Source organism: Delphinapterus leucas, chromosome 9, assembly GCF_059928025.1.
Source record: "Delphinapterus leucas isolate spDelLeu-1000000601 "Yukka" chromosome 9, BTC_Dleu_Yukka2, whole genome shotgun sequence".
NCBI lineage: Eukaryota > Metazoa > Chordata > Mammalia > Artiodactyla > Monodontidae > Delphinapterus > Delphinapterus leucas.
The window spans coordinates 103,378,221-103,624,008 of record NC_143137.1 but is presented as its reverse complement, the minus strand read 5'-3'; the positions used below and the strand labels follow the sequence as shown (position 1 = coordinate 103,624,008).

At 49.6% G+C, this 245,788-nt stretch overlaps 1 protein-coding gene and 1 long non-coding RNA gene across 11 annotated transcripts; one reads left to right on the top strand and one right to left on the bottom strand.

Moving 5' to 3' along the window:
• Positions 1-27,730: 27,730 nt before the first annotated feature.
• GRB10 (growth factor receptor bound protein 10) lies at positions 27,731-224,938 on the bottom strand. Of its 10 annotated transcripts, XM_089917926.1 has the most exons (19): positions 224,127-224,259; positions 223,490-223,565; positions 189,674-189,829; positions 159,221-159,318; positions 127,714-127,804; positions 104,461-104,662; positions 100,124-100,265; positions 73,549-73,705; positions 65,689-65,804; positions 64,652-64,720; positions 63,190-63,327; positions 61,685-61,795; positions 59,826-59,924; positions 44,657-44,734; positions 43,591-43,707; positions 42,644-42,710; positions 42,344-42,431; positions 32,962-33,055; positions 27,731-30,635 (listed from the first exon to the last, which is right to left on the bottom strand). In XM_089917926.1, the coding sequence occupies exons 4-19, from the start codon at positions 159,269-159,271 to the stop codon at positions 30,489-30,491; spliced, it is 1,767 nt and encodes a 588-aa protein (XP_089774052.1). In that variant the 5' UTR covers positions 159,272-159,318; positions 189,674-189,829; positions 223,490-223,565; positions 224,127-224,259; the 3' UTR covers positions 27,731-30,488. The 10 variants fall into 10 exon arrangements, with proteins under 10 accessions (XP_089774052.1, XP_089774054.1, XP_089774051.1 ...); XM_089917928.1 differs by lacking the exons at positions 223,490-223,565; positions 224,127-224,259 and adding an exon at positions 224,758-224,938; XM_089917925.1 differs by lacking the exon at positions 223,490-223,565.
• LOC149748473 (uncharacterized) lies at positions 224,601-235,273 on the top strand. The gene is made up of 2 exons (XR_016394435.1): positions 224,601-233,683; positions 234,573-235,273. It is a non-coding gene; the product is annotated as an uncharacterized LOC149748473 (long non-coding RNA).
• Positions 235,274-245,788: the final 10,515 nt, after the last annotated feature.

Sequence of the window (245,788 nt, the reverse complement as noted above, 5' to 3'; positions counted from 1 at the left end):
CCATGTCTCGTTTTTTTCTACCTTCATCCGTGAAATGGACCAGGGCACACATGAATGTCTATGGTCCATCCCAGCTTTAATAACAAGCCTCGGTCCAAGTCCTACCTTGCTCTCTACTAGCTGTGGGACAGAGACTCTCTGAGCCTCTCTCTTTATCTGAGAAGAGCATATGACAGTGTGCTGATCTCTCCAGAAGCTATGAAGGCAATCACGTGGCCTGAGTACAGCACTCAGACCAGGGCCCGGGCTGCACAACCCCCATGAGTGAGTCTGCTTCTATTATCTTGACTCCATCACCAGATGGAACCGCACCCCTGCATACAACCTGCTTTTCAAAACTCGCGCTTTCTTTCCTCATCACATAACAATGTACAGGTGATCCTGGTGCCCTGTGGTAGTAACATTCTATAAAGTCTCCATGAATTAGCAAACACTCGCCCTTTCCCGGGGAAATGCAAGGTTACATTCCTGTGCGTTTCTGGTCACATTTTTTTTTTTTTTTGCGGTACGTGGGCCTCTCACTGCTGTGGCCTCTCCCGTTGCAGAGCACAGGCTCCGGACGCGCAGGCTCAGCGACCATGGCTCACGGGCCCAGCCGCTCCGCGGCATGTGGGATCTTCCCGGACCGGGGCACGAACCCGTGTCCCCTGCATCGGCAGGTGGACTCTAAACCACCCTGCCACCAGGGAAGCCCTCTGGTCACATTTTTGTCAATCAATCAATACATAATCTTTTTTATGTGTTTCTTGTTAAAGACACTTTATTTAATATGCACTGACTCATGAACTTCAGACTCCTGGCCAACAGCTCTCTGACTCATGAATGAAGCTTATCAGACAAACGTGATTTCTCCCTAAGGCACATCGCAGCCTTCTTGCATGCAGGACCCCTAGAAGGCACTTCAGCACTATATTTGGGGGCCATTTAAAATAGTCAAATAACCAAGAATAACACAAAAATGTGGCACTAAATAGACCCGCTTGTTGAAACAACCAGGCAGAGCATTGCCTTGTTAGATTCTGCTGGGAACAAGTGCATTTGGGCAACTCAAATGTATCATCCATGAGTGATCACGAAAGCACCACGACTACTGATGTGGGGATTATGAATGAATTGTAGCAAAGAGTGACACCTGCGTGCAGAAAATCTGTGAATAATAAGCATAGACTGTATTTTCAAAACAGGAAACTTGGACAACACACAGGAAAATATTCATCAAGAATCCCACCACTCGGGCTTCCCTGGTGGCGCAGCGGTTGAGAGTCCGCCTGCCGATGCAGGGGACGCGGGCTCGTGCCCCGGTCCGGGAAGATCCCACATGCCGCGGAGCGGCTGGGCCCATGGGCCGTGGCCGCCGGGCCTGCGCGTCCGGGGCCTGTGCTCCGCAAAAGGAGGGGCCACAGCAGTGGGAGGCCCGTGTACCGCAAGGTAAAAAAAAAAAAAAGAATCCCACCACTCAAAATTCTGGCACACACCCTTCTAGATTGTTTCTTATATTTATGAGACAATTGTGTGCTAAGCCAGGGATGCATCTCTGAATTCCTCCCATAGTTCAAAACTTCATAAGTCAAGAGCAATTTTCCTGTGGGAGTAAGTGCTGGGGGGCGATTCTACCTCCACTGTAATTAGCATAAATGCTGATCTTGGTATCATGTTCCCAATACTTCTTCCATTGCTTCCCACTGTCTGTACTACTTTGCTTTGTTTTTGCTTTGCTTTGCTTTGCTTTGCTTTTTGACGATTTTAATGTTAAACACTCCAAGACAGGTTTTATTCAAGACTATTGCCATAGGGGAGGGAGACTGTCTCCCGATATCACAAGGGCCAGTGGGGATGTATAGCTGAAAGGTAGGGTTAGGGAACAGATGGGACATTACTAAGAGCAGCTTGGCTGGGTGTCCAGGTGGAGGAAGGTGATCTGGACTGTATCCCAAGGGTAGAGGCTTCCTCGAGAAACCAACTTCACATGATTCTCTGTTACAGCTGGGCTCAACTCACTGAAGTGGGGACCTACTCAGGAAGAGGGTTCATTGGAGCCTGACTGGGTTTGACCAAGGAGGGAGTCTTCATCAAAGGGAGTCAGCTTGACAGTATGTTTCCTCTCTCAGAATTCTCTCCGCTGTTCTTTGTTCAGATGTTCTCCATGAACAGCATGGAAGCCATCCCATGGAAGGTTCCAGGTTTCCTCAAGGTCAGTGACTGGACCAAACCCCCATTTCTATATTATTGTTTGGGGGTAGTGAATGCCCCGGTGACAGGGACTGGATACAATTCGAAATCATAGCAACAGTGAATGCTAAAATAACAGCATGAGAAAAACCAAAGTGAGTCTTTGAGTTTCCATTGCACCTTTGTGTTTCATAAGCTGCAGGCCAAGGAAGCTTGTCATTCAAAACATCATGCCCAGATTTTCCAAAGGCTCTTAGTGCAAAGCTATGAAGCTTTATACATACAGCTTCAGGTTTATAATTCCCTGGGTCTGCAGGCTTCGAAATGAATTTTTCATTTGGAATGACTCTGATTATGTCAAATGTCGCACATAGAGTGAAACTGGGTCTTACCTCAAATTGAAGTATTTTTAGTTGACTTGATTCAAATTCAACCAACATTGCATCAAATGGCAGATCTTTTTGCTAGCTTGTTTTTTTCACAAAGAAATTACGAGTACATTTCCCACGTTGATAAATACTTCTCTATTGCATGATTTTTCCCGATTGCGTGGTGTTTCACAGTGCGAATGTGCTATATTCAGGATGTGCATCACTACTGTTGAACATTTACATCATTTCCTGTTCTCACCTATGTTAGTGGGAAGAGTTGGTGTAGCCCAATGGTCAACCCTTCATGATCAAGAACTGAAAGGCTCTGCACAGCCTGACAGGGATGCCACTGCAGTAAAAACCTCATTTTCCTCAACTGAAAACAAACACCGTAATAAAGTTCTACCTCAAGTAAATTTTTTTGTGATAATTAGGTAAGTACGTGGGAACGGCTAAGGAGTAGAGGCACAAAATAAGCATTCAACACGTTAGTTGTTAGATTTTCTATAAAGCACTGAAATATACAACCTCATACTTTTATTTTTGCACACTTTATTTTCTGTTAAACTCTTCTTTAAAAAGCATTTATCTTATAATTTTTTTAGAACAAATTATTATAGAGATATGTATTTTAGCGTGTTAAGATTATATGGCCAAACTTGTCCCCAGAACATATTTTTACCAAATTACTCTTCCACAGGGAGTGTGAGAGAACCCTAGTTTTATACTAGGGTTCGAGATACATATTAAGATTTGCCAGTCTGGCAGGCATTCATGATTTCATTTTACTTTGATTAATGAGGTCAAATAGTTTTCTCACACTTCTTTGTATTTCCTTTTTTATGAATTGCTTGTTAATTGCCTTCTTTTCTGCTAGGGTGTTAGATGTTTTCTTATTTAACTGCAAGAGCTCTAATATAATAAATACTTGCACCCTAAGTGTGTGATATATTTTGCAGACATTTTCCTCATTTTTATTTGACCTAGTTTTGCTTTTAATTTTATTCCGACCTATAAGAATTTTAATTTTTATGCAGTCACATCTCAGGATCTGTTTCTTTGTGATTTGTTCCTTGCGTATGACTATTTAAAATGCCTTTTAGAGCAAGTATTCGCACGACCTCTGTTTGCCCTATTAAAGGGTAGCACCTGCACTGCACAAGCCGAAGCCTCAGGGGAGGAGCTGTGCAAAAATTAAGAAAGTTGCTTGGGTTCCTGGAGTGTCACCTGCTTCCTTCTAATGGGAATGCAAGAGTACGATGGCCAAAACGGGATGCCTCGTGCAAAAAATAAACTGACAGACACACCAACTTGCCCCCCCAAAGAAATACTACCAAATTGTAAGATAAGACCTAATTATTATTTTCGAATCATTCTGTCATTTATTTGTCAATTCTTTCCCACAAAGACCTTTCCAGAAGGCTTTTGGTGCAAAGCCACAGAGAATCTTGTGTTCATTTTGGAGCTGTCTGATATTTCATGCCTCCAAGCTGGGCAAATATTGGCTGAAAGATGTAGATGATGATAAAGGTTACGACTGATGTCTTTCCAGGCCTTGAAACGGCGCCTGTTGACATAATCAGATCGTAGCCCCCGCCAGCAGCTACAGCCACGGTACTTTACGTGCAGCCCCTGTGGGACACGCAAGTGCCTGGTGAACCCCACCTGCTCGGGGAGGTATGAACCCCACTGCAGGCCCTTGGACCTCCTGGCTGACCTGGGGGGTCATTCATTTTTGTACTTTATCATTCCACTGACATCCTTTGCTAAGTGTTGGCTTCTCCAAGCAGAGTCCTCAACTCTTCATTTTGCTTTCTCAGGACGAATCAGACCCTGGGCCACAGTTAGCACTATGAATGTTTGCTGAATGAGGAATGAATAAATGAATGAGCGCATGAACCAGCGAATGAACGGAAAATCTTTTTGTCCTCGGAACGTTTTGTTTCTGACATATGGTATATTAGATCCTACTCTCTACATTTAAGCCAACAGCCCATCACATACCTGCCACAAAAAAGCCACAGGGGACAATCACAGCTCAAGAACAATGGGCCCCTTCCCCAGGGAATCCTGACCCGCTCCCCGCCACCCTGGGCCTCTGGTGTTCAGTTCATGCCGACCCTCTAACCCTGCAGGCTCAGAACTGACTCGGTTTCCCCAGTCTTGGCCCCGGAAGTTCATCTTGGATTTGGGCTTCCCTCTGCTCTGGCCCCAGCAGTCCCTGTGGTCCTGGCTGGAAATATCCCCCTCTCTGGACCCCTGGAACCCTACCTTTGCCACAGGTGTTTGGCAAGAACCCAGCCCAGGCTCTAGCTGATGCTTCCCTGGCAGTGGAGGTGGTGGGACTGGTGCCCATGGCCTCAGTGCAGAGCTTGTGTGGTGACTGCACACCAGCACTGTCAGCACAGGGCCAGCCACGCCCAATGTATGAGGGTCTGAGTGAGGCCACCCCTCTGGGGGCACAGAGGACCAGAATCAAGATACTTTGTGCCTGCCCATGGTCCTGCCTATCGGTACAGACAAGCGCTGCTCTTGTTTCAAACCCTGGGACATTGGGCCCTCCACTCAACATTTCCTGCTTTTCCTTCTCTATCTGGATAAAAAGAAAAGTGTTTACATTTTCTTTTTACGCTATTCCAGGAAAAATAAACTGTAATTTACATTTCAAAAAACACTTCTCGCTTTGGGACTGTGAGGCCTTGTCTCTTGTTTTTAACCTCAGGCACATAAGTATCAATCCAGGCGCAAAACGAAATTGGCTGATTTTCCCCTGAATCGACTGGTTTCTTGATGAACATCTTCTCTGTGGGCACAAAGAGCATAAATAAACCCAACGGGAGAAACGTTTCTAACCGGGATGGTCAGGAAGTGTCTAACAATGAGAGCTTTCTAACAATAAGGATGGCAGTCTGGGGCTTCCCTGGTGGCGCAGTGGTTGAGAGTCCGCCTGCCAATGCAGGGGACGCGGGTTCGTGACCCGGTCCGGGAAGATCCCACGTGCCGCGGAGCGGCTGGGCCCGTGAGCCATGGCCGCTGAGCCTGCGCGTCCGGAGCCTGTGCTCTGCAACGGGAGAGGCCACAGCAGGGAGAGGCCCACGTACCGCAAAAAAAAAAAAAAAAAAAAAAAAGACAGTCTGTTAACTTGCCTCAAAGCAAACAAACAAAAAAGCCCACCCCTCTGAGATCTTTTGTCCTCTTAAGACTCTAGTTAACAGCGAGGTATTTAGAAGCCTTAGGGACAAGGGTACCCGGGTCATTTGTGCAAAGCTGCAACTTGGTCAGCCTTGCCCAGAAGGAGCTGGCACCTCAGAGGAGACAGCCAGCGTCACAAAGGAGGTGGATACCTCTGCCCTTCAACCTCCCACCAGAGCCTCCCGTTGGCAAAAGGCTACCAGGATCCGGGTGTCCTGGGAGCCGGGGAAACACAGCCTGTGGGGGCCTGAGGGTGGGGCAGGGAGAGATAGGAATAGAGACCCAAACGGGCTACCCTAACTCACTGCATGCGTTATTACGTCTGTGCTATTGCTACCCTCATTTTACAGGAGGAAGAGGTGTTTAGGCTCTTCCCAGGTGTGAAGCCAGTGGTGGCAGAGCTGAGGCAGAGCCCATGTGTCCTGCCAAGCAGTCTGTTCCTTAAGCCAAGGTGCTGCCACTTGTCACTGCAATCGTTAGCCCGGTACCTCGTAGAACACACGTGCATGCACACGCACACTTACCACTTTCTTCCACTCATACAGTTGCTTTACCTAAACTGGGGTGTTCTCGTTGAAATACAGGCTCTCTCACTGGTTTAAAAAATGGTCAGCATTACGAGTAATAAGTGCTGGAGAGGGTGTGGAGAAAAGGGAGCCCTCCTACACTGTTGGTGGGAATGTAAATTGCTGCAGCCACTATGGAGAACAATATGGAGGCTCCTCAGAAAACTAAAAATAGAACTTCCATATGATCCAGCAATTCCACTCCTGGACATATTTCCAGACAAATCTCTAATTCAAAAAGATACATGCACCCCTATGTTCAGAGCAGCACTATTTACAACATCCAAGACATGGAAATAACCTAAGTGTCCGTCGACAGATGAAAAGATAAAGGAGATGTGGTACATAGATACAGTGGAATATTACTCAGCCATGAAAAAGAATGAATAATGTCATTTGCAGCATCGTGGATGGACCTAGAGATTATCATACTAAGTGAAGTAAGTCACACAGAGAAAGACAAATATTACATGATATTGTAACCGAAAGTGGGGTCCAGCTGCTCACCACTCAAAAGCCAATAAAGAGGCCAGGTTGGTGGAAAGCGAAGTTTGCTTTATTTTGCATGCCAGCAACCGGGCGGCTGGGGTGGGGGGAAAGTCAGCTGTCCAAAGGCTGACTCCCTCCCTCCTACAACCAATGGGCAAGAGCTTTTATAGGTTGAGGGAGCGGGCTACGTGCAGAAACAGCACAGGCAGCTCTGACAGGCAACTTGAAATTGGTCATCGGTGGCCTGACCAGCATCATCCTGACTGTTTTAGGTACAGTTAATCTTCAGTTCCCGGGTCGGTTTGTTTTCATTTCTTTGAGGCCAATTCTCGGAATTGTGGCAGCTTATGTCATGGCTACAGCCTGGTCATCACGTAGTTAACTTCTTCCACCTGGTGGAGGTTTCAGTATCTATAAGACAGCTCGCAGGACATGGCTCAGAATTGTATATAGCCCTTTTAGCCCTTAAGGAGGAACTAAAAGTCCTTGACTATGCTTGATGACTAAACTCTTATGATTTGGTCTCCTTTGTTTTCCTCTGTTTCTGCATTTTCTCACTTCTCTGATTAAACTTACCCTTTGCCTAAAGTTTTTCCCCAGACAAAAGTCAGGCTAAGGACGTGGGGCAAGGACCGTAGGGTCCTGTTCCATTTCAATATCACTTGTATGTGGAACCTTAAAAAACGATACAAGTAAACTTATCGGTGAAACAGAAACAGACTCACAGACATAGAGAACAGACTCGTGGTTGCCGGGGGGGGGGGGAGGGATGGATTGGGAGTTTGGGATGAGCAGATGCAAACTATTATATACAGAATGGATAAACACCAGGGCCTACTGTATGGCGTAGGGAACTATATTCAATATCCTGTAATAAACCATAACGGAAAAGAATATTTTTTAAAAAGAATGTATATATGTGTATAACTGAGTCACTTTGCTGTACAGCAGAAATTAATACAACATGGTAAGTCAACTGTAGCTCAATACAATTTTTTTTAAATGGTCAACATTTATATTAACTTACATGCACCAAGTGCTATGTCAACTCTTTGCATATGCTCTAATTAATCTTCATAACAACTTTATCGGGACTATTATCACCCCCTGAACAAATGATAAAGGCTGAGGCTCAGAGAAGCAGGACCCAGCGCTCTGACCTCCGACCTGCCACGTCCTGAATGCACTGGACTCAAACACAGGCGCAGTGCATCTCCAACAGCTTTGGGGTTTCCTGAAAAAAAAGTAGGACTAACCCTCCAGATTAGAAACTTGAAAAACAGGTTTCTCCCTGAGCTTTCAGGAATGACTTCCCAGATGCTCCCTAGAGGCCACCTCCACAGGAGAGGCAACCTCCACGGGCGCCTCCCTTGCTCCTGACAAATGGTAACTAGGAAGAAAAGGGGCTCGCAACATTTTGTGAGGTGTGTGCCCGTGGCCGGGCCAGCTGGCTTCCGAGCCTCCATCTTCTATTGGTAAAATGACCATAACACTAAGTACTACAGAGAATTCTAAATAGGGTACAAAATCACTTATATGGTTGGCGGTCCATGCCATGGCAGCATCTCTAGGGAGTTTGCTGTCCGAGGGGAAATCGCACAGAAGCCTGAGCAGACAGGCAGTGGGTTTTCCCCGGTCAGGGCTGGACACCCAGGAAGCACCTCCTCTCCGGCCAGCTGGGTCTGGATTACAGAGGTTCTCTGCTACACTTTCAGAACAAGATTCTTCCACACTGCAATCCTCAGCCAGTGACCTTCCTCCCAGCAGCCTAGAAAGAACAGGGGTTAAGGTCAGAGCGAACAGGCTCGAGCCCTGGCTCTGCTGCAAGAGGCTGGGCTGCTGTCGGCTGCCTCCTCGGCCTCTGGAGTCTCAGTTCAGCCCCTTGTAACGGGGCAGCGAGATGCTGCAGGCAGGAGCCACTAAGGACCGTAAAGCTGTCTGTGTCTGGCGTCTGTGGATCCTGATGTGAGGAAAGAAGCAGGTCAGATCATCATGAGGTCAGACAGAGCACTAGGGCAGCAGGAGAGAATCGGGGGATGGGGAGGGTGGAGGCCCACCCTGGACCCAGATCAAACTTCAAGGGGAAAGCCTTGCTCCTCTGATGTGCGAGGAACTTTGCGTCTGTTTCCGATCCGGTCCCTGATTAATAGACAATCGTCATCTCAGTATTTTCCTGGCCAACAGTTCTCTATGGGGTGGAGCCATGAAGAAATTTATACCATGATTTTCAATTTTACTCTCGTGGGAAGATACTACTATTTCCACTCACATCCCTGCAAACGAATTGTGATGGATTATATAAGGCTGGCTGAAGAATTCACAACTTAACCAATTTCAAAAGTTGATAAATATTAGTGACATTAAACTAGTTGATATCATTCCAATTTACCCCTGAGCTCACACCATTCCAACAGCTGGCATCAGGCTATGTGCATCATCCGGTAGCCTCTTTTCACTTATTTTCCCCATAACCCTAATTACACTGTGCATAATTACGTTAATATCGTGCACATATGTACCCTTATCAATACCTGCCGGTTTCGCAGGGTCACCGCCCGCGTGGATTGAGGGCCATTGGCTGTTGCGAACAGCACTGCCGAGGGGAACGTGGCCGTGTGCTCCCCGTCACGGCGCTTGTCACTTTATCCCCCTATTGACTTCGTCCCTCAAACATACTAAGTCCCCAGTGGAATCCAGAGGTGCGAGTTTCACGGTTCTTTTGCGTGTTGCCAAATTTCTTTCCAGAAAAACCAGAATGATACAGAAATGTCACCCACCGTCAGGCTGGGCAGGCATGACAAACACCCCCTCTCTGCTAGCTTTTATCATTCGCTCACAGTTTCAATTTAAGCTTAAAATTTTATCACTTTTATCATTTTCACTCATGTTTGCTCTCCTACAACATTTACATAAGAATGATCAGTAATTTTAATTTGAACTTTCCTCCTCTGTTTCCATTTTAATTTGGTGTCAGACTAGACCTCCTCCCCCTTACTTTATTTCCTCTTTCTTTTCCTCAATCCTTTCCCCCCTTTCTCTCATTGAAGTCACATTAATCGTTGATAAAAGGTGACAACCATCTGCCTTTTCTATAGACTTGAGACTATTAATTGGTGTCCTAGTTGGTTGCTTCTTTCCACGACAGCCGGGATGCCCCGTGACTACGACACATACGACACAGTGAGAGTAAACACAGGACACCTGCCGCTGTGCATCTAGGCAACATCTCTAGCACATGCTTTGGGGAGTCTCCGCTTTTTTTCACCAGTCAGCTTAGCAGTAAATACTGACTCCTGGATCCACTGTGAACACTTACCCCTTGGGCATGGCTGCAGGCCTGTCACCCACATGGCTAAGAGGCCTGCATCTGAGGTTTCCCCCAGGCCAAATCCCGAGAACACTTGGACCTTGGTGGCCACATCCGACGGTCCAAGAAACCAAATGAATCAGTGTCGCCTGACCTTCTGCTAAGCTTGCCGTATGCCTTATGCCCTTAACACTCTCATCACCCCTGCCAGTATTATTACTGCTGTTTCACCAAGGCTCTGAGGGGCTGGTGCCCCGACGGAGGCCAGAGAACCAGTAATGCGAACAGTGGTGCCGGCATTTCTGACTCTGAAGCCAGCCTCCCCCTAACCCCCGTGGCCGGGCATCTGGGGCTCACCCAGGATGCCTGCCACCTGTGCCCTCACACGGCCCAAGGGGTCAGAGCCCACAGACCCCAGGGCCCCCGTCTGGGCTGGCGAGGCAGTGCCTGGCACCCAGAGTGTGGTCAGGGTCCCACCTGATCACCACACCCAGAAGAGGATGCTCCAGGTGCGGGCACCAGGCCCCTGCCTGGGCTGATGCCCACGCAAACGGAAACAGGCAGAAGCTGAACAACCCAGGAGCAGCACTGCTGCCCCAGTTCCTCCAAACCCTGACAAATGCCAGATGGTGACCATCCACAGTGCCTGGGGGTAACCCTTTATCTCTGGTCTCTCTGTCTTCACAGCTGCTCTGCAAAGAAGCAAAATTATCCCCACTCTAGAGATAAGGAAACAGGCTCAGGGAAGCAGGGGCTTGACCAAGCCACACAGCTCAGGAACGGTTTCACACGTGGGTCTGTGCACTCAGAAGACTGGACCACTTCCCTTTGGCCTGGGGTCCCCCACAACCATCGCTCACAGGGAGCCTAGCCACTCGGAGAATGCAGGGGGATTTGAGCTTTTCCTCGGAGGCCGTGTGCCAATTCGCTGCCCCTGTACGCCCCGAGCATCCTCCTGCAGAAATGCCGACGAGGCCCAGAGAAACCTCGGGACCGCTCTTTTAAAATATCGAGGGAGTCTAATTTTCCTGGGGTCTCTCCCCAAACTTACCACCAGACTCCAATGGAGAATTAACAGGGTAAAACCTTCAGAATAAACAACAGCCTGAAGAGGGGGAAATATGTAAATAACACCCCCCCCAGCAATTTAGTTGAATCTGTGGAGGTTTAAGTGGGTTTTCTCTTATTTTCATTATTTTAAGCAAACTGGCATTGGGCAGCAGCCCACCTGCCATGGGCCCAGGAGAGACAGAAAAGCCTGCTGTGAACGTCATGATTTTTTTCTCTTTCCGATACACCCAGATGCCCCTCATCTTGCCTATGTGTTCACTGTTCCAGGGTGACCACTGCCCTGGCCACTTTTTATGCCGCAATTGTCCCCTTTGTTTTGGTTCTGCCTCAGAAGGAAAATACTGCTGATTTAAATGAGAAACCAACTGTAAAGACCCAAGTCTTGGAACCCTTCAGAGGAATACGATGAAGGGGAAAACCCAAGCCACCTGCTTGAATTTCCCTTGGAAACTGGAGAAAACAACATACTCGGGGCAGATGGACCCCTCTCCCACTTTCCCACCTGCAGTTTACTTGCTTATTAATAATGTAGGTCCCATTAGTGACCACCTACTGTGTGCTCAGCCTTCGTAAACATCAGACCCAATTGATTTTTACAAGCATCGTGCAGGAGGATGTCCTTCACGGCAGAGGACAAGAGGGGTCCATCTTCTCCCCCCCACCCCTGCCATCTCCCGGCCTCTGTGGGCTCCAGATACACCATGAACCAGCCTGGAAAAGAATTTCCACTCGCTCTGTTATGTTGCTATTATGGCTCAGAGATCATGGGCTAAAAAACCCTCAGAAGTTTCTGATTCTTTATCTGACTTGTCACTTGGACACGACACACACAAAAGCAGGTGATTTAGGTTGACACCTCTTTTCTCAGAAAGTTCCTCCAGTGTGCCATACCTGCACAGCGCTGGATGCTCACCCCTCCCAGCTGGCCTGAGGAGACCCACCCAGCTGCAATCAACAGGTGAACCTCCTGTCCCCGAAGTCCCCACACCGGAGGGGCGCTGCCACCAGGAGCTGGCTTCCCCCACGAGTCTGGTCCCCCAGGCTCTGAGGACAAAAGAGCGGTACTCACAGGCAGCCCGAGGTGCTCGTTCTCTGTCTGTCTCTCTCTCTCCTCCTCGGTGACAGTTAAAAGGCACAGAGGCTGCGATTGCCATTTAAGTAGACAGAGTGTCCGCCTCCCCAAAGCCAATCAGAGCGGCTTGCTCGGCTTATTTACCCTGCAGCACGTCCCACCCCCGCCCTCCTGCTTCCCATCCTCCACAGGACGTGAGGGTCAGGCCGGGCAGAGCAGGGCCCAGAGACGGTGGAGCCTGCAGGGGCTGCGGGCCTAGAAGACAAGGGAAAGGGGCTCTGTGCCACACCCAGGCTGGGGCCAGTTCTCCTGGGGTCTCTCCAGGTAACCTCTGAGCAGCGGAAGGCTCCAGGCTCTTTCATGGGCTGAAGAAGGGCTGGCCTGGGCAAGGCAAGCGAGGAGACTCGCTCTGTGCCAGTGCTGGGCCACGAACGTTGTACCCGTACCCGCTCGGGGCCACTGGGACCTGCTGTGCCGTGCAGGAGGCTGACCTGACCGCAGGAGGCTCCGAGTGCCAAGCCCACGAGCCCAGGCAGAGAGAGAAGCAGAGGCGCGCAAGGATTTGAATCCAGGTTCACCGGATTCAGAGACCCCGTTCCCTGAAGCCGACCAGCATTCAAAACACACATTTCCTCAAACCTGGACTTGGGCTTCCCTTCTCACCCACCTGGCTGGGCAGGCTGACCCGGGGCTCAGAGCCTGGAAAGGGGACCTGCAGGGAGCCCCTCCAGGCCAGCAGGGCACGCAGATTCCCCTGCTTCCAACACTTACCCTCACCCTGGACACACACACACACACACCACAGGGCACATACACACGTGCCATACGCACGTGCACACACACACAGCCATGTGCACATGCACAGGTGCACACACCATCGTAAACGTACACGTACACACAAGGCACACACAGACACACAACACAGTTTCAGGGCCTGCGGCACAGCCACGAGCTGGGAACTTGCCACGGAAAGCCATTCCCCCCTGGCTTTAACGAAGCAGCATCTCTTCAAAGGAGTATCTGCCCTTTGAAGCATCTGTGGAGTTGGCAGGGGCTGAGGCCTCCGCGACGGGTGGGCGGGGTCGGCGGGGACCCAGGGGCGTCCCGCGCAGCTCTTCCCTCCCTCCACCCAGCGAGGACCGCAGGCTGGTGCGGGGATCAGGCCCTTCCGTGCGGGGCCGACCGAGCTCCGAACCACGTCGCCGGGGGCCGCAGAGGACCGCTCACCCCCCAGCACCGCTCTGCTGGACGAGAGGCCGGGGAGGGAGGGGGCGAGGTTGCAGGGATGGCCAGAGCTTGGGCCGGGCCCTGTGCCTGCGCAGGGCTCCAGCGGGCCCTGGACGCGGTGCCCGCGGCGCGGGGCCCCTGACCCAGCACAGCGCCTGGCCCAGCGCAGACCCTAGGTGAACCCTGCATCTTTCGTGGAGGCTGTGCAGAGGGGGTAGAGGTGTGATGATGGAACTCTGAGAGAGGGGGCTGTGAGAGAAGAATGGAACTTTCCGTTTTGTAAGGAGTGACAGTGATAATAATTAGCATTTATAAAGGTTCTTTTTCAGGCCTTCTTACCACAGGATCACTCAGACCCTCACAACTCTCATGACAAGGTAGATTATCATCGTCCGCAGTTCACAGATGAGGAAACGCAAGCCCAGAGAGGTTTGCCCAAGGTCACACAGCTAGCACGTGGCTGAGCAGCGAGTCCCTCCCCAGGCCAGCTGGCCCCCATGCCGGCACTGCCAGGTGAGCTTGCTGTGTGGCATCCAGGGTCGGAGGCAGATGGTGAAAGAATAAGCAGAGAAAGCCACAGTGGCCAGCTGTGACGAGGGCTGCAGAGCCAAGCCTGTGAAGAGGGAGCAGCCCAGAGGGGAGCCCGCAGCTCAGGGCCCGACTGCCCTTGGGGGGACATCCAGTCCTTGAAGGGTCTGGGGCAGAGCACTGATGTGCCTGAGGGCTTAAAAGTCACGCCAGCTGTTGCTTGGAGAGCAAATTGCAGGGGAGAGAACAGATAGATTTGAGATTTATCTGGAAGTAGAAACAAGGAGATGTGAAGTGGTCTGAAGATGCGGCACAGGGCTGAGACATCAGCCTGCAGATTCCGGCTTGGACCTGCCTCCCGGACCTGCTGTGTGACTGTGGACAGCTGCTTCCTCATCCCAGGGACAGTGACAAGCTCTGACTTAGGAACAGGACATCAGGAATGGACCTAACAAAACCTTACAAAGGGTCTGCAAGACTTGTATGAAGAGACTTATAAAAGCCCATGGGAGGACATTAAAGAAGAGCTGAATAAATGGAAATAAATGGCCAGTCATGGATAAAGAACCCAGTACCATAAACATTGCCATTTCCCTCAAACTGATGAACAGATTCAGTAGTATTTTAATCAAAATCCCACATAGATATTTGACTCTAAAATATGAACGGAGAAGCCAAAGTCTGAGAACGAACAGCATGCGCTTGAGAAAGAAGAATATTGCAGTCTCGCTCTATACTTATGAGACAGATGAAGCTGTGAAAATGTAACAGTTCTGATGCAAGGATAGACATCTGGCCAATCCAACAGAACAGATAGCCTAGAAAAAAATCCCACAAAAGATTTGGAAAATGGACATATGTGGAATCACAGAACCAGTGAGGAAGAATAAACTATTAAATGGTGCTAGAACAACTGGCTGGCTACTTGGAAAAAACATGATCTTGAATCTGTTTCTCACCCCATGTACAAAAATAAATTCCTGATAGATTAAATCCTTAACTGTGAAAGGCAAACTTCTTAGGACAACGGAGAAGTATATTTTTATTACTGTGGAGAGGAAGGATTTCTTAAATGATTCACTTAATCAGCTAACCATAAGAGACTGACAAGTCTGACTACATTATTGTTAAGAATATCTGTTCTTCCAACTGTGGAAACTAGAAAGACAACTTCCAGGGTAGAGGAAGGGATTTGAAATGCATATCGCTAATTATGAGTTAGGCTCTATAATATAAAAAGACCTTTTCAATAAGAAAAAGATAATTCAGTAGAAATACAAGCATTTATCAGAAATGGAAAGGAGTCTCATAAATATGTGAAAAAGTGATTTTTCTTGTTAGCAATCAAAGAAGATAACTGTTTATTGCCAACATATGAAGTTGCAGTGGATTCTGTAGGTTTGATCTTTTTTTCTGGCCACCTAGCTACATTCTCTTAGAGCTTTTAATAACTTATCTGTTAACTCAGGTGGGTTTCAACATAAACAGTAGTATCCTTAGTGAATTGTGAAAATGTTGTTCTTTCTAGTCCCTTTACTTATTTATTTTTCTTGCCTTATTGCACTGTCTAGGACTGTGCTGTCCAGCATCAGAGCCATGAACCACATCTGACTATTGAGCCCTTGAGATGCAGCTAGTGCTACTGAGGAAATGAATACGTCAGTTAATGTTATTTAATAATTTAAATTTAAATCTAAAAACTGAAGCAGTGTGGAAATTTTCCCCATTACATAATTTGAGTGCAGGACTACATTTTACTTTGTTGTATTACATAATATAGGCTATTGTAGTGCACATGTATTTTTGATTTTGTTAACGTGGCTGCTAGAAAACTTAGCATTTAAAATTCTGTACATGCCTGGCACTGTTCTAGGGCCTCTGGGACAGTGCTGATGGAGGTAGTGAAAGTCTCATCTCATTGACTGTAGAAGGGATCTTCCAACACTCACTATTCACAACAGGGTTTTATTGGGTACTCTTTATTAAAAAGTTTCTTCTATTCCTATTTGTATAATAAATAGGTGTTAAATTTTGTCAAAAGATTTTCTTCATCAAAGGAGAAAATCTTATGGTTTTCCTCCTCTGAACTGTTAATGTGATGAATCACATTAAATTTTCTAATTTTCAAGTATCCTTTAATTCTTGGGATAAAACTATGGTGTATTAACATTTTGAATAGAATTTTTTCTCTGGTTTTAGTGTCAGGTTCTATGGTATCATAGACTGCTCTGAGGGTCATTTCTTCTTTTTTGATTCTCTGAAACAGTCATATAATTTTGAAATTTGGAATTGTCCAGTCACTAAAAGAGTATAAGAAATCATACATAAAATCATTTTTCCCTTCCTATCATTTTTGAGGGAATATTTGATACTAACAAATCAATTTTTTATTACTATAGGACTATTTAAGATTTCTATTTCTCCTGGAACCCAATTTGATATTATTTCATCAATTTTTTTAGATTTAATGACAAGAATGTTTTTTATGATATACTCATTACCTTTTTAGTTTGTTGGATCTATAATTATATTCCCTTTTATTATCATATTTTTTTTACCTGTTCTGCTCTCTTTTTGTCTTTAGTTAATATTGCCAGAACTGTGTCTATTTTATTAGTCTTAAAAAAAAAAATAGCCCTTGGGCTTCGTTGATCCTCCCTCATCTACCTTTATTTTCTTTTTCACTAATTTATCCCCTTTGTCTTTATTATTGACTGCATTCAGTGATCTTTATCCCGTTGTTCTTTTCCTAACATCTTTAGTTGAGTGATTGTCTCATTACTTTTTGGCCCTTTTTACTTTCTAATATAAGCATTTAAAACTATTTACTTTCTTCTATGTACTTCTTTCAATACATAGCTCAAGTTTTTAAATTAGCATATTTCATTATCATTTTTTTCTAAGTATTATTTAACTTCTATTACATTTTTAAATTGATCCATGAGCTGTGTAGTACCTTTCCAAAACTTTCCAGACACATATAGCAATTTTTACTTATCTTTTTCTTGAATTATAATTTAATTAATTGAATTGAATTGTGGTCAGAGAGCAGCTAGTATTATAGCAGTTCTCTGATCGACATTGAGACTTGCATTACAGCCTGCTACATCCTGAATTTTTATAAACATTCCATGCGCTCTTGAGAAGGAAGTGTATTTTCTAATTACTAGGTGGAGGGTTCCACATACATCCAATATGTCACTTGTTGAAATGCTTTAAATCTTCACTAATGTTTCCGTTAGCTTGCTCTACCACCCAGCTTACTGCCATTGCTGAAGATGTGTTGAAACATTTTATTATGCTGGTGAATTTGGCAATTTCTCCCCATAGCCGTACCGAGGTTTGCTTTATACATTTAAGGCTTTTCTGTTAGGTCTGTATGTGTTTAGAACCGCATTGCTTCTTGGTGGACTGAACCATTTATCATTTTATAAAGTAATGTTACGTAACAGATTACTTGTTAGTTCCCTTGTTGCAGTGTGAATCAGCCCTGTTCTCCCTCAGCTGTCGGAGGCTGGGGGTGCAGTGAAGCTCAGGGATCTATTTCTTTGCACATTATTTAGGAATTTTTAAAAGTCTGGAAGTCATGATTTAAATGTTCAGCAGCACCAACATTTTCCTAGTTTCAAATGTCATAACTCCACGCTGAGGACATGCAGAGTGACAGTTCTCTGAGGCATCTCTGTCCCACACCTTCATCCAAGGATGAACTCTTCCAGACCTGTCATCTGGCCCCATGACACTGTGGCGCTCGGCTGACCAGGAGCCATCCAAGGTCCTCAGGGCAGAAGGCCATCAGGGGCTTGCCTGCTCAGGCTTCCCTAGAAGACCACCCCCTCTGAGCCCTCACCCACTGCGGGAGCCCAGGGCCCCCTTCCCTGTGTGCAGCCCTGCACTTTCCACCTCCCACCCTCTCCATCCCCCCCTCGACCCCATCAGCTGCCCTGCATCTCCTGTCTGCTCCCTCCACAGCCTGCTCCCTGATCTCCAAGGGGCTCAGCTTAACCCTTCCTGTGGTGCTCACTACAGGGCCAGGGATGGGGTAGGTGCTTGAAATAGGCACCACTTTCCCAGAATGGCAGGGCGGAAAGCGCCAGGTGGTACAACAAGAACGATCCAAGTCCTACCTCCGTGGTCACGAGCTGTGAGGTCTTGGACCACCTTCCTCACCTCCTCTGTCCCAGTTTTCTCCCTTGGGAGATGAGGATACAATAGAGGCCAAGCATGTGAATCCCAACACATAGCAAACAACCAAAAGTTATTGCTTTAACTCCAGCCTGATGGAGAAGCAAAGGTTCCTTCTCAAGAATTGTATCTTCTGATGGGATTGTAATGAGCCTGCTAGATTGGCAGGAGAGATCCTTTAATTCTCTCAAATCCCACTGCACAGGTAGACTCTGAATTTACCTGTGGGGAGACTACACGTGTCATGAAGGGAGAGCATTTGCAGAGTCACAGATGTTAAGAAGGTAAGGGAAGAGTTGATATTTATTCAGCGTCTCCCATGTGCTGGGTATTTTCCATATGTTATGAGAGTCGGGGCTCACCAGGATCTGACAAGGTGGGTACTGTTAAAATCCCCATTTTAGAGAGGAAGAAACAGTGGCTTAGAGGCCCCCACCACGCGGGTGGCAAGTGGTAGAGAGCAGAGGAATCCACACGTGTGTCCTGTGTTTGCTGTGTTGGCGGTGGCCCCGAGATGGTCCCCCGACCCCGCCTTATCACACATGGGTAAGTGTGAGCAACTGTGAGCGCCAGCATCCCTCCCCACAGCGTGGTGCCTGTAGCCCCACAGACAGCATGTAGATAGACCCTGTTTTCTCCAGTCTCCAAGCGAGTTGACCTTCATGCCAACACCCGGCACTGGGGCAGCAGAGTCAAGGTCCAGACGGTGCCGTTTCCAACAATCATAATTGATTAAGTAGAAAGCCAGGACTTACTTGCTGGGAACTCGGGCCCCGCTGGGTCTTGGCTCCTTTCTGAGATTTGCCAGCTCTGGGGATTGAGGAGAACGTGAGAGAGCAGCTGAGGAGGTGGGCTTAGCCCTGCAGTCTTATTGCCACTTCAGATCCACAAGGCCTAGCTTGTTCAGCCACATATGCTGGTTAAATATTAATTTCTAATGGTGATAAAGGTCGAGGATATCTTGAGAAACCTACAGAGAACAGATCATCTCAGGGAATTTAGGAAACTATCCTCTACTCAAAATGTATACACATTTACTTCTATTTGCTTTTAGCATTTTATACTTTGAGATATTTACCTTTAGAGCTTTCCTCCATCTGAAATTTATTTTAGGGTAAAGTTCTAAGTTTTTCCCCATAGAGTAAGCTAATTCTTCCAACAGTATCTTTGAAAAATATTTCTGTTTCTTGAGCTTGTTGTGGTCCTGTGGAATTGTTCTTTCATTTCTGTGCCAGGGCTACAGCATTTAAACTTTATCTCTTTCCTTTTTTTAAAAAAATATTTTTGTTATTTTTTATTTTCTTATTGAAGTAAAATTGATTTACAATGTTGTGTTAGTTTCAGGTGTACAGCAAACTGTAAACTTTGATCACTTTCTAATGCACTGGGGTGCTTGGAAGGGCAAGGGTTCCCTTATCAGTTTTCTTTTAATAAAAATCCTTGCTGCTTTCACATGTTTCTCTTTCAAGGGCAACTTTAAAATCATTTGTTCCTACATTCAAAAATTCTGCTGAGGTCTGGGTTGCAAGCACACTGATGCAGAGTTAAGCTGTGGGGAGCTGACCTCTTAGGAAGTGAGTTTTCCCATCTACAACCCCACCGTTTAACTCTGGTCATGTCCTCGTCTTAGTCTGGGTTCCCCCAGAGCTTCCCCTGAGACAAAGACTCACGTGCCAGTTGCTTGTTTTGTTAGTTTTTTTTTAAAATTAATTAATTAATTAATTAATTTTTTATTTTTGGCTGTGTTGGGTCTTCGTTTCTGTGCGAGGGCTTTCTCTATTTGCGGCAAGCGGGGGCCACTCTTCATCACGGTGCGCGGGTCTCTCACTATCATGGCCTCTCTTGTTGCGGAGCACAGGCTCCAGACACGCAGGCTCAGTAGTTGTGGCTCACGGGCCTAGCTGTTCCGCGGCATGTGGGATCTTCCCAGATCAGGGCTTGAACCCGTGTCCCCTGCATTGGCAGGCAGACTCTCAACCACTGTGCCACCAGGGAAGCCCTGTTAGTTGTTATTTTGTTAGGCAGTACCAGGCTTGTTTCCAAGCCAGTTACCCCCCTGGTGGCCTGGTGGGCAGGGACCCTGCGGCAGGACTTTGGGAGCTGGGATGGGGGGTGGTCCACCTGAGAGGGCTGGTAATTCCCCCTCACACCCCTCACTCGGACACAGCAAGCTCTGGTGCCCGGGGACGGCTGTGGGCAGAGTCACCAGACCTCGCGGCTGGTGCACAGAAGCGATGGATCGTGGATAGCGTCGGCTGAGGCCACTTAACCAAGTCCTGCGTCTGCAGGTCTGCGTTGGAGGCTTGTTGACGCAAGAGTGGAAGTTCTCGGTACTTTTCACTATACCATGTGGACTCGAGCTTTTCAACAGAACACATTTTCAACTGAATGCAGCTTGGAGTTAAAGAACCCCTTCTAGCGATGTCACATGTGGACACCCAGGCGTCCCCGGGAGGAGGATCTGGGTCTGTCTGGTGGGCAGAGCCAGTGAAGCTGCCCCACCGCAGGGGTCTTAGGAAGCCTCTTCCTCTCCCAGTGAGTTGTACGTCTCGGTTACACTGAGCAGCTCTCTACAGTGTCAAAGCCACATCATCTGGTCTGGAGGCAGGTGTAGGGACTTCAGTATTCCCACTTTGTGGAGGCTGGAGCAAAGTGGGGCCCCGCAGACTCCGGTGAAGTCGGGGGTGAAAAGCCATGAGTCACAAGGCCTGCCTTGTGACCGATCTGCAGAGGAGAAATGTCCTCGGAATCAAATTTTCTTGGAAAAGCCACTTTGCTTAGGAGCAGATGAGAATGTCAATTCCATACTATTTGCAGAGCAGTGTTTTGAAATTTAATGAAGTCCAGCTTATTTTTTCTTCTGTGGATCGTGCCTTTGGTGTTGTAGCTAAGAAGTCATCACCAAACCCTCTATCCATCTAGATTGTCTCCTGTGTCATATTCTGGAGGTTTTATAGTTTTGCATTTACGTTCAGGTCTGTGATCCATTTTGAGTTAGTTTTTGTGCAGGTGTGAGGTCTGTGTCTAGATTTGTCTTTTGCAAGGGGATGTCAGTTGTTTCAGCACCGTTTGTTGGAAAGACCGTCTCTGCTCCGTTGTCTTGCGTTTGCTCCTTTGTCAGAGAGACTTGACTATTCCTGTGGGTCTGTTTCTGGCCTCTCCACTCTGTTCCGCGGATCCATTTCTCTCTGCTTTCATCAACTCCACTCGGCCTTGGTTACTGCAGCTTCAGAGGAAGTCTGAAATCGGGGGTGTCATACCTCCAACCCAGTTCTTCTCCAATTCATATGTTTTTCAAATCACTGGGATCAACCTGTCACTGGGTCATGAAACCAGTTTAGAGATCTCGTGACCAGCACCTTTAAAAAGGAAAGCAAACAGAACAGAGCAGCATAGGAAAGAGGGGCCATCACACCTAACAAGAGAAATCGTGTTTCCTGAAATTTCTGTCTCGATGATGTATGGGCGTATGTGCGCTGGGCCGCAAGATGACAGCGTTTCTTACCGTAGGTTACGATTAAAGACGGCAGACGTCACTAAGGATCATACGCTCTCTCTAGAGAAATAAAGGAGATGGAGATTTGTAAAATATGTGCAGGTGAGGATTCAACAGTGACCACACAAGCTGGAGGAAGCAGCTATTCCTGTAATTGTTGTTCATTTCACTTAAAAATTGACGCTCTTATGTTCCTTAGCTATTTGCAGTCTTCTTCTGTGAATTCTGGGCCTCCATTTACTGTATTATTTGTAGCTCACGAGTGACCAGGACTGGGGCTGGGAGGGGGCCAGGGCTGGCGTGCCGGTGGGACCCGAGGGCCATGGCGGAGCTCTCTGTGGGGGCCAGTCAGCTCGGCTGATTGGAGACAAAGCCACCAGTTCAGCTGCTCTAATTATAATTAAGCTAATGCGGTCCAGTGGGTTTCATTGCATTGTATTTTTTTTTTTTTTTTGGCTGAGCTGTGCGGCTTGCAGGATCTTGCAGGATCTTAGTTCCCAGATCAGGGATCGAGCTTGGGCCCGGCAGTGACAGCGCTGAGTCCTAACCACTAGACCGCCAGGGAATTCCCTATTGCATTGTCTTTTTTTTTTAAATTTGTTATTTTTGGCTGGGTTGGGTCTTTGTTACTGTGTGCGGCCTTTCTCTAGTTGCGGCAAGCAGGGGCTACTCTTCGTTGCAGTGCACAGGCTTCTTGTTGCGGTGGCTTCTCTTGTTGCGGAGCACGGACTCTAGGCATGTGGGCTTCAGTAGTTGTGGCACGTGGGCTTCAGTAGTTGTGGCACGTGGGCTCTAGAGAGCAGGCTCAGTAGTTGTGGTGCACAGGCTTAGTTGCTCTGCGGCATGTGGGATCTTCCCGGACCAGGGCTCGAACCTGTGTCTCCCTGCATTGGCAGGTGGATTCTTAACCACCCACATTGTCTTTTTGAGCTTCACCTAGGAGGGGGGAGACGTGGTGTTAGTGGACTGGTTTGGCAAAGGAGGAGAGGGGTGGGTAGAGGCCACAAGAGGTCCCTGCTGGGTACACAGGTGGGCAGGTGGGAGAGAGCACAGTTCAGTCTTTTGAGAAGCCCTATCTTTGCCCAGTTACCTGACCACAGACCCAGTCGTGGATTCCGTGAAATGTAATGAAGGCCATTGTCAGGCTCTGGAGTGACTCAATACAAAGAGAGTGGCCGGAGGGCGCCGGAGGAACCCCAGTCAGAGAACCAAGAGATGAGAGGCCAGGCCTGGCCATGCCGGGACCGGCTGTGTACACCTGAACAAGCCCGCCTGGGCGGCGATCTGGCTGGCATGTGGGGTGCAGGGAAAGGGCACAGCGGGGGCTGCATCACCTCCACCGCGTGAGTCCAAACAGAGCCCGTCAGTGGGCAGTGAGGGGCCGGAGGCACGCGAGTCCTCCCAGGGCCAGAGTCCACCACAACCTTCCCGGGTACGCTGGCCGTGTGCTCACTGGGTACTCCACGGGACAGCTCAGGCCTTTTTGAATGTAGTCCCCAGCCTTTCCCGCCACATTCTACCAAGACCACTACCTTAGAAGCTAAAAAGTCCCTGGTGGCTTGGGAGGGATGAATACACAGCAGGTGCCTGGACCCTAAATTCCCGGGGCTCATGGTAAGTTGGGGACTGTCTCGTCCACCTGTGCTGGTCTACGGGCAAATGTTTTTATTGCCAAGTCGGAGATTTTAATTCTGTAGGGTTACGAGGGGCCTGAAGATATGCAGGTTCAAAGCTCCACAGGGGACTCTGATGAATGGATGGGGTGAAATCCATGGCTCTGAGCCAGTAGTGTCCTTTCACAGGTGTGTTAAGTGATTCCCCAGGACACGTTGCTAAGAGCAGGCAGAAGGCACACCTGGTTCTCTGGGCAGCTTCTGGAATTCTCCTTCCTGGTGGGAGCTGCATCGAATCATGCTGGGCCTGGTACAGAGGCACGTTTCTGTCTCCTACCCAACCTTCCGAGTCAGGACCCCTGGGAGTAAGGCCAGGAGGACGCCTGCCCTGCATCATCTTGAAGGTGTCCATTCGGGAGAGGAAGTGTCAGAAACACAGGTTTGGTACAGCCCGTGCGGTCCACCCTTACAGCAGGGCTCAGCTGTCAACTCGGCACTGCAGCAGAAAACTGTCAATGTTCCAAATGACCCTAGAAAATACCTCGATCATCCCAGAAAGTGCAGTGCAGTCATATTTTATGTCCAATAGAAATAGTGCAATAATAAAATATTAATATCATTTCACTTTTTGTACAACATAAAAAATAATGTAAGTCTCCCCCCTCCAATTAAAAACTATGCCAAGAATTGTGTATGTTTGGAGCTGGTTGGCTGGATGAACCCTGCACTGTGCCTTGGTGCATACACAGAAACTCCAGCGCTCTTCGTCCAGGTTGGCTGTGAATTCAGTCAGAGCGTCAAGAACCAGCCCTGTCTCTCGTGTAACTGCATCTGGACCAAAGTATCTCCCAAGACGTCCCACACAGCTTGCTCCTGCTCTTGCAGAGACAGAGGTGGCTGTTTCTTCAACGCATAGCGATACAGTCCTGCTTACACTTAGGGTCCGTGTGTGAACACACACGCTTTAGACACTAAAACTACATTTAGTCCGGGGAGATGCTCACAGTAATGGTGACTAATCTGGGAAAGAGAGGAGGTGCATTTCCTACCTCTGGCTCACTCCAGGAAATCTATTCATGGGATAGGTTGATATCAAATTGGGAAGTGTGTTTTTTCCCAGGGGAGCTGTGTGGGGGAGGGCTAAGCCGACATCCTTGAGTCTTGTATACAGTGTATGCATATGATGTGAAACCTCTGCAGTTCAGTTATAATCGGAAAGCAAAGCGGACCCAAGCAAACTGGAGACAGTGGATGGTGTTGCCTTGTTGTAGCAAACGTGAAATTAGTGTGTCTTACCTGTGGGGTGGGGCAGAGGTGTCCCTTACGGGAAGGTACCCTTAGCCTTGGATCTGGAGGCGTGCTTTGCTAATTCAGAACATCACCCAGGCACAGGGAGGCTGACTCTCAAGGCAACCCTCCTCCTTCCAGCTGTACGGTTCCCACTTCTGTAACTTAGCCTCTCATTATGGGTCACCCAGCCCAACCCTGTCCAGTAAGACTTCCTGTGATGGTGGGGATGTCCTATCACTGCATTGTCCAGTACGGTAGCCACTACCACACGTGGCTATCGAGGACTTCAAACGTGGATAGTGCAACCAAGGAGCTGAATTTTTCATTTTATTTTTTATTACAACTTAAATAATAGTCACGTGTGCCTAGTGGTATCGTATTGGACACCACACACCTGGATAAGGGCACACTCTCTGTCTACCTGTGCTCAGACCCGCCTTCACCTTCATCCTTCACACACCTTCCAGACGAATCCCCCAGCTGGATTCAGTGCTTCCCTGGGAATCTTATGCTACAGCCCTCGTAGACATCTATGCGTGTGTGCGTGTGTGTGCACGTGTGTGTGTGTGTGTGTGAGTGTAGAATTACAATGGAATTTTTTATGTTCTAAGAAACTTTGTCATAATTTTTATATTTCAAATAACAAAACTCCATAGTTATAAAAATGACATTGCATAACTTGCCATAGAACAACTGAGGGAAAAAAGTTGTTCTACTGCAAATTAATACGCAATCGTTTGGGGAGATTTGTATGGAAGGTGTGGGAGGCTGAATGGGAAGAGGAGCTGGTTGGAAGATCGGAAGATCAATCTTTTTTTTTTTTGCGGTACGCGGACCTCTCACTGTTGTGGCCTCTCCCGTTGCGGAGCACAGGCTCCGGACGCGCAGGCTCAGCGGCCATGGCTCACGGGCCCAGCCGCTCCGCGGCATGAGGGATCTTCCCGGACCGGGGCACGAACCCGCGTCCCCTGCATTGGCAGGCGGACTCTCAACCACTGCGCCACCAGGGAAGCCCAATCTTGATGGCTTATGTTGTCAAGGTCTTGGAGTTCACATCCGTGACCCTTTGTGCTTATTTATAAATAAATAGCGTTTATTTATGTCCTGCTAGCATCAGACACGACCCCTGTCTTCTTTCCCACACAAACTTCCTATAAATGACTCGGCCAAGAAGAACTCACCTTCCTCACGGAACCAGCACTGATCTTCTGTGAAGCTGCCCAAGACAAAAGGAGAAAAGAGTAGGGAAAAAAATGGTAAAGAGCATTCAGTAGAAATATATTGCCATGGAATAGATTAAAACGGCAACCAAACCTAGTATCATGAATTAAAAATCAACAATGAGTTCACCAAAGCTCAAAGCAGTGATACAGGAGATGAAGGAATATATGCAAGGAAAGCCAGCATGGCTCCGAAGAGAAATGGGAGAGAGAAAGAAACACCCTGGTAGTGGGTCCATGCTGGAAGCAGCTCAGGGAGGAACCCTCCTGCCTGGACACTGGGAGTGACCTGGACGACGGGACAGATGGACATGCACACCAAATGGAAATGAGAATTAGAAGTTTTGAGAAAAGGGAAAGCTTATGAAAGGCAGATGACAGAGACCTAACACACATATAATTGCTGTCTTTAAAAAAAAGACCTGCAGTGATGTAACACAAATATATTTATATGTAATTCAAGAAACCTTTCAGAGATCAAACAAGACTTGGATCTATTTATAGATTGAAAGTACACACAGTAGCCCCGGGGTGGTGGAGGGGGGAATGTCACCAGTAACTCAACATGGACCCCATGCCTGTCTCGCTGTTTCCCAAAAGGGTCTGTAGTGCCCCTTCCAGGTGTGTCCTTCTTCCTAGAGTGCCCCCTGCGGGCCTGGCTGAGCTCTGCAGTCAGATTTTCCGCCAGCATCTCCTGCCCTGGGTTGGTCTCAACCCACCTTGGTGAGCAGCCCCTCTTCCATGTTCCCAGTTCTGCCAAGGATGGATTTCCCACTTGTTTCCTGTCTTTCTTGTTAATGCTGTATAATTCCCAAGATGAGAAGAGTGGCTATGAGTTTACCGTTCTAAAACCCAAGGCGGTAGGATATTTTCCTGTTTACATTTCCCAAGTGAACGCTTTTATCATAAAAAATTCTTATAATTTTACAAATCACTCAAAATGGGTTCTAAAAAACCAATAAAAAATGTGATCAAGGCAGCGAGATCAAGTTTAAAGTCGTGCCTTTGCTACGTTTTGGACCCTGGCCCAGCGTTTCCTCCCCGGGGAGGACGGAAACGGCGGGTTCTTCCTTGTCACGCATCTCTGTACACTGCACATCCCGCCACCGTGCACTCTCACCACACAGACTCTCACAGTCCTCTGCACCTGCCCTGCCCACGTCCAACCTTCCTCATGCCCCTCCACCTGCGCCCCACACGGCACGGTGGTTTCTCCTCTCCCACGCCGCGGACACACACAGCCCTTGCCACACACCCTACACACATTCACACACCAGCACCCCCACCCACACCTTTCACGAGGAGGGAGTTACGAATTATTGTTCTCGCTCTAAGGGCAGCCTGCCTTAGAGGGATGAGCTCCCCGAAACCGAGGACCCACATTCTGAAAACAAGTGATGGGAGAGTTCAAAATGCCATAGGCTGGCTCACGACAAGAGACCCTCTGCCTCGGGTGGGGTGCCAGGAGGCGAGTCAGGCCCAAGGGTGGCTTATGTGACGATGCCCTCGGACCCCCAGGTGAGGCCCTGTGGGAGCAGAGATGCAGGGCATCCATTCTCTTACTCTCTCTGCCCGTTTCTTGTGTGACTGCAAAATCCAGGTTCTTGCACCGTCACTGTCTCACTGCGGTGGGAAACGTGCCATTGAAGTGAACAAATGTGAGTTTTACGAGTTTCCTGAGGTGTTTGCTACACCTGAATGGGGAGCTGATTCCTCCTGGAGCGTTCAGCGGGCTCTGTTCTTGCAGAGGAGATGCGAGGAGGGGCCCACCCAGCAGGGCCACGCCAGCCTGCACATCCCATCCGTTCCTCTGTAACTAGTTTTCGGCCAGGTTAGAGGCACGCTGTTAACATATCCTAAATCACTTCCCAAGATTTTCGTTGGCTGACCAGCCCGAGGGCTTTTAAGTACAGAAACAGACATTACAAGCAATAGAAAATGAAGAACACTGTATTTATGTTTATTTCTAATGACAAGAAACAGAACATCAGTCCCTTATTTGTACAAAAATACCTGAACGTTTACAATTAGGTTCATGAGCCGAACAGCTATGTACAGAAAGGAGCAAAGCACATGGAATAAAGGTTTTGTCTCTTCAGTTAATCCCTTCTGCAATCCCTGAAAACGCCTACACATCAGGCCATCCTATGGTCACTGCAGGTGGCACTGAGACATCATAGCCCCCGGCGAGCCAGCCCCACTCCCTCAAAGGTGTGCCAATGGGTCAAACCCTCAGGTATTAAGTGCAGAAAAGAGAAGACAAAACATCTAGACTGAGGCACATACTTCTTCTTCAAGGTTTAGCAGACGGAAGAACGTTCTGGAACTCTAACGCATAAGGTCACAGAGCTCTCCTACTTAGCGCGAATCCCCAAAGCATTTGGCGTTTTCCTTCTCAATTCAGACCAGGTTGCTACACGGAGTTTCCATTTAGAACAGAAAATCACAGGCAGAGATTAAAAAGTCAACAGGCTCCAAAACGACCCTGAGCTGTCCCGTTTACATTCATGTCATTTAAATACAAAAATAATAGTCGAATGTCCTTCAGCCCCTGGCTGGCCTGGCTGGATGCCTGCTTCTTGCAGGGGCTACCTGTTTGCAGGTGGATCCCCAGCTGCCCGGTACAAGGGAGGTGGCTGGGGCCCCGGGAGGGTCACTCTCTGTGACAGTTCACTGCGGCCAGGAAGTACACACAGAACTGTGCGTCAGAGTCAAGCTTTAGTTCTGCTTTTAAATAAAACGTATATTTATAAATATGCAATACTGCCGATACTGTCTATTGGAGGGGGGAGTGAGTCATCTCACTGGTGGAGACTGGTCTATGTAAACAGAAAAAAGAAATTGGAGAGGTGTTTTTTTTTGTTTTGTTTTTTTTGGTGCTTGATTTTTGTTTTTTTAAAGGTTTTACCTCCAATCGGTGAAGAGAAAAATGTCTAATGGTGTAACTGGAGCATCAGTCCCTCCAGTGAAAGGAGGCTGCCAGGTATGACTTGGAGAATGACCTAATTGTCAACAGTTGGAAAGATTAACAGGCTACAGAAAAACCAAAAAAAGTGAAAAACCAAAAAAAAAACAACGCAATTGAGCATTCATGGTTAAAAACATGTTTTACTAAAAATGCTTCATTTGTCTAAGTAGACACTTCATGGAAAACAAGTAGAGTGTGGCTAGTCAACTAACATACAGTGTCTATACCGCAGACTGAGGTACAGCGGGTATGTGTCACTGTGTCCTAAGCCATGTGTGTCCCTTGGGAAGTGCTGCACTGGGCGGGGTCCAGGGGATCCAGTGGCCAGCAGGCCAGAGGGGCCAGGGAAGCGTGGCAACCGTGACCTGGGGAAAAGAAACCGTCCTTCACCAAGTAGTCTGCCTGCCTGTCAGGGGGGCCTTTCCTGCTCTGCAGAGACAAGGCTACCCTCACATCGGAAGACTCGGCTAAGGGGACAGGGCGGAGACGGGGACAACGCAAGCCACCGTCTGACTCAGCTCCTGGAGCGGGATGCAGAGTTGTCTTGGTAACCTGTCCTCAGCCGATACTGCTGTGAGGGATTCCTGACCTGGGCCAGCCGACGGGCCACCCACCGCTTTGCACGGGCTGGCTCGGGGCCATCGGCAGGATGGAGGCCACCAAGCAAGACCTTCCCCTACTGGGCTGCGGGGCTGCCCTCTCCAATGTCTCCATCTCTGTCACCATGGAAACCCACTCGACACGGAAGCAGACCAATCAGGTGCCACTTCCTCTTAGGTCCTCTGATCCACTGGAGGAGGGAGGGCAGCCCTGCCAGGCCAGCACCACTGCAGAGGGGGTAAGGCAGTGATGGTCCTAGAACAGGCCGGAAGGGCTGCAGCTGGGCCAGGCGGCCTGGTGTCCACCATGGGTGGGTGGTGGGTACCCACTGTGTCTCAGGCAGGCGGGCCCGCGGCCAACTACGGGCAACCACTCAGCCCTGCGTGGTGTTTTCCAAGGAACAAGCCACCTGCAGTGTGCAGGGCACAGCACGTGGAGTCAGGTGACAGCATGAGAAGGGGCACGTGCTCAGCGCAGGGGCTGGCTGACCACGCCGCCTGCCTGGCCACAGAGCATACCACGTGCCTACCACAGGAACACCTTTTGTATCAAAAAAGCTTCCAAGGAAACTGGGGAGGGCTAGGGTGCCGGTTGCCTGGGAGCGACCTGCAGAAGGTGGGCACCACCCTCTGCAAATAGCCTCTGGGGCTACCCCTTCGCAACTGTCTTTGCATCTTGCACAGACTGAAAAGCCACGGCCCCTCTTGCCATAAGCTGAATACAATATTGAAAACAAGGAGTGCAAAAAAGGGATCAATACAAAAAAGTAAACATATCAGTTTTAATTGTCAAGATTATTCCAGGGCGAGAGTTCATTTCCAATCACTTCTCTCCAGCTTGTGTGCCTCCATGGCCCAGCCAAGACCATCATTCCAGTTTATTCTCGAGTCTGCTGTCTTCCGACCTCCCCGATGAGGCCAGCGAGAGGGGCGCGGCCCTGCTGGATCTGCAGCAGCAAATCATCGTCAAGTCCAACAAACCAGTCGATCGTGGTCGGTCAGCGCCGAACGCACCCAACTTGCTCCGAGCCCCAAGGTGCAGACAGACGTGTGTTCTGAACGATGCACAGACCTCTTCACTCCAGTGTCAGCGTCCTCCAGCCTGCAGCCAGGGTAGACCTGAGGTCATAAGGCTACGCGGATGCAGTGGTGCTTCAGTCTGCAAGGCAGGACCCCTTTGTTCAGCTGGTAAAAGTCAACAAGCTGGATCAGGTCAGAGAATTTGGTGTTCCCGTCGTCAAGGCTGAAAAAGGTCTGCCCATCATCCTCGCACTAGAGAGACACAAGAAGACCTGCCAAGTCAGAGGCCACAGCTCTGGGACAAAACAGTCCCCAGAGTCAGGATTAGTGCTGTCCACCCGTAGTGAGGCTCTAAGGGACACACATGGAGCTGGCGAGGTGAGCTAGAAGACGTCAGGGCAGGAGGTGAGGGGGTGAGGGGTTTGTGCTGGGTGCTGCCAGGTCCCTAAGCGGCCGGGCAGAGAAGGTCCCCTGCTCCTGAGCTGGTCATGGGCAAGAACCCCAAGCTCCTCCTGGCTCACGTGCTCATGAGGGTGAGGTTGACCAGTTAGCCTGTGAGCGTCCACGCATTCAGCACACCCCATGGAGGAGGAGGGTGAGGTTGAACAGTTAACCTGTGAGTGTCCGTGCACTCAGCACACCCCATGGAGGAGGGTGAGGTTGACCAGTTAACCTGTGAGTATCCACGCATACAGCATGCTCGTGTAAGAGTACACAGCCCTGGGCTCTCACAGTAGGACCCCAGGCAACCTCCTTCACCCCTCTGATGTTCACTTTGCTCTGTTACAAAGCAAATGTTGGATTACTCTAAGGGATTAATGAGATCATGTAGGAGAAGAACCTGGCCCAGGTCATGGAATATCTGGTAGCTATTTTTCTTAAAATGGAGGACATCTACAATATCTCCCAGAAATGAATTCACATCGACTTTAACTGAATGGATTTTGAGATCAATGACTGCAATACACTGCGGTCAGGAAAGTTGCCCTGCACTGTTCACACCGAGGAAGTTAGCCTTAAACCTGTGTCGACGCATAAACTAAGAACCACTTCTTAATCCGCAAACTCGGGAGCCCCAAGCACATCCATACCCTGTCTTTAAGCCCTGAGGTTGCATTCTTGTTGCTACACTTCTCAAGTTCCCGTCCGTCTGATAATTCTAGGATTTGGGGTTATTTGGGACAATGGTATTACATATTCTGCTGGCCAGTACTTTTTCATTTTATTTCATATTTGAGGCTAAGAGAATAACATCTGGTCAATAATATAACGCAGCAGGAAAACAAAAAGGACTGTGGATGAGGCACTTTCCCGTGAACAACAGTCCCCAGGTTTGCTTATTACCATGTTTTGTGGAATCTGTGAAGCCTGGGCTGTAACCCAGTCTGTCCCTCCCGGTGGTCCAGGACAGGCCACTGAGAGCTGGGAGGGTCTCATTTTCCTCGTTTATACAGTGAGGGCATCGGGCACAGCAGGAAGCGACTTCAACAGACAGTGCCAGGCAGGCTGCTTGCCCCCAGGTCACCAAAGCCAGCCCTGCCTGCCCTTCCCACTCCCGTTCACACCTCCTGTGTCTGCACGACTCTCCAGACAGTCGGTACGAAGTCCTGGGCTCAAGCACCCTTGAAAAACGCCAGGTCCCACTATGTGAAACGGATGCATTTGGTTCAAGCCTTCTCAGGCCTTCACTTTGTAAACGACAGAGTTCTATCTGGCCACCCTCTTTCAGCAGCATATTTCCCAGGTCCGGGTTCCAGAGGAAACATTTCACGAGAGCTGTTATTACCTGCAGAACTGACCACTTCTGTACAACCACATCGATACGTACAGTGTACATAACACATTTGGTATTCATTTTGTGTATCTCAGCCCCAACGGGGCTACGCATTCTCGGAGGTGCTGACAACTGTCTCCCACACAACACTCAAATCATGAACTAGAATCTGCACTTGGGCACATGGAAGAGGTCAGTTACATTTGGCAAATCTAACCATCATTCTTAAAGAGAGTGGTGTTGAAAAATACATCATTTCAATAATGAGGCTTTTGAAACTGTTCAAAGGGAGAATCTGTTTTCTGATCCAAGGACCCAGTGGAAGGATTAACACTTCTCTTTGGGGGCCACAGGTCAGTTTTCTACAGGCTTCCTGAGTCCCCCTGGTCCATACCAGCACAAATCAGACAAATCCTGAGATTAAGTGGCCAACAGCGCGCGTCTGCACAGCCACACGTGATCACTCCTGCACCAGGTCCTGGGCTAACAGCTCTGCTCTGTGTCTGCCCATCACCCGACCTTGCTCTTCCCATCGGGTGCTGTCTCGGGGGCACCTATGAGCTACACAGGCGTGTCGGGGCCACAGTACAATGCCCCTACTTTCACTGTTCTTCTAGGGAAACACCGTTCCCAAGTTCAAAGAACCAATCTCTCAAGAAACTCCTGAAAGGATCTCACCGGTGAGCTTGAAACTGTGATGTTTCCTGTTTCATAGTCTGCGTAGTCGAGACCTTGAAAATTGCACCAAGAACAAAACCGGCACACAGAAGAGTAAGAATTAGTGTGAAAAACATCAATACTTACAGGTAAGATCTGGAAGTTTTTAATTTTCTGACGATGACACAACGTGAGGACAAATGCCTTTGGATTACTCTGGCTGTCACGGAGGAGAAAAAGCCTGGGGATGGAAAGAGTCAATTGACTGTTAATTCAGAAAGTCCAGACTGAACATATATATATGAATATATATGTATATACGATGCTTCAGGAGGTTTTGGGAGCTGAGTGAGCTGTAGAGCAAGGCCACCCTTCTCATCCAGACTGTGCTTTCTGTCACTCTCCACTGAAAGGAACCAGGGCTCCTTGGGGACATGGCACCTCTAGGGCTGAGGCAGGGAAGGTACAAGGTGACGCTGGTATACTCTGTGCCAGAAAATAAGGAAGCTGGTCCAACAGGCAATGTGGCCCAATCTGGGCACCAAGTACATTAACAGAAGGGATGGATTATAACCCATAGACCAAAACAAGAATCCATGAGTCCGCACTGGTGTGATAAATGAATCATAGGGGAGGAATGAAAGCTCTTCCTAAGAGCAGAAAGCCAGCTAAATAAACGGAGAAGGATGATGAATTAGGAAACCACTACCTGGCCATTAGATTAAGATCTTTAACAGACGCTGAAACCAGCATCCAAGTTTGATGAGAAACAGAACATTTTCATAGTCTCAGCAACTACCACCTAACATTTATGACAGAGGGACGCACAGTAACCTTCCAGTAGAGAAACCTGGTGGACGCCACCTTCAGGTATTCGAGTTACCACCACCAGGAATGAGACAATCCACCCCAGCACCTCCTGACGGGATGCACTAAAGGCGACCCAGCGTCACCTCCAGGGAGTGAGCAGACGGCCAAACCCGGCACGTTCTGTCCTCACTCGCTCCTCCAAGTGTCAAGACACAAAGGAAGACAGGACACGTGCTGGTCCAGGGCGGTGCTGAGGCCAGGAAGTTCTTTTCCTTGGTGATGAAGGATGCAGCAAGGACCCCTGGTAAAATCTAAGTGGCATGTCAGGTGACCGAACCACATTCACGTTAATTTCCTATGTTTTATAATGATACTGTGACTGCCTAAGAGAAGTCCTTGTTTTTAGAAATTTCATATTGAAATAATTACAACTGACTCCTAAACGGTTCTGATAAAAAAATGAGAGAGAGAGCGTGACAAAGCAAAGGTGCTACAATGTTCACGACTCAGGTGCCTGTGTAACACGTATACAGGAGAATCCATTATATGATTCTTGCAAATTTTCTACATTTTGAAATTACATCGGAAAGTCTACAAATCACAAGTGATGGCCAGGCTGTGGAGAGAAGGGAAGCCTCCTGCACTGTTGGTGGGAATGTAAATTGGTGCAGCCACTATGGAGAACAGGATGGAGGTTCCTTAAATACTAAAAATAGAGCTACCATACGCTCTAGCAATTCTACTCCTGGACACATATAAATGGAAAAAATGAAAACACTAATTTGAAAAGATACATGCACCCCAATGTTCACTGCAGCAGTATTTACAATAGCCAAGATATGGAAGCAGCCCAAGTGCCCATCCACAGGTGAATGGATTAAGAAGATGTGGTACATATACACACATATACAATGCAGTGTTGCTCAGCCATAATAAAGGATGAAATTCTGCCATTGGCAGAAACATGGATGGACCTACAGAGTATTATGCTCAGTGAAATACATCAGACAGAGAAAGACAAGCGTTGTATGATATCACTTGTATGTGGAATCTAAAAACTAATACAGACGAATATATACGCAAAGCAGAAACAGACTCAGAGATACAGAGAACAAACTCGTAGTTACCAAAAAGGGAGAGGGAAGGAGGAGGGACAAATTAGGGGTATGGGATTAGCAGATACAAACTACTATGTATAAAACAGATAAGTGACAGGGATGCACTGTGTAACACAGGGAATTATACCCATTACCTTGTAATAGCCTACGATGGAGTACAATCTGCGAAACTACTGAATTGCTATGCTGTACAGCTGAACCCAACACAGTATTGTAAATCAATTATACTCTAACTAAAAAATTACTTTAAAACTTAGAATAGCCCCAAGAAGCATAAGTCATTACAATGATTCCGGAACAAATCTGGAATCAGACGGGAAGACCAAGTTATTCTTTAGAAAGGAAGAGGCGCTGATCCCAGAGACAAAGTAGAAATGGCCTGAGAGGAAACATACTTTAAAGGTATTAGACACCAAATGGCGGTAATCAGCTAAACCATCAGTTTCTAGATTGTAATGTCAGAGGGAAGGCAGTTACATAAGCCTGGGAAATCCCACGTTATAAAGGGTAAAAACGGTTTATTTTACTACAGGACGTCTTGGAGGCTTTAGAATGTAGATATTCATCCCGACTCCCTTAGGGCCCCAGCATGAGTTTTCCTATCTTACCTGACTCTTTACAGCATCTTTTATTACATACCAGCCCCTCTTTGATAGCATTTTGCAGGACACACCTTGGAGGTGTGAACCGGGATGCAACCACGCTGTTGGGTCAGGCGGGCGGGAGACATGGGGCCTCGGAGCTGGAGCTGGGCCCCTGTGTGATCCGCTCGGCGTCGGTGGAGCCCGAGGGCAGGAAGACGAGAGGGCCAGCTCCTCTCCTGGGCAGGGCTGCGCGTCTGCGCCTCCCAGTCTGCGCCCTTTTCTCCGAGTGTTTCACTAGCAGAAACCTGGGGGTGGGCAGGGCTCAATCTTCCCGGAGGAGAAGCTGGGGCTGTGCTTCCTCACCTGAGCCCTCAATGAATCCCCTGATGCTTCCTTCTGAGCCCCAAGGAGGACGTTGCCCACCCGCCTTCCAGTTTGGGGTATGACCCGGGAGATCCTGAGGCTGCCCCGCCGGCTTGGGTTTACAGGTCCTGCCTAACGGTCGTCCACACGGAGGAAACGGGGTAGGGCCTAGGAGTCAGCGAGATTCCTGGATCTGACACTCAGGAGCTTCAGATCACAGGCCGCTGCCTTGCCAGCCTCTCCTGCAGGACCATCTACACGCTCAGGGCTGTTGTGTAGTCAGTGTGGACACTGGAGGCATTGGTGATCGCCACCAGCAAAGCACAGGCGCAGGGATTTCGGGGTGGCTACTGCAGAGCCCAGGCTGGGGGCTAATATGCTACGGATGCCTCTGCTTAGGTCATCAGAATGGAGCACGGAATGAAAGTGCTGAGGAATGTGAGGACTGGAGCCAAGGCTCACGTGTCCATTCATGAAAGCACAAAGGGGCTGAGGGAGATCAGAGCGATAGCACAGCTCAGGTGTGTGGTGGTCCTGGCACTACACACACTGCCTCGCTCAGGACTCACAGCGGCCCTGTCACTGTCCCCCTTTTACAGTGAGGGCAGCGGGGCCCAGAGAAGTCAGGCAAATTCTCCAAGGTCACACAGCCAGCAGAAACCAGGGAGGAGCACCGGCACAGCAGGAGCAAGTGCGCAGGTGGTTCCTCCGTGGCCGGTGAGCACCCTACGCTTTTCTGAGCTGGCTGCGTTAGCCCTGGGACAGCACCCCGCTCTGTCCCAGGGGAGGGAGAGCCGCAAAGAACTCAAGTCTTGACAAAGACGTTGCCTTCCACCCAGCAGAGGGGCCTGGGGCACGGACAGAGAGACCAGCTCATGACAGACAGGCACAGGGGACAACAAGGGAGTGGCAGGGCTTGACCCTGAGTGTGAATGAGGCAGGGGCAGGATGGGGGGCACAGAGCCTTAAATGCCACAGGTCCCGACAGGAGCCCCGGGGGAAGATCCGCAGGGCGGGCCACAGCGCGGGACTGGCCCCTTGAAAAGCTCCTTCCGTCCCAGGCTCTGGGATAGGCTGTCGGCGGAAAGAGGGGAAGGAAGGGGGCAGCCAGCGAGTGCCGGCCCCGCGGCAGGCCCTGCAGGCCCAGGGGTGTGAGCGCAACACGCATACACGTACACGTGTGCACAGACCCGTGCTTGCACGCACTCACAGGTCACCTGCGGGGGGCTGCCCGGACGCAGCGGACTTCAGAGCCGCCTCCCGGGTTGACTGCAGGCTCTGCTGTCTCTTTCCAGCCCCCCTCACCCCAACTCCAGCAGTGATTTGAGGCTAAAGGTCTAGGAAGCAGTGTTTTGTAACGGTTGTTATGGCCTGCCTTCCAGCGCTGTTTTCTGCTTGCTGTCTGACTCTCTACATTGGCTTCCCTCCATTACCTCTGCAGGGAGGGGTAATGACTAGGAATTGATTATTTAATTTACCTTGTTTTCCCAGCACATTTCCGCCCTGAACAAGGGGATGAACGGACGATGTGGCACCACTGCAATAACACCTCAGGCGATGTCCCATCACCGTGCCTTTTGATTTTGCTAGAGCGCCAGCAGCCGGATGTTGGGATCGAAAATTATAACCTTAGACGCAACTCAGACCCCAGGGAGAACAGAGAGAAACAAAGGTGGCAGAGGGATGCCCGCACTTCTCACCAAGGCTGGACAGAGGCAACCTCGCCAACTGGCGCTAGACTGCAGGAAAAGTTGAAAGACAAACACGGTTTGTCCACCCCAGGCTCCCCTGCCCGAGGACAGCTCCTTTTAACGCAAAGTGGGCCGGCTGGGCCTGAGCTCACAACCACTGGGGAAGTTTCTTCAAAACACACTGGTCCCCCGCGTCCCCTTCCTGAGCCTGGATGTGTCAGCCCCTCAGGGATGTAGGTGCCACCGCCCTGGGCCCCAGGAGGGATGCTGTGGCCACGGCACCAAGTGACACGTCCTGTGGAACCTTCACTTCTCTGGCATTGTCAAAAGCAGCTCTTTTGCCCCTTTCCTGTTGGCCCATTTCTGTCCCCCTCTAATGTTAAAAGACCCTAATTATAGGAATGAATCACTAGGCAATTGAAACTAACTCCTGACCTATGCTCTCCTGAACGCACACCGTGCCTTGTCTAACCTGATGATTCTTTTCCTGGATAAAAAGAGGTAAGAATGAAGAATGAAGCAGTTAAAAAATGACTGGCTCTCTACCCTCAACAGTCCCCTTAGCAATACTGCAGGCAGATCACTTGGCAAGATAACATCTGAAGAATCAGTCAGTCTGCATGCAGTGGAGAAGGATGCAGAACCAAACCTCCTGCCTCGATGACTCACTGGGATTCTTCCTCTCCACCTGTCACCGTTTTTCCCTTTAAAAACTGTCATGGCTGAGCAGAATCTTCAGAGTTGGTCTTAGGACATGAGTTCACCTTCTCCCCAGATTACTGGCTTTTCTTCTGATTAAAGCACCTTTCCTTTCTACTCACACTTGCCTCTTGAATTATTGGTTTATGACTTACGTCACCTGGTAAGCAAACCCACTTGGCTTCCTTGGAACGAATCTCACAGATGTTACGGTAAATGGGACACCACGAGAACATCTGAGGGCTCACTTTGGATAGGATTTAGGGCTGTAATGGGTAAGCATCTTGTCCTTGAAGCCCTGGAGACACACACAAACCTACAGGCAAAGAACATCACTGAGAGAGGAATTTTGGAGGGTAGGCTTTTCTCTCTTAGGCAGAAAGTTCAGAGAAGAAGCGTCTTGTTTGTAGTCAGGAGGGGTCATCTCTAAGGCTCTAAAAGGGGCTGTTGTATGATCAAGTGACATAAGTCGTTCGGAACAACTGTACAGCCACATGGGAAAAAACTCAGATCCATCTTTAAACAGCGCATCAGGATAAATAAATTCTGAAATGTACCTGGGATCTAAACACACAAACGAAAATGAACAAGCAAAAAAGGAGGAAATAATCATGAAAAAAAAGGAAGGAAGGAAGGGAGGAGAGAAACAATACAAGCTCTAGAGGATAACATGAGCAAACCCCTTTGTGATTGAGAAGCAGGAAAAACTTATATGACTATGACTCAAAAATCCAGAAAGATACAGGCTAAAGGACAGAAAAGATAAACTTGACCATATTTAGAAAAATTGTATAACCAAAACCCAAACCCCCATCAGCTAAGTCAAAAAGACAAATGACAACCTGGGGAAAAAATGTTTGTAAAAAATGGATGTAGGGGCTTCCCTGGTGGCGCAGTGGTTAAGAATCCGCCTGCCAATGCAGGGGACACGGGTTCGATCCCTGGTCCGGGAAGATCCCACATGCCGCGGAGCAACTAAGCCTGTGTGCCACGACTACTGAGCCTGCGTGCTAGAGCCCGCGAGCCACAACTACACCGCAATGAAGAGTAGCCCCCGCTCGCTGCAGCTAGAGAAAGCCTGCGTGCAGCAACCAAGACCCAAAGCAGCCAAAATTTAAAATAAATAAAATTAATTTAAAAAAACAGTATATACAAAAAAAATGGATGTAGAAAACTGGGCAAGTATGTACCGACAGCTCAGCAACACAACAAGGACTGGAAATGAAACGGGCCCTTAATCATACGGTAGAGTCCCGGCCTCCGTTCAACACTCCCACTTCTTCGAACTCACCGGCAAAGAGACACTTAAAAACATGAAGGTGGGGCACAGTGTGTCATAACAGAAGCCTGGAAACAGTGAAGCTCTATCGTGTGAAAGAGAACCCAGCAGGGGACAAGGAAGGGGGCAACCCCTCCTGGCCATCCCACCCCAGCATCCTCAGGCCGCAGCTAAGCTCAGGGTCGGACCTCCGTGGCCAGTACACGCCCTTGTTAAGATGAGGCAGACTACGGAAACAAATACTTTTATACTTTTAAAAGGAAACAACAGAAGGATAAACAAACGAACACTGATGAAAATGTTTACCCATTGTGGAGTTGGGGGCAAAGTCCCTGGTTTTATAACTTCTGACTTTGGAACCAAGGCAATGTTTTACATAGTTTTAAAAGCAGCATTAAACTGAAGAGGAAATAAATCAGATCCACTTAACAAAAATCAGAAACAAACAGAGGAATGAACCTGAAGACATGGCAGTTTGGTGGTGGAACCACGGAAGAATTACCTTAAGGTTGGTACTTTAACATGACCTGCCTGGACTATTCCTTAAGGATTAAAAGGGCTGCAAAAAGTGTGAATTCAGTAGTACTGAAGTAATATTATCAATATTTTCATGATGTGATATGGGGTACAGCAGACAAGTACAGAGTGAGGTAAAACAAATAAGTAAGCGACTGTCATTAGTAAGATTTTTCAGAGGAAGAGAAGAGAGAGACAATAAAATCAAAGGCGTACACACCCTGTAATTTTCCATTTGAATTGGCAATATCAATGTGAACCTGTAATCTATTTTTCAGTTTAAAAAGCCTATGTCCTAGTTCTGTCCATGGAAAAGACTTACCGATTTGGTTTCCAGACGCCATTTTCCACGACAAAGAATTAGGGCCCTTAAGAGAATGTGTCACACCAGAAAGCAAACGCTATTAGTGTTGGGTCAAAAGAACTCAGGAACCAACTTGAAAGAGGCCTGCCCCATGGGACAAAAAGAGGGCCTAGGAAACATGAAGAATTTTAAGCTTGGATTGAAACAAATCAAACACATAGTATCTAAGTTCATCATGAGAGTTAAAAACCAGAACGGAACACCTCATTTGTAAGCACCGGAAGACGACAGAACACCAAACCGTGATCCTGAAAACTGACAAAGAGAAAAACCAAGCACTTAGCTACCTTTCCCAGAAAAACAAATATGTGACAAGGAAAAGGATTTTAGCTAAGGAATGATGAAGGAATAATAGAATTAGAAAACAATGACTCTGTGACCTCTAATGAAACAATAAATCTGGGCGGGTTCAGTGGCTCAGACCCTTCGGTGTAGGGGGCTGGGAGCTGGACTGGGGGCCCGGCTGACAACGCCAGACCCCCGCCCAGCCCGGGATGAGGAAGTGGGCAGTACAGACATGCAGCCCCGAAGCTCTGCAGAAGCCTTCTCGGAAGAAGGCTCAGAGTCTAACCAAGCCTCTGCCCACACTTTACAGGAAACGAGGGAGACAGGGGAACACAGTCAAAGAAACCACAGGTACACAATTAGCAAATGACCTACTTCTTCAACAAAGGAAAGATATATTAAAAAAAAAAGGAAAGAAAATGGAGTGGTGGGGAGACTACTATTATATTAAGGGAGACAGAGACACTTCAACCAGACGCCACAGGTAGATCCTGCTTTAGACCAACTACATTTAAAGGACTTTCGTGTGTGTGAACATGATGGGACTTCTGAGGGCACTAAGAAATTCTTGTTTATTTTAGATGCAACGACGATAGTGTGGTTGTCTCAGAAGAAAAGGGTCCTTATTTTTCAGATACTCACTGAAATACAGTTACGTAAAAATTCCGAACGTCGGGGGTTTCCTTTAAAACAGCTCAGAAGAAGGAAAAAGTAGAGGAAGACAAGTGGGCAAAGTTAGAAGGAAGGAGAGGAAGGCAAAGAGGAGAAGAGGAGAAAAAAATAATAAAAATGTAGGAAGGGGAAGAGACCAGCTCAGGTGAGCAAATTCTGAAGCTGGGCAAGAGGTAGACAGGGTTCCTCACCCTCTCCTCCCTCATGTGAAGTTTTAGAGTTCCATGATAAAACTTTTTAAAGATGAAGGATCTGAAGAACAGAAGGACTGCTGTGAGTTGAGCAGCTCCCGAGAGCCTGTCTTTTGAGTAGACCCAGTGAGAGGCAGCCATGACAAGGATGGACCAGGGCATCCAAGTAACTCGTCTGGGTCTCTTTATGTGGGGGTGGGGGGTGGGGGTGGAGGCATGACTCGGGCTGAGCTCGGGAGGGACCATGCCGCGGTCACGGTCACTCACATGTCTGCAGCCACACCCGGGGCAGCTTCCTCTCATTCACAGTGATGCTGAGCCTGGCTGCCGGGTTTGCCTTGACCATGGGGGTGTCACCTTGAGAAGTGCTTGTGCACTGGGGTTGCCCTCTTACCCTTGGGATCCCTGTGATGGCCATGATGGACCCAGGCTAACCTGCCAGAGACCTGTGCCCAGGCACCTCGGCACCCAGCCACGGCCAGCACTGGCCACCAGGCACGTGAGTTCTGCTGGCCCCGGTGGAAAGAGCCACCCAAGCAGCCCTAACTGTGAGAAATGATACAGCTTTGCTGCTTTGCGTCACTAAGATCTGGGGTGGCTGGGGCAAAGGCCAATGATGTAAGGCATAAAGCAAAAGGTGTAGGCAAGAAGATACGGTTTTCCACTGGCCCACTGCCTTACTGATCAAAAAGAAGCAACACGCGTTCTTCATCTGTTCGAATTTCATTAAGGAGGTAGAGAATGATTTTAGCGTCTGGACAGAAATGGACTGCAATCCCTCTCTCCACTTCGTAGCTGTGCAAACCCTGCAGCATCCTCGTTTCCCTGAGCACACTGCTCCTCTTTAGAACGAGGCTGCAACCGTTGCCCAGCCCCGCACCCCATGGCAGGATGCTCTGAGGAGCTGAGCCCAGCAGACCCTCAGCAGACGCCCACCCTGTCCGTCGTGTCCCTTACCCATCCACGAGCCCCTGCTGCTTAATGATCCGGTGTGACTCCTCCCTGGAGATCCTGCCGTGAAACCAGTGCTGTGTCCTATGAATCACTGCGGGAAACAGAGAATGGTGGGTAGCCTGGGGCCCACGCACAGCGGCTGCCCTGGGAGCTCACTCAGGTCCACACGGGGCCCGGATTTCCGCGGCCGCAGCTTTCGTGCTGCGCTCTGGACCTGGACAACGTTGTGAAGCTCGGGGAGCGTTGGGAGCTCTTTTATTTTATTTATGTACAAAAATATCAGGCCAAGATGCCAGCGTTTACCTGTACTTAGGGTGGAAGGGTGGAGGGGGCTCTGGCTCCCGAGGATATTCATCCGCGTGCTTCGCTTCTGCAAAAGAGATCCTCGCATTAGCGCCAAGACAGCAGAGTGACACAAACAGCACGCCACCTGGGACACAGCTGGGGCGGGGAGCTGGCCGGGTGACAGGGCACTCGACCATGGAATGACAGACACCTCAGTCCCATGTGGCCACGAGGACAGACAGCTTACAGGCAGCAGTTGTTAAAAACAAAACCAGAAGCATCCCCATCCTAGTATATTTCTAAGGATTCCAGCATGGAAGCAGAGACGTGTTTGTCACACGCAAGACATGGAGTGAAATTCCCAATACATCTTAGGAGAAAAGCACGAGATTTTCCAGGGAACTCAGGCAGGTCTGAACACTGGTCGTGGCTTTGGGTGCATTCTCCTTTTCTGCGCACTCTGAGGCTGAAGGAGGGGGAGGCTTTCGGAGCCAGAGCTGTGGGCTTGTGTTTTGTACACTGTCTTTAAAGCTCAGAAAAGCTTGGAAGTTGGGAGATATTCATCCATCTGGAGATTAGGAACTTGGGTCTCAGAGTAAAAAGACTGTCCAAGGCTGTGAAGCTAGTTAGAGGTCGAGCCACACTCGGAATACCTGGCCTCACGCTCTGCCCGCCCGGAAGACTCCAGCAGGAACGGGGCTGCGAGCCGGGGGAACCCAGGGCTCTGCTCCTTGCCCCTCCCCCCACGGGAGCCCAGGGACGAGGGTGGTGGGGTGGCAGGGTGCTGGGCACATGGAGGAGCCCAGGAGGGCCAAGGCTTCCTGCAGCTGAGAACTCACAGCCACCCACCCTCCCAGCCTCTCACCCCCTGACGCCAGCACACAGCCCCTCTTCTGGGGGCAGACCAGGCGTGGAGTGGCCACCGCAAGGGAGCCCGTCCTGGCGGGACAGGGCCATGGCCTTACCCTCCAGGCGTGGCCTTCTTCCAGGGCTGCACTCTGAGCCTCAACCGGGTTCTCGATCACTCTTCCTGTTTGCCCAGAAAAATCCATGGCCACGAGGGAGTTCTCAGAGACACTGCGCTGGAAACGAGAGGCCGTGAGTCCTTAAGACGCAGGGAAACCGCCAGGGAGCCGGTGGGAACCTTGGCACAGAACAGCTGTGCCTGGGGAGGGGCAGGAGAGGACGGGCAAGTCCCTCCACCATCCCAACTCTCTGAGGATCAGATGGAACATTCAGTGCCGCAAGCGCCCCTGGACTAAAAATGGCTTGGGTCTTTCTCAAGAAGAACAAAGAAACGTTCCAGTCCTCTCGAGGCATTCGAAGGCCACCGGTGAGGCTGCTGGTACCCACAGGATTGGGACTGTGTGGTGTTTCACGGGGTCCCGAACGTGCACTAAAACTCATCAAAGACATGGAAACGTCAAGTGCAAGCCAGCCCTCACCATCAGCCAAGTCGGGTAAGTTAGTCCAGGGAAACGCAGGGACTCGTTCTGTGGGATAGTTTGACATCTAGGAACGGACATCGAGGGACTGTTAAGATCATAGTTTGAGAGGACGAAGCATTTCTGCACCTCCAGGAACTAAAGTCCATCCTGAGAACACAAGATGACTCACTACAGTCTCAATTCTCACAGAGAAAGACCTAAGCGTCATGGTCAACAGCACCGCGGGTCCCACAGCTGAAATGGACAAAAGCGAAGGTGGGAAGGCGGCTCCTCAGTGGAGCTGAGAGTTGCTGTCGACATTTCTGAGCACGTGAACAGAGAGCCCTGAAATGGAGCCACCTACTGAGGCAACCCTGCGGGGAGATGTGGGGACAGGGAATCTGCTCCCGGCAGGCACACTGTTGGGACGACCAAGTCCACCTTCTGGGAAACGCAAGGCGGTGAGATATTCTGGCTTCTCTGAAACGCGCAAGCTCGTTCTGCAGCTTCTCTGGTCAGCCCCGTCGGAAACGAGATGTCCACAGAACACGCTGACGCAGCAGCTGAGAAGGAACTTGGTTTGGGGGCCGGCAGCTTTACTTACCACTGGAGTTGAGAAGGGGGACAGCATGGCCTTCCTCTGCTGAGGGATTCTGTAGTTCTGGTAAAGGAGCATTCCATACTGAAGGGGAAAGGAAGGCCAGAGTCAGCCACTGGGGGGGGGGGCTCGGGAGCCCCCAAAGCCCCAGATGTGGCAAACCCACGGCCGTGGGGGGCAACAGTCATACAGAACAATGAGCAATCCCTGCCAACAGCCTGGTGAACTCAAGAACAAACACCCAACAGAGCACTGTCTCTGGGGCCTGCCACCACCAACACTCCATAGACAGTTACCGCCGACTGTCTTGGGATGCTGGGTGGGCGGGGAGTAAGCAGGGCAGCAATAATGTAATAACGATGAGAGAAGAACAACAGCCTTACTGAATGTTGCTACAGGCAAAGCTCTCTTCTAAGTGCTTTATGCTGCTCTTTTATTTAATCTTCTCCATTTTACGAAATATGTACTTTATCCCCATTTTACAAATAACAGAACACAAAGAAGTGAAGCAAGTTGCTCAAGGTCATGGTAAAGTAGCGATTCAGGATCTGAATGTACAAGCCTGTTCCCAAACCAGCGCTCTTCCTAACCACCAAGCTCCCTGCCCAAGCAGCTCAGTGGCTCATGCTTTATTTCCCCAGGAAATAAGCACTACGGGTCCTGCAAAGTCTCGTACACTCCCAACATCCCAACCTACGCTCCCCAATTACCCACTCAAACCACACAGAAAAGAAACAAGGTCAGGAAGAGAAAACTCAGGTATCAAGTGGGCTGCATCTTCCTCTTCACTGTCCTTTATGGATGTAAGCTCATTTCCAGCTTGAGGCCCTGCAGTACTCGTTTCTAAAGTTAACATATTTGGAACATGATGAAAAGGTCTAACACAGGTACAACTGCACTCCCATGAGAGGGGAAGAGAGAGAACGGCTTAGAAGAAATGTTTGAGATAAGGGCCAAGAATTTTCCAAAACTAAAAAAACCCCACCAAGCTACAGAATCTAGGAGTGGGATAAAAATGAAACAAAAACAAACAAACAAATAAACAAAACCACCCAGGAACATCATGGAAAACAGAGACAAAGAGAAAACGTTGAAAGCAACCGTAGGAAGACACACTTTACTTTCACAGAAGCTATGAGAGGAGGAACAGCTGACTTTTTAACTTGAATGATGGGAGTTAGAAGACAATGGGATGGGTGAAATGCAGGAGAAAATAACCTCTAACCAAGGATTCGACCATCAGTGAAAAGTTCCTTCAATAATGAAAATAAGATAAAAATATACCAAACAAAAATGGAGAGATTTTTGTTGCCAACAGGCCCATACTCAAACAGCTGCTGAGTGGAATTCTGGTCCCAGAGAGAAGAATATAGACTCAGGGAACAACAAACTGCAGGGGAGACCTTCAAGATGGTGGAGGAGTGAGATGTGGAGATCGCCTTCCTCCCCACAAATACATCAGAAATACATCTACACGTGGAACAACTCCTACAGAACACATACTGAACACTGGCAGAAGACCTCAGACTTCCCAAAAGGCAAGAAAGTCCCCATGTACCTGGGGAGGGCAAAAGAAAAAAAAAGCACAGAGACAAAAGAATAGGGACGGGACCTGCACCTCTGAGAGGGAGCTGTGAAGGAGGAAAAGTTTCCACACACTAGAAAGCCCCTTCACTGGTGGAGACGGGAGGTGGCGGGGGGAAGCTTTGGAGCCACGGAGGAGAGCGCAGCAACAGGGGTGCGGAGGGCAAAATGGAGAGATTCCCGCACAGAGGATGGGTGCCGACCAGCACTCACCAGCCCGAGAGGCTTGTCTGCTCACTCGCCGGGGCGGGCGGGGCTGGGAGCTGAGGCTCGGGCTTCGGTCGGAGCACCAGGAGAGGACTGGGGTTGGCGGCGTGAACACAGCCTGCAAGGGGTTAGTGCACCATGGCTAGCCGGGAGGGAGTCTGGGGAAAAGTCTGGAACTGCCGAAGAGTCAAGAGACCACTTTTTCAGGGTGCGCGAGGAGAGGGGATTCAGAGCACCGCCTAAACGAGCTCCAGAGACGGGCGCGAGCCACAGCTATCAGCATGACAACGGAGATGGGCATTAAACGCTAAGGCTGCTGCTGCAGCCATGAAGAAGCCTGTGTGCGAGCACAGGTCACTATCCACACCTCCCCTCCCGGGAGAGTGTGCAGCCCACCACTGCCAGGGTCCCATGATCGGGGACAACTTCCCTGGGAGAACACACAGCGTGCCTCAGGCTGTGGCAAGTCACGCTGGCCTCTGCCACTGCAGGCTCGCCCTGCATTCCATATACACTCCCCCCCCCCCCCCCCCCCCCCCGCCACCGCCTGAGTGAGCCAGAGCTCTCTAATCAGCGGCTCCTTTAACCCCGCCCTGTCTGAGCAAAGAACAGACGCCCTCAGGCGATCTACAGGCAGAGGCGGGGCCAAATCCAAAGCTGAGCCCCAGGAGCTGTGTGAACAGAGAAGAGAAAGGGAAATCTCTCCCAGCAGCCTCAGGAGCAGCAGATTAAATCCCCACAGTTAACTTGATGTACCTGCACCTGTGGAATACCTGAACAGACAACGAATTATCCCAAAATTGAGATGGTGGGCTTTGGGAGCAATGATATATATTTTTTCCTTTTTCTCTTTTTATGAGTGTGTATGTATATGCTTCTTTGTGTGATTTTGTCTATATAGCTTTGCCTTTACCATTTATCCTAGGGTTCTCTCGTTTTTTTTTTTCATAGTATAGTTTTTAGTGCTTGTTATCATTGGTGGATTTGGTTTTTGGTTTGGTTGCTCTCTTCTTTCTTCCTTTCTTTTTTTAATTACTTAAAAATTTTTTTTTTTTTTTAATAATTATTTTTTATTTTAATAACTCTATTTTACTTATTTATTTATTTTCTTCTCCCTTTTCTTCTGAGCTGTGTGGCTGACAGGGTCTTGGTGCTCTGGTCGGGTATCAGGCCTCTGCCTCTGAGGTGGGAGAGCTGAGTTCAGGATATTGGTCCACCAGAGACATCCTGGCTCCACGTAATATCAAACAGTGAAAGCTCTCCCAGAGATCTCCATCTCAGGGCTACGACCCAGATCCACTCAACAACCAGCAAGCTACAGTGCTGGACAACCTATGCCAAACAACTAGCAAGACAGGAACACAACCCCACCCATTAGCAGAGAGGCTGCCTAAAATCATAATAAGTCCACAGATACCCCAAAACACACCACCAGATGTGGGCCTGCCCACCAGAAAGACAAGATCCAGCCTCATCCACCAGAACATAGGCACTAGTCCCCTCCACCAGGAGGCCTACACAACCCACTGAATCAATCTCACCCACTGGGGGCACACACTAAAAACAACAAGAACTACGAACCTGCAGGCTGCGAAAAGGAGACCCCCAAACACAGTAAGTTAAGCAAAATGAGAAGACAGAGAAACGCACAGCAGATGAAGGAGCAAGGTAAAAACCCACCAGATGAAACAAATGAAGAGGAAATAGGCAGTCTACCTGAAAAAGAATTCAGAGTAATGACAGAAAAGATGATCCAAAATCTTGGAAATAGAATGGAGAAAACACAAGAAACGTTCAACAAGCACCTAGAAGAGCTAAAGAGCAAACAAACAATGATGAACAACACAATAAATGAAATTAAAAATTCTCTAGAAAGAATCAATAGCAGAATTACTGAGGCAGAAGGACGGATAAGTGACCTGGAAGATAAAATAGTGGAAATAACTACTGCAGAGCAGAATAAAGAAAAAAGAATGAAAAGAATTGAGGACAGTCTCAGAGACTTCTGGGACAACATTAAACGCACCAACATTTGAATTATAGGCATCCCAGAAGTAGAAGAGAAAAAAAAGGGGACTGAGAAAATATTTGAAGAGATTATAGTTGAAAACTTCCCTAATATGGGAAAGGGGGCTTCCCTGGTGGCGCGGGGGCTTCCCCGGTGGAGCAATGGCTGAGAGTCCGCCTGCCGATGCAGGGGACACGGGTTCCTGGCCCGATCCGGGAAGATCCCACATGCCGCGGAGCGGCTGGGCCCGCGAGCCATGGCCGCTGAGCCTGCGCGTCCGGAGCCTGTGCTCTGCAACGGGAGAGGCCACAACAGTGAGAGGCCCAAGTACCGCAAAAAAAAAAAAAAAAAAAAAAAGAGGTAATATGGGAAAGGAAACAGTTAATCAAGTCCAGGAAGTGCAGAGAGTCCCACACAAGATAAATCCAAGGATAAACACGCCAAGAACATATTAATCAACCGATCAAAAATTAAATACAGAGAAAAAATATTAAAAGCAGCAAAGGAAAAACAACAAAAAACATACAAGGGAATCCCCATAAGGTTAACAGCTGACCTTTCAGCAGAAACTCTGCAAGCCAGAAGTGAGTGGCAGGACATATTTAAAGTGATGAAGGAGAAAAACCTACAACCAAGATTACTCTACCCAGAAAGGATCTCACTCAGATTTGACAGAGAAATCAAAAGCTTTACAGACAAGCAAAAGCTAAGAGAATTCAGCACCACCAAACCAGCTTTACAGTAAATGCTATAGGCAGGAAACACAAGAGAAGGAAAACAACTATACTAACTAACCCAAAACAATTAAGAAAATGGTAATAGGAACATATGTCTCGATAATTACCTTAAATGTGAATGGATTAAATGCTCCAACTAAAAGACATAGACCGGCTGAATGGATACAAAAACAAGACCCCTATATATGCTATCTACAAGAGACCCACTTCAGACCTAGGGACACATACAGACTGAAAGTGAGGGGATGGAAAAAGATATGCCATGCAAATGGAAATCAGAAGAAAGCTGGAGTAGCAATTCTCATATCAGACAAAATAGACTTTAAAATAAAGACTATTACAAGAGACAAAGAAGGACACTACCTAATGATCAAGAGATCGATCCAAGAGGAAGATATAACAATTGTAAATATTTATGCACCCAACGTAGGTGCACCTCAATACATAAGGCAAATACTAACAGCCATAAGAGGGGAAATCGACAGTAACACAATCATAGTAGGGGACTTTAACACCCCACTTTCACCAATGGACAGATGATCCAAAATGAAAATAAAAAAGGAAACACAAGCTTTAAATGATACATTAAACAAGATGGAATTAACTGATAATTATAGGACACTGCATCCAAAAACAGCAGAATACACTTTCTTCTCAAGTGCTCATGGAACGTTCTGCAGGAGAGATCGTATCTTGGGTCACAAATCAAGCTTTGGTAAATTTAAGAAAATTGAAATTGTATCAAGTATCTTTTCTGACCACAACGTTGTGACACTAGATATCAATTACAGGAAAATATCTGTAAAAACTACAAATACATGGAGGCTACACAATACACTACTTGATAACAAAGAGATCACTGAAGAAATCAAAAAAATACCTAGAAACACATGACAAAGAAAACATGATGACCCAAAACCTATGGCATGCAGCAAAGGCAGTTCTAAGAGGGAAGTTTATAGCAATACAATCCTACCCCAAGAAACAAGAAAAATCTCAAATAAACAACCTAACCTTACACCTAAAGCAATTAGAGAAAGAAGAACCCTAAAACCCCAAAGTTAGCAGAAGGAAAGAAATCATAAAAATCAGATCAGAAATAAATGAAAAAGAAATGAAGGAAACAATAGCAAAGATCAATAAAAGTAAAAGCTGGTTCTTTGAGAAGATAAACAAAACTGATAAACAATTAGCCAGACTCATCAAGAAAAAAAGGGAGAAGACTCAAATCAATAGAAGTATAAATGAAAAAGGAGAAGTAACAACTGACACGGCAGAAATACAAAGGATCAAGAGAGATTACTACAAGCAATTATATGCAATAAAATGGACAACCTGGAAGAAATGGACAAATTCTTAGAAATGCACGACCTTCCGAGACTGAACCAGGAAGAAACAGAAAAGTATAAACAGACCAACCATAAGCACTGAAATTGAGACTGTGATTAAAAATCTTCCAACAGTGCTTCCCTGGTGGCGCAGTGGTTGAGAGTCCGCTTGCTGATGCAGGGGACACGGGTTCGTGCCCCGATCCGGGAGGATCCTACATGCCGCGGAGCGGCTGGGCCCGTGGGCCATGGCCGCTGGGCCTGTGCGTCCGGAGCCTGTGCTCCGCAACGGGAGAGGCCCACGTACCGCAAAAAAAAAAAATCTTCCAACAAAAAGCCCAGGACCAGATGGCTTCACAGGCGAATTCTATCAAACATTTAGAGAAGAGTTAACACCTATCCTTCTCAAACTCTTCCAAAATATAGCAGAGGGAGGAACACTCCCAAACTCATTCTACGAGGCCACCATCACCCTGATATCAAATCCAGACAAAGATGTCACAAAGAAAGAAAACTACAGGCTAATATCACTGATGAACATAGATGCAAAAATCCTGAACAAAATACTAGCAAACAGAATCCAACAGCACATTAAAAGGATCATACACCATGATCAAGTGGGGTTTATCCCAGGAATGCAAGGATTCTTCAATATATGCAAATCAATCAATGTGATACACCATATTAACAAATTGAAGGGCAAAAACCATATGATCATCTCAATAGATGCAGAAAAAGCTTTCGACAAAATTCAACACCCATTTATGATAAAAACCCTCCAGAAAGTAGGCATAGAGGGAACTTACCTCAACATAATAAAGGCCATATATGACAAACCCACAGCCAACATTGTTCTCAATGGTGAAAAACTGAAAACATTTCCACTAAGATCAGGAACAAGACAAGGTTGCCCACTCTCACCACTATTATTCAACATAGTTTTGGAAGTTTCAGCCACAGCCATCAGAGAAGAAAAAGAAATAAAAGGAATCCAAATCGGAAAAGAAGAAGTAAAGCTGTCACTGTTTGCAGATGACATGATACTATATATATAGAATCCTAAAGACGCTACCAGAAAACTACTAGAGCTAATCAATGAATTTGGTAAAGTAGCAGGATACAAAATTAATGCACAGAAATCTTTTGCATTCCTATACACTAATGATGAAAAATCTGAAAGAGAAATTAAGGAAACACTCCCATTTACCACTGCAACAAAAAGAATACAATACCTAGGAATAAACCTACCTAAGGGGACAAAAGACCTGTATGCAGAAAACTATAAGATACTGATGAAAGAAATTAAAGATGATACAAACAGATGGAGAGATATACCATGTTCTTGGATTGGAAGAATCAACATTGTGAAAATGACTCTACTACCCAAAGCAATCTACAGATTCAATGCAATCCCTATCAAACTACCAATGGCATTTTTCATAGAACTAGAACAAAAAATTTCACAATTTGCATGGAAACACAAAAGACACCGAGGAGCCAAAGCAATCTTGAGAAAGAAAAAAGGAGCTGGAGGAATCAGGCTCCCTGACTTCAGACTATGCTACAAAGCTACAGTAATCAAGACAGTATGGTACTGGCACAAAAACAGAAAGATAGATCAATGGAACAGGATAGAAAGCCTAGAGATAAACCCACGCACATATGGTCACCTTATTTTTGATGAAGGACGCAGGAATATACAATGGAGAAAAGACAGCCTCTTCAATAAGTGGTGTTGGGAAAATTGGATGCTACATGTTAAAGAATGAAATTAGAACACTCCCTAACACCATACACAAAAATAAACTCAAAATGGATTAAAGACCTAAATGTAAGGTCAGACACTATAAAACTCTTAGAGGAAAACATAGGTAGAACACTCTATGACATAAATCACAGCAAGATCCTTTTTGACCCACCTCCTAGGGAAATGGCAATAAAAGCAAAAATAAACCAGTGGGACCTAATGAAACTTAAAAGCTTTTGCACAGTAAAGGAAACCATAAACAGGATGAAAAGACAATCCTCTGAATGGGAAGAAGTATTTGCAAATGAAGCAACTGACAAAGGATTAATCTCCAAAATTTACAAGCAGCTCATGAAGCTCAATATCAAAAAAAACAAACAACTCAATCCAAAAATAGGCAGAAGACAACTCAATCCAAAAATAGGCAGAAGACCTAAACAGACATTTCTCCAGAGAAGATATACAGATTGCCAACAAACACATGAAAGGATGCTCAACATCACTAATCATTAGAGAAATGCAAATCAAAACTACAATGAGGTATCACCTCACACCAGTCAGAATGGCCATCATCAAAAAGTGTACAAACAATAAAGGCTGGAGAGGTGTGCATAAAAGGGAACCCTCTTGCACTGCTGGTGGGAACGTAAATTGATACAGCCACTATGGAGAACAGTGTGGAGGTTCCTTAAAAAGCTAAAAATAGAACTACCATATGACCCAGCAATCTCACTACTGGGCATATACCCTGAGGATACCATAATTCAAAGAGTCATGTACCACAATGTTCACTGCAGCTCTACTGACAGTAGCCAGGACATGGAAGCAACGTAAGTGTCCATCGACAGATGAATGGATAAAAAAGATGTGGCACATATATACAGTAGAATATTACTCAGCCATAAAAAGAAAAAAAATTGAGTTGTTGTAGTGAGGTGGATGGACCTAGAGTCTCTCATACAGAGTGAAGTCAGTCAGAAAGAGAAAAAACAAATACCATATGCTAACACATACATATGGAATCTAAAAAAAAAAAAATGGTTATGAAGAACCTAGGGGCAGGACAGAATAAAGACACAGACATAGAGAATGGACTTGAGGACATGGGGAGGGGGAAGTGTAAGCTGGGACGAAGCGAGAGAGTGGCATGGACATATATACACTACCAAATGTAAAATAGATAGCTAGTGGGAAGCAGCCACATAATACAGGGAGGTCAGCTCGGTGCTTTGTGACCACCTAGAGGGTTGGGATAGGGAGGGTGGGAGGGAGACGCAAGAGGGAGGGGATATGGGAACATATGTATATGTATAGCTGATTCACTTTGTTATACAGCAGAAACTAACACACCATTGTAAAGCAATTATACTCCAATATAGATGTTTAAAAAAAAAGAACAAATTGCAGTGTCTACTTAAGATGCCACATCCGACCAGGATTCGAAAGGACAGCACAGCCCTGATGTGTGAAGGTGACCAAAACCTCAGCATATGGTGTAAGTCCTGGTTCTGTGACAGTTTACACAGCACTGAGCTTGAATATTCCTCAAAGCTTAGAGAAACTCATTTTTTTAAAAAATGTAGCTCAATTTCTCCTTCTGCGTTTTTCAGTCAATTTTAAGGTTTTTCTGTTTTTGCAAAGAATGTCCATTTCATCTTGTTTTAAAATACAATAGTAGGTGGATATGCATGTCTTCACTTTTCCCATTTTAAAAATGACTGGGTTTTACGTACTTTCTTTCATTTCTACTCTCCACGTACTTCAATTCCCCCTTGTTTCTGTCTGTCTGTGTAGAAAAGACAGGTGTCTGTGTTTGCAGTTCACACAGGGTGGCCGGGGGTTGCTCACACACCACGCGGCACAGCGGGTGGGTGGGAGACAGAAAGGGATGGGGCAGGCGGGTCTCCAAATGGCTTCAGGGTGAGGTGCGCTTCAGGGATGCTGAGAGCGGCCGCTGTTTCTGAACAAACATCGAAACTGCACCCGTGTGCTAGTAACTGGCCTGCCTGCCAGAAGTTTCTGACTCTGCTTTTGAGTCAAACGGTGGACTTACTCTCCCTGGGCCCTGCGGCTGGGGCAGACCAGGCGAGCAGTCTGGACCTGAGCCTGTGAGCGGGAGTGACATGTGTCACTTCTGTGGATGGGAGAACCCCTGGCTCTGCCTTCCCTTCCCCAGGTGAGGTCATGATGGGGCCACGCCACCTGCCATGTCTGAGCTGGATCCATCTTTGCTGTTAGAGCTGCTGAGATTGGATTTTTTTTTGCCATTTACCAATAACCTGAGATGCCATGTAATTCAGTCTTTTTGTCTATTTCATATATTGAGGAATTATCCAAAATTTTGCCTGAAGGGGGAAAGGGTTCTGCTACATAAAAATAAAATCTGGGAACCACTAGACTTGAGAGATCATCTTGCAGGGAAGAGGATAAGAGGGAAGGTGTATATCAGGGACTTTCATTCTTTTAGATTTCACAAAGCAATCAAATTTGGGGGAAAAAATCTGTGACTGTCTTAAGGCTTGGCAACTAATTTGCCAAATAAGACAGCACACACACACACCAAAAATTAACCACTCATCTACCACCATATCAACAAATTTTTTTATCAACAATAGTTTATAAAATATTGTTGATAGAATGGTAGATCAGACCATCAGACTTTTGTAAAGTCTATTTTAAAGTTAACTAAGTAAAAAGGACACAGTCTCAGATTAAAGAATAAACCTGTTACCATGAGCGCAATTAGCTTCATGGGAAGCTGACCGCACTGCCCGTATTTGTTTCGTTTTGCTATGCACTAGAGAAGATGTCTACCCAGCTTCTCAGTAGTCAGAGGACTGGCTTTTAGGGACCACGGGTCTGGACTCTGGGATCCAGAGAGGCCATGAGTTTGGCTGTGAGTGTGAAGGCAGGTGGCACTGTCAGACGGGAGGATGGAACACACCTGAGCCATTTCCCAAGTTCTACCTGGGCTTCCTAAGAAGCCCCGCCGGGGTGGGGGCATGGAGTCTCAGCTGGCCCATCTCCAGGCGCTCTCTCCTCACCTGTACTGCGAGGGCCCCGCCTTCCCCTAGGTTCTCATGATGATTAAACGGGGTGATGTGAAGCTCCCTCCGGGCAGGTGCGAGCAGGCAGCAAACATCACGGTGTTATCACCAGAGCCGGGATGCTTTGCCTCTGCTCTGAACAGCTGGTCAGCACGCCCCCACACCCCCCGGCGAACCGTTCCCTGTTTGCGCTGCTTCTGGGCGCTGGACGCCCCCTCTTGGCCCCAGACTCCACAACGCCTGTGTGCCAGGGCTGAGGCTCCCTGGCTGCTGTCATGCCCAACATCCACTGTAACTGTCTTCTCCATGTCAAGTAATTCATTTCAGAATCCTGTGTGCTTTTTTTTTTTTAAAGCCTCTTTAAGAGGTTTAGACTTTTTAAAAAAATTTTATTTATTTTTTTGGGCTGCGCTTGGGCGGCTTGCAGGATCTTAGTTCCTCAACCAGGAATTGAACCAGGGCCCGGCAGTGAAAGCGCTGAGTTCTAACCACTGGACCACCAGGGAGTTCCCTACAGAAACCTGTATTGATGAAGCAAGACCTCGCTCTTGGGAAAGAATCTCTAGGGCAGCTTAAGAAACATCTAGATGGTGGAGGGGGTGGGAAGGAGCCGGTAGATAACTAACACCGTTTTCGTACTCCTTGTGCTGTCCCTGTAGTCTTTATGAAATCATTTAGGAAACAATGGAATAGCAGGTAGAGGAACAAAAGCGGGTATTAGCCAGTTTTCTCCTTTGGAGGCTCGAGTTATCATTTTTTTTTAAAGGAAGTACACCAGTGTTGGTACTTCAAGGCACAGGAAGGTCTAGGTTAATTCAAAAGAAGGCCTTCCTCTCAAAAAAGCCCTGGGATTTCAGTACCGTCCAAATTGCCCAATATCAGCCACCACAGACCTGCTTCCTGGCCAGAGTTGGAGACAGTGGGAGGGCAGAGCTTTACACTTCAGATTCAGGCCCCGAGGTCTCCGATGTGCGTCCTCCACACAGGCACATGGCACATCCGACCCACTATTAGGGGGCAAGGGTGTCGGAGGGTTAAAGCTTGGGGAGGGACCTCTCATCACTCACTACAGACCACAAAAAGAGGCAACCCAACGTTTCCTTGGTCTGTGGCAGCAAGACCCCCCTCGGAGGCCGAAGAACCGGCCTCTGGAGATGGTGCAGGTCCCTAGTCCAAAGCCCCCCTCTGCGCCGTCTCGGGCTGACTCCGGCACTGCCCATGACATCCAACAGGCAAAGGGGAGAAACGGTTGCAAAAGACGGGGAAGGGGCTTCCCTGGTGGTGCAGTGGTTGAGAGTCCGCCTGCCGATGCAGGGGACGCGGGTTCGTGCCCCGGTCCGGGAAGATCCCACATGCCGCGGAGCGGCTGGGCCCGTGAGCCGTGGCCACTGAGCCTGCGCGTCCGGAGCCTGTGCTCCGCAACGGGAGAGGCCACAACAGTGAGAGGCCCGCGTACCGCCAAAAAAAGAGTGGGGAGGCCAACGCAGATACGGGAGTTTGGGTCGGTTGCTACTTTCATTCAACTCAACTCTTCTGAGCGTCTCTTCCGTTCCGAGTGCTAGGCCGTCCCAGCTCTGGGGATCTGAGGTTGACGCCCAGGCACGAGAACACGTAGAGGGCAAGAACTGGGAGGTGCGGAGAGGCGGCCAGGTCCCTGCAGCCTGCAGACTGGTCTCCCCGTGGAGAAGAGACAGGCTGCAGACTGAGCCAGCGCTCACAATCCAAGAAGCTCGCGACGCAGCAGAGCCAGGGAAACAGGAGGCTTTTGAGAAGGTTCCCCACTGCTTTAAAGGGCGTTAAGTCCCCGGAGCAAAGCACACGCGGTTCTGGAGGCAACGTGTGGGTGCAGGGCAGGGGCCACCACACAGAAGCTGGTCTTCTAACTACGCTTCCCCCCAGAACAAGGTGACTGGAGCCAGGGGCGGCTGCAGGGGCAGGGAGGGAGGAGACCTAGATGTTTGTAAGGGTTCCTCATTTCAGATGCTGGTGCTGGCCCCTTGGTAGAGGCAGGAGGCCCCAGGGCATGGCCAGCCAGGCCCCGCCCTCATACAGGATGGCGCTGTGGGATGTGCAGTCAGCTGCTCACTCAGGGACAACGGGGCCATGGCTGGAACTGGATGGATCTTCAGCTTTCCCGGAGGCTCTCGCGGGGGCAGCAAGCGTGCTGGTTAGCGATGGAGTTCTCGGGCCAAACCATCGGGGTTCTAGGGCTGACTCTGCCACACGCCAGTGGCCACGTGGAGCACAGCGCCATGGGCTTCAGGACTGTCACCTGTACCGGTCGTACGTGTATGTACAGAGCTGCCGTGAGTAGCAAATGACGTCAGAGATGTGAGGCGCTGCCTGGCCCACAGCGGATGCTCCAAAACGTCCATCACATTGCATCAACATATACGGGGCACGCATCGTTAGCACTAATAATAGCCAGGCGTCGCTGACACTGTGAGCTCGGCCCGCTTCCCTCCAGCACCCGGTCACCTCATCACATTACGATGGCGCCAAAGAGGCCCCCGCCCTCCGCCCTTGTGAGACGGCATCAGAGGTGCTGCCACATCGCCACGTGTCACCCACGGAACATGACGCATTAGTACCAGTTCCTTTTTCATCTCCTTTTTGTTTTTTTCCAAAATAGATAATATTTTTGCAGAGCAACAGAAAAAATGAAAAGAAAGCACTCAAATATATAAAACCTTGAAGGTCTCCCTCCAAGTCTGCCCCATCTACACCGCAGCCTCCAGGCTCCCGTGAGCGGCCTCTGTGTTCCCCTGCAATATCGTGTTTGCATATGTGCCAGTGAAGCTAAACACGCATTTCCATTCTCGCCCCACCAATGCAGTGACCTCTTTACACAACATTCTGCACTTTGCTTGTTAATTGCTAATAATACATCCTGGAAAATTTCCCACAACGGGACCCGGAGAGGAGCTGTTCCTTTCCAGCTGCAGGGGGCTCCTCTGTGTGCATGTCCCTCAAGCCAGGGAACCAGCCCCCTGTTGAGGGGCACTTGGATTTAACACCAGCTTGTCAGGGCGCAGCCGACGACATACGGTATCTTACAGCAACAGGGCATTTCTTCTTCTATTACAGAGCAGTAACATTTAAATGTACACCATTTTAAAATAATTAATTAATTAATTAATTAGGCTGTGTTGGGTCTTTGTTGATTCGTGCGGGCTTTTCTCTAGTTGCGGCGAGTGTCGTTGCAGTGCGTGTGCTTCTCACTGGGGTGGCTTCTCTTGTTGCAGAGCACAGGCTCTAGGCACACGGGCTTCAGTAGTTGTGGCTCGTGGGCTCAGTAGTTGTGGCTCACGGGCTCTAGAGCACAGGCTCAGTAGTTCTGGCGCACGGGCTTAGTTGCTCCACGGCATGTGGGATCTTCCGGGACCAGGGCTCAAACCCATGTCCCCTGCATGGGCAGGCGGATTCTTAACCAGTGCACCACCAGGAAAGTCCCATGTACACCTTTTTTTGTTTTACCAGTGACAAGACAAAAAATACAAAGGAAGATTCTGGGAGAGAGGAACACGGGTTGCCTCTCCAGGGAGCCCGTGGCATCTGCAAGGAGTATTCCGAGCTCAGCCTCCCACTGTCTCTTGATCTAAGTGACTCTGCCGAGAATCTTGGACCAGCTGGACCCTCGTTGAGGGTTGGGGACTTTTGTAAAGAGACACCCAGACCACTGCATGTGGTGGCCACAGCTAAGCAAACACACTTCCCCCACAGGGCCCTTGACTTTGGCCAAGTTCGTCTTGTCAACTAACCTGTAACTCACGAGGACTTTATGTACCTAAGGAATTCCAGACACGTGGTGTGTGTACGTGCAAAGGAACATTTTGTGGGACATCCAAGTGAGATGCGCCTGCTGTGCACTGAGCTTGTACTAAAGGGCATGTGAAGTCATCTTGGCAATTTCTGTGAAATCACTGTCGGGTGCGATCCCACGTGAGGGTCCGTGCAAGACATTTCTTTTAGAATTATTGTCAGGGGACACCAATTCCCTTGAGACTCTATGGTGAGCCACATGATTCGTTATGTTTCCCTCATGGCCTTGGCTTTTTGAGAATTCAGGAGTCTGATGCTCTGTCAGGAAAACCATTAACCTCCTGATGACCTACATGCACCCTCCCCGACCCGACTCCCCGGTCTCGACCTTTTTCTTCCTATTGGTTCTCAACCCCCACCCCACACCCAGGGTACACTTGGTAACATCTGGAGACATTTGGGGTTGTCTCAGCTGCTTGGGGTGCTACTGGCATCTCGGGGAGAGACCAGGGGGTTGCTAAATGTCCTGCAAAGCACAGGATGGCCCATTGCCTGGCCCCAAATGCCAACAGCGCTGAGGCTGGGAACTGGCTCTGGTTCCTCTAACGTTAAGGCTCTGTGGGGAGCTTCTGAGACTCTGAAAAAATGTGTGAGGACCCTTGATCCCTGGAGCTGGTGACGGAACGTGGGAGGGTGACAGGCACTGTCCATGGAGAGGGGTGCGCTGACGCACGCGGTGACCGCAGGGGACCCACCTTAAGGAGCCTAAAGGCTGTCATCCAGCACGTCCGGCTCTGCTCGTCCTCGGCACACAGCAACCGCAGCTCCTTGGCCTCGTTCCTGACTCTGTTTGGCTAAAGGAGACGAAGGAAGACCCCGTGAGCATCACAGGGAATCGGACACACACCTTCCGTCAGGCAGGGCTGAGCCCACACACGGCAGGACATGCCGAGCATCACTCATGCTCTGCCGGTCACGGACCGGCCCCGGGTGGCTGCGGCCACTTAGTACTTAACTAAGTGGTCAGCCGTCCTCCCACGGGAGGTCCTGGGGGAGACAAACAGGAAAGAAACCACAAGGCAGGGGCGGCTGACGGGGCATCTAGCTCCCTGCAGAGAATGCTGATTCCTGGGAGGGGGACCTGTTCTGGGGTCTCAGAAGGAGGCGTCTTCACTTGCCTCCCAGGAAGACCGAGGACACAGCCGTGGGGAGCGCCTGCTGGGTGAGCCGCCGTGGGGAGAAGCCCCCAGGGCTCAGGGCTTCTGGGGCATCTGAGTGGCCCCAAGGACGGACCCGTGGAAAGGCCCAGGGGGTGAGACCAATGTTGCCCCAGAGCAGGGGACCAGAGCAGGGCAAGCAGCGGAGGCAGGTGGTCCCACCCAGAGGCAGGGCCGGGCTGCGACGGAGGAAAGCCTGCAGGCATAAGCTTGGCTGGTGTCCACAGGAACCCTCTGACCGCAGGCCCGAGGGGCAGTGCTTGGGGGGGACACCGGCCCAGCGCTCCGCCTCAGGAATCTGGAGGGGGAGCAGGGCCGGAACGACAGCCCGAGTCCGCTTACGCTGCGGGCGAAGCAGAGGCCGCGATACCCGGCACGTGGGCCGGGGGAATGAAGCACCGGCCGCCTGGGCCCCAACGGCTCCAGCCCCTCCTGAGGGCACTTCCCACCAGCCTCCCATGCACCTGCGCCTTTAGCTGGTTTGAAGTCAGTTCGTATTACTTGTAACCAAAGAAGCTTCACCAAGTAAAGCAGAAGACGGCATTTTCGGATGGAACGGGCTCCTTGTGCCCTGTCTCCTCCGCAGGCTCAGAAGGCAGCCTGGCTGGGGGACTCGGGCTCGCTCACTGGCTACCCGATGTGGGCAATGGGGCCGGGTCAGTTCCCACCCTGTGAGCACCTGCGAAGACCCAGGAAGACGACGGAGGTAGAAGCCTCAGTAGAGGGTCTCATGCACAGTGGGTATTCAGTAAATACCTACTAGTGCAATGCCCAGCATCACCACAGCTTCGCCGACGGGGTAGGAGCGGGTCCCCCCAAAGTGTGTGTGTGTGTGTGTGTGTGCGCGCGCGCGCGCGTGCACGCACACACAGGCATGCACACGTATGTCTACATGTGTGCATGTTTGTTCACATAGGTGTGTGCAGGTGTGTACATGCACATGCACGAGTGCACATGGGAGCGTATGTGTGAGTTTGTGTCCTCATGCATGTGCACAGAGAGAGGGCAGAGCTGTGGTCACCCCTAGTCTAATGTCCTGGGGACGACAAGCCCACACAGAAGGTGTCAGCTCACTCAGTAAGCTGGAGGCCACCCAGTGACAGGCTGGCGGTCCCTAAGCCACTGGGCCCGTCGACGGGCATTGTCCATCACGGACTCTGCTTTTCTCTGAGCATCTGAGCTACTCAAGGACGGACACGTCATAAGCACACAAGAAATATTTTTTTTTTTTAAGAAGTATTTTTATATGAATGAATAAATCTAGTGTGAAACTACGTTTCTGTTAAAAACAAACAAACAAAAAAAAACAGCACCCAAGAAAGGAGATCCCTGGTTTAATTCCAAAGTGCCCAGTGGGATGCTGTCTGGGCATCTCAGAAGGGCTGCGGATGGGGTACCTTTATGCAGAAGCCATAGTCCGTGGGGGCACCGTACTGCTTCCTGCCAGCCATCAGGGAGAAGATGCGGCTGTCCTCCAGGTCGGCCAGCAGCTGCAAGTGTCTGGGCTCCTGCAGGAAGGTGGTCAGACTTAACGGGGGAGAACTTCTCAGCACAGCCAAGAGCCAGTGTTTCACGCCCCCATCAACAGAGGGCAGTCTGTGCGTGCTCTCAACACCTCTCCCCTCTGACAGTCTACAGGTTATACCCATCGCGTAGAATAAGTGCTAAATTAAAACCACATCCCGCAGCCCCCGCCCAAAAAAACCCACCCTCCCAGTTCCCAGACAGAAAACGGTTACAATGTTATTTGACACTCTGCCAAATCAAAGACCCATAAAGTGAAAACCAGAATATCTGGAAGCTAAGGTCAAGGTTCGGAGCACACACTCAAATGCAGGACCCACAGCACCTTTGCTATGCTGCATGGTCAGAGTCCAGCTGCGTCCGCAACCGTCCCACCTCCTCCTGAACTCCCCATCCCGCATCTGTTGCCTGCTCTAGGCTACACGCGTCCCTGGGCTCAGCACCGATGACGATGATGCATAAGCCACACATCAGAGCTGGGAAATCAGGAAGTTACCCTCCCCACTGCATCTGATGAAGACCCCATCTGTAGAAGGAAGGGCGGCCGGCCACGCCCCTTCTCTCCTGCGGCCACGCCCCTCCCTGGTGACCACGCCCCTTCTCCCAGAGGCCACGCCCCCTCTCCGAAGGCTGCCCGCTGCTCTCCTGACTTCCCAGAGCAGTAGGACTGTGGCCTGATGCTGGGTCGGCACTTTCCCCTGGGGTCCCCAGCTCCTCCCCGCCTCTTTCCTTCGAGAACAGAAGAGACCGCAGCTCTCGGGTGTAAAAGCAAGGCCAAGGTCAGCTGGGTATGTTCCCACGGCAGGCGTCCTCAGACGTTACAGGAAAGAGTAGGTCAGAGGTGCAAAGACATCAAAGGAGACCCTGGCAAGGCCAGCCCACAACATCCCAACTGTCCTCGGAGGCGGGCAGCCGTCTTCCACCCCTCACCTCCTCTTCCCACTGGGGATGCGCACAAAACCACAATTTATTCCACGCAATACCTACGATAACATGTATTAGATTGCCATTAGGGTGGCAATAATCAATCATATATCCTGCGGCTAGCTTGGATGCCAACTTCCAAATTATAGAAACTAAGTTAGCATCTTTCAAGGGACTCAGGCAGGCAGGAGGCTCTGCTCCCAGCCCACAGAAGGGGCCCGGGCTGGCCAGCTTGGGGGTGGGGCAGTGACACAGCCCCAGGATCCCTAGGTCTGTGTCATCACCTGGTTTCCCAGGTGGGGCTGTGCACCAGGAAATCTGAGTTTAGCTGCTACACAATCAGCTTATAAGTCACGAGCTGGGCGGAGCCCAGGGTGCAATTTAAAATGAAGCCCACGTTTACGCGGAACCCTCCCAGCCTGGTGCGACCGGCGGTCACGGCTTTAAGACTCACCTTTGAAGCTCCCTTTGTGGAGCAATAGAGGCCGGATCGCCGCAAACACACGTACAGCTTCTTCCACGACTTCCTTCCCAGCTCCTTCACGTGCAAAAAGCCTTGAATCTCAGGACAACTACTGGAGTTTAAAAAATTCTGTTGAAGGGCAAATTTTAAAAGTTAGATAATGCTGACACGAAAATATGGAAGCAGACATATTATCAGCATCGCTGACACTGGAACATTTTACGAATTAGTAAAATACTGTTTTGGGGTTAAACTGAGTGTTTTCAAGTGATATTTTTCCTTTCAAAAGTCTTAAAATTCCCATCTAAATTGGGGTTCTAAAACATAATTAAGTGTTTAAACACACACAAGCAAATGGACTTCTCTAACTCTGACAGAAAACACAAAGTCATAAATCCCCTAATGGACAGTGTGTTTAAACATCCTGCCTTTTATTCTGGTTTCCCATAAAAATCCCAGTCTGGTCCTCAGAGCTGGGGCAACAGAAGTGCCAGGAGCACCGATTACGAGCAGGTGGGCTGGGAGCAAGCATCCGGCCGTCACTTTGACCGCGTGCCCTCCAGCGAAAGCTGTGTGTCCAGTGTCTGTCCAGCTCCTGGAACGAACACCCTGGTGACAGCCTGCTCCCCCGCTAAGTCCTCCCACCAGCCACACCTCTTTCTTCAGGGAAGGTAGGTGAGGAACCAGATCTGGGGTGACCCTCGTGGGTCCCCTACACTGACTGAGAGGGACACAGTTCCTCCTGCAGACGGTATGGGCCAACTGGGCAGGTCCCGGTGCCCCCGGGCAGTGCTTCTGGCACCTCAAGACATCACCGTGCACGTTCACCAAGCATCAAGCCGTCTCGGATCAGGCAACTAAAAAGCAGGAAAGCACTTTACCCTCCTTGTGCACAGCCCACGATAACTTGGTATGACAACTCTCACCCAGGGCAGGCAGATGCTCTGCGTGGAGGGCCCAGGACACAGCACAGCGGCTTTCAGCTTCCAGAGGCAGAAACAAAGCAGGAAAAGGAGGGCTCAGGGCAGACTTCTGCAGGAACTACATTCGAGTACTTTCTCTTACATTCAGTGCCACCTGGAGAGTGCTGGCTGCCTTAGGGAATGGTTTATTCCCTTACTACTTAACGTGCCGTTAAGAGACACGTCTTTAGGGGTGCAGAGGAATATCCCAACTTCCCGGGACAGCATGAGGCAGCAGTAAGCGTGGAGAGGCACCCGATGGCCTCTAGGTCAGTGTATCCTGTTTCTAAGTGCTTGTTTTGCTTTGAAGGAGCCTGGCTACATGCAGCTTTCCCAGGGAAGCACTCATTTCTGGTGACTCTAAATTCCACGAGGGGCCAAGGCTCGTACATGGGTAACAATGCAACCGCTCCAAGTTCCTACCAGGCCCCCAGGACAGCCTGAGAGCTTCTACGCAGAGACTCCAGCAGAAGCCTCTTCTTGCCCAGTACCTGCAAAAGCTGGGTCTGACTGCCGTTTGACTGCTGGCACCAGGTAACCATCTGTTCTGGGAAGAAATTCTAGGCCATGGAAAAACAAAGATGTCAGAGGTTAGCTTAAGAGTGGGGAAAAGCATACTTACAGGTATGCCAGTACTGAAAACTTTCCTCCAGGTAAAATTATGTACAATTTGTATTTAAAATGACAGTGCTTTTTGTTCCTTTATCGCACAATGGAAACACTGCCTTCAACAAGCTGCATTTTCCCTTCAACGCTGCACCAAGTTTGGAGTGTCTGTGATGCCCACTATGACCCACGTCTGGCAGTGCACCAAGGCAGAGGGCTGCCGCGTGTCCTAACTCAGGGACACAGAGGCGTGGCATGAGATAAAGAACCCCTGAAACTAGGAGATGCGCACAGAGATGTGAAGAGGCCTTTTCTGGTGCATCACCCAAAAGTAGTTACCAAATTTCTTCCTTTCAATGAAAAAGCAGCTAAACTATCAGAACCAGAAGTTGATGCTGGGACCGACCCCCCCCCCAGTTGCTGCTGCTGTAACTCAGAATTAGGACTGGCGCTCACACCACGGCAGGTACAAGCTCCATCCTGACATCCCACAAGGCAAGGGCCCCGCCCCGCAAAAAATAGAAAAGAAAAATCAAGGAGTAGCTCAACCCACCTGGATTTTGATTTCTCCACTGATTCTTCTCCCAATAATCCCAAAGTAATACTTGCTATTTGCAGAGAATAATGAGTTTTTATTTTGCTGAGTATTTGACTAAGTTACTCCTAGAGACTAAGCCCCTCTCCCACTCCAGCTATTGGGAGAAGGTGATGGTTAGCTCCGGCCAGAACAGAGACATTTAGTTAAGCATCAGAGAGACAGTTTCAAGCCAGGATTGCTTAGTTAACTAGCCACTCAGATTCTCAAACCCAACTGCCACCCGCTGCCATCTCAGTTATTTTGTGACCTGCTACTACGAAACTCAAGTATAAACTGCAAGATTTCAAGAGTTCCAAACCCCAGACTCAAAGAGAAAAGACTCACCGTGGGATTTTTGAAAAACTCGTATTTTGCATAATTCTTCCTGAATAAAAATTGACTTTCACTTGCCATGGTGCTCTCTACCTGGGCCACCAGCTCATGGTCTTCCAAGCACCTTTCTGCAGAGGAAAAGTACTGTGTGAGATAAACAGGCAGAACCTTCAAGGCAGCCTCACAACCAATTACAAAATCTGCTTGACTTTTCTTTTCCTCTTCAAACTTCGTGAGCAAAGACGAGGTCAAGAACCAAAAGTAAATCGAAACCTCTCTTTAATGTGTTACCTCAAACGCATAGGAGGTCTTAGGACACAGAGTATGAGGAACTCAGGTCAGTCCTAACTTTCATATACTTCTTCTCAATTTGGCATCAACAAAAGACTCTGCGCAGATGACTCTGCCTTTAAATTAAGAAGTGTCAACTCTTGGAAAGAACAGGAACTCTGATGACTGGGAAAATGTCCCAAGACACAGGACAGTGGGAAGGCTCTGAGCAAGGAGGACGCACGGGCGGGTGGGTGGGCGGTGCGGGGCAGAAGCAGGACGGCTTTGATTTCGTGAAACTCAGCTGCCTAGGAGGGTGTTAGGGCGTAACACGGGAGGGAGTGGGCTACCAGCAGGCAGCCCGTCCCCACGCCCGGCTGTCCGCTGGAGCCCACGCTAATCACGCACACCCTGGAGCTGTTCTCACAGCGGGACTGTGCCGCTGGGAAGGACACACACGTGGCACAGCACTCGGGGAAGCATGCACGGACACACACGCTTCGGTGCCTGACTCAGCAGCGGCATCACCCTGGGGCGGTGTTTCCCTCACAGTCTGAGCACTCTGGCTCCACGCGGAACATGAGAGGCACATGGCCTGATGCCCTCACGTGTCCCTGCACAGCCTGCTGACCGGGCAGCAGGGAACCAAACACGTTCAATAACGGGATACGCGACAGGAGCAAACGAGCCCAGGGCGGCTTCGATGTGTGAACTGAGGCCCAAACGGCGGAGCAGGAGATGCCACGAAATTGACACGAACTCTCCGTCAGCCCTTCCCAGCTCCCGCTTCCTTTCACACAGCCAGCGCGGAATCCCCAGAGAGTCCTGTCTTCCAGGAAGGATGAGGTGTAGGGTGAAAGCGTTCCTGAGTCAAAGCCATCTCAGAACGTGGGAGAACTCCTGTCCACGAAGGACACGGTCACCAGGCCAGTGGTCTGAGCCGGGCCCCGCTGGCACACAGGGCACACGAGGACAGGCTGTCCTCGGTAGAGACATAGTTAAAGCCTGAAGTTCCTCCCCATGATGAACAGAAAGCTCAGGCACCTCAGGAAGGGCCAGACCTGGCACCACCAGTGGGCCACAGACAGGCCCACTGGTCCCCAGATGATGTGGGAACTGGCAAGCAATTCAGGAACCGCACACCCTGCCCGATGACGCCCCCAGGACAGAGGGGAAGAACCAGGGGCAGCCTGAGCACGGTTACAACAGCTATGTCTGCTGCCAAGATAGGGGTTAGCACAATGTCATTCATTTAAGACAAACCCATGACTTTCCTTGAGATTTTTGTTCAGAGAAAACACTTCTGTGGTTATGGGGAAAAAAACAACTATGACCCAATAACCTGCTGATGGTTGGTTTACAGAATTAAAATTTTTTTACCAGGTAAAATAAGGAGAAAGAAAAGAGCGGGGTGGACCTAAGGGAGGACAAGGCAGATGTCGAACTTCAGGGGCACAGGGCCCTCCCAGCGGGAGCCACCGGCTCGATGGGGCCCCAGGATGCTGCATCCCAGGCAGGCTCCTCTCTTCCCAGGCCTAGCTACCCTGGTAGAGCCGCATACAGCAGCATGAATAGACTGTCAGCGGTCCCGACAGGAGGTGCTTCTCTGCCCCAGGCCACTCCGCTGACCCCACAAGGCCTGGGAGACCTACAGGTGGAAACCAAGGCTGCTACACCCTCTGCGGCCAGTGGTGGGACCAGGACTGAGCTCCTCAGAGATGCCAGAGCTGTTGGCCTGGCCTCCCACTGAAGGCCCGGGACCTGTGCTCACAGCTTTTAAAAGGCCACTGGGACAACCTCAGTTCAAAGCTCTTTTTGTCCAGGTCTGATTTTCTCTATGATTCTAAAGACACATATTTTCAGATGACCTCAGGCAATAGTATTAAACGCTCACATCACCAGCTACAAATGTCATATGATCACAATGGCCTTAAGTAAAACTGCCATGTGACTTTTCATCCAAAAGGACTTTTTGTACAAATGGAAGAGGAAGACGTTCCTCAAAGGGTATTTGTAGTTTTCTGATTTCCGGAACTAAGGCGAGCATCTATGCCGCCGCCGTGCTCCACATGAAAGACATTTAAAACTCAGACAGCTCAAAAAAAAAAGCATATTTTGCAGACTTTTCAATTATGGCCATCCCACTCCTGGGCATATACCTGTACAAAACTCTAATTCAAAAAGATACATGCACCCCTATGTTCATAGCCACACTATTCACAACAGCCAAGACATGGAAACAACCGAAATGTCCATCAACAGGGGAATGGATAAAGAAGATGTGGTACAAATATACAATGGAATATTACTCAGCCATAAAAAAATAAAATGATGAACATGGATGCAACCAGAGATTATCATACTGAGTGAAATAGCACATAATATCGCTTATATGTGGAATCTAAAATATGGCACAAATGAACCTATCTATGAAACAGAAACAGACTCACAGACACAGAGATCAGACTTGTGGTGCCAAAGGGGGAGTGAGGGAGAGAGAGGGAAGGATTGGGAGTTTGGGGTTAGTAGATGCAAACTAGTATATATAGGATGGATAAACAACAGGGTCCTACTGTAGAGCACAGGGAACTATATTCAATACCCTGTGATAAACCACAATGGAAAAGAATATAAAAAATGATGTATATACGTGTGTAACTGAGTCGCTCTGCTGTACAGCAGAAATGAACACGACACTGTACATCGACTACACTTCAACTAAAAAAAGCAGCGTATCTTACTTCTGGGGCCGTGCAGCAGACACAAGAGTCCTCAGCAGAAACCCGGGCGGTCCCGAGGGGTGAGGTGGGGCTGGCAGACCCAGCACCCAGCCGAGGGCGCTGGGAGGCGTCAGCATCCCACCTCACCGCCCCCTGAAGCCCCTCACCGCCCGGCGCAGCCCACGTCACAGAGACGGGAGCGCTGAACAGCTGCCCAGGGTTTCCCGGGCTGTGCGGAGCTGTGTGCAGCAGAACACGCCCACAGCAAACATCCTGACGTCTGGATCTGCCCCGTAAGCAGCCTTCCCGCTAGGTGTGTATTTTAGTGGGGAAAGGGTGTCATTTGGTGCCTTTCAGAGGTAACAGACACAGAGACAGAGATAGAAAAGGATCAGCCTGCAGAGGCCGCTCTGAGCCCCAAGGCTGAAGGCAAGGCAGCCGCTTCTCCCCGGCCCGTCTGTGCAGATGTCAGCATCTGGATGCGCCGGTCACGCCACAGGGCGGCCGTCACGCCCTTCTCATCTGACCAGGAACAAACCCAGAGCAGTGAACAGCCCGAGGAAGGGTTCCTGCTTCTTCCTGAGGTGTTTCGTCCTGATTCACACGACAACAGAAGCCCCCAAATCCTTGAGATGCACAGGACCTGGCTGTGACCCTCCTTGGTGACGGTGCCCCAGTCTTAAAATTAAGTCCCAGCCTCTCCCGCTGACCCACTCTGACGCCCGTGGTCACTCAGGGCCCGCCTGTGGGAGCCGCTGCACTCCCAGGGGGATAGAGTTTACAGGTGGGCCCATTTTCAAGTTCACGGGGGGCACCAAGATGCTATTTTTTATGCCAAAGTTCCTCTTTTTCGAGATTCCTTTAAAATATAGTTTGTGTACTTGATACAGCTGCAGGCTGGCTGTGTAACATCCCTAGGTCCTCTACCTATTAAGGTGTCCTGGCTGAAGTGAGCCTGGCTGCTCACCTGCCGACAGGAGGGCAACGCTTCCCAAGGCAACGGCCCCATCCCAGCCCCTGTTGGCTGGACTCGGGGGCTGTCCGGTGGCACTGGCTGGGGACAGTGGTTCCACGTCTGAGCTCTACCCAAAATACTGGAGCCGAAACATCCCATCCGGGCTGGACTTTTGGGGCCAGTAATGGTTGGAGAGATCAGGAAAGGTATGAGTTCCCGGGAAATCAGGAAACACAGGACACGGTCACCTAAGACCACTATGCACTCAGGGCTCTGCCCCAACTCTTCAAACCAGCAAGTGGTGCAGGAGCCCACACTGGGGACCAGGAAGGGCCCTTGGACCCGGCTCTGGCAACAAGCCCAGTTCAGAGAGATGGCAGAGAAGGTCCTTCCAGCAAGAGATGCTGCCCGTGCTGGCAGCTGCCGCGGCTCCTGCCCCTCCGTGAGCCTGATGCTCTGGCTCCGCGGGTACCCTCGGGGGCTGCGGACCTCACACACGCACGTGATCTCCTGCTAGTGGAAAGGAAGCCGTTTCGAATGGCCGTCCTGGAAACTGCCCCATGTCTCCTAAATCATCGCTCGTTTCTGAGCGCGAAAAGGTTTAATACCGTTAAGGATATGATATCTAGCTGCAAAGATCGGCATCGTAACTGTGCTTGGAAATCCTCAATTTCTAAGGCTATACATCAACTCAGTGCTGTAAGAGTGGCCCGCTCACCCCTCCATTACTGGGGACTGGTGGAACCACCGGCCTTAGGGATCTGCAAGCATCATCTCCCTTCGGCCTGAGCCGCCAGCCTCGTGTATGTGCAGGTCCCAGGAGCATCCCTGACGTACACCCCATGAGAAAGTGACCTTCTAAAGGGAGAATCAGTGACTGGGGAGGTAGGGCTGGTGGCTCTGCCCTGAAAATGGGGGCGGCGGACTCGTGTGCCAGGGGACCCAGGAACACGCCCAGGACACTGTCAATCACGGAGAACGCTGCACACCCCACCCAAGAGGGTTTATGCTGAAACACCACAGGGAGCTGTGAAAGGCACTCCCACAGCCCTGCCCCACGGGAGGCATGAAACAGGGAACTGGACCTTCCTCTTCCCACCACTGGGCATCTGACCATTACATGCTGGTGGATAACGGAAGGAAGAGGATTTTCACCTAAATAACAACTTAACGGATCAAAACCAATATTAAATCATAGGCTTGGATCACAAACAAAAGAACAGGCAGGGAAGACACAGGGCCGGGGATGCAATGAGCTCTGTGTGGAGAGTGAGTGGGAGGTTTCCCTGGGCCCTGCCCTTGCAGGAGGGCATGACCGACTTGGTGGAACTAACACCTGCAAAACCCTCTGCAGAACCCAGGCATCAGGACATTGTGTCCCCTCGCTGCTCATGAGAAAGGAGCTCATGGGAGAAAGGGAGGAAGACTCCTCTAAGGGGGCTTCATGCACCTGCAGTTCAGCTCACTGATTCCTTTTTGTCAAACAGGATCTAAAATTTGATCCAAATGTTATTTTTTATTTGTTTCATCATTTTACTTGCCCCTCTCCTTTTTTTCTTTTCTTCCCTTTTTACTTGGTTTTATAATAAACTATTGTCCCTTAAAGGGGAGTATGTCAATCCATCTGTGAATAAGAGAAAGAATACAGAATAAAACATATGGATGTCACATCCCTGAGAGTAGTGTCTGCGTGTGCATTTCGTATTCTACTCCCTCAGAATAAATTTTCTTCATGTGATTGAGGAATCACCAAGTTTATCGGCTACCATACGATGCTGCAGAAATCAAGTGCTACCACAAGAAACAATGGAATCAGAATTTCTCAAGCAGTCCCTATGTGACAATGTTCTGTGTATCTGCATCCATTCCGTATGTTCTCTAGGTGTGTACAGTGATATTCATGTATTATAATGTCTACGGAAGTTTTTTCATAGTTCTTTTCAAATTAAAAGCACAGTCAGACTTTTGAATGGTCTTTCAACAATATTCATTAATTATATTTGGCTCCAACTATGCACATGCATTTTTTAAATTACGGTAAGTCCCCTACATACGAACGAGTTCCGTTCCGAGAGGGCGTTCGTAAGTCCAGTTTGTTCATAAGTCCAAAAAATTAGCCTAGGTACCCAACTAACAGAGTCGGCTGTAGAGTCCTGTACTGTGATAGGTTTATAACACTTTTCACACAAATAATACATAAAAACAAGCACACACAAAAAGTAAAGAAAACATTTTTAATCTTATAGCACAGTACCTTGAAAAGTACAGTGGAACAGGACAACGGCTGGCACACAGGGGCTGGCATCGAGTGAACAGGAAGGAGAGTTACTGACTGGAGGAGGGACAGGAGGTGGGAGATGGCAGAGCTGAAGGATCGACAGCGACAGGAGAAGGAGGGCAAGCTGCAACTTCACTCACGCCTGACGTTGATGGAATGCACGTTTGCATCTTTGAAAGTTCGCAACTTGAAGGTTTGTATGTAGGGGACTTACTGTAATTCTCTGTGTGTGTGTGTATGCATGTGTATGGGTATATATACACGTGTATGCATGCATGTGTATATGTATCTGTGTGTGCATGTGTGTGCATAAAAACTGCAGGGTTCCGACTACTGTTTAGTTTCCAAATTACTTGTGTGCCAACTGATGCTTTTGGTGACCCTATCAGACCCCTCGGGACCATTCACGGATGTCCCAAGCTGGAGCTTGCCAGCCGGTCGCTGTGCTGTGGCACCACTGAACGTACCTGTCAGGAGAAAGCTGCTGGGGACAAAGGACAAAGTATCTGATGACACACAAGTGCACTGCAGATCCGTAGTGACAGGAAAGCAACAAGGTGGAGTTCTTAGCGTTCACTTTACAACGCACACTGTGTGATAGCACAGGGGAGCCAGAACACGTGACCTCCAGCAACGCCAACTCAAATGTACCTCGTGTCATGTAACCTTAGACTGTACGATATGAGTTGCCCAAATGCCATGTAGTGAAAGAATATTCCAGACCTAGAGGCTTAATTTCAATTTCTTTGTCATTCTTAAAGGTCAAGAGAAAAATGTTAAACTATGGGAAGAAGTTTGCAAGCTGTGTAGTTTTTCTCTCCTTCAAGACACAGAAGAAAATAGAGCTGTTGATTTAGAAAAAATTCTAGTTTTAAATATGTGGCTATGATTCGGAAGCACCGTACGTTATCCAAAAAGAATTTAAACGAAAGTCTGAAAAGCTTCTTTACCTGAAAATAAGCCGCCTAAGCCAAACAAACAAACCAAAGACCTCAATAAGTTCTGTAATTAGTACCTATTTCAAAATAATCTCTTGCTCTCTCGAATCACTCAGAGACACTGTGTGAGACTCAAGCTTAGGTGACATTGCTTTATGGCACCCCTCGACTCCCGGGGGCCTCCCCGTGCCCTCCTACAGGCTGTCACCATGGCTCCCCGACCCCGTCAGGTAGAGAGCTGCTCTCTGCAGTGATGCCAGGATCTCCCCAGGGTGCCTCCGGCTGCACACCCAGACCACAGGCGTGCAGCGAGCCCCTGAGCCCCTCACAGTGACTCCTGCGGACAAGTCACAGGGACCCTTCCCTCCTCCTGTGGCTGAGCTCTTGGGAGTTATTGCTTCAAACTGTGCAAGAGCGAGATTCTGAAAGCACCAGGGGAGAGAGGCCTGGGAGGGAGGAAGGTGAGATTTTAGGAAAAAGAGGCAGGAGCATGGAGGACAACACACAGACCGCCTGCTACGCTGGCTGGCAGGGGACACCGCAGTGACAGTCTGGCATCTGGCGGCAGAGGTCTTCACCTGAAGGCCCACCCAGCACCCCACTGCTCCCCCCAACCCGGAGCTGCTGCCCCCCACCGGAGCTGCTGCCCCGCACCAGAGCTGCTCCCCCCCTACCCGGAGCTGCTCCCCCCAACCCGGAGCTGCTCCCTACCTAATCCCAGGTGCGGGTGGTGCTCCACCAGCGTCCAGCTGTTGTCGTCCACACAGTGACTTCTGTAAACCAGCAACTGGCACAGGTCCCTGGCTGTCGTGTCCGCCAGTATCTCCACCACTTTGCTCGTCCCGTCTTCGCTAAAGACTTTAACATCCTGCAACACAAGGCGGTGACACTTACAGATGAACAACCTCGGGTTTTCAGAAATAAACACTGAAACAAAATAAACAGGAAATGTATAGACAGCAGCGCTCCGACACACGTATAATTGTTCTTCTAGGCGGCAGGTGACCAGAGGCTGCGGGTCTGCAGGCCACGCCCATCGACACTCCCCTTCCCTTCTCCGCACCCCCCCCCCCACCCGTGGATGCGCAGGGCACCGTGGGATCACAACACAGGCTCTTACAACGCCCAAGACACCGTGGGGACACGTGGCCAAACCAGAGTGTGTGAGCTACTTCTCTACCACCTGTCTTGGGAAGCGACAGAATTCCTTTAAAATACTGCTGGCGGTCTTGGAACTGGACATTTTACACTTGAAGCAATTGTGAGAACAAACAAAGCAACAGAAGGCCCGCAGAAATCCTAACTTTCCGTGACTCCAGCTGTTCTCCGTTCCTAGGGTCCTCAGTGCAGCAGACGGCACCCAGTGCCTCCTCCTGTCACCGCCACTCACCTCGTGCTCATTGAGGTGTAGGGAGAAGGTGAGGAGAAGTAATGTGAATATGCTGGAATTGAAAATACTAAAAAGATGGGCACAGTAAGAGCAGTCACAAAACCCGCTGGCCCCACCCCCTACAAAATTACAAGCCACCTTAGCTTTCCCAGTGTTGTTCAAAGCCATGACCTACCAAGAGCTCCCAGGCAAGGGGCTGGCCAAGCAGAAATCCAGAGGACCGAAAACCTACCCTGCGCCAGCTGCAGAGCTGACGGGGTGCCGCCTTTAGGGGAAACGTGAGATGCTTCAAGAAATCTTACCTCAACGGCATGGAAAAAGCAGTCCGAGGAACGAGACGGCATTTTAAATCGAGACTGTCCCTGCAGGGGAGTGTGTCCCGGCCTTCTCCCACTGTCCCTGGCAGGGAGGGACCCCTCTCCGGGCACCGATGGTGGGGACGGAGCCCCGGCGGGCAGGCTGTCTCTGGACAGCAGGGAAGCGGCTATGAGGCTGCCTCGGGCTCGGTCCTCTAGCTCGTGAATCAAGCCACGAGGGGCAGACCAATCAGGTCCCTGGCCGGGCCTGATGCAATCGCCCCCCACTCCCACTCCGGCGCCCCCGCCCGAGGCGGAGGTGATGACAACCCAACGACAACACAAGGCTCAGACCAACACTCCAGAAAAACCCCTGCTCGTTCTTTCCCACGGCAGTGAACTACCAGGCAGGACACTCAGTCTGAGCACGTGTGTTCTCGGAGCTCAGGCCTGTCTGCCAAATCGCTCAGCAACCTTGATCCCCGCAACCCATGCTGTCACTTGCGAGTTCGGAGCTGGAGCTTTCTGTGTCCTGAGTGTCAGCTGGTCTTAAAGAACTGGCCGCAGCTCTCTGTCTGTCTGTCTCTCTCTCCGTCCTTTTTCCCGTGTTTTTGATCAAGTGCAGACTTTGAACGTTTATTTCCACAGCGCAGAGTCTGGCAGGGCAGTGAGTTGCTGGGATGACGTCCCACGGGGATGGCACGTTCCCACAAGGACCGTCCCAGCCGACGTAGGGCTCACTCAGCCGGAGGGGAGGCAGGACCAGCCCGGGGGACAGAGCCCTTTAGCAGGGCAGGGTCCCCTGCCCCCGCTGTTCCTGCCACCTCTCTGCCAGCCCCCCAACCTGGGCTGGGTCAGGACTGAGGGGCCTGCTTACAGCTCACATTTATCTTTAAAGAAATCCACCCCCTGTCTTTTCTGGAATTGATGTTTCACTCAATGACAGCTCTACTTCTCCAAAACCAATTAAATATGCAAACACAGCTGTCATGACTAAGTATATAAAAATAAAATTTACTTTCAACACAGAAGATGTCTCTGGTCTATAGGTAAACAGTTTGTAAGAACAAATGCATTAACATAAAAGAAAAACAAATTTTAAAAAAGCAATGAATTCATACAATTCCTTATATATATGCTAATTATACATAATTACATACATATATAATGTATGCTACAGCAGTGCGTGCATACAACCACCCAAATCAACTACCCTAATTTTCCTTCTTTCCTAAGTTTCTAAGTGAGCTTATCTGTGACTACAATGAACATTATTTTCCCTAGGAAACTTAAATTAGGTTGAAGTGTGTTTCCCATCTCTCTCTCCAAGTCTTTTCCTGCCCAAATCATCCATAGCACCAGCTTTTAAATCTTCTTTTCAGCCCTACTGCACTTTTCTTTAAACTCTCTCCCTCACTTCTCTGTTGCTCCAAGGCCATGCCCCCGAAGGTCTATATATAGTCTGAGTATTAAAATCTAAGATGTGCTTTGTCATATGGCCACATCCCCGGCTTTCAGATCCCCAGAGCCGGCTGGTGGAGGGCCAGGAGGGGAAGCTGGGTTCGGGCTGCAGGCCTGTGACAGGGACAGACACAGAGGGACACAGGCTCCAGGACAGGACCTCGAATCCTGCACTGTCCATGCTGCTCCTGGTAGCGCTGTCCAGCTACCTCCCCCAACTCACCAGGGCCTGCTGACCACAGGCGAAACAGGCCCCAAGACAGACAGACAGACAAGCAAGCCACCACACACCCCTGCAATCTCACACTGGGAGCACGTCTGGAGCTCCAGGTGACAGTATCTGTAACGAATACACACGCACAAAGGAAGCTGTCCCCACTGTGCCTCTAGAGCCGGCAGCTCCGGAAGCAGCATTTTGCATTGTGCCCACTGGCTCTGCAGCCAGCTCCTGGGCGGTGCCGGGGCTCATTCTGAAAGCAAACGAGGGTTTCCATCTCAACCTTCAGCGCGACAGGCCTGGGCCGAAGGATGCCAGGGAGCAGGCTGAGGCCCGCAGGTCGGATGCTCGCCCATCCTGTGAGGGCGGGATGCAGAAGCGCCTCCCCTGCGAGCTGGCCGAGGCCTCCGCCCCACCGACTCCCAGTTCAGCCAGGAGATCAATGCCAAGGGCACATATGTATCTGGGGTAAAACTTCCAGGGAACACACGGGTGGATCTGGGTCCTGCCAGGATGAGGGAGAACTCAGAGTGCAGATCCACAGCGCCAGCCCGGCCCAGACCCTCCCTGGCTCTGTGACCCCAGTGATGGAAGGTGAAGCATCACTCATGGCCCCCTTGGCCCAGGTGGGGCTTCAGGGGAGATGTTCTAGAATCAGACCCGCTGCAGTCCGGCCTCGTCACCAACTAGCCGTGGGAACTTGGCTTAGTGGCCCAGCCTCTCTGTGCCTCACCCTTCTCGTCTGTAAAATGGGGAATCTGTCAGCCTTACAGGGTCAGCCTGCCTTGGGCTAATGGGAGCCTCTCCTGAAAAGCTCCCAGCCACCTGTGCCTGCCTCCGGGGTGCCCTCGGATGGACCAAGGACCTGGGGACAAGGCAGGTTCCCACTGAAGGCCTGAGACCCAGCAGCGGTGGGTGGGGATGGCGGGATCCTGACAGCCACGACTGACTCAGGTTTGCGGTTCTGAGAAAGCAAACCTCATGACGGGTAAGATGCACCGGGAACAATTCAATTGGAAAAACCAACCACTGAAACTTCAACTTCTGTTTCTGCACCACAAAGGAAATTAAGTAGCTAATTGCTTTTAAAAATAAAACAATAATTTATTAAGAATAACCTATATGGGAAAAGAATCTGACAAAGAATAGATGTGGTGAGTCGCCTACATACGAGAGTTCCGTTCCGAGAGCACGTTCGTAAGTCCAATTTGTTCGTAAGTCCAACAGATTAGCCTAGGTACCCAACTAACACAGTCGGCTCTATAGTCCTGTACTGTGATGGGTTTACAATACTTTTCACACAAATAATACATAAAAAAACACACAAAAAATAAAGAAAACATTTTTAATCTTACAGTACAGTACCTTGAAAAGTACAGTGGTACTGTACAACAGCTGGCACACAGGGGCTGGCATCGAGTGAACAGGCAAGAAGAGTTACCGACTATAATCATTAGAGAAATGCAAATCAAAACTACAATGAGATATCATCTCACACCAGTCAGAATGGCCATCATCAAAAAATCTAGAAACAATAAATGCTGGAGAGGGTGTGGAGAAAAGGGAACACCCTTGCACTGCTGGTGGGAATGTAAATTGATACAGTCACTATGGAGAATAGTATGGAGGTTCCTTAAAAACTACAAATAAAACTACCGTATGACCCAGCAATCCCACTACTGGGCATATACCCTGAGAAAACCATAATTCAAAAAGAGTCATGTACCAAAATGTTCATTGCAGCTCTATTTACAGTAGCCCAGAGATGGAAACAACCTAAGTGCCCATCATCGGATGAATGGATAAAGAAGACGTGGCACATATATACAATGGAATATTACTCAGCCATAAAAAGAAACGAAATTGAGCTATTTGTAATGAGGTGGATAGACCTAGAGTCTGTCATACAGAGTGAAGTAAGTCAGAAAGAGAAAGACAAATACCGTATGCTAACACATATATACGGAATTTAAGAAAAAAAAATGTCATGAAGAACCTAGGGGTAAGACAGGAATAAAGACACAGACCTACTAGAGAACGGACTTGAGGATATGGGGAGGGGGAAGGGTGAGCTGTGACAAAGCGAGAGAGAGGCATGGACATATACACACTAACAAACGTAAGGTAGATAGCTAGTGGGAAGCAGCCGCATAGCACAGGGAGATCAGCTCATAGCACAGGGAGATCAGCTCGGTGCTTTGTGACCACCTAGAGGGGTGGGATAGGGAGGGTGGGAGGGAGGGAGACGCAAGCACGGGACAATGTACACCAGACACGTGAACTAACTTATGTGACTGGACATGCAAATGCACGTTCGCGTCTCTGAAAGCTCACAACCTGAAGGTTTGTATGTAGGGGACTTATGGTACATGTATGTGTATAACTGAATCACTTTGTTAGTACACCTGAAACTAACACAACATTGTAAGTCAACTATACTCTAATATAAAATAAAAATTAAAAAAGAAACGGAGAAAAGAGCAAATCAATTTCAAGGCAACAGCCACTTCAATACTTATAAAATATGAGAACGTAGGCCATCTGCATGGCATAATTCTGATTCTGAAATTTGTAATAAATTCCTTGACCGTACTGCTTTTGTTGTATAAATGATAAAAAGAAAGGAACTTTGAATTAAAAAAAGAAGTAATATTAAAGAGGGCATAATTATGCCACCAGCCTGAGATCCTTTCGTTTCAGGGTTAGCAGGGGGAGGCAGGCTACCTAGCCCTCTGACTGGCTTGGCACCAGGGCCCACCTTAAAAGCCCCGAAGTGGTAATAGAAGGTTCTGTCCTTCCTGGAGCTCTGTTGACGCCTTTTATGCATTCATCGTATGGAGAGGGAAGTAAGAGCCTAAATCTTGGCAAACGTGCAGGAAGGAGTTTAAGAACAGTTAGGATTGAAGGTACGTCGTATCCACGGTCGTGGTCCCCAGCAGGCAGAGAGACGTTGGGGCCTCCTCCCTGCTGTCACCCGCACTCCTGCTTCGGGCCCTGGACACTCCCTGCTGGGCACGTGCAGGCTCGGGATCTTGCCTGAATTCCACAGACTCTTGACTTCGGCTGAGATCAACCCGTGAAAACAGCAAATGGAGGATTCTCAGCCCTTTGCCCCAGGCCTGTCCCAGGTGCAGGACGTCCCGGGGGGTGACAAAAGCCTCCAGGTGCCTGGGCTGAGCAGGGCAGAGGGCCCCCAACCCTGCAGAGAAACCCAGAGAGTCTGCAGGGTCTGAACTGGGGCGTTCGAGCGGCTTTGTCTCAGTTCTTCGTCTTCCAACTTACTTCTTAGTTCAAAAGCTCCCTGGATCCTGTTTAAATGCATTTTTCTAAGTGAGGATGTAAGCTGGGCTTTTCAGTAACTCCCAAAGCCTCCTGTAAATGCTAGGGGTAAACACTTAGGAAGAAGCCAGGCTGTATCCAAGGGCCACGAGGGGGCGTCCACGGTGGGAGGGTCAATATTGAAAGGCAGGCACATGAAAAGATATTCCACATGGCTAATTATTAGAGAAACACAAATCAAAACTACAATGAGGTACCACCTTATACCAGTCAGAATGGCCATCATCAAAAAGTCTACAAATCATAAATGCTAGAAAGGATGTGGAGAAAAGGAAACCCTCCTACACTGTTGGTGGGAATGTACATTGGTACAGCCATTATGGAGAACAGTACGAAGGTTCCTTAAGAAACTAAAAACAGAGCTACCATATGAACCTGCAATCCCATTCCCGGGCATATATCTGCAGAAAAACATGGTCCGAAAGGATACATGCACCCCAATGTTCATAGCAGCACTATTTACAATAGCCAAGTCATGGAAGCAACCTAGATGTCCAACGACAGATGAATGAATAAAGAAGATGTGGTACATATACACCATGGAATATTACTCAGCCATAAAAAAGAATGAAATAATGCCATTTGCAGCAACATGGATGGAACTAGAGATTATCACGCTAAGTGAAGTAAGCCAGACAGAGAAAGACAAACACCATGTGATATCACTTATATATATGTGGAATCTAAAATATGACACAAGTGAACTTATCTACGAATCAGAAACAGACTCACAGACACAGAGAACTTATGGCTATCAAAGGGGAAAGGGAGGGGTGGATCAATTAGGAGTTTGGGATTAGCAGATACAAAGTACTATATATAAAGTAAACAACAAGGTCCTATTATATATAGCACAGGGAACTATATTCAATATGTTGTAATAAACCATAATGGAAAAGGATCTGAAAAAGGATATACACACACACACACACACACACACACACACACACACACACATATGTAGAAGTGAATCAGTTCGGTGTATACCTGACACAACACAACACTGTGAATTAACTATACTTCAATAAAGAAAAAATATCAAAAGGGACTTGAGGACACAGCGGGAAAGGGGAAGCTGGGACGAAGTGAGAGAGCGGCATGGACATATATACACTACCAAATGTAAAATCGATAGCTAGTGGGAAGCAGCCGCATAACACAGGGAGATCAGCCCGGTGCTTTGTGTCCACCTAGAGGGGTGGGATAGGGAGGGTGGGAGGGAGGTGCAAGAGGGAGGAGACATGGGGATATATGTATACGTATAACTGATTCACTTTGTTATAAAGCAGAAACTAACACACCATTGTAAAGCAATTATACTCCAATAAAGATGTAAATATATATACATATCGAGAGGGAGGCAAGGCTGTGGAAGACAGGAGGTGGGAAGGGCTGAGGGGCTCCTGGTCCTGCTGGGGTCATGGGGAGGGAAAGCAGGAAAGCCAGCTGAGCCCAGGCACGTGGCGGGTACACCTCTGAGAGCCCAGTGGCCACACCAGGGCCCCAAGTTCACGCCCTCCAAGGCTGATGGAACCGTCTCCTGACCAGGTGCGGGGTGGAAGCCTCGGGACAGCATAACAGCTCGCCCAGATGGAGGCGATGGGCCCACGGGGGCCCAGGTGTGAACCACGGCATCTGCTGTTCGCCTTTCTGTCAGCAAGACGCTTCCCAGGAGCTACACGAGGCTGTTGGTTCTGGGGGGCCCTGAAGCCCCCAGATGGGGCAGGCCGAGCGAGTATGGGTGAAATTAGATGCACTTCAGGCGAGGGCAGAACCAGGGCCGGGACAGGTTCATGGTAGTGAAAAGAAGGTAATTCTACCAATTTTTTTTCAGTTCTGGTCTAAATCAATGATGTTCTTTTGAGCCACAGGGAATGATAATTGAAGCTGCTACACGTAAGTACGTGGTTCTATTCACCTTGGCTAAGAATATCATTATCTTCCTGCTCCATTACAGGGACCCGAACTGACTTAAGAGAAATAAGCATCTGAGTTATAATCGATTGATTTCATGTTTCAGAAAGAATTACTGATAAAAATATTTTAAGTCCTCGCAATCCTTTCCAAAGGAGTTAAGGTTCTAGAAAGGACTCACGAAGTAGTTCTTGAAAGTCAACCGCAGATCCGGAGCCCCTCTGTGGACACCCTCACCGCCTGGCACTCACGGGCAGGATCCAGGGCACACAGCCCGAATCAAACCCGAGCTGCTCAAGGGTACACAGATATATTCGTTTTTTCTTACAGGTTTTCACTGTAACACATTTGGAAAATGCCTAAGGGACCAAGGAAAGCACTTGACAATCACTGACGACTCCCAGATTTGCTGTTACAGTCCTGGAGTGTGCCCTTCCAGTATTTTCTTGCACAGGCGTTTATAAATAGACGCACTGACGTGACTGGGCTCAGACGGCAGACGCGGTTTTGCAATCGGGCCGTGCAGCTTCACGCTACACCATAAACATCCACCGGGTCTTTATGTCTCTTTGGTGCTTTAGTGCCTGCGAGGGATTTCTTCACATGTCATGTTGTATCAACATGAACGTCATGCTGCCCATCCGGCGGCTTCTAGACTTTCATTCTCCTCAAGTGCTCCCTGGCACGCCTTTGTACATGAGCCTCGGTGGCTCATGTGTGGGTTGAATTATTTTCTCAGGATAAATGGCCGGGTGTCAACTTTCTTAAAGTGCCACCTCTAATAAGGGAAACGTTTCCAAGAATGGGGATGCCGGGTGTTTGGCAGAATGCGTGCTATTCCTTAAAACAGGATTTAAGGGGCACGGTGGACCTGCGGGCATCCTCTGAGTATCCCCAAATCTCCAGCCTCCCACTTAGCAAGAACTCACCAAGCACACTCTCTGTGCTGGCCCCAATCTCCCAGATGTCCACGGGTCCCCCCGACCACTGTCCAAGTGCATCAATTACGGAGCCTGTGAACCTGCCAGCCCTGGGGTCAAGCTCCTGCTTGCCACTCGCTGCACGAGTTACCCGCTCTGACCTTGGACAACCCTCAATCCCCAGCCTATGTGACAGTGAGGGACTGTCACATAGGCTGACGGTGAGTGTCACTCAGAGAAACGCATGCAAGTCCCGTCCCACGGCAAACACTCCACAGATGATCATTCCAGACACACTCCACTTGTCTCCTCCTTCTGCGGGCATCATGTGCCTAAAAGAACCCCCTCCCCATGCACTGCAGGACCATGACCCCTGCGGCGTCACCCAGGAAGAGGGAGCATTTGGCAGGAAGCTTCTGCTCCAAGACTTCTACGGGGCTTTTAGCTGTTTCTGGTCTTAGCATGGAGTTGAAAAGCCAGGTATTAGGAGTCTGCTTTGTATTTCAAGCAGCTGAAGCCCCCAACGAGAGGCAGTGCCGGTCCTCAGGAAAAGAGGCCCCATCACGGCCTGTCCATCCTGGTGGGGTGGGGGCCGTGGAGAGCTGTCTGCCCACAGCAGGGGTTGACCAGATGATCCCTAAGAGGCCTGATAACTTGGGTCCGTCTACGGCTCTGCCGGTGGCAGGTGGCAGCTTCTGGTGGGCAGGTACCCCTGCAACGTGAATTCAGGCTGAAGCCTGCAGGGCAGACCAGGCTGGGTCTTTCCATCCAGATAGAGCCCTCAGTGGGAGCAAACTCCCAAAGCCAAGCCCTTCCTGGGTTAGGCTTTGTCTTTTGGGCAATGTCTTCCAGGGGAACTCATGGCACTAGGGCTGCAAACGTGCAGTGTAAATGCAATTCCTGTTTGAATATGGAATTTCTTTAGTGAGATTAAGGAATTGGGTGTCTCAATGGTATTAATGGTCCTGTTAAAAAAAAAAGTCAGTCTTTTACAGAAACATGCTAAAAAATTTATAGGTAAATGACATGATGGCTGGAATCTGCGTCAACAGTGTATATGGGGGTTGTGGCTTCACAGTTGTGGGGTCTGGCTGGGGGGCACACGGTGTTCACCCCCCTATTCTACTTTTGTGCAGGCTCTAAATTCTTCATCAACAAAACCTAAACATGCCTTCGGTGACCCTTTAGCCTTGTACTGCCAGAGGAAATAAAGCATATTTGAAACCTTTTCCTACCTAATCGGTTTGAAGAATTGAGCCCAGTACCCCTGGGTAGAGAAAGCATCGCTTGGTGGTTCCTGATGGGGGGTTAGGGTAGGGGTGGATTTTGCCCCCCGAGGGACATTTGGCAACGCCTGAGACATTTCTGCTTGTCACAACTGGGGTGTGTGGTGTGTGTGTGTGTGTGTGTGTGTGTGTGTGTGTGTGTGTGTGAGGGCACAAGACGGCTTCACATCAAAGGACTCCCCAGGCCCACACGTCAAACATGCTGAGTGCACAGCAAGGGGAATCTCGTGCTAGGAAGCGAGTTAGTACTTTGACGAGGATGTGTCACAAGGAGATAGGAACCAGCCCCACTGGGACAATGTGAGCGTCAAAGCGATGGCTGTAATCAGATAATAATGTGTCCTTACTGACAAATAAAGAAACACACAGGTAAATAGCTGGGAGAGAAGGGCTGCTCTTCCTCAGTGCCCAAGGCCAACTCACAAATGCAGAACGAGAGTCGGAATCGCCAGGCAGGATCATCCATAGGTGACAGAAGCAGCCAGTGGAGTCGGAGGGAGGAAGCGTATCAACCTGGTTTCAAGTCATCTTCCTTTACAGTACTTTTTAATTACCAAGGGGATAATGGCAACTTCACAATGGAGAAACTTAGCAGACGTGGGTAATAAACATCAACATCGGTGATAATGGAGAAACCAACATCACAGCATCCTGAACTCCTGCCCCGAGAAGGATGCAGCTGTCTGTGGCCTCTCTGCCACGTACAACCTGATGGGGCCCCAAGGCAACTCCCCACAAACAAAGAGGGGGCTCTGGTAACCGCTTATGTGACAAAGGACGCGGAGCAGCCAGGAAGTGCCCCCGTGTGAAAGGGAATTAGAGACGTTAAAACCAGTGCAGAGGGTGGTCCTGTGTTGGTTCACGAACCAGAAAAAAAGAAGCCATAAAACATTAGCAGGACAACTAATGAACTGTGAATAAGGTCTGGATCCCTGCAGGCCCTGATTTCGGAAACTGCTGTGTGCTACGCTCCCTGTAATACACTAGTTATACACATGTGCATACAGATGTGTGTCTACATACATGCATATGGGACAGCATGTTAGCCACTAGGGAATCCGAATAAAGGATCTATGACAGGTCTTTGTATTATTACTGCAACTGCTCTTATAGGTCTGAAGTTATTTCAATGTAAAAGTTTAAAGGACACATTGTGCAAAAATAATGGCACGTGGGTCCCCTCTGTCACTCGGCATCTCACCGGTGTCCTATCACCCACAGAGGCGAGGTCACAAAGATGACATGAGGGGACTCTTGCTTGGTTGCTCTCATCAGGAGGCCCCTCCTCCTTCTCCATTAAGCCTCTGTCTTCACTGTGCAGGACTCTTAAGATCCCAAATCCGCAGGCACCAGGCAGTTCCATCACGTCTGGGGTCAGTAAAATGTCCGAAACGCAAAGACGGCGTTTGGGGAGGTCAGGCCCACACAGGTGTGCAGCTGCCCCTGCCCAGGGAGGGCCCACGTGCGCGCCTGCACTCTGAGAGGTGGCTGCATGACGGAACCACCAGACAGGGCTGTGACACGGCACCCCCCCTGCCACTGCCTGTCCCTCTGTCGTGTAACGGCAGGACAGGCCACCCGTCAAAGCCCTTCCCCCAGACCGTCTGAACCCCATCGAGTATCATGGGTCTGCCCTCAGGCCAATGTACTATCTTTATCTCAAACTGCGTGATGTATTTACTGGCATCCAGTTTCAGCGAATGTCTGGCTTGAGAGACAGGGGCAGGGAAGGTCTTACGGTTCTTTGGGGGCAGAGGGGCCTCCAGCCAGTGACCACCCAGCCAACACAGGTGTCCCACCTGCTAAAGCCCCACCATTGTGCTGATGCTGTCGGGAGGGGCTGGGGGGGGCACAGAGCTGGATGCAAAGAACTCAGGAAACCTGGGAAGACTGGCAGATTTACTGGAAGTTTAGAAGAAAGTGAAATTCGAGGAGCTGAGAGAGTCCTGAGTGGCTAGATTACAAAAGGACAAGAACCTCCAGAGCTTCCTTTGGGTCCGGACAACGCAGACAGTGAGCGCCATCGTACAAATCTCAGACGAGGCTGCCACATCGGGTTACCTTTTATTCAATTACAAGAGTCAAGAACAGGTATCTGTAGATAGAGTCTTTCACTCTCAAAATCCCGATTTTCCAAGATACATCTGCTAGGAATGCAGTTTATACTAATAACCTTTGTACTACCCATAACACCTTCTTTTTGCGAAAGTAAGCTTATCTACCATTATGGTGAGATATTCAATATAATTACAAAAATACTGATCACGATCAAGAGTTAGTGACAGGAATTATTGAGAATTCTCTTAAACAGCAGAACATGTTCACTGGTATCAGTGAGCATCTCCGTTTGGTACATTTTCAGAACTAAAATCTAGCAACGGAAGCAAAACCCCTTGCTGAGGGCGAAAGCCAGACCCCGAGCCTGCAGCGCCGTCTGTCTGTCGGATAAGCAGGGCTTCTCAGTTCTGCTCACATTAGACCACGGATCCGGAGGGGAGAAATGTAGGCCAAACACCACAGTCAGGCACAACTCCTCAAAAACTAGGAAAGCACAAGGTTCTACTAAATGCGAGCTCAGAAAGTCCAACACCAAAAAGAGTAAGTACCTGAATGTGACAGCGCGCACCTTACCCCGCCTTCCGGCCGCTGGAGTCTCCAACTCAGAGGTTTCCAGGGCGACTCGTGAGCAAATGCCCTCTGCAAACCTCCCTGCGCGTCTGACCCTCTGCTCCCAGATGGGCTCAGTAAATACCTTACAGAGTTTCTAGAAGCTGCAGATACAGCCAATGAAAATGAATCTGCTTCATCACTGGGGGAGTGACTTTGCTGGCACTCGGGGGCCAGGGGAATGAGACACAAGACACCCATCCCGGGTTGCTCTGTTCCTCAAACGGGGGGTCAGCCAGGCTCCAGTGCCTCTACACTGTACTATATGGGGTACACGGCCCTTTGACGACAGTTGTAAAAAGGAACTTCATACACACACATACACAGCCATAAACACACAAATCCTTTAACCAGCAATTACAATGCTCAGAATCTATCTATCTATCTAGTCTGTCTCTATCTACCTATCACCTATCTATCATCTATTATCTATTTATCTAGTCTATCTACCTATCACCTATCTATCATCTATTATCTATCTATCTAGTCTGTCTCTATCTGCCTATCACCTATCTATCTATCTATCTATCATCTATGTATCTCTGCACCCAGCTCTCCACCATTAAGTGACCAGAGACCTATGTACAAGAATGTCCATTTCAGCTTTGTTTACAATAAGAAAGAACTGCACACAATAACAGTGCGTGTCAAAAGACGGTTTGGTTAAACCAACTATGGTCCCCCTGCGATGAACACCATGAAGCTTTTGGGGAAAATGCGATAACGCAGGTAAATTCTGGACAAGATAAGACGACGTCTGTCCACACCGCTCACGTCTGTAGAATGAGACAAGAGTTGGGAACTGAGAGAAAGGGAACCTTACTTTTTATCATAAACTTTCTTGTACTATTTAAGTTTCACTTTTTGCTTTTACTATGAGCATGTATTACTTTTTGTTTTTCCATTTATTACTTTTATAATTTAAAACTATTTACTTTTTGTTTGTTTGGTCCCTGGTTGGCCACAGATGATGTGGTAACAAGTCACGTTACTGCAATCCCTACTCTTATTTCCGCTTTCAGTGCCTACACTTTGCCAACTGTCGGGTCTTCCTGGCCGGACCAGCTTCTCTGGAAGGATGCGGATGAGGGGGAGGGACCGCACCCACGTGAACACCTGTAGGGGAGGGAAGCCAGCCTCCAGTCTCTCGCTTCAGTGCAGGCCTTATCCCCCACGGAGGCAGAGGGCTCTGGGATAAACCAGAATAAAGACCCAAAGTCCAATCCTGGGTCTCAAGCACAGGGAGCTGCCACCGGCAGCTGAATTTTTATTAACAGTTTACGCCACCTAGAATTTATTTCAGTCTACGTGTACACAAACGGGGTGGCTTAACCAACAGAAGTGCAATGTCCTGCGGTTCTGGATGTGTTCAGTTCTGGACACCGGACATCAGAGACGAGGTGTCTGTGATCCCAGGGCTGGTCCCTTTCAAGAGTTGTGAGGGGGACTCCATTCTACGCCTCTCTCCCAGCTCCTGGGGGTCTGCTGGCTGTCTCTGGCGTATAAACATCACCCTGGTCGCTGCCTGCACCTCCAGGGTTTTCTCCCTGTGTGGGTCCGAATGTCCCCTCTTTATAAGGACACCAGTCCTACCAGGTTGGCCCACCTACTCCAGCATGACTGCATCTAAACTTAACAAATGACACCTGCAACTACTCCATTTCCAAACAGAGTCACAGTCTGAAGTCCTGGGGGCTTTGGGACTTCAACATCTGAATTGCAGAAGGGGGTACAATTCAATCCATAACAACATGCAATAAAGTATAAGACCCTAAGTCAGCTCTTCCTCCAAATAGCTGATAACTTGCAGCACAATGAATTAAATCATGATGTCCTGTTCATGATACTCTGATGCTCGTAGGTGCTGGCACTAAGACCGGAGGACAGGGTTGAACATATTTTTAAAGGAGGGAAGCAGAGCTTCAAGTTATCATAGGGACACGGAAGCTACAGGAGGGCAAGAAATCACCAAGCGCTGCTGATCTGCTCGAATCCATCCAGCACCCACAACCCAACCATCTCAGCTCCTGCTGTGTCCGCATCCTACCTGGCTGTCCCCACGCCTGCCTGTCCAGCCCATAAAAATGCAACCTGTAGACTTTTTAAGGATGCCGGGGGTGGGGGGGTGGTTGAGGGAGGGAAGGGCTGGGAATTTGTGATGAGCAGATGCAAACTATTACATACAGGATGGATAAACAACAAGGTCCTACTGTAGAGCACAGGGAACTCTATTCAATACCCTGTGATAAACCCTAATGGAAAAGAACATGAAAAAGAATGTATATACGTATTTAGCTGAATCACTTTGCTGTACACCAGTAATGAACACAAAATTGTAAATCAACTGTACTTCAATAATAAAAAAGCAAAGGTGCCTTGCCTTCCTGTAGCGACGCGTGGCACAGTTAGCTCTGCAGAGAGATGGGTCCTCGCCAGACCTCCAGGCCCTGACCCCGGGGTCCCCACTCCACCCCGTGTCCTTCCCGACCGGCTTCCCTCCCTCTTTCTGGAACACTCTCTGCTTCCAACCCAACTAACGGCTCGTCATCCTCCAGTCCCAGCTGGTTGGCTGGCTGGTGCCTTTCCCGCAGCCGGAATGTCCCACGTCTGACCTGCTGGTGACTCCATGCCCCCGAGGACTGGCCGGCACTTGTCTCTCCCACCAGTTCCTGGGCCCCCGAGGGCAGTGTCCACATGGGGAAGCCGCTCAAATCGCACCGGGCAGCGGGCCCATGAGATGGACACAGACGGCGGAGGCTTGATTTCCTTGCTGGCCCCGTGCCGGGTACAGGGCGGGCGGCAGCCAGCCTCCAAGTGCGGGGTTTGGAGACAGGTTCTCAGGGCCCTGCCGGTCATTGTCACTCAGATGCTCCCTCCTGGGGCCATCCTCCCAGACTGGAGACCACGTGGGGGAGGTAAGGGGGGCTGTGCTGCAGGGCTGAGGAGACGGGGTACACCTGAGCCCAGGGGCCTGAGTCAGTACGGGATCACCTGACCCCACTCTCCACACCTAGGTCCACACAGTGATCCACCCCCACAGCACTGCACGGGGACCAGCACAGGGAGCCTTCCTCACAGCACATGGACGAGAAGCGCCTCCTCCCCGCTTCTGTGGGCGCTGCAAGGCCATGCACTGCGATCTATACTCCTGGGAAGCGCTGCGGAACAGCCAGAGACGGGCTAAGGCTGCCGTAGGGTCTGAAGGCCCGAGACGCGGCATGTTCAACCACTGGGACAGGACAGGACGGACGGGACAGGACAGGACAGGACGGATAGGACAGGATAGGACGGACAGGACAGGATAGGATGGACGGGACGGGACAAGACAGGACGGATAGGACAGGACAGGATAGGACAGGACGGACGGGACAGGACCGATAGGACAGGACAGGACAGGACGGATAGAACAGGACAGGACGGACAGGACAGGATAGGATGGACGGGACAGGACGGGACAGGACAGATAGGACAGGACAGGATAAGACAGGATGGACGGGACAGGACAGGACCGATAGGACAGGACAGGACAGGATGGGACGGGACAGGACAAGATGGACAGGACAGGCGGTTCCTTCTTGTCCCTACCACAACCCCAGCCCCTGCGGTCCCTGCAGCCAGCAGCTGCCCACCTGCGTAGGGAGGGCCACCCCAGCTGGGGGACAGCAGGTTTCCAAAGCCAGCGTGTGCTGCCATGGGGACCCCCAGGCCACTCTCACAGAGAGAATGTGGGAGGCCGCCGGTGAGGGATCAGCGCTCACAAGTTCTGAAACTCACGCGCCCGTGAACCTGGTGATGAGAATAAAGTGGCCTTCGTGCACACACAGCGACACGCATGGGCTTTGGCTGGAAACCTGGCTTCCAGGAAAGCACTGAAAACGTGACAAGACCTACCTACCTCACAGTGGCTCCGGGAAGCGACACCCACAGCACAGCCAACTGGAACCCACGCAGAGAGCCGGCCACGGCCAAGGGTCCGAGTGTGGCCCAAATACACACTCGTTAATAGTGTTTTCAGCAATTACGAGCGCTCTTTGTGAAGACCATGGAGAAGAGACACAGCAAACACTTGCAGGATATTCAACACATAAAAACATTTATATGGTTATGTCTGCTTTGATGTTAGCTTTTATGTACAGAATGGATAAACAAGAAGGTCCCACTGTAGAGCACAGGGAACTATATTCAATACCCTGTGATAAACCATAATGGAAAATAATATGAAAAAAAAAGAGGCAGGGACTGGAATGGAGATGGCACCGTCTCTGTCCCTGTCACTGACCGTGGTCTGCATGAAGCCAGTGGCCCTAACATCCAAGGTCCCATCACAATAGCACTGCCACCGCCTCGAAGTGGGGACATGCCCACCGCGGGGCGGCTGCCACCCCCTGCCCTTCCCATGGAGCTGCTACACGTGACACTTCCATCTGTGTCTGTGCAGGGTTTCCTGATACAAATGAACCCCAAGAACCCAGGATTCCAGAAGGAGGGCAGCGAGAAATACTGCTGCTTTGTGATTCACGAGCATCTCCGCTGTGGGATCACGACGAGGAAGCTATTCTGGGGTGAGGAAAAAATAAACTGCACTCGTCATTAGCACTGGGTTCTAAAATAAATTTACCAGCAGAGGTTGTTCACTCAGAACCTTTCTAAACGGGGTCACGTCTGTGTTCTCTTTTCCTAGAAATGCCGAGACTTGGCCGCACAGCAGTGAAAGGAGGGGGTGTGGGTGGATGTTAACTGAACTCTCTCTCTGAAGACACTCAAAACGCCTTCACTTGGTTTCCTCCAGTGTTTCTCCCAATTTTTCTTTAAACATTTTTTACTACTCAAACTGCTTTTCCATCATGCTTCCTAAGACAGCGAGGTGAGAGCCCAAGAAAAGAAAGATAGAAAAGCTATGGAGAGAAAGAGAAGGCCAGACTCCATGCAGGCGCCGGGCCACACAGGGGCTGCCCCATCGGGCCAGGGCACGGGCAGGCCAGCCGGGAGCAGTGCAGAGACACAGAAAGACCACAGCCAGCAGCGGGGACACACGTGTGGAAGGTTCTAGTTAGCGTCCAGTGATGCTGGACAGGCACGGGCTCAGCTTGGACCCAGCGGGTGGCAGGGATTTCACCAAAGCATGGAACCCCTTCAACCAAGACCCAAAGGTCCGACAGATGCTTTTCAACCTTGTGATTTCATGAAACACTTTATCTTAAACTGACAAAAAGTGACATATGTAGAGACCACAGAATGGAAGCAAAGGCCCTCTGTGACCGTCCACAGGCTTTTACGAAAGCAAAGGTGTCCACGCTCCACGCACGTGACACCTTCTGCACGGGATGAACTGTGGTCCGTCGGAAATGAAGGTGTTTCATCATGTGCATTTATGTCGGAACCGTCGGGGAGGGTAATCGGGCCAGAAGTTCATTTTCCGGTTCTTCACCTTTTCCTAAAGACATTTCAAGTCAAAGCAACAACAGATCAGTTGGCCAAGGCAACTCATTTTTCTTGATCCAGCAAACTAGGCAGCCCTTTCTGAGACTGCGCACAGACCTCGATGGCCGTTTGCTCTGCCCCGGCCCCTGATTCTGCAGCAGGACCTGATCACAGATGCCCACGCTGGTCAAGACACACACTTAGGTTTTTGGTAAAAGTATGGGGATTCTTCCCATCAAAGATATAGATAATGTAAGTGCCCACTTTTCCAGTACTCCTGACAGCTACAGATACCAAGAGACACTCAATGCTGTCATAGAGGATCCCAAGTTTAAAGGATTTATATTTAAAAAGATATGGGGCTTTCCTGGTGGCGTAGTGGTTGAGAGTCCGCCTGCCAATTCAGGGGACACGGGTTCGTTCCCCCATCCAGGAGGATCCCACATGCCGTGGAGCTGCTGGGCCCGTAAGCCATGGCCACTGAGCCTGCACGTCCGGAGCCTGTGCTCCGCAACGGAAGAGGCCACAACAGTGAGAGGCCCACGTACCACAAAAAAAAAAAAAAAAAAGATATGAATAGTCCAGAGAAACACTAGTGGCTGGGATTTCATAGCAGGTTCCTGAGAGAATCTCCTGTTTCATTTTTAACTAATCATGCAGCCTGCAGGTCACAGCTACCTACCTGGACTGCATCCCTTGTTCGGATAAAACAGATGGAGGAAGACAGTTACCTTGGAGCTTTGCAATTCGCAGAGGGCTCTTAAACACCTCAGTTTCAGCAGTATTCCCAGGGAAATCTGAGGGGATGGTCTTCACCATTTAAAAATGATCTAGGACGATTCAGCATCCTTCCCCAAAGTGGGTTCCGTGGGAAGCCTGCCATATTCAAAGTGGCTCTGTGATCGTAAACATCTGATAAGCTCTAGGCTGACTCGAGTCGGCCTATGACATAGCTTTTCTTCCCCGTAGCGTTCCTCGAATCCTCCAAAACCCAATATGAAATGTGAAATCCCAAGAAGGTGACAAGGGATGCAAAAGTCCCCTAACTTCCTGCATGTTTCTTCTCACGACAAGTCAGGTGACCGGGATTCTAGAAAGTGCAAGGTGAGACGGGCAGGCGCAGAGCTGTCAGCTGGGCAACAAGGCGGGAAGCAGGGAAGGCCGGCCACCGCTCAGAGGCAGAAGAACCAGGAGAGAGCCTAGCTGACCGGAAGGGACCTGGCACAGCGGCCATGCCGTTCAGACCTAGGCTGGTGCTCAAGGACACGGCCACGGTGGCCACGGAGCTGGGCCACACTCGGGCTCCTCAGAGGGTCTCTGGTTCCATCTCCAAGGCCGAGCGAACCCACCGTGTTCGCTTGGCGGACTCCCAACCACTGCGCCACCAGGGAAGCCCAATGCTCTTTCTTTTTTTAACCAGCCCTCCCCTCCCTCTCTCTCCACATCTCTGCACCTTTGCTTTCTCTGCTTCCTCCAGGTGTGCATCTGTCGGGGGGCGGGGGGGGGCGGGGCTGGCTCAGGAACCAGCCTATGGGATGGCTGCCTGTGGGTGAGGGCACAAGTTGGGCCTAGCCAGCTGTGGCTGTGGAAAGAGAATCAGGTCCCAGGACACTGAGGGAGGCTGCCCTCCCCGGGGTCTCTGTCCCTAGACTGTCCTTAGGTAAAATTCATTTCCTGGGCTTCCCTGGTGGCGCAGTGGTTGAGAGTCCGCCTGCCGATGCAGGGGACGCAGGTTCGTGCCCCGGTCCGGGAAGATCCCACATGCCGCGGAGCGGCTGGGCCCGTGAGCCATGGCCGCTGGGCCTGCGCCTGCGCTCCGCAACGGGAGAGGCCGCAACGGTGAGAGGCCCGCGTACCGCCAAAAAAAAAAAAAAAAAATTCATTTCCTTACAATTAAAGTCAACTGGGCCTTTTATTTCTTGCAGCCAAACGCATCCTGAAAGAGCCAGTGAAGCAGAAGTCCCTGATTTGCCCTGGGGTACCCCATGAACCCTGGCCCCCCAACTGCCCTGGGGTACCCCACGAATCCTGGCCCCCCATCTGCCCTGGGGTACCCCACGAATCCTGACCCCCATCTGTCCTGGGGTACCCCACGAATCCTGGCCTCCCATCTGCCCTGGGGTACCCCACGAATCCTGGCCCCCCATCTGCCCTGGGGTACCCCACGAATCCTGACCCCCCATTTTCCCTGGGGTACCCCACGAATCCTGGCCCCCCATCTGCCCTGGGGTACCCCACAAATCCTGGCGGCTGGTGGTGCTGTTTCCGAGGTGTCAGAGCTGCGGGGTGTGGCCGCCCTGTTCCTTCCCCATCACTGGCTGGCGTTTCCAGAGGCCACAGAGCCAGCCCTCCTCAGCCCACCCAGTCCCGGGCAGTCCCAGGCACAGTGCTGCCTCCAGGCCGGCACACCGAGGAGGGGCAGCAGCCTCCCACGGGACACCAGGGCCTCTCTGAGAGGCTGTCACCTCCCACGGCTGTCACCAACAAGGGGCTCCTGCTTGGTGGATTAAGAGCTTCCACACCATCCGCCCTCCACAGGATAAAGGGCTACTCAGAACCACGTGTCGAGCTCCCGCCACTTCGCATACAAAAGCATCCTTCCCCACAGCAAACGCCAGTCTGCAGTGCGCCAGTCTGCATTGTGGAGAGCAGCTTCAGCCCTCACAGGAGGCCCCGTAGTCTGGGGTCTCCTCCAAGCCCAGTGGGTGCAGCGCTGGGGCCCTGCAAGGGACAGGGAGGACCCCGGGGGCTGTGGACTCATCCAGGCCAAGTTCATGTCCTGCCTCCGCATCTGCCAAAGTATTGCAGCTGCTGGGCCATGGTTTCCCCCATGGAATCAGTCTCCTCCTTGCCGTGTGTAGAAATGCTGTGACACTGACCACCATGAGACAGAGGCTAAAAATCCCAGGACCTTCCCAATGGGCTCAGGACCTGCATGTGACCCCTATCAACATCAGCTGGCTCACAGGCAGCCTCTGCTTGTCCGTGCTGGAAGGGAGGGAAGGGACTCCTCATGCTTTCTGGTGACCCCCTTCCAGACACACGAGTTGCCCCTCAGAGGATCTGATCCAGCCTCTGCCACGTCACAGGTTCCCTCCACAGTCCACATTCATCCTGATTCATCACTTTTGCACGTGTGTGTTTACACAAAGTGTTTCTCTGAAAGGTCACCTGCTGTCCCCACTCCGAGGGTGAGGGTGAAAGACAAGAGCTGGGGTCTGTCTCCAAGGCCGACGGGAGAGGCTGCACCCATACAGCCCGGAGGGGCGGGGTTGCCGGGGGACGCTTAGGTCCAAGGCTGCTGGGACTCCTACAGGGCCACCTGGGGCAGCCCACTCCCCACAGGGGCCTAGACGAGGCCGTGCACGTGGCTGACGGAGAGCCCTGTGATCCCCGTCCCTGGCCCATCCTCGTCCATCTTCCTCCACATCTGGTCCCTCCACTTGGGGCGGGGCGGCTCCTATGTTGCGGGTCCTCCTCGTCAGAGGACAGCGGCCTCTGAGACACAGCATAACAAAGCCGCTAACTCAGGAAGCCTTCTGTTGCAACAGAGGTCAGACCTGCTTTTCTGCAAAGACCACCTTGAACTTTTGACTCAAAACCCACTTTATTTTATTTTGTTTTTTTGCAGTACGCAGGCCTCTCACTGTTGCGGCCTCTCCCGTTGCGGAGCACAGGCTCTGGACACGCAGGCTCAGCGGCCATGGCTCACAGGCCCAGCCACTCTGCGGCATGTGGGATCTTCCCAGACCAGGGCACGAACCTGTGTCCCCTGCATCGGCAGGCGGACTCTCAACCACTGCGCCACCAGGGAAGCTCTCAAAACCCATTTTTAATCAAAGCAGCCCTTCTCTCTCCATGAGCGGCCCCGGCACCGTCTTCCCAGCTGCATATGCACAGCATCGTTTTTTAAACCCTATTTAACATAATCCTTTCCAGACCTGGACTGACATTCCAGCTTGTGGAGCCCTTTCTGCACATCAGCTCCTGTAAGCCATCCCTGAGTGCCCCCCACGTGCCAGGTCTGGGGGACCACAGCCTGTGGGTCCACCTGAGTCCGGGCAATGTGCCAGGTGGGCATTAAAGATCCCAGCGGATCCGACGCACACTTAGCAACACACGAAGAAAGACTAAGGGCCTCTGGGTCCACCAAGGCACCGAGAGCCACGGGACCCTCATCACAGAAGCCACTAGCACCACGGGGACTGTGGGATGAGGTTCAGGGAAGACGCTCCGTCCCACGGCTCAGAAATCTTTGCTGGAACCATCATCGCCGTCCACCTGACAGCTGGTCTTTTCCAAATGAGTCACAGAGTGCTTAAAAATGCCTCGGTGATTTCTCCCACCAACACTCTCTTTCCTGATGCTAATTTAATATCACTCCCCTCTAGAGGTAAGAAAGTTATCACTCAGAAAGAAGTAGTTAGGTGTCTGCATTTCTGGTAAATCAGTGATGCGATGTTATTAAACTAAATCACTAGATAAATAATACGTCATCACATAAATGATGGAATGATGCTTGTCAAAGACCTGGACCTGCAGATAAGATGCACTCGTCTGTTTGTGATAACCCAGGAAGACGGGTAGGCGCCTGCAGACACTATGCAAAATTGTCCAGCCACTGTTCCCAGACTCTCATGGGCAAAGTGGGCGGTTTCTTCTGACACACCACACACATCATTCCCGCCATGAATGAACAGATCTGTGCTCTCGCACTTTACTGGCAAAGCCCCAGTGCAACCCAAGCTAAATGCGATCGACAGACTCCGGTTTAAAAATATTATCAAATGAACCAAATGTGGTTGTTTTAAAATTCATATAATACAATAAAAGAAACAGGAAACCCAAGAAGCCTGTGTCTAAGAGAGAGACCCTCGGACCTCACACAAGGCCAGTGACCACCCACCCCTCCAGGGGGACCCACGAAGGAGGAGGCATGCCTGGGTTTGGGGCCCCAGTGACTTCCGAGGAGGGTCAGACCCGCCAGGCTATGACTGACAGGCCCGCGGGGGTCGGACATGTGAGCAGGGGCAGGGTGGGTGCCACAGGTGACAGCCGGGGCCCACACGGTGGCAGAGGCAGGACCCCAGCTCCAGGGGTGGGGGGATGCAGAGTGCAGGAGGCCTGAGAAGGTCAAGGGCAAGGTGGGGAAAGGACACCACAGTGTCCCCCACGCTGGGTTTAAGCTGGAGAACCAGGATGCTTGTATGAAACTCAGCTATTCCCACCCCCACGGCCCAGGCTCCCATAATATAAGAACTCAGGCTCGTGGCTCAAACAGACGCTTACTTCTCATGGTTCTGGAGGCTGGGAGTCCAGGGTCAAAGTCCCACAGGGTCAGGTTCTGGAGAGGACCCTTGCTGGCTTGTCTGCAGCCGTGTTCTTGCTGTGTCCTCATGGGTGTGGAGCAGCTTTGGTCTCTTCTGAGGGCACTAATCCCACCACGGGGGCCCCACCCCATCACCTCATTTAAACCCACCCACCTCCCTAGGCCCGAACCTAAGGCCATCAAAGTGGGGTCAGGGCTTGAACAGAGGAATTCTCCGGGGACACAGGCGTGCAGCCCACAGGTCACCCAGACCACACAGACTTGGTAGGCTCAGACGAGCCCAGGATGCCTCTCCCATAGCATTTGGCAAGGACATGGCCACAGGGTGGACACAAAGCCAGGGCAGACTTGGCATGGCCTGCCCAGAGGCATCTGCACCCTCTGGATGCCTCATGTGGAGGACGCGGGAAGCCGGATGGCTCCATCACATCACATCACAGCGGCTGCAGACTCACACCTGCCCACACCTGCTCACACCTGCCGACTCCTGCCCACCCCTGCTCACCCCTGCCCACACCTGCCCGTGCCTGACCACATCTGCCCACTGAGCAGCTATCAAGTGGTCACAGAGAAAGCAAGCCAGAGCACAGTGGAGGAGGCCCTGACTCATCTGAAGGGTATCTAGGCCACTTTGGGCAACAAGGGTTCTTCCTTTCGAGTGGCTGCTTGAATCTTTCACTCCTTCCACCGCCCTGACTAGTGAATACAGAGGCTTGCGATGCCCCCCTGTGCCCAGCTCCTTCCAGACGGCTTATGCTTTCCTCTTTCCCACTTGACCTGGTCCTTCCAGGGCACGAGGTGGCATTAGGTGGGCCCACGTGTCCAGCACACTGTGTCCATGTTTATTCCCTGTCAGAGCTCCTGACTGATCCCACTGCTTCCTCTGACTTTGCAGGAAGAGAAGGAAGAGCAGGTTTTCCTGCCCTCAGGTAAGTGGCAAAGGAGGGGCCCCCGCCCCCATCACGGGCACTGAGCCTGGGCGGGCAGCTTGAGGCTGCCAGGCATCGCCACTGGCAGCACCAACAAAACACGCATTCAGGAGCTCAGAACCCAGTGTGGTCAAGAGACATCCCTTTGAGCCAGTTAGCAAACAACGAAAACCACCAAGTTTTCACGCATAGGGCTAAGTGTGGAACATCTTTCTCTGGTCGCTGGCCCCAGAGGGTGGAGGAATCTTGGTGACAGAAATTCAGGCACCAAATGCAACATTCTTGTGGGGGAACTAACTCTGATCCCAAGAAAAACAGCAGGCAAAATCCCTGGGTTTCCTGATTCTGCTTATAGAGTTGTACAGTCCACGGGGTGGAGGCCGGTTTTCTTGCCAGCCGCTGCGAGAGCCAGATAATATTTTCATGGTCTTATTTTAGGACGGGTAATGTTGTAAACAACCTCAGTGCCCAACCCACAGACAGCTTGTCTAGACCCTTATTTGAAGCAGAAGGTCACCAGGCAGGCAGACATCCCAGATGGACTTCAGGCATGTGATGAGGGCTGCAGCCCGGCAGGCACTGGCTGCGGAAAGGGACCCTGACCTCACCTCTGAGTGCTGACACGGAGACGGCGCAGCCTGCTTGCGAGGCATGAGGTCAGAAGGCAGCAGCTCTCGGGAGCGGGCGAGCCTCGGGAGAAACGACTCCCTCATAAGAGTGCAGACCCCGCACGCTGCAGGGGACGGGTATGCAGAGAAAGAGGATGTGCTTGAGGACAAGGGTAGAAAAGTGCAGAGGAGAAGGCTCCACCAGAAAAGGCAAAGAGGCTTCTGAAAGACACTCATTGAAAAGAAAGAACATCAAGGGCCCAGGAAGACCTAGTTTAGTGGCTAAGATCAGCGGTGCCAGATCCTGGTGTTAGGTGCTGCCCAGCTCCACCGCCCACACCGGGGCCCCACCAGCTCCACCGCCCACACCGGGACCCCACCAGCTCCACCGCCCACACCGGGGCCCCACCAGCTCCACCGCCCACACCGGGGCCCCACCAGCTCCACCGCCCACACAGGGCCCCACCAGCTCCACCGCCCACACCGGGACCCCCACCAGCTCCACCGCCCATACCGGGGCCCCACCAGGTCCACCGCCCACACCGGGACCCCCACCAGCTCCACCGCCCACACCGGGACCCCCACCAGGTCCACCGCTCACACCGTGACCCCCACCAGCTCCACCGCTCACAGCTGGGCCTCAGTTTCCCAAATGCAGACTCGATGTACCATTTGCACCTAACTCTCAGGTTTGTTTTGAGAGTAAATGTTACTTATATACGTAAACATATAAACCACACAGAATGTTGTTTTCTTCATCTTTGTGGTTATTATTATTGCTGTTAGTGTTAGCGCTATACCGCACTGTGGAACATCACCGGGTCCCCCTCCCAAGCCTGCAGCCCACCCTGGGCCAGGCCCTGCCAGCCAGGAGGGACGGAACTGCCAGTCCACCCTTCCGACAAGGTGACGACTGGCGATGTGACCACGGATGGCTTACTGAAGCTCTGCCTGTCTCCTCCGCTGGGGACAACGTGCGTATCACAGGCACCTCACAGTCTTACTTTAAGGCAGAAACTGCTGGTTTAAAAGTTGGCTGTCACCTTCTGGATCAAGTCAAAATCCTTCTGCCCTGAGCACATCCTATTCAAAGTCAGGAATGTTACAAACTGTTCAATTACCCTCTAGTCCAGGTGCCCGGGAACGTCCAGGTTTAATGCCTCATTGATCCAGACGAAGATGATGGTGGTGACAGTTTTTTCAGAGAACCTAAAATTCATCTTTCAGCATCAAATGATCAGTACTATTATTCTTTTACCATTTTTATAAGACTCTTTCTATAACATATAAACATCTCAAACATCCTAAATGTTGTTCCTAAATCATTCCTAAGTGGCACTTTGGCCAGTAAAGTAAAAAGCCTCGCCAGGCAACAAGCCTGGTAGCAACAGGAGAAGAGCAAAGAGAAAAGATCCCAGTTTCCCTCCCTTCTTCCCAGAGCCACAAGCCAGCTTGCTGGTCCTAACTCCGCACGCGAGCAGCCTGGCGTTCCAACCAGGGGTGGCTCACCTGCTTCGCAGCAGCTGGGCCGGGAGGTACGGAGCCCGGCGTAAGCGCAGGGGGGCTCCCGGGGCTGCAGAGCTCGGGGAAGGGGTTGGGGATGGCCGGCAGAGACGACGTCCTCAACTGCTGGTCCCCCTGGTGCAGGCGCCTGCAGGAGAGACAACGCCTGTCAGAAGCTGCCGTCCGCTCAGGACCCAGGGGTCCCACGACTGGGAATCCGCCTGGAACCCCGAGGGAGGGACTTGGACGAATGTTTGAACACCTGTGTCCACACCGCACTGCTCACAACCGTCAAAAGGTGGGAGCAACCAATGGCCCACTGTCCCAGGAACGATGACACCATGTGGTGTAAACGTGCAGCGGGGCATCACTCAGCCTGCACAGGGAAGGGGACTCTGACACGAGCTACAACACAGATGAACCGTGAGGACGGCACTGCAGCGAGGCACCTGGAGCAGTCACATCCAGAGACAGAAACAGAGTGGAGGGCCAGGGGTCGGGGCCAGGGGGTCACTGTCCAGTGGGGACAGGGTTTCAGATGTGCAAGATGTGCAAGTCCTGCAGGTATAAGACACAGAGGAAAGAGAGGAGGGCACTTCCTGTAACCGCTGGGCCACGTGCCCAGGAGCTTACTTGGACTGTTAACAGACCCCACTCCGCCGTAACAGCCTCCTGGTGACAGAAAAGCCGGGGGACGCATGAGTCCTTTGTCACACAGAGCGAGAGGGGAGGAGGTGCAGCCATGCTCACCTTCAGGACCTCCCGGCCCCAAAGTACTGCTAAGCAGTGACTCACCGGAGAATGTTTTACTTTCTTTTGAATTACCGTGCAAGAGGCTGACTTTCTGATACCCTAGCTTCACAGAAGTTCACAAAGCTTCTCTCTTTAGGAGGCAGTCTTGAGCATTTTAACAGTCCTGTTTTTTAGGGCAGTGAAATGACTCCATACAATACTATGAGGCTGGATCCACGTCATCACGCGTTTGTCCAAACCACAGAATACATACCATCACGAGCCAGCCCCACTGTGAAGCAGGGGCTCTGGGTGTTAAGGATGGTTCTAAGGGTCATCGGTTACAACAAGGGTGCCGCCCCGCTGGGGATGTTGAGGGAGGGGGCTGAGTGTATGCTGAGGGGAATGGGAAGCACGTGGGAAACCTCTGCAGCTGCCTCTCGATTTTACTATGAACCCAAAACGGCTCTTAAAAATAAAATCTTAAAAAAAAAAGGTGCCAATTGAAAGAGGCCAGACACAGAAGGTCACATATTATATGATTCCATCTGTCAGAGATATCCAGACCAGATCAATCCACAGCACAGAGCACAGATGGATGGCTGCCAAGGGCTGTGGGGAGGGGAAAGCAGGGGGGCCCTGCTCAGTGGGTGGGAGGTTCCTCTGGCCGGAGATGGGGATGCTCGGGAACTACACAGGGTGAGGGGGGGGCGCTGCACAGCCCTGGGAGTGTCCTGACCGCCACCCAACACACACTATGAAGTGATTCAGTCTACGTTTGTGCAAATTTCATTTCAATACATTATTTTAAACGCTGAAAAACAAAGTGGTTTTAGCGGTTCACAAGTATCACCCAAAGCCAAACCGAGGTGTATCAGACAAAGCCGAAGAGTCCCATGGGAGAGGCCCGTGGCCAAAGGGTACTTCCCTTCACAAGAGACACGGGAGGCGGGGTCAGGGACCGGGAGGGTGGGACCACACTCCTCCACCTGTCCAGGTGCGAGCACGCCCCCTTCACCTGTCACCCCTCTACCGCTCCAGTTTCTGCTCTGTACCTGCTCTCTTCAGACGTGTGACACTCTCTGGGAAGTCCTCGGCAGGGCAGACCTGCTCCTTGGGCCCCTCACCTGGGTCTGCGTCTGGGGTCCCCACTCAGCAGGTATGGGCCAAGTCACCTCCCCCGGTGCCTGTTTCCTTACCTGGGAACTGAGGGTCACCACACCAGCACCTAGTAAGGCTGCAGTGACCGTTCCATCAGCTACTATATGAGGACCCAACAGACTTATACACAGGAGGTGCTCAGCAAACACAGGAAATCCTCAGCAGACCCATTTACAAAATGAGTCTTTGGGGATCCTATATTGGTTGTCCCATTTTTTAAAATGCACCTGAAGATAAGAAACGATATGACAACGTGAGAGAATGTCGCTGAAAAGAGGCTGGGCCCGGGATCGGTGTCCGCTCTCTGGAGGGAGTGAGCCTCCTGTCCTCTGCCCATCAAACCCTGGGATTCAGTACCTGCAGCCCCTGGGCAGAGGGACAAGTACAGCCAGGACTCCAGACTCAAGGACGCTGGACAACTAACTGGCAGGGAACCAGGCCTTCCTGCACCCCTGTTCTCTGCCTGGTCCAGCCTCATGCACCGTCACTGTGGCTGCCACTCCATCCTCCCGGGGCCTCCCACGAATGGGTGGCCAACACACTCCAGACCCAGAGAAGCTTGCAGGAGCAGAGAATGTCTCCCCCCAGACTGAACTCACCAGGAGCTCAGAACACAGGGGTGACGGTCTAGGGAGCAAAGTGGTACATACACTGGAGGATGGATGTGACAAAGGGCAGGATGCCGAGAAGCAGTGACCCCAGGCCACCCTGGCCGCTGCACCCCACCTGCAGACACTCGGTTCCCACCCCCCGAGACAGAGCTGGCAAGAGGGTCATCTGGCTGCAGAAAACATAGGATGTCAGGCTGGAAAGAAGGCTCACAGAAGTTTCCAGAAGCACAGCAAACACTCCATCCCCACAAGGAAAGGAGATTCCCAAGAAGACGCTCCAGCCTGACAGACGTCCCAGCCACAGCACACCGCACACCCTCCCCCGAGAAAGCCCAGGGAGGCAGCAGGTGTCAGTCACCCCCTCAACCTCCCTCGCCTGAAAACCTGCCAGAGCTGACGCGGGGCCGGGGTGGTGACCGCAGAGAGCTCGTCTGCTGGATTTCACAAAGGCCTCCACCCAGAAGGTCTCCCATTGCCCCCATTCACAACCACTGCCCCGACTTCCCCCACTCCCAGGCAGAGACAGAGCCCAGGTGCCCCCAACACTCTGTCCCCTACCCCCCAAGTCCACGAGCTGACAAATCTCACCCACCCCCCCATCCCCGGTCAGCACAGTGCCACTCTAGGCTGGTCCCCGAAACACCTTCCAAATCCCCCCCACCCCTGACCCCAGGCTGCCAGAACTACCCACCGAAACCCAAATCCAAGCCTCGCTGACCTGCTCAAACCCTTCCCCCGTCTCTCCCCTTGGAGGGGCTCCCAAAGGCCTCTGGATCTGGCCCTACCTGTTGGGATCTCTTTTCTAACCCTCTCTGTGGAGGCCTGATAGACACACAAAGCCGTGCGTATTCAATGTCCACAACTGGACGAGCTTAGGGAGAAGACCACGCCGTGGCCCGTCGCCACAGTCTGGCCGTAAACATCCTCCAATGTTCACGCCCACCCTCCTCACTTGCTTATTACTGTTATTATCTCGTGTGCGCGTGCGTGATGAGAACACGCCACATGGGGTCTGGCCCTGTGGCAAGCTCCTCAACACGCAGCGCAGCGCTGCTAACTCAGGCCACGCCGCACGGCACGCCGGCAGGCCTCGTCCGCCAGGTTAACCTGACCCTCTGGACCCTCCAACCGGCACCTCCCATCCGGCCCACGGCCCCCGGCCCCCCTCTCCACTCCCCGCCTCCACGCTCCTGACGCTTTCAGGTTCCTTGTGGAAGTGGAATCACGTAGTAACTGTCCTTCTCCGTGGGTCCTATTTACCCGGCACACTGTCCATGCTGTCCGGCAATGGGTGAACGGACGGAGAAAACGTGATACATACACGTGGCACGTGCATACATATGCTCAGCCGTAAAAAAGGAAGGGGATCCGGCCACTTCCGACACCAGGGCTCATCTCTCCTGCTCAGGAAATCTCTTCCCCCATCCTTCAGCTCTTCTCACCCTTCAACACCCAGTTCAGAGGCCTGCTTCCTCCAGGGAACCCTCCTCCACCTGGCCCCCGGGGGAATAGGATCAGGTGTCTGAGGCTGCACGTTCCTGATCAGCCCCTGGTCTCCGGCCCCACTCTGGGCAGTGAGGCCTGGGAACCCTCCGTGGGCTGCCTGGCCGTTCGCTCGTTTATTCCAGGGCGGTCTCCTCTGACGGGGTTTCTGCACATCCCACCGACCTGGCACAGAGCAGGTGCTCATAACATACGGGTGCCCTGAACTGAACCAGGTACCAGCAGGTACTCCGGCGGCCCTGCTACACAGAGGGAAGGAAGGGGCCCACCAAGTTGAGCCAGGCGCCGTGACCCCGAGACCCACCCCTCGCTCCTGGCGGGGAGGCCAGGGCCCACCTGACGGCGAGGATGTGCATGGGCTGGGACCGTTGCAGCCTCTGCCGCGGGGCCACCTGCCCCTGCAGGGGCCTTGCTCCGGGGGGCCGGCCGTGGGGATGCTGGCCGTTGCGCAGGAGGGGCGCCGTCTCCGCGGCCGCGCACAGGCTCTCCAGGGACGCATCCATGTCGTTCACCAGCGTCTCCAGGTCCACGTCGTCCTCTGTGCGTCGAAAGGGAGAGAAAGACAAACGTCAGCGGCAGCGAGGGGCCACGGCCAGGTTCCAAGACTCACACCGTCTTAAAATACGACGTGAGGGTGTAGGACGGGGACTGAAACAAGCACACATTTCTATGAGGAACCATCTGTGTCCTATGCACTGATATCTGTCGATACTCCAGAAGCAATCCAGTAATCACAGCCCATCTGCCTTTCCCATCTATACAGGAGACCCTCTGGGGGCATCTGCTGGAGTGCAGGGGGCCACGCACAGCCTGAGCCCCGACCTCAGCTGGCTAATCGCAGGGGCACAAGGAGCCCTAAGGCGGCCAGTCAGGGCTTCTGCCTTCCCCGAAACTCCAGAAGAGAAGCAGAGAGACAGGAACGGGGCAGCACCCGACCCTGATCCCAGCCTCGTCTGCGAAGGCCACCAGAAGGGCCGCAGCCGCGGCAGACGGGCCCCGAGGGCTGCTGCCGGTGAGACCCGAACCTGCAGGCCTCTGGGTGCCCGATAGCCAGAGGGAGGCTGCCTTCACACAAGCAGGCCCGAGGCTGACGCAGAGAGAGGATGACAGGAAACGCCAGAAAGAGAGATGGGTAGTTTTATGTGTTGGTGTGGCCGAAGCCGGTCAACCATCATTCTAGATGTTTCCGTGAAGCTATTCTTAGACGAGAGTCTAAGAGAGACGAGAACAACGAGGGCCCCGGGAAGAGGGGCGGCGGCTCTTCCCGGGTCTGCAGCCTGCGGCCCCGCAGACGTGAACGTGGACTCACGGCTGTGCGAATCGACTCCTCACAGTAACCAACCCCAAACACACGCACACGCACATCCCGTGGGCTCAGTTCTGGAGATCCGCCCCTTTCTGACAACACGGCCGAGGCAACTGAGGCTGCCTCTCACGAATAGGTCACATGTCACCCAATTCACAGTCTATCTGCTCCCCTGGAGCCCAGGGGACACCCAGGGAACAAACCAGAGCTTAGGGCCCAAGACAGCCAGGTCTCGCCCCACCCGAGCAGCCCCTGAGGGGCAGGACAATACCTGCTGCCCCACCCCTGCCCCTGTCCTGCGCTTGCCGGTTCGGGCCCCAAGCCCCAGTCCCGGGTCTCCATCCCTCCAGGTCTGCAGCTCTCACTGGAGCTCACAGTGGTGCCAGGCCAGCAGGTGGGCGTGAGGAATCAGTGAGTCCTCACCTGCTCTGTAACAGAGCCTGGCCCAGGGTAAACACTTGGTCGATGTTATTTATTTGCTCTGTTTCATTTATTCCTCACAAAACAATGCAGAGTGGTGCCTATTAACCTGGTTTAACAGCCAAGGAAGTCGGTCCAGGGTAGTCAAGTAACTTGCCCCAGGTCACACCAGCAGTCAGCAGGGAACCTGGAATCTGAAAACAAGTTTTCCAGCTGCCAACGTGAGCTCACCAGGTGCGCACGCCATCAGTGAGCTCACAGAACTTTCTGGAACACTGCCCCTCCCGCTCCCCCCACAAATGTCTCCGATGTTCAGCCTCCCTGTCTCACGAGGCAGAAGGGCAGGAGGAGACAGAAGGAAACAAAACAGAAGACCAACAAATGCCAGCCTAGAAGGCACGGAAGCCGCAGGGTGCAGGGGGGGTCGGCGGGGGTGTTTAGGATCAGGGAGTCTCTGGTCTGATGCAGGGGGTGGAGTGCAGGTACGGAGAGATCCAGGAAGAGGCAGGAAGACCACAGAACACCCCTCCCCCAAGGCCCCTTTACCCTTCAGGCAGTGGTGCCCGCAAGAGAGGTCTGGGGAGCATCCAGACCAGACAAGCAGGCAGGCCCTGAGGAGGACAGACAGACAGACAGACACACGGATGGCCCGGGGCGGGGGGGATGGAGAAGGATGGGCGGCTGCTGAAATCGCAGCGATGAGTGCAGTCCCGCTGGGGCCAAGGGCAGAAGCCCAGGCAGGGTGGGTGGGGCAGAACTCAGGAAGAAGGGGGGGTGTCTGGGGGGGGTGTGTGCAGAGACCCCGGCACCCGGGGGAGGGCTGACGGGGGAGAGGGCAGAGCCCCGCACCTCCAGGCCCTGGGGGGGGGGGGGAAGGAGTCGAAAGATGTTGCTACAGCTCAGGTTATGCGTTGTCTAGTATTAAGTAAACTTGATCAACTTGAGTAACATTAACGTTTGCAAAACGCAAAGGCCACTGGCTTTCACCCGGCTTTAGAAATCAAACAGGAATAGCGTTCTCGCTCTCTGACAGATTTCAGCCAAGAAAATAAAAGGTCCTATCCCCTCAGGTGGATTTTCCTCCCAGTCATTTCTTCCCTACGCAGTTCTGAAAGCCCCTGGCTGTGCCCACGGGGGCAGGCCTCTGTGTCTCCTGTCCTTTTCTTTCTGTTCCTTCTCCCACCAGCCAGGTCCTTCCTGGGCCACCCCACGCTGCACTCAGGTCACTGTGCTTTTAGGAACACAGAATGATTCTGACATCATTCAAAGTAAATATAAAGGCAAATGGGACGTAAGCTGGTAAATATAAAGGTAAAAGGTGTAGGTGCAATGCACGCCCTAAAGTGCTTTAACGCTCCTCTGAGGTGGGTTATTGATAAAACCACTTTCTGCGCCAATACATTTAATGGTGAACCTGTTAGAGCCAGGTTAGTCATTTAACATTCACTTGGTAGGTTAGACTTTTCATAGATCAACTCCAGCCACTATACTGGCATGTTTCAAACTTGCCCATTTTCCACAGCCCTTAGAGCAAAGAACAGAGACTAAGATATCCTAATCCAGGACAAACGTTAAAAACTTCCCGTGGGGTCAGTTAGCATTTTGTCTCTTTGGATAATAACATCACTCAGCGTTGTCTGATTTTACTTAAACTTTGTTAAATTCTAATAAAGACTGATAATTAAATCTTCCTAACAAGGGTTTTAAAGGGTTTGATTCTAAAGAGGACGCTTCTCCACATGCGACGGCACTTTAAAAAAAAACTACTACACTGAGATTTTGCTGGAATGACATTCAATTCTTTCGAATGTTCCACGAGCCAGTCCATCGTGGAGCAGGGCCGCCCCGTGTCTCTCCTACACGTGTGGCCGTCTGCACGAATCCACGTGCATCGGTGCTCACCCACGTGAGGGAGCCTTCCTGCAGCGTCGTGCAAGTGGCAGAATCAAACACCAGGGCATTAACAAAGCAGAGGCTTCTGGAAAGGACTGTTGAGATTAAGTGTCTATAGCTGCTACCTTGAGGCCAAAGTGTCTGCCGTGAGCCGGTACCTCTGAAAGGAGTCCTGCAACGGGGAAGGGAAACAATTCGATACGTGACGTTCCACTCCATACGAGTTTGGGAGGGTATATTTACTGGACAAATGTAGGTCAAACAACATGGCTGTAAATCAAGTTATTAATAGTTATTTTCCTTCCTTAAATAACCCAGTCCTAAGCTGGTCAGAGACTTCTGTCCCAAACGTCGGAGCCGCCCGTCGGATCCCCAAACCACAGGTGTATCTGACCTCACTGTCATCTTTAGCAAAGGAGGCTCGCTGAGGCCTAAAATGAGTCCAAATTCAGTGAAACACATTCAGGTTTGGATTACTCCGGGAGAACGTCTTCCAGAAGCCAAGCCAGGAACAGGGCAGGCTGCAGGCGGAGAGGAGAGCGTGAGTCACAGGAGGACCTGACCGGCACCGCCTCCTGCCACCCCCCGGACCCCACTCGCTCCACTGCCCCCTGCTTGGTTCACGGCGCCCTCCAGTGGCTTCTTTAATTAGATAGTAAAGATGACACTGGATCCGCTTTATGCAACTATTTTGGCACCTTAAAGAAACGCTACTTGCACCACGTGTGCGCCAGATGCATCCTTCCTGTCCTTTCTTTACGGACCCACGGAAGCCTCTCCCCCATCTCCCCCCATTTTCACGTATGAGGCGCACGCTGAAGTAACAGAGAGCTGGCAGGGCAGGGCACCGACTTCCTTACAAGGCTCAAACCCTAGAGGGTGATAAAGTCTTAAGTAAGAGGAGATTCGTCCCTGAGAAGAAAATAATAGATGGCATTTGTAAGGCTGTGGTAAGAGAAGAAGTATATATTTTCATCTTCCTCCATGGTTCCTGGCACACGGCTCCTAAAATCCTTGTAATTTCCTAACTGATACGAGTTAAGGGGAGCATCTTCGTTATAATATCTGGCCCTTTTCTGTTGTTGTTCCTGAAATAGCTCCCCAGCTACTAGTAAAGATGAAAGAATTGTGTTTTGTTAATCATAACAAGCCCCTTTCGACTAGGTCTGAATTTATGGGAACGAGGTGATTTCTGGAAAGCCCCCAGACAAGCACTTGATAGAGACTGGCTCCCAGGGGAACCAGCTGTGTGATTAGAGGCTGGGACTTTTAGCCCCACCCCCGAGCTCCAGGGAGGCCAACTGCAAATGGCCAATGATTTCAACAATCATGCCTGTATGATGAAGCCTCTATAGAAACCCTAAAAGCCTGGGCCTTGAGGGCTTCCAGGTCGGTGAGCAGGTGCGGGTGCTGGGAGGGTGACCCCGAGGGCAGGAAGCTCCGCCCCGCCTCCCCGGGTACCTTGCCCTCTGCATCTCTTCACCTGGCTGTTCCTGAGTTGTACCCTTGACAACAAACTGGTAATCTAGTGAGTAAACCGTCTTGCCGAGTTCTGTGGGCTGCTCCAATAAATGATCAACCAGGTACATAGCATCAGAATTGAACTGAATTGTAGGACAGCCAGCTGGGGTGGGAGAATTACTTGGAGTAATTCTAAGAACAAAAGTATTCAGGGAGTTTTCTTGACAGCACAAGACCTGAAAATTCCCCAGCACATGTGCAAAGGCCAAAGTTCTCACACATTTCTACCTGCACAGGAAATAAAGGCCCAGCCTGCAAAAGCGCTTTCAACCTAAACCATGTTCCCTGGGCAAGCTTTTTTTGTTGACCTCTACCTTGTACAAATATAGCTCAACATGCTACTGACATACCTTTTTGCAGCACACCAATTCATCTTCAATCCTCATGTATTCTAGTCACGTGTATTTAATTTTTAGTATGTAGAGGTGCTTGGACGTAAGTAAGCAGAATAAGAAAACGAAGTATTACACCATTAGAGTAGTCTTTTCTGTTCTGATTTGTGATATTTAAAGATACTCAACCAATATAAAAGCAAATCACCTAACCCCAACTCCAAATAAAAATACAAATGCAACCCCCAAGTCCTGTCATTAAACAAACAAACAAAACCAATGCTTTATTTCGGTGGTTACCTGGGCAGGCAGGACATAAAACCCCTCAGAACTAGTCTGTCTGGCATATGCACAGAAATACATACACAGCATTGGAGAGATTCACAACTCCTGATGTCTTCCATGTTTACAAGAGAAACGTTTTCCCAACATGCGGGAAAACTGGCGTCCTTTCCCGTCTACCACCACAGACAACAGTAATTGCCAAGTTCAATGTCTATTAAATTGAGAAATACAGGTCAACAAGAGGATGAATTAAACAACCTGTAAGAATTTGCGTGTTTTTTTTTTTTTTCATTAGGACCATATATACATTTGAAAAGTGCTGCCTACGCTTTTCGGGCAGCTGTGGCACTCAGAGGACCCCCCCACCCCCCACCGCTCTCCCAGGACCCAAAGGCCATGTGGGTGGAACCACCGCCCAGAGCACAGTCAGGGTCAGCCGGTGACATGAAACTGGACAAATACACACACACACCAATCCAGTTAGACAAAGTGAACATTGAAACAACCCTCCCAATATGCTGATTCTGGGCAATCTGTGCCTTGCTTTGTGTCAATAGCTGGTAGCCTGATTATTTTTCTTGGAATGCCTTTCCTTCTGCTAATCCAGATGCAGGACTGTGCACTCAGAAAGGGGACGTGCATATTTAGTTAGTCGTGTGGCCAGTTCCTGGAGAGCCCTGGCACTTCCTTCTGTTCTTCAGGAACTGCATCCAGCACCCCTCCCTAGAGCATCCCACAGCAAGTGACAAAGCCAGCATCCTACCAGACAGCCCTGTCGATAACACAGAGTACGCAGACCGCTGACGTTCTGCCTTCACGACATCTGCAACCTGTTTTCCTCAAAGCCACATTTAGGTCTACATGTTCTGTCTAAAGAAGCACCACGCCTTATGACTGCTTAAGGCTCTACAGCTATGACTTAGCACAATCAAGACGGGATTTAGACACAAACCCTTGTCTACAACCACAGAGATGAGAAAGGCTGTGGGCACTGCTTAGAGGTTTGTGCATTTTACGTTAGGTATGTTGTACCACAATTAAAAAAATAATAATAATAGTGAAAGCATCTTTTAAACTGGAATGCTTAATATCCTCAAATACATTCACTTAAGGTCTTCTCCTGGCTGATCTACTTGGGTGCCTTTAAGAAGCCCTCAACCCCAAACCTGCCTGCCTGGAACCAATGCCACGCGCTTGGACCTCACGGGCAGGGCGTCCTGGGCTGCCCCACCCTCCCCGGAGCCCACTCCAGGGGATGCCCTGCCCACCCGCTGGCCTCAAGCCCCATCCCTCTGGAGGACAGGTGCCCCCCCTCCCCGACTCTGCACACCTGTGGTCCTCACTCGTCCCCAGCATGAGCACCACCCCCCGCCACGGCTCTCTGCCTGCACATGTGTGGCTTCCTCCACCAGCAGAAGGAAACAGTATGGACGCCACTCCTGTCAGTCATCACAGGGGCTGGGCTCCTGGGGTCAGTGCAGGTGGCCCAGGGTGACAAGTGGGGACAGGACTTTAGTGTGGAAAAGAGTCAAGGGTCCTTCCCAGAAAAGAAATATTTCATTGAGGTGATGGATGCAAGAACCTAGGCAAGAGATAAACAAGATTCAGGAGGTGCCTAGGCCACGGAGGCTGAGGGCCACGGGGGGACCGCTGGGGCTGGCTTCTTGGGTGACCGGCCAAGGACGCCCGGGCAGACTGGCTCGTGAAGGCCCAGGACCACCACACTCGTTTCCCGACTTACACGAAACATGAATTCCTCTTCCCAACGAACATTAACTTTTAGTACACACGTGTATGCTTCTCCACCAACGCCATGGAATGCAACAGGTAGGTATTCAACAATACCTGTGTGCATCCTCCCATAAGGGGTTCATGTTTCGATGGTTTGTGCAGGGCCTGGCCGTCAACGGAGGCTGAACGAACAGACCTGCAGAAACAGCCAGTCGGCATCCTCTCACAGCCCTGCCAACTGCTCTTCACCCGTCTCCCCGGAGCAGCTGGAAGGGCCCGGACGCTGACTACAGTGACCCTCGGGGAGGAAGCTGGGCTACGTCTCACCACCGGGTCTGTGATAGCCCAGGAGGCTGCAACACACTGGGGAGCAGGACGAGGCACTACCTCCGGGGCAGATCAGAGTCAAATGCAGACATCCTAGCAGCCTGACAAGCCAGCTCCACCACCATAGCAGACAAGAAAAAAGTGATTAATGATGAATCACTCTGGACTCTTGATTCCCGTGAGATGTACTTGTTCAATCTACGTCTTAAGAGAGAGCTGGAGAATGTTCTATCCAGAAAACAAATAAGAAAATGAGGAAAGCTACACATTCCACTCAGTGATCCCATTCACTGAAATTCAAGAACTGGCATAAGAGAAAAGAGCATAAGTTTCCCCCTTTCTTGGATTTTTATCCTGTCACACTGTTGCCAGGAAAGACCTGGACATCATACAAGTTTCTTTCAGGTCTTTAAGACTGTTTGTTTTCTGCACCTTGGAGCACAATTTTCCATGACCAAAAAGTTAAAAACTACCAACCAACGACCAAGGACCCGAGCTACAAATGGCAGAAAAAACTACAGACTCTGTTGTGTTATCTCTATTTGCACTATTAGAGGGCAATTTGGAGGAGTGGGGAGAACAGAAGCATACTCACAAAATATCACTCAAATGGGGCAAAAGATTAATTGCAGCTTTCTCAAGTCATCCTTAGCAATTTAATCTTTTTCTCCTCAACCTTCTGATTTTGATTCCCAATTCTTCTATTACATCATAAATCAGGGCAGAAACCTGGGTGCAAGAAACTATGCAAATAACTTGTCATTCTGGAAGGTTCCCATTTTCCATTAATCTTAAAAATATTAATCCAAGAACACTGCAATTGAACAGGGAAAATCCAGGGCACAGGCCAAAAGCCTGTCACTCACTGGCACTGTGATTGCAAACAGGCAATTTTTTTAAAGGTAAATTATCTTCACTACCCCATTCAACATTAACTCTCTATGATTCTGTGTATTTACCTCCATAAATGTAAAATTCCTTCATGTAACCCATGTTCTTCTTCATTCAACAGATATTGACCGAGCGCCAACTACATCTCTGACATTGGTCCAGCTACTGGAAATACAGACATTAACAAAAGAGAAAAGAATCCTACCACCTAAACGTAATGAAGTCCTAGGCATCACACTCTGGAAAAGGATTATGGTGCTAAATGCAAAGTTGCAAGGAAGGACGTGAAACTTCTTCCACCACCTCTGGAAAAATAATTCCCTCTGTGAAGAAGCTAAAACCCACTCCGGTGTACGAGAGGAGGAGATGGAGATATTCCAAACAGAGGCCGGACTCCTTGCGGAAAGCGGGGACCTCAACCCCAACGGAGCGTCTTACAAGAGAGGTTAGGGGCACGCGGGCAGCAGAAGTGGCACAGCGGACACTCTGTGTCCTCAGATGGAAACAGCCTCGGTAGAGTTAATGAACTGCCCAAACCAGAAAAGTATCCTCGAGGACAGACACTCTCCCAGGACGGCTGTGCTCACTACCTGGCAGAAGACGAGGACTTTACAACAAGATCTCTGTTATGTAAGGCAAGACGATCAAGCAGAGGGCACTCAGCTCTACGAAGAGCCCAATTTCTCAGGCATCAGGATGGGGAAACTCCTTCCAGGAGAACGTACCAGGCAATTCCAAGAAATGGCACATCTCCCGGAACTGCAATGCCCAGGAGAGAGGAGCTGTCTTTGCAGGATGTGATGGAAATGGGGCTTAAGTGGAAAGATGCAACATTCAGGAGGGGGCCGGTGGGGCTGGGATGATGGAGATCCATTCCCTCGGGAATCTGTCTGATGAGCAGGACCCCCTGGGAGGCTCGCTTGTGAAAACAGGTTCCTGGGACTCACTTGGATTCATTCTGAATCCAAATCTCTGGAGTCGGGTCAAGGAATGAACAGAGTTCCTAAGCAAGGGCTTATCATTCTCATGAAAATGATTTGTCAACCAAGAGAAATAGCAGCACACGTATAAGCGGCACCTTCTGAATAACACCCCAGCAGAAGGAAAACTCATGACAGTCTTTCTCAGAATTTGGGCCTTGATGGACACGAATTCTGAAGGAGCAAGCCCAGAGGGAGAGGCTGCACGTGCTGGATCCATGAGAGACGGTTTTGATTTCCACTCTCTCTCTACATATGTAACACTGCATTTATTAATGATGAAGACACACAGTAGCAACCATTTCTGGCACCAGGTCTTATGCCAGGCATATCTTGTAGGTCAAGCAGTTTCTAATGTTCCTACCAAACCAGCCAAGCAGGCATTTTTAAGATTTCAGATAAAAAAGCCAAGACACAGGGTGACTCAGCTCTCCCAAGATGAAGATGGAGGTCAAAGCCAACTCCAAGCATGGACATCCTGCTTCCCTGGTACATTATAATTTTAACTTTCCTCAGTTTTTCTCACTAAACTTTAGTTTTAGTTTAATTTCCTATGTACACATCATTCTTTGTCACTAACCTTGAGTTTCCAGAGGCTGGACCCGCACGTTCTTGTGCCTTTTCCTCCCTACCTAACTTCACAGCTGGCACACAGTAGGTGGTCAGTAAATGTCAGCTGAGTATGTGGAAAATGGAGCCACCAGCCCCCATAAATCAAGCTGTAGAATTTTCCAGAAGGTCAGACAGCCAGGCAGAGTTCCCAAACTCTCTTGGGGCTGCTGAGTCCCCTGTCTGTTAGTTCCCTGGAACAAGGCCCACCGGGCAAGTCACACCCAGGCCACCAAGTGAATAAATGCCAGAGGTTCTAATTCCAGCAGGGATGGAGGACTGTCTGAGGCCCAGGCGTCTCCTGCAGGAAGCATCACCTGGCAGGCCAGGCCTCCGCCTGTCCCTGTGAGCCCCCCTGACCACGTCAGGCCCACCTGGCCATCCCCAAGGTCGCAGGGACCACAGAAGGATTCTGTCTCCATTCAGGACGCGCAGGCACCGGCAACCACACGGTGCAGAGCCAGAGGGGACGATCAGTGAGGAAACACAGAAGCCGGTGTCCCTGAAAGTTAGTCCATTGCTGCGAGGCAGGTAGAAGCCATCCCCCTGCGAGGCAGGCCTCTAGCTGGCCTTGTGTCGGCGGCCCCTGGGGCTCACTACACTGAGCCCCCCGAGCAGGAAGCATTCGTGATGCAAAGGTGCTTTTAGCCATCTGACACACAAGTAGATGGAGTCCACTGCGATTATTTTTCAAAATATATCTCAAATGTACCCTTGGAGGTGGAAGGATTAACAACCTGTCCCCCATCTCCTCTAGTCCCTGCCCCCCACTCCTGAAAAGGTCAGGACTGTTATTCAAGTCTCTCTCAGTCAGAACGAGGCCCAGGGTTGAGCAAGTGTTGGCTACCCGCCCCTGGCAGGGGCCCAGTTCTAAGCGAGCAGCAAAGGGCGGTGGGAACCACCAGGCAGGCTCCTGGCTCCGGGGCCGGCGCCTGGTTACTTAATTCTGCGGAAACACCTGCTCCTCCCAAGATCTCTGAAAGGGTCAGCTAGTCATGTACCTGCAGGGCCTGACCCCAGGTAAGGAGCTGAGATCTTTGAGGGCCTTCCTGGAGACAGATTAACGCACAGTGGGGGTACAGAATATTAGCTAATATTAGACACGTGAACAAGGGATGCTGTAACCTTGCTGAGGTACTTCTGAAGGCAGCAGTACACTGTGTCCTGAAGATCGGAGGGTTACTTTTCCTTACGAAAAATCTCTAGCTTGAGATCTCCCTTTGGGGATAGACCTTAAAATTATAAAAGAAAAATAACTCATTCCAAAAAGAATTTTTTTTTACCTGAAATGGCTGGTTAATTGCAGTTAAAAAAATAAAGTAATTTAGATAAAGTGTAATATAAAGGAAGACATATATTGTTAGATTTCAGGAGCTAGGATATTCTAGTTTCCTACCTAAGAGCAATCTAAAGATATTCATTCATCACGGATATATCTAAGTTGTGCCCCATCACTTCTAAAAGGGATTTATACTTCCTTGGGCAAAAAGGTCCATGTGTTATGTGACCAATAAATTAAAAAGGACCCACTGCTTCCTGTTGCATCCCTAGGGCCTGGGCCCCATGCCTGGTGTGGGCTGGACAAACAACAGATATTTGTTGAATGAATGAAATGAATGAAAGAAACAGGACAACTACAGCGAAGAGCATGAAAAGCAAAGGCCCCAGAACAGAAGGCACTGTGGGGATAAAGCCTCTGGTGGAGGGCGGGCATCCTGACAGCAAGAGAAAACAAGAAACGTGAGTGGAGTCCAATTATCTGCTCAAAGGAAACAGGCAAGAGTGATGTGAGCTGTCAGAGCATCAGGGAAGCGGAGGCCCAGAACAGCCGAGACTTGAGAAATTACACAGGACGACAGCGGGGGTTTCAATTCTGCTCCAAGTGAGAACCGGGAAGGGCGAGGTCTGCCGCTTGCCTGACCCTGGGACGACAGAGTGAGAGCCGGCACCTTGATGCCTTTCTGTTACCTCTTCCTTATGGAGACAAATGATTGTCCCAGTGGAAGGCTGGAAGAAGTGTAACAGAAAGGAGACCACCATCCAGGATGGGGGGTGGTGACCGTGGGATCCTACCCACTTGGCTGCTTTCAAGAACAAGGGAAATCCAGTCGCTACAGCCAAGAAAATCTCAGTTTGAGGACCTGGAAAATGTGAGTAGTCAAAAAGAAAGGAAGACATGCGTGGACTCTGATAAGGATGGAGGAGGAGCCCTGAGGCAGAGCAGCAAGGTGGTGAGAAGTGCAGATGCCAGAGCGCCACCCCCCCCACCCCCCGCCCAGCTGGGTTCGGGCCCAGCTCCGCCACTCCTTTGGGGTGTGATCTGGGTGACTTTATGACTAATGCCTGTGCCTCAATTTCCTTCCCTGTAAATATGGGGTAATAACAGTGCCCACCTCAGGACAAGTAAGTGCATTTGGTGAATTAAAACATGAAACACAAGTTCTTAACAGGTGAAGAACCTATTTTTATAACAGGGAAGTCAGGTAAACATGGAAGAAACAGAGGACACGACACCTCTTGGATGGGCTATAATATCGTCACCTTGAAAGGATGCTGCAGAAGCATCCTTAAGGGCTTTTTTGCATCTTAACCCAGTCAAAGGTGTTTAGGCACGGGGAAGGGGTAAAAGAAATCAAAACTACATCAGCGCTGGAATCAACATCCATCCAGAGGCTGATACTCATGATTCAGGATTTTGTCGAGCTTTTCTTTCTGAACATTATCTTTGGAAGACAGGCTAGTTTCACTATAAGGAAATGATAGTAAGAAAATAAAAGTTACGTGTGTGTGTGTGTGTCTGTGTGTGTGTCTGTGTGTGTGTGTGGTGAGTAAAGCATTGGAGATGTTCTCCATCATACAGTAAAGGGTGAACTGGATGAAAGGGTATCCATGAACCAGGACGCAAGGTCGGTTCAAAAGCAACCTCATCTTACATGAACACAACATTATAAATCAACTATGCCTCAATTAAAGAATACAGGGCTTCCCTGGTGGCGCAGTGGTTGAGAGTCCGCCTGCCGATGCAGGGGACGCGGGTTCGTGCCCCGGTCCGGGAAGATCCCACGTGCCGTGGAGCGGCTGGGCCCGTGAGCCATGGCCGCTGAGCCTGTGCGTCCGGAGCCTGTGCTCCGCAACGGGAGAGGCCACAGCAGTGAGAGGCCCGCGTACCGCAAAAAAAAAAATAATAATAATAATACATTTTATTTTACTCTGGCTATTAAAAAAATTTTTTTTAAATAATTTTAAAGAAAGCAACCTCATCTTCTCGGCTGACTTACACTCTCTCATGTATCACCCCCTCATCCAAATGTTCCTGACACCTCATCAATGGCACCATGAGAAGGGAAGGGCTCTGCTAACTGGTCTTGTCTTTGCTTGCCTGGAATCATCCGAACCCACGGAAGGTAGAGGCAGGATCTTAGGCCCTTTCTGGAACCTACAGGTATATATATGGCATGTGAGTTCAGAAATCCATTAAACAAATATCTATAAAACCCAACTATGGACAAGGCACTATAGCAGAACCTTCGAGATGAGGAAGACATGGTTCCTGCCCTCAAGACATGCATCATCTCAGGAGAAAGGGGAAAAATACAATACATAAAGGAACACTTAGAAGGTAGCTTTTACGTATAGGTTCCTAGGGGCAAAAAAGAGCTCCACCAAATACAGCTGCTCACATTAAAACTGCACCCTAACAACCAAAACTTTTGGTCTAAAGAAAACCAAGTGAAGCAACCAAAGCAGAGAAGATCTGTGACGGGGTGACAGGACGACGGGAGGCCAGAGCCCAGAAGGCATCCCTCGATTCAGGGAGCCGAGTTGCTGGATTTCCGAGTCTCCTTCTGAACTGGGGACTGACTCCTTTTCTGGGCTTCACAACCCCAGGGATCGTGGGCGATGCTTTGATCACATGTCAGGAGGCTTGGCTGTGTGCACACATGGCCCCGTCTCCAAAGGGAACAGAGTCCCAGCTCGTGTGCAGTGACTTTCCTGCGTGGATTTCAAACCTCTCCGCTACTCGGGGCATCTCTGCTCAGCTGTGGTCTGCTGAGTGGAGCAGGACAGGGCGGGACCACTCAGCTTCGGTGCTGGGCAAGAATAACGATCAGACCAAGTTGTTTAAAATGAGAAGAGGCGAACTTCCAAAACCACAATTCTCTGAAACCTCACATCTCAAAAAATATTGTCAAGAAAAAGCTAAACATAGAATTCCCATACTATTAAGCAATTCCACTCCTAAGTATATGCCCAGAGGAACTGAAAGCAGAGACTCAAACAGATATTTGCACACCCGTGTTCACTGCAGCATTAGTCACAACAGCCAAAAGGTGAAGGGAGACCTAGGGTAGACAGACAGATGAAGTGATAAACAAACAGAGTCTACAGACAACAAAATACAATTCAGCTATCGAGAGAATGAAACTCTCATACATGCTACAACCAAGATGAACCTTCGAAACACTATACTGAGTAAACCAAGCCAGGCACAAAAGGACAAATATTGTACGAGTCCACGCACACGAGGTACCTAGAAAAGGCAAACTCACAGAGACAGAAGAGAGTAGAAGAAAGGTTACCAGGAGCTGGGGGAATTCTTGCTTAATGGGTACAGAGTTTCTGTTTGGGATGATAAAACATTTTTCAAATAGATAGTGGTGAGAATTGCACAACACTGTGAATGTACTGAATGCTACTGAAACACACTTAAAAATGGTTAAAATGGTAAATTTTAGGGTATCTATGTTTTACCCTCATAAAAAAATATATTTTTAAAATACGATCAAGTCATTAATTCCAGCTATTGCAAAACCTCCCACTTTCCAAAGAAGACACATCCCTTTCACAGATTGCTGCTAGGAAATGTCTGAAGCATTTTTAACAACCGTCACACAAAAATAAGCTGCTTAGGTTAGGAACGAGCTAACAGAAACCAGGGCATTAAATCCTCTTTGCCAGACAGAAGGAACAGGTCAAGAAAGTCGTGGCAGATCTTTTATTCTGAACATCAGGTCCCTCGCAAAGGACCAGATCAAACACCTCACAGACACCTAAGGCCTAGAGCTGGAGCCCCTGGATGCCTTGCAGATTAAGGAAGCAAGAAAGAACAGCGTTCTGTCCCTGTCAAGTGCTGTCCCGTATCCCAAGCTGTCTCGTTAGGAGGAGGAACTTCCGGCGCGGAGGTGGTAAGGAGAGGAGGGACGGCTCAGGGCTGCAGGAGGGCCCCCTTCACCCCGGGCAGGACAGACTGCAGGCTCCTGCAGGCTGTGCAGACCCCGGCTTGGGAGGGGGCAGAGCCACCACACCAGGAGGGCACCGGCCTCTGCGCTGCACACCTGGACGCTGCAAAGCCCAGCCCCCACACACAAACAGGCACAGGGACACGCGGGGCCGCAGGGGTGCGAAAGGAAGGCTGAGCATGCGGCACCTGGATGCACTTGAAAGAGAGAGAGAGACCTGCGCTTTTCTGCCCCGCGTCACAGACCTGGGAGCACAGGCTCCCTCCAGCCCCAGACCAGCCACTTCCACGCTTCCATGTGAAATGACCGTGCAGCATCACATACAAACACAGCATGCTTGCCTCTTCTGCAAACTGCCTGCTCCTGCTTTTTGCCAGTTTTTCTATGCGATTGTTTCTCTCATGTATAGGATTTTTTACAGTAAACTGAGGCTACTAATACTTTGCACGTTATACGCACTGCAAATATTTTTCCCGGGCCAAAGTATGCCTTTCAGTGTTTTAGATGCTGTCAGGTTTGTACAGCAATTTGTGTGTTATGGACTCGAACATCTTTCCTTTCTGGTTGTGCTAAGTCTTACTTAGGAAGTCTTTTCTCAGCCTGAGTGTATGAAGATGCTCACTACTCATTAATTCTTTTTTTGTTTAAATTTTTATTGGAGTGTAGTTGATTTACAATGTTGTGTTAGTTTCTGGTGTACAGCACAGTGATTCAGTTATACACATACATATTTCCACTCTTTTTTAGATTCTTTTCCCATATAGGTTATTAGAGAATATTGAGTAGAGTTCCCTGTGCTATACAGTAGCTCCTTATTAGTTATCTATTTTATCTGCAGTAGTGTGTATATGTCAACCCCAATCTCCTAATTTATCCCTTCCCCTCACGTTTCCCCTTTGGTAACCGTAAGTTTGATTTCAAGATCTGTGTAAATGTCCATCGACAGATGAATGGATAAAGAAGATGTGGTACATATATACAATGGAATATTACTCAGCCATGAAAAAGGATGAAATCATGCCATTTGCAGCAACATGGATGGACCTAGAGATGATCATACTAAGTGAAACAAGTCAGACAAAGACAAATGTCATATGATATCACTTATATGTGGAATCTAATAAAAAATGATACAAGTGAGCTTATTCACAAAACAAAAACAGACTCACAGATCTTGAAATCACTAATTCTTATTATTAGACAAAATAAAAAAACATTTTATTTTCCACTTTCAGTCAGTCATTCACCTGAAACTGATGGTTGTGGATCACATATGGTAGGGATCCAGTTTGCCCCCTGAAATCGATGGCTGTGGATCACATATGGTAGGGATCCAGTTTGCCCCTGAAATCGATGGCTGTGGATCATACACGGTAGGGATCCAGTTTGCCCCCGAAATCGATGGCTGTGGATCATACATGGTAGGGATCCAGTTTGCCCCCGAAGTCGATGGCTGTGGATCATACATGGTAGGGATCCAGTTTGCCCCCGGAATCGATGGCTGTGGATCATACATGGTAGGGATCCAGTTTGCCCCCTGGAATCGATGGCTGTGGATCATACATGGTAGGGACCCAGTTTGCCCCCCATCCCCCATGCCCACCACCTCCGGAGGAGTCACGGGCCCCCTGTCCTCAGGGCTCTACCACAACTTCTCTGTGCTGTACTGAGTTTCCATAACTGTGTGGGTCTCTATGGGATGTCTATTTGTCCGTCCTTGAATCAATAACATGCTTTCCTAACTGTGATGCCTCACAAGCAGCCTTGCTCCCTGATGGTGCAAATCACCCCTTCCTGCCGACGTATGCTTTGCTCATCTTCAAATTTCTCTTTGCTGTTATGGAGTTTTCACATGTCCATATTAGAGGTAGGGACCATCTATCAGGTCACACCAAACGTTTCGAAACTTGCTTGCAACTGCATTCAATTTAAAGATAAACTTGGGAAGACGTAACATCTTCACTATTTAAGTCTTCTCATTTGTGATCATGGGATAACTCTCCACTTACATAGGTCTTTTTTATGTCCCTTAAAGACATCTTAGAACATCAAGCAATCTAGTTGAATTTATTTCTAGATACCTTATCATTTTTGTAATTATGTAAGTGGGATTTCTATTTGCATTACACTTCCTGATTGTTTTCTACCGTTGCACAAGGTATTTTTACATTTTATCTGTTGATCTCACCTATCTACCATCTTGCAGAACTCATTTATTTTAAATGAATTTTCTATCTGGATAATATTGGGTTGGCCAGAAAGTTCGTTCGGGTTCTTCTGTAAGATAATATCATTTGCAAAGAGGCACCAATTCCATTTCTTCCTTTTGGTGTTTGCATTTCTGGTTCTGTGTTTGTTTTATGACACTGGTGAAGACCTCTTGTGACAGCAGGCCTTTCTGTGTCATTCCTGACTTTCACGGACGTGACTCTAATATTTCTCCACCATGGATGCTGGATGCTGTATATCTTCAGCAAACAGACTTTAAACAGGTTACAGAGGTTTCTTTTTACTACAGACAGTCCCTGACTTAATGGTACTTCCACTTAGGATTTTTTGACTTTAACATGGTGAGAACGTGATTCGCATTCAGTAGAAATCGTACTTCGAATTTTGCATTTTAATCATTTCCTGGGTTAGCGACATGCTGTCCGATCCTCTCTCGTGACGCTGGGCAGGGAGCCTCAGGGCCCAAGCAGCCCAGCTCATGAGGGCAAACCACTGATACACTTGCAACCAGTCTGGACCCAGACAACCATTCTGCCTGCCACTTCAGTACAGCATTCAATAAATTACATGAGATAGTCGACATTTTATTGTAAAATAGGTTTGTGTTAGATTTTGCCCAACTGTAGGCTAATGAAACTGTTCTGAAAACATTTAAGGTGGGCAAGGCCAAGCTATAGTGAGTTAGGTGTACTAAATGCACTTTTGACTTAACGATATTATCAAATTGCAATCAGTTTATAGGGATGTAAGTCAAGGAAGATCTGTACTGGTTTAGTAAGAGTTTGGTTGTTACTGTTTGTTTTGCATTATATGAGTGGAGAACTGTATTAAATAACTCTGTCTCCGGTACAATGACCATTTTCTACCCTTTAGTCTTTTCACATGTTAAATGTGTTCACAGTCTAATGATGGGAAAGCATCCTTGCATTATTATAATAAATCCAATTTGGTCATAACATTTGTTTGTTCTGTGTTTTATTCAAGATAAACTGTTAAACGTGATTCCTCAATGCTTTCCACAGACTTTTTGGTTGTATGTTAAAATGTGAAATAGGCCCGTACTTGGATTTCTTGGACTGTCTCTTACAAAACTACAGAACGTTATAAAATGAGTGGGAGAGCTCTTCTCCTCTCTCTCTCCAGCCACTGGCATAAAAAGAGAAATTATTTGTTTTTTGAAGGCTCCATGACACTCATTTGCAGAATTCCCTGAGCATCTCTGAGGAGGTGGTATTATTTTCTGACTCCTCTCTGCCAGAGTTCTTTATTAAAATTTGATATTTCTCCAAGTGTCAACTATGTTTTGTTTCTCCCTTTCAACTATTCTTCTTTATTCCTTCAGGATTCTCCACCTAAAACTTTTGAGTGCTGTCTGTACTCACAGAGCTATATTTTCCATCAGGTCACATAATGTTTAATTCACATGGCACAGAAGAAACATTCTTGGTTTTCTTAGGTAATCTCTAAGCTAGTTCTTCTTTCAGATGCAATCAGGTTTTTGTTTTTGTTTTTTTTTTTAAGCCGCCTTTTTAGAGCAGTTTTAGGTATACAACAAAATTGAGAGGGGGATGCAGAGTTTCCCATTTATCCTGTACTCCCTACATATGCATAGCTGCCCCAAAAGCACCATCACTCACTAGAATGGTACATTTTTTTTTTTACCAAGGATGAACCAACACTGACACATCAAAATCACACGAAGTCCACAGCGCACTTTAGGGTCCACCTTTGGTGAACCCTGGTACATTCCATGCGTTTGGACAAATGTATCCACAGTGATGTCAAGCATTCTAACATCACACATAGTATTTTCACTACCCCAAAATCCTCTCTGTTCTGCCTCTTCATCCTTCCCCACTGTTGCCTCTGTCTCCATAGTTTTCCCTTTTCCAGAATGTCATATAGTTGGAATCATACAGTATGTAGCCTTTTCAAACTGGTTCTTTTACTTCGTAATATGCATTTAAGATTTTCTGTGTCTTGTCATGGCTTGATAGCTCATTTCCCTCTAACACTGAATAATATTGCACCACAGTTTATTTACCCATCACCTACTGAAGGACATCTTGGTCCCTTCCACCTTTTGGCAATTATGACTGAAGCTACTATAAATATCTGTGTGCAAGTTTTCAGGTGGACATAAATTTTCAACTCACTTGAGCAAATACCAAGGAACAGGAATGGCTGTCTCATATGGTAAAAGGATGGCTAGTTTTGCAAGAAACTATCAAACCGTCTTCCAAAGTGGCTGCACCGCTTTGTATCGCCACCAGCAATGATTAGACTTCCTGTTGCTCCACAGTCTCCCCAGCACTTGGTGTTGCAATTTTGTCTGTATATTTTTGCAGTACATTAATTATCCATTTCCCTCATACGTTCACATTTATTGGCATAAAGCTGTTCATGGTTTTCTCGTTTGACGATACTTTTTATCTCTGACATGCCTACATATGATTTTCTTGCACGTCCTTCTTCGTCCCGAGCTTCTGTGATTTTGGTAGATTTTAGGAAACACTGGCTTTAGTTCTGTTTCTGTCTATTGATATTTTCTTCATCATTTCAATGATTTCTGATCTTAACTTTTTTTTTTTTTTTTTTTTGCGGTACATGGGCCTCTCACTGTTGCGGCCCCTCCCGTTGCGGAGCACAGGCTCTGGACGCGCAGGCTCAGCGGCCATGGCTCACGGGCCCAGCCGCTTTGCGGCACGTGCGATCTTCCCGGACCGGGGCACGAACCCGTGTCCCCTGCATCAGCAGGCGGACTCTCAACCACTGCGCCACCAGGGAAGCCCGTACACGCCTTTTTCATTGAGTTCTAAACGACTGGTATTGTCATTGTGATCTCCTAACCATGAGTGAAGTAAGGAGGTATTGTAACGTTTCCACAATACGTTTACATGTTTTGTTTTGAACTTTTTCTGTTGACTTCTGATTTAATCACACTGGGTCAAAGACCGTGGCATGCATGAAACAATGCTTACAATTCAGTTCAACTTTCCATATATGGTCAACTTTTTAAAAAGTTATACAGATTTTAGAGAAGAATCAAGTGTCTTGTCTGTTGGGTGCAGGGTTCTACGTATTTCTACTAATTTGAACCTGTTAATACTATTAGAGATATCCTAACAGTATTATATATAAATAATACAATAGCACTACTATAATTATATATAAATAATACTATAATTATATACTATAATTATATATAAATAATAATCCTCGTATTTCATATTTTCTGTTTGACATCCTTTTTTGTTCACATCTGGCTTTTCGCCCTTTTCTGCTTGATGTCGGCTGTTTTTATAAACTGTAGATTCCCTTATATGTTTTTCTGCTAGGTTACAAACTACAGATTATACACGTATTCTTTGAGTAATTACAGTCAATAGTTTAGTTGCACCTAATATTTTAAACTATCTTTTTTTCTAATGTAGTCTCAAGTCATTTTACATTCCTTTTATCCTAACTAGGGTCTTATTATGATTCCATCACACATTTAACACTCATTCCCAATGGCTAATTAACCAAAGTTTTAGTTTAACCTGGTTTTAACAATTCACATAGAATTCAGCTTATGACACAGCATTTCTTTCTCGGCCCATTACTGTTTTCATGCTTCCAGGCCTTCCTCACAATCCACATTTCTTCTTCTGGAAGTACAGCTTGTAATCATTCTTTTAGTGAGGACTGCCAGTAATAAACTGTCTCAACCTTCATCTGAAAGCTTTGTTTTGCTTTCACAAGATGTTGGGATAAAATTTTAGATGGACAGTTCTTTTTCCCTCAACACCTTAAAAATCTCCTGCATTGTCTTCTGGCTCCTCCTGGGCCCAAGTCGGCCATCCATCCAATGGCCATTCCTGGGTTGTGAAATCTGTTTCCCTTTGGATTTTCTCTTGTCTTCCATTTTCTGGAATAACGCTAAATGGTTTTAGATGCGGAAGAACCGTCATCTTTCCTCTTAGTTCTCTGAGTGCGGTGGGGGGGCTCTGCCTCCTCATTTCTGGCCCGTTCTTGACCAGCATCTCTTCAAACCCCACCCCCATTCCCTCCACTCTCCTGTCCTCATGCGCGTCTACATGACCGCGTCCAATGGCCCGTCCACGTTTTCCCGTGACTCTCTGGGCTACAGGGAGGTGACTCCAGCTCATCCATTCTCTTTAGACCAAATCCAGCATTTTGGAAATGCCAATGGCTATTCATCTCATTTCCAAAGCTTCTCAGGGACTCTCTCTCACACCCCCCGTTCTTGCTTCATTTCTTCCCATTGTGTTTCACAGTTTCTTGTCCTCTCTGGTGGATGTTATTCTTGCTTTCATCTCCAGGGCATTACAAACACATTTATCTGCACGTTTAAGAGGCAATCTCTCGATCCTGGGAGCTGCGCTGCCTCGTAGCAGACTGCTTCCTGTGCTGGGAACACCGGCGTGCAGTGGTACCTGGGCTGGGCTGGGCTTCTGCGTCCCCTGCCCACCCTCCCGTGTGCTGGGGTATTGGGACGCTCAGGGACCTCCTCAAGGGAGGCTGCAGTGCTGCGGGGCCGTGCCAGCTGCCTGGCCGTAGGTCCACATGCACTGTTTTCCAGGGTCTTTCAGGAGGGGGCGTGCCCCACCCCAGCTCCCAGCGAGCTGCAGGAGCTTGGCCCCTACTAGTCCCTGCGACCTGAACCGCTGCCGTCGGTGGTGGCTTTGGTACCTGCAGCCTGGTGGGCACGGGTGTCAGCACTGCTCACTGCTCTGGGGGCATCTCCGTCCTGTGTCTGAGCCAGGCTGAGTCCTTTTGATTTTCCTGTTTTATGTGCCGTGTGTGCAGAATTACTGAAGACTGGAGGGAAAGGTGGTCAATGTCATGATGGCTTAAAAGCCTGCACTGTCTGGGGAGCTGAGTTCAGCCTGGAGCCACGTCCACTCACTCCCCCAGGCCCAGCCACAGCTGCTGAGACACGCAGACCCCAGGTCACTCATTGTAAGCAGTGAGATGTAATAAGCTAAGATTTCTCTGAGTTTCAAAGCCGATGTGATCAAACTGGTACTCCTCTCGCATCACTTTGTGTGAGAGTTTTCTAAAAGGGCACCCTAAAATTACGCTTGACACAGGAAATCCCGACAGCTTTTACAAATCTTCTAATGCTCGAGAAAACATCCTTTTGACTTCATGGCTAGCTCCCAGACTTTATTTTTGCTAAATTTCATCCTCTTTCTCCTTAGGCAATTAAGAAAATCTGATTATTCTAATTCCTACCAGCTCTAAACCCTACAATTTCTGATACTTAAACTCTCTAATAATCTCAACCACCAGCCATGTGTGCTCTTCCTGTCCCATCTCATGATCAGACCGATTATCTTCCTAAGTCCTGCCCTGCGTGAAAGCTTGGGTTTATTAGACCTACGTTACCAGACCTCGTAACCATTTAACCAGAAGAAACAGAAGGAATCTTAGGAAAGTAGAGAACTGCCAAGAGTACATACACACAAAACCAGCTTAAGTGCAAATAAAAATGCCAAAATCAAGAGGGTCCCACCATGGAGGGGCCTCTAAGGTTGGCTTGAAGTTGAATCCTGGGAAAATTCACATGAAATCTATTTGGAAGTTTTGCTCACTGAAGTTGGTTCATTGAAAGAAACTATAGGAATATGTCAAAAATCAAGTATTTCTCTCTTTTATAGAGTTTATTTTCCTTAAAGGGGAAAAGAAGAGCTAAGGTCAGCATCTTCTTATATCAGAGCTAGGAACAGTTTCTTAGAATACAAAGCCTAGCATCGCTACAAAGCTGTAGTGAGAGTCAGGGCATCTGTGTCAGGGCGCTTTTGTGACTCCGTCCTTACCTTGGTGATTCGCCAGCCGGTCAGGCGGCGCTGGGAAGCCGGGTCCTGCCAGATTGCCAGGACGGCGAGGAGATGTCTGTTCCACCTGGTCCTGGAGAGACAGGTGCGGAAAGACTCTGGTCAAAAGAAGCACTTCACAGGGGTCACATCCACCACCCCCAGCATTTCTTTTCTTTCTTCCCCCATTTCTTACTTTTTCGATTTATTTACTTTTTTAGTTTTGAACGACAGTTGTTTAAAATACGCAGTAAAAGGAAAGTTAATCATAAAAAGGGATAGCCTGCTGGCTAGGGAGTTGGAAGAAAAAGTTACTCCTTGTTTTTGGCTTAAATTGCTTTCCCTGAATAGCAATTCAAAAAGAATTACTGTCAACTGCAGGGTTTAAGCCATGAATGTAAAGAATTAGCATTCCATGGAGTACAGGCATCTTCTGTAACAATTACTGGTGATCAAGCCCTAGGTGGTCTGTTACCTGGTACGGAAAGGCCCAGCGACTGTTTTATAATTAGACCCTCCACAGAGCATCCAGAGCTCAGTGGCACTGCAAAAAGAAATTTTCCTAACAGTATAGATTTATTCAGATTAAAATTTTTTCCTACATCAGTTTTAATAAATTATATTTTTATAGGCGCTTGTCTAATCTAAAATTCCAAATTTATTGGCATATTATTCATAACATCCTCTGATTTTATTTTACTATCTGAAGAGATGTCACTATAATTTTCCTGTTACTGGTTGTTGGTGGGATCTTTCTTGATTTGTTTCACTGATTAGTGGGAAATACATTTTATTGATATTTTCAGAGAATAATCTTTTAGCTTTTTTGACCCTCTCTATTGTATTTTGTTTCTATTTCAGTATTTTTTCCTCTCTTTCTTTTTTCTAATTTTATTGGAGTCTAGTTGATTTACAATATTGTGTTAGTTTCAGGTGTACAGCACAGTGATTCAGTATATATATATATATATATATATATATATATATATATATATATACACATACATTCATTATTTTTCAGATTCTTTCCCCTTGTAGGTTTTTACAGAATACTGAGTAGAGCTCCCTGTGCTATACAGTAGATCTTTGTTGGTTATCTATATTATACATAGTAGTGTGTATATTCAGTGGCATTTTTTAGACCTCAGGTGAAGAGAAAAATTTTCAGTAAAAGTTAAAACAGCAACATTAAAATCAAGCCCACAACTCCAGGGCTTCCCTGGTGGCACATTGGTTGAGAGTCCGCCTGCCGATGCAGGGGACACGGGTTCGTGCCCTGGTCCGGGAAGATCCCACATGCCGCGGAGCGGCTGGGCCCGTGAGCCATGGCCGCTGAGCCTGTGCATCCGGAGCCTGTGCTCCGCAACGGGAGAGGCCACAACAGTGAGAGGCCCGCGTACCGCAAAAAAAAAAAAAAAAAAAGCCCACAACTCCAGAAAAACATCTTCATGGGATTATAATCAAGCCAATGAAAGATACATTAAAACATGGACAAAGAAAATGGGCCTGTACAATATTTACATGCTTAAAATAAAGTATTAGCAGTGATTAACTTGGGGTGGAGAGATGACAGACTTCTCTGGTAGATTTAAGAAGCTTTCATAATTTTTATAAATGCACATACATTGCCTCTGTAATTGGAAAGGTTTTAGAACTGTGTCAGAAAGTATAAGACCTACATGGAAAATCTATTAATATTAATAAAAATTGACACAAGTACAAGTAGCTACCTTCAGCATCCTGGTACCACAAAGTTCCGCACATGGAAAGTCCCCCTCCCCCACCCCCTGGGTGCCGGCATGGCGTGGAGCTTATGCTGCCAGCCGAACTCCCATTTCATAGATGAGGAAGCTGAGGCATGGAAGGAGCGTCCACCCGCTATCACCCCGTGGTTAGGGGCAGCCCTGGGACTGGACCCCAGGCAGCTGGGCCCCAGAACCCAAGTGCCTTCCAGCCCAAGCTGCTCACACAAGAAACTCCAAAAAAGCACATTATTCTGACAAGACACTTTATGGCCTGAATGCTCCCCCCATCCCCTGGCCAGTGGCTTCTGCATCCAGAGCCTTGGCCTGCCCGGGGGTAGGAGAGGATGGGTGATAACCCCACTGTGTGTCCACAGGTGTGGGTCTGGTCCACACTCCGCTGGGGCCACTCCCAAGAGAGGGAGGGCAGAGTGGGGAGCAGCACGGAGAGAGTCCAGAAGGGAGCGAAGATGCTTGCTACCCGGGGAGCACAGCCGCCTTCACACCTTCCTCCAGAAAACCTGGGAAAGCTGAACAAAGACCTCTGGTAAGGGAGAGGTTTTCACGCGCTTCTCTCTCTCTGCTCTCCCCCGTCAAAAGGAATAGCTCTCTTTTGGCTTTTTTAATCACAGACATAATGCTTGCTAGTTAGGAAAATCTAGATGCTAAAGAAAAGTATAAAGACAAAAGTGAACATGAACCTCTCTTCTCTCACCCAAGGATGTTATCCTATCAGCAGTTTCTGGGCAGTTCTTCCAAAGGAAAAAAAAAAGCACACACAGAGTGTGCGTACAGATGCAATGTTTGAATTTTTTATGGATAGCGTATATGTTATGTTTGAATCACATGGGGGTTACAAATGATTCTGATAAAAAATGGAATCACAGTCATGACACCTACTGTTATATTTTAACGTAGCTTTCTGAAATTTTCCATGGCAACAAACATTCCCCATCAGCCCTTTCATAATTCTAGCATACCCCATTAAGTAGCTGTGTAACACGATTTCTTTCATTAAGACCCAACTGGCGAACGTAGAGTTTGTTAAGAAAGTAAGGTTTTGACTGGGAGAGAGGAGAGGGATTAGTTTGGAGAACATGGTGTCTGGGAAGCAAGAGTGATGCCACTAAGACTGCCCCCCTCCCCCGCCCACAAGGTGCTGAAGGTGGAGCTGGGCTGTCAAGGTTAGAGTACAGGGTGGTCCCGCCAGCCTAAGAGATTCAGCAGTCTCCCCGTCCGGGGTCACCCCACCTATTTTCAGCACCTCCACAGCCCAGTGTCTCTCCATCCAATCGGCTCTTTACCATCTGAGAGAAATATTTTTTCCTTCTTTTCCAAATCTTAAAACCACCCATATAAATTTTTGCAAATACAGACACAAAAATTAGCCTAAATCCCATGACAGTGGGGTAAGGTAGCATTCTCCTGGACTTTGCACCTTTACTATGCATAGCTGGACACTGCGAAAATCACATGGTATAGACAATTTTGTGTTTTTTCCCCAATTTACATCACAAGAGGTTATTTTAAAACCTTGGTGAATATCATTTATTCAGATTCTAAACTAGTCTCAGAAACACTTTCAGCCATTTGCAAATTTCAGATAAACATAAATACAATCAAGCAAATACCTCTGTGCATAAACCCTGTCCACATTTCTGATTATTCGCTTAGGATCCCCAGAGGTAGAAGGCCTAGGTCGAAAGTTAGGTGCTTTTTTTTTGAGTCTAGACACACACTGTCAAGCTCTCGTTCACTCAGCTTACCCCTCCACCTGAAACAGAGACCTGCCCACTTCCCGACATCCCAGGCAGCTAACACTGTGATGGTGACTGTTTTGGAATTTTTATCTTGCCAGTCAGTCCCAGAGGCAGGCAGTGGCCTAATCCTGTGGTTTTCACAAGCAGGTCTTAAATCCTGAAGTTGGACATTTTTTTCACATGCTCATCAGGCCTTTGTGTTTCTCCTTTTGGACTACCCTTTTTTTGACAGGCCAGCCGGACCAGTGCAAGGGCTCCCAATCGAGCCTCTGTGAAGGAACCTCAGCCCCCCATCACCCGGCTGAGGGTTTGGGACCAGCTCTGGACTCGCCGAGTCAGTTGGCAAAATCTGTCGAATGGGCCGCACACCGCCTGCAGGACGGCTGGGAGGGCACCAGCCCTGAGGCCCTGGACTCCCCAGATATGTCGGTCTGTCTCTTAATCTCCCAGGATGAGTTCTTTATGTGCTAAGAAACAAAGTCTGGTCCTCTTTGTAGCAAATACTTTTCCCACCTTGTCTGAGATTTAATTCCATTTCTTGATTCTCAGAGTTTAAGTCAATGCAGTCAAGTTTATTGAACTTTTCTTTGGGGCTCATTGTTTTACACTTGAAGCATCCATTTACGTGTTGTCCTGGTTTCTTCCCCGACTGGGTGCATTCTCTTTCATCCCTCTGCCATCTATTTTGGAGGGCAGGAAGAGGTGAGGCCAAAAACTGACCAGTCCACACAGGCCCATTTATCACCCAATCTTCCCTCGTGCCTGGTCTGGAAGGTCACTTTCACATCCCACGTTACAATCCACGCACACAGGGGTCTGTGGTCCTCGTTGGTGCCACAGACCTGCTCCTTCCTGGGCTAGCTCCCAGGTTCCCATGCTCACTGCTGCTGGACACGTTTATCAGCAGCATGTGTCCCCCCTTTGCTGCTTCTACATGAGCTCCTCAGCCACTTTCTTCTAAACAAGCAGTGTCAAAGTGTCATGGGGAAGAACAAACCTGACTCCATACTGGATCTGTTTCTTTTACTTTAACCTTTGTCCTCTATCGCTTTTGCTTCGAGTTAAATATACAGGAGAGCCCATTCTCAAGGCTCTGACCCTTAAGGATATAACACCTTTCCATTCATACAGAAATAAAGTGTTGCAGAACACAGAGTGACGTTCCTCTTGCTGAAGGTTTACAGGGACATTGTGAACTGACACACGTGGACAGCTGCAAGAGCAAAGGACTGTGACACCAAGAAGCCTGCAGCAACCAACCATGCCCCTCCCTCACCTGGCCTTTACAAATGCTTTGCTGAAACCCTTCGGGGTAGTTCGGGGTTTTATGGGGCATAAGCCACCCACCTCCTTGCATGGCCCTGCAATAAACCTTTCTCTGCTCCAAACTCCAATACTTCAGTATAGTTTGGCCCCACTGTGCGTCAGGCACATGGACTTGCGTTTGGTAACAGAAGTCTGCTTGGATTATTTAAACTTCCATCTGGAATATTTCCTTATATTTAAGTAATTACTACCCATTACTAACACGAATGTTGGGAGTGGACCATCTGACTGAAATCAGACCACACAAGCATCGAAAGTATAAACCAAGAAGCTGTGATACCCCACATATTTCAAAGGGTTTGGGGGTCCAGCTGACCCGAGGCCCTGCTCAAGGCGTTTCTGGGGCTGGGCGTGGCCTGACAGGTAGACAAACACCTCGGTGTTTCCCGTGCACCTGCCATTCTGAGAGCCAGTCACCCAGCAACACGCTGCCCTCCTGAGAACACCTCTTTTCAGTGATGTGCACAGCAGACCCCACCGAGACCTCTGTTCAGAAAACAAGTAACCTTCTAACCTAATTTAAGGCAAACTTGTCTAAACAGCGTGACCAGATTTAGCAACTAAAAATACAGAACGTTCAGTGAAACTTGAATTTCAGACAAACAACTAATAGTTTTTCTGGTGTATGTCCCAAATATTGCATGGGGCTTATCCTAAAAAAATGTTGTGGTTTATCTGAATTTAACTTGGCAGGTTCTAGTTTATCTGGCAACTCTACACCTAAAGTACCATTTGAAATCTGACAGGCTTGCCTGACAAATTACAGCAGTAAGAACAAAATCTCGACAATTGCCTCATTTGTTCATATATAAAACTCCCAGATCGAAAGAGCAGAAGTCAGCATATAGAAGCTTCGGACAAGAATTCTATTATGTTGCAAAGCCAAGAGAAATGAAATAGTATGGAAACTGATGGTGTTTGTAAACCAAAGCCAGAGCACGAAGGCCCACCGTGGCATAGAACAGAAACTCCCCCCAGTGCTGGAAGGTCAAGGGCAGAGAAGTGCACAATTACACAAACTGGGACCAGGGTAAAGTCTTCTCGCTGGGCTGGCCTGGTCTCCTCCAGGACTAGTTTGGTCTGTCTGGGGGGGTTCTCCCGTCCCAGGTTGGTGGGCCTCCCTCTTGGTGAGGGGCTCAGAGTGGCCAGGCCGGGGCCCAGGGCCAGCACTACACAGCCTCCTTGTCTGCATGAGGCCCATGGCCTGCAGAGGAAGGCGCGGGTTCTTCTCTGAAGGTGGCCACTAGCCGACGATGCTTCTCTGAGGCAGTCCTTGGTCATAGTGCTGTTTACCCCTCGGAGAGGTGGGCGGCTGGGAGCCCCTTCATTAAAGCTGCATGGGTCACTTCACCATTTAGTGCTGGATCCCCAAACCCATGTGCTTTAGAAGCATTTTCCAAAGTCGGAAGCAAGCAAGGCCTAGACACCTTCCTCCTGCAGGATGACCTCGTGCTAAGTGATCTCGTCCAAGCCTCGCTGAGCCCTGGGAGCTGGTAGGGGGTGAGCCACAGGGTGCGAAGGGGCAGGCAGGAGAGGCCAGACATGGACTGATTCTCCAGCACGGCCGTGCGATTCCTCTAGAAAGTTCCTTAGTGAGCCCCACTTCTGGGGTCACATGAACGCCCCCAGGCTTGCTCCTTCGGGCCTCTTGCTGGCTCCAGGCTGGGGCACCAACCTGGCCAGCTCCTCTGGACCCTCCAGTCCCACCCTGGACCTGTCCTCCTCGCCGCCCGGGAGCGCCCACTGCCCACTGCTGAGGCCTCTGCCCATGGAGGGGCTGCGGGGGGAAACCTGCAGGTTTAAAGATTACACCTAAAAAGTGCCTCAAGCTGGGGTCAGGACTCCACAGGGCCTGGCGACAGGGCTTGGGCCCCTCCCTGTCATTCCCAGAGCATCACGCTAGTCTCACCTGGAGAAACAAGTGAGAAATGCAGACTCCAGGGCCCTGTTCAGTCCTGAGTCTGAGCTGGAGTCTGAGCTCCTTACCTTAGGTGATTCACTCACTGGAACATTCCAGGGGCCACAGTCGTGTGCCTCCCCCTCCTGCTCTTTGTGGAGTCCTCACTGTCTGGAATATTCTCTGCCCTCCATACACACCATCTGCTTAACCCCCAGGTCCAGCCCAAAAGGCACCCCCTTCTGGAGCTTTCTGTGACAGCCCACAGGACCGTGGTCACTTACCCCTCACCCCGCTGCCCTGCTTCAATTAAAGTGAGAAGTAAGGAGGGTGCACCCCTCCTCCCCTAGAGCACCGACCACTCTGTCCCCTCCTCCCACCCCCAGCCCGACCCCAGCCTCACCGCCGACTGCTTCTCAGGGAGGCGGTGAAGGTGGAGGCCCCAGGATGGAAGCAAGGCCTCGGAACGCTGTCCTGGGACACACAACCCCCTGCTGGAGGCCAGCAGAACGACCTGTGCTTCAGCAAAGACCTTGACAATGCAGCCTGGGTGCAGAACAGGCAAGAGGCCAACTGTCAGCTGGCACTCACGTCTAATAAACCCTGGCCTAAGCTGCTGTGGAACAGTACAAGATGCTCAAGAAGAACACTGCTCCAGGGACCAGAAATGTTCACTGGGCAGGTGAGCAGTTCTGGGGTCACATATGCCTCGGAGAGCAGCTATGAGAATTTGGTGAGACCGGGGTGTAACAGTCAGCACAGCATCTGCTGGGTAACAAATGGGAATGAACAGGTAAGGCCAGACTCTGGGATCAAATCCCAGTTTCCAACCTGCTGGTTAGTCCTGTGACATTGGGCAACTTCCTGCATCTCTGTGCTTCCTTGGGGAAGAATGGGGACCTCACAGGTCGGTTGGGATGATTAAATTAAAATGATGTAAACAAAGGGTCTGTTGAGTGACTAAAGCTACCAGGTGTTCAGTGATGGTCAGTAAGCAACAGGGACAAGAAGTCCGTAAACAAGATCTCTCTCTAGTGGGCGTCCCAGGGATTTGTCCTCACACCTGCCTGTATACAATCTCTCAGGGACCTGAATAAAGACACAGTAGGTGCCCTTAGTTACCCTGCTAAGTTGAACAAAGATCAACACCACAGAAAACAGAACGAGAGGAACTGAAATGTACTCGACAAGCGAGAATGCTCAATCAGAATCTACAAGCAGAAATCTAACGTGAATAAACGTAAACACTAGAGGACCCAAAACCAACCAGCCAACCAGCCAACAGTGCACGAGAATGGTGTAGGGGAACGGGCAGTCCCAGGACAGCAGCCCGAGGCGGCGGCTAAGACAAAGCCAGAGTGGCTCCCAGCCACCCACAGCCCTACCGACAGCTGGCCCTCTGCTGAGCAGGGAAAAGACGTAATGACAAGGGATCCCTGCTCCAGCTCCCGGCAGCTCTTGGGCCTCCCCCAGGTCTTTCCCACCAGGTAGCCCTTCTGCCCCCTGACCTTGCTGCCTGGAGAAACTGCTGACCCCCAGCTAAGGCACAACAGGCCAACGCTTCTGAAAATCAACATGGGAAATGCAAGTGTCATGGCTTCTATCATTTCACACAAGGTTCAGTTAAAGCTGTAGAACAAATCAAAATGGAAATCCACTAAGCTATGAGACGGCTGTCCTAGTGAAGAATAGGCAACTAAATGGCCCAAAGTCCGCTTCTGTCCACGGCATGTATGTCTTACTGTAGAACTTTCAAACACATACAGGTGGGGAGGTGTGATCCAGATTTCATAGTCACCCTCCCCTGAGCCACAGACAATCACTAATTTTTATTAAAAATGGGTGTGAAGATTCCAGTTCAAGATGGTGACATAGGAAGATCCTGAACTCACCTGTTCCTACGGACACACTGACCTTACAGCTACCCAGGGAACAATCTGCTCCTAAAAAGCCTACGGCTGGCTGAGTGATGCCCGCACGTCAGACAAACAAGAAGGAAACCATATCAAGGCAGGAGGGAGGGGCTGGGACACGACCTGGCCATAAACCCCACCCCTGGCTCAGTGACCCACAACTGGGAGAAAACTCGAAATCTGGAGCTTCTCCCGAGGAGCAAAGCTTCAAACCCCACATCAGTACCTCAATGTGTAGGGTCTGCACCTGAGAGGCAAGCCTGAAAAATCATCTAATTTTGAAAAACAAAGGGGCTCATGTCCCAAGATGCACAGGACTGCAGTGATCTGGAAGGGCCCACGTGCTTGGACTCACCCGCCCGAGAGCCCAGCTCAGAGGTCGGTGCCATCTTCACAACCTCTCTCTGCTGCACTCCAGAGCACCAGCGTCTCCTGGGGGGGAGCTTTACATACTACAGGTACCCTTGTTTCCAGGTCTAGTGCCCTGGTTTCAGCAGTTGCTTCCCAGGGGATGCCACCTGGTCACCTGGCTCTGGAGGCCAGAGGGCCTGCATTCCTGGGATTCACAAGACTCTGGCGATCAGAGAGATGGTTCGTGCAAAGATGCACCCTACGGCACTGCACAGAGAGCAGATGGAGCCCCAATATTTGTGACGGCCACCCAGGGGACACCACGAGATAGTCTGTCCAACGGGGCTTACTTTTGGGGCCCCACACGACTGTATATATTTATACACTTTTGAAAGCTAATGCCTGAGGGTCTGGCTTCCAAGCAGCCTGTACTGAGGTGCTGAGATCCTCCCCTTAAACACACTGACAGGTTGTGGTACATAATCAATGACTGGGAGACATCAAAAATACAATGGGCTTCTGAGAGAAGCACAAAGGTTTGACTGATGACCAAGAGCTGGGGAAGGGTTGACAAGAAAACGTATGAAATAATAATAAATCTCACTGAAAGGTAATTATATAGTATAGATATAAATTAGGCACTTATAAATAATTAGTTAAGGGATAATAAGATAAAAAGATGTAAAATATGACATCAAAAACATAAAACGTGGTGGAGTGGGAGAGAAAAAATGCTGAGCTTTATTTAGAATGGGATCAAACTTAAGTTCTTATCAACTTAAAATAGACTGTTATAGATGTAACTTATTAAGCCTCACAGTAACCACAAAGCAAAAACCTATATAGAAAATATACAAAAGAAAAAGACAAAGGAATATAAGCATTATATAAGCACTAAAGAAAGTCATAAATCATAAAGGAAGAGAACAAAAGAACAGAGAGGAACTACAGAAACAGCCCGGAAAAAGAAAATGGCGGTAAATTCATACCTATCAATAATTAATTTAAATATAAATGGACTAAACCCTTCTATCAGAAGACATGGGGTGACTGAGTGGATAAAAATATAAGACCAGGGCTTCTCTGGTGGCGCAGTGGTTGGGGGTCCGCCTGCCGATGCAGGGGCGTGGGTTCGTGCCCCGGTCCAGGAGGATCCCACGTGCCGCAGAGTGCCTGGGCCCGTGAGCCATGGCCGCTGGGCCTGCCCGTCCGAAGGCTGTGCTCCGCAAGGGGAGAGGCCACAGTGGTGAGAGGCCCGTGTACCACCAAAAAAAAAAAATATATATATATATATATGACCAATCTATAGGCTGCCTACAAGAGACTTAATTCACATATAAGACCACACACTGACTGAAAGTGAAGGGATGGAAAAAGACATTTCCTACAAATGGAAACCAAAAGAAAGCTGGAGTAACTATACTTATATCAGACAAAAGACCTGGAAACAAAGACTGCAATAAGAGACAAAGAAAGGCATCACATAATGATAAGAGGTCGACCCAACAAGAGGATGTAACATTTGTAAATATCTATGCACTCAACACAGGAGTGCCTAACTATATAAAGCAAATATTACCAGAACTAAAAGGAGAAATAGATAGCAATACAGTAATAGTAGGGACTTTAATACCCCACTTACATCAATGGCTAGATCATCCAGATGGAAAATCAATAAGGAAACATTAGCCTTAAAAGATACGCTAGAATGCATGGCTTGTACAGATATATACAGAGCATTCCACCTGAAGGCAGTGGAATACACAAGCTTCTCAAGTACCCATGGAACATTTCCCAAGCTAGATCTTATGTTAGTCCATAACACAAGTCTTAATAAATTTACAACAGAAATCAGATCAAGCGCTATTTCCTGACCACGATAATATGAAACTAGAAATTAATTACATGAAGAAAACTGTAAAATTGGCAAATAAGTGGAGATTAAACAACATGCTACTGAACAGCCAATGGTTCAAAGAAGAAATAAAAAAATAAAAACTACCTTGAGACAAATGAAAACGGAGTTATAGCAAACGCAAAATTTGTGCGATACAGCAAAAGCAGTTCTAAGGGGAAAGCTCACAGTGACACAGGCCTACTTCAAGAAACAAGAAAAGTCTCAAATAAACAACTTAACTTTACACCTCAAGGAACTAGATAAAGAAGAACAAACAAAGCCCAAAGATAGGAGAAGTGAGGAAATAAAATTTAAAACAGAAATAAATGAAATGGAGACTAAAAAGGCGATAGAGAAGATCAATGAAACTAAGATCCCGGTCTTTGAAAAAAATAAACAACACTGACAAACCGTTAGCTAGACTCAGCAGGACAAAAAGAGGACACAAATAAATGAAATCAGAAATGAAAAAGGAGACTTTATAACTGATATCACAATTTACAAAGAAACATAAGAATCTACCACAAACAATTACACACCAACAAACTGGACATCCTAGAAGAAATGGATAAATATCTAGAAACATACAACCTACTAAGACTGAATGATGATGAAACAGAAAACCTGAACAAACTTGTTACTAGTAAGGATATTTAATCAGTAATAAAAATCCTCCCAACAAATGAAAGTCCAGGATCAGATGGCTTCACTGGTGGATGCTACCAAACTTTCCAAGAAGAAGCAATACCAATCCTTCTCAAATTCCTCCAGGAAACAGAAGAGGAGGGAACGCTTCCAAACTCATTTTATAAGGACAGCATTACCCTAATACCAAACAAAGATGCCACAAGAAAAGAAAATTATAAGCTAATATCCCTAATGGACATAGATGTAAAAATCCTCAACAAAATATTAGCAAACCAAATTCAACACTACATTAAAATGATCATATACCATGATCAAGTGGGATTTATTCCAGGGATGCAAGTATGATTCAACATATGCAGATCGGTCAATATGATACACCAAATTAACAAAATGAAGGCTAAAAAAATCATGATCTCAACAGATGCAGAAAAAGCATTTGACAAAATTCAGTATCATTTTTGATAAAAACTTTCAACAAAGTGGGTATAGAGGGAATATACCTCAACATAATAGAGGTCATATATGATATGCCCACAGCTAACATCATACTCAGTGGTGAAAAGCTGAAAGCATTTCCTCTAAGATCAGGAACAAGACAAGGATGCCTACTCCTGCCACTCTTATTCGACATAGTATTGGAAGCAGTAGCCAGAGCAATTAGGCAAGAAAAATAAGTAAACGTAATCCAAATTGGAAAGCAAAAAGTGAAACTCACTGTTTGGAGATGCCATGAAATTGTATATAGAAAACCCTACAGGCTCCATCAAAAGACTGTTAGAGCTAATAACAAATGAACTCAGTAAAGTTTCAGGATACAAAATCAATTGCACCTTTATATACTAACAATGAGAAATAAAGAAAATAATCTCATTTACAATTACATCAAAAAGAATAAAGTACCTAAGAATAAATCTAACCAAGGAGATGAAAGGCCTGTACACTGAAAACAGTAAGACATGAATGGAAGAAATTGAAGATGCACATGAATGGAAGATATTCCATGCTCATGGGTTAGAGGAACCAATATTGTTAAACTGTCCATATTATCCAAAGCAATCTACAGATTCAATGCAATCCCTATCAAAATTTTTCATTTTTCAAAGAAATAGTACAAAGAGTCTTAAAATTTGTATGGAACCACGAAAACCCCGAATAGCCAAAGCAGTCTTGGGAAAGAACAGCAAAGCTGGAGGCTTCAAGTTCCCTGATTTCAAACCACAGTTGGCTCTCCATATCCGTGGGTCCTACATGTGAGGATTCAACCAACTGTGGATTGAAAATATTTGAAAAAAAAATTCCAGGAAATTCCAAACAGCAAACTTGAATTGCTGCACACCAGCAATGCAATACATTTATGTTGTATTTCCAATGCTTTAGATAGTGTTTACATGGTACTGGGTGTTATAAGTGATTGAGAGATCATTTAAAGTATATGGAAGGATGTGCACAGGTTATACACAAATACTACACCATTTTATATAAGGGACTTAAGCATCTGCAGATTTTGGTATCTGAGAGGGGTCCTGGAACCAATTCTCCGTGGATACCAAGGGACAACTGTATATTACAAAGCTATAGTAATTAAAACAATACGATAATGGCACAAAAACAGACACACAGATCAAAGGAACAGAACAGAGAGACCAGAAATAAACCCATACATATATGGGCAATTATTTATGACAAAGGAGCCAAGAATATACAATGGGGAAAGACACTCTCTTCAATAAATGATGTTGGGAAAACTGGAGCTACATGCAAAAGAATGAAACTCAACCACTATCTTATACCATACCAAAAAATTAACTCAAAATGGATTAAAGACTTGAACATAAGACTTGAAATCATAAAACTCCTAGAAGAAAACATAGGTGGTAAGCCCCTTGACTTATGTTAAGGATGTCTTGGTGATGATTTTTTCAATCTGACACCAAAGCAAAAGACACAAAAGCAAAAGTAAAAAGTAGGACTATATCATATTAAAAAGCTTTTGCACAGCAAAGGAAACCATCAACAAAGTAAGAAGGCACCCTAGTGAATGGGAGAAAATATTTGCAAATTGTATATATGATAAGGGGCTAACAGCCAAAATGTATAAAGAACTTATATAACTCAACACTAAAAAAAAAACAAAAAAACAAAAAAAAACCAAACAATCCTATTAAAAAATGGGCAGAAAACCTGAAGAGACATTTTCCCAAAGAAGATACACAGACGGCCAACAGGCACATGAAAAGATGCTCAGAATCACTAATCATCAGGGAAATGCAAATCAAAACAATAAGATATCACTGTACACCTGTCAGGATGTATTATCAAAAAGACAAGAAATGAGAAGGGTTGGAGAGGATGTGGTGAAAGGAAACTATGCATTGACAGAAATGTAAAATGGTGTAGCTACTATGGAAAACAGGATGGAGGTTCCTCAGAATACGAAAAACAGAGCCACCATGTGATCCAGCAATTCTATTTCTGGATATCTAAAGAAAACGAGAACACTAATTCGAAATGATACATGTACCCCCATGTTCACTGCAGCATTATTTACAATAACCAAGATACGGAAGTAACCTACATGTCCACTGATGGATGAATGGATAAAGAAGATATGGCATATAAACAGAATATTATCCAGACATAAAAAGGAATAAAATCTTGCCATTTGTGACAACAAGGGTAGACCTTGAGGGCATTATGCTAAGTGAAATAGGTCAGACAGAGAAAGATAAATATTATATGATCTCTTGGTCTCTCGTGTAAGTGGAATCTAAAAAATTAAAAAAAGAAAGATTGGGAGTTTGAGATTAGCAGATGCAAACTATTATATATAGGATGGATAAACATACTATAGCACAGGGAACTATGTTCAATATCCTGTGATAAACCATAATGGAAGAGAATATAAAAAAGAGTATGTATATGTATGGCTGGATCACTCTGCTGTACAGCGGAAATTAACACAACACTCTAAATCAGCTATACTTCAATAAAATAAAAAGAATTTTAACAGAAAGCTCACAGATACAAAGAACAGATTGCTGGTTGCCAGAGACGGGGGTGAGGGCTGGGAGAAACGGGTGAAGGGGGTCAACAAAGGGTTAAAAAAATGCAGAAACAGAAGGTTTCTATTACAATCCTGGGGACCAGGCGTGGTGCTAGACAATTACGTGAATTCTCATTTCCATCCTTTCTTTCACAGGTACTGTTTTACCCCCATTCTTACAGACGAGGAGGAAGGAGACTGGCCCCCAGCACCATGGCTAGATACTGTGTGACCCATAGGAGAGTGCATTCTCACCAGTACTGAGCTACGGGTGCTACACAAGCTGTTACGCTACTAACCAACCACGCAAAGTCCTGAAACGTCAGAGAACTTGACAAAATCTGCAGTATCAGCACGCCACATTTTGCCAGGTGCAAGGTCTGCAAAATTAGCCCCAGCAAAATGGAAATAACACTCATAATAAATGACCTAGAGCCATTTTTTGCCCCAGGTGACACTCGGCCTGTTTATTCTATGTAAGAGCACAGACAACAAGAGGTAGTCATCAAACTAACCCTAAAACCAAATCACACACTTGGCTTCACCTGGGTCCAAGAACCTGTGATGAGAGTATCCACACAAAAAATTAATCAACAGTCGATCTAAGAAAGAAATGGAAAATTTTATTTGAGCCAACCTGAGGATTATAACCCGGGAGACGGTCCTTCAGTAAAGCCCTGAGGACTGTTCCGCCTGTTAGAAGTCAAAGCAAGGTTACATAAGTTTTTGGACAAAGGGTTACCCGTCAAATGGCGTGTTACTGACAGCGTACACAACCCAGACCTACACACACAAAGTGAGTAGTGGGTCATGGGTCTTCGTGGCCCCTCACAAGATGAAGAAAGAAGGTCATCTCCTAAGGAGTAGTGACCCTTGATGAGATGAAGGAGTGTTATCTCCTAAGGAGGTCTGGTTACTGCAGATGCCCAACCCACACTAAACGTGGGGGACGAGGACCAAACAGGCAAAGGAAGTTTTATGTTTAAATTTTTCTTCCCTTGCCATAAGATATGAATTTTACTTCATCAAGAGAAAGGAAAACTTACCACGCCAGCCTTCCCGAATCAAGGAGTGAGGGTAAGAATACATTCTAGTTATGCTGTATGAATACAGGCTATTGACTCTGACTTGCAAATACATGGACCATCTCTAAGTACAAAAAACTTTTCTCCAAAAGAGGAAGATGCCCCCCATGAACCCCTTCCTCACATCAGTCACAGTGGGTCTCTGCCCACCTGACTACACCCTGATCCAGGACCCTGTCCATCTCCTCTCCAGCCCTCAAAGGAAAAAGCAACTCTTACAGTATTTGAGGGCTTCTAACTATACCTTAGTCCTTAAGTATGGATATAAGTTAACCTGTAAATTAACACAAGGGGAGGTACACTGCGTAAAACTCAGAACGAGGGTTGGGTGACTAACAGCAAAGACCAGGTTTTGCTTCACAGAAGGGGCAGCTGTCACTCGGAGATGGGACAGGGAGGTCGGTGGTTGGCAAACACCAACAGTCTCACGACCGTACACTGTTACAAGGGGTCTGTGTCTTAGGAGCTAGGGAAAGGTGGGGGATTCCTGCCAAAACAATTATTGTGGCTCAGAGAAGCAGCCAAACATCTCAAGCCAGTGAAATAGTAACTAACCAGAAACATGACGTCACAAACAGCCCGCTTAGTAATGACAGCACAGGGGTCCCTGTGCCACTCACTCTACTTCCATTCTTGCTTTCCTGCGAGGTTGAAGGTTTTCCCAAGTTACTAACTTACTGATTTTAAGCAAAACTGGTGGGTCCTGTCATAAACCCTGCCATGGGTGTCCTGGCTGCCCACGGGAGCCCACAGAACTCTCTCGATGCAGACTAGAAGCCAGAGGCCATGTGAGATACCTCATGGCCTTCTCTCCCGGAAGAGAACCCTCGGCCGGGTCACTGGTTCTCAGCAACACCCGGCCATCTGCACCCTGTCCTCCTCTATCCCCCCCTCGGGAGGGACCAATGAGTCAGAGCAAGGCAGCACTTTCCTGATGACCTGGTCGCTCAGCCCACGTGACAGGAGAGCAGGGGTTCACTCCGGACGGAGCACGGCTGTGGACGTGACCCGACCCATCAAGTACCGAAGGGCCCGCCCCCCGGCTGGGCATGTACTGCAGCCGATCCCGCCGGGGTAGGCATGACATTGCATCGCGGCCCCTCTACAAGACGGCCGGGGAGGGGATGCTGGTAGCGTAACAAACGCGTGAGCAGCAGACGTAGGACAGGACAGGAGGGCCCGCTCGTCCTACCACCCGCTCGGTTTGTTCCCTGGGACCCTCCTCCCTCGAGAAAAGGAAAATGAATACAGACCAAACATCCACTAATACAACTAATGGACTAATACAATGTCCACTTGTCAGCTGGGCCAGCACACAGCGCCTGGGTCAGCTTTAGGCTCTAGAGGGACTTGTCTGGGAAGAGAGAGGACGTCCGCCCTCTAAAGCACCCTGGACAAAATGCAGCACAGGGCGTCAGAGCAATCTGAGAAACAAACAGCACACTTCCAAATGGAATCGAATGTGTTCTGACTCTGTCCCCGGGGCACTCTGGCCAACCAGGACTCCACCTGCTGACAGCGAATCTTGGTCCCCCCTCCCTGGACCCTCCCCCATCACAGAAGGTGACTGCCCGCACTGAGTATCGGGGAGCCTCAAGGACCAGGCCCAACGCCAGCCACGGGCTGAATCCCTCCAGGAGGCGAAGGGAGTCCAGTCACCCAGCTACACAAGGACCTCAAATGAAAAGGGCCGAGTAATGAAGCTGGCTGACAAGGCAGAGGCACAAGCTGGTGAGAGCCCAGCGTGGAAGTCGGGGAGATGGGTTCAACATCCTGGCGTACTGGCCGGGCGACAACCCCTTACACCCCGAGCCTCAGCTTCCTCGTCTAAAGTGGGGAGCCAGTCCTGAGATACCGCCCCCGGTGGGGCACACAGGGCACCGCGGTTAGGAGAGCCGGGGTCTGTCAGCACAAAGCTCCCCGCTTGCTCCCGCGGCACCCCCGCCCTACCCCCGCGTCTACCAGCCCGGCAGGCACGCACCGGGCACCGGGTGCTTCAGGGATCATCCGCGGCGGGGCTACCCTCCCAGCAGAGCGCCGGCCCCGTACTCCCTGCCCCCGGTCAGCAGGGTGAGGACAGGCGTCGCTTCCCTGGACTTTCTCAACCATCTCAGAACTTGGAAAGGGTTCTCACTGCCCTGGTGGACTAGGAAAAGGCCCCAGGGTTTAATATGATGTAACCCTGGGGTGGCTCTTCCTTGTTTCCACGTCCCTCTGGCGAGCAGAGGGCACGAGGCCAGGGGTGACCGGCAGCCCCCAGCCGAGAATATGGAGTCAGAACGAGGGAAGCTGGGTCCCCAGCGCATCCCACCTGGGTTCCCACACAGCACCTGGCTCCTCAGAGGGCAGGTATGAGGCGGGGCGGGGCAGGGCAGAGCTTCCAGAAGCATGGTGAAGGGCCCCCCCACCCCCCCCACCCCCGCTGACAGGTCAGGTGATGTTCCCTTGAGGCTATCTTCCTCGGAGCTTTGTGCAAAGCAAGTGGCCAAGACAAAGCAACAAGGACCTGCTGTATAGCACGGGGAACTCTACTCAATATCTTGTAATAATCTATAATGGAAAAGAATCTGAAAAAGTATATATATATATATATATATATATATATATATATATATACACACACACACACATATATATGAAAGCATGTGTAACTAAACCACTTTGCTGTACAACTGAAACGAACACAATATTGCAAATCAACTACACTGTAGTTTTAAAAAAAAGGGGCGTGGGAAGAGCAGCAGCTCAGATCCCAGGGCACAGCACACTCGGTTCTCCGTCGAAGGTCTGCTTGCCCGTGGGACTTCGGGGTCCCAACCTCGGCACGGGCTCCAAGAAGCTGTGCATCGTGTCCTTCGTGTATGAAAAACCTTATTGTGACATGAGCCAAACACATAAATCGCCACTGTGACAAACTCTCTGATCCTGAGTAAATAACTGCACTGTGCCTGTTTCCTCATCTATGATGTGAGGTCTTTGCACCACATGACCTCTGTACTTCTTTTCAGCTCCAAAGCTGATTCTATATATTACATACAAATGTTCTGCGGCTAATTCATTCCTAGAACCATGGTTGAAATAATATTATGGGGACTTCTGTGCTTCCAGCCAAGATAGAATACCAGAGATTGCACGTACCCTCTCTTCTTAAATAACCAAAAATTGAAGTGGTTTTCATACACTGGACACCAGGTAGCACAGGAAAGCACTCGAGAGAGAGGGGAAACAGATGTGGGGAGATCTCCCAGGGCAACCCCCCCTTCGAGGGCTCCAGAGAGTTTCCAATCTGCAGTGCAAGGAAGGGGTCTCAGGCAGTGTCTGGGGGTCCTTCTAAGGAGGTAGAATTCAAAGGTCAGGGAGGCCGGGGCAGAGAGGAGGTTGTGGCATGGAGGAGGGCCTTAGAGACATGCAGGGGGTGCCCCAGTGCAGGCACTCGAGGAAGCTACCAAGGCCAGGAAAAAACCACCAGAAAGAAGCAGGCACAACAAGCCCCAGAGCTCGCACAGGGCAGGACGAAGTCTGCATTCATAGCAGCCACACGGGAAACCTCCTTACACACGAGACGCTGAATCGAGTCCTCAGAAGGGTCTTACCTTAATAGTGAGAGCAAATTAGGCCTAGACCTAAAGTTATTCTAGGCCCAGCTCACAAAGTTTAAACGCAGGCTTCGGAAGGAGCAAACTGTTTCCAAGAAGCCTAACTGTTCCTGTAACAAATCTCCCAAATATTTAAAGGAACACCCACAAAAAGAAAAAGAAAAAAAAAAAAAAAAAAGCCAGCATTCAAGCACGTAAAATTCACGTCTGGTATCCAATCAAAAACTGCCAGGCATGAAACGAAAATCAGACCCATATTGATAAGAGAAATCAACCAAGAGAAACAGACCTAGAAATGTCGAAGACAATAAAACGAGAAGACAGGTGTGTTAAAACAACTGGGATAAATATATTCCATGTGGGCTTCCCTGGTGGCACAGTGGTTAAGAATCTACCTGTCAATGCAGGCGACACGGGTTCGAGCCCTGGCCCTGGAAGATCCCACATGCCGCAGAGCAACTAAGCCCGCGCCCACGCGCCGCAACTACTGAGCCCGCGCGCCACAACTACTGAAGCCAGTGCACCTAGAGCCCGTGCTCCGCAACAAGAGAAGCCACCGCAACGAGAAGCCCGCACTGCAACGAAGAGTAGCCCCCGCTCGCCGCAACTAGAGAAAGCCTGTGCACAGCAACAAAGACCCAATGCAGCCAAAAAATAAATAAATTAAAAAAAAAAAATATATATATATATATATATATTCCACGTGTTCAGGAAGGGAAAGGAAAGCATGACCTGATAAGTAAAAATAAAAAATGAAAGATATACAATGACCAAATCCAACCTCTGGAGAGGAAAAATACAGCAGTGGAATCAACAGCAGATGAGATGCTGCACCCCTTCCCCGCCCTCCCTCCATCCCGATGTCTGATCTCCAATGACACACTGGGAAACTCCCTCCCACCGAGGGCTGGGGTGGTCTGGGGTAGCAGAGCCCCCATGAAGATACAGCAATGGAAACCCAGAAATACTTCAGTGAAGGCCACTCAGCCACCCTTCAGCTCGGTGCCTACGCCAGACACAAGAAGAAGCCTCAAACCCTTCCTAATCTACACTCTAACCAGCCCCCAGCCCGGAGACCAGGCTCCTAACCCCACGTCCACCCACACTCTCCGTGTGGCCACAGCAGCATACGAACCCAGGCCGTGCCACAGCTCACCCTGAACCGCTGGCTCGGGGAGAAGCCAAGACGTGAGTCCTGCACATATCACACCCCAGGATGGGAGACAGAGGACAAGCCCAGGGACCCCGAGACTGCACCCTCAATCCTCGCACTGTGGCCCTAGTTCAGTCCGAGAACTTGCTCCTTAAGAAGCAGGTTTCGTAGGGCTTCCCTGGTGGCGCAGTGGTTGAGAGTCCGCCTGCCGATGCAGGGGGCATGGGTTCGTGCCCTGGTCCGGGAAGATCCCACATGCCGCGGAGCGGCTGGGCCCGTGAGCCATGGCCGCTGAGCCTGCGTGTCCGGAGGCTGTGCTCCGCAACGGGAGAGGCCACAACAGTGAGAGGCCCGCGTACCGCAAAAAAAAAAAAAAAAAAAAAAGAAGCAGGTTTCGTAAATGCATCAACCCCCACTTCACCGGGACCCCGAAACATAACACACTGACCCTGACGATGAGCCCTGGAAACCCTGAAAACAGAAACTGGCTTTCACGGCTCTCGGTACAAGAAAGCTTCGCCAAACCAAAGGAAAGAAGCCTACAATTAGTGGTCAATGGCTTTAAGCTCATGGGGGACGAGAGAATCCTCCCCAGGGTGACACAGTGACCAGGCCAGCAATCACTGCGCTTCGGAGGTGAGGGTGCCCCACCACTGGGTCACCTACGGATCAGAGAAATATAGCTGATCTTCCAAGAGATAAACGCACCAAGCTTCTAGTAATAAGGCGAGCACATTAGTGCTTACGGCAAAGATCCTGTCCTTTTGTCTGGAGAAAACGGATAGTAAGCGCTAAACATACTATGCAATTTATTTATTTATAATTTAAGAGGGCGGGGCCATGGAATAATAAAAAAGTAGCCTGCAGCAGGGTAAGCAGGAGAGGAAACTGCGATTTAGATTTAAACAAAACTCGAGGGAGGACCTCACTTTCTGGAAAGGGGCCTCGAGCAAAGGCTGGAGGGCGGAAGGCCCAGGTGTCAAGGGCGATATGGACCAAGGACCTCCGCCCGGGTACTGGTGGCAGCCTGGGCAAAGTGCATTCTATATCTTCATCTTGATCGTGACCATCCTTAACAACCACAGTAGATGCCGCCTTCCCTGTGAAATAAACGTCACATGCAGCCTCTTACGTTTCCGTCATACTTTGGAAGTTTCTACCAATAATGATGACGTGTTCTTCCTATGAGCTTATGCTCCTTTTACGGTTTTTTAAAATTTATTATTTAAGCCCAGTCCCTTTCTCCTGAGCTGGCTCCGCGGCACCTGGAAGCAGCTGTTGGAGACAGCCTTCCCCTCCCCATCTCCAGCAGCCAGGGCAGGACTGAAAACCTTCACAGAACTTCCTACATCTCAGCAAGCCCAGGAGAACTCCCCAAAGGCTGAAGGCCAGAAAAAGAAATGTCAGATCTCCACCACCTCTCCAGAAAAACTAAAGCACAGTGACAGAAAGTTCAGTAAGATCTTTCCTTAAAGGTTAATTAGAGGACAATCTCATAGATGTTGATAATAATGGTAGCCTTCAATTATAGGAACTTCAAACACTTTTCTTTTGACTTCTGCCTAGTTAATAAAAAAATAATAATAATAATTTTTAAAGGACCAGTGGCCACATTCTCATGGTCTCCCTCGAACATGCATAAATATTTAGCATGTTCTGGGGAAAGTGCCAAAGTGAGTGTTTACTGTATATGAAGATCGTTGCTGGGTTAATAACTGCAGGGGAGGCCCGGGGAGCAGAGGACACTTTGCCCAAAGAGGAAAAAGTAGCCAGGAACAATACAAGGACCCAGGCAGGCCACTGTGAGACGCAGTATGAGCTAAGTACGGCACCGAATATTATGGAAACCTAGCTGCTACTATAAAGACCAAACGCTTAAATAGAAATTAGAGTCAAGAAGCTCGTGTTGAAATTACTCCACATGCTTTAATAAAAGGAGTAATTTTCAGGTTCCTCCTTCTCCAAAAATGCACCATTTTTGAAAAACAGTTGCAACTGCGAAGTTTCCGTCCATCGAAACATTTTCTGCGTGATCACGACCTGCCCCTGTCCTCCAGCTGCCCGTCCAATGCACCTGCAGAAAGGATCCAGCTTATTCATCCCTTTGCAGCCGAGTGAAAAGGAAGTTCTCCAACGCCCAGACCAGCCAAGAAAGTGCCACGTCACCCCATCACCTCCAAGACACATCCTGCTTCATCTCCAAATCTAACCAGTCGTTAAGAGGACCACCGGGTGCACGACGGGCCATAATCAGATATTGCAACACGGTGACAGGGCCCCGCCCGTGACCCCGTCTTCAGAGAGCACAGAAGTCACCCCAGAGGCTCTGCGGCTGCAGCCTTGGCCCCCCACACAAGCCGCCATCCACCAAACAGGCCCACAGACAGGAGACAAGCACGGCCTCTGATCTGCGGCCCCGGGAAGGACACCCCTGGGGAGACAGGGGGAGCGGGCTCTCCCCGCAACAGCCAGAGCGCACTTTCAAACCCAGAGCCGAAGGCACGGGCAAGCCCTGGGCACCCCAGCTTCCAACAGGGCCATCCTGCTTCTGGGAAACGGGGCAGAGCCTCCACGCGGGCCGGGCACAGGTGAGACACAACTCAGGGCTGAGCACGGAGGTCGCGTGGGCAGAAGGCGGCCGTGTGAGTGGGGACAGCACAGCAGGTGGCGTTCAGGTCTGTGACGGGCACACCACGACCCCCGTCCACCTCCCTTAGAAGGTCCAGCCACCTTTCCTGCAAAGAGGGAGCATTAACCTGAGACCCGGGGGCCCGCCTGGACATGTGCAGAAGGTAGGGTGCACAGGGGCCCCGCCGGACCAAGCAGGACCGCCCAGGCCCCAAGGGATGACACAGATGACAGCCAGAAGTCAGCTGACACCAGAAAGGGCAAGTGCAGGTCCGCAGGCCCTGTCACATGACAGCAATAAACACGAGTCAGGGGAGTGGCTGTCAACAGAAGCCAGGCCGCCAGGACGCTAAGCAGCCCACCAGGAACCCAGGGCCCGAGTCACCATTCCACAAGCGGATCCTGCCCTCTCCCTGCCCCCGCTCTCACTCCGATGGCCCCAAGCCCTGCCCCCGCTGCAGCAATGAAACCTTACTAGACAGAGCATTAATTAAGTGCGGCCCCTCAATCGACTGACCGGCCTGCCGGCCGGCATCACACACCCGCCCAGCCAAGCACAGGGCGCCCAGGAGAAGCCAAGAGACAGGATGGGGAGACCCGGCCCACGGGCCCCAGCCCGAGCTACCGGGTACCAGCCGCGTGACCTGGGAGTTACCAGCGCCTGCAAGCCTTGGTCCCCCTAAAAGAAACAGATGCCTAACCTACGCACGGTGCTTGCCATGGCATCAGATGCAGGACAGAACACACAGAAGGCACTCAATAAATACAGCTCTGTGATGCTTCAGAAGAAATCCAAGACCTCAAGCCCACGCTCTTCCAGAGGTATTCAGTCAATACAAGCAAAAGCATTCAGGATAGAGCAAGTCTGTCCCTCTCTAATAAGAAATGTATACTCTTACAATTTTCATTTTTCACGGATTCTAAGACACTCCCCCATTTTAACAATTTTGAAATTTAAACACTTTCCAACCTATCCACAGTTAAGGATTATACGTGATAATCTTTATTTTGAATGAAAAGTTGTCATTAAAATTGACCCTTTATCCCATGGCACTTTAGGATCAAGGAAATTCAGCGAGTGTAGAATCCCAGGACACAAACACAACGCTTCATCGCAAGGCTCTGAGGAGAGTGGGACCCGTGTGGTCCCGACAATGTGAACACTCACATCCTCCACAGATACCAACGTTAAGAAAAACACACCTGTTACCCGGTAGGGGAAATGGCCTTGGTCTGCCTTGCTAGTCTCATCTGAAAAGGGGAGAACATGCGGGGTTGTGGGAAGATTCCTACTTAGGAAAATCCAAGTGAAGTCCTTGGCATGCCAACCAGCACATAGTTAGCGGCTTGGTTTTCTCACCTGTAAAATGGGTATCACAGAGATATGAAGATCCCACCTCTGAGGGTTGGTGGAGGGTAAAATCAGAGAACCCAAGTCAAGGATCCAGAAGTGCTGAATCTTCTCCCCACTAGCCGATCTCCACTGAGCGTGAGCGACGGGTTCCATCAGGAAATGATGCAGGGTCCCCGCTGGTCCCCCCCCCCCCCGCCACCAAGCTCATGGCTCAGTATGATGGTCTGTGTTTCCTCTGCTTGTCCGTCCCACCAGGGCTGGGAGTCTCCCAAGGCAGGGCTCCCTCCTCCTGCATCTTGATCCTAACATGCAGCCACGGTCGGCTCATCATTCCCAGAACACGAAGGGAATGAACAATCTGCCACGTGACTCCCAGTGTTGAAAGAAAAGGGCGTTCAACTGATTCCACAAGTGACAGAAAATGTAAACTCGTGTGCTGTTTCCTAACATGTCACTGACCATCCAGGATTCCAGTAAATAAAACCAAATGACTACAGTTTGTCACATCAGGGAGAAAATGTTTACCCAAACCAAGTATCATCTATTTTTTTGTAATTTTAATTTTAATTATTTATTTTTGGCTGTGTTGGCTCTCCGTTGCTGCGCGTGGGCTTTCTCTCGTTGCGGTGAGCAGGGGCTACTCTTCGTTGCGGTGCACGGGCTTCTCACTGCGGTGGCTTCCCTTGTTGTGGAGCACGGGCCCTAGGCACGTGGGCTTCAGCAGTTGTGGCACACAGGCTCAGTAGTTGTGGCTCGCAGGCTCAGTAGTTGTGGCGCATGGGCTTCGTTGCTCCGCGGAACATGGGATCCTCCCAAACCAGGGTTCAAACCCGTGCCCCCTGCATTGGCAGGCGGATTCTTAACCCCTGTGCCACCAGGGAAGCCCTCCTTTTGAAGTGAATTTTCTACAGTGATTTCAAAGACTTGAAAAGATTATAACCTTGAAGTGACAGAGGCATCACACAAAAAAATCACTTACAAATTCTACTGCTAAATAAGAATCTATACTCTGGGCTTCCCTGGTGGCGCAGTGGTTGAGAGTCCGCCTGCCGATGCAGGGGACATGGGCTCGTGCCCCGGTCTGGGGAGATCCCACATGCCGCGGAGCGGCTGGGCCCGTGAGCCTGCGCGTCCGGAGCCTGTGCTCCGCAACGGGAGAGGCCACAACAGTGAGAGGCCCGCGTACCGCAAAAAAAAAAAAAAAGAATCTACACTCTAACACATCAGCAGCTCACGTCGTGTATCAGAATAACAGTTCCCATTTAATGAGGTTTGTTTATGCGCCAAGACAAGGCCAGGGGCTCTTACATAGGTGACTTTCATTCTCACAGTGACGCTGTAAGCAAGGCGCGCGCAGAGAACCCAGAAGGCGTCCAGTCACGGAGAGCGCATTGTCGACGCGTTCGTCAGCTGCCGGCTTCACTGCGCAAAACACCTCCGTTAAATAGTGGTGGTGACTGAACTCAGAAACAATCGTGAACGACCTGCGAAGCCGCTTTAGGTGAAGACCCTAGCCACTGGAAGAGTCTCATAAAAGCAAGGGATGCCTCGTAGTGGTTGCCAAGGGGGAAGGGGGTGGGGGAGGGAGGGATTGGGAGTTTGGGGTTAGCAGATGCAAACTATTACACATAGGATGGATAAACAACAAGGTCCTGCTGTACGGCACAGGGAACTCTATTCAGTATTCTGTGATAAACCAGAATGGGAAAGAATATTAAAAAAAAAAAGAATGCACATATATGTATAACTGAGTCACTTTGCTGTACAGCAGAAATTAACTCAACACTGTAAGTCAGCTACACTTCAATAAAAAGATAAAAATAAAAAAGTGATGTCTCAACTGCTCTTGGCATCCGTCTCCCCCTACCATGACAAGTGGGAGGAGCTGTCCACAAATTTCTTGAAGAAAACGAAGTCCAATGAAAATGCCTCTTTGCCAAAGTATGGGTGAATAAGATGAGAAACAGAGAAGCCACAGGACGACCCTTTGGCTAAAAAATAAATGACAGCGACCAACGCTGGGAATGGAATTCAATTCCAGAGAATGATCCCAAGTCCAGACCATAAGGGATGAGAGCATCCAGCTCCTTCAGATGCTGCTGAAAGATGGAGGAGCCAGATGTGAACCCAACCGAAGACCCAAAGCTGTGTGTGATTGGCAATCGAGGTCTCACGGGTGGGCTGGGTCTTGTCCCTGCTGTCCCCACGATGAGGGAGGAGAGAGGTGGACACAAGGAGGCCCACTTGGGCCTCTGTCCACCCAGAAGACTCACTGCACTAACAGATGTCCTGAAGCAGGAGGTGGTCTGCAGAGGGCCAGCCGCTGCTCACCTCTGCTGGTGAGGCCCCAAAGCAGCCACAGACGGGATGTTAACTGACGGAACATGGCTGTGTTCCAATAAAACTTTATTTACAAAAGCAGGCAGAGGCCGGATTTGGCCCACAGGCTGTGGCTTGCCAACCCCTGCCCTGCAAGGGGAGGCTCCTGGCCTGAAGGCTCAGGAATGCACAACTGAAATGGGGCCAAAGGAAGCAACCTGCAGAGACGTGGGACTGAGACAGAATTTATGAAATTACCGATGGGGATGTAGGGGAAGAGGGGCTATCGCAGGAAGGCTGCTGTTTCACCCTGTACTGGCAAATGGAGTTGCAGAAGGGCAGGATCACGAGGACAGTTTCCACGACGTTTGACTTCTAATTCAAGCGGATGCGTTTTCAAATCAGAAATCAGGAAAAAAAATTATAAAAGTAGAAATAAATATTTGGATTAAATATCTGAAGATGCGCCAGTAATCTTCTTTTTTTTCCCTCTATCAAATGTGGTTTTTATTCAACTGACAAGCACTTTTCTGTAGCTGCACTTGTGGAACTTCACATGGCAAAAACAGGAGTTTTTGTCTGTAGACTTTTTTTACCTTATTAAAAATGAGACTGGTCCTAAAAATATAGGTAGAAATAAATTTAAATTCACAAAAAACTGCATTCATGAGCCTGAAGATGAGGATGGGCCTGAGGCTGTTCTGAACCTTGATCTTTGACAGGAGACTCCAGGTGCCTAGACTGCATAGACCCAGGCTTAGTTTTCCGAGGTTGGCCTCGGGCCTGGGAAAGAGAAGTGGCAAAGGTGCTGGAGCCAGCTAACTCACCCTTCAGAGGGAAGGAGGCTGGGCTGGGTGTTGCCACTTTCAAGGAATCCGTTTCCTGCGTTATCACATCCTCAGGAACTAAGCTCCCCTCGGTTCCTTCCACAAAGATACCAGTCAAATAGCGCGACACCCAGGATCGGCGTCTGCAGCGGTCCTAACCCAGGGAGACTGCCCGAAGCATCTGGGACGAGCGAAGCCGCTTCGTGTGAGAGAAGAGTTGACGCTCGCTGAGTTTTCCTTTCTGGCGCTCCAGCTCTGGGATGCTAGAAGCTGTGATATCAAGCTCTCCATCACTTCGACCCCTGCGGCCACGGGCGGCAGCTGCAGTCTCCTCCTCCTTTTCCTCCTCTTCCACGCCACTGGTCTCCTCCATGATCCGAGGAAGGCCACGCCTCCACCCCAGGCCTTCCTCTGGCCCCGGAGCTCTACCTCAGGTCGCCCGGTTCGCTTGGCCAGAGCAGTTTTCAGTCTCCGGAGCCGGCCTTCAACAATCCACGTGTTTTTCCTGTAGCGGGACATACTCGCCAGACTCTTGTCAATCTCACCGATGCCGAGGGTGGAGCCACTGCACTCATGCACAAGGAAGGCCAGGACAGCAGCCTTCTCTTGGGGTGGCTAGGCCTGAAAAGGCTGGGTGTGCAGGCTGTCACCGAGGGCTGTCTCCTCTCCATACGCCATGAGGGGCCGCGCAGGATCTCAGACCCACTGTCTCTTGTCAGTGGGATCTCGGACACCTTCTCCCCCAAGATCTTTAAGGACTGACAGGAACCTTAAAAACCTATCTCAAATTTCAAACCTACAGGTTTGAATCTCAAACGTAAATTCAAGCATCTCGTTTCTACATCACAGTTCAACACTTCACTCAAATGTCTGTACCTGAACTCATTTTTATTTTCTGTGTGTGTGTATGTGTTTCTGAAAGATAGCGAATGTTATTTTATGTATAATAAAGAAACAAAATGTACCTCATAATAGGTACATAATCAGAACCCTGGAGGATATGGCTAGGAAATAAAAATTTTCTGGACTTGAGAAAGATGACCCAGGGTCCAGGGCGGCCCGGTCACCGAGCCCACCCCCCCGTGTACTTGAGGGACCCAGTTCCGACAGGTCAAGTCAGATTCTGCAAGATGTGAGCCATGAAGAAACTTCTTGGTTCACAGCTTTGGGGATTTTGGAACTGCAGACAGTGGGCTGTAGGCCTCTATTTATAAATCCCCAAAGACCTCTCCTTCCTAAGTGACTGAAATCCAGACCCCTCCCTGGCTCTTTAGGCCAGGTGTGCTGGCCTCTGGCCCCTGAAAAGGCTCTGCCCCAGCCCGGCCCGGGTGCTGCCCCCCAGCTCTGGGCACTCCCTCCAGGGGGGTCTCCCTGACTTCCTGGCCTCTCTCTCTCCCACTGTCAGATTTTCTTTGCTTAAGAATCATTATCATTACTCACAATTATCTCATTTGCCAGTTTCCCCATGACCCTCTCCCCGACTAGGAGTCGGGAGCCCCAGGAAAGCAGCTTCTGGAGAAGAGCTGCCACCCAGCGCTCACACTGCAGGTGGCACCTGGCTGGTGTTCAGTCAACATCCAAGGAATTCAGGAGGAACTCCCTGGCGGTCCAGTGGTTAGGACTCTGCACTTTCACTGCTGAGGGCCTGGGTTCAATCCCTGGTCGGAGAACTAAGATCCCACAAGCTGCACCGCACAGCCAAAAAGAAAAAAAGCAAAACAAAACAAACAAACAACAAAAAAAACCAGGAATTACAGGGAACGACTCTGGGTGGGCGATTGAGACGAGGCTGGCCCGGTGCCGGGTAACTTCCACACCCTTCTCCCAATCCCCGCGGCACCCTGACAACACCATGCACCCTTGTTCACCAGCAGGGGCACTGAGGCATCCCATGGTTTCCCCCAAGGCCACAGAACCATGACAATATCACAGTTTAAAGGAACAGCCTAAGTCAAACAGTGAAGTAGTTCACCCCCCCTCCACCAGCCCCCCATCCCATGCCCCCCACCAACCTGCTGCCTCTGTCCCTGAAGCAGGAAGCAGGGTGATTAAATGCACAAAATCCTTCTGGTGCTTCTATGTCCAGAACAAACTCGACTGAGCAGCGACTCATTGACTGAACCCTAATCCAAGCCACAGCGATGAGTGAGCAGCTAGAATGAGAACATTATTTGTACGCTGACGATCTTACAAAGAAATTCTTCTCGCTAAAAACTTGGAGATGTATCTATTTGCTGTAACTGCAGATTACTCAAGACCGAACGCATTGTAAATCATCCCATGTTCTGAGAAATTCTGGAACTGTCGGCTGATTTTTCCAGGAACAGAGGGTAAGAGCTGCCAAGCCCGCCTGCTGGACTCTCGCAGGAGTGCAAGAGTGCCTGCAAAAGCCGCGGCACGGCATGACGGAGCCCTTCCTCCCGGGGTGACAGGCTCCGCTGGCAGGGCCCACCGTGTGTCCGCGGCCTCCTGGCTCCTGGGAAGAGCCTTGGGCAACTGGGACGGCGACTACAAACACCTAACACGTCCGCGAAGCCAGGCACTGGCTACAGCTGGCACTCCTGCCATCCCTGCCCGGACCAGGGGAAATCTGAGATGCCAGTGGGTTGAGCTAAGAGGGCTTTGGGGTGGAACCTTCCCTACGTCCTATCTGGCCCTTACGGTTCACTCTGTGACCAGCAAAGAGGACGTTGCTCAGCTAACTTGCAGACACACTTCCCCGGGGAAGGTTTTCCCTGCAGCTCACTGATCCCATTTCCCTGGGAGAGCTGGTGCCAAGTGTGAGGCTGGCAGGCTGGGGTGACAACCAGCCAAAGCTAAACGGTCAAGTGAGAGCTGAACCCATGACCCATAGCGGCATCACGGAGTTTCGATCGACAGGGTGAGGCAACCACGGCCTCTTTAAGACCCAGGGAATGATCACACAGGAGGCAGAGGGCAGGACCTGGAGAACGCTCACCCACTGAACAGGCTGGGTGTCCCCAGCAAACTTCATGGCTCTGCGAAGGTTTCAGCCCCCTTGTCTCGCTTGAAACTGACCGTGGCTTTGTCTCAAATCCAGAAATCACAGTGAATGCTACTCCTAATCTCCAGTCTTTCTTCCAAGACCTCTTTCTCTCTGACACCAAAAAAATTAAAAAAAGATACCTCTCTGCAGCCCCTATACTATGGGCAAATTATCATCACTGCAGCTAAGCACAGACTTCACAGATGAAGGGAGAGAAAAGCAAGCTCAGAGGAGTGCAAATATCACATCAAGGGACTTCAAAACGTAAGACTCCTGCTGGAAAAACAGAGGCCGAGAGAGAGGTGGCACAAGTGCTTCACATGCTGCAGGGCTGAGAAGGAGAAACCAAGATTCCCTTGTCAAATCCAAAGGCCTAAGGATCAAACGTATCTGTCTACACCATAAAGCAAAAGTTCAAACGAAAACCTGCCACAGGAGATAAAGGACACTTACAGATGAAACTCGTCCAACGGCCCATGCAGAAGGGCTGGAGGTGAACCTGCGGTCCCACAAAGCCTGCCTGATGCTATCGGGGTGGGAAGGGCTCCACCTGTGACAGGCAGGTCACTGCTGGGCCGAGGACCTTCTCCTTCCTACGTCCTCGTCCCAGAAGCTCATGCCTCTGCTTGAAATCCCAACATTCGCCACCCTTCCCACTCACCATCTGGAGTTTCAGGGCCCTGCCGGAGACAACACAGGGCCCGCTTCATTGCAGGGAAGTGTGCACTACAATGCAAGTCTTGTAGAAAAGGATGCTGCGGTCACAGTGATGATGAGCTCTTCCAAACAAAGCAAGGAAGGCCACGTGAAAGGGCCTGGTCTTTGCGCTGAAGGGCGCGTCCACAGCCCCACTCAGCACTTCCTCCTTGACCTGCTAGTGATGAATGGTCAGGTTATGAGCTACATTTGTGCCCCGGCCCTGGGCCAGACCACTGCCAGGATCCACTGCCACACTCACTCATACCTGGTAGTATGGATGGTGCAGAAAGGAATCTGGGCCGCCCGCTAAAGCCATCGGTTCCTTCCTGCCGTCTTCAAATCGCGTGGACTGGGCCGCGGCACCTGGAACGAAGACAGACCGTGAGAAGCCCGGCCAGAGGGAAAGCCCGCCGCTCACCGGCGGCTCACGGGCAACGCGCCTGCACAGGTGACGCCAGACGCCACTCAGATCTTGGGGGCGCCAGGGGGCTGGCACCAACTCCAGAACCTCGAGCAGCCACCTGTGGTCACAGGGCCCGTGGGGCAGAGGCACTCAGAGGGGTGAGGGGGCGGCCATCCACAGTTATTAACATCCTGAAGACTTTCTGAGACTTTGGGCAACACAGACCGCCTGAGTCCAAAGAAGCACTGTGGGGTGGTGGGGTGTTGCCGGCGTCCTCTGAGCACCACCCGTGTAAATGCTGCCTCCACCAGCCACAGCCTAGAAGGAACCACTGTCAGTGGACGTCGCACCACCACCTACAGGGTCCAGGCGCTCCCTGCAGGCGCCATGCTGGGAACAACACTCATGGGCGGGGCCTCTGGAATGGACCTTAAGACCCGCCGCCGGCTCCCGGGAGGGCTGGAGCGACATCAGCTCCGTGAAGACGCACACTCGGCTCCTGCAAGGAGCCCCCGACAGGCAGGGAAGGGAGGTCCTGTCTTCCTCCTGAATCTCCTGGGGTACAACCACACACCTGATCTGCACGAGACAGTCAGTGACACCCCTTTGTTTCTGGACACAAAAAACGCCACGCCTGACACTCACAGACAAGAGACCACCTATGATGTGACCTTCTCCAAGAGAAGAGCCCCCTTGTCTGCTACACACACACACACACACACACACACACACACACACACACCCCATTCCCCTCTCTCAGAAATCACCGGAATTAAGAACATTTTCAGGAACGGTGGCAACAGCCATTAACATTCTCTGTCATAATCCACCCCAGAGGCATCCTGGACCCTCGGCCCTGAAGAATTCATGACTCCTGACCATGCAAGGCTTTCTCCAGCCTCTGCACCCATAGGCTTTGTTCTCAACTCCATCAGCAGCTAAGTCCTGCTACCCTGTAGGAATGAGCTCAGGGATCACCTCCTCCAGGAAGCCCCCCTGAATTGCCCCTCACCAATCACCACCACCCACGATAGCTCAGTCAGTGTCCACTCTGGGCTCACACCCGTCCTTCCATCTGCCACACTGAGCTGCAGATGCCCCTTCTTGGTCTCACTCCCCACAGATGAACCCTGTGCTCCCTGGTAACAGAACTCTCTCCGTGGCAGCCCCCAGCCTCACTCTCAGGAAGCACCGGCGGAAAGACACCGCCTGGCTCTTCAGGGCCTGTGTCCACGCAGGCAGGGTTCACAAAGGGGGCTCAGGGGGCCCTCAGCATCACCCTGTCAGAGGGGAGAAAACCAGACAGCAACAAGGGCCACCTGCCACGTCCAGGGCTACCTGGAGGGACACCCTCCGCCCCTACGGGGACAGGTGGGTGTCCAGTGTCCCCTCCAAGGGGACGGCTCACCCCTGAGGCTGCGTTTCAGTGAACAGTAACCAGAGCCTCGATGATGCGTGAACCAGGAAACAGAGCTGAGAAGGTGTTTCCCAATCTTACCCTCCGGGGCCTGTAAAGGCTTATTTCCCTGAAGTAGCTTTACTATGAGAAAAATAAGAGAAATTGAGAAAATGGTTCACTTCTCTCAATGAAAGAATAGAAAACCCAGGAAAAATGGGACTGGAAGAAACACTACAGACAAGGACCTGCTCAGGACAAGACGAACCGATGCTGGTTCCAGCAGAACCAACACTGCAGGGAACTAAATCCACGGGAGAGAAATTCCAGAAGCACCGCAAACAGCCCACAGAGAGGATGAGCTAAAGCACAATGGCACAATGTGACATGCAGGACGCAGAGGACAGACCGGGAAAGACCAGAAATCGTCACGGGACAGGGCTCCTCACATTTCAGATTTCTCCCTCAACTCACATCACAGGCTCCGTTTTCTAGAACTCAGAAATAAAAGACTCACAGAAGCTTCTCAGAGGAAAACTGAAAGACTTAGGTAGGGCATAAAATTGGGGATACTAATTCCACCAAAGATGATTGCAAAAATAATCAAGGTCAGATCCAGTTATGGGCTGAACTGTGTCCCCTTCACCCCGCCCCAAACTCATATGTTGAAGCCCTAACCTCCAGGACCTCAGAATGTGGCCATATTTGAAGGTGGGGTCTTCAAAGCAGTAATCAAGGCAAAATGAGACATCACCATGGGTCCTGATCGAACGTAAGAGATGAGGACACAGACACACACAGAGGGACGACCACGTGAGGACCCGGGGAGAAGACAGCCATCCACACGCCCAGGAGAGAGGCCTCAGGAGGGACCAGCCCTGCCCACACCTTGACCTCAGACTTCTGGCCTCCAGAGCTATGGGAAAATAAATTTCTGTTGTTTAAGCCACCCAGTCTATGATACTTTATTATGGGGGTCCTAGAAAACTAATATAGACCCCAAATTATTAAAACACTACCAAACTGTCCTCACAGCTAAAAGGAGCAGAAGCATTTACTGTCACCCAGTTATGTCTTCTGCGAGGTCTCTGGGACTCTTTAAGTCACCCGCACAGAAACACGAGGACGGCCCACGAGAGGCCGCTGGGCTGGAGAGACCTGGCAATGGTAACAAGATGGCGGAGGTGCTTTGTCCCCACGGCAGGACGGGTGAGGCTGGTGGCCTCCCTGCAGCCTCCGCAGGCCCGGCAGCCCCCAGGCCTTCAGGCTCCTCCAGCCCTGAGGCCACTCGCCCCCGTGGCAGTTCAGTCTCCTGTGTCTGTCTGCCCACACTCTGCCACTCAGCCCTTTAAGCAGACACGAAGGCATTCTGTAGGAGTGGAAACATCTGCAGACACGGGACTTGAAGCGAGTCCCCTCCACGGTGGGGGGGGGCCTCGTGCCATCAGCTGGAGGCCTTAAGAGCAAAGATGGAGGTTTCCTGGAGAAGAAGGAATCTGGCCTCGAGGCTGTAGCAAACTCCTGCCCCACGGATCCCAGACTTGCCGGCCTCACCCTCACTGGAGCCAATTCCTTAAAATAAATCTCCGAATACACACACCCATTAACACCCCAACCACTAGCTGTAAGATCCCAGGATCACGCCACGATGCCCCGTAGGCCTCCCCACCACAAACACACGGCCGCGTGGGTCTGATGACTCTATGGGCCGCTGCCCGGCAACCGCCACGTCCTCGCCACCCCCCAGCCCTTTCAACGAACACGCCTCCTGCCTTCCACCCTCACTGCAGCCGCGCTTTCCTGGGGGTGCTGTTTTTCTCCCCTTCACCTCACTCCCAATGGCCTGGGGGAGGGGTCCGTGTGCTCCAGGCCCCTCCTTTCTGCAGAGGACAGCCCCCCTGGCCCCTCAGGATCCTCTCTGTGCCCCTCCCATCAGGCTGTCCCATGTCCCTACCTCCCCTGCTGTCACTGTCCTGTCCCCCGCTCACCCGTGCATCCTGTTTGCCCTATCCCGCACACCCTCAGGAACTCCTGGACGTAGGCGACGTATGGAGACGTACTGTTTATTTTCCCCTGGAAGCTGCAAATTTAATGGGGGTTAAGAGTGCCGAAAATATTTAAATGTGCCAGTTTTACCACCTAAATATCACCTCTGAAAGTACTGGGTCGGCCAATAAGTTCGTTCGGGTTTTTCTGCGGCTACGGAAAAACCCGAACGAACTTTTCGGCCGACCCAATATTTGCCAGATGTGGTTGCTTCCCAGCCAGAAAAATACATATCCCATAAGCCCCGTTGAGTAGGCTCTCTGGGAAAAGAGAACTACAGTTAGACACAGCAAAAGGTTTGGATTAATTGGTCTCTAATAAGATATATCAAACCCAAAGCTAACATCACATTCAATGATGAGAGATGGAAAGCTTTTCCCTCCAAGATCACAAACAAGGAAGGTGAGGATGATCCTTTCACCACTTCTACTGAACAAAGTATAGGAAGTTCTGGCCAGAGGAATCAAGCAAGAAAAAGAAAGAAACTACATCCAAATGGGAAAAGAAGAACTAAAGTTATCTCTGTTCACAGATGACATGATCTTATCTGTAGAAAACCCTAAAATTTACAAACACACACACACACACACACACACACATACACACACACACACACACATACCCTAGAGCTTAATAAATAAATTCATCAAATCTATAGGATACAAAAGTCAACATGCAAAAATCAGGTGTGTTTCCAAATACTAACAATGAAAAATCTGAAAAGGAAATTAAGAAAACAACTCCATTCAAAATAGCATCAAAAATAATAATTAAGAATAAATTTAACCAAGGCAGCAAAAGACTTGTGCACCAATTACCAAATGTCGCTATAAGAACATAAATAAGCTATAAGGCAAACATCATGTATTCATGGGTTGAAATATTTAATATTGTTAAGATAATTAATACTATCCAAAGCAATTTATAGATTCCATGTAATCCCTATCAAAGACCCACTGGCATTTTTTGCAGAAATCGATATAATGTTTCTAAAATTCATAAGGATTCTCATGGGACCCCAAATAGCCAAAAACATCTTGAAAAAGAAAAGCAAAGTTGGAGGACTCACATTTCTTGATTTTAGAACTTACTACAAGACTATGGTAATCAAGACAGTGTGATACTGGCATAAGGACAGACATAGACTAATGGAACAGAACAGAGAGCCCAGAAATAAACCCTCACACATGGTGGACTGATTTTTAACAAAGGTCCCGAGACCATTCACTGGGCAACAGGACAGTCTTTTCGACAAGTGGTTCTGGGAAACTGGATATCCACATGCAAAAGAATAAAGCTGGACTCTTACTTTACCCTACAAACAAAAATTAATTAAAAATGGATTAAAGACCTAAATGGAGAGTTAAAACTATAAAACATATGGAAAATTTTTCATGATACTGGATTTGACAATGATTTCGAGGATACGACACCAAAAACACAGGCAACAAAAGAGAAAAACATATAAACTGAACTTCATCCAACTTAAAAAATGTGTGCATCAAAGGACACTCTCAAGAGAGTGAAAAGACCCACAGAAAGGGACAAAATAGTTACAAATCATATATCTGATAAGGGCTTAATAGCCAGAATAAATAAAGAACTCCTGCAACTCAACAACAAAAAAGCAAAAAACCAAATTCAGAAATGGGCAAAGGACTTGACACTTCTCCAAAGAAGATACACAGATGATCCACAAGCATGAAAAGACTCTCAATATCACTAGTCATTAGGGAAATGCAGATCGAATCACAATGAGACACCAGGAAAATAATAAGTATGGTGAGGATGCAGAGAAATTGGAACCCTTCTGCATTGCTGGTGAGGACGTAAGGTGCAGCCTCTATAAAAACTGGCATGACAATTCCTCAAAGAATTAAACACAGAATTAACGCAAGTTCCAGCAATTCTATTTCTAGGTATACACCCAAAAGAATCGGAAGCAAGAACTCAAACAAGTACCTGTACACGCATGTTCATAGCAGCACTGTTTACAACAGCCGAAAGGTGGAACTAAACCCAGTGTCTGTTGCCAGATGAATGGATAAGCAACATGTACTATAAACAAACAATGGACTATTATTCAGCCTTGAAAAGAAGTGGAATTTTGATACACGCCACCACATGGATGGACCTTAAAGACAAACAATGCTAAGTGAAATAAACCAATCACAAAAGGACAAATACTGTATGATCTTACTTGTATGAGGTACCTAGCTTAGAGACAAAAAGTAGAATAAAGGTTACCAGGGTCTGGGAGGTGGGGGTTTTGTTTAATGGGCACAGAATTTCCGTTTGGGATGATGAAGCAGTTCTGGAAGTAAATAGCAGTGATGTTTACACAGCTTTAGGAACATAATTCCACTGAGCTGCACACTTAAAATGGTTAAAATGGCAAATTTTATGTTTTGTATATTTTATCCCCATGTTTAAAAAAATTATTGATAAGTTGGCTATTCAGTGAGCTTCCTTTAATAAAATTAACAACTTTCACTAATTTTTATAACACAACCATGAGAGCAGGCAGAATTTCGATGCTAATGCTCAGAGACGTATAAAGAAGTGATTCCAAATATAGCTTTTGTTTATTCAAGCTTTTCCATTTTGATGTATCTTGACCCTTTCTCAGTTCTGTGACTCTGTGTAACCCACTTGTCTAGGAGGTGAAATTGAACCCATCCATCAAGTCCTGTATAAAAATTATCTCATAATTTGTCACCCATACCTGACAAAGACTAAAAGCTCTGTCATTATCCTGTTCTCATGGAGACTAAAAAACCTGTACCCACTCCGGACAGAAAACCTCACTTCTTTTTTTTAGTTGAAATATAGCTGATTTACAGTCTTGTGTTAATTTCTGCTGTACAGCAAAGTGGCTCCGTTATATACATATATACATTCTTTTTCATGTTCTTTTCCATTAGGGTTTATCACAGGATATTGAATATACTTCCCTGTGCTGTACAGTAGGACCTTGTTGTTTATCTGTGTAACAGTTGGCATCTGCTAACCCCAAACTCCCAAACCATTCCCTCTCCCAGCCCCCTCCCCGGTAGCAACCACCAGTCTGTTCTCTATGTCTGTGAGTCTGAGGAAACCTTACTTCTAAATGCCCTACAACAGTACAGAGGTAATGATACACTGTGCTACTTTAAAGAGGTTAAATTTTAAATCATCCGTGGATTTAACAAAAATGGTATGCTCCATACAGATACTGAGGAACAGTTTCCAAAGCAGGTCAATATTGCAACTTTCTATCTACGGTGATAAAGGGATTCTCATTAACACGCATAGAATGACGAAGAAATTGTACCAATCACTACTGTCTCTTTCATTCCTTTGATTCAAGGGACTCATCGCTAAGTTCCGCTTGCTGTCTTATTTCCATACGTCCCTTTACTTCTGAAAGTTCAGTCCTCCTGCGCGTGAATTCCAATCTAAATAATGTATGTCCCATTTCAACTGAGTTTTGAACTCGTGATAAAAATTTAAATAATCTTCTTCATAAAGTTTGCCCTGTTCTCCTTATTGGACTGTAGTTCAGAAACGCAGTTCAGGCAAAGTCAAAAGTTTGCTGGTTCTAGAGTCAACATTTTTCTTAACACTGTCAATATTTACACTTCTGGACCCAGCAGCTGAACTTGAACATGCCTTTGTTCTTTTCATGTTTATGTGGTTTTCTTTTTTTTTCACTTTAAGGGCAATGTGTACTAAATTAAAACGGTACAATTGTCATAAACTTGAAAAGTGCTGCACTCAACAACCCTTTTTCTGAAAAGTACGTGGGGCGTTCCTCCCTGGAACCCTGCAGACTCAGGCTGACTCAGATGACGTGCTTATTCACGCCTTTCACATCACGACCAGCTACAGATGACACTCACGGTGGATTTCAGCTGTTCAGCACCCCGCCCGCCGTGAGGGTGACTCTGATGAGAAGGCTGACTGTGGTGGACGCAGCGGGTGCCCGGGTGGATCCTGCAGCCTCCCCGTGACCCCGGCTCAGCGAGTGCGAAGACTACACGCAGCCTGCCCCAATCCATCCCCTTCTGCTCTGTTCTCCTCGTTAGTGTTTTCGTGACCTACGGACTTGATTTCCAGGAACAACAATGGGTTGCAACCCACAGTGTGAAAACAGGGTCAGGCTGGGGCCTGCAGTCCGCGCCCACCTCCAGGTTTATGGGCTGTCCTCCTGCAGCCTGGAGGCTGCTGCCCACTGGCCTGTCCATCCCCACACTGCCCCCTGCTTTCCAGGCACCTGCTCCAGACTGGTCCCTGTGCCCACCTCCATCTCTGACCCACTCTAGAAAAACACGACGCCTCTGCTTAAGGCAACCAGCCATGCCCAGGACCCCCTGAATCCCAGACGGTGTGAATGGGACCTTTCTGTTTTCAGGTAACCACGTATCCAGAATGTGCATTTAATACTGCTGAGAAACTCCGCTCCACTTCCTCAGGAAATGTTCTTTGTGCTCCCCAGAGCGTCTGTTTCATTCTTTCTCTTCTCTCCCCGCAAACGCTGCCCACCTTTTGATGCCTGCCACACCCAGACAGCACATAGTAGGGCCTCAAGAAGCATCTGCCAACTAATAAGGCTAAACGGTATCACAGTATAATAAACAATGTGTAACAAATAATGTATAACATATAACGTATAATAGCATAAAACGAAATAGTACAATTGTTGGTGGACAGGTTAAATAATAAAATTTAGTTTAAAAATTAAATACTGTGGTCATTTCATAATAAACTTAAATAATTACACTGTACAACTTAAACTTACACAGTTTTGTATGTCAATTATATCTCAATAAAGCTGGAAAAAATTAACAAAAAATTTTTAAAAGAAAAAACAAAAAAATTAAAAGAGAAGTTTCAAATCTTAAAATGAATCCCTGTAGGATTTGTTAAAAAGAAATCTGTGCCTTTCATAAAAGGCAGAGATCCTGCCCCTTTACTAGGGAAAACATAACTGCAATGTTCACGATATTTTAAGATAATCACTTGCAGAATTGAAAGCAGAATACTTGTCTTTTCAATCATAATAAGAGGATAAAAATAAACTAGTAATACTTGAAACATCAAAGGGAAAATAGAAAACAGGCAGATGAAGAAGCATTCAAAGCAGAAAAAACTGGTTCAGAAGATGGATGACATATGGAGCAATAAATGTCAACTGTCTAATTCCCTTCTTCCGAAAATAATATTCAAAAATATGCCGATGGGCTTCCCTGGTGGCGCAAGTGGTTGAGAGTCCGACTGCCGATGCAGGGCACACGGGTTCGTGCCCCGGTCCGGGAAGATCCCACGTGCCGCGGAGTGGCTGGGCCCGTGAGCCATGGCCGCTGAGCCTGCACGTCCGGAGCCTGTGCTCCACAACGGGAGAGGCCACAACAGCGAGAGGCCCGCGTACCGCAAAAAAAAAAAAAAATGCCAATGTAAAACAAAATACCCAAAGCAAAGTGAAATAGAAAAGCTTTAAAAGGAGAGCTAGAGAACGGAGAGACAGAACAGGCAAAGATACAAGAACACACACTCAAACACAACAATAACAGTGGCGGCAATGATAGAAAAGTATCATTAAAACAAAGAAACACTAATCCACACAGATAAAAGTGTAATTAGTAATGAGCAAAAGCAGTATTAGGTCTTCACCCTCCAAATAACAAATCAACACTATAAACGAATCTTCAATTATAAAAATGGATGCTATGCTTCAGTAAAAAGTTTACACTAAAAGCAAACAAACCAACCCAAACCCTAAGACCTCCAAGGAGAAAGTGAGAAAAAGCGTTTGTTGTTGGACACTTGTGCTCATCACTGAGGGCAAAGGAAGGAATCACTCTGGGATCAAAAGAATGCACAACACCCTGCAATGATGAGACAGAATTAATGAATATGCATGAAAAGTGCACACGTGCAAATATTTACAAACACCTGTGAAATGATTTTAAAAAATACTAAGCCACAAAGAATATCAGTGCATCTTGCTAACACATAAAGATCTCTGAGCTAAGAAACACCTGTGTTGAGCCCCCTCCCCCCTGTGACATGAAGGCACAGACCCGATTCCACGGGTGCCAGGGTGGACACAGGGACAGCCGGCCACTGTGCCAACCCGCCCTGAGCGACAGCCAAACACAACACAGCTAGAAATTAAAAACATCTGTGTAAAAAGCAACAAGTCAGCCACTTGAAAATTAAAAACAAGCACTGGCCTAAACAGCTGGTCCAAGGAGAAAATTAATACAATAACCGTCTCTGGACAGTTAGGTCAACAAGCACCGTCCCTCGTGGAGAGAGGTAACACAAAGCAAGAGAAATGACAGGAGAACGAATACGGCCGTGACTCCTGCACCGTCTACAAAGCGAAAAAGAAATTATATAAACAATGTGAATCCAGCCTTGAACCAGAAGGAAGGAAATCTGGTCAAAAACAAACCAGAAAGCAAAACATAACAAAGTTTATGAAAATCCAAGAAAGATAATAAAAGACAAAATTCTTAAAAATACACTTTAAAAACCCACCAATACACAAAATTTTAATTAAGAAAAGGAATATAATGATTTATTTTCATCATATGGTAATTTTATGGGCATTAGTAAAGAAAGAAATCTGGTAATTTCAATGAAATTATAACTTTCATTAGAAATATATACCAAAATCAGAATAAACTAAAAAATAAATCTTACGATCAAATTGAGTAAAACCCACCCTCCTGGGCTTCCCTGGTGGTGCAGTGGTTGAGAGTCCGCCTGCCGATGCAGGGGACACAGGTTCATGTCCCGGTCCGGGAAGATCCCACATGCCGCGGAGCAGCTGGGCCCGTGGGCCATGGCTGCTGAGCCTGCGCTCTGCAACGGGAGAGGCCGCAACAGTGAGAGGCCCGCGTACCGCAAAAAAAAAAAAAAAACCCACCCTCCTTCCACCTATATATTTCCAATATAAAGAAAACCATGTACTTGTTTAGACCAGGCCCTGGGCTAACTGTGTCTATGGATTTGTGTGTGTATGATTCCCACTGTTTACAAGAGGAAATGAGGCAGGATGGTCAAGGTCCCAGGGCTAGTGATGGGAAGGACTGAGGAAGGTAGGAGAGCTCAGTCCAGAAGTCCACTCCCTTAACCAGAACCCAACAGTCCTGTGGTTTTCAGATTATGAACAGACAGCACAGGTATCACCTGGGAACTTGTTAAAATACAAATTTCAGCCCAGACCTGGGCCTACTAAATCAGAGACTTTGGGGATGAGGCCTGCAAAGCAACATGTTTTTCAGGACTGTCAGGCGATACACTCGGGCCGACCCGGCGCCCACCACTGGGCTGCACAGCAAATCCATTCCGGGAGTTTTTAAAACTCCAGTTACCTGGGCTGGACCCCAGACCAGTGAAAACAAGATCTCGAATTGGGAGAAGGGGCGTTGTTTTAAGCTCCTCGGGCGTTTCTGATGTTGAGAACCACCGCTCTCATCTTTTTCTTTTACAATTATTATTCCTTTTTTTTATGATGTTGGCAAGGGGAAAAAATGGGAGAAAACTGCAACAAAGCTTTGAAGGATCACGCCTCTCTTTCTGGGGGCTGGGTTGGGGGGACCCTACAACTACAAAGCTGTTTGAAGTGAAAAATACACTCAGCTTTCAAAATGGCCATAACTGAACGCTAAGGGCTAGATTCCCAACTGGAAGCTTGTGCCCCGTCTGTTTTTGCCTTTGAAAAATCTATTATTTTTTCCCTATGCAAATATAAAGAATCCCTTTTAGAAGGCCGGTTTTCACCTTTCTCCATCAGGCATTGGTGGAAGGGCAGGGGGAGGGTGCAGGTTAAACAGCCATCAGAACGACCTGCAGCAAAGAATGACCCCATCATTGCAAACCGTGTGTCCTTAGGGACCAGGGTCTAACTCTGACCACGTGTGCGAGCAGGACCTAGGACTGCACATCTCAGCACTTGGAGAGACTTGTTTGAAATATGCTATTTGAACTGTATGATCTCACTTACACCTAGACTCTAAAAAACACAACAAGCTAGTGACTATAACAAAACAGAAGGAGACTCACAGATTCAGGGAACAAACTAGTGGTTACCAGTGGGGTCAGGGGGCAAGGTAGGGGTAGGGGATTAAGAGACACAAGCTACTGAGTATAAAATAAATAAGCTACAAGGATGCATTGTACCACACGGGGAATAAAGCCAATACATACCCTCAACCAGGGCACTGGGCTTTTGAGACACGTCCCCACCTCTGCGGCAGGGGCGTGCGGGCATGGAGGTTGTGCGTTGGGCACAAGACGGGGTTGCTAAGCCGATGCTCAGACGAGGTGGCACCACTGGATGACATCAGGAGACAAGGGAGGGAGGACAGCCACAGAGGATGGGCAGGCTGCACAGGGCAGAAGACCTGGGGACAGCACTGGACACAGAATCACAGGGACCTGCACGCACACCACACACTGTCCTGCTCACGCCCACGTCTGCAGAGACAAGGAGGACACCCGCCTGCCTTGGGTAAATGTGTGCCCTGGACAAGGTGAAACCCACACGGGCGCAGTGAAACCTAGACCACTCTGACACCTGTGAGCGTGGCCATCCCAGTGTCGCAGATGAGGGCACAGGCTCTGAGATGCTGGGTGACCTGCCCAGGGCCACACAGTGACACAGGACCTCACGGACAGGGAACCACTGCGGGCCTGAGAGTCAGAGCAAAGGACGGATGGGGTGCCCCCCAACATTATGGGATCCTGCCCGTGCACGACCAGGGGACCTTGGAGGAGGGAGGATGGGGCAAGAAGAAAAGCCATTATAATTTAAAATGTGGATTACTCCCTAACTATCTCTGTCTGACTTACTTCACTCAGTATGGCAATCTCTAGGTCCATCCATGTTGCTGCAAATGGCATCATTTCATTCTTTTTTATGGCTGAGTAATATTCCACTGTATACAATATATATATATGTACCACATCTTCTTTATCCATTCCTCTGTTGATGGACATTTAGGTTGCTTCCACGTCCTGGCTATTGTAAATAGTGCTGCAGTGAACACGGGGGTGCATGTATCCTTTCGGACCATGTTTTTCTCCAGATAGTTTGGGAATGACATGTACACACTGCTATATTTAAAATGAATAACCAACAAGGACCTACTGTATAGCACAGGGAGCTCTGCTCAGTATTATGTAACAACCTAAATGGGAAAATAATCTGAAAAAGAATAGATACATGTATGTGTATAACTGACTCACTTTGCTGTACACCTGAAACTACCACAACATTGTTAATCAACTATACTCCAATATAAAATAAAAAGTTTAAAAAATTTTTTTTAATTTTTAAAAATGTAGATAACTTACATACAGATCTAAAATTGGGGTCCTTTGAAAAGAACTTATCTTCTCATATATATATATATATATATATATTTTTTTTTTTTTTTAATTCATTAATGTTTTGTTTTCACTATTGACATCTTCACTTATAATCCCTGATTCTTGAGGTTCATGAATCACTATAAATTACTGACTGCCTCTGGGTAACTTCCAAGGGACAGATCTTTGCATATTAAAATTATAAAACAAGAAACAGAAATTAAGAGACTAAATCAATTAAGTCAAGAAGGGGAAGGACTTCCCCAGCAGTCCAGTGGTTAGGACTCAGTGCTTTTCACTGCCGTGGCCCCAGGTTCAATCCCTAGTCGGGGAACTAAGATCCTGCAAGCCTCGCAGTGCAGCCAAAAAAAAAAAAAAAAAGGAGGGGGGACGAGCAAGATGCCACCCACATTGCCAGCCACACCACCCACCGTCCCAGAAGCACAATCTTCACGTGGGAATAAGTGACGTTACCACCAGTGGGAAACAGAACACTCAGGTGTGTCCTTGCTGCCTACAAACCTGATTGCGTAATTCTTGAGAAAGTGGTTCAAACTTCATCAGAAAAACCCAGGATGCTCTATAAAACAGCCCTTGGTTTTAAGTACTTTACAAAATATATATACACCAAAGTCCTTCCAATCAACACCTAAGAGGAAAGCACTGTCACTATAATAAAACACAGACCACTGACTAGAGACTTCTTTTCTCCTAAAGAAAACTTGAAAAAAAGCCCCAAGAGGTTATATCTAAATCACACTTCCCAGATTCTGGACTGAGGTCTCTCGTTAAATTACAAAATGCTGAAGATGGTGGCATCAGAGCTTCTTAATTTCATTCTTTCAGAAAGTGAATCTCATAAAAGGCCTGAGCTTCCCCCTCTTCCCGGCCAGTCCCGAGCCCAGTGCTGGAGCTGGGAGAGCGTCAGGTGCCTTGAGGACAGACGGGGGCACCTGCACCCACACGCCCAATGGGAGCAAACAAGCGGCTGCACCGCAGAGCTGCCCATGATGGCAAAATGCTGGAGACAACCTCGCAGCCTAAAAACACGAAGCTGCTTGGATTACAAATACTGATGTGGCAACAAAAAACAAGGTGCAGTAAAATGCTCTGCACTTAAAAGCTTTTGCACAGCAAAGGAAACTATAAACGAAACGAAAAGACAACCTACGGACTGGGAGAAAACATCTGTCAAAGATGAGACTTACAAGGGATTAATCTCCAAAATATACAAACAAGTCATACAGCTCAATACCAAAAAATAACAACCCAATCAAAAAATGGGCAGAAGATCTAAAGAGACATTTTTCCAAAGAAGACATACAGATGGCCAAAGGTTCATAAAAAGATGTTCAACATCACTCATTATTAGAGAAATGCAAATCAAAGCTACAATGAGATATCACCTCATACAGGTCAGAATGGCCATTATCAAAAAATCTACAAACGATAAATTCTGGAGAGGGTGTGGAGAAAAGGGAACCCTCCTTACACTGTTGGTAGGAATGTAAGTTGGTGCAGCCACTATGGAGAACAGAATGGAGATTCCTCAAAAAACTAAAAATAGAGCTACCATATGATCCAGCAATACTACTTCTGGGCATTTATCTGGTGAAAACCATACTTTGGAAAGATACGTGCACCCCAATGTTCGCTGCAGCACTATTCACAATAGCCGAAACATGGAAGCAACCTAAATGTCCATCGACAGATGAATGGATAAAGAAGATGTGGTACATATAAATAATGGAATATTAGCCATTAAAAAGAATGAAATAATGCCCTTTGCAGCAACATGGATGGATCTAGAGATTGTCATACCGAGTAAAGTGAGTCAGGCAGAGAAAGACAAACATATGATATTGCTTATATGTGGAATATGAAAAAAGGTACAAATGAACTTATTTACAAAACAGGAAGAGACTCACAGACATAGAAAACAAACTCATGGTTACCAACGGGGAAGAGAGGCGGGGAGGGATAAATTAGGAGTTTGGGATTAACAGATACATACTACTATATATAAAAGATAAACAACAAGGACCTACTGTATAGCACAGGGAACTATATTCAATATCTTATAATTAACTATAATGAAAAAGAATCTGAAAAAGAATATATATATATATATATAACTGAATTACTCTGCTATACACCTGAAACTAACACAAGATTATAAATCAACTATACTGCAATTAAAAATAAACAAACAAATAAACAAGATGGTTCCCTAGGCAGGTGCCCCAAGGTATCGGGGGCGACGCGGAGCAGAGAAGAGAAAACAGAGGGTCAGCACTCCTGCCACTGGGGTAACAGAGACCTCTCAGGAGAGTACTGACAGCCAGCAGCAGGGCAGCCCTTGGGGGCAGGGGCTTACTTTCCCCCACAAGACCCTTTGGACCCGTAAAATGTTGCACTAAGTCCCTGAATCACCTACCCCCCAAAAAAGTGAGCTCGATAGCTGTATTTTAATTCTTAGAAGAACTGATGCAGCCCGAGCTTCTGAAACTTTGCCATGATTGTTAGTGAATCCAGCAAAGTATATCATTTTTTTTTTTTTGACTGTCATAGCATCAGATTCATATAAACTATGGGTCAGAAGAGCAAGCCTTGCTTCTGCTTGGTCTACAGAGCAGAAAGGAGCAGAGTTCAGGATCTGAAGTGCATTTCAGAGAGGGGCCTGGAATCCGGTCACAGCACACAAGGCCACCCCGAGTGACACTGGGGACAACAGCTGTAACGCTGCCAAGTGGCAGCGTGTCCTGTGTTGGGATGTTTCCACCAGTTCTGACCAGCATAGATGCTGGACTTACTCTTAGATTTCACGGCCCTTTCAATACATCAGTCTAACCCTAACCCCCAAGCCCTGCCTTGTCCACCACCTTGACAATTTGGGGGCAAACAAATAATCTTATTTTTAAGTCTTTTAATTCAGTGTTTCATCAATTCACACTTAGCAAAAAGCCCTGACATGTGAAGCCCTTCTAAGCTCTTGCTGGGGAGATGTCATCTTGGCCTAGAAATGTCTCAGGGGAGCTCTCAGTCACAGCTCAGCCTGGAGACCCTAAGTGATCCTCCCGTGGAATATCTATTTCTGAGCTGTATTCCCCCCTTCCAGAGTCCCCCACACGCCGATCCACCAAACCCAGGATTCACACATCCTAAGTCACTCTCCAGGGTGGAGTTATCAGGTGTCCACTCTCGTTCCCATGGGAGATGACACGGGTTCATCTAACAGTGACCATCAGGCCACGGGGGCTGGAAAAGAGGAGATGCTCCAGGAGGCCACTGTGCATCCCTCCCCTGGGACCAGGGCTGGAGCTTCAGGTTATCTTCCGCCCACAGCGCCTGTGATGAACACACAGTCAGGGCTGCAAACCTGCTCACGTTACTCTTGGCCAGTAGCACAAGGTGAAAGGTGACCAGGCTACACGACTACACAACTGAACAGTGACCGCCATCGAGATTAACCTAATGTCACGCTGCTAGGGGACCCTCTAATTCCAGGGCTCTGACTGCCTAAGGCTGGATTTGGTAACAGCAGCCTTGGAATTTTAAGCTTCTTGAAGATGTGCTCCTTTTTGTTGCCTTAAGGGCCCCGGGGCAGGGGATAAGATTGGGTTTATTATATCTAGTTTAGTTACAGGAAGTGTCCATAGCTTCAAAATAACCCAAATAAATTCACTTTAAATACATCAGTTTTAATTAAAAAATAAAGTCTTCAGGGGCTTTCCTGGTGGCACAGTGGTTAAGAATCCGCCTGCCAATGCAGGGGACACGGGTTCGAGCTCTGGTCCGGGAAGATCCCACAGGCCGCGGAGCAACTAAGCCCGTGTGCCACAGCTACTGAGCCTGTGCTCTAGAGCCCGCGGGCCACAGCTACTGAGCCCACGAGCCACAACCACTGAAGCCCACACGCCTAGAGCCCATGATCCGCAACAAGAGAAGCCACCAAAATGAGAAGCCCGCGCACCGCAATGAAGAGTAGCCTCCGCTCGCCGCAACTAGAGCGCCCGTGTGCAGCAATGAAGACCCAACACAACCAAAAATAAACAAATAAATAAATAAATTTATTTATTTATTTTTGAAATCTCAAAAATAAGAAGAAACTCTTCCTGCCAATCACAGGTGCTTCTGTGGGCTCTCCAGCCCCTGACACCATCCTACACGAGTCGCGTTTTCCGAGTGATGCCACGGCACCCAGCCAACCACTCCCAGCTTCTAGCTCCGCAGGGACGTGGCTTTAAGTGTCCTCTCCCCACCCTGCCCTCTGGGGAGCACCTGCCGCAGCTCCCACGCCCCCATACGGGTCCCGACTCGCCAACAGCTGAGTGACGCCCCAGTACACCTGCCCCTCCTGCAGGGTCCCACCCTGGTTGATGGGTCATTAAGTGCCCCCCTCCCCCTCCTCCACTCTACGGACCTCTGCAGAGTCGGGCCCCTCCCTCCTCTGCCCCGCTGGCCATTCTCAGTACCCCGGGATCACCCCGCAGGACCCTGATTCTTAACTCTGGTCTCACACTAGAATCCCAGGAGACCTTTCCAAATCCCGCTCCAAGCCCCACATCCCAGTCCCTCGAACTTGCCTGCAGCCAGACCTGGGCACAGGTACTTTACCTAAAGAACTGTCCAGGTGACCCGTGAGGTGTGGTCAGAATGAAAGGTGGTGGATCCGGCTGCAAACCCCCCACAGCCCGGAGCTCTCCGGGTACCTGCCCTCGAGCTGTGTCGGAGTGTTCTTAATCCAACGACCTTAACTGGGAACACAGGTGCTTTTTTATTCCAATACGGCTGGAAACAACCTAAATGCCTGGCTCTAGGGACACGTGCGCAGGTCAGTATGTGTGCGTGTAAGTACATGGACCCCACATACGTGCGCACATGCCTTCGGGGTACCCGAGGGAGTTGATGTACACAGGGTGGTGGCCACCAACAGGATGCTGCTTGGAAGTTTCTACTCTGTGGGGAAATTCCTAACCCCCAGGGTTATCCTTTCTATCCTGCAAGCCAGTTCTCCTCCTTGCTCTCCCCAAATCCACTTGCCAGGCCTCTGCTCCTGAATGGGCTCTGCCCGGGCCAGGGAAACAGGTCAGCCCCCGGTCCCACCCACATCACCGCACCCCCTGCCTCCTGGGACCCCAGGAGGCCATGTCCACTGCTGTCCTCCGCCCCCACCGGCCCCCCGCCCCCAGTCTCCTTAGCGGGTGACTTCCCAACTCCAAGTCCTCTAAATAGCGAGGGTCCCAGCACCCATGGCTCAGACCTCCTCCCTCCCTCCCTCCCTCCCTGGGCTCACCCATCTTCATCACTGTAAATCCATGGGAAGCCACGGGCGCTCTCGCCAGGCCTTCACTGCCCACTCGCCCTGAATTCTACAGCCACACACACAACTGCCCTGCCCCCCCACCACTCAGCTGTGCCCCGGCCTCTCAAACCCAAGTGTCCAAAGTCAAAGTCCCAGCCCTCCTGCAGTCACCACTTCTGCATCCCAGCAGAAACGCCTCCGTCTGCTTGCTCGGCCAGACTGGGATGCCACCCTGGTTCCACCTTCTTCCACAAACCCCTGCAACGGATCCAGACTCCAACCACTTCCCCCGACTGCGTCGGGTCCAAGCACACCATCCTGCTGCCGGGTTTCTCGGCACGCTTCCAGGGACCCGCATCCCTCTCCGAGTTAGAGTAATGTCCTCAAATTAGGCTCTGCATCCCCACCAGCCTCTGCTGGGATGACGTGGGAGGGGACGAGGGGAAGACACGGAGGAAGGGGAGAAGCTCTGACCCGAGGACCACAGAGGAGGTCAGGCCAGGTCTGAAAAGTATGCCATCCCACTTCTACTCAAGGGAACAGCTCTGCTGGATCAAAGCCTCAGAGAAGTACAGGAGGAAAAGAAAACCACTTGGCTTCACATAAAACCACTGATTCCACTGTGAGGTCTTTTCACAGTAAAGGGACACGGGCAGCGGGCATGCTGCCCTGTGAAGAGCAAAGACAAGTGGGCAGAGTTAAGGCCAGTGCAGACTCGTGTCCAACGCCCGTGACCCGGAGGAGATTCCGGCCCCGCTCACCGTGGTGCCACCCCGAGTGACTGACTGCTGACACGGGGCGGGGTTGTCACCACCACTGCCCTGCGCTTCAAATCCACGTGAAAGACCGGATCACTCACTGCTTCCTTAAACCATTTCCAGCTATTTTAAAATGCAGCCTATATTTACCCCAGGTAAAGTCTTCCCAGTTTAGATACAAACTAGCCCCAAATGTTAGAGGAAAATTTATCTGAAGGGTTTAATCTGCAAGAGATGAGCTAAATGTATGTACCCAGCTTACAGAAAACAGGACCCGGGAGAGGTCCTCTGGCCTCTGTGGGCAGACGTGAATAACCTGCTACCTGGGGGGGAGGGGCGAGGGGGGCAGGGCAGAAGCAGACCCCCATTAATAACAAACACATCGCCCTCACCATCCTTGGAGGTCCCGGGGAGCTGGGTAATGAATGAAGTCCCAGGTAGGCAGGTGGGTGGGTGGCAGGTGGGGCTGCCTAGAGTAGCACAGAGTCTGGGGGACGGGGGGTGCACAACCAGGAGGGGACACCCGAGGGGTCCGGGAAGCCTGCCCAGAGCCCTGCCCAGACTCACTCGGCAGGACTGACACCCAGGCACAGGCGTGGCCTCACAGGGAGATGGGGACACACCTGACATCACACGCTTCCCGGCACCTGAGCCCTGCGCGCCCCGGGCAGCGGTGCGACACTGGACAGTACACACCGACCTGTACATCATCCCACGAGGTCGCGATGGACACGAATAAGGACTGCGGTGTGCAGGGAAGGCTGCCTGGTGGGTGTGCGGGTTGAGCTTGGGAAAGCGGAAGCAATTGGGGAGAGGTAGACACAGGCAGCGGATAGAGCACCGACGGCTGAGGCCGGTCCAGGGAAAACACAACGGCATCCATTCCAGCCACAGGCTCTGAGGTCAAACAATTCTGCTTTCATGGACAAGGCAAAAGGGGAAAAGCTACTGTGGTATTTCTTTCAAAAACATCCTGCAAAATCACAGCCTCTGCTTTAGGAAGTAGTGCTAAGTTAAAATACATATTTGAAAAACCTCTTGTTTTCTCCCTCAAAATAGGTTGAATGGGTTCACACTCCACAAATCTAGATGAAGCTAAAAACTCTTCAAACTCCAAAGTTCTAGATATTTACAAACATATTAATCTATTTTGTATGAAATTTGGCTTTGGATTACAAAATCCTTTATTGTATAATTACAAAATGGAATTTTAAATTGTTTTGTTTCAAAACAGAAAACGATCTGTATCTACTCTGGCCATGCCACGCCCACATTATCAGAGTCACTAAAAATAGGCACAAGGAGTTTTTCTTCTGGAGTTTGCATAATTCGCAGGATCTGTCATTTTCAAGGCAATATTTTCCTCCATTGGTTCTAAGAACTGCAATAGCTAAGAAAGTAATTCTCTCGTGGTGAAGTCACCCGAATCCATCGTGTACCCTCTGGGCCTCACACACCAACTCGTGTGTCTGGGGAGTAATTCGTCCAAATAACCCTCAATGGTGCAAAGAAACAGCACCTTTGGAATGTTCCCTCTTCCCTGCTCCATTCCGTCTTCGGACCACAGTGCTGTTACTTCTGAAAGCATGAAACGCCTTTAAATGGAGCTCTTTTATCAGTTTGTACTTATCATAAACCCCAGTGCATGATATTACATTCCTCCACCTTCCTGTAATTGAGACTCTAACTTGAAATAAACCAATCCTCCTTTCAACTAAGAATGGACTCGAAAGGCCTGTGGGTCCCGGGGCTTGTGACTAATATTGCCACCCGGCTGCCCCCACTCGCAGGAAAAAAAAAGGAAAATCTGTTTCTGGAAAACAGCTGGACTGTCTGGCCTGCAGACTACCCGGGAGCCCGGTGGCAGCTCTCCATGAGGAAGCTCCCTTAGAAGGAGCCCCCTCTGCTACCCAGAGAGCCAAGCTCCACCAGGAGGTACCACAGCAGAAAGCCCACTGCAAAACTTCAAAGGTGACCATGAACAACATCTTGGGAAATGTGGCTCTGACCATTCATATGTCAAACTATTTGGAAAGCTGAATGCACTACCATCACTGGATGAGGACCAAAGATCAAAAACAGGAGCTTTCCTTACTGCATCTCTCCTCGTTTCTACCTGAGCAGGTGCACACGTGAAGGTTCCCATTGCCATTCTCCTTCAAGCCTCCACTGCCGGGCAGCCCTGTTCAGCAGAAGCTTCCAAGGTTACAAACAGGTTGAGACATTGAGACATCGAGCAGGGCTGGGGTACGCTAGCCTTAATTCCAAATAACCAACCGCAGGCAGAAATACACAGGTAGTTCTCAGGCTTAGGGTCTGTCTACTCCTCAACATGTCGAGCCAAGTCAAGCCCACTGTCAAGGCCAGAGGGCTAAGTTTTTTGTTGTTTTTTTTGTTTTTTTGCCTCTCACTGTCGTGGCCTCTCCCGTCGCGGAGCGCAGGCTCCGGACGCGCAGGCTCAGCGGCCATGGCTCACGGGCCCAGCCGCTCCGCGGCATGTGGGATCTTCCCGGACCGGGGCACGAACCCGTGTCCCCTGCATCGGCAGGCAGGCGGACTCTCAACCACTGCGCCACCAGGGAAGCCCTGGGCTAAGTTTTTATACCACAGAGACCCACGAGTCCCCAGTCTAACGTTGCTGGCCGCTTTCCTAGGAGGACAAAGACAGCAGACACCCGAGACGACGGAGCTCTCCAGGCCGCAGATTCTGCCTGCACGGACCTCCGCGTCCCGTCCCGTGATAACTTGCTGCTGAGATGGGGACGGGGCCTCCCAGACCGCAGTCTGGGCTGTCTGAGAAGAAAGCTAAAATAAGTTCTCTATGCTCCCAGGAATCATCTCTAACCATCTGAAACATGAGTAGAGTCAACAAAATAAGGGTGGACTCAGGGCATCCACAGCGCTTTGACCCCTAACACTACGGTCAGACTCGGCAAGAATTAGAGAGGTGGAGGTCCACACACGTCTAGAGCTGTAAGGTGGGGGACCTCTCTGTCCCGGTGCCTCGTCACTGCCTCAGCTGGCCTTGGACATCGCCTTCCTGACCAGTCCTACCCCTGCTCTCTCCCAGACCAGAACGCAGATGACCTAGCCGGCAGACCCACAGCCATGCCCCAAACCGGACACCCCAGACTTCGGCAGGAGGAGATGAGGTCCAGACAGGAGGATGGAGGGAGGGCAGGGCATTCCTACGAGCCTAGAAAGAAGGACCCGCGCAGTAAAGAATGCAGCTGCATCGAAACTGCAAAAAAACCTGGAAACAGTGCAAATGTCTACTGATAGGTGGATGGATAAACCCACTGTGATGGAGTCACACCAAGCACTACTCAGCAATAAAAAGGAACAAGTTCTTGCTACAACACAGACGCATCTCAAAATAACGATGCTGAGTCAGAGAGGCCAGACAAAATAAATCAGTCGCCTTAATGTAACATTCTAGAAAATGCAAACTCATCTATTGTATCAGTTTTGGGTTACAAATAAATTTTAGCAATAGGAGATCAGTGAATAGTGGGGATGGGCTGTATCTAGTTTATTGGTGCCTTGGTGTCCTCCTCTATAAAATGGGTAGAGTTTATACCCACTTCAAAGGCTGTTGTGAAGATGCCACGAGTTAATCTACAGAACCACCAGCAAGAGCCCCTGACACATATGTGCACAGTGTACTTTGTTACTGTCGCTGTCCTTTGTGTCACCGTCATCCGGTGTCTGCACCTCCTCTCTCCATAGAGCACATGCTCTGCATGGCTATCTACTGCCCGCAGCTCCTACTATCTGTGGACAGTGCCAGGACCAGGCCAGGCATGACTCCACCACGTCCTGTGACATCAGGGGCGTCCTAGAGAGACTGAACCTGAGCTGATCCCTATTACTCACCTCAAATAACACACCAACTGCTTTTTGCCTGTAGTGCACTTTGTCCAAATTTAACTTCGACATTGATTGTCACTGCTTAAAAGCACGAAGCTTCAAGAAATAATGCCTGTTACCTTACACTTAAATACTCAAAGAGCCAACATTCTCAGCAATTTATCAATACTTAATATTTTAGAGGACAAGTTGAGTTGTCTTGAGAAGCTCTTGCCTTGTAGATATACTGGTCGTCACCAAAATAAGGGCACCAAGATTTCCTGAGTGGCCATCAGATCTTCTCCCAACTCTAACGAACGGAAACAATGGCAAGAAATAGCTTCTGGTTTTGAGTCGGGGAACGATGGCAGAGATGAACTTGCAACTCGAAAACAAATGGGAGCCTGATTAGTTACCAGCCGTTAAATGACGGTTGAGTCGTAATCCTTCCAGTCTGAGTCCTCAAGATTAAAAACTGCCCACTTTACAAACACTGGGCTTCCAACAGGTATCGGCAGAATTCTGACATTCAGCTTCATCTTTCGGCTGAACCTCCCAAGGAGCCAACGATTCATCTCTGACCCTCCTCCTGAAACTCAACTACTGTGTGGGGATAAGAGATACTGAAGAGGAAACCCTGAAAGCCAAAGTCGGGAGATCCAGTCCCAGAAAGGATGGACACAGCACTTCTACCAGCAGAGGAAGTCTGCAAGGGGCGGAGAGAACGGCAGCCTGGGGGCCTCAGGACACGAGGAAGAGCCCAGCGGTAAGGGCCTGGGCTTCTTTATCACCCCCAGGACAGCACGTGGCAGGAGTCTCCAGCCGGGAACCACTCACAGGCTCAGTCAACAACAGCGCCAAGACAAAACTCTAATTCAGAAAGATACGGGCACCCCTATGTTCATAAGCAGCGCTATTCACAACAGCCAGGACATGGAAGCAACCTGAATGTCCACCAACAGACGGATGGATGAAGAAGATGTGGCACATACATACAATGGAATATTACTCAGCCATAAAACAGAGTGAAATAATGCCATTTGCAGCAACATGGATGGACCTAGAGATTGTCATACTAAGTGAAGTAAGTCAGAAAGAGAAAGACCAATACCATAAGGTATCGCTTATACGTGGAATCGAAAATATGATACAAATGAACTTATCCATGAAACAGAAACAGACCCCACAGACATAGAGAACAGACTTGTGGTTGCCAAGAGGGAGAGGGGGTGGGGGAAGGAAGGATTGGAAGTTTGGGATTAGCAGATGCAAACGATTACATATAGGATGCATAAACAACAAGGTCCTACTGTATAGTACAGAGAACTCTATTCAATATCCTGGAACAAACCATAATGGAGGGCTTCCCTGGTGGCACAGTGGTTAAGAATCCACCTGCCAATGCAGGAGACACGGGTTCGAGCCCTGGTCCGGGAAGAGCCCACAGGCCGCAGAGCAAGTAAGCCCATGCGCCACAACTACGGAGCCTGCGCTCTAGAGCCCGTGAGTCACAACTACTGAGCCTGCGCGCCTAGAGCCGTGCTCCACAACAAGAGGAGCCACGGCAATGAGAAGCCCCCGCACCGCAAGGAAGAGCAGCCCCCACTCGCCGCAACTAGAGAAAGCCTGTGCGTAGCAACGAAGACCCAACGCAGCCGAAAATAAACGAATAAATAAATTTAGTTTTAAAAAACCACAATGGAAAAGAATATGAAAAAGAATATATTTATATGTATATTTTTAAAAAAGAAAAGCTCCAAGAAAGCCTGTTCCCACCACTAAAGAACCTAGAAAAGGATGCCCAACAGAACCAGAACCTTTTCTTTTTTTTTTTTCGCGCGGTACACGGGCCTCTCACTGCTGTGGCCTCTCCCGTTGCGGAGCACAGGCTCTGGACGCGCAGGCTCAGCGGGCCCAGCCGCTCCGCGGCATGTGGGATCTTCCCGGACCGGGGCACGAACCCGCATCCCCTGCATCGGCAGGGGGACTCTCAACCACTGCGCCACCAGGAAAGCCCCAGACCAGAACTTTTTCAATGACACCCACACTACTCCCAACCACAGGCCAGAGAACTGCTCCCACCCACCCCCATTTCAGCAGGAGGCAGGAACCAACTGCCCTCCCCTCCCTGCCCTGGCTTGGAGGAAGCAGGCGGCCATACTCAGATCCTCTGCCTGATGCCAGCTGGCCGGGTAGGGGTTGATCTTCTACCTCCCACCTGGAGGAAGCAGACACCCAGCTCCCCTGCAGGGGCAGTGCCAGCTTTGCCTCCAGCCCTGCCCGCGTGAGGAGGGGAACAGGAGGTGAGAGGAGGGGCCAACTGGCATTTCTTCCCCCTCCCCCATCTTCCGGGCCAGCAGGGTCCGGTGGGAACTATGTTCCACTCCACAGTGAGAAGGCTGAGCACCTGCACCTGCTCTCGGGGGCCCAGGGGTGCAATGCTCTGGGAAGGCGTCAGTGGGGCTAAGGAGCTGGACTCACACGCATGAGTGGTGAGGGGTGTGGTCACCAGGGGGCATCCAGGGCCCTGAGGCAGCAGACACCCACCCTGCAAGGCCCGTGTCTGCACATCAACAGGGAAGCTCCCCGCCAAGAAGGTTACACAGGATCCAGTCACCCAGTGCAAACCCAGGATGCCCGGGACACGAGTGAAACCCACCTGTCGTACCAAGTACAAGGATAACTGCAACTCATGAGAAAAGACAGTCGAGAGACGCAGCCCTGGGAGGACCTCAGAGCAGCTGTCATAAACATGCTTCCACGAGAATCACAAACACTCTTGAAAAAAAAAAGCAAGCTGAAGAGCTACATCTCCCCGTGACTCCAAAGCAAGGAGAAACTGATTATTTCTCTTCCTTCAATCTTAGTGACTTTTAGATTCTTTCCATCAGAGAATAATGCGCTAAGATAAGATCCCAACATATCTGGACCCAACAGAGCAAATCAGACACTTATTGGGATCCTGCCACGTTTGAGGTCGCACTGGCTGAGCAGGGTCACGGCGACGCCTCACAAGCCTTGCTCTCTGGTTCAACCCAGCGATGCGGAGAGGCACAGGCAACATCACTAGCTCAGGGCAAGAGGGGTTAAATACCCAAAATGAGACAGAAATAAAACAATATGTGTGCTCCGAAGAACGCGAGGGTGCCCTCAGTACGGTGTAGATAGCAGACACACAGTGAACAGGGGGAGATGAGGGAGGGGAAACAGAGAAGCAGAAATAGAAGTGTCAGGGGAGCGTGTTGATTCAGAAGCCAAAATACAAGAGAATGCCGAGAAAGGAAGGAAAGCAAGCACAACGCCAAAGTGCACGAGAGTCTCTTAAAGATCTGTTCATGGTGAGCTGACGCAAGGACCGGAGCAGCGGTGTGGCACACTGTGATTTTCTGTCCTTGAAAAGAGGACGGCAGAGGCCATTCCATATTTAGTTAGATTCTGAGAATGCTTTGGCTTAAACGATACTGTAAATGGGAAGGAATGACTGATCAATGCAACTGGGCAGAGAAATGGTTTCTACCCTTGGCCAAACCCTGTCTTGCTAAATCAGTTAAAATAACTGCAACAGGGCTTCCCTGGTGGCGCAGTGGTTGAGAATCTGCCTGCCGATGCAGGGGACACAAGTTCGTGCCCCGGTCCAGGAAGATCCCACGTGCCGCGGAGCGGCTGGGCCCGTGAGCCACGGCCACTGAGCCTGCGCAGTTGGGGCCTGTGCTCCACAACAGGAGAGGCCACAACAGTGAGAGGCCCGCGTAGCGCAAAAAAAATAAAAACAAAAAAATATAACTGCAACAATAACTAGCCCTCCTCTGACTGCATCTCAAGGGCAATGGGGCCACTGAGAGTGGCGCCCTCCTGTTGTCCACACTGCTGGGGGCAGGACCACCTCTGCTGGCCATGGCGGGAGGGCGCTCACCAGAGGCTGGGCCCTTGGCGGGGCCACTGCAGGGATGCCAAGCTTGGAGATGCAATGCTCTGACCCAAGTCAAACCCTAGAAGTTCTCCAGTGAGAACAAAACAAGCAACCAAAAAATGGGGCCAGAGGACGGCGAAGCCGGGGTCCCAGGGGGCTGCAGCCCTGAGGGAAACACTCAGAAGCCTCTTTGGGACAAGGAGTGGGAAAATGGAAATCGAACCCCATGACCCCAAATCAAGCAGGCCTCTTGACGTGCTGTGAACCCTGCTGCCATCCGATGCCCCTCCCCAATTCACCGCCCCCGGATCCGTGATTCCCATGGTGGGCTCACCTACGTCCAGGCGCTGGGCGCCCTGGCCGGACACTGTGTAACAAGCCTGTGGTGACAGTAACCACTTCTCTAATTAGCCTCCAAATGGTCCCTCTTGGACCCTCCTATTTTGTGATGCAGCATCTTTCTGACACTCCAGGGGACCCGGTTCCACCCAACTCACAGATCCAACAGAACATGAGTTTTGTTTTGTTTTAACAAATTTATTTATTTTTATTTATTTTATTTTTGGCTGCGTTGGGTCTGCGTTGCTGCACGCGGCTTTCTCTAGTTGCAGAGAGCAGGGGCTACGCTTTGCTGCGGTGCGCGGGCTTCTCACTGCGGTGGCTTCCCTTGTTGCGGAGCACGGGCTCTAGGCGTGCGGGCTTCAGTAGTTGTGGCTCACAGGCTTCAGTAGTTGTGGCACGCAGGCTTAGTTGCTCCGTGGCATGTGGGATCTTCCCAGACCAGGGGAAGAACCTGTGTCCCCGGAATTGGCAGGCGGATTCTTAACCACTGCACCACCAGGGAAGCCCCCAGAACATGAGTTCTTAATGGAGCCTTGCTACTAAGGTGTGTTCTGTGTCTGCAGACCAAGGTGGCCCCAGCGCCTAGTCAGACCTGGTACCAACCACACGGGTGCTAACAAGGAACTTACAGAATGAGTAAAAAAAAGTCAGGGAAGTGAGAACAAATCTACTAATGGTTTCAATCAAACACATTATTTAATGTGCTCAGGTAAGCAGAGTCTAACTTTGGTCCAATGTGTTCCCTTTACTGCAGGGGCTCATCAAGGGTGCAAAGGGGCTCCACCCTGCCCCCTAGAGGCTGGCACTGCCTTGGAGGAGATGCACATTTCAGATGGCCAATGGCAATGGCCTGAGCGTGGAGCCCACCCTGCCCCCCAACTCTGTCTGGCCAGGTCTAAGGGTGCAGTGTGCAGCCACAGAATAATACAAACTGGCTTTAAAAAGTTGAAGACTTTCTCATCCCTGGGGAAGTCCCATCACAAGAGGTGTTATGGTGACACAGGGAAGAAACAGGGGCACACTCATGCAGGGAGAGAGTCCAGATCAAGGAAGGGTTCTGGGGCTGAAAAAGTTTTGGAAATACACTCCCCACCCCAGGGCAGTCTTTGGGGCCACCCTTTAGTCACTACACCTGTTGATCCCTCTGGGGACCGGGGCAGCCACAGACGCAGCTCCCACCCTCGGAGGTCAGCGAGAGAAGCCCCGCGCGAAGCCTTCCACACCAGCAGACCCCACTGCTTAAACTGCGTTGATAATTAGATTTCAAGCCCCAAACAGGATTAACTGTGAAACGAGGCTTCATTCCAATGTTGTGTCCATGCCGAGAGGTGCCTGGCCAGGCTGTCAGAACCCACAGGGTCACGTCTTTGCATTTGACTCATCTGACCAGAAGAAGGACAGGAGGTGTAGGCTGGTCAGGTGCTCCAAGAAGTGGGGTCTCAGGGTGCTCAGGGGTGTTTCTTGCCTTTTTCAGACGTGTCTCTCTGACACTGTGAAGGCTCGCCAGAAACAAACACAGTCCCCACCCTCCAGGCATCTCAGGGCCACTCGGAAGGGCTCAGGGTCACAGATGAAGGGAAAGCAGCACAAAGGAGCAGAGAGCCAGCACGATAGCATCACCCAGACCCCACGCCACAGGGGTCTTCCCTGCGCACCACGCAGTCCACACAGAGACAAGACAAAGCCCCCGGTGGCCAGCACCTGCGCTCCGGGCCTCGGACACCAAAGAGGTGGCGTTGTGATCAGCCACGAAGCGCGTGCATTCACTATAATTCGTTCTCCTGGGAGACTGAGCGCTTCTGTGACCTCCATTCACCTCTGCTGGGAGAAGAGGGTAAAGACCCGTTCCACAAAAAGCAGCCTGTCTGAAGGCACAAGCTGTTCACCGTGAGGGCCATGAGAGTTCGAGAAAGTTCGAGAAGCCTCACTGACTAAGAATGTCACACCCCAGGAAAAAATCAACTGTCCTGACCGCCATCTGGGGAGAAACACGGAAAGTTCACATGTGCACTTTTTGAACTTGGAACAGGTTATGTACAATGTTATTCAGCCTCTAAGATAAGGCTGACTCTTCAGGAAGCATCTGCTAAATGAACCCAGTGAACACAAAGGATTAACAACCCTTCTTTTCTGCTCTGTGGACAGTAAAGGAAACCCCGAGGGGAGTAATAGGTCAGCAGGTAGGCAACAGAAAGGAAGACGTGGAGAGATGAGATGCAAAAGGGAGAGGGAGGCAAGATGGACGTGGACAGAGCCACAGCCTTCACACCAGCACCGCGGGCCCCAATTCCCCAGCCCTGTCAGCCACTTGGTCTGCGGTTCCCCTCTGTTAGGGGGTAAATTCCAGCAGCACCATGTTGAAGCCCTAACATCCGGGACCTCAGAATGCGACTGTGCTTGAAGACAGGATCTTTAAAGATGTAATTAAGGTAAAATGAGGTCTTCACAGGGGTCCTGATCCCATATATGACTGGCGTCCTTATAAGAAGAGGACACAGAAACACATCATGTGAGCACACAGGGAGAAGACGGCCATCCACACACCCAGGATAGAGAACTCAGAAGAAACCAGCCCTGCCCACACCTGGAGTTTGGACTTCCGGCCTCCAGGATTGTGAGCCAGAATGTGGTATTTGTTACGGCGGCCGAGCTGACTGATACACTCTCCAGTAGGAGCAAAGGCTCCCCCCCAGGCGCCTTTGCTGGAAGACTATTCCAGCCTCAGTTCTCTAACTACCATCTCAGACCCACGAATAGCAACATAAGAATCCAGCCCCCGGCCGGCTGGGATGAGAGAGAAGGTCCATCCCCAGAGCGGCCACCTCAGGAAGCAGTGAGGCAGGAGGGGCCAGCACCTGCCCTAGACCTTCATGATGTATGTGCTCCCAGTTGCAGTGCTAAAAGTAGGAAGACCCCCAAACACAGGTGGAAAACAGTCTGAGTATGGCCCTCTACCCTGGTTCTGTTCTGGCCCAGCTCTAAAGCTACCAGCTGCCAACTCTTGAGGGCTCATCATCTCAGAATAACCTGGGAGCAGACCACCACCCACTTTACGGAAAGCAAGGGGGCTGGAGTGAGTGAGCAGCACGGCAGGCGGCAAAGAGGGGGGTCTGCAGGGCCCGGACCCACCCTCTCGAGATCTCCCACCCACACCCACCTCAGCTCAAAGATGGGAAAGGGGGGAAGCCACAGAGCAGGTGGAGGCTCCCTGCAGAAACCCTGAAAGTAAGCACCTGGTGAGATGCCTCTGCCTGCATTTACTGATGCAATAAGATGCGTTTACCGATCTCCCCTTAATCAACAGTGAACAGACCTGTCCCCTGCAAAGAAACCAAACAGAGCTTACCTGTCGGGGCTTTTCTGGGGCTCTGGGTGTCTGGTGGCCGCCTGGCTGGACCGAGAGGACCCAAGTGAGAAGCGGCAGCCGGTCACCGTCACGGTCACGGGGTTGTCGCTCCCCGCAGCCCCCTCCTCGGGCTCAGCATGGTGCCCAACTCCAAAGCTGAAAGGCAAAGAGGCCGTCACTGAATGCGCTGAAGTTGCACAAATGTGAACTGTATGCCCTGTGCCCAGGAATACAAGTTCTTAAAAAGGCCTCCAGAAGCTGTTTTTCTGAAGAAGACCGTCTAAAAGACAGACTCTTTTTGAAAGAAGTCCACAAGAGGCAGGTTTCTAGATGCCCCGTCAACTGACTGCAGGGACAAACGCCCACAGATGCCAGGAGAGCCACGCGAAGCCACTGGTCCCAGGTCACTGCCCTCGAGCTTCCCCTCCCACCCCCCCCCCTTACCCCCCAAAGCATGCGGGTAAGGAACGGGCAGGCCTCCACCCACTTGCAAGGCCAAGTTTACCTGTCAGGCATGCTTGGGGCCCAGATCACAGCCCACGTCCTTCCCAGGTCCTCCCAGGCTGCAGCCCTCACACCACCCCACAGGGACCGTCCTCATCTCAGACCAGATTCCGGCCCACGGTTCTGGAAGGCTCTGCACGTGGCCCCTGCATGTTCCAAGGGAGGGAGTTTGAATCCTGTCTATTTCCTTGGATCCAAGGATCCAACTGCTATTTCTGGGGGCCGAGGCAGTGTTCTAGGGGTGGAGGAGACGGTGGGGACCAAGATGAAAGCTCGCCCTGCTGCAGGGGAGTGTCTGCTCACCTAGGCACCGCCACAGGGCAGAGGGGAGACAGCCCACCACCCGGAGGATTTTAGCGCACGGCCCTGGAACACCGCTGAGCCTCCCCAAGTCCAAATGAAACACGCTCACTCGAGGACTTAGCAGGGAAATCAGCACAGAGCAAATGCTCCGTGGACGGGAGTCCTAAGCACCGCTGTGCCCGTTTATCTGAGATGGTCACTGCTTGTGACATGGTGTCCTTGGGTAGAGAACACATCACTCAGGGAAGTTAAACTAACTTACCCTGATCATTCAACAAGTGGAAGCAAAACCTGCCCTGCCTCCGACCTGACATGGAAGACGTCACGGGTCCAGAAAGTAGAAAACCACTGCAGAAGGTCCTGCTGGGCACACCGGCTAAGAATCAGGCGTGGGAGCCAGAGAGCCTGGGCCGCCTCCTGACCTCACCCCGTCTCAGCAGGTGACCTGTGGGTGGATCACCAACTCCCTAAGCCTCAGGGTCCCCCGCTACAAAATCCACACCAAGATAGTATCTCCCTCCAGGGCTTTTATGAGGATGAGGGCATGCATGTAAAGACTTAGGATCCAACACACGGTAAATGTGAGACAAATGCTAGTTACTGTGACTAGGACATGTCACACAAGGCTCCCACTGTCAGGTGCTGAACACGTCAGCTACCTGCAAGCTGTAAAGGCTGCTGATGTTTAGAGGTGATGCTGACCTTTCAGGGTCAAAAGGGGAGACACCTGACACAAGATTATCTGACTGCGTACAAGCAAAGGCATTGAAGGAAAGGTCCTCCAAGAATTTGTCAGTCTGGAAAGTGTTATAATGTTTATGTCGAGTGGAACATCTCTAAATTCGAGTAGCTAAGTTGACCACAAGTTTTTACAAAAAAAAAAAAAAAAAAAAAAAGGCACATGGTCACAGAGGCGTGAGGGTCTTTGAATGACAACGAGCTGGTGTGTCCGGCAAGGTTACCAGGTCACATAACGACAGTGTATCATATACGCCTGTCATCACCTCTAACCATCTCATTCTGAGAGGTCTCCCTCGTCTCCAGAGAACTAGCCTTTGTCTGTAGGCCCATCCAAATACCCCAGGACCACCTCCAAATGCATATTTCAGGCCTACGCCTTCCAACTGACAACATACGTTTCGGAGATTTACTTTTTATAATGGGCAACATAAGTTAATCCACAATTAAAGAAAAATGACATATAGTCGCCTGTCAAGCTGCTCACCACTTCAACCAGTTTTGTCTATTTTTAAGAAAGTGGATGTTGCACTTTACAGCAGACAAAAACAAGACAACATGATTCTTGAACCTGATGAACTGAAAAGAGTTACTAAGATATAGCACCTCATCAGGAACAAACCTGTAGGGGCTGTTTCCACGGCCCCACCCGGCACCCACAGCTGGGACCTCCACCTCCCACACCCCCCGCCAAGCACAGCCCCAAAGGCGTCCTGCGGGGACCTGACCGGCTGCACCCACGCCCACAGAAGTGATGGAATTCTCTGGGCGCTGATCGCTGATCTGGCAAAACAGCGCTTCTCACGCAGTTTCACAGGCAGACATGACATAAACTTGAAATCTTAAAGAATATAGGAACTTGGGCAAAAAAATATCTTAACTTACTTTGAAAATATTTCAGGAACAAAGGACCTCTTGATGTCTGCTGAGTGGCTCTGGTATCTTCCAGAAATTCCTGAGTTAATATAAAGTTTTCCTTCTGTCTAGCTTTCTCACACTAAATATTTAGAGTCATAACAGTGACTCTTTAGACACTCAACAAATCCCAAGTTTCATGATGAGGCTATTCGGCCTGTTTGGAATGAAGTCTGGGGCCTCTCAAAAGGGGACAGGATACCTTTCATCAAAAAACTTAATTTCAGTATTTTACTGATCTCACAGGCCACTCTGTTTTCACAGAGTAAGAAGGCGCTTATGAAGACAAACTGAGAAATACATGAATGAAAGGGAATCGAAGAAAAGGCAAAGTTTTTAAAGTAATTATAAAGTTTCAGAATGCTGTTGCCAGACCCTGTGGTCAGCTTAAAGGAGAATCACAGTTAAAGCTGAGCATCTGCACTGTTGCTCAGTGCTGTCAGGTGCACCTAGACGGGACCTGTATCCCAGCGATGCCACAGCTGCTTCCCGGGCAGAGATGACAGAACGTTGAGGATGAAGGATGCTGGCAACACAGGGAAGTTAAAACAGAGGGACGTTCCCACCCAAATGCCGACATCATGCTTTCAAACCACAGACACACAGCAAAGGTCTGGCAACAACTCAGCAGTGACACCCTGGCCCCAGCCAGGAAGGCATCTCCCGCAGTAGCCTGTCCACCAGCAGACCCTCGGGGCTCCAGAGGATGGAGAGCGTGGCCCAGGACGGAGCACTCAGGTCTCAGAAAGAGCTTCCCAACTGGACGCCACCACGAAAACCGACAAAACTTATCCAAAACATATGAATGGGCCCAGACCCCACCCGGTGCTCAAGTCCAGGGTCAAGCAGAAGCAAGGGGCCTACGAGTCCTCACCATGGGGCTTCCAGGGGACGCCAAGCAAGCCCAAAGATGGGTTATCCAGAGGAAGCCTGTCCGAGGCCACACAGCACGGAAATGCAGCTGGATGAAGGGACTGCCTCCCTGGAAAAGGCAGGACACTTCTTCCCAAAACTAGCCCAGAGTCGCAGGGCAGTGAGGGGCAGGACACACACAGACACACAGACACACACACAGACACACACACACACACACACACGGCAACTGACCAGATGACAGACGGAAAATACCCACTCTCCATAGCTGACATGTATACATGCATGCATTAGTTTGGTCATTCGAACAGCCCTATAACATAAACTAAAGAATATCACCACCCCTCCGTGAGAGAAAAGGCCTGGGTGAATGGAAACATACTAAGTTCCTAAATGGGAAGATAAAAAGCATCACAAAGATTTTGATTCTCTTCCAAGTAATTAATTTTAAAAATTAAAATTAATTTTGTCAATGAAAGGCAGTATCCATCTGAAGTCATGAAAACTGACAAAATAAAATAAATGGTAAGACTGCCCATTACAGAGCATTAAGGGAGAATTACTCCCATCCCAGAGAAAGACACTCTAAAGCACAAGTAATTAAAACAGTGCAGTGTTGGCATAGAAATCCGTGCTAGCATCCATCACAAAGGGCTGGGCTTATGAATATGAGTGTTACAATTTCATTATAGCAGCACATGCTATCCTAACCGGAGACTGAGTCCGAATCACCAAGCTTCCACTACTGGCACACACAGGACCCGTGGCACTGGAATCCCTGGGCTCCCCCTGTTCCCTGACTCCTCTGACGAGGTCACCGAAGATGAAGGTTAACACCGTGATGACTGCAGAGATGGCCACGACCCTTGACCTACCACCTCATACACATCAGATACCTCACCAAATGCTCTACGACCTCCCATGTCAGAGGTTCCCAAAGATTAGGAGTAAATACATGCAGGACACATAATGAGACACACATAAATGAGTGGCTCTTAACTAAGAGTAACTAAATATTGTCAATTCTTTAAGGTGGAATTATGACCCCATTTGACGGATGGAGAAACCAAGCCTAGGAGACAACGCAGTACCCACCTAGGTCACACGGAAGAGCCGAGATTTATATCCACAGATGTTTGAATCCACCCCACCTGCTTTATCTTGTGGATAAAATATCATTTGTGTGATAAGAAAAGAGAATAGACACCTTTTGCACTTATTTGTAAGGCTGCTCTTCATTTTTGTGTCTTTCAATTCCATTGTTTGCAGCACAGTTGGTTTTTTTTTTTCTTTTAGAGAAAAAAACAGCCAAAAGGAAGAGCCTGAAATTCAAAGCATAGAGGATAACTGGAGGGGGTGGGCGTAGGGTGTGGAGGGGATGCCCTGCTTGCAGGTAACTGAGATTTCAGTGATGAGGCATAAAATAAGAAGCCCTTTTAACCTGATAACAGGCACCTCCTGCGGGCAGGTGGCCAACACGAGGAAGAGGCACCAACACCCTCCCCATTAAATTAGGGCAGGAAGCCCACGGTTACAGTATTAGCCACAACTCTTTTGAGGTTCTAGACAATACAGTGAGATAAGGAACAGAAATGTGGTGTAAACGTTGACTGGAAAAGGATAATAAGCCTGGCATTATTTACAGACAAAATGTTGGACAATTGGCTGGAAAATGTTAGCGCTCACATGAGCATCTAATAAGGTGGCGATCCCAGAGCCCACACACCCACGGCTCTTCTGGATGAGGCTCCAAGACGATGAGAACTTCTAATGGGAGAATAGTGTTATCCACAGACGCAACAGAAGTCACCTACTTAAGAAATATGTGTCATCCGGAGAAAGTCACGGTCCGAAAGGATACATGCACCCCAATGCTCACTGCAGTGCTCTTTACAATAGCCAAGACATGGAAGCAACCTAAATGTCCATCAACAGAGAAATGGATAAAGAAGATGTAGTATACATATATACACAGTGCAATATTAGTCATAAAAAATAATGAAATAATGCCATTTGCAGCCATATGGATGGACCCAGAGATTAACCTACTAAGTGAAGTAAGTCAGGCAGAGAAAGACAAATATCATATGGTATCACTTCCATGCAGAATCTTAAAAAAAATGATACAAATGAACTTACAAAACAGAAACAGAGAACGAACTCATGGTTATGGGGTCGGGGGTGGGGGAAGGATGGGGGGGGATATACTGGGAGTTTAGGACTGACGTGTGCACGCTGCTGTATTTTAAATGGATAACCAACAAAGCCCGGGGAACACAGGGAACACTGCTCAATACTCTGTAATGACCTATATGGGAAAATAATTTAAAAAAGAGTGGATATATGTATATGTATAACTGAGTCACTTTGCTGTACACCTGAAACTAACACAACATTATTAATCAACTAGACTCCAATATAAAATAAAAAGTTTAAAACAAAAAGAAAAGAAAAAATACACACCAGACCCTTGGAAGAAAGCAAAAGGTTGAGTGAGGAACCTGAGAGACACCTGCAGGAGGACACGAAGGTAGAGATGCACCACTTTCTGGGGAGGGAAGCCCACTCCCCCGCCAGTGAACAGCACACCAGGACCGCCCCCCCCAACCTAATGAACACCCCAGTTGGCCGGGGGCCCCGCCCACTGACCCACAGGCAGCAGCAGACACAGGTCCAGAGCCCAGGAAGGAGTCTGGATGAGGCGAATGACGACATAAGATTGAGATCTAGCACCATTCACGCCCAACAAGCCCCAAAGGAGTCCTCATTTGCCACCAATCCTGATGGATCAATGGCAAGGAGGATAAAACCGCCTAAGACGAAATCTGGAAGAATGCTACAAAATCTGGGTGAGGAAGAGCTTTTTTTTTTTTTTTGCGGTACGCGGGCCTCTCACTGTTGTGGCCTCTCCCGTTGTGGAGCACAGGCTCTGGACGTGCAGGCTCAGCGGCCATGGCTCACGGGTGCAGCCGCTCCGTGGCATGTGGGATCTTCCCGGACCGGGTCACGAACCCGTGTCCCCTGCATCGGCAGGCGGACTCTCAACCACTGCACCACCAGGGAAGCCCGAGGAAGAGCTTTTAAGCCAGATTCTTCACCGGGAGGCCAGGAAGGAGAAATCAGCTCCTTTACAGCAGAAGACCCTCTGTGCAAAGTCCAAAGACGCGCACAAAGCCTCAGGAGAAACTACCATCAACGCAGGCAGCAACCAGCACTCAGTAAATCTCTCGTTTATTAAAATAACACAGGATGAGCAGCCCAACGTAAGAGCAGGGAGAGGACAGAAACAAACAAATCGCCAAATACACGCGTGAAACGCACTCAGTTTCACAAGTAACCATGGAAACGTAAATTATAATAGCAACAAATGAGCGACAAATTTTGATGCATCTGATTGCTGAAAAATTTAAAAACTGGGATGATCCCCGAGAGCTGGGGATGGCCTGGGAGCAGGGAGGCTCTCCTGAGTCGTAGGTGGGGCTCCCTGAACAGGCTCTGGGGGGACAACTGGGCAGCATCCCCTAAGCTTCAGTCTTAGGAGCGGGAATCCCACTTCTCATAACTGATCCTCACCCGCACGTGTGCGACGGGAGAGCTGGAAACAACCCAGACACACCTGCTCGATACCACCCGCTGCAGCTCCCAGCATCGGCTCCCACCAGGCACGCACGCAGAACCCGGGGTGCCTCCGGCCTTCCTGCCTCTCACACCTCCCACCCGTGCAGCCCACCAGGCCACTTAATTTTGTCAGAAGCATCTGAAATCCACCCACTGCCTTCCTACACCAGGCCACCACTCCCACCTCACCTGGACCCGGCTCCCAACACCCGCTGCATCTTCACCCCCTCTCAAGCCAGCAGTGGGCTTCAGACACACCCCACCACCCACCAACAGCCACCAGCCCAGACCCGGGGGCCCTGCGTCCCCTTCAGGCTCCCAGGGAGTGCTGACCCAAGATCCACTCTGCCCACCGGCCTCCCCCAAGTCCTGCCGTTTCCCTCCTTGTGGCCCTTGCAGGTTCTGTGTCCTCTCTCAGGGATGACCCCACCTTTCTTCCTCCTCCCCTTGAAACTGAGTCCCAATAAAACCAAATTCCCCTGCCCAGTTTTCGATTAACCTCTCTATCCAAAACGTTATTCCTTTTCTTGTTGTGCACCTGTTCCCCTCAAGATTGAAGACTTAACAAAGAAAAGGGGGAACTGAAACCGAGCAGGACCCTTCGGGGACCTCCCGGGTACAAAAGCCCCTCTATGTCCCCGTTCCTTGTTTGTAGAAAAAGGCTTTAGTCTCCTAGGGCTTCCCTGAGTTCCAAAGAGCAGACTCAAGCAGTTACTAATTAGGGAAGGGAGGAGATACAGAAACAAAGGAAAAGCAGTCCAGCGAGAAAAGTAATGACAATAGTTTATCAATAAAACAGAGTCCTAGCTCCTTCTCAAGAGATAAACGTAACAATCTGACGCATATCTTTGAGTTGCTCTGCAGAAACTAAGACCCTCCCTCACACCCCAGGTGGAGGATGGTGACTACATGCTGAGCAAAAGCGTAGACCCCAGACTGGCTGGAACCAGAAGGCTGGTGCTGAAGATTCCTGTCACCTCACCACCAGCGAATCAGAAGCTGCAACCCTCACCCCAAATGTTGCCCTTGAAAACCCCTTCCCTGAAAGCCATCCGGGAGTTGGGGGTCTTTTGAGTGCGAGCTGCCCATTCTCCTTACTTGGCGCCTGCAATATAAAGGCTGTCCTTTCCTTCACCACAACCCACTGTCTGTTGATGGGTTTTGCTGCACTCAGGCGAGCGGGCCTGTGTTCAGTTTGGTAACACCCTCCCCACATCCTCTCCACCCTGTCCCGGCCCTGGGCCCCCGCTGGTCCTGCAAACACATCTAGAGGTGCTGGGGCTGCTTTCTTGCTACTGACACTGTGTCTGTGTCCCCACCAAGGAGCCACTCTGCAGCTGGGGACCACATCTGTCCTGGACACTGTAACATCCTCAGCTCTCAACAAAGGCCAAGGGTTCAAAGCTTTGTTGAGCACATGAAAACACATCCCAGTGGGAGCCTGGTGACAGTCTTCCAGGGCAGGGATTCTCTGGGCTGGTAGGCGAACTCCACAAAGCGAGGGCCTGGCTCAGCCCCGGGGAGCAGCCTGCCTCCTCCAAGGCCTCAACTTCTCAACCCTGTGATGAGAATGAAACAGTCCCAAGCTCACTCGAGGACTGAACGATGCAACTCCCACAAGTGCTCCTCACAAGGCAGAGGCGGCACTTGACAAAGGGTGACTAGCAGATGGATGAGGGAAAGGGCTAAGAGCTAAGGCAATGCTCATGTCAAAAGGAGGAAAGTAACATGCATGGGCCTGTCCAGGAATTTGACAGAAAAAGACCCAGAACAACTCTGACCGGCGGAGGCCACCAGGATGAACAGAGAGCGAGAGAAACTCTACTCTGCAGACTTCTGGGTTGGAGTTTTCACAATGAGGAATGCGAATTCCTTATGCAGAATTAACATTTATCTTTCCCGGAAGAACTGTAGTCAAGGTTCAGACCAGTGGTCCTGCCTGCTTCTCCTCGCTCCCTGCCCCGCACCCCGGCTCTCCTAGGGGTCTCCCTCCCTCTGCTCTGGCAGCAGCTTCTCCCGCCCATTCTAGGAATTCCAGAGGATTCCTGCCCTCTCCCTCCAACAATGAGGCCATTAAGTGGTTCCGCGGGTCCTCTGTACATGCTGTTTCTAGAAATGCAAAGTGTTTGCCTCTATTTTCTTTTCTTTTTCTTTCTTTTGCACTTTCTTTCTTCCCTCAAGAGGTTAAAGAAAAAACAGGATAACAGGAAAGTAAGTGAAAACGCTACAGCTTCTGGAGAAAGCACAGGATTTATTGTTCAGGCAAGCAATGGTTTTACATGAAGAAGGCTCGGCCAACAGCTGGTTAGGATTTCTCCCCTCCTCACTGAATAAGATGACAGGAAACAGAGTCAAACAGAGTCAATCTGGTTCGGAAGCTTTATCGCCACTCTGCAAACAGCCCGTTATCAACGTTCGCCAAGTCACAGGGTGCCCCAAAGTCCAGCCCCCAGCTTGAGACTTTCTATTTTCAAAGAGAAACATCTTTTCTTCCTCTGGATCGTTCAGTACATGCAGTTAAGTCATGACTGTGGGTTCTAGGTTTCCAGGATAAGGTATTACAAGCTGGTCCCTCAGCTCAGAAGTCGAGATCTGAGGAAGGATCACAGACACCCAGGATTTACCCAAAGCATTAATGCTCGGAATACGATGACCAGCGGCTCTGAAATGCACTATTACGCGTGGTGGGCAGATCCAGTGGGGCTGAACACTGACCCAGTTGTAGGCATATTCGAAACTACCATGTTTAACAATTGCATCTACTTCTATTACTTTTATAAAATCTAACAGCATGGATCCTTAATGACTTCTCATTGTCTCTGTGTGATGAGTCCTCTTCCGTCTCTGCTCAGCCCTGTCAGCAGCTTCCCGCTGGCCAGTCAGCCCTCCCAGTGGCCAGAAAGCAGAGCAGCCCAGCCAGCTCCCAATGCTCCAGCCACAAGGACACTTGAATCCTGAAGGGATGGTACAGGCAGGAATGGGACCCCCGAAAGGCTGTCATTGGTTGCATCGCTGTGTGCCCCCAAGTCCACATGTTGAACCCCGAACCTCCAATGTGATGGTGTTAGGAGGTGGGGCCTTTGGGAGTTCACTGGGTGAGATGAGGTCATGAGGGTGGGGTCTCCATAATGGGATTAGGACCCTTGGAGGAAGAGCCCAGATGTAACGTACAACATGGTTAACATAATCAGCATTGCTCATGTTATGTACAAAGTTGACAGAGTAAACCCTAAGAGTTCTCATGATAAGGGAAAAGTACTTTTTCTTCCCTTTTACTTTGTCTCTGTATGAGACAATTGGATGTTCACTAAACATACCGTGGTCATTTCACGATGGCCGTCGGCCAGATCATTACGCTCTACACCTTACGCGTCTAGGGTGCTGCATGTCAATTACCTCTCAGTAAAACTGGAAGGAAGCAAAGAAGAGACCAGAGAGCCAGCGTGTACTGTACGTCCACCATGGGAGGAGACGGAAAAGACGGCGTCCGCAAACCAGAAAGAGGCCCTCGCCAGACACTGAGTCTGCCGGTGTCTTGACCTAGGCCGTCCATCCTCCAACGCTGTGGGAGGGGAGTGTGTGTTGTCTAAGCCCCAGTTGTGCGACAGCAGCCCCCCCCAGACTAGGCAGGGGACACACCCTGCCCACGCCCCCCAGCACAGTTGCTCAGGAGGGACAGGAAGGCTCATCTGTTGCTCCCCAACCCCACACCCTGGCCCAGGCTACCCCAGGCACCGCCCACGGGCGACAGGCTCTCCTCTCCCATGGGGCCCCTCACTCGGGACACTCGGGCCGCTCCCCGGCAAGCAGAATGTTCTGGTCTGGCACGTGAGCCGGCCTCCGGTCTCCTGGGTCCACGTCCACCGGTCCCATGGATGTCACGGTGTGGCAGCCACCACGAGCAGCCCCTCCCGCTGATCCCACAGCCCTCGGCCACGCCGCAGGCATGGCTCAGGCCCCCAGGAACAGCTCGTGCACGGTTCTATCAAAGTCATCTCCCAGATCCTACCTACCAGTGAGCTCACCCCGATGGGGCCTGATCACCCTGCTCCGGCCCGGTCATCAGCTCAAGTCATCAACCTGTTCACAATGTAGCCTGCGGCGGGGCTGGAGCCTTGACCAACGGGGGTACCGGGCAGAGCAGACCCTCCTGGCCCTCACTGCACCTTTCCATCCTTGCCCATCCACCCACTGCGCCCTTGTCATGTACCAGTGACCCAGTTCCGTGTGCCTGGGACTGGAGAGACGGCCCCGTGAGCAGCAGAATCCCTGGGGCATTCTGAACCTCAGGCTCCCGCTCTGTGTGAGGAGGGCCTCAGACACGCACCTGCGGAGTGAGGGTTTACTTGGGTAAAAAAGTGCTGGGTTCTCCAAACTGCAGACACAGCGGCCACATCACACACGCCCAGCCTGCATCCTCTCCTGGCCCGGCACTTGCTCCCAGCGGCTTAGGAATGGCTGTGCCAGGACAACGCAGGCACGGGGTGAAGCTGGGGCCCTTCTCCTTCACGTAAGTGAAGGAGACAACCTGCAATAGTACGAGCGGTCTGTAGTATGAAATGCCAATGTGGGGGGCTAGGCAGTCATTTCTGTTTTTACCCGGCTGCAGTCATTTGTGTAGAAAGGGTGAAGACTCACACTGCTACCTCGAGCCCCAAATAAATCTCAGTTTAGAATCGATTCCCCTGAAGGAAGAGCATGTTCTTTCTATGGCAGTTCTGTCGCTGAAGACGGCGCACCACCCCAAGTCTCTCATCAACCCAGGAGTTCACAGCCGACCGCCGAATGCTTGGTGCCCCCTTCCTTAACCACCTTTTCACATGCTCACCTGGGCCCTGAAATTCGTGATTCTTCTCCTGAATTCTCCTGAATCCAACTCCCCCAACATGTATGGAGTGCGCACTACGTTCTCAACCTTAGCACTGAGAGCTACAGAACCATCAGAACATGGTCCCTAACCTTGTTTTTAGGGCGATCCATGCAAGATACAGGTGTGTGGCCAAATCACTGTCAAGACCCTGGAACAATAATGTGGGAAAAGAAACAGCTTGCGGCACGCGTGCCCGATCGTTGCTTTTATCAATTCTGCAAAAACAGCACTCACGGGCTGAAACACCTTCGAAATGAACTTGTTCTCAGGTATCCAGCAGGGGACCCTCAGCTGTTGATAATCCCCACAGGGACCAGCCCTAAACAAGCGCTAACTTCTTTAGGAATCCTAGCCATTCACACATCACTGACCAAAGATCAGGTCCCCCCTCCCATCTGGGAAAGTTTGCCCCTCGGAACAGAGGCAAAGGAAAGGGAAAAGGGGGAGCTTATTCACCAGTGAGATGGCGACTGGGGGCCTGGCGTCCCAAGCACATCACTCTGAAGCCCACCTCTGCATTCAGGTGAGTGCACCTCAGAATATTTACTGTTCCTCACGTGGACAGAGTCTGAGGGCCGACGCCGCCTCTCCCACTGCAAAGTTAATTCAGCATCAAAATTCACACTTTGCATCTCATTCTCCTTCTCCCGGCGATGTGAACTATGAAAATAGTCACAACAGACTAACTTCAAATGGTCTCCTATAAAGATTACTAAATCTTGTTAGAATTCTATTGTCTGCCATGGCTGTGATGCGAAATGCTCAGAAAAGGTCAGCCATCACTCCACACAGGGGGCTTCATGGGAGGAAAGACAGTATCAAGACTCAAGAAGGAATCTTTCATTGTGACCAAAAGCACTTGCGTTAGCGACTGGAACAGGCTTCTGTGCAAATATCGATCCCATGTTCCTCCCGGCCCTGGCCCTTCACGCTTCCCAAGCTCACTGGGTGTCGACACCCCAAGGATGTGCTCTGAGGCTCTCACTCGTTACCTGGATGCTAAAGGAATAAATGAGTATCTGGTCTCATCCCAGTTCCTGGGGCACAGCCCCTAACTCCGGGGATCTCCACAGTGGTGTCTTTTGTACGCTGATAAGGTGACAGGCAGCTGGGGGCCCCTAAACAGCTTCAGGATCGGATCGGGGCTGGTCACCAAAAGGTGAAGGCATAGTTAGAGGGTTGGAACTTGCAGCCTCATCCTATGGCCTCCAGTGGGGGAGAGGGGCTGGAGACTGAATTCATCTCCGTCTCAATGAACCCAATTAATTCAACGGCCAATTAGTTAATCAATCGTACCTGCCGACTGGAACCTCCACAAAAACCCCTCAAGGACAGGGTTCAGGGAGATTCCCAGTTGGTGAACACTCTGGGGGGCTGGGAGGGGTGCACCCCACCCCCATGCCTCACCTCATGCATTGCTCCTGTCTGGCTGTTCCCGAGCTGTGTCCCTTACAATCCCTCGGGGTAGTTTCAGGCCCTTTAACCTATGAGATCCGATTCTCCCTCCAGGCAGACGGTGTCAGAGCTGAGCTGAGTTGTAGGACACCCAACTGGTGCCCAGACAGTCGGAGAGCTGACGTCGGGAGGACAAAACCTGACATTTGGTGTCAGAAGTGTTGTGAGTAAAAACAGCTCAACCCAACAGAGGAAAAACAGGCCCCGTGGCCAAGACTGCCCGGCCCCCCACCCTGCAGGCGCTCAGGCCCTGGTCTGCAGCTCCCACCCTCACCCCGCGGGTTCTGAGGTCTCCAAGCAGCACACTGGGGCCCTTCGTGCCCCCCAGGCTGCGGGCATCCCGGACCTTCCAATGCCCCAGCAGGAAGAGGGCAGAAGGAAGAGAACGCTGGTCCCTATGCTTCGTCACAGCTCGCGCTTTCCGCATCCGATAAAAAGCACCACCTCCCTCTGCCTTCCTGGTCTCCGCTGGTGAAATTTCCTTGGTTCCAAGGTGCTCCTGGAGGCACCTGAGACTCTTTAGACTCCCCGCCTGTAACCGTGATCTAGGACAGGGCAGCCCACACCGGGTGACACACGGGCAGGATGCGCTCAGCAAACGCAGCTGGACCTGACATCGGAACCGCCCGCACTTCGCAGCCTGGACGGTCGTGCACAGCTTCCTGCCACCCTGCGGAGGCTGACACCCGTACCCACTCCCCAGACCCATCTGAGCAGCGCAGGTCACCTCAGCTGACACGTGGCTCCTGGCACCATCATTTCCACTTGGCTTCCACACTTAATTTAACCCCCCAAAGAGCCTGAGAATGCCAGGAGACTGAAGACCCAGGCTCCCCTTTATGTGGCCTCAATAACTCTGGACCTGGAGGCTTCAGGCCTCTCTGAGCTACAGGTGACACAACAGAAACAAGCAACCAATCAAAGGGACTGCTGGTGCCCCTGCCGGGCACTCCTCCAGCTTCCCCAGGGGGCGGGGACCCCAGCATCTTGAGCCCCTGTTCCAAAACCTCCTGCAAGACACCACGATGTGACTCGTCCCTTCCCTCTTGGTCCCTCCCGACCGCAGCCCAGAGCTTCCTGGAGGCCACGTGACACGTGACTGATGCAGATCTGAGCCCAGGACCCCCTGCCAGACGGGAAAGGGATTTACAAAATGTAAAATGCTGTCAGTCTCATTAAACTTCTGTTGTTTTGAAAAATATAGTTATTTTTTCTTAAAAGATGTTGCTTAGGTTTACATATAGTGAGTTTATATTATTCTTTTTACAGAACAGTATTTTTTAAATTTCTATCTTCATTTCTAAAATGATAAATAGCAATACACAGGGCCACGTGAACAGAAGCTCTTCGAGGTCTTCTGTCACCTGTAAGAGCGTCAAGCATTCCTGAAAGCAGCCACTGCGCCCAGGCCAGGCCCTGCCCACAGGGGGACAGTCCCAGCCCCAATGCTGAGGCCCCCAGCTCTCCTGTCTCTCCTGGGACAAGACCCACAGAGACTTCTTCCTCCCTTCACATTTTCTTCAAAATGAGACTGAACTTCAGAACTCCGCACCCCAGACGTGGCCCTGTAAAGAGTCGCTAGCCAGAGCCCACGTGGAGGGCACTCTCCTCCAGGTGCACAGGCGGACCCGGCTCGTCCCCTCTAACTGTGGCTGGTCCCTTGCTGATTCTGGCAAGATGCAAGGCTCTGAGTCACTCAGCACCTTCTTCCCTCCCCCCTCGCCACCCCCCCCCCCCCCCGCAAATAAGCCACCAAATGGGCTGCAGCAGAGGGAAATGTCACACGTCCAGTATTTCCAGTTTTCAAGCAGAGTTCTAGAATAGCCGCAGGCCGGGCAGGCCCCCCACCCCCCCACCCCGGGTAACCGAGTGCAGACCCAGAGTGCAGGGCAGCTCCGAAGGCAACAGCGACAATACACCCCTGCCCCCAACAGCGCTGATCCCAGGGGCGCTTCCTTCCCCCGACCAGGGAGCCCACGGCCCTGGGACCACGGTGTCTCCCCGCTCCGGGCTCCCGCGGGAGGATTACCAATCCCGGGGCTGCACCCCTCTTAAGAAGGGGAAAGAGGATCTATTGCTGACCTGAGAACATGAGATTGACTCTTCTAAATAGGGCAAGAGCCTCTGTAATACCTGTTATCTCCAGCCTCAGGAGTCCTACCCCGCACAGACCCAAGAGGACCAGTGCCTGCGTGCACGTCCTCACCTCGGGAAGGCCCCACGTGACCCTGCCAGGCTTTAAGAAGTCCAGTGAGGACTTCCCTGGTGGCGCAGTGGTTGAGAGTCCACCTGCCGATGCAGGGGACACGGGTTTGTGCCCCGGGTCTGGGAAGATCCCACATGCCGCGGAGCAGCTGGGCCCGTGAGCCGTGGCCGCTGAGCCTGCGCGTCCAGCGCCTGTGCCGCAAAAAAAAAAAAAAAAAAAGAAGTCCAGTGAACTCAAATGGCATCTGTGTGCCCTGAAAGCCGGCAGTAACGTACCGGAGCCTAAGTGAGATTGCCTCGGGGGATGGAGATCCATGCCGGAGGCCTCCTTCACCCTGGCAATCACCGCCAACGATCGCCAGTGTTGTGAGAAATAAAGAAAGGACAGAACTGTGAGCGTAGTGGGGCAAGAGGGGTTCCAGCCTCCATAAGGCCTCAAAACCCAAGGCCTTTGCTGCAACACGCAAAGCTACAAGGTGGCCACATGGCCTGGAAACAAAGGTGAAATGATGTTACATCACAATACAGGGCAAAACGCACCCCTGCCTCTAGATTTAATAGCTCCTAGACCATCCTGAACCCAAGAGTCCCAGGACTGTCAAGAACACAGAATCTTTCCTGAAAAATTCCCCCAGGGAAAGGGAAATGGATGAAGACCTGCTGTGTGCCAGGCACCGTGCAATGAATTTACTTACATTTTCCTTTAATGTTTACACATGCTGAGAGCAAAGAATACACATCTTGGACAAGGTCCTTCCTCTCACTGTTAACGCAAGTCTGTGTGCCCGACTCACAGTGAGGCCAAACAACTGAAACGTCGGAGTCTGGAGCAGAGGAAGGTTTACTGCAGGGCCATGCAAGGAGGTGTGGTGGGCTCACGCCCTGAAAAGCCTCGAGTTTTGGCCAAGCAAGAGGGCGGGTCGTAGGGTATGTCATCAGCCTGCACATAATTCTCTGATTGGCTGATGGTGAGGCTACAGGATGGTGTTATGGGAGTTCACCTTATCAGTCCTTAGGCTCCAGGAGACCTGGGGCTATGGGCTCATGGTCATCAGGTAGTTCTTCCATTTGGTGGGGACAGTTTTCACATCTGCAAAACTCAGGAAATGTGCATCAAATACTATTATCTAGGTAATTCAGAGAGGAGCTAAAGCAGAGGATATGGGGAAGGCCTGTCCCGAGAAGGCCCCATGGGGTCCTGCTAGGTTACACTGCCACACACATCCTTATGCATTCGTTGGTGGAAACACACCACCTCCTCCTTCCGTGGTGGCATCCAGGGATACAGAGAATGATGGAGTTGGCGTCCAAAGACCTGAGAGGGCAATTCTAACTCTCCCACTAATGCCCACTTGACGCTGAACAAGGCATCTGACTGTGAGGGCTCCCATTTCCCCATCTGCAGAAGGAAGACTCTCTCTCTTGCAACGTTGTCCTGAGGAACACATGCAACCCTGTAAACTCAGAGCTACGCGGAAGGAATCCACCCCCACCCAGTCAAGTTCTTGTTCTGTTCCTTCCCAAACAGCAGCACGGGATCTCGTCCCAGCAGTTCTGGAGTTCTGCAGACAGCTCTCCATCACCCCAGCCCAGCGGCAGTGGGACCAGATAGCAAGGGCCCCATAAAAACCAACTTAAGTTTGGGGTGTCTTGTAAAACGTTCTCCTAAATGTAATTTACTCTGTGACTGTTCACACCTTAGCAGTCTTTCTTAAAACGTAAGGATCATTCTAAGAAGAAAGGATTCTAGAGAAATAAAGGACAGAAAGCTAGAAGAGATGCACAAACCAAAAAAACAGAAAAATGGCAGATGTTCTTCCTTATCAGTAATTACTTTAAATGTAAATAGATTAAACCCTCCAGTCAAAAGGTAGATGTTGACAGAATGGAGAAAGAAAAAAAAAAAAACCCACATAATCCAACCATATGCTGAGACTCACTTTAGATCTAAAGACACAATCAGGTTGAAAGTAAAAAGATGGGAAAAGATACTGCATGTTAATATTAAAAAAGAGAGCGAGAGGGAGAAACCTGGGGTCACTATACCGACATCAGACAAAACATACTGTAAGTCAAAACTATTACAGAAGACAAAGAAGAACATGATATGTTGAGAAAAGAGCCTCAAAATAAATGAAGTAAACACTGACACAACTGAAGGGAGAGACAGACTGATGGACGATACTACTAGGTGGAGACTGTGACACTCCACTCCCAGTAATGGAGGGAACAACCAGACAGAAGGTCAGTAAGAAACAGAGAACCTGAAAAACTGTAAACCAACTGAACATCACAGACGCACATGGAACACTCCCCCGAACCACAGGAGAATACACATTTTTCCGAAGCGTACATGGAACCTCCTCAAGGATAGACCATATGTTCAGCCACAGAGGAAGCTTTTCATATATGAAAACCCACAGCCAACACCATAACTCAGTGGTGAAAGAGTGCAAGTTTTCTTCTAAGATCAGGAACAAGACAAGGATGTCCACATTCAACACTTCTATTTAACATAGTGTTAGAGGTTCTAGCTGGAGCAGGTAAGAAAAAGAAATAAAAGGTATCCAAAATGGAAAGGAAGAACTAATAAAATTATTTGTTTGCAGATGACATAATCTTATATGTCGAAAACCTTAAAAATCACACATACTCACAAGAAAGTATTAGAGTTAATAAATGTATCAGAGTTACAGAATAGAAAATCAACATGCAAAAATCAGTTGTGTTTCTATGTCCCAACAATGAGCAATCTGAAAAGGAAATTAAGAAAACAATTTCATTTACAACAGCATCAAGAATAATCAAATAATTAAGAGTAAATTTAAACCAAGAGGCAAAACACTTGCGCACTGAAAAACTGTAAAACATTTCTATATGAATATAAAGAAGACATAAATAAGAAGAGACATCTCTAAATCATGAACTGGAAAACTTAATATCAAATATCAAATGTTAAAACAATCTACAGACTCAATGCAATCCCTATCAAAATCCCACTGGCATTTTTACAGAAATAGAAAAGGCCATCCTAAAATTTATACGGGTTCTCAAGGGACCCTGAATAGCCAAAACAATCTTGAAAAAGAAGAACAAAGTTGGAAAACTCACATTTCCTGATTTCAGAACTTACTACAAAGTAATCAAGACAGTGTAGTATTGGCATGAGAACAAACATAGACTAATGGAATAGAACAGAGAGCCCAGAAATAAACCCTCACACATATGGTGGGTAAATTTTCAACAAGACGCCAAAACCATTCAATGGGGAAAGGACAGTATTTTCAACAAATGATTCTGGGGAAACTGGATATCCACATGCAAGAAAATGAAGTGAACCCTTACATTACCCATAAACAAAAACTAACTCAAAATGGATCAAAGACCTAAACATAAGAGCTAAAACTAGAACTCTTAGAACACAGAGGGGAATATCTTCGTGACACTGGATTTAGAAATGGCTTCATGGATACGACACCAAAAGTAAAGGACACAACAGGAAGAACACTCTCTGACAGAAATCGCAGCAAGATCTTTTTTGATCCACCTCCTAGAGTGATGGAAATAAAAACAAAAATAAACAAATGAGACCTCATTAAATTTAAAAGCTTTTGCAAAGCAAAGGAAACCATAAACAAAATGAAAAGGCAACCCACAGAATGGGAGAAAATATTTGCCAACGAATCAACCAACAAGGGATTAATCTCCATAATATACAAGCAGCTCATGCAGCTCAATATCAAAGAAACAAACAACCCAGTCAAAAAAATGGGCAGAAGATCTAGACAGACATTTCTCCAAAGACGACATACAGATGGCTGAAAAGCACATGAAGAGATGATTGTCACTAATTATTAGAGAAATGCAAATCAAAACTACAATGAGGGACTTCCCTGGTGGCACAGTGGTTAAGAATCCACCTGCCAGTGCAGGGGACACGGGTTCGTGCCCCGGTCTGGGAAGATCCCACATGCCGTGGAGCAGCTAAGCCCATGCTCCACAACTACTGAACCTGCTCTCTAGAGCCAGTGAGCCACAACTACTGAAGCCTGCATGCCACAACTACTGAAGCCCGTGTGCCTAGAACCCATGCTCCGCAACAAGAGAAGCCACCGCAATGAGAAGCACACGCACCGCAACGAACAGTAGCCCCCGCTCGCAGCAACTAGAGAAAGCCCACGCGCAGCAATGAAGACCCAACACAGCCAAAAATAATAAAAAAATAAATGAATTAAAAAATAAAAAAACTACAATGAGGTATCACCTCACACCGGTCAGAATGGCCATCATCAAAAAAATCTACAAACAAATGCTGGAGAGGGTGTGGAGAAAAGGGAACCCTCCTACACTGTTGGTGGGAATGTAAACTGGTACAGCCACTATGGAGAACTGTATGGAGGTTCCTTAAAAAACTAAAAATAGAGGTACCATATGATCCCACTCCTGGGCACATATCCAGAGAAAATCATAATTCAAAAAGATACGTGTACTCCAACATTCACTGCAGCTCTATTTACAACAACCAGGACATGGAAGCAACCTAAATGACCATCAGCAGATGAATGGATAAAGAAGATGTGGCACCTACATACAATGGAATATTACTCAGCCATAAAAAAGAATGAAATAATGCCATTTGCAGTGACATGGATGGACCTAAAGATTGTCATAATGAGTGAAGTCAGTCAGACAAAGATAAATATCTTATGTCATCGCTTATACGTGGAATCTAAAAAAATGGTACAAATGAACCTATCTACAAAACAGAAATAGAGTCACAGATGTAGAAAACAAATGTATAGTTACCAAGGGGGGAGGGAGGGAGGGAGGAATAAATTGGGAGGTTGGGATTGACATACACACACATATATAAAATAGATAACTAATAAGAAGCTACTGTAGAGCACAGGGAACTCTACTCAATACTCTGTAGTGACCTATCTGAGAACAGAGTCTAAAAAAGAGTGGATATATGCATATGTATAGCTGATTCACTTTGCTGTACAGCAGAAACTAACACAACATTGTAAATCAACTATACTCCAAAAATAATTAATTAAAAAAAATAAATTGGACCTCATCAAAATTACAAACTTTTGTGTACTATAAGACAAGAGAGTGAAAAGATAACCCACAGAAAGGGACAAAATAGTTACAAGTCATATATCTGATAGGGGATTAATATCCAGGATAGATGGAGAGTGCCAACAACTGAAGAAGAAAATCTAGACCACAGTGAGATACTGCTTCATACCTATTAGGACAGGTATTATAAGGAAGGAAGGAAGGAAGGAAAGAAGGATGGAAGGGAGGGAGGGAGGGAGGGAGGAAGGAAGGAAGAAAGGAAAAAGAAAAAGAAAAATTGGACATTACCAAGTATTAGTGTGGATTTGGGAGAAATTGAAACACTTGTGCACAGCTGATGGGAATGCAGTATGGTGCAGCCCCTGCGGAAAAGAGTCTGCCTTGTGGCACGTGTTAACCTTCAAGAAACACTAAGTTGTTTAACATCACCACAATGCTTGATAAAAGACGACAAAGGAGCGAAGTCCAAAGCCCCATGGGGTCCTTCAGTGCACGTGTTGACCAACGAGGAGGCAAGAACACAAAAGTTCCCAAGGGCTTGTTATCGAAGGAAGGATGTTGGTGGCAGAATTCTTCAAAAGGTAGAAGAAGAGGTGACACTGCAGAGTGGAGCCTGACCCAGAGAACACAGGCTCACAGATGCAAGTAAGACCAAAGCTGCTGTAAGGCCACCTCCCCTAATGGGAAAGACCACCTGGCCCCAGGATCCAGTAGAGGGCAAAGCTCAGGCTGACAGAAGACGGACAGAGAGTCTCCTAGGGACACAGAACTTGTATCTCTCCACAACCTGAGGTCACCCCGGGTTTTCACCCGATGCTGAGACGTAAAGGTGCTAAGCAGGGCCTCAAGAGCAGTAAGGCCACAATGGGGCCACAAACCCTACATTCCTAAAATGAAAGCAGGCAGGGCTTCTAGACCATGCAGAAGGCTGCAAACCTTTCTCAAAGTTCTCTCTCATCATAAACAAAAGAGAAACCACTGAATAAAACCCACGGCAACCCAAGTGAATGTCAAAGCAGGACTCTGTGCCCATATTTATAAATGGAATAAAGTATGGGCACATTTACAAATGCCACATATAAGTGAAATACTACTCAGCCATAAAAAAGGATACAGTGGCATTTGCAGCGACATGGATGGACTTGGAGGGTATTATGCTAAGTGAAATGAGTCAGACAGAGAAAGACAAATACTGTGTGATATCTCTTATCTGTGGAATCTAACAAATACAACAAACTAGTGAATATAACAACAGAAGAAGACTCACAGATACAGAGAACAAACTAGTGGCTACCTGTGGGGGAAAGAGGGGCAATACAGGGATGGGGAGAGGGGGAGGTACAACCTACTGGGTGTAAGATAGGCTTAAGGATGTATTGTACAACATGGGGAACATAGCCAATACTTTGTAATAATTGTAAATGGAGTGTAACCTTTATAAATTATATTAAATTTTTTTAAATTAATCTTAAAAAGGGCACAAAATAAACAAAACAGAATGCCACATATAACAACGTAGGGCTAATCACTAAAAATTCTCAGCAAAATTCTCAGACTAAAGTAATAGCATCAGTGATAACAGCCCTTACAAGGAAGGTAAAGTGTCCTTTTCAGAGAATTTCTAGAGAAAAAGAACCTGAAGATAAAGGGAGAGGAAACGCATCGACTTTAGTACACAAAACAAGGCCCTGACCAGCAGCAGGTGTGTGGCCTGGGAGCTGGACAGAGACGTGGGTGGTCAGGCCCCACCCATCTCACTGAACTGGAACCTGCATTTAACAGCATCCTTAGGAGATTCATGGGTATACTGCAGTTTAAGAAGTGCTGTTTTCAGACACTGTTAATATTTAACCTGTGTCCATACTGAAATTTGCCAGTGCCCTCCAGGAAAATAAGTGAAAAACACACATCACTTTTTTTTTTTAATTGAGGTATACTTGATTTACCATATTTTATTAATTTCAGGTGTACAACACAGTGATCAACATTTTTATAGATTATTCTCCACTTATACTTACTATAAAATATTAGCTATATTCCCTGCGTTGTACAATATATCCTTGAAGCTTATTTATATCACTTCTTTATTGCTGGGTGAACGCACGCCATCCCTCTGCTGTGGTTCCCCTTCCTCCAGAGGAGGCCCCGCTTTCAGGCTAAGTGGGGCGGGCCCAGACGAAGGAGGCAGACAGGCTCCTCCAGCATCTGTCCAAGGATGGATGCAGCAGGTCCTCAGCCATCTTGGAGCAGTCTTCAAAACCCTTCCCCAACTTGAGCACGGACCCTCCACTGGGTCTTCCATGGCCACAGGGGCCAAATGTGATTTACAAACAGACCAACAGCCAAGGTGCCACCAGCACCGCACTCCGAAGCCAGCTCCCAGACGCAGCCAAGGAAATTCCATTCAGGAATTCCTTGAACCCTCAATGAAAATGAACAGATAGTGGAAGGCCATTAATTCTATGGAGCGCATTTTTCAGCAGCGAGTACACATCCTGAGCAACCCTCCAGGGCAGTACCCGTGGTCCCTGCTTCACCCTGACGCCCGCTGCACCCCACAAGGAGACCGTACCTCAGCGTACAGTACCCCAAGTTTTAGGTAAGTGTTCTCCTGTGGGTCTTTGCCACCCGATGCTCCGGAGTACCAGAGGAGAGCAAAATCCCCACGAGCCACCTGCATCCCCACCCAACACACGGAGCTCGTGGGTCCCGGCTGAAGAGGGGTCATGACCTGCTCCCTCTGCACACAGGGACAGCCCCGCAGATGACACTGAAGGCCCAGGAGCAGAGACATGCACCAGAGTCAAGGCAGTGGCCTGATCCCCAGGGGGCCACTTCTAACTGCACCTGAAGCTCAGCACCATGGGGCATCATCAAAATCCCTGATCGGTCGCCGGTGGCCTTTCATCCTTACAGAGACCAAAGAGCGAAGGCGCCCACTTCCTGCTCACTCACTGGGAGGGAGACCTTTGGCAGTACAGACAGCAGGACAATAGCCACCTGTGCGCTGTGTGCGGTGCCTCCAGTGAGACCTCTATCAACACCCTGGCAGGGACTCCTGCCACCAACCGACAAATGGCAGCTGATCAAAGGGACAATCCACGTGTTAACAGGTGATCAGATTGTTTTCCGAAGTGGGCGGGCAAGGAAGTCCCACCTGTGTTTGGGACAATTAGTTGGACCCCATCAAGAGGGTGAGATCTCCCCGACATCTGCCTCACTTGACCTTAATGGTACAAGAGGTGTCCCCCAATGAGAGCGTAGGCTCACGAGCAAAGACGCAACATGACCAGATGTGTTTATCCGAGGCTTTGATGCCAGATTACACATGCCATCGAAGTTAAAGGAAGTCCAGCCAGGCACAGACATATATACACTACCAAATGTAGAACAGATAGCTAGTGGGAAGCAGCCACATAGCACAGGGAGATCAGCTGGGTACTTTGTGACCACCTAGAGGGGTGGGATAGGGAGGGAGGGAGATGCAAGAGGGAGGGGATATGGGGATATATGTATATATATAGCTGATTCACTTTGTTATAAAGCAGAAACTAACACACGACTGTAAAGCAATTATACTTCAATAAAGATGTTAAAAAAAAAAAAAAGAAGTCCAGCCAGGTCTTGGCATTCCATTTTCAGCAGAGAAAAAAGTCCCGTTCTCCCAGAAGCCCCATCTGTTCGTTTCCCCAGCTGGTTCCCACACCCACTGCCCTCCACTTGGCTAAGAGATAGTGGACGGGCTTATCTGGGTGCAGTTACTACTTGTTACACATTAAACAATGAAGATTACAAATGGTTACATAACACCGTCCCCTGGCTAACGTCCACAGAGGCCGTGGGATCCTGGATTCCGGCGGCGGCACGGCCTGAGACCGGTCCAGGAGTCGCGCTTCCGAGAACGCGCGCCCCTCGGAGACCCTCCGCCACCAAAAGGCGCAGCGAAGACGGTGCGCCGCTGACCGCCAGGGCCTGTGCAGGTGACCCCGGGCTGGCCCCTCCCGGCCGGGGCGTGGACCAGAGCAGAGCCCACCGTGGGCTGGACTCCGGCGCATCCTGGTGCCAGCCCGCTACAGGTTGTGCCGGAGCCGCCGCACGGGGTCGCTGCACTCCCGCAGCCAGGGCTGGGGTACTAAGGAGTAGGGCGCAGTGCGCAGGGCAGGAGCGCGACCAGGGTCCGCGCGGCTCCGCCCCAGTCAGGAGCCTTCAGAATAGAAAAACGGATCCTGGGGTCCCAAGCACCCCTAGACACAGCCTAATGTGCTCTAACGCAGAGAAGGGTGGAAGACAACCCCGCAAGAGTGGGTACCACCCTGCCTCCCAAACGTGCCCGATGGGACTCACCCCATCACGTGCACACAGGACCCTGCGGCGGAACCCCGGCCCCCCGTCCTAGGACCACACTCCTCCACTTCAAGGGGACGGCACTTTTAAGGAAGGGGCAGCGCACAGCCTGGTCGAGGCTCACTACAGGAATCCCAGGACCAAACTCCATGTGACAAGGTCATGCCCCAAGGCCCCGCATCCCCTGGATCCCTGGTTCTCAAGACAATCCCAAAGAACCCCTTCCTCCCTCCGTTATCCCATCCACAACCCCCCGGGCTACCTGCACCCTGATGGACAAGGACACACTGGCCACTGTCAGATGCCAAAATCCTCCTGACCCACCCGTGAAACCATGCAGAGCCCTGGGTGGGGGGAATCTCAGACCCAACATCAGGCAGACATGTGACTGGGCACCTCCACTCGCTCCCCTCACCTGGGGGACGGGGGTCATGTGCCCACCAAGGCCAGCCAGTTCTGGTTTTCCAGGGTCAGAATCCTCTCACAGCCCTCCCAGCAAGGAAGGGAAGGAAGGGAAAGGCTATTTCTTGAAGCCACAAGTGCAAAGCTACTGGATGTCATGCAGAAAGCGGGGCTCCCTTTAAAACAATACAAAGGAAATAACAGTACTGCGTGTGGAGCAGGCACTGTGCTAGTCACTTTAAATTCATCACACACATACAACTATATATACACAAATGTGAACACAACCCTGAAACAAACGAAGGAAAAAAGAAGGCTTGGAGTAAGTGACTTGCACAAGGCGACCGAGCTAGTAAGGATACCACAGTCCTCCCTCCTGAAGTGCATGGCGGGAAGGGCTGGGATGGTACTTAGAACAGTAAACTTGGATGCTGAACCACGTTCACAGGTACGGGGACTGGGGAGTGGAGGGCTGGGGGGGAGGGCAGTGGCATCGAGGTGCCGTGTTCAGACGCACAGAGAAGCCACCAATGTGCAGCTCCCAGGACAAAGTGGCCAGAGGAGGGGCTCCACGGTGAGCAGGGCCGCGTTATTTTAATGTTTTAAAGTCAATCAAATGAAAGCCGTGGAGGCCAGTTCTGAGAGCAGCTGAGAGCAGGGCATCCAACCCCAAGGGCAAGGCCACAAGCCTGGCCTGGCCTCTCCGGGAGGTGGAGATGCTGCAGAGGGAACCAAGGCAGGGGATGCAACCCTGAGAATCCAGAGGAAATCACAGTGCTCAGAGCTCAGAGATTAACTCTCCTACGGTCCCAGAGCCAGTCACTGGCAGCGGCGACCCAGCTCTCCTTTGGGATCCAGACCTGAGGCCTGTCTGCTGTCCCTCGAGGTGGTGGCTTAGGTGTGCCGGCCTCCCCCACCCCGCTGCTCTCAACCTGGACGTGCGCTCCTCGGCCTGGTCACACGCGCCCTGAAGCCTCTGGGCTGGGAACAGAGGGCCTCCAAAGGGAGTCTTTTAAAAGGCATAAAGGCTGGATGGCGTGTGCTGAACGCCAGGCCAGAAGAGGAGATGGGGCCCCACACAGCACAAGGCCCAAGTGTCAGGAGCAAGGAAGCAAGAGCATTCACAGAAAGTCCAAGGCTCAGCTGGACCCCTCGGTGCCCCGCTCGCACCACCAGCAGGTGGGTTTCTCTCCTGAAGCAGCGACAGGGCTGTGGCCTCCGGTACCACACTGAGCACAGGTGGTCAGTGCTGCTGACTCTGATGGGACGGCTGACGGCTCCAGGGCTCCCAGGCCCACATCGCGGGGATGAAAAGAGGCTTCTTCAGACAGTCTGGCCCCTTCCGAGGAGAAAAGACCCAAGACTGGAGCACCGGGGGCTCCCCACACAACGGGGCAACCAGAGAGCCGTACCCCGAGGCCCACCATCAGCCTCCCAGGGACGCCTTTGAACGTGGACGGCACAGCAGGGCCCCCGACATCTAAGCAAAGCCTAATGGGTCAGACACCACCCCATCAGCCTCGCCTGTCTGGGTCTCTGTCTGGCCACTGCTGGGGCGACCACCGGGGCTCAGGCGCGACAAGCCCCAAGGCCTGGGACGGCCTGCCCACGTGGCCTGCACCCAGCACCTGCAGGCTCGCGCCCAGGGCTCCATGGAGGGAATGGGCACTGACTGGAAGCTCTTCCCCTCCCCCCTGCCGCCCCCAGTGGGGAATCACAATATGGACCACGGGCTCCTCTCACTTGCCCAGGCAGCTGCCCCAGGGCCAGCCCCAGGGCCCCCCCCTTCCCTCACTGCTGCCTCCCTAGCCCTGCACGTCCAAATAAAACATAAAACACACCCGCGAGTTCTTGCCTGCCATAGGCTCTGCTTTCTGGGTACGCCAGACCCAAACCTGCAGGAAAATAAATAATGCAAAAATTGGAGAGAAGAAACTATGTAAGAAAAAAAAAAAAAGGTAACTAATATATCCAGAAAGAGGTTTAAAAAAATAATGCATGTATGAAATCAGATTATTGCACCATTAAAAGAAGAATAATTATTCAGGGTAACGATGCTGTGCTGTAGGCTCACTGACTGTACCAGACGTCCCGCTGTGGTGGAGGATGCTGACAGTGGAGAGGCTTGAGGGCAGGGGGTAAATCTCTCCATTTTCTGCTCAGTTTTGCAGTGGATCTAAAACTGCTCCAAAAAATCAAGTCTAGGGCTTCCCTGGTGGCGCAGTGGTTGAGAGTCCGCCTGCCGATGCAGGGGACGCGGGTTCGTGCCCCGGTCCGGGAGGATCCCACATGCCATGGAGCTGCTGGGCCCGTGAGCCATGGCCGCTGAGCCTGTGCGTCCGGAGCCTGTGCTCCGCAGCGGGAGAGGCCGCAACAGTGAGAGCCCCGCGTACCGCAAAAAATAAATAAATAAATAAATAAATTCTACATACAAATACTAATCAAAAAAGAAATAAAGAGGTCCTTAGAAATTAAAAATGAAAACAGAAATTTAAAATCCAGTAAAAAGGTTAAAAAGTCTAGATGATACACCCCACAACCTAGAAGAACTCAACAGATTCAAATAGGAGACAAGAGGTAATCAGAGAACCAGTCCGGGCAGCTAATACCCACATAAAAGCAACTGAAGAAAAAAAGAAGAGGAAGATGGAAAAAAAAGAAATGAAAGAATTAATTCAAAACCAGGTCCCAGCGCCAAGGATCTGAGCTTCCAGCTTGAAGGGGCTCTTGATGTACCCTGCAGGATAGACGCAGACACCCAACCAGGCGCATCTACAAGGGATTTCTGAATAAAGGCACAAAGAGAAAATCCTACAAGCTTCCAGACATGAAAAAAAAGGAAAAATAAAAAACACTGACGAGTGAAGAGTACAGTAAGGACATTTTCAGACACACAAAAGGACTCAAAAACTGTGCATGCACCTCTTTTTTGGAAGCTATTATGGAATGGTCTCCATCAAATCGTGGGAAGAAACCAGGAAAGAGGAATCATGAGAGGCAAGAAGAGAACAAAGGGCCTGCTCAGGATGATGGAGAAGGAAGAGGCCGGGATAAAGCTGAGCAGGGAGCCTGGAGGGCAGCCAGGCACCTGGGGACGAAAGGCACACAAGGGGCTGCTTCCCAAAGACACAACTGGCTGGATACCTACGGTGTCTGAGAGAATATTTGCACACCTGTGTCAGCCTGGGGTGGAGGTGGGGGTCAAGAGTGATAAGTACCTAAACTACTAAGCAAATGCAAATACAACTCCAGGAGAAAGCAAGGCATCCTGCAGGACAGAGAAAGTGATCACAGCACACTACCTGGCTCCACCAGCAGTGTTTAGGGCTGTTGCCATGGCGTCAGCACTGCGTGCCGGTCCAGCCAATCTCACCATAGAGACAATGGGAGACAGGAAGTACAGGTCAGGATGATGGGACAGAGGTCGGCCTCCTCACCTTCTAAGCAGGGAAGTCAAAGAATCCTACGGGAAGCCGGGGTCTGGGAGGGTGGAGAGGCAGCAAGGAAGACAGCAAGGAACTACAACACATTATACAGACATCTGCTTAGAAACATGGAGGTGAATACAGAAAAGGTCGGCTGATAAGCCTGGTTGCTTCTGGGGCACTGACTCTTTAAACTATGTACATTTATCACTGATTAAAAAAACTAAATTTCCGAAGTCTGCCCTGGGTGTTGAGGGATTAGGAAGCCAGTGACCCTTCAAATGGACAGAACTTGCTTGGGAAGGCCAGAAAAGCAGAAGACGGGGCCCCACCTGGGGAGAGCAGCACACGACAGAGGCTGGCTGTGTCCACTGTGGCCCTGCAGGCCCCGCGGTGGCGAGAAGGGCCAGGACATGCCTGCAGTTAAGGAATGGCCCAACTAGGGAACAAGAAGCTGTCCTGCCTTACCCTTCCTCCACTAGGGAGATGCCACGAAGGTCTCATGCACTCCTTTATCTAGAAACACCCTGGAGCGGTCTCCAGGAGATCTACACAGTTCAGAGGAGCACAGCGGCATTCCAGAAAAAGCAACTTGGAGGCTCTTGGGTAGCATAGTCACAGACTGTGCCGGTCCATCCAGGACATCACCCAGCTCAACCTCCCGGCCCACAGGAAGACTCCTAAGCAGTGTCCTGCATCTAGTGCAGGCACCACCCTTAGGCCCGGGGAGACCTCCCACGCGCATGATGCTACCGTACAAACTCCTGAATTTCAACGTCCCTCAGTTCATAGTAGCTTTTTGGTCACGATGAGTTTCTTGGAGCAGGGAACCCTAAGATGACTATTAGATATGGGGCATAAAAAAAGTCTTTAGATTAAAGGATGTTTGCAACTCATAAAAGGTTGGAAGAAGACACTCCCAGGGATGAAAGTTTCCAAAAAAAAAAACAATAAGGAAACCAAAGGCCCAGCTGGCTGGAGAAGTGAGTCCTCAGAGTCTCTCTCCTCTGAGAAGCATCTCAAGTGTGACCCAGGCTAGCTGAAGGCCCCTCCCTGTTGGCACCCACCTGACAGGGCTCTTCAGGATTCTCTCTTGCAGAGTGAGACACCGGAGAGCTCACAGACAGGGCCAGACAGTAGGCCACCAGGCAGTTCCACGGGCAGCGCAAGGACAATGGAGGGTCCCAGCTGCCCACCTTGCTTTCAGTTGTGGTGACAGTAACACAGTGAAGAAGGGCAAAACACAGCAACCTCTTTCCATGCCAAGTGCTTTTTGAGCCCACATTACAAGGCGAGATTGCAGCTGCTGGGGCCCGAGCCCACTGACCTGGCCCGAAAACCCAGCCGGGCTTCAGGGAGAGGCAGGGCTGCCCAGCACACAGCCCTCGGACAGGGTGCAGGAGCTGCTCCCTGGGGCAAAGTCAGCCCGTCGGGACTGGCAGTCCACGTGCATTTCAGTCCCAGCTGGGCTAAGCGTCTCTGCAGACTCCAGACCCCGGGGTCCTGATGACAGACACCGTGTGTCCCCACGTGCCTACACCTAGCGGTCTGCATGCAGACGCCCGGCGCCGCAGCCGGTCTGAGCCTGTGCCTGCACCTAGCGGTCTCCACGCAGACGCCCGGCACCGCAGCCAGTCTGAGCCCGTGCATCTCAGCCACTGCCCACCTCTCGCTCCTGGTCACAAAGAACCAGTTTTTGACGCCTGCTCTTCCCCGTGGTCTGGTTCAAGTGGTCTGCGGCCAGGCGAGGTCTCCATCCCACCTGTCCGCCTCTGCTCATAGCATTCTACCTGTGGGCAGTTCAAACTGTCGGCTACCCAGCGGCCAGGAGAGGCTTCTCGCTCCCAGCGACTGGCGCTCAAAGCCAGTTTCAGTCAGTGCCACAAGGTTTTGTACAGCTAATGGGTGCAGAGACAAAAATACAAAAAAAGCAGAGTCTCCCTTCCGATTAATAGAGAGACCTTGCACATTCATAGGAAAGCCAACGAGCTGCTCTGAGACAGGCTCAGTGTCACAGAAGCAGTGTCTCTGAGCCCTCCCACGTGCCACATGCCAAGGTACACACGATCCCAAAGGCACCCCACCCTCCCTACAGGTCAGCACCCCTGTGACTCTCATTTTACCAATAAGCTTAGTTAACCTGCTCACCCAGCTAGTAAATGGAAGAACCAGGCGTCCACCCGGGCAAAGCAAAAGGGAACAAGATGTCTTTTTTTTTTTAAAGACAATCAGCTTCAAGAATGTTTTCAGGCACTGCAATTTGTGACCATCAAAACAGTCTTCTAACCTCCCCCCCCCAATCCACATGTAAATTCAATGGTGGAGAAACAGGACCAATGTCCTAGTTTTCCCTGTGGCATCCAGTCATTACCCACCAACTTCATCCCATGCATTCCGGGCAAGACTATGACTTAAGGGGCAGAGAAGCTCTTTCCACCTCAACACCCATCCCTTTCACAGATGGACAAAGGAGCACTTGGGCAAGCAAGGCTTCTCTCATTCTCAAGCCCACCTCTCCCACTGCACGAGCAAAAAAGGGATAGCTTTTTGGCGATGGTATATCCCCAAAGCGGAAAGTCACAAGCACTCACTTCTACCCCTGGGAGGATTTCTGATAACTCTGGGACATGGCTTTTCTCGTTGCCAGCTCAAAAAACAGTCATACCATGCCTTACATTATTAAAGAAAAGCCAGCAGCCTGGCGATTTTAAGCTTCACCTGCTTTCATCTCCTTACACTTAACAAGATCCATGGTCACCAGGAGCACGGACGCTGGACGGAGACGGTGGGGGGACAGACAGCCCCCCAGAAATGTGCCATAAAACACTAACACAAAGTAAACACCAGCCTGAATGGGTGTGATCAGTTATAAACACTAAAGTTAGCACACAGGCCTTGTAGGAGGTTCCCAGATCCCCAAAGCACCAGTTTGCCAAGCCTTGCCAACCAAGTCACTTGATTGCCCTAACGTCTTCCATGATCTCCCATACATCCACAGTTAAGCAAAAAGTAAAGACAGGTGAAATAAATTCTCAACTGGCAGGAAAAGTTTTAGTTAAATTCTGAACATATGACTGATTACTTAAAAGAAAGGCATAGCAAATGTTTTCTCCTTATGGGCCCACACGATTCCACCTTGGTTTAACGGCCTGAGAAACAGACACAGGGATCACACCCCGAGCTGCAAACGGACACGCTTCTCCCCATGAAGCAGGACAGAATTCCCTGCGGTCAGTCTCACAGTTCTGAGAGGCAGGCCAGCCAACCACTGTGCACGGTTCTCTTCCCCTGTGGTTAAGAGTTGGACATAACTCCAAGGAAATAAGTTTCTTAAATTATGTCGCCTTGAAAGCATTAGGTTTTATCAAATATACCAACCTAGAATTTCTAAAGCTGTCAGATGAAGGTGAAGACATGGTAGGTAATCTTTGTTCAAGCAGGAGTCTGGTTTCTATACGTTGTAACGTCTTAGACCAGCCTCACCATCTAAATCACAAGTTCGTGGAATAGCTCTTAGAGTCTGGCTTTGCTCCTCTCTCCCGTTTGAGGGTCAGCGGCCACAGAGATGGTCACTGTAACTGGGCCAGGGCTGCCCCAGGTTCCGATCCTGGCAGCCACCACCCTACAAGCCCTGGACGAGTAGCTGGCATGAACATGCCCATGCCCAGCTCCGCGTTCCTGGACCACAATGAATGGCATTTTGCCCAGTCCAATGCTGCCCCCAAAGCAGTGCCGACCATGGGCAATACGCAATACATGACTTCAGCGGGACACAGCTTTTATTAAAACATGATTTTAATTACAATAAACATAACTACTGTTTCAGACTCATTAGTTCACGGGTATCAAAGTTTCCTACCAAAATAAATGTGGATTTAAGCACAAAAAGTGAGTGGACAAAAGAAGGCATTGATAATAGCCTGGTGATAGGGCAAAAATCTGGAAGGCTGGGAGCCCCGGGAATGGTAACAGAGCCTCCTGGGTTCTCCGGGTGTGTGACCGGCACGGTGACGGGCCGTTTCTCTTTTAGAGGCAGATGCACCTGTACAGAAGGATGAACCTAACAGAGCTTAAAAAAAAAAAAAAAAAAACCCAAAGCTTAGGCTCTGGTGATAACTCTGGCACTTGCTGGCCCCGTGACCCTGGGCATTACAACTAATCTCATGAGCCTCAGTTTCCATGCCTGTAAAATGGGTAGCAGGAGGCTGTTAGAGGATTAAAAGCAGTTAGGGTTTGAACGCGTCTCGCAAAACGCGAAATGCTACAGAAGTATCCCTCGTTACAGTTCTCAATTACGCAAGCAGCTTGCTGCGTGTGTGACTCTCTCTGTCCTCAAATTCTCTTCCTGTAATCCTGGGATTGGCCTGTGTGGTCCTTCTCTTTCAAGGGTCCTCAGTAAAACTCAAATATTATATGCAGTAATCCTAGAGTTCTGATTTTTAACCGAAAAACGCAGTCATCTACCATCATTCCTGGAAACACTTTGGTTTCAGAGCTTTTTCCCTAATAAAATACTACCGTAAAAGACACCACCATCGCCAGAAGTCAGAATTTCTTTTGCTACAGAAACCTAGATCCTATCCATTTTTCCTCCTGGAAAGAACGAAGGGAACTCTAGGTCAACTCTTGTGAAAACCGTCCAGCTTGGTGCTGTAAACCCCAGTCAACGCCTGTTGCCGTGCTAACAACATGTGTTCCTAGTAAAACTCAGCGAAACGTTAGAGAGAGCACCATTTCTGAAACTCGGGGGCTCCAAACGGCTGAATCAGCATTTTCAGAAACAAAGTGTCCTGGGCCTGGCCTCGTAAACAGCAGCAAAGAGAAAGTTGTGCAATAACGCGTGTTTACTCACGAGCGCTACTTGTTTGGGTCTTTTCTTCGCATCTCTTGAATGAAGCTGGGGACAACGTTTGCAAGAAAGCAGCCGAAAAGGTCCGGGCCCGAGCCAAGTCACCTGTGGCTCCCCTACGTGACCCACCGCCTCGTCAGTGCAAACGACAGAAAGTTGGCGTTTCTTCCAACCCCAAGACAAGACGAACACAATAAAAAGTGGAGAATACCCTCATTTCCATAACGCACATGCTCGAGGGCCGTCGCCAGGCAGGCGTGGGGAGAGGAGATCGCAGAGGCCGAGAGTTGCATCAGAAACTGCCTTCTGTGAACGGCACGGCTCTTATCACATTTCCCCGGCTGGCGGGCCGCTAACCCGCGCGCCCTCGACTTGGGGTTAGGCCCTGGCAGCGGGGTCACCGGCAGAACCAGAAGGAAAGATCCCAGGCCCGGGCGCGCTCCGGCTCGGGAGGGTCCGGCCCCACCGCCCAGGCGCGGGCGCACCGGGGGCTGCAGGGGCGCGCGGCGCCCACTCTCCGGGCGGCCCGGGAGCGCGGCCTTGACCGCCCGGCGACGCGGCCCCCAGCCCCGCCCCAGCCCCGGTCCGGCCCGCGAGCCGCCGGCGTCGGACAGGAGGGCTCCAGCGGGCGTCGCCCGGGCTCCCCGGCTCCCAGGGGTCGCAGACGCCGCGCGCCGCGCCCGGTCCCCGCCCTCGCGCGCCGCAGACCCCGGCCCGAGGCGACGCCCTTCCGCCCGCCGCGCCCCCGCGGCGCCCGGCGTCCCCGGCCCGGGCGGCCCGCGCGCAGACAATAACGCCGGGACTGCCGCCCTCCCGCCGGCCGGCCACAAAGTAACTTGGCGCTGCGCTCGCCGAACAACTCCGTACCTGCCGCGGCGCCGCTCCCGGCCGCCTCCGCCTGGCCGCCCGCGCCCCTCGGCGCGGCCGGGGCGGCGCGGGTCCCGCGGGGCGAGGGCGGCGCGCAGGGCGGTCCCGGCCCCCGCGCGCCGCCGCCCGGGGACCGCGCGCAAACTTTGGGCTCCGCGCGGGGCTCCGCGGCCTCCGAGCGCCCAGCCCGCCGCAGCGCGCCGCTCGCGTCCCTCCCTGCCTCCTCCCGGCCTCCCCACCCCCTCGATGGGCTTTAAACCCGCCCGGCCCCGCCCGCCGCCGCCGCCGCCGCCGCCGCCGCCTCAGCCTCCGCCTCCGCCGCCTCCGCCTCCTCCCCCGGTCGCTTTTCCTGCTCCTCCTCCCGCCGCCGCCGCCGCCGCCGCCCCCGGACCGCTCGGGGGCGCCAGCGCGGGCGGGGCCGCGGGCGGGGCCGCGGCCTGGACGCAGGGCGGGGCGCGGGGGGTGCGTGGCCGGAGCTCCCGGAGGCCGCTGCTGCTGCCGAGGGCCGACGCGGGGAGCTGGGGACCCGCAGCCGGGCGGGGGCGCCGGGACGCCTCGTCCCGCCCCCGGGACCCCCGGACGCGGGACCCCGACCACCCAGGCTGGGGCGTCCGCGAAACACACATCGGACCTGTCGTGGAAGGCAATTTGCAAGCGAATTCTTTGAAAGTCAAGAAGGAACTGTGCGGCCTCGATCCTCCGTCCCGGGCGTAGCGAGAGGACAGGACGGAGGCGAGGTGGCTGCACGGGCTGTGCTGTGGGCTGCGGTCCCTCCCGGGACCGGGAAACCTGGGCTCGAGTGTCCGCTCGCCGCCAGCCGGGTCTGGAGCCTAGACTCTCTCGTAGCCACGGTTTCCGCATCTGAGTGCCAGCACCAGAGCGTGGGTGGAGTGGGAGGCCCTGCATATTTTCTTAATGCCACCGGGCCTCAAAGTCCTTATCTTTGAAATGGGCTAATAAGCCCGCCTCCGGAGTGATGTCCTGGGGGCTAAATGAGATGTTACTTGCAACATAAAACGACTGGTAAGAAGGAACCCCTGAATTAGTGGAAACCATTATCATTAATATGATTATTAATCTCTACTGAATCAAAATTATAATACAAATAGGATGATAATAATTATGTCTTTCTGGGATTTGACGTTATAAAAGCAGCTGCAGTAATAGCTTACCTTTACTGAGCATGCGTTTTGTGCCCAACTTTCATTAATCCTCTTATTTAACCCTCTGAACTTGTTACTAGGAGATGCCCACTGCACAGACTAGGAAACCAAATCTCCCAGAGGTTAGATAACTTGTCGAAGGTCAAGTAACTGGTAAGTGCAGAATAAGGATTCTGCCAAAACTCTTTAGGGCACTTTTTATAGCTCTTGTTTTTCCCACCTTTGGCCTGATTTATCCATGAAAGTTCATCCTTTCTTGTAACTGAAATAAGCCTCCAGAAAATGTCTCCCCATTGGTCCAAGTTCAGAAAACCCCAAGGATGAAAATCTAGAGGGAATAATGGGACGGAGCTTAGTTCCTGGAAGAACCAAACTGAGCACAAAGACTCCTGTTGTAGACAAAGGATCCAGAGCAAATTAAAGAAGAGTAAAAAAGAGTTGGGCCACTTCTCGAAAGTTGTATGAGCTTTGACTCTTACAGCTTTGCCAAAGGCTCCAATGAGCAAGGAGAGCCTGCACCAGCCGGAAAGGCTGATACTCAGCGGGCTTTAATAGATATTTGAAAAGCACTTTAAGCATAGACATTTTTTCCTGAATCATTTGTAGGTAAGTTCCATACCCTATTATAGCCCCTTACCCCTGTATATTTTGATATGTCTTTCCTACGAGTAGGGGTGTTATCTTACATAATCACAGTGCAGTTACCACATTCGTAGCTTTATATTGATAAAATATGTGTATCTATTCTTGGTCCATATTCCAGTTTTGCCAGTTGGTCTGACCATGTCTTTTATAGTATTTCTTTCCCCTCCATCCCAAGATCCTCCACTGTAGGGTCAGGTATCGTATTTAGCTGTCTGAAAACGTATGGGTTTTCAAACATTACTCTTCACTGAGAAGGGATGAAAATAAATGTCCTCAAGTGTTTTCATGGTGACAGCAACCCCCAGAATTCCTAGGACAGGCCCTCATTCCCCACATTTCCCAGCTCCGCGTAGACCTTGCATGGTCCTTCTGGGCAGGGCCCACTCAGCACCACTACATGATCCAAGTTCATGAACTTGTCACTCTGGTTGTGGCTGTAGAAGATGCAGCTGTGCCCTGTGTGGCGATCCGGGCCAGCCGATCGTGTGGGCAGACTGCAGCTTAGTGCCTTCTCCTGCTGCAAATTCTAAATGCCCCCGGGGCCGCGTGCTCCTGTTCGGTAGGATGGAAGCCGCCACCGTACAGCACAGCCACGTGGGATGCAAATTACCCTGGAGAACCAGCCCCGCGGTGTGGCTTTGGGCTCAAGAGCTTCACTTGAGGGAAATGCACTGGTAGCAGTTAGGCGTCAGGACAGAAAACGGGATTTCGTGATCATGAGGAGTTCAGTTATCCAAGGATGTGCTAGAGGCTCCTTCAGCTGGAAGTAGAGACTTTGATAGACTAATTATAATTAGGAAGGAATTGATTAATGCCTTCTCCCCTGTTGACTGTGGGCATGGGACAAGGATAACCAGGTGCCATCCCAGCAGGGGGAGTGCCTGGCGCTCAGTGGGCGCTCTGGGGGAATGTCATCCGTCGCTGGGAAGCCATATCCTGCGAGTGAAAGCATCAGCAGAGCAAATGAACGGAGGACGTGAATGCTGCGCCCTGGGGCCCGGGCTCCGCTCAAACATTGCCAACGGCCTTGACGAAGGAAAAGAGAATGAGGTGAACGGCACCCTGACAGTGAAATGCTCTGGCCAGTGTGGCCCGGCCTCACTCCCGCTCCTGTGGGGGGAGGCCAGGCCTATGGCCCCACTGGACACAGGCGGGTGCACCAGGAAGGGAGTGCTGGAAACCGGTGGTCAGCGGTAAGGACTGGTGGGGGCAGGACCCACCTGCAGTCAGGATAAGAAATACAGGCTGCCCCTGGCATACAGAGGTGGGGAGCCTGGCAGCATTCCAGGAAGGCTTCCTAGAGGCAGCAGTGCCCCAGCAAGTCCCGGAGTATCCAAGATGGTCAGTTCCACAAAGAGGGACCCAAAGAAAAGACCTCTCAGATGGAGGGATACTTCCGGGCCCTACCAGAGCCAAGAAAGAACTTACCAAGTAGTTGCATTTCATCATAAAATACCGGGCCAGAGCAAACGAGGGCGTCAGGAGGCTTGACGAGACACCAGGATGCAAAGGTAAGGAGGGACTTCTCCATCATGCTCTGGCGTTTCTACTTTAACCCAAAGGTGGTGGGAGGGTCCGATCTGTCTGTTTGGGGTCCACCGGCACAGTTTCCCCCCATGTGGAACTGTCCATAGTCCCCCAATACCCACACCCTTCTTTGGTCCCTACACAGCAATTGATGGCACTTGGCCCAAGGTGTGTGTTTGCTGGTGGGTGGAAGGACGGGCCAGCCAGATGTCTGCACCTGGGATCCGCAGGGGGTCTGGCCCCAGAGACCAGGTGAGGAACAACTGACTGCTCCAGCCTCAGTCTGTGAAGGGAGAGGCTGAAAGTCAGCCCCAGACAGACACCCTCTTTCTTCTGTCTCCCTGAGCCTGGGCTCCTGTACCTCTTGTGTCAAATTTCCATGAAACCCATTTTCCTTATGATGTCTTAATATATAAAACTCTCCTTTTCCTGAGGAAGCTTGAATCAGATGACTTTACAACCAGGTAGTCACCTGAAGGATGTTTCTTAAGTCTGGTTTTTATTGAGATTTAATTTGCCTTCAGAAAAATTCATATTTTGCAGCGTTTTGTAAAGGTATACGGTTGTGTTACCATGACATCGGTGAAGATGTAGAACAATTTCATCTCGGGCAAAGGTTCCCTCGTTCCCCTTCCCCACACCCAGAAGCCACTGAGCTGCTTTCTGTCCTAACGATTTGCCTTTTCAAGATGGTCACATGAATGGCATCACACAGTATGCAGCCTTTGGATTCATCCATGTCGATCCGTGAATCAACAGCTTGTTCCTTTTCAATGCTGATTACTATTCCCTGTATGGATGTTCCTCAATTTGTTCATCCATTCACTAACTGATGGACATTTGCGCTAGTCCCAGTTTGGGACAATTATGAATAAAAAGGCTACGTGGGTTTTTCTGGGAACGTAAGTAGGAGCGAGATCTCGGGGTCAAATGAAATGTGTTTAACTTTGTAAGAAATTGACAGGCTGTTTTCAAAGTGACTGTGCCATTTGCATCTGCACCAAAAAACATGTGTTTCAGTTGTTCTGTGTCTTGATCAGCATTTGGTATTGTCAGCCTTTTTAATTTTAGCCATCCTGACTGGTAGGTAATGATGTCTCATTCTGATTTTAATTCACGTTTTCCTCACGGCAAATACCATGGAGCACTTTTTCATGTGCTTACTTGCTATACATATACATTCTTTTCTGAAGTATAGATCTCTGGCCCGTTTTTTTTTTTTTTAGTTTGTTTTCTTATCATTGAGTTCTGAGCATTCTTTATATATTCTGCACACCTGGACTTTAGCAGATATGTGTTTTGCAAATATATTCTCCCAGACTTTTTCATTTTTTAACAGTATCTTTCAAAGAAGAGAAGTTTTTCATTTTGTGAGTTAAAATTTATCAATTTATCCTTTTGTGTGTTTTTTGTATCCCATCTAAGAAATTCTTCCCTAACCCAGGATTGCAACAAGTTTCTCCTATGTTTTCTCCTAGAAGTTTTACAGTTTTTAAGCTTTAAGTTTTATGAGTTAGTTTTTATAGATGACGGGAGGTGCGGGTCAAGGTTTTGTTTTGTTTTGCATACAGATGTCTACCTGCTCCACTGGGTGACTTGCAAGACTTGGAGGATCCCAGCTGTGTCCTGGCTCCACCTGGCTTCACTGTGGTGCCAGGAGACCAGCTGGGGGGCTTCTGCTGGTGGCCTGTGACGGAGAGGACAAGAGGTTCTCTTGGAGGCAGGCATTTGAAGGCCGTGGGTGGGGCTGGAGGTTCCTGGCAGAGCGGAAGAGGAGCTGGGGAGGGAGAGGAAGTGCAGGAAACTCCCGCAGGCAGCCGAGCACGAGCTGACTGTGGTCAATGGATTTTTGGTGGGCTTGGGAGAGGAGAGAAAGGGGGTGGTCTCTACTGTGCTTAAAATGTTTAGAATAGGGTTAAAAGCCTGAATCTTTTGCCTAAAATCACAGTCTTAGCGTCCCTTGAAAACTCAGCACAGACAGCAAAAGCGGTCCCCGTTCCCAAGTGGCAGCCATTTCCGGGGCCACCCAGCCTGGCTGCGGGGCATGTAGGTTCCCCCCGGGCTGCTTTGCTGCTTTGCCAAGGCCATGGCCCTGCCGCGGGGGAGAGTGGAAAGTCGCGGGTCCACCAAGCTGCCTGGGAATCCTGCTTGCGTCGGTGTCTTGTGGCTGTGGACTTTGAGAAAGACGTAGATGCCCTCCCGTGAGCCACACATTTCTTCCAGGCTGAGTTTGTCAGGCAGCGCCTCTGGTGGCTCTAGGCTTGGATGCGGCGGTGGAGACCACGGGCAGCAGTGAGCACGGTGCCCGGCTCACAGGGAGGGCAGCTCTGCTGATCCTTCAGCGTGGCCTGTGGCTGGCGTGGACAGGGAGCCTTTGCACCCCGCCTCCCGTGCTCATTCTGGGTCATCTCCATCTTAGCTGAAAGAATGCCGTGCCCCTCAGGATGCTCTGGGCTGCAGGGAACAGAGCAGGGCCTGCCACCATCATCCATGACCCAGGCCCTCGTCACCCTTGATGTAGAGGTCACAGTGCCTCTGGTGTAGAGGTCTAGCTCTGGACATTGCTGCTCCTTATAGCTGTGTTCACAAGCAGGACGGGGACACTTCTCCTCCCTTGCCTCCTTCCAGAAGGCTCCAGGAGATTTCTTCTCATGTGGCCAGAATATGGTCTCGGGCCCACGCTCTAGCAGCAAAAGATAAAAAGGTAAGTGAGCATCGGGCACTTTTAACCTAACAAGAAAGAAGGTTCAGAAGGGTGGCTGGTAAATGGACAGCAAGCCACCTCTAGACAAAAGGACGTGGCCCTTGTGGCAGTGGAAAGCCAAGACCCCACCTCCTGTAGAAGAAGCGTCCTGGGAATTAGGATCTGGGGGATGACATACAATTCTGAATCCCTAAGTATGCTAGCTCATGCCTCTAAATCAGGAGCTCCTTTTCAACTACTTAAAACAAAAGTCAAGTCAGCCCCTTCACTCAATTAGAAGTTAATTAACCACTAATAGTGTACAAACTTTCCTTAATGAAATAGATTTTCAGCCCAGTACACTTTATGGTTTTAATAACCAACGTTCAAGAGCTAATAGGAGAATCTAAAATAAGAACAGAACTATTTAATTGGTGAAATTGATCTAGAGCGACGGAAGATTTTGTATTCGCAAGTGTAGCTGGTGTGGTGTGTGAGAAGGGTAGTGACTGTGATTTTAAGGCAGCATCTTTTTTTTTTTTAATAAATTTATTTTATTTGTTTTATTTTTGGCTGCGTTGGGTCTTCGTTGCTGTGCGCGGGCTTTCTCTAGTTGCAGTGAGTGGAGGCTACTCTTCGTTGCGGTGCGCAGGCTTCTCACTGTGGTGGCTTCTCTTGCTGCAGAGCACGGGCTCTAAGTGCGCGGGCTCAATAGTTGTGGCTCATGGACTCAGTAGTTGTGGCTCGCGGGCTTAGTTACTCCATGACATGTGGGATCTTCCCAGACCAGGGCTCGAGCCCGTGTCCCCTCCATTGGCAGGCGGATTCTTAACCACTGCGCCACCAGGGAAGCCCTAAAGCAGCATCTTAATGTTTAAATTGCTAAAACCAGAAACCCCTTCAGTTAGTCATTCTTTAAGAGGATTAATCTGCCAGCAAGTGGTGTGAGACTCACAGAAAATAGAACAACTAATCCTGGAGATGTAGCTGATAAGCATCCCGCAACCAGCCCTCGCTGTTGAAGAAGAAACCCCATCCAGGCGGACGGGGATCAGAGGAGTGTGGGCGTCCATCCTGAGGCCGGTGCTTCTGTTGGGCACGTGTGAAGGTGTCAACTGCACAGAGGAGAATCGTGTTTTATGATAACGTGCAAAGTCTTTCTTCTTTTTGCAGAGGTAAGTGTCACCCAGGACCATTATTGTTTAGAACTCATAAGATTTAAAGGTTGAGGGACTCTGTGACAGATTTTTCCAGGAGAAACTCGGTATTTCCTCTTCTTCTTCCCCTTACCTTTTATTTTATCTTCTCCTCCTTTTTCATTGTCCTCAAAACAAGCCCCGTTTCTTAAGCAGCTGTCTCACCCCAGGCAGGCGAGAGCTGTGAGGCATACCTCACACTATACACCATACTTTATATATATATACACCTATTTCAGTTAATCCTAGCAATACATTTTGAGGTAAATATTATCCTTCCAATCTTTCTTTTCACATTTAATAAGTGTTTATTTAGTGCTTTACGGTGCTATTTTTTTCTATTGAAGTGTAGTTGATTTACAATGTTTCAGGTGTACAGCAAAGTGATTTAGTTAAACATATATATATATATTCTTTTTCATATTCTTTTCCATTATGGTTTATTACAAGATATTGAATATAGTTCCCTGTGCTATACAGTAGGTTCTTGTTGTTTATCTATTTTATATAGTAGCTTGTATCTGTTAAACCCAAACTCCTAATTTATCCCCCCCCCAACCTTTTCCCTTTGGTAACCATAAGTTTGTTTTCTATGTCTGTGAGTCTGCTTCCGTTTTGTAAATAAGTTCACTTGTATTATGTTTTTAGATTCCACGTATAAGTGACATCATATAGTATTTGTTTTTCTCTTTCTGACCTACTTCACTTAGTATAATAATCTCTTGTACATCCATGTTGCTGCAAATGGTATTATTTCATTCTTTTTTATGGCTGAGTAATATTCCATGGTATATAGGTACCACATCTTCTTTATCCATTCACCTGTTGATGGGCATTTAGGCTGCTTCCATGTCGTGGCTATTGTAGATACTGCTGCTATGAACATTAGGGTGCATGTATCTTTTAGAATTAGAGTTTCTCTGGATATATGCCCAGGAATGGGATTGCTGGATCATAAGATACCTCTATTTCTAGCTTTTTAAGGAACCTCCATACTGTTTCCCATAGTGGTCGCACCAATATACATTCCCACCAGCTATCATCCCGATTTTATAGTCCAGAGAGCTGACTCAGGGAAGCTAGCTGACTTCTCAATGTCACCTAGCCAGTAAATGACAGCTCTAGGGTTTAAAGCCACACTTGTCTCACCCAAGTCCCACCCCTGTCCACCTTCCCCAGCTGTGTCCACTGTCATTTCTCATCATTTTATTATTTTCCACATAATGGCTTATTTAAATGTGTGACCTAGTGAGATTTCTTTGGGTAAAATTCTGCAATTAGATTTCAATATAGTGAACTTCTCTCCCTTCAGGAAAGGGGCTGTCATCTGTGTTGGGGATCATAAAACGTGATCTCCTTTCTTTGTGGCCCCGAGTCCAGTGCGGAGGAAGATAGGACATCTTTTTTTATTCAAGTTCGGGATTTTGACCTGCAAAGCTCCCCCCGCACCAGCTTTTAGGGAGTTTGAGGACTTGGCTTGGATGCTAGCTTGAGAATTCTGACCATCTGAGACCAGAGGCACCCACAGGCGGGCAGACCCAGAAATAGGCCATGGGAGGAGCCATCCCTAGAGAAGACAGAAGGCGGCTGGAGCAAATGCAGCCAGGTAGCAAACCCGAAAGTCCACAGGAGGTAGGACTCTTGCAAGTGGGTGACCCTCCTGATGATGAGATGCCAGGTGGCATTTGAGCATCCATCGTAGGGCAAGGGGATGGAGGTGGCTGCCAGGTGCAGTCACTGGCAGAAGTCCATGGCAGGTCCTCAGTGCCCAGCCAAGGACAAGACAGGGCTTTGGTCCAGCAGGGAGTGAGTTGGGAAGTCAAGAGCTGTGGGCGGTAAAATGCAGATGCCCCAAGGCCAGAAAACCTGGATATACATCTACGCGAGGTCTGTGTCCTGAGCTCCTCCATGGGGCCCCTTCAGGTGTCCCTTTGGACAAAACCACATGGGGTCCTTTCTCTGTGGGCCACGGGTTGTGAACAGGAAAGTAGGGTGCCCCCATCGCTCTGGCAGCCCTCCTGGCTCCAGGGGGCCGGCTGAGGAGGAAGCCTGCCCGTGGACCTCCCAGTGGAGCAGCGGAGGGAACGCAGCCCGTGAAGTCCTCTTGGACCACCCAGCCCTGGGCTTCTGGTCCCAAGAGCCAGCGCATGTCCTCACCGTGGAGATTTCCGACTGCTGTTTTTCTTCGCAGCTGAAAGCACCATGACGGATAGAGATGCCCACTCAGAGGGCACAGAGAAGACACCCACTAAAGAGAAGCAGCATCACAGCGGCACCTTTCTGCCCAGAAGCCTCTGCTCTTCTGTCCTGGCAGCAAAGCTACTCCAGACCTTCAAGTATAAGGTAGGGCTCCAGGATCACATCATCTACGGAGCACACTCCCTGCCCAGGGATTGCGCGGGAAGCTGCACACGCCAGCCGGGCTGGAAAAGGACCTCTCCTGAGACTCAGGGCTGTCACCTTATCCCCAGATCCCGTGGGAAAACTCTGGCTGCAACAGAGCCGGGGCGCTTCCAGAAGATGCCCTTGGCATTCTGCTATGCTCTATTTGTATCGTCTTTGAAAAAGATATAGAGGGCGCACAATAACACTTTGCTTTGGGGAACTTTCTAGGGAATAAGGTCACCCACATCTGTTGCTGGCATCCGAATCACATGTCCCAGAGCATGCCAAATGCCCTCACTAACTGCAAAAGACACCTACACAGGGCCCCCACCCAACCCAAGAGTTGGCACTGTCGCTGAATCCACGTTAGGGTCTTTCGAGGACGATGTGCCCATTCCAACAACACAGAGGACAGCTTCTTCTTCCAGAAAAGCCGCTGAGAGCTGTTATGGTGACCAGCACAGATTTCACTTAATTGGGGCCTTGGGCAGCTCACCCAATCGCACTGAGTCTCGGTGTCCTCGGACATAAGGCAGGATCAATTACAGGGGGATGAAATTGATTAGATAAAGCACCTAGAGTCCCCAACCAGGTCCCGACCCAGGGCGTGTGCTGAGTCAGTGCGTTTATTAGAACTGTTACCTGCGAGGCACCTCGGTGATGCTCAGATCAGCCACACCTGAAGCAGGTGCCGTCCTGCTCTGGTGCTTGCTGTGGCACTTCCTCGGCCCTCTTTCCCCACCTGGAACCCCGGGGGAAGTAATAGCACACAGGTGGGGAGCCTTCAGTAAACGCTGGGGATCCACACAGCCCCCAAGAACATTACTCTTTGTGCTTCTCCTGCCAGAAGGACGGCCCGACCTGGCACAAGCCTTGCTGCCTTCCTTCTGGGGGAGGAAGAGACTTTGAACGACACTCATGAGTCAGATGACAGTGTCCACGGAAAGCACTTCTCTGCCTCCTGCCTGGGACAAGACGGCCTGTGGCATCCCTGCCCTCTTGTGTTCACAGGTCCTCCGAAGGGCCAGGGCCGGCAGGGCCGCCTGTGAGCTGAGCCCTCTGGCCCCTCCTCCCCTGAGGGGTGCTCACACAACCCTGGAGACACCAGTCCAGGCAGACAGGGGAGGGAGTGGCTGGTAGAGATGCGCTGAGGGAAGGAAAAGAGAAAGCGATGCTGGTCAGCAGGGAGCTTCTCTTTTTGTAGCCTCCTGTGAAAGAAGAGTTTTCCTTTCATGTGAATTTCCCTGATATTCACAAGTTTACAGGAACAGTTGAAAATACTGAAAATGTCAACTATTTATATAACCTTTTGCCTTTTCCCAAGCATCATGATGTGGTGTCTCCATCTCCACGTGCTGGGAGGGAGTTTGCAGTTTTCTTCCAAGCTGCTTGCAGGCGTCCTTTTCTACACGGCCGCCCCTCCCCAGGCTCCTCTTGGGGTCGGGGATGGGGCATTTCAGCCCTTTCCGATTTTTTTGCTGCTGTGAAGGGCACTGCAATAAACACCTTTGGGCAAGCTGCTTTTTTTTTTTTTTTTTTAAATTCCTTTACATATCTCTTAGAATATTGCAGTCTGCCTTCCCTTAGCTCATCAGGAGTTTCACTTATGTCACCCAGGAGAGGCTGCTCTGGGGATGGGCCGGGAGTAGGAGGAAGGGGCAGCTCTGGACGCCCTGGCCTCTCCCTGCCCTCCCGCCTGCTGGCCAGCACCTGCCCCGCAGTGTCTGCTTCTCCTGACTGGGCATCCTTCAGGTTGTCACGGGTCCATCAGCGCTGGCCGATAAATCACCCTACAGCCCCTTTTCCATTGCCAGCAGCCCCTTCTGGGATTCCGTGGTTCATACTCATAGGAGAGGAGTTGGACCATCTCTCTGGTCCAACTCGAAATTCACACGAGGCTGCAGGTCCTGGGAGGGGGTGTGACGGGGCAGACTGACCGTAGAGGGCACCACATTTAGTTTGCTTTTGTCTCCAAAGGAATTTCACAGGCCACTCATGCAACTTAGCATCCAGAAACCATCACCATCTTGGCTCACAATTTTCTGGGCGCTGACTTGGACTGGGAGAGAGGTTTTCCTGTGGCCTCGCCTGGGGTCAGTCGTGCAGCTGTGGTCAGAGGGCAGGTTGGCTCCCAGCTGGAATATAAGATGTGATTATGGAATAAGGAGAGTTTTTTACTTTCCCCTCCACCTAAACAGAGCCCCTTGGTCCCATGTGTGCTGACCCTCAGAACACTCCTCTCGACCAGAGGCCTTTAGGACACGTTCTTAATTAAGGCCAGCCTCAGCCCTCTGCGGGGCACGACTTGGCTTCTTTATGGCCTGCATCCTTGCTGCCACCTTCTCATCCCTTGTTCTTCTAGGTTCTAGCACTGCCCCCTCCCCCAGAAACCAAGGCTGAGGACCTCAAGGGAGGGTGCTGGGCTGGCCCGGGACTAAGAACCTCCAGGAAGGTCACCCACAGGCCAGTCTAGGTGTGAGCTCAGGGTGGGCCTTATAAAGAGAACTTGAGCAAGTACATGGATGCCTGACCCATCCACAGTCTAAGTGCTGTCAAAGCTCATGTGAACATGGTAAATGCAAACTAGGGAGGATAGACTGTCAAGGCATGTGTCTGGGAGGGATAGACAGAGAGGGAGGGAGAGAGAAAGGAGGGAAAGGGAAGGGGAGTACCCGGTAGGGGGGAGAGGCGGAAGGAGGGAGGGGAGAACAGGAGGATGAGGTTGTCTGGCTCTCCGGGCAGCCGTCCTCCTTTTCTTTTCTTCTTTTCTTTAAATTAATTTTTATTGGAGTATAGTTGCCTTACAATGTTGTGTTACTTTCTGCTCTACAGCAAAGTGAATCAGTTATACGTATACATAGATCTGCTCTTTTTTGGATTTCCTTCCCATCTAGGTCACCACAGAGCACTGAGTAGAGGTCCCTTTGCTCTACAGTAGGTTCTCATTAGTTATCTATTTTATACATAGTATCAATAGTATATATATATCAATCCCAATCTCCCAATTCATCCCACCCTCCTTCCCCCCTTGATTATCATAAGTTTGCTCTCTACATCTGTGTCTGTATTTCCGTTTTGTGAATAAGTTCATCTGTACCATTTTTCTAGATTCCACATATAAGTGATATTATATGATATTTGTCTTTGTCTGACTTACTTCACTCTGTGTGACAGTCTCTAGGTCCGTCCATGTCTCTGCAAATGACACTGTTTTGTTCCTTTTTATGGCTGAGTAATATTCCACTGTATATAGGTACCACATCTTCTTTATCCATTCATCTGTTGATGGACATTTAGGCTGCTTCCTTGTCTTGACTATTGTAAATAGTACTGCTATGAACACTGGGGTGCACGTATCTTTTTGAATTAGAGTTTTCTTTGGTTTATGCCCAGGAGTGGGACTGCAGGATCATATGGTATCTCCATGTTTCATTTTTTAAGGAACCTCCATACTGTTCACCATAGTGACTGCACTAACTTACATTCCCACCAACAGTGTAGGAGGGTTCCCTTTTCTCCACACCTGCTCCAGCGTTTACTGTTTGTAGATTTTTTGATGATGTCCATTCTGACTAGAGTGAGGTGATACCTCATTGTAGTTTTGGTTTGCATTTCTCTAATCATTAGCGACGTTGAGCATCTTCTCTTGTGTTTGTTGGCCGTCTCCATCCTCCTTTTCTCAGAGTCTCCCATCCGCCTCCACGACTCCCCTTTTTCACCGACTGGCCGAAGATTGCAGAGCAGCATGTCCTCAGCTGACTCACGTTCTCAACCCAAAGACCTGTCTCGGCAGGTCCAGCAACGGAACTTGCCATTACGAGTGGAGGGACCCGACCTGCTCCCCACTTTCTTCTCACGGGCTGGAGTGCCGTCCCTGCCTCCCCAGTTGCCTGGCAAGACGCAGAGGGATCCGCCGCAGCTACGTCGAGCAGAGCTCTGAGTGTAGTCCCCTGACCAGCAGTGTCTACACCTCCTGCAGGCCTGTTAGAAATGCAGATTCTGGGCCTCACCCGGGCCGACTGTATCAGACCCTGGGGGTGGGCCAGCCTGGCATGCCGGCCTTAGGGAACCACTGGCTTAGAGGCAGGAAGACTCCATACAGACACTCCGGATCTTGACTCCAAAGCTTTGTGCCCCCTTATTTTTACTCTTACCAGTGGGTCCTTGCTTTCTGTCCATCAGACCACAGGGGCCCCTAGGTTCCTCTCACTGTTTATACCTGTGCTTTCTGTGTCCAGCGTGGAGTGGGGCTCACATGCGTTTTGTTGAAACGAGCTGCTGTCATGGCATTGATTCCATGAGCAGCCCAGTGTCAGAGATGTCCTGATGGATGAGAAGAATGGGACCAGTCTCCAGGCCCCCCTTTGATGGAGCTACTGCTGAAGGAAGGAGATGTCAGCTGGCTCCCTGCAGCCCCCCACCTCCTGGGTGCTCAGTGCATTTCCTGCTACAGATTCTGTTGAGTAAAATCGCCTCTGACATTTATTTAAACCACATTTACACCCATTTAAAAACGTTAGGTGTCCTGTGCAGGCTGTCTCGGCCCCAGAGGACATGACTCCGGGCGACAGCACTCAGCCTGGGATGGTGGCCCCTCAGCCCCCCTACCTGGGCAGAGTCCCTGGGAGCCTCTCCCATGCCCAGCTCTGCGGAAACGGCCCAAGGTGCTGTGGCAAGCAGAAGATGGCTTAGCGGAAATCTGTGTGATTTAGCTGTAACTTGATACTCTTGGCATCTCTCGACATTTTTCTTAGGTCAACATCATGCTAACTCATTTAGTGGACAGACACTGCTCACGCAGTGGGCTCTGATTCCTGAGATGAGGCCACGCCTCTCTCCCCTGCCCAGGGGTAGGGCCCCAGATGGTCACCTGACCCCCAGTAGCCAATCAGAGGCTAGTGGTGACTGATGAGGTAGCCTGGCACGACTGAGCGCCCACCTCCAGTTCCCGCCTGAGAGCATCTGTTTGGGAAATAAGGACACACTGACCCAGTTCACAGTGAGGTAGCAGCAAGACAAGGCCATGAGATCATACGTGAATCAGCAGTAGAAACCAAGTGATGGACAGAGGAAAATGGAGATTTGCTGGGAGGCCAAGGTACCCCAGGGAAAGGAGTCCCTGCTGACAGGCGGAGGGGGGACGTGAGGCACAGAGGCTCTTTGCTTTGCAGCTTCCCAGTGTGGGGCAGTGCACTGACTGAGCCCCCGTTCTATAAAACCAGAGGAAGTGGGCTAACCCAGGATCCGGTACCTAGGCTTCATATCACAAGTATTTTTATTTATTTATTTATTTATTTATTTATTTTGCGGTACGCGGGCCTCTCACTGCTGTGGCCTCTCCCGTTGCAGAGCACAGGCTCCGGACGCGCAGGCTCAGCGGCCATGGCTCACGGGCCCAGATGCTCCGTGGCATGTATCACAAGTATTTTTGAACACCAAGTACTTTCTTGTCATGTGTAGGAAAGGCAGTGCCACTGCCTGGGTTCAAATCTGACTTCTCCTTTCGAGCCGGTCAACCTTGGACAGGTGACTTCACTTCTCTGAACCAATGGTGACCAGCTCCTGGAGCAAAGATGTGCTCAGTTAAAATCTCTTCGAGGTCCTGGCCCCGTCAGCTGTGTCGCAATTCCCCAGTGTTACCCACAGGACTCCTGAAATCCAAGCAGCTTTGACTTAGCAATTCTTTAGTAGCTTGGGTTCAGTGAGGTAGAATGCATGAAAGGGCTTTGTAAACTGCGAAGTACTGCCTAGGTCGGTGTTTTCAAAGTGAGATTTCTCATCAGCAAGATCAGCGTTGCCTGGGGGCCTGGGCCCTGCCCGGACCTCCTGACTGGGAACAGGGCAGTGATCTCTCTCTAAGGAGCCCTCCAGGAGTCTCATGGCGGCTCTCCCCAGACTTCAAAAGGAGCTGTAGGCTTTGCTTTGTGGGAATCAAATGTTCCGCAAAATATTTCACCAGTTTCCTTGATAGTGAATATGACCTGGGGCAGTAGTGAAAAATAGGTTCTTTTTTTAATGAAGCATATATTATTTACAATATTATGTTAGGTTCAGGTGTATGGCATAGTGATTCAGTATTTTTGCAGATTATACTCCATTAAAGTTATTATAAGAGAATGGCTATAATTCCCTGTGTCATACAATAGATCCTTGTTGCTTATCTATTTTATACATAGTAGTGTATCTCTTTTTTTTGTTTGTTTGTTTTTTTGCGGTACGTGGGCCTCTCACTGCTGTGGCCTCTCCCGTTGCGGAGCACAGGCTCCGGACGCGCAGGCTCAGCGACCATGGCTCACGGGCCCAGCCGCTCCACGGCATGTGGGATCTTCCCGGACCGGGGCGCAAACCCGCGTCCCCTGCATCGGCAGGCGGACTCTCAACCAATGCGCCACCAGGGAAGCCCAGTAGTTTGTATCTCTTAATCCCATACCCCTAACTTCCCCTCCTCCTTTCCTTCTCCCCACTGGTAACCACTGGCTTGTTTTCTATGTCTGTGAGTGTGTTTCTGTTTTGCTATACACATCTGTTTGTATTATTTTTTAGATTCTACATCTAAGTGCTATCATACAGTATTTGCCTTTCTCTGTCGGACTTACTTCACTAAGTATAATATTCTCTAGGTCCATCCATGTTGTTGCAAATGGCATTATTACATTCTTTTTTATGGCTGAATAATATTCCATTGTATATGTGTACCACTCCTTCTTTATCCATTCATCTGTGGATGGGCACTTGGGTTGCTTCTGTGTCTTGGCTATTGTGAATAGTGTTGCTATGAACATTGGGGTGCATATATCTTTTCAAATTAGTATTTTCATTTTTTTCTGGACATATACCCAGGAATGGAATTCCTAGATCATATGGTAGTTCTAGTTTAATTTTTTTTGAGGAAACTCCATATTGTTTTCCATAGTGGCTACACCAATTTACATTCCCACCAACAGTGTAGAAGGGTTTTTTTTTTCTTTAAGTTAATTTATTTACATTTTATTTTTGTCTTCATTGGGTCTTTGTTGCAGCGAGTGGGGGCTACTCTTCGTTGTGGTGCGCGGGCTTCTCATTGCGGTGGCTTCTCTTGTTGCAGAGCATGGGCTCTAGGTGCGTGGGCTTCAGCAGTTGTGGCACGCGGGCTCAGTAGTTGTGGCTCGCGGGCTCTAGAGTGCAGGCTCAGTAGTTGTGGCGCACAGGCTTAGTTGCTCCATGGCATGTGGGATCTTCCCGGACCAGGGCTCGAACCTGTGTCCCCTGCATTGGCAGGTGGATTCTTAACCACTGCACCACCAGGGAAGTCCTGTAGGAGGGTTTCAATTTCTCCACATCCTCGCCAACATTTGTTATTTATAAACTTTTTGATGATAGCCATTCTGACAGGTGTGAGGTGATATTTCCTTGTTGTTTTGTTTGCATTTCTCTAATAATTACAGATGCTGAGCATCTTTCCATGTGCCTGTTGGCCATCCATATATCATCTTGAAAAAGTGTCTAATCAGGTCTTCTGCCCATTTTTTGATTGGGTTGTTTGTTTTTTTGTTATTGAGCTGTAGGAACTGTTTATATATTTTGGATATTAACTCTTTGTTTGTCATATCATTTGCAAATATTTTCCCTCATTCTGTAGGTTGTCTTTACATTTTGTCAATGGTTTCCTATGCTGTGCAAGAGCTTTTAAGTTTAATTAGGTCTCATTTGTTTATTTTTGCTTTTATTTCTTTTGCATTAGGAGACAGATCAAAAAAATATTGCTACAATTTATGTCAAAGGATGTTCTACCTATGTTCTCTTCTAGGAGTTTTATGGTTTCAGGTATCTAATCCATTTTGAGTTTATTTTTGTGTATGGTGTGAGGAAATTGTTCTAATTTCATTCTTTTACATGTAGCTATACAGTTTTCCCAGCACCACTTATTGAAAAGACCGTCTTTTCTCCATTGTATATTCTTGCCTCCTTTGTTGTAGATTAATTAACCATAGGTGCGTGGGTTTATTTCTGGGCTGTCTATCCTGTTCCATTGATCTATGTGTCTGTTTTTGGGCCTACCATGCTGTGTTGATTACTGTGGCTTTGTAGGTAAAGTGTGAATTTTGGAGGGTGATACCTCCAGCTTTGTTCTTTTTTCTCAAGATTGCTTTGGCAATTCAGGGTCTTTTATGGTTCCATATGAATTTTAGGATTATATGTTCTAGTCCTGTGAAAAATGTCATGAGTATTTTGATAGGGATTGCATTAAATCTGTAGATTCCTTTGAGCAGTATGGCCATTTTAACAATATTAATTGTTCCAGCCCAAGAGCATGGGACATCTTTCAATTTCTTTGTATCATCTTCGGTTTCCTTCATCAGGGTTTTATAGTTTTCAGAGTATGGGTCTTGCACCTCCTTGGTCAAGTTTATTCCTGGGTATTTTATTCTTTTTGATGCAATTTTAAATGGGATTTTAAAAATTACTCTTTCTGATAACTCATTACTGGTGTATAGAAATGCAACAGGTTTCTGTCTATGTTAATCTTGTATCCTGCAACCTTGCTGATTCATTTCTCAGTTCTAGTAGTTTTTTGGTGTAGGCTTTAGGGTTTTCTATATATAGTATCACGTTTTCTGTAAATAGTGACAGTTTTACTTCTTCCCTCCATTTTGGATGCCTTTTATTTATTTTTCTTGTCTGATGGCTGTGGGTAGGACTTCCAGTACAATGTTAAATAGAAGTGGTGAAGTGGGCACCCTTGTCTTGTTTCTGAATTTTCCTGAGGGAAGGCTTTCAGCTCTTCACCACTGAGTATGATGTTAACTGTGGGTTCGTCATAAATGGCCTTTATTATGTTGAGATGTTCCGTCTGCACCCACTTTGATGAGCGTTTTTATCATGAAGGAGATGTGGAATTTTGCCAAATGTTTTTTTCTGCTTCTATTGAGATGACTGCGTGATTTTTATCTTTCCTTTTGTTAAGGTGCTGTACCACAATGATTGATATGCAAGTGTTGAACCATCAGTTCAGATCAGTTGGAATAAATCCAACTGGATCATGGTTTATGATCCTTTTAAATATTATTGGATTTGGTTTGCTAATATTCTGTTGAGGGTTTTTGTATCTGTATTCATCAAAAATATCGGCCTGTAATTTCATAATTTTGGTACTGTCTTTGTCTGGTTTTGGTATCAGGGTAATGATAGCCTTGTAGAATGAATTTGGAAGTGTTCTGAAGATGATACAAAGAAATTATTTTTCACATCTTCGTGTTTATCCCTTAACTGTTTATTGTGGTTATAACTGCTTTTATAATTTTTTGTCTTTAATCTGTGCTGGTTTCTCCCTTCTTCTTGGACCCCTAGCATGCAAATATTGGTATGCTTAATGTTTTCTCAGAGATCTCTTAAATTGCTTTCCATTTTTAAAATTTATCTTTCTGTCGGCTGTTCTGATTGGGTGATTTCCATTATTCTAGCTTCCAGATCCCTCATGCATCCTTCTGTATCATTTATTCTGCTCTCATTCCTTCCACTGTGTCTTTTGCTTCAGCTATTGAATTCTTCATTTCTTATGGAGTCTTTTTTATATTTCGAATTGGGTCTTTTTTATATTTTCTAGGTCCTTCCTAAAGCGTTCACTGTTTGCAATTTTTTTCCCTAATTCAGCTAACATTTTTATTAGCAAAGTTTTAAATTCTTTACCTTGTAAATTGTTTATTTCTGCTTCATTATTTATTTTTTCAGGGGTTATCTTTTCTCTTTCTCTTTCCCGTGAGACTATTTCCTCTGTCTCCTCATTTTGTTTAACTCTCTCTGCCTGTATGAATTTAGGTGAAATGGTTACCTACTGCGGTCTTGAAGGGGTGTTTTCACGGGGAAGCGTGCCTATACAGATTACACGTGCCCAGTGCCTTTGGTGGGAGGGCTGGATTTCACCTGGACATCAGTCATGTTCTTCCTCGGGGTGTGCTGGCCACTCTCACCTTGGTAGGGGATGGGGCTGGGGATGAGGGGGCTAGAGCTAGAGCCAGGTGTGAGGTGGAGCTTCCTCTCTGCTCAGTGGGTGTCACCACCCTTTCAGGGGCAGGGTCTGATCCCAAGTTGCTGGAGCAGAAACCCTGAGGGTCAGGCACAGGCTGGCTCTGTTCCTTTTAAGTGTGCGTGTTCCCTCTCTTCCTGCACCAGGACCTTTGCCCCAGAGAAGAGGAGTGTTGAAGCAAGTGTGGCCCATGCACAGACGGAGGTCTGATGCACTCCCTGTGTAGGAGCCCAAGGCAATGCTCAGATGCAGCGTCACGTGCAAGTCCCCTTTGTCCCTCACAGCTGGTCAGTGCCGCCAGCCTCTGCCACTTTCCCCCTGTTGTGGCGCCACACTCCCGGGCAGGTGGGACCTGCATGGACTCTCCGCGCGTATCTGTGTCAGGGGCCGCTGTCAGAGGTCTGGGCAGCTTCTGGGGCAGCACCTGACAATGGCCACCAACACCCAGGCTCCATCCTGGGACTGGGTCACCTTGTGTCCCACTGTTGAGTCTTTTCCCCAGTCCTGGCTGCCCCAGGTCCAGTGCCATGCTGCGACGGGGAATGAGGGAGGCCAGAGCATTTGCTTGGCTTGGGCTGAGGCACACAGCGAGGTGGTCACAGAGGCAGCCACTAGAGCAGACCTAAACCCACTGAACCCAGCAGCCACTAGAGCAGACCTGTCTCCACCCTGCCTCTGGGGTCAGCCAGCGTGCTCTCTCCTCACAAGTGGAGTCCAGGCTCCCCACAGCCCTTCTATCTGTCCCCGTGGTCCTCCAACCAGCCAAGGGGGCTTGTCTCCCCCATGTAGGACCACAGTCTGTGGCTTGAGCCATTCACTCCCCAGGAAGGATCTTCACCCACGTAATCTCCCTTTTCGTCTGGGTCCCCTCCCAGGGACACAGGTCTTGATGCTTTTCTTCCCTTCCTACCAGATTACATGGGTACCTTTCCTACAGTCTAGCTTGTACAGGAGTCATCCTGCCAGTTTCCAGTTAGTTTTCAGTGAGAATTATTGCATGTGTAGATGTATTTTGGATGTGTTTGTGAGGGGAGGTGAGCTCCGTGTCCTCTTACTCTGCCATTCTGATCCCTCCCCTAAAAATAGATTCTTGAACCCCACCCCAAACTGTGGAATTGGACTCCTCGTTGTAGAGGCAAGGGACCCATAGCCAGTGGCTGAGAAGATGACAACACGAATAAATATCCAACTGCAAAGAGCTCACTTCCAACTGGCTACCGGAGCCAGATTGCCCGCCCACACCTCAAGGAGGATAAGGCAGTGGGAACCCCAGACCAGGTCCCCCCCCCCTACACACACACACACATACTAAGAAACTCACAGCCCTTGGCCCTGAGCCTAAGCCCTCAGGTGACCAGGGGCCACTTGTCCTTCTCTCAGGACGGGAAAGACAACAGGACTGCCCTCCATCTTGTGCTACAGAAAGAAACAGAGATGCTTAAATACCCACCTGCAGCCTTGCAGCACCTCACTGCCAAGTTCCAGACCCTATGGGGCTGAACTCAGCGGCCCCAAACAAGAGAAGGACCTGGTACCTCCTGAGAAGAGAAGCTGGTGCCTCCCCTTTTGCTCCCCCCACACAGAGGAAGGCCCTGCCCTGATCCCCTGCCAGCAGGAAATCCACTCTCCTGCTAATGAGGAGACAAACATTCCTATACATTTACAGAAGTTGCTGTCCACGGGTTTACAAGAAGATAGGCAAAAAGCTGTCCACCAAAGAGCTTCGGACACGTATGATGCCAAGCGTCCCTCAAAGCCTGGACCGGCATTCCGGTGTGACAGTGGGACCTGGCAGGACACTGTCCTGGGCCAGGGAGCAAGCCCTGCCTGGCGCCCCTCACCACTGGTCACCAGCAGCACTTCCCTCTGCTGTGGCTGTGGTGCGCACAACCGGCACTTCCCTCTCACCTACAGGGCCTGTTAGCAAAGTCTAAAAATGGCTCTGACATCCTCGGTCGGTCTTGAAATCATGCTGGCCATTAGTGTGGGATGCATGCCTGGGGGCCTGTGTTCTGGCAGCAGCGTCACTGTCCAGGGAAGCAGTGTGTGCACGTGAAGAA

Excerpts from the sequence above, each read along its gene's own strand:
- GRB10 (XM_089917928.1), bottom strand. The coding sequence starts at position 159,271 with ATGGCTTTAGCGGGCGGCCCAGATTCCTTTCTGCACCATCCATACTAC. Across the intron at positions 73,706-100,123 it reads GCCCAGCTGCTGCGAAGCAG|GATGTTAAAGTCTTTAGCGA; the intron begins GTGAGCCACCCC and ends CTTGTGTTGCAG. Across the intron at positions 42,432-42,643 it reads CCCTTCCACCCTAAGTACAG|TGATTCATAGGACACAGCAC; the intron begins GTAAACGCTGGC and ends TGTTTCCCGCAG.